Genomic DNA, 288,358 nt, shown 5'->3' with positions numbered 1-288,358 from the left:
ACATAGTGGAAAAATGTCATTCTTCATAAAATGAGTTTAAAAAATACCGAAACTAGAGTTTGTAGTGAAAGTACCTCAAGAAAAATAATTATAACTTGAGAAATATTCCGAATATTGACAACATCTTGGTATCGTTTGAAAGTAAAGAATCAGAGAGCATTTTGAAGCAATAGAAATATATTCGATATTTTGAAAGATTTTCGAAGTTTCAAGTGTGTACGTACACCTTAAACCTCACTATTTCAAACTATGTTTACAAGTGTTTCTGGTTTATTATAAGCAGACTATTCCAAAAATAAATCATTACAATTAATTCAATAAAGTGTTTTATTTGGGTTTGGGTTATAAATAAACTCCAGACATTGTTCTTCATTTTTCTGGCTTTTCAGCAGTATACAATATGCATATAATTTTTACAAACGAGCAGTTTCCCTGTTTGCCTTGAAAAATCTTTCGATATCCTATTTCATTTCACATTTACTGGGAGGGGACAAATCTCGATTCAGGAACTTGAGAATTCTTTGTCGGTGGTCCAATTCCACCACTATGAACCACTATTCAGAAGGAACCATGCTTAGTCTGGTTTGTATAGTGTGAATGCTTCAATGAGAGTTAACGGTTCAGGTAATGAAATCGAGTTTCAAACCTGCAATCGAATCTATCTGCAATCTTTCTAGTTTTCAACTCTAATACAGATCTTAATACAAGACCACAGTGACCTGTCAAAAGGATAAAAAGTTTTAAAAGTATTTTCGTAATTATACACATTCTCTGCTTTTTATATTATTTATTTATATTATTTTACTTTTATATTATTTTATATTACTTATTATATTATATATATTATTTTCTACTGTTTTAAAAGCCATTTTTCTTCATTTCTTTAAGTACTATCTCATTTATGGATTAAGAATAAGATTAAATTATTTTATTCAGTATTAAATGGCTTTTAAACTTTTTTCTAATACTCAATCTGGCCTTGCTCTCAGAAAGGTCTATATATTCTAAAGATAATTAATCATTTGAAAAGTTGATGAATAATTTAAATCTGAATTATCATCTCAAAATTCTTAACAAAATCTTATATAATAGTTATATTTGGAATTTTTATCAGAAAATATTGGTTCTTGCGCTATTCTTCCACTCGGATTTAAAATTAATAATTCTTCTTTATCGTATCTTCTATATAAGAGGTTACTTTTTTATAAAATACGAAAGGGAAAAAATATTTTTGTATATATACAAAATTTTTCATCTATGAATCTTATATATAAAGAATACAGGCATTATTTTTCCATGATTTACGAATGCCACTTCTTACTATAAAATCGATAGTAATACATTCAACATATATTTGAAAAAAAAGGAAATGAATGTTTTGAAAGGTAGTAGAAAAATATTTCTAAACAAATAATAACTTTTAAAATATCAATTTAAAATAGCATTACTAAGAAATCTCTTAAAATACAATAATTACTTTTTTTATTTAATTTAGAATTTATTTATAAATCGTGACGTCTATTATCAATGATGGAGAAAATTAAATTATAATCTTAAAATATCTATATAAATTTATTAATTACTGTGAAAAATCACATCACTGGAGGTTTAATTGTTTCACTTTGCCAATTACTCTTGATATGTAAAACCAATTAAGGCTAAAATATGCCTCTTTTTACAGCATTACTATATTTCAGTTTGGGCAAAATAATAATTTATGAAGAATAAAGTACCTCACATGAATTGCGACAAATTTAGCCTATAAAAAAGAATTGTCGAATTTCTAACATATTTAAACACATCCTATTCCCTTAAATAAAATATATATAAAGCATCTGTTCTTTAAATGAAATCAGAAGACTATTAATACACCATCTCGTAATAGTATTGTAGTAGAGGTCCCTTTGGGGTATATCTGGCTCACATGGACTAATCCTTTTACATTCGCAAACAATTCAGAGATTCTTATTCGTCGCTTTTTTTTACAACATAAAGACAAAGTAATGGCATTAACAGTAAGTCCTTTCATGAATAAACTAGTCAGAGTCGGAGACACTTAGAGTTCGAGCTTTGTGAAAAAGACTGTCTATGGATTCATTTTCTAAGTGGTATTTAGAATGATGGGCTTCGTTGAGTTTATTGTAGTAAACAAATTTCGGTGTAGTGGAAGCAAAATTGATGTTTTGTAGTTTTTTAAATGATGAATGATGGTTTTTAAATTATGAGTTTGATTCATACGATTATATATAAAAAAAACTGACATTTGCGATTATAACTTTTTAAAATGCATTAATTTAATAAAAAGTTAATGTTCCTCATACTTCAAATATTTGGGAAAAAAATCTAAATGCCCATTTTTTTAAAAAAAGGAACCTAAAGAGAAGGGAATATACTTATTTCACTATATAAAGACTAGAAAATCTGTCACTTCATTTTTATGTTTTTATAAGTGTTCATTTATAAAATTAAATGAAAATATCAGATCAAGAACTGGCTAAAGAGTGAAAAATTCCCTCATTGTTAAGTTTAAGAAACTTAGGGAAAAAGAAGTAACTAAATTTTATTAGTTTCTTGAAAATAAGAACTTCGTGATCTCAGATAATAGTTGAGTCCTCACATGTATGGTAATTTTGGATATAATTTACAAATCATACATTTCTTGCTTAAATATGTAATTTTTTCTTAAAACAAGCAGATGGACGATAAAATGAATTTTCAATCCCTGTTCTTTATACTGATAATGTATTTAAATAAAAATAATTTAATATAAAAATTATGATGTCTCATTAATTAAAATTGATAACATGTAAGAAGCAATGAAAGTAAATTATAGTTTTTGTTTGAGAACAATCAATGTTATTAAATCCATAGAGGAGTAAATCTAATAATTAATAATTATACTGTTTAATGCATCATTATGTTTAAAGAAGCGCTTTCTTGTATAGTATTTTGATCTGTTTAAAAACTCTTACATCTTAAACATTTAGGTTAATACTGATGTTTTATAAAAATAAGTTTTATAATTATTTTGTGGCATCATGCCTTTCATTTTCTGTTGATAAAATGTAATGTAGGGTAGAGTAACTTTTCAAGGTTTATAACATTAGAAAAATATCTGAACGAAATAATTCTAACGAATCAGCACTTGTAAAACGTATAATCATTATAAAAGTGCAAATAGAAATATTTTCAAAACCCGATTAGAAAAATATTTTTTGTATTTCTGTGGTGCCTACTATGTTATTATGCAACAATGAAGCATTGGTGTGACTATTCGTAATGTGCAAATAAGGGTGATAAAATGAATTCTTCGATGAAAAAATAAGCTTATGTGACATAGCCATGACTTCGAATTGGGACTATAGAACTCTTACGCTTGTATTTTGGTATGTATATTTCCGCTATGTAAAACGAAACCTCTTAAACTCCACTTTCGTTAAATATTTATGAAAAGTATGTTCATTTTTCTGCTGTGTATTAAAAATTTCTAAGGTTTTAATGAATAAATACATCAATTTCAATTTCAATTTAAAAGAACACAGTGCTCACAAGAATCGATTACTTTTCTTAGTACATAAAATTGGTCGCATGATCAGAAAACTGTTTATAGTGTAATCACAAATTATATTTCATTGCAGCTCCCAAATAACAGTCAAGAGATGAAGCAAAATATTTTTCCTTTATGGACTTGCCGGACGATCAGTTTTATGATAGTAAAATATAATTAAAGGAGCTGTCTTCTCTGTCCTTTCGTGGCTAAGCGATGCTGAATGAAATATAAAAGTCTGAAAATTCACAACATTCTGCCCTTTTGTTTCTAAGCGAAATTAAATGAAAAATAAAAATTCACAGCATTCTGTCCTTTTGTGACTAATCGAAATTGAATGAAATATAAATATTCATAGCATTCTGTCCTTTTGTGATTAAGCAAAATTGAATGAAATATAAAAATTCACAACATTCTGTCCTTTTGTGACTAAGTGACACTGAATTAAATACGAAAAGTTGAAAATTCACAACAGTCTGTGTGAAGAATTCCAACCCAAATTTGTAATCCCTATTTAGATTGACCGCCAGAAGCGCTGTTTGCTAAACTAACTTCATTCTATCCCAAATAGCTCCTCGCAGATTCCGACATCTTTCGATCCAACATGACGACAGGATCGTTTACAAGGATAATCGGCGTTCACCCAAAGCAGGCATGTTCAAAATTTCATTAAAACCGAGCTACCGCGTTTGCAGCTAATTGAACAGATTAGACTAATCCTATTTGAATTCCTGAGTCAACTGCACAGCGGAGGACTAGTTTGTACTAGGTCGATAATCTGAGCTCTCTCCCTCTCTCTCTCTTTAAGCTTCTTATATAATAATTACCTTACTGGCATAAGGAGCAGCTCGTACTGCTTTAAGGCATCAGTTTCCAGAGCTGCTTACATTTTTTAAGAAGATAAAAAAGAGGATTGTTTACGTAAAAGTTGAAATAATGAGATCTTGAAGTTCATTTAGTTTTGTATAATGAGAAGAATTGTAATAAGGAATCCGAGTTGTTTGAGATGTAAGAGGTCGAAATGTAGTTTGACATTTAGTCTTATGTAATTTCTACTAAGTTTTATCAATGGCCATTTTTATCAAAGTGTCGAATAAAATGCACTGATTACATAATTTGTTATGAAAAAATTACATGCTTTTCATCAGCAAAACTGCGAATATATTCAATTGGCATTTTGGAGAGAGGTTTCTGTAAAAGAATGGAGTTTGGGAAAATGTAACTATTTGGTACAATAACCTAACTATTTGGGTTAAATAGTTAGGTAGTAAATGGTAGTAAATAGTTAAATGGTAACTATTTGGGTTAAATAACCCACCTAATTCCTGTTGTAGTTTAACGGGTCATTCCGAAACAAATATTTGATTTTTTCCATCAGTTCTCGTTCTTTGTTATTAATTTCAGATATAATTAATGAATTATTCTGCTTCTAAATTAATTTTTCTCAGCGCCACCTCTAAAACGAGCGTGTTTTTAAGGAAATCATTACTATTTCAAAAATAAAGACCTCTTTTCTTAGAATATTGTGGATATTTTGCTATGCTTTGTACATTAACAATCCTATTGGTATGTCTTTATAAGTCTGTATAATTTTTTGGCTTATAAAAGATCTTGTTGATTTGTTCTTTCAGCAAAGCTGCCTTTTCATTTAAGAAAAGTTTAAAAGAAACCATCTAAACAGTGATTGAAGAACCTAACTTTATAAAGAATTCTAAAAATATCGTTTATTTGATTTTTAAAGAAAGGCAAATAATCTTTTTGGAAAAGTATATGTAGATTATATTACTATGTATCCAGCAATTTTTTACAGACTGTATTTATATCAAGAATAACATAATGCATAAACTTTGAAACCAAATTATCTCCTGTTAACTAAATAGAAGGAAAAAAAAAGTGTAGAACGTGTAATAATACTTTTTGTAATGAAATTACGAAATCGAAGTTCCGATAACTTGCATTTTTTCCCTTTTCTTTAAGTTAAGCACTCATAAATTTTCAAACAATTTATCCTATCTAAAAAAAATATTACATTTTTTGATATAAAGGAACTTCCAATTGTCCTAATTATTCATATTCCGTAATTTGAAAATTTTCCATGATGTTTACTGTAATATCAATTTATCTTAATCGTTTGAGAAGGGATTTATAAAATTATAATTTCATTAAAAATGTGTATAATTCAAGTTTGTAATGGCTCAAAAAAACAATAGTTACTCTGTAATTTAAATGGATTAATAAAAATGACGTTAAAGATTTTCTTATTATAGTATTTAGAACTTCTTGCATAGATCACTTACGATAATGTGATTGATTTAACAATATAACTAGAAGGACTCAAATTTAATTGTTGTGTGTGATAACAGTATTTCGACAGGTGCCAGAGCAATCTGAAAAAATTATGAATTTACTAGTTTTACTAAGATTTTTTCTACCTTATATAAAGTCGCATTCTGAAATAAACAAAAACAGGATTAGAGGCGGCAGAAAATTGCTGTACTTTAAAACAAGATTTTATTTATCATGCAAAATAAATTCGGCTTTATCTACGATTTGTTTTAATACAAATTTTTTTTTTATTTATTTCTATGTATGAGTTTATAGAATGGAGCATCCTAAAAAGAACAAAAACTGGACAAGAGGTGGCAGAAAAAAATACTGTACTTTAAAACAAGATTTTATTATGCGATGCAAAATAAATTCGACATCTCCTACAATTTCTCTTAATACAATTTTTTTTTAAAAATTATAACTATGTATAAGTTTATTTTCTGCTTAGTATTTACAAATTTTATTTGGAGGTATTTCGTATAAAAAAATATAAAAATAATTGTTAAATAAAAATGTATAATTATTAAATAAGTAAATAATCTATAATATTTTTTCCTCAAAAATTTTGCTTTCTTTTATATTTGAGTTATCTTACATTAATTTTTCCTATTTAATCCTCTTAAATTGTGTGTTACAGAATAATTTTGCACGTTAATTACTGAAACTGTTCAACTGAAACCAATATCTAATAAAGATACTATATTTCCCAAGGAAAAAAAAGAGAGAACAAAATTGAATTTCAAAATCACTGATATATTTTTAAGTGAATTAAATTTTCTTTGAAATTTTATTAATTTAACCATAACAAGGTACTTATGCATATTTTTACTTATTTTATGTGCGTTAGTAGCTACGCAAATACACTGTTATAACGCTTTAATAGTTCAAAATAAATTCATTGTTATTTATAAATTAACTATATATCATTTTGAAACAAGATCTCCCATTATGCAATTCAAAATAAATTTGATTTCCTCGAAGACTTATTTTAATACAAGAATAAAACGAATTTAATAGCTTTCAGATTCTTGAAATGATAACTTCTTCCTAAGCTCCAACCCATTAGCTCACGTTATGTTAGACTAATAATGATTTATAAATTGTGGTTAATCATCTAAATCATCAGCTTAAAAATCCAATTCTCCTGACCATTTTTAACATATCATTACTGTGCTGGCGTTGATTATCAAAGTAATCAATCAAATAGCATGTGACTAAATCGTTGCTTTGCTATTTCTCTTAGATTAATTTTTTCCCTCTCCTTATCTACTTATGTTCTAGACCTGAATTCCGGAGAAAGATATGAGCGCCAGTCTAACTTACCGTCTGTAGTGCCATCTATTGATGTTTCTCCTAACTATTATGTTCATAAGGATTTTGCTGGGTTCGGTAGTGGTGATTGTGTTCTTATTTGTAAGAGTTCTTATTTACTAAAATATAATGACCCAAAACAATTCATAGAGCAAAATAATAATAATAATAATAATTGTTTAGAAACAACTCAGCATTTAATTAGTTTGCGTAAGTATGTCTGGTGTGATTTTTTTTTAAAGCTAGAAAATATGCAAGTCGCTATGTTTTTGTTTTTTTCTAAAGAAGAATCTTTGAGCGAGGAGTACGTATATAAGAAGCCAAATCAGAAAAATGTCTCCAATTTTTGTTTATTTAAGAATAAATCTGAAAATTGCTACAAAGCCAGAGAATTGCCAGTTTAAAAGTTGCGAGGAAAAATTATTTTAAAAATTTAATTTTGAACTTAATGTTTTATTAAGATAAACCCAAAATATTTATTATTTAGCTAAAAATTCTTACAAAAAATTTGTACTTTCTCAAATCAAGAATATGACATGGAAATATTTTTTCATTAATTAACCATAAAATTATTCAATATTAATTGCAAAAAATAATGTGCAAATGATGCAAGCGTAATTCACAGCTTAGTTTAAATTAAATCCTCAAAAATACAAAAATATGAATCATTTTTTAATAAATATATGCTAGATTTGTAACACCGTTTTATTTTAAACTTGTATATTTCGTATTTATTAAGAAAGGAAAATCTAATAATTAGACAATTATGGTGTTCATTCTTATTTAAGTTGAAAGAACAAGATAAAGTTTAGTGTGAAATTATACAAAAGAAATTTAGACATAAAAGAATTAAGTCTGGGTTTTCAAAATAAATTTTTACTTCTTTTCTGGTTAATTCATAAACTAACTTTTAAAAAAGCTTAAACAAACTATTTCGCTTAAAATATTTTATTTCAAACTATTAAAAATATCTTAAATATCTTTTTCTCCCGTTTAGAATTAATAGATACTCTATTTATGTATTTTATTTTCCTATAGAAACTTTCTGTTTGAAAAAAATAAAACATTAAATAAAAATTTGAATGTAACTTTTTCGGTCCTCATATTCATCTTCGAGTTTTCCTTATCTCAAAAAAAATTTATCTTATTTTGAAATGACATCTAGAGTACTATAAAACGGAAGATATAAACTAACAAATTCTAAAAAGGGGCCTAAAAGCTTGAGTAATTTTAGTTCATTACAAGTACTGTCTATCATAAACGGGCGTCAAAAAGAGTGAAACTGTAAGACTTTGGACCTTTAATAGGTAAAGTAATTTTTAAGCATGTAAATTTTTTTTATGAAAAAAAAATGCGTTCAGATGTATGTTCAACAGATGCTTTTTTTTAAAAAAAATACCATATCTGTATATTTGATGCTTGGAATAAGTTTTTTTCCTTTAGGTTGATGTAAGGAATTAAGTATATGAATTGCTAAGGAGAGGAAGAGAAACAAAGGAACAGAATAATTTGTGGTCTAGTGTGACAAATTATAATAAATTATATAAAATCGTCACATTTTTCCCAAGCTATCAAACCAGTTACTTTTGCAATCAATTTTGGGTCAAGATTTTTATTTTCTCTCTAAATAAATTGCAAGATAAAGTAAAATCCTAGCAACAACATCTTTTCCAAAATCCTTAATGGCGCAGAAAATTACCGCGATAAATTAACTTTATTATTGTGGGATTTTTTTTCTGTTAATAATTTACCTAATATCAAAAAGATGTCCAATACAAAAATTCTGAGAAAAGAGATTTTCTTTTTCAATACTATATGGGATATAGGTATTAACTGAAATATGTTGACGAGAGAGAGGAAGAAATAAATAATCTAAATTAGATTCAAGAATGCGTTTATTTCATTTAATTTGAAGAATTGTTATTTAATTTAACGAAATAAATAAAACTCATTCTTGAATCTAATTTATATTATTTATTTCACTCTCTGTCTCTCTCTTGCCAACATATTTCAGTTAATATATTCCATACAGTATTGAAGGAAATTTTCTTCTGTCAGAATTTTTGTATCTTTTATCAAACACTTTTTTATATTAATTAATTAATTGATTAATTTATTTATTAAAAAAATAAGTCCAGTGCAATTATTATCACCAAAATTTGAAGGATTAGATAATACGAAATTTTACAATGAACGATTAAATAATATGAAATTTTACAATGAAAGATTAAATAATTTATTCTTAATTTCGTATGTTAATCACTTTTATTATAACTTGAACTTGTACGTTTCTTTATCGAAGTGAAGAACAAAAATCTATTTAAAAAATTATGTGCACAATTCCCAGGCTTTGATTTTCCACACTAACAATTAATGAAATAAAGACAATTTCTTTTTAGTTCAAAATTCAATTTTTCGTATGAGTCGACAGGTACTCACTAACATGTCACTATGAATGTTTTAAATATCCTTAATAAAACCAGTAGAGAGCTTCTTCTTGTACGCATGTACTATATTAGTTATTTTGAAAAAATATACTTATTGTTAGTTTGCGTTATCAGTTTCTATCTAATTTCAAGAGTAGGAAAAAACACCTGGCACCCCGTGCACTGCAAGTGATTCGAGTCATTCCATATGTCATCAAGGCCCCATCCCATTGAAGAGAGAAAGCTCTTTAGAGCCCATGTAGTCCGATCACTGTCAACCATGCATGAATAGAGTATGGACCGTATCATGATGATGCACCCGAGGGACCATTCCCTGACAGTCTAGCATCATAATTGGTTTTCAAAAACTACATCGCAGTAATTAATTTCACCATGTTCTATCATATCTTTTACTTTGCTGGAGATCTCTCTGCGGGCTTTTCTCTTGATTATAACGCACAAAAAGGCTATATGATTAACACGCTCACTTCTTTTACTGGAGCGAGACGTATTGGCTCGAATGCCCGTGTAGTTTCCATGACGCCGAGGACGTGACCCAAGCTCGAATGGCCCGAACCATCTCCTCTGGTCCGCATTAGACGAGCAAAGACGAGCGATCGTTAATCGTCGAAAAACTTACTTTTCATGCCCTGCACATACGAGCGGCGTTTTTAAGACCCAACTCTGGAGGTGGGATGGCCAAGATCGAGAGGCGGAAATTTTGTAATCAATTCCGAGGACTACTTTTATAAATTAGATGAAATTGCGAGCCCATGGACGTTTCAAAGAGTTGAGTTGCCTCCTGTTAAAACATTTTAAAGCCCACTTTTATTTTTCTTGTTGGTCGCATCAAGTGAAATGATGCATGCATTGGAAAGTGGTGCTCAAATAAAAAGGATAAAACAGTTTTTATCCTTTAAGGATTGGAGACGATGGAATTTTTTTAATGGATGGATGAGTAGAAAATGAAAAAGCTTTGTAAAAGGTTGGGAGGTGTTAATATCATATTCTTGCACTCTTCCACCTCTTAAAGTCAAATTAATTCATGGCAGAAATCTTTATCATTTGTATTTTTGATATCCTTTTCTTTTAAATATTTATATCGTTTTTGATGCAACGATTACAAATTAATGTTGAAGCGTATCTTAAGAATGAAGTACTCAATCTACTCATGCAAAAGTACATACCGTGCAATTGAAAGTAAAAGGAAAAATTTCTACAAGATATTTTAAACGAAGTAAAATGCGAATCATGCTGTATTTTTAGTATATAGTATACATCAAATAAATAAACTTCTGAAATGTAAAACAGATTATAATCATTTATCATCAAAAATTAACAATCAAGGAGATTTAATTGGGTATATACTAAATATCCGGATTCCATAAAGAAAATATAATAACAGCAGGAACATTAGGATAAAATCCATTTTGAAAAGAACATTCTAATTTAACATAAATGATGACATTGAGTTTTGAATCATTATGCTTCGCAAATTTTCAGTTCTTTGCAAATAATTAATTAAATTAATATTATGTTTTGAACAGGTAAGGCGATGAATACCGACTTTTTATCAAAGTTCAAGACTTTACAGAGATTCTTCTTCCAGGCTTTCTTTCAAGCACTTTAGACGAATACAACCCTATATAGGGCATAAGTTTGTTGTAATTCGCATCATTACTGTCAATTAAATAATGAATAATATGATTCTCAAACATTTGAAGCAATTGATAAATAAGTACATAATTCCGTTGCAAGTACCTATAACCGGTTACTATACAACATAATTACATATTTGCATAGAACTTTGTTTGATGGAGATGATTTCGATGCCCTAAGAAGAATAAAAACACTTACAATATCCCTCATAAATGCTCAATGAAATGCTTCTTCAATAAATTTCTTAACCTGCCAAATCAACATTATTTTTCTATATTGAAAAATTCATTTAACCTATTTAATCATTCAAAACAAAAGCAATCAGTATGTAGTTGTGATATAATTTTGTTTAAATTTAATTTTTGATTAACGTTAGAACTGATTTAACATTACTTATATTGTTTATAACCTACACTTAATGTAGTGAAACATAGCTACGTTAATAGTTTTGATATCGACTTCCCGTTGTATGTAGCTTATGAAAGGAAGGAAACTCTAATCATCTACTACTGTTGTCCTTCAATTTTTCCACATTTTCTCAAGTTTATTTTTGGAAATACAAAATGCTCTGCCTGATTCATTAGAGATTTGAAAAATGACATATCGCTAGGAAATGATATGTTTACAGGACCCATTCATTCAAAAAGGTACATCTCAACATGCGAATTTTCAATTGCAGATTGAATGCAATGAAATCTTATTGGAATATTTTGTAAAGTAAATGAGATAAAAATTTATTGTTATATCAATGTCAAAATTTGTACTCAAATGTTAAAAATAATTAGCTCAACGCTTTTATAAAAAAATAGTTTCGAAATCACAGAATATTTCAAATTCGCAGATACTTTTATTCAGTATATATATATATTAAAGTACAAATCTATCAGCTGGCTTGTAAAGTGCCATGAGTCACAACACAACAACTAAGCGCTGTATCATTTGTAATCTCTTATTTTAAAAAAAAGGACAAAGTTTCTTTCATCACAGCATTTTTATTTTCATTTAAAAATAAAATGTTCTTATTTGCATGAATTTCAAAGATATTGCGGGGAGCAGATTTCTAATTATTCACATGAACTGAGACCATGGTATTGCTAACAATTGCGATGACGCTGACTTTATAAAAGCATGCTCTGATAACAAAACTTTTCAGAAAATTCACGATATTGCTTCAGTTGCAATTCGTGAGTTTTATAGGTTTAGTTAAAAAGCGACAAGAGACGACGTCATCCAAAGTTATGAAGAAAAATTTGAAAGAATGGTCTTTAAAGTGCATTAGTAATCACATTATTTAAATCGTTGGTCCATGAACCCATGATCAGGCATTGGAGAATGCTTCAGGTTCATATATGCTCGAGTTGCATCGGTTAATGCAATCCAGAGAACAATTAGAAAGATCCAGAAAAAAAAATCACTTTTTTCATACAAAATTAGTCAAAACAAGAACTACTTAAAAATGAAGGGGTGGAAACTCATGTTTTTTTATTCATTTTCAAATCTTGAATCTGATACATCGGAGCCAATAGACATCAGTTGGTGCAATGAAGCACTTTTTATTCGAAAAGCTTTGAAACGACAATTTCTGGACCAAAGCCAGTCCATTCGCTTTCTGGGAATTTCCAAAGTTTTGCTTCAGTTGATAGACTGGTTAGCATCTATATTTATCATGGAATCCTTTTGCTGCAAATGGTCTCCAGGCATGTTCCGTGACTTCGGCTAGATGTCGTGACTTTGTCCAGAAATTTCTGATGCCATAGCGGACAATATGTTGAATCAACATCCTTTAATAAAGGCAATGCACTTTCATATATCAAAAGATATGTCAGAAATTTGTTGTCTCTTTCCCTTACTACCTTACCAATGTTAGAGATGTTTCGATAAAGTTTTGCATTATCTAATGATTAAGTATCCATAACATTGACTCTTTCTGACTCTGGAGATATTTAAAAGTTTTTTGTCTTTGAAACGATAACACCACTCTATAAGCGCGAAATAACAAAGATAATCACCAAGGTCAGCTGTTGAGAATATGATTCACATCTTCAATTGGCTTACATTTTTAAAAGTAAGCATTTTTATCAATAAAACGCCTGATTTCTTTTTTGTGATATAAAGGCATTTTTAATGATACTATTTCCTGTTTCCTGTTTTTTTGAAATTGCATAAGTGTAATCAAAACGGTATGGCAAATATTTTTTTTAATACAATAAGTGTTCTATCAACGACTCTGCAATAAAAAGAAAATTTTTATTGCAGAGTCCTTGAATGCATCTTTGAATAGAATGTGTTCAAATTTTGGTATCAAGCCAATTGTTAATATCCTTTAGAGAATTTTCTAATTAGTTCAACTTATTTTATGTTTTCTCGGTACATAAATGAAAAATTTAAATGGGTGTTATTTAAAAATATACATATTTCTTTAAAATAAAAATAAGAATTTGATATGAGATGTAATTAGAAAAGGAGCTTTAAAAAGTGAACATTATTCAGTAAATCGTTTATATCGCTCTTGAAATTTGAACAATAAATCCCAAATTGCAGTTCTGAATAAAATCCAACATAATTTCATGAAACCAAATTCATCTTTTTTTTTCTGACAAATAATCATTGTTTGGAAACAAAGAACAACACACTATTTCGAAAATCCATTTCATCCTTAAATACAGTTAGAAAATTATAATATCAAGGGACTGAAAATAGAAGCTACATCATAAACTTCCCTTTCGAAATGTTTATATCAAATTAGTCAAGGGTTAAATGCAATGCATTAAACCCTGTCGTCAATTAAACCTTGAAAAATAGGATATGCTTTTAAATGATTGGAAAACAGGCATTTAAACTCATGCGCCAAGATTACCCAGTTTAATATTGTTATGACATTATAATAAAAATATTTTTAGTTTTTAAAATTCATCAATATATTTTAAGACCGAGATTAATTAAAATTTCTGATATTTCCTTTAAAACATTTTGCTTAGATGGAATAAAATCTCCGATCTTCTCTTGGCCATCCTGTTAAATTGATTGACAAGACTTTGAGAACAGACAGAAAAGCACTATAAACCATGCAAAATGTATCATATTATGAATCTCATAATCTGATGTGTCGAACAGTCGCAAGGAAGAATATTTTTCAATCGGCGATAGTACCATAGACTAACATCGCCATCATTATTGTAACATCTGCATACTGAGTCGAAACACTTCTCGCTTCTCATTTTCAAGATCAAGGTGCCCATCAGGGGAAACCAGAATGGTAACCACAGCTGCAAGAAAACTCAACCCGACTTACCTTAGCATATGAATAACCTGAACGACAGGATCGCTACAACTATTAATGAGGGTACTGTGGTGAAGGTAACATAGGATCCATTTTTTCAAATCTTATGTATCCACTTGATAAGTATGTCTCATCATCGAAGTGGAGGTAATTTAACCATACGCCATTATTGTTCCCACTAGGAAAGCGAGAACTTGCTTGCTAATAAGGCAACTCCTCATCGCCCTATTTGAAATAAAGTCCGGTGGATGAAACAAAATGGTAAAATATCTATTATAATAGCATAACAATCTTACAATAGGATTCTGCCTGCTTCTGCAAATCTAGAAAAGTCACATATTGATTACATGAATACCATGTAACTTGAAAGGTGTTACAATCACCATCAGAGAGAATTGTTCATCATTTACTGCAACCTACTTTACGATAAGCCATAATGATGAAACTAATGTGACAGTCAGTTTTAAGTACATTTTAATCAGATATTGAAATGAATTTCTGAAAATTCGACATGCAAATATTCTCTGATGACTACTCAGCGAGATTCTGTTCTTGATTACACTATTGTTTTAACCTGTAAAATTCTATTGAGTACTTCGTTAGGATTCTTCAGAATTTGACATCATTTCTTGAGTTCCATGTATATCATTAAAATTAGTTTAAAATCATTCTACAGTTTAAAATCTGAGCTTCTGTGAGTTATATGGAATGGACACCTCCCTATATCTGTAGGAATCACTTAACACTAATATATCGGTGACTGCGGTATCACAACCGCTTACAAACCACCGTTCCTTTGGGAAAGGTAGTTTTGAAAAAAAATAATTTAAAATAAATATTATTGAAAATTAATTAAATTTTGCTTCATATTGTTTTGAAAAAAGAAAAAAACGATTATTTGGAATTGAACAATAACCTGAATTTTAGAAATAGAAATCATGCTTCAGGCACAAAATGGGTAGTGTACAGAAATCCACAAGAGTGGCCTATTTCTACATTTTAAATTATACTCAGCATGAAAATTCATAATAAATTAAGAAACGATTCAACATTTTTAAAAAATTCGTAGACGTAGTTAAAAAGGTCAATGTTATTAACAACACATAAGATAAAACACTGAAAATAAGAATTGTACTTACTATTTTTCATTAATAGTTAAGTTGGAAACATAGATAATTGTTTCTAATTTGTAAACGAACTAATTTCTCCTGTTGTATATTTCCATTGAAAATGAAAATAAAATGTCTTGAATTTCAGAGAGGGGAATATTCATCTAATTTCTTTTTTTATCTGCCACTATAAGAAAGTAACCGGAATTCTATTTCTCTCTCTCTCTCTCTCTCTTTGATGAAATAATTTTGGGTGAAAAAATGATTTTTCAATCGAATCCTTGAATATTTAATCAAAACTGTCACAAATTAGCATTTATGTATCTCCGCGATGATAATTCTGTCATGACAAATTCTTCTAGTTAGAATTTTAGTTTCTTCCTTTCTAGTTAATTAAAATATATTTCCATACATTAAAGAATAAGTATGAATAACCAAATTTAATTCATATATATAATTCTAATATGGGTGAAATTGAGTTCTTGAGTATCTACAATCACAGCTTTGCAGTATGGAATAGTGTTGGAGTTTATTTCCTAAAGCTACACTGGTAGAATAAGTTGGAATTTCTAGAAGCTACAAATGTGCTTTTATAAATTAAGTATTTTATAAAAATCATTAGCCATGAAAAAAAGTTAGCATTTGGTTATTGAAGCTTAAGAATGAAGATTTAAAGCAACATTTCAAGGTTGGGGTGCAAAATTTGCAGAAAAACAAGGCTGTAGTGCATTTTGGAAGACTTTCTAGAAATATATGGAATACATTTATGTAGATTAAATTTCTATATATTTTATGTGAAACATATTTATTATTGACTTATAAATTTCCCATTTAATTCATACCTATGCTTATTTATAAAAATAAATTGCTCATTATTTTGTTTATTATTTAGTCTGATAATCACTATATTCCATTTTAATGCCTATTGTAGCAAGCTTAGTCTAAAATGCACAATTCTCCAAATTGGAAATATCTTAAAAATCTCAAATAAAATCTTTTCTTTCTGTTTTAATTATTGATAGTTTAAAACAAAGGCATTCGAAAGTGAAATATTAAATAAGTTAAGTATTTAAAAATGAATATGGATTTGAATTCGCTCTCTAAAGGATCAATTGTGTTTTATTATATTTTTCCATAAATTTTATTACAAAGCAACTACTATCAAAAAGCAAACATTTAGATGTTACATTGATTAATTGAGATTATTAATCCAAAAGTAGAGATACACATAAAAAGATCAATATATATTGCATTATTTTAAGTATTTATTGAGCTTCTAATAATATAGAGTGTAGGTAATTTTGAAAGAAAATGTAATTATTTTTTCTTATTGGAGTCAAATGAAGCCATCGTAATTGCATCATAAAATCTCCTACTTTGCAATATGAAACTTATAGTCTCATTTGATGATATATCATAATTAAAAGTTTAATATTTTGTTATAAATTTAATAATTTGTAAAAAAATTTAAATAAACCCTGCAACAGCATGCAAAAATTACATTTTTAAATATGTTATCTTATTTAAATACTTTATTTTACTTTTTATTCTTTAATTTAAAATTAATCATTATAAATGTTATGGAACCTTGCAATTTATTTTCCTTAAATTCAGTATTCGTAGGTCTCCTTGTAGTGAAGCAACACTTGATAAACTTAATAGAATAACCAATACTTAATTCTGAAAATATCAAAATAGGGAATTATCATTAAAATCACATAATAGCGAAAAAATTTCATGACTTTTAAAATGCATGAAAAATTACTAAACAGTGTCAATAATATAATTTTAACTTTCTCGTCTACTAAGTATAGAGAAAGTATTGTAATCGTCAAAAAGTTCGAACTCGATATTTTCAAGAATATCTATGTTTCAAACATTCCCTGAGTTCAAAATTCCCACATTTTTGACATTACGTCTGTCTTTCAGTCTGTCTATTTGTCTGTGTACACGATAACTCAAAAGCGTTTTCAGCTAAACAGATGAAAATTAGGAATATGGACTTTAGACAGAATTTGTATGTTTCTGCAAATTTTTCAACAAAATTCATTAAAAGGAAGTCTGTCTCACTGGTTGTTCAAATACAAATAAACTCGATAACTTCAAAATGAAAGAAGCGAGATAATAATTGTTTGTGCACAACGTTTATCTTCTAAAATGTTCAAATCACGTACGGGTCACCAATGGGGTGGTTTGGGATAGGCGATGATAGAACCTAGGACCTTATAGTTCACAGCCCAGTAACATGACCACGATACAAAAGCCATAGCTTGGGCAGCGTAGCTGCTAACTGGCTTTCACCATAATTCTTATCAAATTCTGAACCAAATTCGTCAGTGGGGTGAATGTTTGTCCTTTCGCATAATTGCAAATGCAATAACTTAAAAACGCAATGACTTAAATCAGTGAAATTTGGTATGTAATTTCGTGACTAAAGAATAAGATAAATTCAGATAGAAGTTTAGGTCCACGTCAAGTTCTATATTTCGTTACTAATGTTCATCAATGTCATATAAGACCTTTATGGTCTTTCTGAAGTTCACACGTTTCTTCTATGGAAGGAGAGGGGTAGAACCTTTTTTGGAGAGTATGCGAGAAAGTTTCAGGAAGACCCTCCCTCAGGTTTAATAGTAGATCTGGCCCAAAATCCAGCAGGATTTAGATCGTGGTTGTTAAGTTTTCCCCCCTTTTTTCAACAAAAAAATTCGACACACTTTTGCGCTTAATATAACATTTATAATTAATACATAACTAAACACCAGATGCTTTAATTGCTAAGAGATTTTGTTCATTGAATTAAAAATGCGTACCTTAAAGTGAAAAGTAGGGATGTCTGTGTGTGAATATAAAAGCTTCATCTTTGAAATAAAAAAGAAAAATACTCTCAGTTAAATATCTCAAGAAAACTGAGTTCATAATGCTGTTCAATAAATTAAAGTACAAAAAAAATCTGTATATTTAAAAATATTTTGCACTATTACATTTGAAGCTAGAAGGTTAAAAAAAAATAAGCCTCTGGAAAACTTGTGATAATTAGTCTAAACTTCATAATAAAACATTCAAATTTAACTGATGCAAATAAATGAAATCCTTAAGAAGAATTTTCTTGTTGAAGAATAAGATTATTCAAGAAATTTTTTTCAATAAATTAGTTATTTCAAGAAGGTCAAATTTTCGACTAATGTGGTGATCCTGATATAAATGGATGCAAAGGTCTGAGAAACGGATTTAAAGGTAAAAAGTTAAAATAAATATGTCTAGAACTGTTAATTGAGTAATTAAATTTTATTTTTAAAGTTCATTAAATTCGGTTTTTTTTGTTTTTATGTGCTTAAAATTCGAAATTAGGAACAGTAGCTTTTAAAACTTCTCACCGAAGGAAGCATTCATTTTTTTTCTCTGCTTTTTGTCTCACGTTTTTTTTAATCAAATTCAATTCATTAATAAACGAAAGTTCAAATTGTGTAATGTAATTTAATTAACTCTAGAATTTCTTTGATTTTTATATCTTTCCTTGCTTTTTTTTTACTTTCTTGTATACGATGTAAAGAGGAAATTTTATAATCGTCAAAGAATTCTAATTCAAGAATTAATAATTGAATAATTGAATCTCCACGTTTCAGAACTGCATGAGTAAAAAAAAAAAAAAAAAAAAAGCATTATGTTATTTATCTGTCAGTCTATCTGTCTGAGAACCCGATAACCCAAAAACGCTTTGAGCTAGACAGCTGAAATTTGACATATGTAATTATAACCAAATTTGAAGATTTCTTTCAAATTTTGAATAAAATCCATTCGCAGGAAATCGTTCTGTCTAGCTGTTCGAATACAAGTGATCTCGATTACTGTAAAATGCAAATAGCTATGCAGATATATTTGAGGCACAAGTTTATAATCTAAAATATAGATACTTATCAAATTTTGAACCAAACGCTTGAAATTATTGACCATCTGTCATTCCGCATGTATGTTAGCGCAGTAACTCGTAAACGATATTACTTAAATCGATGAAAATGTGTATATTACCTTGTGACTATTACTAAGTTTTGTGTCAAATTTTGGTGCTAATCGGTCGCCAAAAAGTGTAATAAATCCATATTCTTTCTATGGTTTCAGTAAAAATTCTAGATTCATGCTATATTTCATAATTATCGGTCACGAATAAATGCAAATTATTCAGAGTAGCGAGGAAGGGATGATGCGGATATGGGATTATTGTTATGTGGTGGAAGGGAAAGTTTCATGCAGAACACGCATGCTGGTTTTCTTGGAAAAGAGAGAGTACTATGAAGAAAAGATGCGTCTCTAGAACAACGGAACCTTTCTTTTTGACCTCCTACTAAAATTTATTAATACCCTAAATATGTTTTGTTTCGTATTTATGTTAACTTTTTATTTAAATATAAAAGACTTATCGCTCATACAAATTTATTAGCTATTGATTATATTTATTTTGAAATTTGGCTTTCATGATTTTCATCTTTGAATTCATTTTTAATTTGAATGTAAGATTTATTTAATAGCGATTAAATTTCTTTATCTAGCAATTTCTGCTTTTTTTTATCTCTTGATTTCCAACAAATACCACAGAATAATTTTGTGTTGATTATAATCAGAAGAGCACAATTTCATATTGATACATTTCAGTCACTCGTTTTGTTTCGTTAACATATATCTTTACTTCAGAAATGAATGGAAGAACATAAAAACTAATTTGAGAAAATTTTGATGTCTTTTATCTCGTAATTTGTAATATATTCAAGTTCTTCCCTAACTGCAACTTTCTCATTCATGAATACAGAGCAGTATTCATCTAATATTTAAAATGATTCATCTAAATATTTTAAGATGAATTTCTTGCTTATTTGGATCAAGGACAAAAGGACAGTCAATTTGTTATTTTGCTTTGATCCCCCTTTGAATTTTCAAAAAATCTGATTTAATCGATTTGATTATCGATTTATTTTATTGTTTGATCATTTCCTCATAATCCTATCCAATATTGTAATTCGTTTGAAACATGTTTCCATTTGTTTTGCATTATAAAATTTATCACTTGTATTTCCTCTTTAATAATTTTTGGAACACATCCACCAAGCACATGCATAACTTGGTTTGAAATTATGTTTTAAGCTTTCGGTAGTGACCCTAAAGGCATTGACATGTATTATTTTCTCTGTAGCCCAATTGTTTCAAAAAATTGTTTTTTAGAACTTTCAAAGGCTTATGCTTTTCGTAAAGAAGAACCCGTCGCCGTTCTCCTATAATTCAAGGAATTATAGGAAGAAGACAATTAGAACCTATGATAAAATGATGATTTTCTGGAAAATTCATTTGCATTCATAGCGCAAAGGGAAATCCTTTTTAAGAGCTGGCATGCAATTAGAAATTGGTAGAAGCCTTCGGTAAATATAGAAATTTATTTTTTCATTATCACGTTTTCAAAGATAGAATTATATTTCTAATCCAACCTTAAGCAGAATCATTATTTTACTCATAAGATACTGTTTCCAGTTTCTGATGTCACTTTACTCCTTATTAAATTATTAACACCCTCAATATCTAAGTTTCCAATATTCTTGTTGCTTCCTGTTTTCAGAAGAAGTATGAAATCTAAAACTATACTAGGAGTTTAGAGGTCTCAAACGTGTTTCACGAACTTTACTCCTTGTTAAATTATTAAAATCCTTAGTATCTCAGTCTCCCAATATTCTTATATGTTTCCTTTTTTCAGCAGAAATATGAAATCTGAAACTATCTAGGGGTTCTGATACTAGGGGTTTGAAGACCTTGAATGTGTTTCACGAATAAAAGTGCTTAGTTGTCATAATTTTCAGATTGAATTTGATATCTTTATTTTTCTAATTTTATTTTTGATTTCCTTTTTTTTTTTTTTTTTTTTTTTTGCAGCTTGCTTGGGTGTCTAGCATATCACATTTTCTTCCCCTAGGCTATTAATAAACCAAAAATCAAACCCATTTCGTTTCAGAAGCAATATTTTTTTAAATGATACTGCGCAATTATGAACTCCATCCATTGTATTACATATTATCTTTAATTTAACAAAATTGTACTATTCCACAATGAAGCATACATATTTATATATAGAAGTGCATACAAATTGTGGAAACTCATTAATTTATAATTTCTTTTATAAGTTGTTATCAATATTTGCATAACAAAAAAAAAATATCGCAATTTCAGGAGTGATATATGAAAATCAGGTAGCATATTCCACGTCACGATATTTAATGTTATCGAATTATTTAATCATTTGTATTCACGTGTTTTCCTTATAAATGTGTATTTGTGTACGCTTAATACTGTAAAGGTAAATCGCATCTTCCCTATTAAAAAAAAAGAACTTGTTCATTTTTGGAACTAGAAGACTTTTACAAGCTCAAAAATGATTGCTTAACTCTGAATATTCGTGAATTTCGTTTTGTTCCTTATTTAAGCATGTATATTTCCGCGCGTATTAATGCAAGAGAGTGCTTTGTATTATTAGGAATCTTTTCGGAGACTCTCCCAGGAAATCCTAATGCTTTTCGTGAAAAAGCAAATCCAATAAGAATCCGAAGCGGAAGTATATGAAAGAATTTTTGTTCCCGACCCTTCTCGAAATCCAGGGGGAGCCCGGCGAAAGGAAAGAGTCGCAGCACATAACTACTATTACTTAACCGTGTTTGTCATACGAGATGTGCTGGAGCTGATCGGTAGCATTTTCTTTGTTTAGCTTCGGCGTTCTTGGCTTGACCCCGGAAAAGAGCCCCACCAATCAAAGCGCAAAATCAGGGCCTAATCCTCTTCTATCGTAAACACGGGGCCTCCTCCTTCCAGCTTCAGCAAGAGACGCACGTCAGCCTACTCGTCTTTTTGCTTGCCGAAAATGTTGATTAAACGCCGCAAGCTCCCTCTGACTCGCCATCAATAATGCACTCCGTATCTGCTTCATCAATATTAAATGAGAAACTCTCTCCCTCTTACTGGCTGCCTGCGCGATATCGGCTCATGCGCCGCGTGGGGGCAGCACCGGCTTTCCTTCGATGCAGTTCCAGCACGCGCGCCATCTGGCGGGCTCCTAAAGTGATTATCTCGAGTTTTATGGCGATAATCACTTTGTTGTAAGAATGAGAGAAAAGTGACAACGCTGATAAAATATTGGAGAATTTGTCGAATTACGTGGAGCAGTAGTTTCTCCGGGGGAAAAGAAAGTATTGTTGGATAATTAGACAAATTTATTTGGAAGTAGTCAATATGGTTTTCGAAATGATGCAGGGAGATAGCGGAGGAATTTTTCTTCCGTTTTGACTAGCTTTATTTTTCTCCTTTTCTTTTCCTTTTTTTTTTTTTAATTTACTTCTCATAAGCGATTTAATTCAATTTTCTTCTCCGTCTAGTGCGCATTTCGTCTTTTTTTAATGACATTTTTGGCTTCTGTTGGAGCTATCTTTCACCAGTCTTTGCATCACGAATGATAATCTTTGAAATTAAAAATTCTTGCTCTTAGGGTTATGCTATACATTTTAATTTAATCATTCATATTCGCTTTTCGTTTTTCATGTGAATGCATTTAAGAATAGTTTTTTCCTTTGGAAATTTCGTGTGTCGTTTTAAATAAACTGGAATGGAATTTTAACCTGTAGCTTAAATGAGATTAAATTTGTCGTTAAATAAATTCCAGTACTTTTTTTTTCTTAAATTGCTAAACAGAAAGACGGCTCTATTATGGTTGCGCTTCAAAATGCACCTTTGGTAATAGGTTTTTATATTTCGTTGAATTTAAGCGAAATGAGAATTTTTTCATTTCAAATGTGACCACCTAAAATATAAGATGAACTTTGATTGCTTGAGGTTTTTGAAAAGAAATATTAAAGCTAAGCGAGATGTTCAGGGTTATTGATTATTTATTTATTGTGTTTCAAAGTAGAAACGGTTTAAAAAAAACTTTGAAATTACCTTGCCATTTCTACTTCAAGTCGGTTTTTAATAAATTATATCTGAATTAAAGGATAAAACACAGCAGTTTGAATTTGGTCTTTGATATTATAATTTACCAGAACAGTTAGTCTTGAGATTTAACACGAATTTAATTACCTATGTAATATTGATATTTAGTATTGTTATTTAACAATTGGAGAGTAATACATTTTTGATTTAAAAATATTTTAAATTTGGCAGATAAATAATTAGTTATTATATGAAAGGCAGATAAATTTTTCATATTAATAAAGAAAGGCTTTAAACTTTATCACCAGTAATACAAAACATTACTAACTACGAACGGGAAAATTTTATAACTGAAAATATAGTAAGTCTCAATTATTCAGAAGATATTTTCAAGTGCTTGGCATTAGAATATTCAGTCTATAATAAAGCAACTCAATCAACTATAAATATGAAGGCTAAAATATTCATATAGCCTCTTTGCACGCTTACTTTATTTCAAAAAATATAAAATAAAATAATTAAGTAAGTAACTTTTAAAATAATTCCTTTCCTAAATGGATATTAATTTTAGAATATTTCATTCAGAAATTACATGATTGTAGAAACTTAATGTAAATTCATCAGCTATTATAAAATAAAATTTTGTTTAATGCCGGGCATTATTGAAGGGTACAGTTTCATTTTTACATATTTGATAATTATGGAGAACCTCATTCTTAGAAAAAGATAAGTAAACATATCTGTAGAATTTTTCTGAAACGGAAGAACCCGGAATTGAAAGGTTTTGAGATAAAAATATTTTCTTCATAAATTGTTTAATTGATTGCATAAACCTGAAAGACAAGAGAAGAAATGATGTCACTTAACAATACATATTTTTAACTTTAAAAATTTCTTCTTAACAAAATTATTATATATATATATATATATATATGTAATGATATCTCTTAACATAACTTAAATCTTAATTAATTTTCTAATTTTTATCTTAATTTAACTCATGTTAACTTCATTCTAAAATGTTTTCTTATTTCCGGATCCAATTCCCATTTTTTTATTTAATTAATTCAACATGGGCACTATAAAACTGCTTACTTCAGCATTTCCAAACGCTCCAAGTTAAGGGATACAAATCCTTAATGTTTACCACATTCTTTTAAAGATTCATAAACTTTCCTTTCCTAAGACTCCACGTATTAAAGAAATCCCTATCAAAATCTCATGGTTAAACCACTGAGGAAAAACATTTTGGTGTCGCGATATAAATTGACGAATCGCTTATCTCTTTACACTCAACTTATAACTAACTTGGTGAAATTGTTAAAATTTCAAAAGTTTCTTTTATTCGGCCACGCAGCTGTTAAAATATGTCTACACACACACACACATACACACACACGCACACATACACACACACACACACATACACACACACGCACACATACACACACACGCACACATACACACACACGCACACGCACGCACACGCACATACACACTCACACGCACACACACACACATTTGTATATAATGTATATGTAAGGGTATTTTCCTGTTCCCCCATGAAATTCCCGTTTTACGAAATATCTAACATTTTGTCATCCTTAATCTACATGGTAAATTTATTTTCTAGAGTTAAATATCCTTATTCTGTTAAAGCCTCGTTTCATCACTTCAATACTAATTCCCTTTCATTATTGATTAAGTTCAAAACTGTGTTCCTATCTCTTTATCAGTTGCGATTTCAACCATCTTATTATATGATATCTTTCGTAGTTAGAATGTTTTATCGCATCAAACATGTTTTATCAAATCAACTCAAGTCCTCAAAATGCTTGATATATTTATGAATTTATGTATTGTGTAATGAAATAAGTGAATTATTTAATTTTTTATTATAATTTTTAAAAATGCACTGATTTTATGCATCTATGACATATAGAAAGAGTGGTTAAGTTTTTATCTTAAACAACAATCAACTATTAAACAGAATTTTTTTTATCAATATACCTAGTAAAAAAATGTCTTCCTGTGGGATTTGATAATGATTTGACTTATATTTGACTTATCTGATAAGTACATATCGAACTCTACTGAACGTCTCTTTCAGGCTATTGGTTTATTAACCTTTAAATATAAACCCTTGGGCTATCAGTCACCACTTATGACCTTTAAAATACTTATTGAGTAAATACGGGTAAAATAATTTGTGTCTAGATATTAAAATTCCGCTTCGAAACTACACAAAAGCCGCTTAAGAAATGAACTGCATAGTACTAAATAGCGTTTAGATGATGAGGACGAAGGCAGCGTCTTCACTTTAAGCTTCCGCATTACCTCAGCTAAAGAACATTTTAGTCTTGATGGAATGAGTAAGCACCAGTCTTGTATTAACAGCGAATCTTTTGTGGAATCAAATTTCGAACATCAATATTTTGACCTCGGAATTGAAACTCTACTATAGAATCATCGCTGACACCAAACTATTTACATTTAAATAATATTCATAAAAAGTGGATTCGATATCTTTTAAATCAAAACCTATAGATTAATTAAAAATAATAAATAAGAGAAATATCCATTTTCACTACTGCATACATGCAGTACAGAATCCAATAATTAATGGCTTTCTGGAATTCTCAATTAGCTTGATGTATTCATTAAAAAAAAAAAAAACTTAAAATACTTTTCCCTAAACAACCTGAATTTTAAAACTTCTGATTTTATTAAAATGAAGATCAATAAATTCACGCACAAATGAAATTTCTTTTCAATATTTACAGAAACCAATGATAAAACGAACGCATTTTTATATCACTGTATTTTTGTCCATCTTTAAAAATCTTAAGTCCGTCTCATAAATATGTAAGTAGCAGTTAAGGTAGCTTCTGTATTTCAAAAGATAGAAAAATGAAATTTACATCCCGTAGAGCGTAATGTCCAAGAAAAATCCTGTAGCCGCCATGTCTAAATTAGAAGGACGTGCAATAACGCGTCGAGTTCTAATCGGGATCGTGACAGAATTTGGCTAACAAACAGTGCTTTACTACCAAATACTCTTAGTTCTGGTGCAAGAGAGAGTTTACGTGACTCAAGAAGTTTTCGAAAAGGTATCAAAGATAACGTGAGTTTGGCTCTTTCTCGGTTATAAATAATTCAAGAATAGTAAGCTTTACTTGCTTTGATTTTAGCATAAAATCGTAAAAGATTAGTAAGAAATATGGTAGAAAAACATTTAATAGTTCAGTTAGTAATTTTATATCGATTGAAGCGATAAAATTAATTAAAATTTTAAATAGCATAGATTGTCTTTAAATTTGTTAATTGAATTGTTCTCAGCAATTATAATTTTATGTGAAAACTTTAAGCTATATAATGAAAACATGCAATATACAGAAATGATATAAAGTTTATTTTGTAATTTAGAGATTGATTATAATTATTTTTTTAGATTAGCTTCCAATTTTCAAGAAAGATTTTCAGTTTTTGATAATAGATCAGATAATGATGTAAATATTCAAAATAGCATTCAAATATCTAGCTTTCACATCTCTCAATTTTGCACTTGTCAAACCACGGAGGCCTTGTGCTTAGGCTCTTGTTTCGGAATTTCGAATGAAATTGAGGCAAGACTCCATGGAAGATCAATCATGCATGTGGACACATCACATAATAAATCTACCGTAGAGGATAAAATATCCTAAAGTTGGTAGTTGTAGAAGCTTAGAGAGTAAGGTGTGGCCTCAGTATTTTTTTTCCATCATATGACCACAAATGAAAATTATTCTGCTAATTCCTAAAAAGATGTCTTTTAGCTAAAACTAAACATGAGTGATTTTGTCGCAGAGCAATAAATTTAAGATAAGATCATATGACCACTGACATATGATATGATCATATGACCACAAAAAAGATGTATTTTATCTAAAACTAACCATGAGTCAATATGCCGTAGAGCAATGGATTTAAGATAAGATCGGATCTACTTAGACGATATGTCTTTGTTGGAATTACATCTGAAATCTAGTCTGGCACATATTATTCAACAGTATGATACAAGGCTATTGATCAGAGCGATCTTCATATACTTAGTGAGTACCAAAGACATAAATCTGATTCGTCCCCATTAGCTTGGTACTCTGTAGGTTTTTCTGAGGAAACTGACTCACATTTGTGATTCATTTGAAGGAAAATCTATTCAGACAACTTGACCATACATATCAACATTATGTTTACTTGTTTCCTGTTCTAAGTGGAAAATATCTACCTCTATTAAATTAAAACGATATTTCTGTAAAAATATTACAGTCCATTTACGACAACTTATTAATGAGTCGTCGGGGAAAGGACAATTTTAAGAAAGACCGGTGTGGAACTCTGTTTACCTTCTTCTAAAATTTATTTGATTTTGGAGAGTGTATTTTTGGCTTAAAGGAAAATACGATCAGTAGAATACGGGTTTTATACAATGGCTGTTCCAATGATAACAAAGTTTTCAGCTTTGTCGGAGATAGATCCGTTTGAAGAATTACGGTTCAGTTTAGAACTAGTATCAGACGACTACGATGGAACGGAGATTAAGCAAGAGCTACCGAATTAACGTTAAATAGTTGATAAAGATTCTGTGAAATGAGGTTTAAGGGGATTTGGTACCCTAAAATCGATGAAATTTCCGTTTTTTGAATTTTGTGTTTAAAATTTCCACTATTTTATTTTGTATTTTTACTAATCGGCCATTTAATTATTTTTATTTTGACTTGAAGTACTTTTTTGAAAACTTTATTGTTTACTCGATATTTGTTTGTAAATTTGATAATTTTACTTAAATTTGATAATTTCACTTTCTGTTTATCTAGTTTCTGCCCATCAAATTTGGATCATTTTTGAAAAGAAAATTGGCTTTTTCAAAATTGCAACATGATTTCTTTCTTTCTTTTAATTCTGAAAATTTGGAAATGTCACGAGTTAAGAGAAAGACGCATTATTTTATTATGAATGATTTAAATAAATCAGATTTCTCAAATAAAACAGTTTCAAAAATGCTTTGTTATTTGTCTGCAAAATTCATTAGTGACACCGAAATTAATAACTGTGTGTTACTAATTTTTTTAAATTTCAACAAATCCAAATTTACAAATGTTTTTTACAATATAGTTTTATGTTAGGTAAAAAATAGTGCTTATAAAAAAGTTTGTATAAATGTGTTTAAATCCATTCTTATTCAATTCGTTTTTCTAGTAACTTTGCTTGTTTCATTTTTTTTTAATTTACGTTTTATTTAAATGGATTATAACTGTTATTAAGCATTAATAAACATTTTAGAAAAAGTTAAGAATGGTTTTTTGAATATAAAACATTAAAATAAATAAATAATATTTTTTTAATTTTTCAATTACCTTTTTTACTTATAGCTAAGCTAAACTAGAGATATTATCAACTATGTAAATAATAAGATTTTATAAATTCTTTACTTTCTTGCTTAAAAATATTTGGTTATTGTTGAGAAAAATAACTAGTTTAATATAAGCTGGTTTAGTTATAATATTATTGTGTTGAATCTTTTAACTGGTTTTTTTTAGGTTTGCTTTTTATAAAATCATATCTACTAGAAAATCCTAAAAATTAAACACATTTTATTAAAATTATTTAAAATTTTTTATGTGAACTCAGAAATATCAATTTAATAAAATTATGGATCGATTTTTAAAAATATTGAATATAATTTTTTTTAAATGGCGAAAATGAAAAATCAGTTATTTAAAAAAAAAATCACAAAAATATTTGGGTAAATATATTTTTTCTCCGAAACAGATTTAGATATCCAAAATTGGATTAAAAAATTATAAAATAATTAATAAAAAAATTTGGTCATCAAATATTGAAAATTGAATGAGAAGAAGCATTATAAAAATCTGACAACGTTTAAAGGATATTTAAAAAATTTTAAACTTTAGATTTTTGAACAAGAAAAATGTTTTAAAAATTTAAATATCAAAACAGTTTACATTTAACTATAGCAAAATGAAGCAAATTTTGTGAAAATTGTAGAAAAAAGTTATTTAGTTACAAAGTCCCCTTAATGAGATGATTTTCTGATCACAAATTCAAGACCCTGAGCTGGTATACTTCGATCCACTCTCTCTCTCTCTCTCTGTTTATGTCTGAAGCATTTTGATAAAACATTTTATGTTAATATTGAATCACAATTCTGCTTGCAGTATTTTAATTCTAATTATTACAATAATGACCTATAGGGGAGGATGCGCTGTACGCATATGGTAGCTACATCTATAGGGAACCAATTCGGGGAAAATGAACTAAAAATGTATCATCTCTTCCTCCCCTTCTTTTTAATGACTCGCAGCACGGATGATTTTGTTCAACCCACACCCCTGCGTCTCCCAAGAGGTTTTCTGTCTAGTCAGACAATAATGTATCTATGACCGCACAAGCACAAAACACTATCTAAGGTGGGAACACCAGTCAAGGAACGAGAAGAAATATCAATATATGTTAATGTTGCTAGCATTATTCAATAAATATAATTTCCTTGATAGGATTAGACTCAGGCAAAGTTTATACATTTATTGCATAAGAACTTTATTTTAGAACTTTGATTCTTGAAGGCAACTGAAAACTGAGAACAGTTGCACAAAGGGGTTTTCTAGCAAATGGTTCGGTGAAACAGGATTCGTCCACCGGGATTATAAAATCATTTCAGAATACAACAAGGAACATTCAACTTGCATTTCTTTCTGTTATCGTTTGAAATTATACAGCAGGTAAATGCAATTAATCATTGTAAAAATGAATTGAAGACACATTTTGCTTTAATCCAGTCTTAATAGCAACATACACTCCTCTTCTGCACAACAGACCGACCCGAAACCGGTCCACCAGTAAGCAATTTACTCAAGGAAAGATACTTAGGAACAATACGATTTACTTAGTTTGATCTTTCTCATCACTCGGGATAGGGATGAGAAGGATCAAACTAAGAAAAGAAAAAGTATAGAATGACTCAATGAAAGCACATTTTATATAGAATATTGGATAAAGACGGCGCTGTCATTCATCCACAGGTAATTTGAATTCTGTTATGTATTACATGATTCTCGGAATTCGGATAAACTACTCAAAGCAAACGAATGAGCTAATTTCAGTTCGTGACTTATTATAGTGGCATATGATTTTATTAATTATCAGATATATAGATTTCATTGAACATGGAAGGCTGAAACTAATTTTTTAATTGAATCTCATTCACATGAAACATTTATATACCGCATTTCTGACAGCAATGGAGACTATGTCTGATAAATATAGGTAAATCTGTCTAGACTACAACTCAACAAGAAAAAAAGGATCTCGTCTAGTTAAACTAATAGTTAAATATCTTAAGTTTTGCTAAATATAAATGATGTAAACAGATCAATTTTTATTGAATGTTTGAACCAGAAATTAATTCACATTACTAATAAAGTTTCGTATAGTCCTTGATGATTAGCCCATCAATTAGTTTATTTTTAACTATTTATCTCAAAATATTAAAGATAAATGTGCACTTCAAATATGCTTTGTGTCTGAATAAGAATTTCAGAGCAAAAAGAAAGTGAAAAAGGACTCTTTGCGACTTTTAACAGCACAGAAAGGAAATTCCTCGTTTCAGAAGGGAAATTGGAGCAAAATGTAAAGCATTTTTTTCTCAGTAGTTTTAAGACAGTTAAAGCTGTAGCTAATAGATCACAAGAGGCGTGGGAAGTCTGCGCAGCTCAGAAATTAAAGTGTTTCATAAGGTCGAATTTAGATGTTCAGAGAGATAATTTATTATAATAAAGTGGTAAGAAAAGCAATTTATTAACACGGATAGATTGAATTTATTACATATGCCAATTTTACTTTAAGAATTTATCTCATTTCAAGAATAAGCATGAAAATGTATTGCAGTATGAAAAAAAAAGAAAGAAACGTCAAGAGAACATTAAAAACTACAAAGTTGTTATATTTAAAGTAAATGAACGTTCTGAATAATTGAATGCAAATCTAGCATATTCTACACAAATGTAGTAAGCGCCGATAAGTTATTAAAACAGGGCTTTTGAAAGTTTAATCTGCACTTTTCTTCGAAGGAGTTAAATTGTAGATTTATTTTTAAAAAAAAGGAAAATTAAGCATAATTTTTTTTAATTATTCTTTTATTAATATGCTAAAATGGATAAAATATCTTTTATAAAAATTTGCATGTCAAATCCAGCAATATAATATCATGAAGCCTGACTTGAATGTTCTTAGAAATTGGAATTTATTTATATTTATAATCTATTTTGATTTTTAGTAAACGTTGAAATATTATTTATTCATCCTGACTAAACTTTCGCGTCATATTTTTCTTTCTACATCATTTGCTATTTTTTAAGCTCTGAATTTTCGACAACAATGTTATTTTGTATAGTTTACTATCGTTTTTCTTTATAAAGAAGTGTTTATTGTATTATACTTTTAAATTTTAACATATTTATTCATTATTACATTTATTATAAAATACTGAAATAAATTTTTCTCAAATTCTCAAAATTTTAAAATGTTGTTTCACCATTGAGAATACACATGAGTACAAATTTTCAGAGCTCTTGAACATCAGGAAGTGAATAGAAAATTTATTACATTCTTTATAAGTATAAAAATTCCTGGTAAATAAATACATGTAAAAAAGCTTTGTAATATTCGAAAAGAGAAAGTCACTACGGAGGAAGAAAGTTTATTATAAAATTTAAAGTAGATTATTTGGATGAAGGCGTAAGAATTTTGACCTCCAAAAAGATTAGATGATCCTTGTTATCCAAGATATTAGAAGATACTACAAGTGTTATAAAATCCTCAAAAGTAAACATACAAAAGAATAGAAGTTCGAGTGATTTGGAGCATTGAAACTTCTGTGATGTGATGTTTTGTAGAGCTAGTATAAAAAATGAGATGTATTTTGAAAGATGTGCATTGAGTTTGTTAGTTATTATTTGGATTTTGAAGAATGTGAATGTATTTTGTATTTAATTACAGTTGGGCTGGTCAAATCTATTTAGAAGTTTTCAGAAAATATTCTATTTTCTTGGTACCTTTGTAATGCCGAAATTTTTTACTCTGAAATCTTATGAAAAATTGTTTTTTAAATGTAGTTTAAATAAAACTCGAAATACAGTTTAAATATTGTAGTCTTTCGCTGAGAGCGTAAAAATTACAAACTACAGAATATTGAAGAATTACAGAATATTGAATATAACGAATATTGAAGCCTTAACTTTCTTATAAACACTTAATTCAAACTATATTTTATTCTCACTAATATGTATGTCATAATATGCTCAAATTTAACTATAATAACTGCATTTGCTTTGAAAAATTCAGCTGTTTCCTCAATATTCCGCATCAGTTTACAAAAAAATTAAAAGACTGCAAGAAAAAGAAAATTTTTAAGAAATAGCAACTATTGTACAAAATAAGGGGGAAATGTGTTTTTATATTACTTGCGGCGAAAATTCTTTACTTGGTTCAAATGCTGTGCCAAAAGCAAGATCAAGTTATAGATGATTATAAACTACTTTTTACAATGACAAAAAAGAAAAGAACAATGGAAAAAAGCATTTGGTGCCTCGCCTTTCTAGTGGCAATGTCTTGGCCACCGAACCGACAAGTCACTGATTCGAGACTCTCTTTCAGTTAGAGTAGCGGCCTCTGTTGCTTAGTACTAAGATTTTCTGTTTCGATGCTGGAGGACGACAGATTCGAAACCCGATTCCGCTACACATCCGTCAGGTATTCAAGCCTGGTGCACTTTAAACATAATGCAGAAGTTTGGAAGATGGATGCCAACTGTGGTGTCGTCCTCGTCGTCTGACGGACCCAAAAGTTAAGAGATCCATCTAAAAATAGACGTGATGCTGCTTCCGAATGGGGGGTTATTATAACACATCAAAACTAAATTAAAATACGTTCTGACATGTGCCCAGGCTGGTGCGGTATAAATTTATTGGGGCTAAACACCCTCCCCTAGGCGTATTGTAGAGGCTTGGAGAGGCAGAGACAGTCTAACATGTTACTCTTCTCATCTTATATCTCTGAAAATCAATTAAATAAATATGTTGAGAAGTTTGGATTACATTGGATTTCTAATTTTTCACTGACGCAAAATTTATTTTGTTGAAAACCACATCACTACCATATATTTGCAATTTATTCATCTTTGGAAGGCTATAGATTTTGGACTGAAAGTTCAATAAAATAGTCGCTTCTGCTCCTTTTAAATATTATACATTGTTGTCTGGCAGAGGATTTATTATTTCCCTTAATTAAATCTAAAGAGCCTCTGCGTTCGCAAATTACTTGTACCTCAGAAAAAAAGAGAAATATCTCATAATCATCCATGAAAAGTTGTTATAAATATTTTTAACAGTTTTATAACTCAAATTTAAGTTGAATTTCGTTTTTAGGATGTTAGAAAAAGAAAAATTTTCCATTACCAATAAAAATAATGCTACGAAATTTTAAACACTACCTTAATAATCAATCTACATTCAATTAAAAGGACTAGTTTCCTGATTTATATTTTTAATACTAAATAACAATACAAAATATGATTAATTCAAAATTCTAATTTAATTGAAATAAATATTTCCTTAGATGTTTTTCTTCTTATTCAATTAAATTCATTTTAAAGATGTTAGAGAACTTATTCTTACAAAGTTATTTCAAATAACATCTCATCATCATGAAAAAAAAAAAAGCTCTAGCATTAGAAGAATAATTACAAGTATTTATCCCTGACCTGTGGTGCCTAAGTATGGCTCGAGCATCGAATTAATTTTAAACTTATAATCTAAAATTGAATCATTCATAGGCGCTATAATTTGATACAAAAATAACTGATAATCCATAAACATCTCATTTATTTTACAGACACTTAGTTGAATCAAAATGACAATGCAATTCCAGAAAAGAAAATCTCGTCTAATTAAACTGTAGATAAAGTAACACAAGTATGAGTTTAAAAACATTTTAAAGTGTTCACTTTGTTTCTCTTTGATTCTTTATATCAATCTTTTGCAACGAGCAATATATAAATTTGTTTTGAAGTAGATTTCAATAAACGAGTACAATTCAAGAGTATTTTTTAATAGTGTGAGTAACATTTTTGAATCCATTTTACTCACTGAAAGAAATCGACCCATTACGAAAATATTAACATTTTTCATTAGAATTAAGTTATATGATGTTGGAGTTATAACTCATCATTTCTGTCAGAATTCCATAGCAAAGTGAAGTTTGCCAAGACACTTTAACAACATCCTACTGAAAATACAATATGCTTTTAGCGGATTTAAGTTCCAAGTCTTTGATCTCTCGAATTCAAAGCTCTGCTGCGCTTTCTCAAATCTTCCTTTAATTTATTAATTGCCATTAGTCTTGCACATTGTTCATTCTTCATCGAATGCTTCCATTGGATCTCTTCACTCATACCCTAAAAGGCAAGAAATGCAAACTTAACATCAAAGAAAAATGTGTACGATTTCCATAAGAGTAATACTTCAAGAGATAAAATGTGTTTTTTTTTTTAATTTATCAATTCGATAACACATTTTATCCATAATCTTCTTTTTATTTGATGAAGAACAGCAACCAGTTATTAGTCCTGGAAATGCCTGCATCAAAACGAATCTATTAACACAAACGCTGATTGATCATCTATTTTTCTACTCAATTACAATAACAACCTCCACTTCTAGTGCGTTTTATTTTCCTTTGTGACCATCTCCGCACAGAGAATTGTCGAGTGATTGCGGTCGGCTGGTTTGACCTGAGGACTCTGAGTTAATTTGACCTACTGCATGACCGAAAAGCACAAAGCGTTATGCCTGTAATTGAATTCCTGCATGGAGGATTTACATAATTTAAAACGTATTATTCCCGAACTATATTAGTTTTGGATTGCCACGTCTAACTCATCATCGTCTACTGATACTGTCCCATTGACTGCACTTATTAGAAACGTCGGATGCTATCGGGTAGGATTTTGTGCATATGTTATCACACACTGTCGCGTTATTGTAGATTGGGTCTTCAAAGCAGAAACTGGGCGGTTGACAGCGGTTTTATCTTCAGAGAACGCTTTCATTCCTGGCTTCGTTAATGTTTGAGGTTAAAGCAATTCCAGCGCTAGATTAATTTGTATTGGTGGGTTAAGGTTAATTCAAGAGTAGCCACAATGGTAAAGCCAAAGGCATTTCATACAGTATTAATTGCAAATTTATGTAAGCTCATCCGCTCCAAGTCATTCTCATCATAGTTTGTTTGAAATTGGAAAGGGAGAATTTTGAGTCTCTGAGCAGAATCGAAATTATAAAATTAGTTTGTCAGAAATTGGTGAAGCCAGAAATCATTTTCTTTACATAATTTGAAAGCTGTAGACCTATAAGTATTGAAAGCATTGAAGAAATTGAATTGGAAAAACAGTTATATTTTTAAATGCAAATAGGAATATTACATTGTAGGAAAGGTTTATCGATAGGATTTTAATTTAATTCGATTTGAAATATAATTAAAAGAAAATAAACAATATCAGGTTGTATTATGAATAGACTGTTACTCATTCATAACTTCAAGATCTAAACAATTTTTATCATTCCTGTCTCAATAAGAAGATGTTACCAAGCACCCATTATTGATAATAATTATTTCAAATTTCTTGGAACTGTCAATAAAATAATTCTTGCATTGATTGTTAAATAAAAAAGAAATCAATTGCATACCACAAAGAAAGTAATAGTTTCCATAACTCGTACTTTCCAATTTTGGTTAATATTTCTCAAAAACACCATCACTGTAACATTATTATTGTGTTATATATAATAAGGTGTCTGAGGGTCGGAAAAAAATGACAAATTGGCTTAAACTGTATCCTAGACGCATCCACATATTTAATCCCCATTAGTTCTGGTATGTGCATTTACCCATTAAAGTATTCAGTAATAAAGAGAATTCACTGAAATATCACCTTCAATTCCTTCTTTACCTACATTTTTTATTCACTACTTTGGTGGCATTTATTAACATTAATATTTTCATGCTGCATACAGTATTATTTAATGATAAGTGTAAGAATGATTCACACTAGATGTATGCAATAGGACATACACTAGCATATCTATTATTCGGTCATTCCAATTATGGAATACTTCAGAATCTTTTATTCCTGTAACTCTTAAAGTAGGATGTTTTATTCAACATCATTTCTTGCCCCTTTCATTATGAGCATGTAAAGGGAAACAACTAAAGATGAGCTAGCTTGGACTTATGTATGCGGAACATATACTGGGTCCTTACAACTTCATCTCTTAATTATCTTATTACAGAGGTAAAAATTGATATAGACATATAAATCAACCGATAAAATCTTGGAAAATTGACCAGTATTATTAATATCACAAAAAAATATGAGACGAAAGTGATAAATTCATAAACAATGGGTTTAGTAAGAATATTGAAAATCAGTGGGATAAAAATTTATACGTTTAATAATAGGTCTCTTAAGCTATTGGTCATGATGCTAATCCAGATATCAAAGATAGTTTTGAATTTAAGAGTGCTTATCAGATTTTTTAACATCACTGGGCCTAAAAAATCATAAATTTGAATCATATAGATGACATTTTCCGAATGAATATTCAAAATTAGCATGTTTTCTACATGCTACCTTCACTTAAATCTCATTTGCACTGTTTTTTTTTTATTTGAATGGTCTTGATCACCGTAAGATAAGATCCAAAAGACAAATTATTAGAAACGTTTGTGTGACTTCAATGTGTTCAGACTATGTCAATAAATGCTTCGAATTGACGTGAATTGGGAGCTTATTGCAATTTATTTCTCTGGCTAGATTTTAGCTCTTACGATGTTAAGCACTTTATACGCTTCCTTTTATTTTCATTATTTCCATATTCATTACTAATAAATAACTTGCTATAAAAGTCACTACTTTTATCAGTTCTAATGCATAGTTATCCATCTGGAGCTAAAAAATCCCTCAAATATTAGGAATATTCAAGTGCCTCAAAAAAACAGCATACGAAATATTCCTTTGTATCCAAGACGTAAAATCATTTATAAATGTGTTAAAATTAAACTTGTTTCAGAATTTATCAGTAAAATTTCAATTAAGATTTTGGAAATGCTACTTCGGATTCCCAATGAATTGTTACATAGATCAACTTATGATCCAGCAACTAGAACTAGGAGGAAAAGGTACAGTATTCAAAATTTCCTATCTCTAAAAAGATGTAGGATTATCGCAGTTGACTCCACTCTGACCAGTTAAAATATCAAAACTTTTACTCGTTTAGGTCTTAGGCAGCTATGTGCTGAATAGTAAAATAGGAACTAAGAAAATTACCTTAATGTTTTGTAAGTTTCTCCAATAGTCCTTTAATTAAATTATATCGATAAAGCACCAACGGATTCAATATAGTAGCACCTGGAGCGATTGAGTCCTTAATAACTTTGGAGAATCGAAAACTCATTTAATGGATTCTAAATTTTAATTTCGTGTACTTATGTTTCGATAAGATTTCCCAATATTATTTATTCGAAATTATGAAAATGCATCCGCAAGTAATACAGCTATTAGTGTATAAGTAAAATCTTTTAATAAATACCATATTTCTTGCAAATGTTACTGGTTTTCTTCTTTCATTTACCTTTTCTTGATGATTTTCTAATGTAGTTCGCAAAGAATATTTTATCCTGCTCAACAACGCGAATGTTTCCAAATATTTCAGATGTCCTTTTTTTCATGACGAACCATCGAATTTGCTCCCTACCTTTTTGAAATGCTTTAAAATGAAACTAATATTTTTTTTGCTTCTAAATAAAAGAATAATTAAGAAGGAATAATTAAAAGAAATTGAAAGAATTTTTCTAAATAATAGAACAATTAAAGTATGAAAGAACAACTCACGACAAAGATCTTTAACATGTCTGGCATCCTGAAAATCAGTCCCAAAGAAAATTCTCACACAATTTTATCAATAATTGTCTGTATTTATTAAAAAATGAGATGGTCGATTTTCATTTTTTTTATTATTCGATTTTCGACATCCGAATTTTATTGTCTGGCACCAGCTTAGATAAGGAGATTCTGTAGGGATAATCGAAGCTGAGTTGTAATAACATTAAGAGCATAAATTCCTCACTTTGAAATAAGTTAAAATTGTAATTTTTTACTCTGATTACAAATTAAAGGTCCCTATTCTAAGTTCTGATGTGAAAATATAGGTGATTAAATGAAACTACGATGCACTGTTGCGAATATAATCATGTTTGTAACTCTCTCCTCATTTTCCAAACAATTATGAAAACTGTTATTCCTTGATCTAACTTCGATACCACCAAATTAACTGATTGTTTAATTTACCTTATTATTATTCCTCCTTCTAATGCTGTTGATAATTTTTCTTATCTAAGAACTTATTTTGAAGTAATTCCACTAATGCGTTTATAATTCAAAAGAATTTCGCAAGGGTTCTCAAATTTAGTTACCTTAAAGTAACACTTGGGCTGTTCTCGTAATTTTGAACTGCGGTCAAATAGGAAAGATGAAATTTGGGCGGGAATCCATTTCCATAATTCTCCACCACATCAGCAAGAAGACAATGGGCTCCGGCGAATTTGGCGGGCATCACACCGCCTTACACGGCTTTGTTTAGTGAAATCCACTTCGAATTTGGTACCCTTAAGCACCATGCAGAGACTTTACCGTCAGGCTATAAGAGCTTCATGGGGGAAGGCGGGGTCTCTCAAATCCATTTTAAATGTGTGTGATAACTAATAATTAAAAATTTCAGTGTTGAAATTTTGAATTTATTTTTGACTACGTCAACAGTGCCAAACTTTGAACCTAGGGCATCAAGAGGCACAGTAAATATAACAGTATATAACCAAACATTTTATATGAATCTTAAAGTTTAATTTTTGTAGATTTTAAATCCTTGGAAGAAACGTTTTCTATACTTAATAAACAGTATAGAAACAGTATCTAGTCATACCCTTAAGGGGTTAATCGAATCCCAATATTATTCGTATTTGAATGTTATATTCAAAGAAGGTGGAAGGTCAGAATTTTACAAATACTTGCCTATGAGATTCGAAAATACTAGAAAAATTGGCACATGTAATTATTTCCATGCTTGGAAATACTTATCAACAATTATTTTCCTTTTTAAACGCAAATAGGTTTTCTGTTATATTCACTATTGCTTTTCTTATATCAGTATTAAAAATAGTCACTGCTTACAAGATATCTCTTGCTGTAGGAAAAATGTTATAGAGAAGAGACGCCGAGAAGAAACACTAACCTTGTCATTACTTTTCCTTTTATTCTGTGTTTCTAACATGAACTTACATTTCTATGAAATGTACTTTTCCTTTTATTCTGTGTTTCTAACATGAACTTACATTTCTATGAAATGTACTTTTCCTTTTATTCTGTGTTTCTAACATGAACTTACATTTCTAAGAAATTCGTCAATTTTTGTTGCTCATATAACTCCGAAATGGAGCCGATCTAACATTTGAGTTTGACATTCTTCCTCCCACTGAATCAGTGTTCAAAATTTCAAGAGTTTTTTGGTTTCTTCAAATTTTCGTCGCTATCGCGTTGCTTTGTGAAAAATTTAATTTTCTCAATACTACCGAAATAAATAACATCAAGGTAAAAACGACAGCATTTTTTACATTTGATATCAATTCCATTCATGAAACTCCGAAATCTCAAAGACATTTTATTCATATTGGAATTTTAACTTTGAGAAATGTTTACCTAATTATTTTCCGGTGTCAGTAAGGGGAGAGGACAATTATTTTTATTTTACTTAAATAAATTATTTCCTTCCTCTAGTGGAATATTTCTTTTGAAAATTTTTAAAGTAAAAAACTTATTAAAATTTCTGTCCTTAACAAATAATACTTTCATAAATATTTAAGATGACATTTTACTTTGAAATTTTAGATCTATATTTTTCAGTAACCTCTAATGCTTTGACATTTGTTTATAACTTCTAAAACCTGCAAAACTTGCACGGAGTTTCTCAAATTGATAAATATGCCCTTACGCTTGCACAGAACAATCATACAAGTAATTATTTCTCTAAGAGGAAGAGTTTAAAGAGTTACTGCAAACTTTACTCATTTGATAGAAAGTATAAATTTTGAACTTTTTGTTATGAGGGTCACTTTCAACTTTAAAAGTCAGTATAAGTATTTATAACCACCTGTTTATGAAGTCCTTACAGTGTATATCAATTTGTAATTTTGTGCAATATTATATCGTTCCCTTTGAATTGTGAATCATACAAAAAAATGAATGAAAAATTATTTTTAAAATGAATAATTTGTTCCAGGTAGACTTAAAAATAACAAAACTTATTGAAAATGAAAGAAATATCGTTAAATTATCCAATATAGATTAAATGATAGTTGAGTTAGCATCAAATTGAAGGAAGGCTGCATGTTTTCTTTTTCAAGCAACAAATTGGGGAATTAGGTTGTATTAATAACAAAACAAGATTCAATCTATTGATTGTAATCTATAAGTAGTGTCAATTAATTGTTATTCAGTGTTTTAAAACTTTCATTGAAAAGTCAGATAGCATAAAAGCCATTGGATATTCCAGGGCCGGCCATTTAGAGGGAGCGGCAGTACTATGTTCCAGGGCCCCGCATTGAGGGGGCTCCAACATGATCAAGAACTAAAATAATGTTCTGAACGGTAATACCAGGATGGAAAGAAGAGAGGAAGAAACTTAACTGGAACAATCGATGGGTTTTTAAATATACGAAGTTTACAGATATATTACAGTTTAGTGCAAGTATGCAACATATTATAAACAAAAAATACAGTCGTTTACTTCACCTACTAGGTTAAATTGCATATATTACTTTGATAATTCATAACATGAGATGCTTAATATTGTTAGATTTAATCATGTCCATGCCAAGGAAATGTCCCTCTGGGTGTCAAAAAAGAAAATTAGCAGAAAAGGGGAAAAGAATAAAAACTAAACTTCAAAAAGTCACAATCAGATTTCATGTGTGTGTGTGTGTGTGTGTGTCTACGAAGTAATTCTGGCAATGAAATGCTTCGACTTCAGAAGTTACAATTCAAGCTTCAATTGGCGAAGAAAGTTTCGCACAAACTACGCAATCTTGCAATGAAATTGTGAAAATCTTTGAAGAGCCATATATTTTTAGAGATATGATTGAATTAAAAAATAACGACGAAAATAACAATAACAAATGTGATCAAGTGCATATAAGAGATTCAGGTTTATGACCAAGCAATATAAATGATAAGTTTAAAATATTTTGTGTTAAAAACAGACCTGTACAACATAAAGGGGTTTTTGCTAAGAATGCTTGAGGTAGATCATTTCCCACCACTTTCTATTTCTTTAAGTGCTAAATGGTGAAATGCAGCTTCGTAGCAGGTTAATTTATTCAAAAATGCAAGACTTGGTATTTTGTTTTTGCTGTACATTATTTTCCAGAGGAAATGGAAAATCTACGCGATTTATAGATGTGTATAACAACTGAAGAAAGTAATCAATTGTAATTCAATATCATGAGCTTTCTATTTATCACTTAATTCATTTATTGCTTGGAAAGAATTATTGAAACAACTAAATTTATGTTCGACTATTGATAAAACAAATCAAGTTAATATAAATAAGGAAACTGAACGATTTAAATTACTATTTCAAAGGATTGTATATGTGATTCCATTTTTGGAATGTAATAAACTTCCGCTTCGAGGAACCATGAAATAATAGAAACGCCTAATAATGGAAATTTTTAAATGGATCATATAAACAGAGTAAAAAATTCGAAAAGTAGAATTGTGCAGGATTTAGCACATACATCACAAGAAAAAAATATCCCTGCTTTAGGAAATGACAAAACTTAACAGTTCTTAAATGACAGTTCTTAACAAAATTAAAGTCGATAAAAAAAATAGCCACGTGTTACATTATCCAAATGGATTCTACTTCTGATATTTCTAATAAAAAAACAAACTTCAGTCTTTATTAGGTATGTAAATTTTGATGAGAAAAGATTAAATATAAATGAGTCATTTATAGGGTTTATTGAAGTAACTGATGTAACTGAAGAAGGACTAGCAAAAGCTCTATTGGAAATAGTAAGTGAGCTTGATTCTGATATTATGGATTGTAGTGGACAGGCATACGGTAGCAACATGAAAGGGAAATATAAAGGTGTACAATCTAGAATAATTGCTCTAAACCCTCATGCAATTTATGTGGTGCCTTGCCTATGACATTCTTTTAATTTATTAATTTGTGGTGCCACTTCCATTAGTATATATAGTAATTTTTTTGGATATTGCAACGTTTATATTGCTTATTTTCTGCATCTACAAAAAAGGAAATTCTACAAAAACATTTAAACATTACTCTTAAATCCTTATGCGTCACTCGTTGGGAAGCCAAAATAAATTCATTTATTATTCAGAAATTACATTTATTTTATGTTTAATAGAATGGTTTAAATTAATATCCAAAATTTTTCAAGTAAAAACAATTTTTCTTGATTGGGCTTTTAATTATTCAATAAAATTAAAACTGTAATCCAAAATTTAAGAACAATATTTAGTTCTTTTTAGACGAATTTGAATCTTTCAAAACATTTCCCTGAAAAACGTATTTGAAAAAGAGAAATTTTATTTTTGAAACCGCAGAAGATGAAACTATAGAAAACCTGGTTGAGAAATTTATATGTTATTTTTTAACTCTGTAACTGATACTGTTATTGTACAGATAGATTTAAAAGAGTTTCAAATTAATCACTGATATAAAATTTTTGAAGAAACGTGAATTAGAAAAATGTTCCAAAAACTTTGTAATGTTTTATAATAATGATTTAGATAAAAACTTAATCCAAATAATTGTTTTGCTATAGGATTTGATTTTGGATGAAAGAGATTTAAAGAGATTATTACGTTCAACACATATTAAAATATATACTGATTAATAATTATAATGATTTATTTCTAAATGTATTAACTATATTAAAACTTTTCTTTACATTGTCAGTTTCTATAATAAATGCTGAGAACTCTTTCAGCAAATTAAAATTAATAAAGTATGGTCCTTGGTTAGACAATTGTAAGAATTGTAAGAATGCTTAAATGCACTAGCAATGTTAAACTTCGAAAAAGAAATTCCAAAAAATTGTAATTTTCCCGAAATAATTAATAGCAGAAATTAAATCACGTATTAAATAAACATGCAATAGTAATATGCGTATTTCTATTATTTTTTTTCCTTTGCAAATTTAGGGCTCTTAATTGTTTCTTGCACACGGGTTTCTTCGTAGAGAAGGCCGGTTCTCGGATATTCGCAAGTTCTAAGAAAAGATAAAAGTATTCATTTGGTAGAAATACATGTTATTATGACTGCCAAAAAGTAATACGGAATTGAAAGAAGTCGAAATTAGGAAATAAATTGGAATATATCCGTTTTGAGGGATTTAAAATTGATCTTTAAATCTCAAGATCCAAATGAAAGATTTATTTCAGCTCAATATTATAGATGTACTGAAATTTGCAGCAATCGCAAGAACGGAAATGTATATGCATTGCTTAACACATTATATAGACTATGAAACAGTCATGAATATCGGGCAATACATTTTCTAGATAAATTCCAATTGGGAAGCTTGAAATTTTAGAATCATACATAGTGACTTTCCTCTCGACAGTATGAATATTTATATCAAAAAATCACTGGTCCATTTGCAGCTTGGCTTAGCTATACTAAAGGCCTGTTTTAAAGCGCTAGAGCTATTTTAATTCTTCGATAGAATCGGGTCTCAAACCTACATCCCTCCAGTTTTGAAGCCGAGACCTTACCAACAGACCAGCTTGAAGCAAAGAAAGAATTGTTTATTGGCAAAAATAAATAATTAAATAAAAAGTTCTAATCGCAGAGAGTACCCGAGACAGTAAGTATATGCTAATAAATGCCGTTGTATAATGCTTATCCTTAATGGGCAAATGTTGCTTGTACAATAGCACAGTCATGTATTAGAAGGAAAATTATGATCCTTGGCGTTACATATTAACGATCCACTTTTGGGATATAGCACTGTCGGGGCAACCATGTCGCAGGAGAAATTTTTCGACTTTCTACATCTCTATTTTCTTAAGAAAATGGATGTTCTATCATTTTGAAATTAATGTCTACCAATAATGATTCTAGATTTATAGCTACCCAATTCATGTGATTTACGTTATTTGAATAAAGTAAATCACACATGTGACTGAATTTTTTAATAAAGTGCATGCATTTTGAACATAGATTGAATTGCTTTCTCTATATAATGCTAAGGACTACAAATGATATTTTAATAGCATGGGCTGAATAGAACAGTAATTTAATTTATAATTACCTTATAAATTATACCACTAGTCTTCTTGGGTTTTAGAGATATTTTAACATTCAATAGATGATGTTATAAAATATATCACTAAGTGCTTTCTGAAATATTAGATATACAGGGTGAGCGAGAAATTAGTTTCCCGCTTCAGAAGGTTCTAAAATGCGTTCTTTTAGTCCAAATGAGATAAAATTTAAACTTCAGATTATTCAAACAATTTGCTCGGCATTTATTAAATAAAAAATTTAATACAAAACTCAACAGTACGAAGGTGCTATAATACACATAAAAAACATTTGCTATGCTTTTTAAATATTAACTAATATAAAATGTAGTACTAAATCTACTCAATATGCCCCCATGTCCAACAATGTGCTTTAATCTCAGAGTCATATTTTTCTGAAATATCCGGAGTCAGTCTGCCAGAGTATCAAGAACATGGCGTCAAATGCTGTCCTTCAGATCTGGTTCAGATGCTGACCTATGATGGTAGATATTATTCTTTAGGATGTCCCACAACCAAAAATCGCAGGGAATGGTATCCGGTGAACGAGGAGACTATGTTATTGGAAAATGACGCCTTATCACCCATGCTTCTGTGAAATACTATCTTAGCAACTATCAAATGTGTGGAGCTGAGCCATCCTACATGAAAATGATGTCCTAAAGGCATGCATGCTGCTGGAGAAGTGAGATTATAAAATACCTCGATATAACACGGTACCGTTATCCTGTTATGGAATAGGTTTGGATTCAGTTTCCAGCTATTTCTTCAAAAACATGATAAATGTAGACGTAAAACCACATTATTCTGCTACTTTTTCACGATACAAGGATTGCTTCAAGGTTGTGTGAAGGATTCCCACTGCACAAATGTAATATTTGTGTATATTAATTTGCCCACTGGGGCAAAAGTGGGCGTCATCACACCACAGAATGTTACATGGCCAAAGTGAAGTCAACCACCATTCCAGCAAGGAACTCATGCACAAAAGTTTTTCACACTTCTGAATCTCCGTCCTGTCCAGAGTTGCCCAGGTACTTTAAATTTCTGTATCAAGAATTCAAAGTACGTGAGAGGCATTGGACCTCTTCATATTTGCTCATGTGAAGGAATTGTTTTGAAGTTGCAACGGAGTTTTGCTGTTGTGTGAGAACAATTTCTCAAGTAGTTCTTTTTCTTGCGACGTAGGCATGATATGCAGAGAAGTAATTAATACTTCTGCTGAAATCACCTGCTTTTTGTCCAAAAAATAATCCTAATAAGCATGCACTGTAAACGCAAATTATGTTTCAGATTTTCTATTCATGAATGTAATTTGTGTCACAGCGCCATTTGTTGGTGAATTTTGATATTAAAGTTTGTTATTTAATAAATGTCAAATGCATCATTTGAATTATCTCTAGTTCAAATTTTATCTCTTTTGGACGAATCGAATACAATCTAGATCCTGATGAAAAGGGAAACTTATTTCTTGCTAAACCTCTGTATCATGTATTTATAAGGTGTTACTATATAAAATATAATTTTAAAAGATGAGTTATTTTCTAGCCTCTAGAGTATTTTTTTTTTTGTATTCAGTAGATGATATATCATCTCAATTCAGACTCAGAAGGGTTTCATGTATAAAGGAAAAATACTTTACTGTTACGTAATAACTATCCATTTTGAGTGTTCGTATTTTTCAAACCATTTTAAAAGCCGGATGTTCCTGTGATTACCTATGTTAATATTGCAGACAGAAAAATATAATTTGAAGCCTCAAAGGGAAACATCAGAAAAACAGAAATTATAAAGGTAGTTTTTCTCTGTTTACCTTTTATAGAATTCAGAAGATAAACAAAATTATTTTCATGAAAATATTAGTTTCAACAACAAAAAAAATCCATTTAAGGAAGAAATAATTTTTATTAAAAAAAGATATTCGAATAGGCTAAATAATTAGCCGCAATAGGTTAAAAATCTATTCTTAATTATTTGGGTTGGCTCGTTTTGGATGTCATGGGAATCAAACTGAATCATGAAGTAAAAACAGTTGTTGAAAAGTTGATTGGGAACGTAGTTTCTTATCTATATTTAGCATGGATCTGATAGTTATGATAATTTAGTTACAAAATATTATTACATAGATCAATCGATTGAATTTCCTTACAGTCTTGGAACTACAAGTTTTTATTACTGTTCTCTTTTATACTACTCAAGATAATAATGATTAAAATGATGTGCTCTGTTCCCCTTTTTTGTGTTCTTGTTTTCATTGAATTTAGCTTATTAAATTACATTTATGTCTCACTTTGAAGCCATACTAAGGCTGTTTTGGGAGGAATTCAATAATTTGGAACCATAAACAGAGGACGAAGATAGCGTATCAGCCATCCACCATCCCACGCCGCCCTAGAGAAAAGATGCTTGATCTTCGAAGGCAGAATCAGAATGTACCAGCGCATATGGTGTTAAGTTTCAAACACGGAAGCTTCTACTTCCGAAACCGAGTATATGATACATTTTCTTTGTGAGAAAGAAACGCATTATGAATATTATATTGGTGATCAGATTCCTTTGAATCACATAATAAAATTCGAGCTCTTTAAAATGAGATTGTAAAAAAAGTATTTCGAAATCTCTAATTTTAGAGGTGGGAGGGTTGTAACTGAAATATTAAACATAAAAATGAACTGTTATCTGTATTGATTGTATTTATATTTGGAAATTTAAATAAAACATATTCTTTTATATATGAATGTATCCATATGTGATTTCACCAGCCGAAAAAAAGAAGGGAAAAAAAGAAAAAGAAAAAAGGATACCGTTAAGAGATTCTGAATATTTAATCTTGAAACTACAGCAATAAAAAATTAGAAATAAAAGAATAAGGAGATTACTCTTTGCTTACAGTCAACGAAAATCATTGTCATTCCCATTATTATGAGATTCCCGAAGAAAGATATACTTTATTTCATATTTTTAGAGTTAAAGTTAAGCCTATATTGTGGATTCAGCCTTTTTCAAAGTAATCTTCTCAGTGATAGGATTATAAGCAGAATGCAAAGCACTTCTTAAGGTTATACTAAGTGGAAAATGGCTTGACAATGTAAAAGGGGAACGAATTTGCAAAGTAGAGGAGTTATAAAACTCAACTAAAACCTTTATCAAAAATAAAGTTGCAACTAAAATATTTTCGAAAGCAGCAAAAAGAAGAATGATTGGATTGGATTTTGGATTTCAATAGCACAAAAGCCAGAAATGGCCATGCTAAACCAAAAAAAAAAATGAAAATGAATTATCCATATCAAGATTTCAGCTAGATTTCGGAAAAAAAGAAGGAGAATCGTGAAAAAGCTAACTTCATATCAAAAAAATCTTGGAATTCCAAGTAAACTAAAAGGCATTATACTTGGATCCCTAATAGAAAAATTCAGAAATATTATTTTAAAATCCTTTTAAGTATCTGTTAAACAAATTAATGCTCCTAGTGAACTTTTTAAAAACCTTAAATAATGCTTCTAATGAACATTAAAACAGTTATTAATGTTTTCTAAAATATTTTCATTTTTAAAATTACATATTTTTGTAATCGCGCCAACTAAAATTGCTTTACAGATGTTATCTTTAATCAAACCGAATTTGTTTTTACTTTTTAAAACTTTTAATAAAGTTTGCTATGTTTAAAATAGTTTGCTTTGGTAATGACAAACAATCTTTGTAATTGGTACTTACAGAAAAAATTTATATTTGGTGATGTAAAAGGGAAATATTTTTATAAGATTTTTAATGCTTTTAAAGAATTCATTTTAATATTTATAATTAGCCGTGAATCAAAGATAATAACAAGCAGACTATTTAAAAAATTAAATAAAAATTCATTTGAAGGTTTAACTATTAAGCTAGATTTTGATGCTTACTATAATAAAATGACTCTTGAGAAATACGAGCAGCTAAAACTTAAAAAGTTAGTTGTAACGATTGATCATTAATAAAATAAATCCAGTAGTTCTTGCACAAACATTCCTGGAAACAAGAACGAATATTAAATAAAGATATCTGTAGTTAATAGTCAAAAGAGATCGTAAAAAACAGATATTTGCTCACCTTAAAATGACTGAATATTGATTTGCCTCACTTAAAATGATTGTATTTATTCTCTTTAATTGATTTCAAAATTGATTCTGTATTCTCCTAACAATTTTCCGTGCCCTTTAAAGATACTAGGTAATTTCAACTACGCCATTTAGAAAATAAATTAAAGTAGACACGAATCAGAAATCAGCGGGAGAGTTCTTTACTCGTATGCCTAGACAAACTAGAACCTCTTTTCTGTTCTCCTTTCTTCCTCTTCATCCTCTAAGCATATAGGAAGATGAAATAGTGTAAATAAAGAAGCTGCAAACCCATGGCAGTCCACCAACTTGAAAGCTTTCTATCCTGATTTCTGCGTGTAAAAATACTGCATGCGTTTTGTCCTTCACAATATCATGAAAAAGCATGTATTTTGGACACCTTTCTACACACAAATTGACTTGAAAATTTGACGACAATTTTAAAATTTTAATCATAAAACCTGTTACTCCTCATTATGTTTTAAAGTATACACACGAATAAAGACAGCAACAAATAGTCACCCATTTGACAGATTTGGTCTAAAATTCAACCCACATCTATAATTCCGATGATAATTCTGTATACCAATATCCACTGGCATAGCTGATTGCGTTTTTGAATTGCCATGTTCAATACACGCTAGTTAACAAACCAACAAATGATCATCATTTTAACAAATTTGGTCAAAGGTTTAATACACATCTATACTTCTGATGACAAATCTGCATAACAAGTTTCAACTATATAGCTGTTTGCATTTTTGAATTATTGTGTTCGCATGCATACGAACAAAATGACAAAATTTCCTTCAACATATTTTGGTCAAATTGTTAGAGGAATTTACAAATTTGGTGTTAAAACTATATGTTAAAGCTCATCTCTCTATCTGAATGAATTTTTGAGTTTTTGTGTTCTTAAAGATATAAATTATGCTTATATTATAGAAAAAAGGCTATCAGATCAAAAACTGAAAAATAATTTTTATATTTTAAACATTAATTAAATCTTTACATTTTAATCATTAATAAAAATATGCAAATACCCTCTGTGATTATTTAAATATTTAAGGGGAAAGTCCCTTCTTCTCTTGACATTTAAAATTACAAAAAGGCTCAATACAATTAAAAAAATGTTAAAATGTAAAAATTGTAAAAAAAAAAGATATATTGGCTAATTTTTCAGCATGTTACTTACATTTCGGGATCTAATAAAATAGATATGAGAGTTCACGATTGAACTAAAGCTATTAACAGAAATGTAAAATAATTTAATTAACGTTAAAAAGCTTTTAAAATACGGACGAAATGAATATCTCCAGTTTAGAGTTGAGACAGAGGTTGTCAGCTCAGGAGACATTCTTATAATTCTCACCAAAACTCAGAATTCGGAAGTCAATCTCAAAAATAGCCTCAAATTTACTTCAAAACTTAAAGTTAGTATAATTAAAATAAGCTTGAACAGTCTGAATTTAAAAACTAGTGAACTTTTATTGTTAGGTTATTAAAAGAGAAGAATAAAGCTCCTTTTTGAAAATGATAACTTAACCTGAACATCAAAATATCACTACGGGCTGTGCAAACTTATAGTGTTGGAAGAAGATTAAAAAAAATTAAACCACACCACGCCACTCCCAGTCTGAGATATGCGTTTGAAATTCGAGATGAAGATTTTGGTGTTTGGAGTATTTTGAGCTATTTGCACTTCGTTAGTGAACCGCTTTGTGATTGAGATTGTGCCTCCGGGTTCACTGTGCCAAATAGTTTTTCTACTCAGGACTGGATTAAGCCTCCTAAGGCTTTTTGACAATAGAATTCTCGAGGTCCCTTTCGCCCCCTTCAAACTTTCTAAGCCAAACACTCTTTAAAAATGTAATCTTTATATAAGAATTATTAAGTGACAAATTTTGACTAATTCAAATCACAAAACTCTGAAATGGAATGCTAAAAAACTGGTTTAAGTATATCGTTTATATTAAAACTGCACAAATGCACAAATATATATATAAAATGCACAAATATATATATAAAACTGCACAATATATATATATATATATATATATATATATATATATATATATATATATATATATATATATATATATATATATATATATATATATATATATATATATATATAAACACATTTTCTTAGAATTATAAAATAACACAATAAAAATCTTGCATATGGTAATTAATCAGGAATATTTTACTAGAATAATCTTCCAAAAATAATATAATAATTAATAAATATATGAGTCTCTCGCGTTTTCATTATATTCCTCGCCAGATGTCACCGCGGTTTCAACTTCAAAGTCATTACGTTTCTTAGCAGGATATTATGTATTGAATCGAAATGTAATGCGTGCATGTTTAATTATTAAACAGGAGTTTGCGAGTCTTAAGATGTTGAATATATTTTATAGTATTGAATATATTATTCTGATTTAAAAAGCATTAATCTGAAATATTTTTAAAAGTGTTTATTTATTCTATGATCCTTTTACCAAGTTGAAATCAAATGATAAATGCGGCTAAAAATAAAAAAAGGTAAAAAAAAAGTTAAACAGAAGAAATAGATTGAAGTTTCGTTCTGTAAATTCTTTAAAAAAAATAGTTATATCAGTTAGAAGTGTAAGGAATAATCAGATTTATGTTATGTTTAAAAATGCAAAACCGCTTTTTTTTTTATTTCTGTGACTTCATAAAAACTACCCAAATTATTTCAATTACATTAAATTGTTTTAGATGTTTCCATTTAATACACAAACAAATAAATTATATATATACTATATGAAACATTTTGAATTTATTTAACAACAGAAGATATTTATTTCTAAATTTTTTTACAAGATATAATTTTATTGAACTGTTTTCACAACTATAAGAAAGGTTTGATCTTTGGAATAAAAAATTCTTCTTGTATGACTTGATAGGAAAAAAACCATGACACTTAAAATTTCTAATTTGAATTTCCTGTTACCATCAGTGCCAGTTTGCTTTTAACACAGTCGACACCAGATGGCACCACAATTTTGTCTGCAAATATACGATATTTCTCTCGAAATTACATTTTTAATTTCCAATTCAGAAATTTTGACAGCTAAAGATGTTGCTTCAGAATTCGGCTAATTTAGTGTCCTGCAACCAATATTGGATAAAATCTAGTTTTAAATACTAGATTTTTTTTATAATCGAAATATATTCCTAACATATATTTACAATCAACAAATATTTAGGGTAGCAAGACTTGTGTTGTCTGATTAAAGAATCTTGAACGGTTTTGTTGAGTCGCACATTCTTGATCACTCCACACCACGCCATTTGAACGGCGGCTCTGCAAAGTTCATCACCAATGCTAAAAAATCAATCAGAATTGGCATGTCATAAAGTTGAAGGCTAGATTTGCACTCCATAATTTCTTATCGAGTCATTTGAATTGAACGTTCAATGAATGCGGGAGAGGAGAGAGGCTTGAGTTATATTAAGGGAGCGATGCTGTGTTCTCTAGTAAGATTTTCTTTGAGGAGTTTAAAATATAGCTGGTGTGGAATGATCGTAAATGACAAGTCAAAATAAATGGGTGAATAACTGGAATGGTGACTAGTGATCGTTAAGGGTTCAGCTTCATGGAACAGAATCTTCATTTTTTTTTTTTTTTTTTTTTTTTTTTTTGTCTTTGAATATACTGAATGAAATGCAAGATATTATTTTATTTAAATTCAATGACGTCCAGTTACCTTAAAAAAATACTTTAAAAAATGATAGGCATTCTTTGATATTTAAAAACAATACCTGATTAAAAAGCATTTGTAATATAGCTTATAAGATAATATTATGTTTCATTGAAGTTTTGAGTTCAAAATACTGCATTTGAAATGGAAATATTTTAATAGAAAATGAATGCTAGATATTTCAACTAAGAGGTTTTAAATTATTAATTAATTTCGTATTTAAAAAATAAATTAGTTTGCGTAATCTGCATTTAATCCTTCGCTATATATATATTTTTTTTATTCCTTTTATCAGTGTTTCTAATCAATAATATAATACTATTTTGGAACATAAACTCGAGCTGTCTATAAAACGAAGGAAGGGGCAGTACAAAAGTTTATAAGAAATGAAATGGGAACTAGCGCAATTTCAGAAGTTAGGAAACATATTTCTAAGTGATGAATAGTTACTTTATCTTAAAGTATTTGCGAGAAGTCAGTACTTCAATAGGAAACTCCATTTCTCAAGAATCATCTAATTAATGCTAAAACAAAATGTTTCACGAAACCAATGAAAGAGATGAATGGGCCTGAAAATAGAAGAGTGCATACAGTGAAATATTATTTATAGGTCTTTCAGGGAACAGACATAAAATGACGTATAAGGCGAAAAAATGCACATTTGAAGTTTTAATAAACAACTTTGATTATCACGATTATAATGTTGCTAATTCATTTAAAAGAGAAAAAAAAACTGTAAACTTTCTTAATAAAGTATAAACATAATATTAAAAACATTCAAAACCGTAATTAAATTTTAAGATTAAGCATATATCATAACTGAGAAAATTATATCTTCATAACCATCTTAAACGTCAATTATTGCAATTCTTATTTTATACAATTTAAAGCAGGCAGGTAGGCGTTTAGTTAGAAAAAAATAGTCATCATCTTACATCTTGATTGTCTGTGAGTACAAAAGGAACATATTAAACACAGGATTGTTAATCGATTTAAATTCAATGAATTTTTCACTAGTATTTTGAAAAACAAAAGGATGATTATTTTGACAAACAAATTGTTCAATGGAGCCAAATGTGTTTTAAAACGAAAGTGAGATAACTTCTTCAGTATTTCATCAATAAATTTGCAGAAGACAGTCTGTTTAATTTCTCATTTGAGAATTATTCAAAATCTTTACATCAACAATGCAATTCACATTCACATTAAGAATAATCTCGAAGCGAATAAGGTAAACGACGTATAACTGAAACTTTGTGCGGTATAAAAGAGATTCTTTATCATTACAATAGTTCGGAATTAGCGAATTCGGATGAAACGAGGAATAAAAAAGAATTCATAAACAGTGCATTATAATATTTGACGAATCCACAAAGGGATAGAAACACGTGAAAGTAAATAACAAATTTTTATACAGAATTAGGTTTTCTTGGGCTTATAGAATTTCAAGCCAAAACAGATCCGTTTGTTCATGTTGCGCCAAATACCAAGTTTTGAATTTTTTTACAGAAATGAAGTTAATTTAAGTGTATTATGTTAGCCGATAGATGGCGCCATGACTTAGAATTCAAAAATGAATGCCTTTTCTTCCGAGGAAACAATTCTAACAATTCGTAACTTGAATAATAGATAATGGCAAGAATTTCAGTCATCTCATTTGATACATTATTCGCCATAGTTCCTGTTTTAGGACGCTTGTTTTTTCATTTATCTACCTAAGAAGTGGATCTTTTAATTTTCATTGCTGTACCTAAATCTCTAACCGATTGCTATGAACCTTAGAAAATTAAAAAATAATATTCTAATTAAAAATAAAATTAGTTCATTAAATCTAATTAAAAATATCAGAGCATTATTTCATGATAATACTTTAGACTTACATGCTATTTGAAAATAATGCGATACAAAAATCGTTACGCAAAAAAAAAAAAAAAAAAAAACTATAAAAAGTTATTGTAATACAGACATGGTAACTCTTATCTTTTTTTTTTAATTAGATAATAAAATATTTATGCATTGAGTGGAATGGCTGATACGGTCAGGCTAGACCAAGATAAGAAAAATTGATTAACCCTGAAATATTATCATGCTACAATGTCTATGGTTTGAAATTTCTGAAAAAGGGAAAAAATAGATGTTTGGCGGATAATAAATTAAAGGCAGATGAAAGAGTCCTGAAATTGACACAAAATTTAATTTACTTTCAATATCATTGTAGCTCATGAGCTTGCGGATAAAATTGAATTTTGATCAAGCAAAAACTCTATGATCTCTATGACTCTCATATTTTTAAAATCAAGCCAAAACAAATGATATATATGGCAAGACATTTATATGATGAGAAATATAGAGTCGAAAAAATATAAATTGAGTAAAACCATATTTTAGATACTCATGTTAGCTCAAAATTTATTTTATATAAACACAGCATGCTGATATTAAAAAATGCTCGTTTAAAATTTGTTATGAAAAATTTAATTTTCATCAGTTCATTCTCTGTTTGTTTTGGTTTAAAGTTTTTAAGTATTTTTTTTCGAGTAAACTGAAATTCTAAAGATATCAAAATACAGATTAATCTTTGCTGACTTGTATTATGATTAATATTATTAATAATGCAGCTCGTTTATTTAAACAGTTTAAGTAGGGTTTATACAAAAACCGACTTTTTGAAAAACCGGTTTTCGAATTCGATATTTCCAAAAAAACCGGTTTTAGGTCCAAAAAAACCGGAAAATATTTTTATATAGAATATTTTATAGAAAAATATTAGAATATTTTTCCCTATTCTATTTTTTTAAATTTTATTTCAATTTATATAAAATAACAAAAAACGAAATCAATATCGAAGTTAAAATATAAATAATAAAATTAAAGATTACATATACATATACTTACACAAAATAACGAAAACTCAAATAATATTTATATAACAAAAACTAAACTAATAACTAAACAAAATAACAAAAATTTCAAATAATATTTATATTATTTTCACTAATTTTAATTTTTCCTAAGAAAATAGGATTTTAAAAAACATAAAATATCCACTGAACGATGCCAATGTCTCGTTCTTATTTTGGACACAATATTGCCTGAAATTGAAAATACTCGTTCACTAATTACTGAGTTTGGCATCAAATTACAAATCTAAGTTTTTTGTTCTTTTATTCGTTTGTTCAAATAATGAAAATTCAGCTTCAGTGTCTTTGGATTTGTAAGTTTTTCTTCAGGGTCTTCAAGAAACTAAACAATTATATTATTTCCGACAGTTATTTTATGAACTGCTTTCAAATGATTATGTAGATTGCTCGCAGATGATCCTTTGCAGCTCAACATTTTATTAAAATGATTTCAGATTTCCTTGTCTATCCCGAACTTTTTGAAACTATCCCAAACTTCCGACTTACTCACTTTTATCTAAAAATGAAATTAAAGTTATTAAATAAATATTTTTGACGTTTATTTTACAATTTTATTATTTTAACTATTAATATTAATGCAATTTAAAATAAACTAATCTATACATTTTCTAGGAATTTTGAAGGAAAAAAAAAACACTTTTTAATCTAATTCCAGTGCTTGCTAAAGACATAATTTATGTTAAAACGTTGCGAAAGAAAATATGGAATATTTTAACACCCTGTGTTTTATTTAAAATTCCATTAAACAGAAGCCAGAACTTCTTATTTTACACTAATTCTTGATAGAAGAAATTTATATGATAAAATTTAAATTTTAAAATGTAAAATAGAAAATATAAACATAAAAATTAAACATACTTAATATTTACGTTATTTTTACCAAATATAACAACTTTATATTTTTGTTTCCAGTTTTCACCTTCACAATATTAAGCAAACCTGTCGTGACTCGAGACGGATCGGATTCTGAGACCACATTTCGACAATTCCATTTCATTAAGGGGTGAGACGCGGAACGATGAGCACATTTGACCTTGGATTTCTCGCATTAGATACTTTTTTAGCTCTATTTTTTTCCACGTGTATGTGAGTGTTGTGTCATTCCTGACAGCATTTTATTTTAACTGAATATTTCGTATTGATATGGCTAGTTCAAGTGGTGTAAAAATGCTTTCAGGAGTGGTACGAAGAAAATTTCATATGATATCATTAAATACTGTGATCAAGAAGCAGAAAACGGGGAATTATTTATTCCTTTCACACGCTCTTCGAAACGAGCCAGTCAAATTGCTGACGTTTCTATTAGCACCGACTTCATACCGATAGACAAAACATCCGACGAGAAGCGAGAGATGAACTTTATCAAACTTTTGTTTCGCCTAGAAAAAAAAATGAAAAGGGATGTTCATGAAAAACATAAATTGACGAATTCGAGGCGCAACTGTGCAGTGCACAAGCACTGACCAACACAACTTGCAACGTTGAAAAAATGTATTTGCTGCCCGTTGCATAGAATGAATAGCAAATCAAATAAGTTCAAAATTAATTTTTACTTAATAATATGAATTCTTAAAACCGGTTTTCTTAATTTAAAAACCGGTTTTCGAATGTGACAAATTTACTTTAAAAAACCGGTTTTTTAAAATAGGGTTTGAAAACCGTCAAACCCTAAGTTTAAGAAACCCTTTAACTTGAATAATGAATAATTATACTTAATCTAAATAAAAATTTTGTCTTTGCAATAACGTTTAACTAAATATATTATCATATCAAAAATCATGTTTAAAACTTTATAATGTTTGATAAAGAAATGTATAAAGCAATTTAGAACAAAACAATCAGTATCGATTTTCGGTTTGTATAAGGGAAAACGTTTTACAACTATTTCAATTTGAGTAAATATGTTTTTAAAAATAAATTGTAGCTATCTTTTAAATTTAGAAAGTTCGTGACAGAAAAAAAAAATGTTTTTTCATTATTACTATGAAATAAAATGTTCTACATTTTATTATTCATTCATATAATTAAATAATTATATCTGCCTGACATTTTGTTAAGGCAAAAATATACTATAAGAGCATTTTTTAACAGAGTCCAATTTAGTTTTCGTCTGCAGCCTTTTGATGCTTCTAGTCTTGAATGAGAAAAGTAAGTGAATGAAAATGTTCACTGACTTGAGCATAGGAAGTCAATTTTTTTTTACTGAACAGGTAAAATCACTTACGCAATTAAATTTATTTAAGCGTTTCTGAAAAAAATGTGTTAAAAAGGCAGTTTTAAAATTAATGAATGTGAATTTTTAAAATATTGATTTAAGATATACATTTTACTCATATGATACATCATTTTACTTGGAGTAAACTTTTGAATCAGATTTAAATATATAGTGTATGATCAATAAGAATGCCTATGACAGGTTCAGAGATTCAGTTTCTCTGGTGAGAAACGAAAGATTTATTTCTAGAAATTCTTTCAGCATTTTCATTCGAGGATTTTAGTTTATTCAATGAATTTTAAATGCTGCTAGAGACTGGGTCTTTAATTTATTTATAATAATTTATAAATAAATTAAAGATTAAATCCTTTTATAAATAAATTTATAAATAATTTTAAAATTGTAATTTAATTTATTTATAATATAGATATTTATAAAAAAGAGTATTTCAAGGATAACAAATCCAAAAAATCTGAATGCGAACATTATGTTTATGAAATATATTTACTATGTCGATACCGAAATTTTTGAAACTTGAATTTTTGAAACTTTTAAACTGCTTCAGGAATACTTTTTATGAGTTTTCTTTAAGAAATTTAAGAGTAAAAAATTATTCAGCATTAATAGTTTTGAGAAACTTGCCATCGAAGCTAATTCTTGCTTTAAAAAAAAAAGAGTAGCATTTCCAATAGTTAAGATATATCGAAGCATTGTAAATAATGTGTCTACATTCTATTTACATTCATACTCTTTTTTTATAATACATGAATAAAACTAAAAAATAGGAAGAAAATGATAAAGATGATTATTCTAGATAGGAAGGAAGAAGAAGATTATTCTAGAAACAAACTAAATAATTAAAATTTTCTCTACAAAGTTTTAATTTACTTTTCAGCTATTTCGTCCAAAAATAATATAATAACAATTTTTTTAAAGGCAGATTTTTTTTTTCATTTTAAAATTTTGGAGAAATTGAAAACATCCTTTAAATTCTAGATTACAGATAAATACATGTTTTACTTTTTAAAGTTTTAATATTTTCTACTGATTTGACAAAATATTCAAAAGAAAATAAATTTCTAATTTTTTATACTAAATGACAGAAATTAAGTTACAATTAAATAAATAAACTATGTTTTTGTACTTCTGTGAAGTTTGGTAACATGATGCAATATTTTTTCGATAACTTTTCCATAAATACTTCTTTCTACTACGATTTCGATATAATTCCACCATGCAATTTTAGATTTCAAAATATTTCTAAAATTAATTGAAGATGAAGTATTTATAACAAACATTTCTGATTTAATCTGAATATTTTACCATTTTTATCTGGAATAATCCCAAAAAATAACAAAAAACATCTCCTTCATTCAATAAATATTTGTATTGGGTAATTATTTTGATATGAAGATATTACTTCTACTGGCTCTACTAGATGGCGCCAGGAGATAATCTAAAATTTTTTTTATTTTTGCTTTTTGTTTGTTTGTGTGCATGTGAACTTTTGGTAAGAGAATAATTTTGTACACGGGAGAGGGAACGAATATTTAGCAATGCTTTCGTTGTCGCCTAATTAGAATCAAAACTACTTTCTTTAAGTGAGTTTTTCTCTAAAATTTTCATGCACCTAAATACTGTAAATTTTCACAGTTTCGATTATTTTATAATGAAACATTTTATAAATCATCATAATTTTTTCTCAGTTGATGGTAAAATTTAATTTAAACCTAACAGCATCTATTGTGACTTTATAAATTGAAATGTATTTCAAATAAAATCGATTCAGTCATTAAAAATATTAAACAGTATACTGCAATGATAATTTAAACCCTTTATTGGAAATATACATTTTTCTTTATTGTGAGTGTTGACAATGATTGAAATAACATTTATATTGCTAAATAAAAAATAACAAACCATTTGGGATTGATAAAGATCCTAACTATAAGAGTGCTACCTTTTTTGGGAGAATTCTAGATCATAAAAACATGGAAAACATTATTTTACATACATACTATAGTATACATTAATAGTATTTTTTAAACTATCGCATTGTTTTTGTAAGATTTTTCTAAGATTTCAAGTCCATTATTCAGAGACTGCCCTGTTCTACTAATAAATATTCAGAGAAATATTGACAAAATAATCTCCATGAGTCTATTTTGTGAATTTCCTTTGAGGAATTTTAAGAAGTATCAAAATAAATATTATTTGAAAAATTAAGAAACTATTAATAATACGAATTGAAACAAAATTGCATCTTTGAAAATATTATGTCTGTTGTGATAGATGGATATTGCACATAAACGTTAGAAAAAAAATGTTAAAATTATTTACATGGCCATGGTATTATGAAAGTACGTGATTAGATTACCCTCTTAATATTTCCAAAAAAATATCAGAGGTCTCGCTTTACACCCCCTCCATTTCCCCAAGAGTTTAGCTGCCTTTATATCTTGCTTTATTTTTCCTATTTGATTATCTGGCCTGTTTGGATTATGGAGCATGTCACAGCGACTTCTGTTAAATTCTTTAACGTTTGATGAAAATAAATATTTAGAATCCCGTCAGATGGTTTCATTAAAAAAAAATATTCAAGTTTGAATGTACAGATCGAAAGATAAACCAAATTCGAAAATAATTAAAAGTTGAGACTCATTCTTTTATGATTTTATAATCTACTCTAAATTCTTGATATGATGATATTTGCATCAAGATATTATACATTGTAACTCAAATTTTAATATTTGACAATTTTATTTTTAAATATCCGAATTTTGCCGGTTTATTCCCTAATAACGGACCTCATTATGAAAGAAATTTAATAATCTAGCAATATGTTTGAGAATTAGAAATATTTGCAATACTTAAAACAACTGCGCAGGATTTTGTTGAAAAATAGTGAGTAAAAATGAATAAATGGGAAATTTATTACAATCAAATGAAGGGAGTTTTACTTCCTGGATTAAAAAGTAAATTTAAAATTTTAAATAATTTTTTATAAAATAATTTTTTTATAAAATAATTTTTTTTAAAAATAATTTTTATTTATATACTAAAATATAAAAATTTTGTATCAATCAAATTGTTTGTTTGGACGGCCAAACATTCGCAAATAAAAATAGCCGATATAAATATTCAAAGTACACTGGGATTTTAATCAGATATTTAATGCACTTTAATACCAAATTAATTCATTGTGATTTATTATTTTATTGTATCGTTTTCAGTGCCACAGATTTTTGTTAGAATTCAAGATATTCGATAATATAGGGAAAACTGCCCTGTGATTTTAAGTACACTAATAAAAAAAATATTTTAAAAACGTTTTTCATTTTTGTTATTACATGCTGGTTACTTATTTCTTATTGTATTTTACCTATTATAATTTATAATTCATCATTAAAATCATTATTTAGCCTTGCAATCCATTTTTCTATAATTTGCTGTTAGATGGCATTACTTGTAAGAAATTAAAATTTAACTAAGATTAACATATTAACTGGTAATTAGGTTGTAAATACATTAAAATATTTTATTGTCAACGAGAACAAAATTCTGAAACTCTAGCATATCAAGAAAAATAAAATGATACTAATAATAATAAATTCCAGCTTTGCAAATATGAACGAAATGAAGTTATATAAAATTGAATAAGAAAACGCAGATAATTTAAGAAAATGTTGTGCTAGTGGTTCAGAAAAATCACATTCACTTGCCCGAAATATTTGGAGAGAAATGGCTGATAACGTCATTTCAGTTAACAAAGGTTGAATATTTTCAGTTCGCACATTGAAATTAATACAATAACCATTGCTAATAAGTATCTTTTGTGATAGATACTTTACAGATTAGGGATAAAATAGCTTTTCAAATAAATTTATGTTTTATGGAATCAATTAAGGGAATAAAGTCGTTTTATATGGTTTTAATTTAATTTAACGAATGTTGAAATATTCTTAAAATTACATTTCTTTAATATATTATCATGTTTAATGACTATCTATAAATTTCCGTAAAACTATCATAAAGTGTGATTTCTTTAAAATTTTAAATATTTATATCTGTATATATACAATTTCAAATTAGGTATGTTCTAAAAATAATTTTTAATCACTCGAATTCCGGCTTCATTGTAACTTTAACTCCTAAGGTGCGTTGTTATGCATTTTCACTCGAAATCGAAACGCTGAATCGAAAAATTCCGTTTAAGAACTATGCAAACATTAAATTATTTTACATGGTTTTTTTTTTCTTTCCATCTTTCTATTCAGTTCTCTATGCTGCTGTTGTCACGGCTTAGACAAAGAAATCCTGACAAAGACTAAAAATTGGATTATTCGCTTGAAAATACGATGAATAAACATCATTAAAGAGCTTCTAACGACTGGTTCATTAAATTCTGCTTTACTCATATATATATATAGCAAATGATGGTTCTTCTCTCTCTCTCTCTCTCTCTATATATATATATATATATATATATATATATATATATATATATAAGAGGTAAAGTCAGAAAGTAAAGGGTTTATTTAAACTACCATATTTACTAAAAGGCTTGGGAAACGTTGGGAAAAGTGTGTTGAAGCCCAAGGTGGTTATGTAGAAAAATAATATATAATTAATGTTTTAGTTTTCTATCATTAGAATAAATGCACCTTTTCTCAAATATCCCTTTACATTAAATAGGGATATTACCATTACACACACACACACATTTGTGTGTGTGTATGTAATGGTATCTCTTATTTTAATTTAAATCCTAATTAATTTACTGATTTTATCTTAATTTAGCTCGAGTAAAATTCATTTTAAAATGTTCCAATCCACTTTCCACTTTTTAGTTAGTTATTTCTTACAAGCACTTTAGAAAACTGATGAATTTTGTCTTTTCTCACGCTCCGAGCGAAGGGATAAAAATCCCTTAGGCCCACATATACTTTTCAAAGATACCTATGATTCCTTTACAAGTGTCAGAGAAATCCTTATCAGATTCTCATAGTAAAATCACTGAAAGAAAACTCTTTCCCTTTGCTCTAATATCGCGATGTAAACAGACACCTTCTTATCATCACTTCTCTCCGGTGAAAATTATGACTCCGTGTAAAACAATGTGAAGTTCATTTCAAAAGTTTCTTCTTTTCGGCTATGAATCTACAAAATATTCGTTTACCTGTCCTCTATAATTCATAACATCTAAATCCAGCAAACATACTTAATTTTTTAAATAGATTTTGCAAGTCCTTCACCAGTCACATTAGTTATATCAATAAATCCTATAAGTGACTCATTTATATTATATCTTTTCTCTACATACCTAATAACAATTGAAGTTTGTTCCCTCTGGGAAATATCAGGAGTACAAACCATTTGATTACTGTAGTATGTGGCTGCTTTTATATCGTCTTTAATTTAGTTAAGGACATCATTTCCGTACGACATCCGATGACGCTCAGCCAGCCACATGGAAACAAACAAGTATGTATACTTTCAATATGCGTGAACGTTATTATTGTTCAGAACTTTATTTTACTTTTTGATTAAGTTGGGAGGGCTCAATCTAGGGCCCCCGGTGCAAAGCATCCGCCGCACCCCTTAGATGGCCAGCCCTGTATATTAATGCAAACACTTATGCATAAAAAGTGAAACTGATCCTATACAAGATTATGAAATTGAATAAATTTTAAGCTTTTAACCAATTTGTATAGGCAGTATGTATTATGTCATTGGAAAAAAATCTAAGCTTTGTGATTTGAAAAACAGACATTGCTTTAGAATATGAAACACTGAAGTTGCGTAATTGCAATGTGGGCATATTGAAGGATGTTATTCCAGTAACTAACGCCGGTAGCAAATTTCACATGACTAATATGCAGGTATGTTGGTATAGAATCATTTTCTGAATTAAAAAAAAATCCAATCTCTATGGAACTGTATGAAGTCTATTATGTGTTTTTAGATTCTATTACGTTTTCCATTTGAATAAAAAATGCCCTTTTCATGTATTTAGAGATCACATTCCAGAATTGAAAGTCGTTTTAGTTGCCTTATATTAGCCTGTTTATTTTCATCTGCTCTGTGTCTAGAAAAATAGTAGCACAAAGGTTTGGATAGTGGATTGGTTAAAAATATTTTTTATTATAAATTCTTTTCTAGTAAATAACTAAATATTTATTCGATTTTCTTAAATTAAAAATTAAAAATACAATTCATTGATTTCTTTAATTATTTGTGGAATTGAAAAATACTGTAATTTTATAATAATTTGTGAGTTCTCAAGGATTTCAAAACTTGTCATTGATTAATGAATTAAATATAACTGAGTTTAATCTAGTTTACACCCTTAAAAGATATAATAATAAAAGTTATTTCATCCTTCAGTGCTGAGTAGATTTATTCTTTTTTTTCTGCAAAACTGCTATAAGGTCAAATGTCAACATACACACACTTTTTATACAAATCTGACAACCATATTGCGAAAGCTTACAGTTCTTAGTTTGCTTCTAATGAAAATAGCTTCATCGAAACATCAAAAGCAAGCTTTAGTAAGAAAAGATTTCTTCAGTGGAACTTGATTTCTAACGATCGAATGTGTTTTCTTCTTTTTCAATTAGAGATAACACCGAGAACTTCTTTATAACACGCCGCTCGTTCTTTATTTTCTCAAAATTTCGTCTCTTTATTCTCAAGGAAAGACGAAATCTGTTTAGATATAACAGTAGAGAAAACTTGTTTCTTTAGAGACAGAGAAAACTATTTATCTAGAAGTAGAGACAACTTGTTTTTCTACTTCAGTAGAGCATATGTAGTACAATCTACTCACCCATCAAGTTCGGAAACTGAGATCGATAAATGATTCTTCTATCTCACTAAGCTACGGCTCGAAATACCAAATTTCTTTTCAAGAAGCGTGTCAGCTATAGGGTAAAATAAGTTTATCTTTTGGTGTCACTGACAGTGTGGGCTTCGCAAGAGATGACACCATTTGTATGGAAGCAAAGGTGAAAGGAAATGCGACAACTTAATGATCGGTATTGGTAGTTGAATTATAAGTGTTACAGGTCTTTGAAGAGTTTGAAGTTTTGGAGCTAAAGTTTATTTTCAGTTTTCTTATCCAGGCTCTTTTGCTTTCGATTTATCAAAATAGTAAATTTTCTTTCATATAGTGTTTTTATATAAAAATAAATTCGACACCAAATAACAATTTTTATTTATTTATTTATTTATTTATTATTATTATTTTAGAAATGCGGATTAGAGTGGTCTTTTTTATCATTCACTTGCTAAAAAAAATTAATGTATTTAGAAAGAAAAATTAAAAATTGTGTCACAGATTGTTTCGAAACTATATATCTAATGAAATTAAACCATGTCTGTTATGAATAAAGTATGTTACAAAGTATATGTCTAATGAAATTAAAGCATGTCATGTAAAGTTTCCTTACATGGAAGATTTTGATTTTGTTTTTCCAATCCACTCCCCCCCCCCTTTTTTTTTTTTTTTTTTTTTTTTTATGATTACTTCCTATCTACTTTCTTTACTGTCTCTGATGACTGAAAAATAAACAACTTCTAGTGAATTTTTAAAAGACACATACTGTTTACCGCTTATGGAAAGTTTTCTAGTAGCAAAGACATATCCCCCTACATATATGAAAATATGAAATATATAGATATATGTATAAAAGAAAGATATTTTTTATTTTCTTTAATTTTATTAGCAACATAAAATAATCCATACCTGAATTAATAAATAAATAAATTCATTAAGTATTAAAAAGCAAAATTCAGATTAAAAATATGAAAATAATAATTCTCTACTATCTACTTTGAGTTGATCACGTGAAATTTCTTATAAGTACGAGTAATAAGAGATAAACTTGCTCCTACCCTTCTGAATATGGAACATGTTTTTACTGATTTCTCCTAAACAATTAAGTATATCAAAGCGGATTTATGTGAACAATCATATTTCTTAAGTTGCTTTTCTTTTTAAATTTTAGGCAATGAATTCAATAAAATAAAACCGATGGCTCAGCAAATTAAAACGACACCAGGAACATATGTATTTTTTGTTGTTTATTTATTTATTTTTTAACATTTGGCCTCAAAATCATAAAATCAATACAATGAAATTTCGCATCTGCCATATAGACTAAGATTGATGCTCTGAAAGTTAATTGTTAATGTTGTACAAGTTCAACTCCTCTCTACGCCACTGGATTGAACGATCTGTTTTCCTTTATGACAGCTGACAGAAAAAAGAATTCGGACAACCTTTTAAAAGAAAATGTAATATATTATTACATAGTGACGTAGAAATGTCGGAGGAATTGTAGATATGCATTTTTTTTTAAAGAAAGTAAAATAATTATACAAGACAGGGTTGAGTCTTGTAGGGCCCTTTAAGAATGAAATATTGACATCCCCTTTCTCCTCCTGAACTTTCAAAACCTCTGTTTTCTATTGACTTTATTTTAGTCCCTGTATAAAAAGTTTTCATTAAACAATATGACAATCTAAAATGACAAAAATTTTAGTTGCAGGCCATATTCAAGAGAGTTGCTTTCAAATGTCACTTATAAAAAGAATTTAAGTTTATAAATAAATTTAAATAAAAAGCTAAAACAAATATTATAAAACTTTTCTTATAGAATCTAAATACTCAAATACACATTTTACTGGAGCTGTCAGTTTCAGAATCTGAAGTGAGCTGAATTTGAAAACATATTGAATTATTCTATAGTTGAATTTGATGATTTAATTGATTTAAATTTTTATTCGACATATTTTTTTTTTCAAATGAAATGACCCTGAAAGCACCGCATTAAAAAAAAAAGAATCACATCCCCTTACAAAGATGAGGTTGCCCTAGGTAATTATTATTTAATAATGATGCCTTGTAATTGGAAAATAAATAGCCAAGCAACTGACAAATAACATTATATGTAGTATTAGGACAAATTTCCAGAGCATCTTTTCCACTGAAGAAATTATAATCCCAACCTAAAAAACCCTGCTGCCATCTATCGGGAAGAGATCAAACTAAACTTTAAAGCATTTTCCAATAATAATATAGAACAAGGCTATGAAACTAAAATGATCGTACGAGTCAGATAAACAAGATCTAAGTTTAAGAGGTCCGATAAAAACTAGGCAAATGTAGATTTATTTCGGAAAATATAAAAAAAAAGACCGAATACACTGATAAAATTAAGTTTCCCTTCTGACACTTGGCATTTCTTCTCTGCATTTTTTTTTTTTTTTTTTTTTTAACATTTTGAAAGATATCTTGTCTCCAAAAATAATTTTAAAACTGATTCAAGTTGAAAATCAGCAATTCTGGACGTGGTAAAATATTTTTTTTTTTTCTTTTCATAGGATAAAAGTTTTGCTAAGGACTTCTGAACATGGAAATAATTTCATTTGCCAATTTTCGAGTATTTTCAAAAATGGCCTTCAAATCTATGTAAAATTCTGGCATCCTAGCTTCAGTGCATTTTGCTTCAAATATGAATATCATTGGATCTTTATAATCAAGCATAGTACGGTTAGGTACTAATTCTACAAAAATAGGAAAAAGAAAAAAAAATCGAAGAAAAAGTAAACTTTGCAACAAAGGGCTTAAAATCCCCAAACTTTGTTTCATATTCAGTTCTAAAGCTTATTTGTTTTTCTTCGTACTTTTGGAACAATGCAGCTTTCCTATATTTCATTCGCTCATGCTGTTTATCGGAAAATGCGTTGAATCTTTATTTTTCATCTGCTATGCATTTGATATTTTCATATATTTGAATTTCAGCGCTGTAATGTTTGCAATTGAACGCTTTAACTTGATCATACATCTTCATAATGATCTGATCTCTTCCCTGCTGTTTTGCATTCAAATAAAATGAGAGCAAAATTTCAGCTATGAAATTTGTATTGAAAATTTAGTGACTTGCCATTATGCTTACTGAACCACAAAGATATTCATATCGTGCCATGAATTTCATAAATTAGATTTACAAATTAATCATTTAGAAAACGCTGTTACAATTAACCTGAAACGAGTAATACGTAATAACCTGTGAAACGAGTAATACGTAAATAATTCATTCTTCTTCTAATATAACAATTATACCTAATATATAAATTTCAGATCTTCATTCCATTCATGCTCGATTTTTTTTTTTTTTTTTTTTACAAATATTCTAATTTTGGATGATATTTGTCAATAATTTTTCCTTTTTAAAAGCGGTTTTCAATAATAAACTTTTAACAATGAATTATCTAACTGATTGTAATTCACATTTTTTTTTCTAGTATCAGGAGAATCACACATTCATTTACGTTTTCATACATGAAACAAACAACATATATAATTTTTGGAATTGATTGATATTTTTTCGTAAGCATGAAACAAATGCTTACGAAAAAGTATCAATGTGTTCGATAAAAAGCTAAGTAATTCATTAAAATTCTCGATATCAGTTTTATGTTGCTAACTAAAAAAAAATGATTATCAATCACACAAGAGGAAAAAAAGTGTTTAATTGGAAAGGGTTTTGTGTTTAATTAATTTTCCTACTGCGTTTGGTTTAATTTAACTAATAATATTGGCATGAACATTTTTACTGACTTATTAAAGAATTTTTGCAACATTTCATTAAAAATGCACTTTTTCATAAGTTCACAATATAATATCCCGCTGTTGTAGTTCTATTAAATGATTTATTTTCTTTAATTTTTTAAAAGGGAAAACGTTAAGAAACAGCAGCGCTTTCAGCAGAGTAGGATTAAAAATTAGGCAAAGTTATTAATTAGTTAAGACCTCACAATATTTAGACCTTGATATTTTTTTCGATATTTTTAAGGCAATCTAATTTTTTTTTCATTTGATTTATAAGGGCAATTTATTAGAATATATTCAATTTAAAATCAAGCAACTTTTAAATTTTATAATATTATCCTAAAACTTATCTCGCGTTTTCAAATTCGCTCGTATATCGATTTGGTTGATTAATTTATAAGTTGACAGATCTAGCAAACTTTATTTTTGGGATAATTAGAAGGTGATAAAAATATTCGCAATTTTCTTCTTAATAATTTGTCTAAAATTCGTTTTGCACACGTCATATAAGAACCAACTCAATTGCCAGGAAACAAGCAATTAAATGTTTTGCTATTGCATTTTGTCATCATATTTGTAACTTAAAAAATCACATAAATATTAAATTAAAAAGACTACAAAATCTAATTTTTGAAATTTGGAGATGGAAAGGAGATACTTCGAAAACTAGTACTACCCAAGTACTCTCACGGAGCTTAATCCGGCATTGGTTGTAAAGGTAAGGGACATCCCATTAAAAATTAAATTCTTTTCCCCTCCAAGCGTCATCAGTGGATTGGCTTAGTAGTGGTAGATGACCCTCAAAGTATAAATTTCTCCCCATATTTGGAATCAAAAGTTGACATAAAAGCACTAATGAATAGTCTCCATGTTTCCCTCTAAATCTCATGAGTGTAAAATCCACATTATCCTATTCTAAAGGTTTTCACATGTACTACATAAGAATGTTGCTAGCAATTAAATAACTCAGTAGTTTTGTTTTATGTTGACATATTAAAGCAGGCTTGTATTCGATGTGATTTTATGCATTATAAGAGAAGCCTCCAAAACAATTAGATTAAAAATTAAATATTTGATTGAAAATCCAGGTTGGACTCTTTCGTTAAATAACAAAATTTTTTTATTTATTTATTTATTGAATCAACTAAGCCCTTCAAGATTGAGAGAGAAATTTCAATAACATTAAATTTGATTGTAGATATTAATTATTTAATTTCTAGATACAAATCATATTTAAAACGATTCGCATCAAGAGAGTCGACGTAGACTTGTTGAAGAAACTTAATAGTTTATAGGCAAAAAATAACATTTCTTTGCGGTGGACAGAAAATTTCTAAAAAGTTTTTACTTTGTTTCTTTTTTCACATAAGATTGTTAAACGAATAATCCTAATTATTCGTTTAACATGAATGTTGATGATTATAAATTGTTTCTTTAAAAGAAATATCAATTTCTTGGATTCAGATTTCGAAATATAATATCAATGCTCATAATTTTAGAATAGTTAGATTTTACTCCTGACGGGAACAATTATTCTGAAATCTCGATCTGTTTCAGGAAATCTGGCTGAAATTAAAAGAAGCTATAAGTAATTAGCCACATTTAATAATATTTTCCAAAAAAATTATTTCTTTCTTTTTAATCTCATAATATCTTATCAGGGAATAATCTCATAATGATCTTACATACAATACAAATATTGATCAAATTTCACTTATTTTTGTTAGTATAATTTTATTGTTTGAAAGTAGCAATTTCTTATTCAGATGGACATTTAGAATTTTTGAATTGAAGCAAATCTTAAATAAACCATTACTAATTGGAAGTATTTTAACTTAGGAATCAAGAAAAATCAGGTTTTAAATGAACTGAAATTTTTGTTTACAATTTACATACTCTAACACCAAATGTGAAGAAAAAAAAAAACCATATTTCAAAATTATCACTATTTATCTCAAAGTACCAACTAAAGCCAAAATAATATGATTTTTTGGTTAGTGAACGCACATCTAAGCTACTAAAGGTCAGAAAATCTCGTGATTGTACTTTACGTCACATGTATAAAGACAGCATGTCACGGATATTAGCTCGATTTGCAAATAAATTGCTTTTCCTTTTTACAGACGACATAGTTTTCTGCTGCCATGTAGTTAGCTGATTCGTTTAGGAAATACTATACTGTAAATGATTAAAAATAAAGGGAGTTGTAGGACAGTTTCGAAATCCCGTTTCCGACTCTTGCTGGTCACGACATTCATTTACCCGCCTTGTCTTAAACTTCTCATTTATAATTTCGAAATTTCACTCTGTTGCTATATAGTGAATTTATTGTTCTTATTTCAAGAATTCTATTTATTTCATTTTTGAAGAAGGAATGGAAAATCACTCATTGTGATTAATATTTTTCAAATAACGACAGCAGATAAAAATATGGATGCAATTATTTTGCTTCTTTTTAATAGGCAAATTTAGTAAAATTTTGTTAAATCAGATTCCTAATCTTAATTTTGTAGTTGAGGACTGCACCTGAGTGATTTTATTTTAATTTTTAGAATAAATTAGTAAAATAATTAAAATTTAGCTAATTATTGCTTTAATCATAAGAAAAGATTTTAATTAATTTGCTGGGAAAGTGAAATAAATTTTCTTTTCTTTACAACAATGGAATATGTTGTTAAAAATATTTAATATATATATTTAAAAATTCGTTTGAATCATGGAAAAAATTGCATGGCTATTTAATTAATATCATGAAAAATATCATTTTTCAAAGTTTTTAAATGGGGTAAATATATTTCTGTGACATGATATTTTCGAAAGATATCGAGTAAACAAATAATTTTCCTCACATGTAGACAATTGTAAGCTCATACCATGGCAACAAATAAATGATGATCTCAATGAATTCATCTCCTTCCAATAGTTCACGGTTGATATGTCGTGAAAATAATTTCACAAGTATATACGATCTTTAACTAGTGAAGAAATAAATATCAAGATCAGCATTTACTTTTTTTTCGGAAGAATCTGAAATAAAAATATATATTATGATGAATCTGAAATAAAATATGCATTAATATATATTACGATATGAAAATACACATTATCAGTTGACTAATTCAAAAACATACAAAAAGGTTTGGAATAAGGTATTAGACAATCGAAATGATTTGAAAATCTAACACTCATAATCTAGAATTATTTTTGGATTAGCATTTTTCTATCAAAAAAGGGCAAGGAGAAAGAAAACAGTGATTACATATAACAAATAATTTTCCTCACATGTAGACAATTGTAAGCTCATACCATGGCGATAAATAAATGATGATCTCAATGAGATCATCTCTTTCCAATAGTTCACGATTGATATGTCGTGAAAATAATTTCACAAGTATATACGATCTTTAACTAGTGAAGAAATAAATATCAAGATCAGCATTTACTTTTTTTTCGGAAGAATCTGAAATAAAAATATATATTATGATGAATCTGAAATAAAATATGCATTAATATATATTACGATATGAAAATACACATTATCAGTTGACTAATTCAAAAACATACAAAAATGTTTGGAATAAGGTATTAGACAATCGAAATGATTTGAAAATCTAACACTCATAATCTAACAATAATAGAATTATTTTTGGATTAGCATTTTTCTATCAAAAAAGGGCAAGGAGAAAGAAAACAGTGATTACATATAATTATTAGATGATTTAGGGTTTATATTATCTTGTTTCTTTATAATCTTAATTTTTTTAAGAAATCGTAAATAATTAAGTCAATGACCCAAAATTTATAAATTAAAGTTTTGTGGAAAATATTCATCGTATTGCACGCTTGAAATTTAATTTTGGAAAGACCTCAAATGATTATAATGTACACCTCATATTCTCACGGAGAACAAATTTTAGAATATTTTATTACATAAGCATCAAATTAATTTGAAATTTAAATAAATTTAAGTCAATTTATTTCAGACTTTATTAGAAAAAAGAAATGCAAACATATTTCCTAGAGCTCATTTATTTTTAAGCACAAATCTTATACCCTATTCTTCAGGCTATGTTATCTTGGAATTACTATCTATTATCTTTATATTTTCAATATAATACAATTTAATACAATAAACTTTACACTATAATACAATTTAAACAATAAACTTTACACTATAATACAATTTAAACAATAAACTTTACACTTAGTTACCACAAATCAACAATTACACGAATCATGCTTTGATCTGATATATAAAATACAACTTACTGAAAAGATTCTTGTATGAAGTTTAATCTTATTGCGCATTTCGCATATTGCACATTTACCGAATGTAACGTAAAATATTTATAATCAAGAGGAAACATATTTTTCTTTTGAAATCAAGTATTAATCAACTTATTTAAAAGTCCAATATATTCAAAAAGCTTTCAAAAATCTGACACATTCCTAATCAATGCTTTGTTAGTTTAAGCCAATTCCAGAATTTATTTCTTAAGTAAATTGTAGTATTTGAGTATGATAACTAAAATTGAAACCTTAACTTATTAGGTTTTACCTGTATATAACAATTAACTGCAATCCGAGTAAGTACAAAGCCCCAAATTAAAGTAGAAAATAAATAATTAGTTATTAGTGTTCCTCGTCATCTCAAAAAAAAAAAAAGAATTTTTTTATTACGACCTTCAATTATTTGATTATTTTCAGGCAAAATATTATGTATATCCAAATATCCGTGATTTAATATTTCAGAGCCACTCTCCATCCAATTTCGAAGTTTCAGAAAACATCACAAAGAGGGGGATTGGGAAATCAATCAATCAAATGTTTATAAAATTACTAAACGAAGTGATGAGAAATATACAAGAAATAAAACTTTTAGATTTTGCACCCAATTGCCCAAATGTGTATAATTATTTATATTTATCGAAGGAATAAATATTTTTCAGAGATTTCATGACCTGTGACATATTCACGTGGTTTTTTATCTTGCCTTGAACTTTGCCCTCTCTATTACCACCCCCGGGTTTTGGAATTTATCTGTATCGTTTTTGATGCTGGGTACTTTCCTGTCGCCACATGTTGATAAGTAACCACTATAATGGACTGTATAAATGAATACGAACTGATAAAGATATGTCAACATTGAATTTCTTTTAAAGTTATCTTTACTTTGTTACATGCTTACTATACTTGCATGCTCCCCGCTTGTTTATTACTATGAATCATGATCTCTGTTAAGATAGCTTTAAATTGTATTATATATTATTTCAGCTTTTCTCTTAACTTTATCGTTTATGAATTATACAAAGATGAAGTATTGTTTATATTCGAGATATTGATGAATTTTTATGTTTAAGATTTCCGTGAGTAGATATAAACAAATAAATAAAAATTAATATATATCTATAACGTTGTGGGGTAGACGAATGAAATTTGATAAATGGTTTTCTATAACAAAATTGTAGATCGGGTCAAATTGTGGACAAAATCTGTTAATACCTAAAAAATACAAACTAAGAGAGATAAATGAAATGCAGTGTATAATTTTGTACCTAGAATTGTAGATTTTTGCGAAATTTTAAACCATTGCCCTTTAGCATGCATTGCAACTTTTTTACTGTACTAATAAAAGTATGGTTATGCAAATTTTTTAATTAAATTTATTAATTTTGGCATTTAATTAATTATAGGAGAATGTTGTGCTTTGGATCAAGATTTAATAAGACATAAGTGTTGATTATCCAAAGTACAGTATATCTTCCCTATTATAAAGGGGTGACGTTTCTGGTAAATTACCTACAAATTAGTTTTGTTTATCAATCTGAGAAGTATTTAAGGCAGTAACTGAAACGATCGATTTTATTTTCATCATAAATTAGGAATTGGGGATTTTCTCACATAATTGGCCAATACATATCGAATTTTTCTTGTCATTTGTTTGAAAGCAATAACGGCTTTGTAATTTAAACATTTTTATTGCTCATTTTATTATTGCTTTTGAAGTAAGAATCATAATTACATAGATGACAATATCTTTTTAATGATGAAATAATATTTAACTTTAATCTTAACTTTTATTAATTAAACGTTAACCTTAAAATAAGTTTTAATTAAACATCTTCGGATCGTGTTGCTTATTACAGCCATTATATTTACAATAGCCAATATAATATAGCCAATACAATAAAACATTAAGAAAAGAATAATAATGTGTAATTTAACTTCAATTAAGAATTTATTGTATAAAATATGAAAATGTATTAATGCATTAAGAAATAGAATAAATATCAAAGAGCTCTCTTGATTATATTTCAATAAATTTCGTTCAAACTCTTAAAAACTAGTATCGTTCTATAAACGTAGATTGTAGTGTAGTACTTAACTAACTATAAGACTAAAGCGTTAATTAGTTAAAATTTAAAAAAAAAAATATTTTATTCATAATAATTTAAAACAGTAAAGAGTTTGAAAACTTAAGCACCTGATAATTTAAAATTGAAAAGTACTTTATGCCGTAAGTACATTATAATTTAACATTTTTCAAGAGATAATAGAAAAACTGTTTCTAATTTCAAACAAATTTACTTCAAAAATCTCTCAATCGAAATCAAAGTGCACACAGTAATTAATTAATTAATGGTTTGAAATAAATTTTCAGATTTAAAAAAAAACATTTAAAATATCTATACATGAATTTTATTCAACAACCAGCAGCACAAACAAAATAAAAATTCCAAATTTGAAGAAAATCTCTTAAATGGATTTTATAGGAAATATTAGCAGAAAGTAATCGACTCTCTTCACCAACGAACGTTGTCTGGTAATGATAAAAGTTATATGTAAGGCACGTTTTCTTGTGCATCTGCTTAGGAAACAGTTGCTAAGGAATGATAAAACCAAGTAAAAAGCAAAAACATTAAAGGAAGGAGTCTCCATCTAATAACCAGGCATTCTCAAAATCAACTCAGCGCTAACTATTAAGAATAAGTTATTATGCATGTCAGCCCTAGCAACAGCACAAGACACTTTCCGAGCAGGTGGTGAAATGTTAATTGCTTGCAAATTAGCGGTATTTTTAATAGAAAAGCCTGATTAAAAAATATTTTCTCTGCATATTATAATGGCTAGATTTTTAGCGAACATTTTAATTTTAATTACTTTCAGCACTTGTTTAACTAATGTTAGCTCTTGGATTCTTTATAAAAGGATTTGTTAGTCGGCATTTGTTGATAAACATGAAAATCTGGGGACTTTGAAGAGAGTTTAGTTAAATAACAAGCTAGCTTATCTTAAAATAAATTCTGGATTAAGGCTGAGTGTTGGATTAGTTTTCATAGTAATAGTTAACTAATATTTATGAAATAAGTAATATATAACAAATAGATTTCATTTCTTTCATTTTTTATCATTATATTAAGTCAAGTGAAACTGAAAAATACTTTAATAGCAGTTTATGATAAATTGTTGAGTTTCTTTATTCCTCGCATAATTTCTATTCTCAAAATCACGCTATGAAAATATATTTTGAATTTATGTTTTAATTTTACTTAACCTATAATAGTTGTATTTTCCATCTTGTGGAATAAGTATAAAATTAAAAGATGCAATTTTAATTAAGATGCCTAACATATATGTCAGATTTTAAACAATATATTACCTCTTTTTTCACATACATGCAGAATTTAAAAAGAAACCTTCTCAAAGGCTATATTAGTCATAATAAGAGAATATTTTTTATACTGTTAATCCCTGATATTTGTAAAGGTTGATGCCTAAAATATCCATAATGACGATTAACTACATTTTAAATTATTAAAAAAACTATTAAAAGAGTTATTATAAAACACTTCAAAACATAAGAATTTACAAAAAAATTTATTTTAAATGTTTTTTTTTGCAATGAGCGAGATGCACTGCACTTTAGCTTTGAGATGTGCTTTTTGAAAACGTTCACATAAGAAATAAAACTTTCTTAGTGGCAGAATGAACAAAAAAAAGTGATATATCAAACCTATAATACAAAATATGATTTCTGGTATAACAATACTTCACCGAAACTAAACACACTATTTAAGAAAAAAAAAAATATTGCACAACATAAAATTTTGAACTTTAGTTTGTCTGTAATAACCTTTTGAACACAAAATGGCTGTCGATTTGATTATTTAAAAATAACGATTGAAGAATGATTTAAGATCGCAGAATGTTTGTCTTAAACTTGATTTAATTATTTCAGATTTTCTGATTACTTGAAAACAATGGTTATCTTATAAAAGAAAAAAAGTGATATAATTATAGTAAATTAAAATTGTTATCTCCTTTAAAAATTATTTCTTTTATTTTTTAATTACTAAAAATTCAAGTTTAAAAAAAATATCCTTTTTTAATAATAACTCCTGAGTTTCGCACGTGACTAGTATTTTCCCACACCGCTCAGGATCTGATAGTTTTAAGTTAAATTGTCTTAAAATGTTGGTCTAGCAAATATATGGTTTAAATTTTAGTTCCGAAACGATGATTCTCAGTCTGATAGAGATTGCCAATTACCTCTTTCACTAGTTTTCTACTCTGATATTTTCATTGATGAAGTCTACATTTCTTGTTCCTCTTAAATGATCATAATTCAAATCCACTTAAATTCATTTTATATTTGCGAAACTACGCTTCAAATTTAAAATAAGCTGTTTATGGCCTTTCATCACAATTATATATTATTGAAGATGAATCTGTATATTTTACAATATTGTAATCCTTTATTATGTACAATTAATTGAATACAGGCTCTTTACAAACAAATTAATAAAACATTGAAATCTAGCTTCATTAGCATAATCTGTTTCCGAATCTTATTAGTAATCAGAAACAATAGTTAAGGGAAACAACTTTTTCTATGGAAATTCATGTAAAATAAGACAATTCATTCCATTTTGGAAAAAATACTGAAACAAATTTATAATAGTATAATTTATTATTTATAATGTATACATTTTTTACAAGAAAATTGTCTGAAGATATCTGTCTTGGCTGGGCTTCAAAATTTAGCGAAAATGAGACACAACATTATAGTTAAATGAATTTGTAGCACGCATAGCTACTGCCTTATCAGGGTGAGCTTGTCAGTATACGATGCAATAATTTCCCATGTTTTCAGCATTTCCCGTATTTTACTAGAAAATGTTCAGTTGCTTCTATTATTTCTTCCCCTCCTGAACAAATCCCTTCCGTAGCTTTTTGCTGTGACACAGACACTTCTTCCCCCAGCTCATAGACATCGTTGCAATTCATCTCTATCTCCATTATCTTGGTCATGGTCAAAGTCTCGACTGTTAAAATCCCATAGGCATTTTTCAAAACTTTGGAGTCACGTGCGATACGGCTATCCGAGCAAAACTTTTTCCATGTAGATATAAAGGTTCTCCTCAAAGCGATGTTCAACACAGACTGTTACAGATCATCACAGCGTCTCCTCTCCCCTCGTTCGGTGAAACATCGCTCGTTTAGCGAGTCGTTTTTTTACATTTTATTTTGCTGGGTATACCAATCATTAGTTATGTGAGGTTACGGCCCCTAATTTAAAAATACAGACGGTGAACAAATTAGTAAAAAAAAAACTATAATTAAGTAAAATATTTCAACACTTTAAAAAAATTTTACTATAATTTAAGCATGAAATTATAAACAATCTAATTAAAAGTTAATCGAATTTTTCTAGAAAATCAGCGTTTATTATGTTACCTCTAACTTATAGGAAAGTCTTGATTCTAGGCACAATTTCCCGGATTGGACACCATGAACATCAGCCTCTTGCGCAGTAAATCTATGATTCTTTGCCATTTCATTGAAAATATGACTAATATAATCATTGTTCTTTCACTGAAATAATTAAAAATTTTTATCTTAAAATTTTTTGTCATTTTTTTAAAGAATGCGAGAAAAATAAATTTAATAAAACATTTTAAAAACTTATTTTAATTAAATAAGTTTTTAAAATTAATTAGTTTTTTTTATTTCAATTATTTTCTACTCTTTAATCTTGACATTTTTTTTTCTGAAACATTAAGAGATGGTACAAATTTAAAAGTTAATTAAAATTTATCAGTTAATTTATAATTATTCTTTTTTATATATCAAAACAATGTAGTGTCATCGAGAGTATACAACCATACACAATTTTAAATTCTAGAATATCGGGAAATGAATGAAAAAGGAATTATGAAGTTCTGTCTTTAAAAACATGAAATAAGTAAAGTTTAATAAAAGTTTAAATACGGTAAATTGCAGGCAATTTACCAAAAATTTAAGTTTGAATTTAAAAAAAAAAAGATGAATGAAATTGTTCTTTAATTCTATGATATCATGAAAATTTTAGGACAAAAATATCTCTAATCTATTATTTTAAAATAAATTAAAATCATTGTGACAGTGCCTGCATGTAATAATGTTTCATATCTCCTCCCTAAAAAACCTGGTTGAATTCAATTAAACTTTGCACACTTATTATTTAAGATAAGAAGAAGAATGTCAGTTTTCAAATCTCAAAAAGTAATTAAATAAACATTTAATCAGAAATTTAACAAGATTTTACTTTTTTTAACACTAACTTTGGAAATATTTAATCCAAAAAAAAAAAAAAAAATTTGCGCACCCTCTCAAAATTCAAAATTTTGCCTTCTCAACGATGCCAATTCATATCTATGAAATTGTTTTTTTCAATTCTTATAGATTCTTTAAAAAAAATGTACTACATTTGAAATTAGGCTATTTATAAGCATTCCTTTGCTAGGCAGCACTATTAAGACAACCCCTGTTTCTTTTTAATTTATCTTTAATTCTAATATATATCTTTTAATATTGTTTTATTGTTTTTAAAATAATGACTTAAAGATGCCTAAAAGCAAGTTTAATCACTCCAGTTCAAACAAGGGCAAGGACAGTTAATATTTCGCTAGCAAATAAACTATTTTTTGTAATTGGAGAACAGAAATAAATGCGAAAAACTGTTACCAGAATATATTAGCAAAATTTTAAAAGAAAACTTCAAAAGAAGACTATTAACCAATTGTATCAAAAACAACTACTGATTTGATCATTTTTAAATTCTTTTTTGATTAATGAAAACTAACTGTTTAATTAAATTGTCTCAAAATGTTCTTTAAAAGCGTTTTTATACTAAAACATTTTTGAATAAAATTTGCAGTATTACTACAAGAAATATTAATAATTTAGAAGAAAATCATATAGTTTAATTTATATTTTATAATTGTTTTTAGGAATAATTTCATTTCAGAGTAATTTTAATGCTGTGAACAAAAAAGTTTGAAAAAGTAATTTTTGACAAGATTGGAGTCAAAAGTGCTCTAGATAAATTAATTGAAAAAAAAAATGTTCGAAAATAAATTTTATAAAATCAGCGAATTTTGTTTCATAACTTTCCTGCATTTCTTATTTAGTCATTAGGAAAACTAATAATGATTACATGAATTGACAATTTTTATTCAATAATGCGAAATTAATTTATATTCTCTTGAAAAATCCATTAAAAAGATATAGATTTTTACTGATTGCCGATGATATTAAAAATAATTTATTTATTTGAAGTAAGGTGAAATAATTTATTTAAATTTGGTAGTTATCGTAACTAAAGCACCTATTTTAAAGGATTCATAGAAGAATTGAATACATGAAATTTTAGGAAAAGAAAACTAAACTATTTGCATAACTTATAAAAAATTTTAATTTTTTGTAAGTAAATTTCTGAGTTATGAAAAATTTAATAACCAGTAAATTATTATTCTTATATTCCAATTATAATTAGAATAATAAATCATTTATCTTACTTAATTTTTGAAATGAAACTTAATGTGCATACTTAACTAATTTTCTTTCAGTAATAATATGATAACTATGGAAATTAAAGAAATAGTTTGTAGCTTATTTTATTAAATAGTATATTGGTATATGAATAAAATACAGATGCAAGGAAGATTAAAAATAAAAATTTTATAAGATAAGAAGCATTTATAAGAAGCGTTTTATAAGATACTGAATTCCAAAAAATTTTATTAATGACAAAAATTTAAGTTTTACTGAAAGATAAAGTTTACATTCCATTTCTCTTAACTGGCATTTAAAATCTTATTAAAATATTTCTTTCATAATCATTTTTAGAACATGAAAATTATCATTTATCATTTTTCTGATTCTCAAGCCCTTTGAGATTTATAAGTAGAAATTTTCTCTTTAAGCTTCGCAGATTTTAAAGAATAAAATTTAATTTTATCATGAAAGATTATTTTCTAAAATTCATAGGAAAAGTCTTTAAAATCTTTTTGGTCACCAATCTACTTATGATGTTTACATTTTTGCGAATAGGTTTAAAAGATAAATCAAATAAAATCCTTTCTTCAAATAAAACAACAACAAAAAAAATCTTTCAACTTTTATAATCATTCTAAATAATCATTTAGTTTGATTGCTTTAGTGACGGCCAATGCCGTATTTTACTGTTTCGCAAATGCTCCGTAAAAATATATTTAGAGTAGTATAAGAAAACGCAAAACTGAAAAGACCGCTGGAGTAGCGGGCCAAAGTGAACTATTCATTATTTCTTCTGTAGCGTGCAGCGGATATGCTTCGTGAGGCAGCCTGCCATTCGTTAGATTGTGCGAATCACGCATGAGCAAAAGGAAGCAACGAAAAAAGAAGCGGTCAGTTTGTTGTCTGGACACACGATCCTGTTGTTACTTGGAAACCTTAGACGAAGAAAGTTGAGAGACGATGGATCCCGCACCGCTTGAAAATGATCTCTCTCAGCCTCAAAGATCTCGGATGGTTGATTTCAGGTTCACCGATCCAGTTCGGTTTCTTTTTGAACACATGCAAGGAGATACTAACAAATCCAACTCGGAAAAAATCAACAATGATGATTGGTCCAAAGAGCGGAATTCAGCAACTAAAACTCAGACAATTGAAAGAAATGTGCTGTCTCCTTCTTTGAAAGGATCATACCAGGATTTATACTCAGGGGATAATGTTTTCACGCGAGTGACTCCAACCGTCGACAAACCAGAAACTCAGGATAATAACAATTCTCATATATCTGGCTTGCATGGCAATGTTAACAATGAAAATAATACGTCCTTACCACCTGTCCAAAATTCCAATTTGGAAAGAAATAATAATCCAATCGATATTGAGTCTAATAGACAACCGTCTTCCACTCGAATGCAAGAACAGTCTAATGAAATACCTCCTAAAAGTAATTCATTTTCATCTTTGGTATTCAGAGCATCTAAACTAGAAGCTGTGGCTAATAACATGGCAAGAAATCGGTTATCGGGTAATTCAACACCTGGAAGACGACAAGAACAATCAGCTAATGCAAAAACTCCAATTTTGAAACCTCCTCCACTGACAAGACGTTTAGCATCTAGAGCTTTTCGAAGACCTGGGAAACCTCCACCACCTTTGACACCATCAGCAAATGGTCGAAATTTGCAACAATCTACCCCTTTGCAAGCTTCAACAACAGGTACAAAACCATCCGTTATTTCCAATCCTCCTGCTGTCAAGCATCCTACTCCACCTCCAGCCCCAGATTCGGAACCTGATTCTCAAAGTACAGTTAATACAGAAGATTCGGAACAAGAAGATCCTCATCAAACATTACTTCATTTGTGCAGAAAGGGTGATTGGCAAGGGGTGGAAGGACTAATAAAACAATTCAGTAAAACTGGATTACCTGCAAATTTAATAGATCCGGTAAGAACACTTTACCCTCATTTTTTATATAACCTGCTCCAATTCTGATTCTCATAATATTAAGTTTATATTTATTAAGCAAAATTGTATAAAAATGTATCCTTTTTATATATTTTCTTATTGAGATTAATACGCTTTTTTAAGACGGATTTAAAGCCATTCAATTTTAAGGGGAAAGAATACTGCACATCAGCTGATGAACCTCTTACAGCAATTAAATATTTCTAGGAATATATTTATTACTCATAATATTAAGAAATATGTAAGAAGTGGACTTTAGTATTATTATTATTTATAATAATTATAATTATGATTATTTGTTATTTACACTAGGATAATTTTTAAAATGTTTATAAATAAAAGGACAATGTTTATGTCTTGATTCTATGAGAATTCCTGGTCATTGTCGCAATCTTTCTTCATTGATTGTTTTTTTTTTTTTTTGCACTTAGATATAATTTATAAATATTTTTAAAATTTCAGTTTCAATTTATATATTTTTATTAGATATGTCGCCTAATTTTTAAAATGTGTAATCGTATAAATAATATATAATAAAATTTAATAATAAATAATATATTATCGTATATAAAATGTATAATAATATATATTAATAAATTTTAAGTATTAATAACCTATACAGTAACCTTATAAATTTTACTGTATAAATAAATAATCAAGATCTGTTTTCATATTAAAATAATTTCTTAGAACTACCTTCAAATCGCAATAGCGTTGCTTGAATGGAATTATTTGTAGCTGGAATTATAATTTCACAAACGCGCACTTTTTTTTTCTTTTCTATTTTTTAGAAAATGCATAAGTAGTTAATTAAGGTGCTTTATGTTTCAGTGACTTATGTAATTTCACACAAAATATTTTTATTTAATTTGTTTGTCATTTTTCAAACAATTATTCATTTAGCATAAACTGGCCGACGAGAGTACAGAAAATTGGAAACATATATTCGGAATTTTCAGTTAAATTTATTTTGCAATATTATTTACTTATTACTTTTTTAAAGCATAATAGCCAATTTAATGACTAATTCTTGAATTTTAAGTAGAAAATTTTAATACCATCTATAATTTTAATAGCAGCATATTTTATTGAAATCATTTTTGAAAGACTTAATAGAAGGTATTTGGTTGCAATCTCTAATAAATGCTTAAATATACTTTATTACATAAGTATTATATAATAATATTTAATATATAATTAAATATATTTTATTGATATCGAAATATAATAGCTTATACGACTGAATGTGGTATTCTAGAAAATAAATAAGAATTTTATACTTTTGAGAATTATTGAAATTTTCTAGATTCCTCAAATATATATAAAAAAATTATAATTATATATTTTAGAAGTTGAATTTTAATGAATTGTTCTTGGGAAATTATGATAACTTAATACTATATTGAAAGAATTGTGATACATTTATTTCTCTACATAAGATTGATTTGTTTTTTAATAGTTAATTAATTATTAAATGTTTTCTTGTCACGGATAAATTTGAAATGGAATTATAAAGCAAAAATAACTTTTTTCATAAAGTTCGAACTTTTTGAAATTTTAATACAACGAGACTACAAATTTTTCCTCGATTATTGATAATTTGATTCCTTTTCATAAGTTTCATTTTTAAAATAATAATGTTTTAAATCCTTATGTTAATATACTACCTTTCATTGGAGGTAATATATTGCGTATTCATGATTTTATTGCGCATTTCTCACTTTCTGCCAAAATTCAAATTTCAAACTTGAAAGGTTTTTAACAGTAAGATAAAAGAAATATTTAATTAATCTAGCACTCATTAAAATATTTAACAAAAAAATTCATAAATATTCTTTTCCACAGCAAACATGATAAAACTCATAAAAAATTACTTCTAATACGCAATATAACTATTATTTAATAATAGAAAATTGCTTATAACATTTCGGCAACAATAAAAATTTGAGTTATTTTCTTTATAAATTTATCTCAAAACTTGTTTTTTCTGAAAGAATATTTAGAAAACAGGATAATTATAAAACATAAAATTTTTCTTTCTGCTTTGCGTTTCATATATTTATAAAAATATTATTTTAAGAATATTGAGCAAAGATCCACATTTTCATATTTCTCAGTTGTTTATCAAATTTAGTCTCTCTCTCTCTGTTCTCTATTGCATTCAAAACTATTTCTGTTCATTTTCTATGAATACTTTTAGGCTATGATTCTTCAAAAAAATTTTGAAAATGTACCTTTGATTTACTTTATTTTAAAGTATTATCTAGAAAAATTTCCTTTGTATCTTAATTTCAATTCACTCTAAGCAAATAGCCATATGTTTTCCGTAATTTTACCCAATAATGATTTAAAGCAAGATTCTTAATCAAAAGATGTCGTTTCAGATTTTCGTCTAGCTTTATCAATTTTTGACTTTTTAAGTCAAAATATCCTTTTTTTTTTCTCTTTTTGTGCTCATTTGTGCAAAAGACAATCCCTTACTGTTACAAGATATTGTAGACATTAAAACAGTCCGACAAAAAATTTCTTGATAGATTTGTAATGGCTTTATTTCTACAGTTTGCTTAAAATGATTACATCGAAAGAAATTGTTATATTTTGTTTTAAAGTATGCCATGTCTCTCCTTATGAGCTGAAATAGAAATTATAATCATGTACTTTAGTCAGGTATAATATCATTCCTTCTCTAGATTTTGGATTCACTTACTGAGTAGATTCGGAAAAAACTTGTTCTCTAGAATTATATTTTAGATATAGAAATGCTACTTCAGAATTTCTAAGACTATTTTTTTTTTAAATCAAGATTGTCCCATTCGATGACCCTAATCTATTTTTAAATTCTTTCGAATTAGAAAGATAATCTTCAAACATTAGTCTTCATTATTGAACACTGGCTGCTTTTTTCAGTCTTACTCCTTTTATTTTCTATCAGAATAAAAAAATAATTATTTTCTAATCATATTCCTTTTTCAATTTTGTACTGACTTCGAAATAAAAGCGAATAAAAACTTAATATCTATATCAAAGATTATTCAGGTAAGAGTGTTCCTGACATTTGAATATTTAGTATATGCTTCAATATAACCGAATACAGACTGAAATACAGGAATCCAAAGCAATACACTGCAGAGGAATGTATTAGGACAGAGAAATCTTAAAAGTTTAGGTTTATAAAAGCCACGTTAGGAAATCTTCTTTTTGAAAAAGGAATTATACTGTATATACTGAATATACAGAATTATACTGAAATTTTTTAAAGAGACTGCATTTTTTGTTCAGCAGTGATGTTTATAATGATGCACCACCTGGTGGGACGAAGATGGGAATAATTTTCTAATAAATTAACTCATTATCTTCGTCTTTTTTTATCCGCATACGTTCAATGGACAAATTACTTACACTTCCAATACTGAATCTAGTTCTCAGTTCACTGTGAGTATAAATAATCACAAAAAGACATGCAGCTAGATGCCCCCCAACTAGATTTCTTCAAAATTGCCTGTGAAACTTCAGTATTTTCATCAATTCCGGGTCCCATTTTCCTCGGACAGTCTTCCTTATAAGCGTTCGGAACCTCTTTGTTAATATGCAAGGATGGGTTGCTGCCCAACAAAAAATCCTCACTTTGCCACACCGGTGTTTTAATCGGTGATAACTGTTGGTTGATTTTTTTTTTGCAAAATTATAAATAAAGTATGCAAATTAATTGCTAAAAATTACACTAGTACACATGAAGTTGCAAATAAATAAGTTACTCATTTAAGCATAAAACTGCAATGACGCAAATAAACCATTCAGGAGAAATATGACTATCTCTTTAAAAAACTTTTGTGAAAGCCAAACTATTCAGTCAAAGTTACTACTTACCCAAAAGCTTCTTAACCACTTTTATAATTAATGCCAAATTTGCCAGCTCATTTGGGTAATCAAATGAACCAGCAGCTCAGTTTCCTCATCTTACACTGATACTCTCTACTTTAAAATGGATTCTTGAAGCAACTCTTTGTGAGCAGGCACTTCTAAAACATTTCTCCATTTTAGACTCATTTAAGGTATTTAAAAATTAAAATTTAACAAAGTTACCATTGTAATTGCTGGAAAATGCAGTTTATACTTATTATTATTATTTTAGAAACCCTTAAAGTATTTTGATATTGTTTTATTTAATTGATGATTACTTGAAGAATTTAAGAATTTTACCTGAACTACAATACCTGAACTAAAACTCAAATGTTTTCTGCCAAAGATCAATATAAATTATTTCATAAAATGATAAAAACCGAGCAAGGTTGTCTATCTGAATTTACATTTACTGAATCGAATTATTTCATAATCTGCACTCAAGCAATATTATACATTATAAGGATAATAAGGCATAATAAATATTGAAAAGTGTAACGGGCATTTCCAAAATTGTCATTAAGTTGCAAAGAGAACGAGGGAAGTTTATAAATTAAATCTATGATAAAACTTAAATTCAATCAGGATAATTAAGTTCTATAATACACTTAAAATCATGCTACTATTCATAATACAGTTCACTGAAATTTGTATACTGGCTATTTTAAAACTGAAGCTGCGTTTTCGAACATAAATCTCTATACTGAAATTCAAATTTTTAAAAATTTATGACAGTTTCCTAGTATATCTATTAATGTTCTATATCTTTTGGAAAATCGTTTAGGAATAATACTACCTTTTATTTCTTGAAAATTAATCCATTTGGCTTACTGCTAATTTGTTGACAATTTCTATGTAATTGTATTGTTTACAAAGGTTGCAGAGAAAAGTGATTCTTGAAGACATAATGAATCTTTTTCACTGAAGGAAAAAATATATTGACATCAATCTACTTTATATGTGACGTTATTTTGCGAGAAGCAAGGACATTTTGGCAAGAATTAGTTGATCCTAATTACTAACATGTTTTGATAAATATGTATAATATTTTCTATTCTTTAGAACAATTAAACTCCTTTTTTACAAAAGAAAGGTATTCACATAAATTTATTTTTTTGTAATTGAAACGTTCTATTAATTACCCTAATCATACTTTTAATCACTAGCCTTCAAACATATTTTATAAGCTGCAATAAAATGATTTAATTTAGAAGCAACAGCCTCCAATAAATATCATAACATACCAAATAACGTGCAAAAAGAATAAAATTTATCATATAAATATATCGCTTTCAAATATCCTACTGCCCCAAATCAGCTTAAAACAGCATTAGCCAGACTTCCGTACATAGAGTGATGTCAAGAACTTTTGTACCGTAAGCTATTGCCGGAAAACCGAAAATTTTGTCACGAAACTCTTTTTTTCTTAATCTGCGCCGCGTGATTCAATCAAAGGTTATAAGATTCTTGAAGGTATCTTAAAATATGTCCTTTCGTTTTTTACATGACCGTGTGGTCACTCGGTCAATCGATCACATTCGAAGATAATGTAACCTTCACATTAGTTGTATTTGTGTCCCTTGACAATTGGAGTGTCTATGCGTTTTCTGTGACAAATGTTCTATCATTTTTCATGGAAATTTCCATCCCTGAGTCTGCTGATAGCTTCAAGAATGTAAGTAGGACACTTCCCGTTAACGCCCACTATCATGGCAAATTGCTTGTCATATTGATTTGCATATGAGGTGGCTTCTTCAGAGGCAAAGTGATTCCATTTAGTCATCCTCCTCATTAAAACTGCGCTATTTTCAGACTGCTCGAATTGTCGCAAACATGCAAAGTAAGAACAGGAATAATACCGGAATAGAACGCAATAAAATTATGTGGTATTCATTATTTAGTTTTCTGAGTCTTATTGTTAATTTTGGAAGTGTAAGCAAACAGTCTTCGGAACTGGGTGTGGGCGATATCAAGAAACATGCTTATACTACGGTTATCTTTTTCAAGACTCACGCACGTCAAGTGATGAATATTTATACCACCTCTATGCGATTTATTCACGGATTCTAATCTAATATATTCACTAAATATAATATGAATTCCTATTATATAAGCATCTTAATGTTCACTTGATTAGAATGACGGAACTTCAAATGAATTTGTTATTCATTTTGCTGGAATTTTAATCAAATTACTTTGATTGATATTTTAATGATGTCATTCTAGAATTTGTTAATTTTCAGTCCTTCAGTTTTCAACATTATTTCTGTATATCCTGCAATTGGAAATAATTTTCAAGCCATATGTAGGTTGATGATAAATTTAAGCAAAAAATTGGAGAAGGAATTTTGAATATGAAATGGAATTCTACTTTTAGATTATTATTCCTACTTTCACTCAAATCAAGATTTAAGATTTTCAAACCAAAAAAAAATGTTTAAGGTTAGATTTTGGTGCTTAGAAACAAATGTATATTTTTATTGTTTTTGTTAGGTTTTGTTTTTTAAGTTTGAAGAAAAATGTTGGAGAGACAATTCAATATGCAAGCTTATTTTCAACTCAAAAATGTCTATACACTTATACCCTGATACTTCTTTTTTTTATTTTCTTACTCACACCAGCATAACATACCAAGACGTTGCAAGTAAAAGTGAGAGATTTTCAAGTGCCTCTTTTTCTTTACAAATTGTAATTTATGGTTACAAAAAGTCTTTTCATGGACAATAAAAAAATTCTTATTTTTGATTTCCGATTAGTTCAATCTTGGACGCAATCCAGTTTCTTCTTTTTCCTGATGCTGTAAATAATCCTGCTGAATTTTTTCACCAACATTTATTATGAATACGATGAATAAAGAATCAGTCCTAGGATTTTAGAATTTTAATGGGTCTAATATACTACGCAAAACAAAAAGGCAAGGAAATCTTTATATTGTTCTTATATTAGACATTTTTATATTATGTCTTTTTACTTTTTGCAAACAGAATTGTTTTTCCATTACAAAAACAATTCTACCTACTCATCATTAATATTAGAGTAAGCTAATCAAGTTCAAACGGCCTTAACCACTTGGATATAGACACAATAGCAGTTTTTTTAGAGCATTAAGCAATGCGAATTGAAATGATAAGTCAGTTTATTTTTCCTGCGATGAAATTCGAATCGAAAAACAATAGTTATATAGAAATCTAAATAGATAATATAAGGAATAAGACAGCTATTTGGAGCTTAATGAAAAGCTTAAATGCATTAAATTTCTGATTCTTTATGCCATGAAATCTAATTTCCTGACAAGAAAAAAATATCTTGAAACATTTAATAAATTCCTATTCATAGAATGATTTTTTAAAGAATTAAAATCATGATTCATGAAACAAAAAAAAAATATCAAAATGAATCTTTGAACAAATTTGAATCGCTTAGAAATAATATTTTGAGTATTTTTAGCAGAAATAATTTTATTTAATAAAAATTAATATTTTTGATTGAAAAAACAATATTTTAAATAGTCGATATCGTAATTTTCATTTATATTTATAAATCTTTAAGATTTTTCCTGAATTGTGTCTTTGAAATTGCTTTGCATGCGCGTTTCAATTCTTAAATAGTATTATATAATATAATTAGAGTATCTACCTTTTTAGATTCTTACAGATTCTTGATCTCAAAGTCGAAGTTTCAGAAATTCGATTCTCAAGGCCATTTAGGATCTTTTTAATTTTTCAAAGTACGCACATTAAAGTAGATTTCATTTTGTATTGGTATAGAATTTTGAAGAATAGCTCATCAATTTATATAACATTTGTGTCCTTTAATTGTTATTCCAACTAACCAAGACGATTTCTGTATAATAACTAACCAAGACGATATATATATATATATATATATATATATGAATACTATGAAGACTATGTATTTTTATAGAGACACACATATTTTCTAGGACTAGAAAACTAGTTTAAGGTATGCAGCTCTTGATTTTTTAATTCAATATTTTTATTTTTCTGTATTTTATTATTTTTATATTTAGATTTTCTTAATAATTTAAAATGCTTCTTCTTAAGTCAGATCTGGTGCTAAAAATATTTCTCAGAATATACTAAAAATATGTATTCAGTTGTATTACTTAGCAATGTATAATCGTTAATTCAATAAAGTGAAAAAACTTGAAAATTTCCGTTTCAAATTTAAATGAAAGGAAATAACGCAAATCCTGATTTCTTCTTTTTCTTATATAGCCCAATTTAAATGTTTCTGAAGAGTTATAAAAATGTCTGAGAAAATTTCTATGAACACTAAAAAGTATGAGTACGACTAAACTTCTTTTAGTATCGCATCTGGTATAGAATCTTGACTATTTTTAAAATCATTGACATTGTTTTATATTATGAAATTCTAAATGAAATGTCGTTTAAATAGAGAAATTCTGAAATCGAGTAATTTATTAAAAACCTCTTATATCTAGACTGATTTAACTTTTTTTTTTCTGTGACGACTTTGAAATGATATCTATCAGTCTTTGAAAATACATTATTCACAAAAATAATATGTAAATAAAATCAGTTTCCGAAATTGCAATGAATTATTGCTTCGGAACTTATTTTTAACCCTTTTTCCTTCGTATGTTATCATACTGAAATATTACTAAATTAGTTCAACAAGATTTTATTAAAATGCTAAAATATTGAGTACCGTATTTTTTTTTTTTTTTTGTCCTTTCAAAATTGCACAAAAATGTAGAAGTGTTTGGAGCTAAATTCTTTAAAACTGGAAATGCGAGTCTAACATCAAACCGGTTTAAGATTTTATTTAGTTTCATTAAACTTTTGCTGTGAAGGGAAATAAGGACGATTTTGGGATTTGATCTTGGAAGCTCGATGGCATTTTATTAATACCTTATGTAAACCAAGGAATTTAGGTTAATGAAATAAGTCAAACAATCTAGCGTGTTTAAAAAATAAAGGTTATTTGATTAATATATGGAATCAGGAAGAATAAGAATGAAATGAAAATGTTTGCATTGTAGTATTACTACAATAAAAGGACACAAATAAAATTATGAATAAAATAGTAATTTGTATTGTGATACAGTTATAATCCATTTGACATAAATTTAAAATATTTGGTTAATCTTGCTATTTGTAATTGGACGAATTAAAACATTTTATTCTTCAAATTTTTATAATTCATGTTATTATTCTCCTCACTTTTATTTCTCTTTAAAGCTTCAATGAAAATATCTTATAAGAGAACAATTCTGATATGTTTATTAATAATAAACTCAAAAGACATTTTAGAATTGTAATTGATAATAGAATTTTTCTTCTACGATACAAAAGTTCTCAAAATAGTCTCTTATCTTATCATATTAAAACAAATTATTATAAGTTGAAACCAAATTTCAACAATTTTTAGAAATGAATTATAATACCTTAATATTACTTTAGTAAAATAAATTTTAAAAACTGATTTTCTAGAAAGTACGTCACTAGATATGTAAGGAAACATTTCCCATAGTTTTATATTAAATTTTTATAAATTTTATATTAGACAGCTGTAGTTTTACTTTGAAACAAAGCAATTGAAAAATATTATATTATTCTGATCGTGTAAAAATTTCACGTTGTAAAAATTTCATAAAACAGTCAATATTTAAAATTATGTTTTATTTTAAAAGCGCGGAAGGAAATATATGTCTGTTGGTGTTTCTTAAGAGAAAAATTTGATTTTCTTTTCTTAGACTTCTAAGTTGTGTTTAAAAAACTAGTCAACATTTTCTTTTAAGCATTTTTAAATTCTTTTTATCCTAATATGTATCTTGTTTCTCTTTAAATATTTTCGTCTAATAAAATCAAGATCCAACGAGCACTTAAACTGCATTTTTCAGGAGTTTTTTTTTTTTTTTTTTTTTTTTTTTTATGAACCCGCAAAAACATTTTCTTCGGAAATAATAATTTCGAAATGACGCAAAGTCATTATTTCAATCCAAAGTTGCAATCTTCGCTATATATTTTGATTAGAAAGGAAAAGTCGACAAGAAGCAAATGAAAAAAAAATAAGAACTTAAGAAAACTATTTATTATCTTTCAAGTCTGAGTTAAAATCAAAAGAGTTCCTACATATTAACTCATTTCAAACATTTCTTTTCAAACCATTTGGTCGCTATTTCCATCTTTGTTGTCAGAGATCTCTTACATTTTAGGTACTTCCTCGCTGGTTTTACATTTGCCATTTTAATTCATTCCCAAATTCTTGAAATTTGATTTAAATCAAAGAATTTTCCTTTTTGAATTTTATTCAAATAAACATCAACATTATATACATAATAATACATGCTATCTCATGAATTACATAGAATTGACGGCAAAAACTATTATTATTATTAAGGAAACTATTACATTATTGAGGAATAGAGCAATAACGCAGTAATTATTATAAACATCTTAAAATAGATTGTTTATAAAGTTTTAATGAAATATAAATTGAAATGATTTTCTGAGTCATTTTTGGATGCTAATATTAGAGAAGTTAAATGATGAAATTGCTGTTTTGGTTTCTGTGATACTATACCATACGACACTGTCAGTACCTATAACAACATTATAAGTTTAAAATGTATATCAGTATCACGATTTGCAGTATAAATATAAATATGCAGTATACATAAATATTTATACACACACGATCAATATAAATATATAGTATGAATATTCTCAGTGTTAATTTATATTAAATAATTTACACCTCTATTAATATAAGAATATGCCGATTTTTTTCGGAAATCCTTCTCTAAGAGATTCTTTCACACATAGAAACCAAATAAACGCACTTTTTCAAATTTTAGTTTAGTAAAAATTGTTCGGCAATAACTTTTTAGGAATATGTCTGGCATTGAAAAGCTTTAACATTCATAAATATTTATTTTTTTACAAAAGAATATTCTTATAAATACGCAGAAATTTTTTTTTCTCAATTAAAAAGGAAAATAAAAATTGCGAGTCAAAAAAAAAAAAAAATAGAAAATAAAAATGCTCGTGATTTCTGAATTTTAAAATATTTGATTATTATAGCATTGTTATTAAATTTTATTCTCAATAAATATTATTTTAATATTTCATAAACTTTGCGAATTATTTATTAATTATGTAATATTTATTAAAACTATTAAATATGATGAATGAATAATTTGTTGTTTATTTTAGTTTAAAATTCATTCTTTTTCTTGCTGTATTTTTAGTATATTTTTATTTTAATTTTTCTTCTTTCAAATTTTTGAATAAATCGAGTTTTTGAGTCAGATTCGAAATATTCAAATTTCGCTTTTCTCATTATTTTACATTATTTTTTGCATTATTTATATACAAAAACAAGATTTGTTTTAATAGATCTGTAAATATATACAGAAATAAACAACTATTAGATCTTCCTGTTTAAATAAATCAAGAAAGAAAGAAAGGAAAAATATTAGGATGAGAAATGAAAGTTTTTTTTTCTATCAAATGCCACAGACTTTATTATGATGGATAAAAATTCAAGTTCAGTTGAATTTCGAAACAGTTTTTTCAACTATCAGGATTATTTTATTTTGTGTCTTTTATAGAAATATAATCTGACACATTACGATTTCACTTTTTTCTACAGAATCCTTTAAACAATAGCATGCATTTTGCTTTAAAACTGGATGATTATCTTTATAAATTATGTATTTGATATGCATTACTTATTTCTCATTTTAACGTACTTTGTACCGGAATTCTCATTGGGTGTAATTAATTAAATGTCTTTCTCAGTAAATTGAATTTTTAATCACTTCTTGATGGGATACAGCTTTGAAATTGCACATTCATTTGTATTATCTATGACTAAACACAATTTTATTTTTTTCATAATCTATTTATAAATTGATCTTTAAATTTATTAAAAAAATTTCAATATTAAGGATATTACTTAATATTGAATTTGAGAAAAAATTTCATTTTAAGATTCCATAGAGATTATAATAATAATAATAATAATTAATGGCTAAAAAGTAGAAAACATTTAAAATAAAGAAATTTCTATTTCTTTGTTCACTAGTAAACATGCATTTAAACAAGTTTTATTTTAAATACATTTATTTCACATTTTGGTTGAAAGTTGGCTGGAAACCATATAGTATAGAAAATTGATTCCTGTTAGTCCCGCATTTCTTAAATCCGGTTCTAAATAACGAAACTTCTTTGATTGAACTTGCTCTCTGAATTTCAAATGCAAATAACTTTAAATAAATTATAACCTATAAAAATTTCGAAGACTCATGGATTTTATTAAAATAATAAAATAAATTTGCATAATAAAAATTCACCCTTATTTCCTCAATTATGATTCTGAAAAGTGGTTATAGTCGAAAGCATTAATTTCAACAAAAAAAAAATATCCCCTTCAATATCTATAAGAGCATGAAGGTATTTGATTTAATTTAAGAAATAGAAATCGAGATAATAGCAGGTTCAGATAATTTAAGTAAATTTTGAGAATTATTTTTAAAGTAAAAAAACTGGCTGCTTATTGAGTTATTGCAGAGAAATCACTGAACCATGATATCGTTCCAATTCTATGTAAATATATAATTGCAAAATTTTGCAAATGTAATTTTATAAAAAGGAATAATATGTTTAATCACATAAAATTCAGAAACTTTGAACCCTAATGTCGTCTGTGCTTGGCCAAGATAATTTTTATCATAAAATGACTGTCTTAGTCTGTAAATCTCAATATTTTCAAATCTATGTTCTGCTCGTGTAGTTTGAATTGAAAAGTTAATTAACAAATCAATCGTACACTTTTTGTTAAGGAATTCAACCGCTTGAATCAAAGCTTTATTTTCATTTTATTTCACTAACGAATTAATCATTTTCTTGTAGTTATGTAAAAGTAATTTTAGGCTGGCTTGATTTCTTTTAGCCTTGACAACCATGATCACATATAAAGTGAAATATCTTTATTGAATTAAAACGCAACGTCCACTCTTGAGACTTTTGATTCGTAGCCAGATTTAATGTAAATCCCAGACAACAAAAGACACATTCTTTGCAGGAATCGGGGGCTGAATTTGGCTGACAGATTTCATAGAATACATGCTCGGTGTACGCTGCCAAATTACAACTGTGTTTTAGTAGAATAAAAATAAGCCAGAAAAAGTAACGAAATGAGATTAAAAAACTGATTCGGATTGTACTTTTAAAAAAATCGAAAGAAAATTTGCTTACTTTTTCCAAGAAATTTTTTTTTCTTTCAATCTTATAGTTTTTTTAAAAAGATTTAGTCGCTGCATCTCCAAAAAAATCAATTACTATGAAGAAATATGATTTTTTTTATCTTGCCAAAAATTGATATAAGCGTAACTTACTGGTTAATTGTTTTTAATTTGTGCCTTTTTTATACTCCAAATCTTGTTTGATGGAATGTAAAATACATATAGTTTTCAGGAGAATGAGAATCACCATAAAAATGGTACATAAAATTAAATACAAATATTTTCTAAAATTTAATATATGCTTTCATTAAATAATTACTATCAAAAATTGTACTATTTTCTTAAAGCGTATTTTATATTAGATTACATTACATCAATTACATATCTGTTTTAAAAGCCAAAGGACTCTCTTCCAGTTTGGGCATAAGAACCAGAATTTTGTTCTTTAAAATATCTTAAAGGTTACAAATATCTGTAATCTGCCAGAAAAATTATCTCTAATTTTTTTTTAAAAGTCAACAACTTTTATTTTCTACAGTAATGATATCTGAAATTCGGAAGACTTTATAGGAAAAGTTATCATATGAAGTTTTTAATATTACGGTGGGATTAAAATTCTATTCCTTTCGTTTAAAGTTGCTAGAGGTAATTTCTCGTGCATTTACAATAACTGTGAAAACAGTCAATTTTAAATTTGTGAAAAGCAAAAACGGCCTTCTATAAATCCCCAAATCAGGTGATATTATTCTTGCCCATGAATGCTCCAATTTCCTCAGGGAATTCATAATATTCAGAAAATAGTGGTTATTAAGACTTTCTTATCAATGATTTCAATTAAATGATTTCAATTTAGGTTTAACTATAATTGTTACATTTCAAGAATAGATAGTTTTTAAAATATTTAGAAAATGTAGCAAGCTCTATTGTTGATATTTGATTTCATCAACCATGTGACACTGTATAGAATTCGAAACTAAATGATTAAGCGAAAAGTGTTCATTTTAATAAAATAATCATTTCGAAGCATTGGTCAGTGTTCAAAACATTTTTGGGTAATTTTGAAGTGCATCAAAAAAGCTCTTGTACATTTGAAACAATACTTGGAAGACTTAAGCAACTATTAACCACGACTCTTCCTATTTTTGAGGATTATTTATAAATTTTAAAGGCAAGTGAAAATTTGTACTATTTCTGACCAATTTTCTTATAAATAATATCTTCCTAGAAATTGAAATTAAATACTAAACAGTTTGGGTTAATAATAAAAATTATATCAGTCTTTTCAATTTTTGTGATAACGTAAGGGTCTCTGTTTTATATCTGCTTTTTATTTGTGGATTATTATAGCAAATCCATCTAAAAAAAATCGAAAAATATTTGTTATTATATGAGGGATACGCTATAAATTTCAAGTGAAAAAGTCAGATTATTCAACCGTCCAAGAGTAAAAGCTTTTATGAAGAAAGAAGTATAAATTAGCCTTATTAGAAAAATTAAGAGAAAATTCTTCAATTTAATTATAGTTTCAAAAGTGAATGTTTATACTTTTAACACTGGGAGAAGCTTTAATACATTCTTTTAAGATAATTTAATATTTAGTATATGATTCAGTAGTTGGAAAAAAACACCTCAATTTAATAGAAATTTAAGTTTAAATATAATTATATTATCAAATAAAAATATAAATCTTGAAGCTACGAATTTTGCCCACACATGGGTAAAATTCCCATAAATTCTCTAATTAGCCAGACAAATAGCATATGGAGATGCAGTGAAATTAATCTTCTTGATATATGAGTTTATGAGTTTAGTAAAATGTAGAATTGTAAATACTTTTCTTCAAAGTTTCAGATGACAACATTCTTTTTTTAGTGCAAAATTATTTATTATTATTATTGCAAATTTTATTTCCTCGTTCCTTTCTAATTACAGAAATTTTAATATTTTAAGAAATAGCATTTTAAATTTGTTTAAATACTTGAATTTTCCCATATTATGTATTTATTCTTTGGATATTATATAGTTATTTCCATACATTATATATACATCAAACATTTTTGAAATAATTATCCTAATATAAATAAATATATTTAACAGAATTTTAATACATCTGAATTTCGTTGATTAGCTATCTTTTAGGGTTATTCATTTTATTGCTTCATATACTTTAAAGTAGTAATGATTAGTAAATAGTTTACTGTTTTCCGACAAACCCTTTTAAATATGCAAAACAAAAGTTTGCTGATAAGTTTTTCACCGCTTTCACCTAATAGCTGAAATCAAATCATGTAAGTACCGTGCAGAGTTAATATAATAGTCCCCATTACCAAAATTATTTTCGCTAAATAAGAAGGACAATCAATATTCAATGCTTACAGTTTCTTTTCAGTTCCATCTAGAAATAATTTTTTAATTAAGCAAATGCTATATAATTTTTTAAAATTATTATTGAGGTTCTATTCACTTCAAAAGAACATAAATACAGGTTAAAGGTTTTAGAAATACATAAAAGCTGATGATATTTTGACCTATTGATTTCATTATTTTTTTAAAATGTGAAGTTATTTTCTTGAAAATTTGTATCCGCAGAAATATAGAGTATACCACCTATTTCACCACTTATTAAATTACTAGATTTTATCTTTTGAGTATTAGAAAACAGTTTTTTTTCCAGTTTTTGTTAAATGAATTTTGGAATTGTGTTGAATTAATTAAAAAACAAAAAGACACGTTTTGTGTAGCTTACTTTAATATTGATCTTCAACTCTTGCTTAAGGAATATACATTTTCTTACAGTGATTTTAATAGCACAGTGATTTTATTAGATATTATTTGAGAAGTTTATTGTTCTTCAAAGTAGTTTCCTTTAGTAGTTCGGAAATAATAACCTTAGAGATATTATTCGGTTATTCTTCAAAATGTATTTACTTATACAATTTTATAAAGTCGCAGTATTAAAAAATATATATTTTTCAAAGTCAGGGTTATTTTAATTTTACTGTTTCCTTTTGTAAACATCTAGTTAACATCAATTTTAATCCAAATATTTTGCTTTATGTATAATTTTTTTAATCAATGATTTTCTTGATAAAAAACGATTAATTAAAATACACAAAAATAGCAGTTTATATAGCACCATTTATATTATATGATTATCTTGGTAAATGAAATATAATTTACATTCATTCTTCAGATGTTTAGTATTTTAGCAGTAATGAAGATAGAAAACTGTTTAATTATACGACTGATAAACATACTGTCATATGAAAGTTGAAATCTTTCAGCCTTCTTCAATTTTCATAAAATATAACTAACGAATTCTGAGAATTAAAGTTTTCTTTAATTGAATGCTTTTTATAAATAAGCATCCTGTAATTTTTCTTAATTAATATGCATCGACATATTAATTTTTTTGCAAGTTTTCGGAAAATTCCAAATGCCCATGAATACGTATGGTGCGACCCCCTTTTTTGTTTGCATTTGTCCTCCTACATGTAACAAAATGTTTTTCCCCAACTTTCTCCAAAATCTATTTTTTGTTCTAGCAAAATCTAATTAATTAATAAGATAAATAGCATTTCAGCAGTAAAAAGTTTAAGCTAATATACATAACTACTCTTTGCAAGAAATTTATATGTACATTAAATTACGCTTTATGAGATAGATGAAATTTAAAATTAATTATTTGATTTTTATCTGTTGTTATATTCTTATCAGTTGCTGTTTAAGATAAGTAGCTTTATAAACGGCGTCTCAATTTTCATTTTACTAATTATTTTATTTCGCTTTCATTATGTTTGCTTGTAAATAATCTCAGTCACAAAATTTAAATGTTGATAAATCTATAAAAAACAGAATAGGATGATGGATATTTAATTGAATTTATATTTTTCAAGCAAAAAAATAAAGCACTATCCCTTTTAAAATCGTTAATGCATGCTTTTTTTACATAAAGGAATTTGTAATAATGAATTAAAAAGCTTTTCTTTATATAACAACAGAAAAATCCCTGAAAATTTCAGGCATTATTTAATGTAGAAGTGACAGCATCGGAATTCATAATGCTTTGAAATCATCTTCTTTACTTTTGAACCTTTGGCCTTTGTATGATTCATAAACGTCAAGAAGTGGAAAAGAGCCTTAAGACAAGTGTTATTGATTTATATCATTCCATTAAAAATTACGAATAATTATATTTATTGACTTTTTACAAATAATTATATTTATTGACTTTTTACGAATAATTATATTTATTGACTTTTTACTTGTACAATATCTTTGTATATATTCTTAACATAAACCTATACTTAAACATATGCAAGTGTATATTTTAAAAAATGGCTTCTTCCTTTTGGTTCTAAAACTAGTCGCGAATAGAAATCATAAAAGAAGAAATAATTTATTATGTATAAATACATGGAGATAACTGTTTAGATTTTAATACTAAAAATTATTTAGCACGAATATCAATTTTCCTTTGTATCTTATTTAAGCCGCGAATATTTTGAATTGCATTATTCACGAAATTGTCTGATAACAAAGTGTATTTTATATTCTCACTTTATTTTATATTTTATAGTGACTTGTCTTATTATTTTTGAAGCGTATTAACTATCATAAAGTAAGAAATATTCGTTGGCTTTAATCGCTCTAATCCTTTCAAAACAAGTGATGTCATTTATCATCATCAAAATAATCTTTTTCAATAAACAACTGACTTCATCAGATACATTTCCATGTTCTTATACAATAAAATGATCTGGGTGCATCTGAATGATGTACAAAATTTATGACTGTTGATGAAGTTTAATTATTTATATTATTATATAATTGTAAATTTTTCTAAAAAAGTAATAATTTGTTTTGGAGTATGCATATTATTTCGAATTAAATTTTAATATTATAATTAAACGATTTGCAGGGCATTAAGCAGCTAGGAACGGGGGCAACTCTTCTCATCTTAAAAATTAAAATGCAAACCCTTTTTTATATGTAATTAGTATGATATCTAGTTGCATCACGCATGAATCGGTAAGCACATTTAACTTCACGAAAAAAAAATGAGCTAGATTTTTCAGTTCAAGCATTTTTAACAAGAAATTTCAAGACTTTTGGCATGACATTCATTTTTTCTTCGACTATGAGAAAATTATCTGAAAAAGATTTATACATTTAAACTAAATTTAAACAACAGCTTATTTCTAAATATATTAATGAATGAATAATGTATATAATACCTGTTATATCAAACTATCATAAGTAAAAAAGAAAGGAAAAAGATTCACATCCTATGCGACATTTCTATGTAACAGCTCAAGCTACTAGCATGAGGTACTTATTTATAACGTAAAACTTTAATTCTGGCGACTGATAACATGCAACAATTTGTGAGCAAATGTAGCTTTCTTGCACAAGAATTTTGCATTATTATAAATCTTTTTGGCAAAGTTGACATACAAAATTGTAATGTAATAATGACGACATTATATAACTAGCAAAAGTCCGAATATTTCTTTCTATGGGTTAATCAGTTTGCTCATCTAAAGAAAGTTTTGAAAAGGAGAAATTTGATTAAAAGTAATTTTAATAATAAATAACAACATTAAAGCTGTCTGTCGTTCTCCCTTCTCTCTAACGGTTGTATAACACTGTCTTCCCACTGTGTTTGTGGTACTTTTTTTTTCAAAAGTATACCTTTCAGGAAACCCCATTCAAGAAACTGAAAAGAAAAGCTAATTATATATCTAATTCTTACAATTTGTAACAACAATTTTTTTCATCATTATGATTATTACAGCATACTTTGAAATTTTGAAGGGGAAAAAAAAGAATTCTGAACTGTTAATAAAAAAGCATTTCTTTCCCTTTTCAATAAACTAAATGTAATTAATTTCATCATTTGAATTTAATTCTTCATTTATTAAGAAAAGAAAACATTAATAATCTTTTTCATTGAACTTGAAAATTTATTTCTGTCACCAGCAGACACGACAATTTTACAGAAGGTAAATGACAGAAAAATGGCAGCAACAGATTAATGGAATGAAAATTTATTTATTTAAAAATTCTGAAAGTCTTCCTTAAGAAACTAAATACACCAAAGAATTCTTGTTAATTTGTTTAGAAAGAGATAAATTCTAGGATTTGCCGCCGCTAATCATAGAATTCAACCCACAGAAATTTTTCACTTACAAAAGATAAATTTACATTATTGTAATTTTTTCTTTCATTAATGTTCCAAGAATATAAGAAATCGTTTTGTGTACGGGCAATTTAATTTGCCGTACAATTTAATTTAATTAATTAATTACATTTTAAAAATGTAAGATAATTTGAAACACAATTCTAATTGCTTCTAGCAACTGGATTGTGACAAGAGAGCTTCGATGACTTCCAAAGAATTTTCTATTTTTTCCTTAAACATTTAAAAAAGTGGATTTGTATTAAATATTAAGAATTCGTCAAGTGCAATATTCCACCGTATTTCCGCTATATAATGTTCTTGCATCTGGTGAAGATTTTACCGAGAAAATATCTATGAATGTTTAAAGATCTAAGTACTGAGGAAAAGTAATTTTTTGGTGATTCATAATTTAGAAGCTGTTTGTCAGCAGTCCTCTGGTAGTTTTAAAACGGGATTTAACATAGCAAATCTGTTGAGAAAAACGATAAAAATTAGTCATAGAGTTAAAAAAATAGTAATATAACATGAATTGAAACAAACAAATTAACATAATATCATAATGAAAGAATATATTTAAATCGAAAAGTCAAAATATTAGCTGTTTATCCAAGAATGGCAATATAAGTTTGGATATTTTATTTTCCATCTTTGTAGATACAATTACAACATTATCAATTACATTCATTAATTGATTAATCTAAAATCAAAGACAAAATACAGAGAATAAATTTATCTATTATTATTTTTTTTAATTTCACGTGAATTTTAAAACAATAAATAATAACAATAAGAAATTCAACAATGATAGTTTTTAATATAAGATATGATATTGTTTAAGGTACATTATGCTCTTAAACTTAAAAATATCACTTTTGTTCCCATGAGAGGCTCACGTTTATTTTCACTTTTTTTCCCCATGATTATTCCAATTGTTAAATGCTTTAATTAATTAATATAATCTCGTTCTTTTCATATATTTTCTTACATATTTTTCACTTAATTGTTTATGATAGTGAACATTAACTATGTTTCCGTAAATATTTCAGTATTTTCCTTATTCTGTTTAGATAGAAAATATTATTATAAGAAAAACAATGAAAACTTTATGAATAAACATATGGGACCAAAGAACTACTTCTACCTTACAAAAATTTCTTGTTTTTCTCAGTATGATTCCATATATTAATAGTTAAATACATGCGCCAATGAACATCAACATCACACCTTTAAACGAAGATAAAATTACAATTTTAAAAATTGCTTTGTGATGTCTTACATCTTCAAAATATGAATCATATTAGTCGATGATGCGTGGGTAATATATTATACTTTATAATCAGCTCGTAGAGAATTCTATTTGCTAAACATAAACTATTAAAAAGGCTTTCAAAAGGTAAAGATAATTGATCAAAAGCATTTAATTGCGCTTCATTAGTTTAACTGAACTCTTTTGCTTTCTCATTTGTGTGTATATATTTATCTAGTTTCATTTGTTATATATACGGATCTAATTAAATTTGTGTTATGTAAATCTTTATTTTTCCCTGAAACAGAAAAAAATTCTAGTCAATGTCAGAATAAAATTAAATGTTTATCCAAAATTTCTTAAAAAAACCATTCACAACAGTTGGAAAACTTTTACTGGACTAATTCGAACTGAATATTTATCTATCCCGGCCTTGAAGAAACTCGTAAGATTTAATGATGATTCTCTTCCATTTATTCATTATTGAACGAAATATTCAGGCAAAACAAGAGAGCTGCCTGAAAACATTTCCCATAGAACCTCCTATTTTCCGTTAAATTTGATAATTAATTAAGTACCCATTTTAAAGAAATATGACGGCTGTAGAAGACTTTATCAGGCTTGATCATGATTCTAACGTTGTTTGTCTTCTTGATTGAAATATGATTCCAAAATCCAGAAAACTACAAGATTTAATTTCTTATGGAACTCTTCGTGTTTCTTTGAAAACTGAAGATTAAAAAATCAGTTAGAATTTCAAATTCCGAAAATATTCATTTTGCATATCGAATGAAATATTTCTTCAAATTTCAGAAAAATGCCTGAATGCTCATCCTGTAGAAGCTTTTATCTAGCGAAAAATTGATGCTAATTTTCCATCTTTGCAGACGTAAAACAAGTCGATTTAAATAAAAGTTTGTAAATATATATGAGGTGCTTTTAGGCCTGAAATAGCTCATGGCTGAAACTCTGTTAAGCACGACGAAGATCCACAAATATCCTCTATGTTAACGCATGTTAAATCCATAAAGTGTCAAACATTCTTCTACTGTATTAATGTAGAAATTTGAAAAAAATGTTGCTGGCTCAGATATCACCCTTGTCATCTGACCAGGGTCCAGATTATATTTACATTTTTTGAAACTATCATTCAACTGATCAAAATTGAATCAGGAACTCAAATTATATCTCTTTTTGAATTAAAAGAAACTTTAGGCAAAACATTTGTAACTGCAGTAGTTATTTTAAGTTTCAGATATAAATGTGACCACCTAGAAATTCGAGTGATTTTTTTGTGACAATTAAATGAAAAATAGACGAGGATCCCTTAAATGGATATTTTAATTAAGAGCCTCTCAATGTGATTAAATAACATGTAAATGTTTAAATATCACAGTTTCAAAAATATATAAGTTATTGCATAGCTTTATCATATTTCGTACACGATCTTTGTGAGTTGCATTGACGAATATTGTTACATTTTTAGAGTAATTAGCTTTTATAATTTATTATAAAATCTTCAAGTTTGTCGTTATTTAAATCAACGAAAATATGTAGAAATAAAATACAAATAAGGTATGTAATTAAGAAAGTTAAAATTTTAAATAATGATAAGATAATATCGAAAAGAAGCAATTAGAAAAGTGTCACATTTAATACAGGAAGCTACAAAATAACTTTCCTTTTTAGTATCATTTGCAGCTAAAATTAATTAAGAGAATGAAGCCAAAATTCCCATGCAAATTGAAAATCATAAGGAAATTAATTCTGTAAAAATTGGCCAATACTTGACAATGCAATATCTTATACATAGTAAAAGGCTTGAAAATGTTACCTCTGTGTTAAAGGACCCGAACGCTGATTAATAGAAGATACTTTTTGGGAGTTTCACACCGTATTTCATTTATTTCTCAAGCTGCTTTTTTTATTGTTTGAAAATTAATGCTACAATCTTTTCTATCTTTGTTGACGTTTATTACTAGGTTTTGTTTGTTTACTTTTATGGAATTAATCTCCCCATGCTTTCCATAATCAGCCTTTAAATTTGGCTTTTGTGTCATTCATGAATTTTAGTTGTAGATATCTCTAAACAGAACAAATTAGGTTTTGAATATTCAGTATTTATTAACTATCAATTATTAAGAACTTTTTTGTATTATTTGAAAAGCTATGATATCTATCTTTTATGTCATTACTCGGAAGACCATTAGCATATCACATTTTGATAATTGGTTGAATCGTAAAGAAAGGTTTAATATTTGCCAGAAAGAAATATATTTTCAAAAATCATCTACGTTCACAAAGATTGAAACAGTGGGAATTAATTTATCATGACAATTATAACCTCATCATAAAAAAAAATGTTTCAGCACTGATTTTTATTTTTGGAAATGTTAAATGATTTGGTTGCTTAGAAAGAAAACTGGTTCTTGGAGCCATTTTTAAATCGAAATAATCCGTGCCATTTTATAAATAATTAGATAAGAAAAGGAGATTTAAATGCATTTCTTCCTTAACAAAACTTTAATAAAACGGTGGAAACAATTGATGATTGATAAATAAAGGGAAAAAAAACGACATTAATAAAATTTTATAAAAAGGGCTGTGCATCGAAAACGAGGTAAAATTGTCTTAGATTATAGCAGAAAATCGATTATTAATGGTTGTTTTAAAATAACATTTTTCTAATAAGTGTGAATTTAACATTCTAAATGTAAACAGTGCCAGGAAAGTGCATAAATATGTAAGGCAAACAATGTAAAAAATTGTCTTCAAGTGTTAACGATTTGTTTATTTCAAAGAATTTTGAAATATCATGAAATCTCAAAGATTAATAAATTTTCAGATATAATAGCAAGCTAAAATATATTCTTTAATAAGGATATTTGAAAACCTAATAATTTTCTTAAAAAAACCCTATTAAAGTAAAACGAAAAAAAGTGGATCCAAGAGTGCAGAAATTTAAGAAAACAACTGTGTGCAGATGCCGCAAGACAAACCGGCTCTGCGTAAGTGCCAAATACTCGTCTGTCAGCATTGCTGACATAAACTACCGAAATTTCAGTAGGCATTGCATTTGCCTCTTTTAATCTAAATAAACCTGAGAAAAATTAGCTAACATTAAAAATTATTCCTACTAATTTTAACAGAATATATTGCCTATTTTATTAATGATATTTGTTGAAAGCTGAATAATGTCCCATACAATTTTTTATATGAATGGCAAAATTCTATGAAACACATAGAATATACAATATTAATATGGGATCTTTAAGTGAAATTTTAGGAGAATAACTAATTCTCGTCCAGAAAAAGCTTCTGTCTAGACACATTGTTTGATAAAATAACATTAATATTAAAAAAATGTAGTGAATATATTTAGTTGTTATTGAATCTTCTTTTATGCCTTACTCAAAATAGGCGAAAGGCTTTTACATACATAATCTATTATTTTTTCCTTCTGTGAGTTAAAGCTAATATATATAAATTTATATCAAATTATTATTATTATATAATGTCGATATATCTTATATGGATAATATTAATTAATAATACCGGTAGACCTCGTATATCAAAATTTGTCTGGTCTAATTCAATCGCTACGATATTATATAATTAGAATTTTTATGTACGAAATTCATTTCATAAAACGAAAAGCCAAAAGCGATGTAAGAGATGCTATGAAATTACGCTTTTCCCTGAATATTTCATATAATCACAAAACTACTTATTAAATCAGTTTAATGAATTGCGAATGCATCCCTTATACGTGTGGATATATGTCTCGAATAAATCAATGTATTTCCTTTGTAAGGTCTTGAAATTTTTTTAGAAAAACCTTATTTATCAGTCCCTTAACAAATTTTATAAGCTATTCATATAGGAAAATCCGAGAGAGTAGCTTCTCTGAAATTTTCTTGTTAATTCTCTAATAAATGTATTTGTGTATTATTATTTGTCACTGAAGCCTGTTAGCGAGCCATCTTTGACAATTTTTGGTAACTAATCGCTGGGATATGGTTAATACATAAGCACCAGGACACCGAATGTGTATTTTGGATTCATTTTTTCCGATATTCTAAAATCAAAATTTCTCACAGAACTATAACTGTAGTCATAAAATCAGTAACCAAATTTCATATTTTTACTTCACTGCATTTCTGAGTTATCCAGTTTACACGCTTATGAAAGTACAGATGGACGGATAGTCATTCTCTTGACGTTTTTTGTTGCTAATTTAATAGGTATATACGCACTTGAAATATAGAATTTGTATAACAAATTTTATTATCTAGCTTTCTACGTTTTTTTAGTTATTGCGTTAACTCATATTCAAATAACCGCGAATATACCGAATTTCATCCTTCAAGTTCAGTGAGTTTTTGTTTTATCCTGTTCACATACATATATCATAATTCCAATATATATATATAAATAAAAGAACTTCAGAAACTTCATTCATTAAACTCAGAAACTCGAAATTTTCTATGATTATAATTCTTCTTCTTCGTATACAAGAAAGCAACAAACAATTGAGAGAAGCTAGAACTACAATATTTCAAAGATAATTGCTTTTACCATCAGAAGTCTGTTATATGACCTTTTTTAATAGATTTAATGCTAATAATTATCTATCTAGCCTAACACACGCATCTTTTGTAGGCCTGATTTATAATTATTTGTCTGTTCTTGGACACATCTGGAAATCCATGGTGAGTACTGAAGCAAATGACCAAATTAATGTAGGCTCCTAAAAAATTTCATTTTTGCTATTATGATAGTGGTCCATTTGTGCTGCTGAAAACTTCGTGTATTAATTTATATTTTTTCAAAATGCAATCATCTGAAGATAAATTTGAGAAAGAAAAAAAATATATTAGTTTTAAATTTCTCCATTGTGCATTCGATTAAAAATACATTTTTGGAAAAATTATTTCTACCAATAAAGATTTATGAAAACTTTTATATATAAGGTGGTCATAAAAGAAATTGTCGATATACATAGAACTCTGGTTCCGGTCCGCTCAACCGTTCGAGGTGAGATTTCAGATATAGTTAGTGAGAGAAATGAGCTCAGAATTCTATGAACGGCAACAAAGTGGCTCTCACGGTTACATTTATAGGTACAGAAACTCGAAGTTATCGAATGGCAGTACCCATTTTGTTCCGTCGCAAAATGCTCAGCGCATGCGAACATTCTAAAGAGCATTGAAATGATATGTACATCACACACGGACGCGTTATGCACACACAAAAAGTAGCTTTCAGACACCCCCCCTCCCCGAAAAAAAAGCATGATCTAGCTCTGGGAATATCTCAGATATAGAATGTACATGATCAATCCGCAATCTTTGCCGGATTTCAAATCAAAAACTTTATCAAACGTGAGATTTAAAACATCTCTCCTGCTATGTTATATTCGATTTTATTGTCTTAAGTCTCCCTTATGCAATGGGTAATGATAGGATGCGTAAAGAAAATGTGCTATCCAAACAAAAGTTTCCTTTTCTCTGAAGTGTTAAAACTCAGTTATTGGTGCCTTGCCTCTGTCATATGCAAATTTCCTCTGTGAGCACCCAATCGTTTATTTTCACTTCATTTTTTTTTCTTTTTTTTTATCATTTGGTGAATAAGAATATACTTCATGAATCAATAAGATATGATGATTAAATAAGCGCTTTAGTGTACTCTAGAATAATATGATGCATTAATATTATGCATTTCGAATACCACGAAATATTTTAATAATCTGTATTATAAGGTAATCCAATCCTGTAATCCATTTACTATTCCAATTATATTCTAATCAAAATAACTGTGTTACCAATATCTTGCAATATTAATTTTAATATTTTTTCATTGTATTTCAGGAAAATGGATATACTCCTCTAATGTATGCAATTCGGGATAATAAAGTTTTCATGGCTGACAGATTTTTGGACATGGGAGCCAACATCAACGCCGTAGCAAAGGTAACATTCTTTATTCAATAACATGAATATGCGGATAAATATAAATATCTTTTTATCTCTAGCATGTAAGGCCACTGTGTTTATTTGAAAAACAAAGTTACATCTGTCACTTTTCCATCAAACATTGGTGTCTTAGACATCATTTTTATTGCTTTTGTTCATGAAATAGAACTACGATTTTCAATAAAATTCCAACAGTATAATTTTGAATTTCTAAAGTTATATGTAAAATTTGCACTAGTTTTAATTTCATTAATCTTTACATATTTTCTTTCTATTTTTACGAAAATCAATATCCCAACATTTTTTTGTATCTAATTTTAGATACAAGAAATATTATTTTGGATATTCCATATATCGTTGTAATTCATTGATTTAGCACAGTTCAAATCTTTAAACTAAAGTTTCTTTATTAAAAAAAACAGTAAAAATCTAATTTGAGATTTATTTCATAAATTTCTTGTACCCTGTTTAGAAGTTAAAAGCAGCAAATGTTATGTTTAATGTGAGAATTTCTGAACACATATTCCATTTTATCTATTAAATGAAAAAAAGATATTAAGTAAATCTTGATTTAAGATAAGTTAATTCCTTGTTTTAAAAAATATTTTTGCTTATTTAATTTGTCTATGTATTAAATTTTATAAAGCTACTTAAATTTTTCCCTTAATCGCAATATTATTTTATAAATCTACAAAAAAGTCCGAAATTGGGCAATGGGGAAAGTTGTAACAGACAAAAATTTGCAAAAATGCTCTTCATTTGTATTTGATTGATATGCTTAGAATTTTTGCTATAAATATTATCGTGCATTCTCAGAAGTCAGATCTCCCTCTAAGGATTCATTTCAGAGTTTAACAAAAGCTCTAAATTGAAAAAAAGATAAGAAATAAAAATAATTCCTAACTCACCCACCTAATAAAGAAACAGTGGAAAAAGATGATTACATAATTAATAAGAAATGAAAGAAAGAGAAGAGAAAGAGAAAATTTTACGGAAAAATGATCTGAATGATAAATAAAGGGAAATAGGGTGAAGAAGAGGATTTTGAATTCCTATACAGATTTTAAAAAGGAAAAAATGGTTTCCAACCAGCTTGGAATGCACTCAGCAACACTGTGTGATATATTAATTTATAGTATATTTCATTAGCATCCTGTTTTGAAGCAACTTTGGGGCTATTTTGCTATAGAACTATGCTATTTTGAACAGCGTCAGATGTCGAGGAATGCGTATGAGTTGACAGTGCCTCTGCTCCTTCAACCCAACATCAAGAGACGTTCAGATCTGATAGATTTAACTTACTCCAAATCCACTTATAGAGGAGTTCTTTGGTGATATCGGTTTCAGACAAAAGTGTCTAACTAATGTCTTGGATTTCAGACACTCTGGCCAGAAATCAAAGACATTACAATCAGGCCACCGACCTCCCCCCCCCCAATTTTGATGAAGGAAAGTGGTTTAAATGCTTAATTTGGAAAAATGTGGTTGAAAAATGTGTATGATAGGAAGCTCATTTATTGTTTGCTTATGTTCACTGCAATTCTGATGCAGATTGATTTCTATGTTGATTGGTTAAATAATTTTATGTTTATTTTATAGTAACCCATTTGATATTATTTATTATCATTATGCTAAGTAATAATAATTGCAAAATGCTTTATGTATTTATTTTTATTAATAAAGGAATGATAAAGAAAGACTAATTTTAAGTATTTTTACTTTTATTTTTACAACTAATTCCACTTCTGTTACATTTGAGTTATATTCGAGCAAATTGTAACAGCCAACTAATCTTGAAAAAATAATTCTCGTGTTAAAATCATCAAAATTTTTGAATATTTTTTATGCATATAATGAATGAATCGTTAAGCTATAGAAATGAGTAGTTATATTCCTGAAATCGAGAATACATTTAAAAATATAAACACTTTTCTAAAAATTGTTACAACTAGCCCCCTTCTTCCCAAATTGCCTTAAAAAATTTCATTTATATGCTTAGTTAGCAGTAACCTTATATTTGGCAATCTTGTATTTCATACTATTTTCTATGATAAACAGCATACTTCGAATTTTTATATTTGTTTTCTGTGTGTACGCATGGAGTATTTTATGTATAAGGTGGTCATAAAAGAAATTGTCGATATATGGAATTCTGGCTCCGTTCCGTTCAACCGTTCGAGGTGAGATTTCAGATATAGTTATTGAGAGATATGAACTCAGAATTCTATGAACGGCAACAAAGTGGCTCTCACGGTTACAGTTATAGGTACAGAAACTCGAAGTTTTCGATAGATAGTGCTTATTTTGTCCTGTCGCAAGATGTTCAGCGCATGCGAGAATTCTAAAGAGCATTTGAATGGTATGCACATCACAAATGGACGCGTTATGCACACACAAAAAGAAGCTCTGAGAACCTCCCCCCCCCCAAAAAAAAAACATGATCTGGCTCTGGGAATATCTCAGATATAGAATGTACATGATCAATCCGCAAACTTTGCCACCTTATACATACTCTTCAATCGATTAGTATGACATTTTCCAATGATATACACTCTTTGAGAAAAAACTAATCCATTCTAACGAAGCTGAATTTGTATTTTCCACTTTCTTAGAAATATTGATGTACCAAACCACATTAAAGTCTTTTGGCGGTGGATTTAATGAGACCCATTCATTTCGAAGATAAATGGGTTGAAAATTTAAAATGCATAGCTTTTTCTTCATTTAGAATGTATATTATATACCAGAAAAGTTTTATCCGAAACTTTATGAATTTCTGATTAAATTTACGAAGTAAAATTCCTTTGTCACGTATTTCTTGATAAAGAAAACTTCAAAGTCATTCTTTCTTTTGAATATGATTTCATTCAACGAAATCAAAATTATCGTTATGACTTTCCACGCAATTCAGCACGGAAAATAATACCCCCACTCTGTTCCCATCACAATAATGATGCCACTCCTACCTTCCGATTCCAACAAACCTTGAGCCTTCCCAACTGACCGAATTAAACCAAGATCGTCATAGTCCAGAACAAGAAATAAAGAAAAACAGAATCCAAAGCACAGTTTGGCCGGAAATTCTTCTTAACTCTATCACCCAGAAACCGAGCTTAAACTGTATGGAGGTCACTCACGCATATTCCAGTGGGAATCGATCCAAAATGTGGGCTCTTGTCCAAAACGTGCCATCATGTTTGAAACTCACTTTCTTTTTCTCTACTATTTCTCACCTGAAGATCTAATGGGGAAAACTCGTTCATCCAAGTCACGCAAAAACCGACGTCACCAAATTCCAGCACTCAGTGTCCCATGGTTCGTGAAATCTTAATGCAACTTATTGCACTCCATTTCTGGTGATTTTTTTTTAAGTGGCAAAAGTCTAATTGAAAGCAGAGAGCTTTTCAGAGTTAAGAACTAACTCGTGATTTATAGAAGTTAGTTAAATCGATTACTAAAAGATCTTTTTTGTTGTACCAAATTTCAAATAGTACTCTTTGAAGTTAATGGATACAGCCTAACACAAATTGGTATTAAATTTGTTATAGTTAACGAATTTCTGAAAGAAAGCATTTGTTTCTATACCTACCGTTAGTGCAACAACAAAACTTAAATTGTTACATGTTTTTTGACCAGCATTTTTCGTAGAAGGTTTGTCATGAATTTTCACGCCATTTCAGATATATCCCAACTCAACTACCATAGAAAGAGATCAATAAAAAGCAGTAAAGCCATATAGTATGTGGTTACTGTAATAAATATTCTAGAGAATTCGTGTTACTCACTGTGCCTTACGTCAAAATGAAATTGATTGTTCCAAAGAAAAAAAAATGGAGACAAAATACGACAATGTTCTTAACCGAACCCTTGCAAATGTTTTCCGTGCTAGAAATATGTTTATGAAAAAATGTTCAGTTCTCTTTAATTCAATATACAGTACCATACATAGTCATTCTATATTCCTTTAAAAAAATTCCATTTACACGCTACCCAAAATTTCAGAACTTAATGCAACACTAAGGAGAGAATACTCCTGTTTTCAATCCCCTACATTTGCAATTAAGATGGCCCGGTAGTAAGGTCTCGGCTTGCGAACCGGAGGGTTTCAGGTTCGATACCCGATTCCACCGAAGAACCGTCTTGTAAGCTGGTCTCGCGCACGTTAAATGTCCTGGCGAAACGCTCTCCCGCTGATGCGGCGTGATGTGGAGAGGTGGGTGCCAGCTCAGGTGTCGTACTCGTCATCGTCATCTGTCCGCGGCTCAAAATTACAAGGTCCGTCCTAAAATAGCCGTTTTTTGTGTTTCTTTAAAACAGGACGTTTGTATAACTATACTTTGCATTTAAGATACTGCTATTAAGAATAATTAATGTATAATTTTTACTGATATAATTCTTTTCAGGTGTCTTAAAATTTTTTCAAATAGCAGTAAATTCTAAATTTGAACATTCCAACAATTTTATAAAATTTTCAAGTGTGCAAAAAAATATCATGGTGGAGACCTGAGTTTAGATTCTACTTTACAGTGATTTTTTTTTTTTATACATTTCTGCATCATTTTACAATGCATGTTTTTATAATTTTTTACAGCTTATTTGTCTAAATAAATTTAAAAGGAGATTTGTTCTTTTTTATGATAAGATAAAATGCTGAAAAGACTAATTTTCTGATTTCAATCAAAAGTTTTCTCAAAGCTACAAGTTTCCATTTTAGTACAATGAACTCTAAAAATCGGATGGAACTGTCTTGTGTGTTTCAAAATCAATTAGAGTTAATCAAAGACTACTTTCAGGCCAGAATGATTTTGAAAACTATTCAGAATTGAGCGAACAATTTATTTAATTTCAAATAAATGATTAATTCATTTCAAATTCAAATCTCGCGAATGCTTAGTAAACATAAATTTACCATCACGAATTGTGTTTTCTTCGGTTCTTTGTTTTTCTTTCTAATAACTGATCTCTATTATTTTTACTAAACAAGAGTGGTATTTTTTATAGAGTAATGATTTAATACCACATTTAATATATTTTGGTACTGTTGCAATTTCTTTTTAACACAATTAATCAGTTTTTTAAAACTTTCAAACCATTTTTTTATGCATTTTTCTGGCAAAAAACTTTTGCATTTTTTTTTTTTTTTCATTTCTAACTTGTATGTTAATACGCAGCACGAATAAAATACAAAAAATAACAAGATACATTCAGTAATATAATCTGTAACTGACTTTCCTTTTACTTTAAAATATTAGTGTTCTATATAACAGGCATTAGACCCTTATACTTGAGGTCAACAGATAAGAGCCCATTTCCTAAATAGATATCTTCATTACAAAAATAATAAATGAAAAGAAGTATTACCCTATTAATAACTTATAAATCCAATAAAATACTAAAACTTACCATATAGATACATGAAAAATTATTTTAATCTAAGACTCTTTTATAATTTTAATGTAAAAAAACAGCATGCATATACTTTTATTGCTACTAAATTCAAAGGCAGTTAGAATTAAATAAGTGAAAAAGTTCGAGTGAATTACGAAAACATTTTGTAGCATAGTCATTGTTTTTATCAAATTATACAAAACCTTCTTCAATAACTAGAAAGCAGTTTCATTGTGTGGAATAAAAGTCTTTGAAAGAACAAATAGAAGTTTATTTCCATAAAATCTGGCAATCATATTGCCACAACTTTTTTTAACTTCTCTAAAAGATTCAATATATCCTTTAGCAAAAATGATTTTATAGTGAATTCTTTCATCTTAATCAACTTTTAGTTGGCATTAAATATAATTCATAGAGCAGAATATGCATCATTTTACATCACAGTTCTAAAAAACTAAAATAAAATTCACCCAGGAGTAAAATTTACCCTAGTTTTTACAACACTATTTTTATCCAATGCATGAAGCATAAAATAGTAAATTGTATTGTTTCAAATACCCTGCGAGAAAAAATTTTTTACTCAAAATAGAATTAATATCTTCAAATATATATAAACCCACAATAAGCTGGGAATCCCAGACTATGCTATTTGTTTTCAGAAAATTTTTGTTCTTGGAAAAAAATGTGTAAAACCAGTTCGAGTGATGTTTCGGCTTTATGATTTACCAATATAAATATCTTGTCGAACAATTCGCAAGAGGTTAATTGCAGAGAAAGATGAAAATTTTCTTTGTCCTATCTGAAAGAATAATGTTTGACATTGAAACCAATCCTAAACTACTGGAGATGCTGGCAGAAGATCGAATCATTGTTGTAAGCGCATAATATAAGGAGCCAAAAGACAGTTTTCAAACCATAACAACCATTTTAAAGCAAAATTGCACTTATCAACAAAGGGACAATTTCCGAACTAGTAAATCTATGGTTTATATACAAATATGAAACATTAGTATGGGTTATTCGCTCACAGACTTTTCTTTTGCATCTTTGAGTCGTAAGACAACCAGGGACAAGTAGAAATTTGGTTCATGGACAAGCAATCGGGATATCACTGAGCAGTATCAAGTTCTCTTTACAGATGAACCAGCCTTCTCTTTGTAGCCGTTCAATCTTCGTATCTTAATAAAAACAGATTATAATATGAGAAATAATCCGAATCCTGTAGGCGAAGTATGACAGAATCGGGGCTGTGGACTTTGGATTTAAGAAGGAATAAATTCAGGTAAATTTACAGACCGGAAAATTAAAATCATTTAAAATGGCTATTTGATGGGGAGAAAGTTAGGGGAAGTTATTCTTAAATAATGCTACGGCCTTTATTTATATAATGCTACGGCCACATGAGACATTTTCATATGAATGGATGACAACGTTCTATATTAAAAATTACATCTTATTGAATGGTTTTTAGAACAAGTCATTGTACGAATTGAGAAGTTAGAATAACCTTCCGTCTAGAATTCAATGGAACATGTATAAGATATCTTTCGGAGATGGATTCTACGCGGTCAAGGTAAAGTCTGATAATTCAAAAACTTGAAAATCTCTCAGTGAAGAAATGGGAAGACTACCTCGTAAGGACTATCTAATATGACCAATTTATAAATAATAGTCGAAATTGATATCAATCTACTTGCGCCATTCGGAGAGACGATAAGCCGTATTAATATAAAATTCCAATAAAAACTATTGAAGATTTTTGCTTTGAAACATAAAAACTGTCGGAATCTCCAGTGATGATAGAAGTGTTTTCTTTTATCTGCTTAAATGAATAAAATAATTTTATAAGCCATATTTTCTAGCGACATATGCTTATAAGACTACGTTAAAATATCCAATCTGATTTTTCTAAAATAAAATGATTGGAACTTATGTATTTCTCGAAAAAAGTGTGTAATCTTTTAATCTTTTTTTTTGAAAAGTGTATATAAATGAATGAGTTTCTAACAGAAAATATGAAATAGGAAAGCTTTTTTTTAAAAGTAAACATTACATAAATCAACAGGTAACAAACTGTAAATAAATAAATGGCATATGATTATGTATGTTGTTGTCATCAACAGATTCTTCTTAAATTTTCAAATCTAATATTTAATATTTTTTATTATAGCATTAACATGGTTTTTCAGACATTAGATATCCTATAGAATACTATAAAATTACAAATTTATTATCAGTGCAATTCTAATTTTAGAGTACTTAATACAGTATTTACATTTTAATTTTGTTTCGGTTTTAATTCAGCAGCTAATATATTTACTTTAAAACAATGCATGTATATCGGAATATTGTACGGAGAAAAAAATAAGTTTGAAATTGAGCATACATAAATTTAAAAAAGGTGTCCATGATTTTAGACGAAGTATTATATATTTAGTATTTCAAAATCTATTGTATTTAGGGTTCTTTATGATACAATGATACAATTGTTACGAATATGGCAATTTGATATTAAAAAAAATTTGCAATAGGGATTAAATGAATATAAAATACATACTTTAATATAAAAAAAAGCATACTGAATTCAAGTAAACTCAGAAATGTCACGACACTATCATTTCTGTGAAGTGAGACATAATCATTAGCTCAATGCCGTTTTATGTACACAAGTCAAAGAAAACGATCTTCTTTCGTCATTGCTCATTCTGTCTTGTAACAGATGAGTAATAACCATATTTTTGGTAACATGTTCCAAGAAATCAAAACTTCCTCTCCTATTTTTAACCGTTAAACAGCTTTTCTCTTACTTTCCGGTACAGCCTGGGACCTTGTCCAAGTTTACAGTGATGATGTAATTCCGTGCAAAGAAGTGTCAGTGTTACGAGCTGATAAGAATATGAAATGAAGTATTCCATATGGCTAACCAAAGCAAATGAAAATTAGCTTATCAGAGAATAAGTTGATTTCATATTAATAGATTATTAATTTAAAATATTTGTGATAAAGTCAAAATAAAAATTTTCAGAATGTTGAAATTGTATTTTATTATTGTGAATGATTTTAAAATATTATAAGATGAAATAATGATAATAGGAAACTAGTGCAACTAATTAATTGTAAAAAATCAGAATAATTTTTTTAAAACTATCAATCATATAGATTTTGCCTTTCGTGAAATCTGTATCACATTATAATTTTATGTAATGTAATAATTTTTTTCGAATTTCAAAAATCTGAGTGTTTTTATTTATCAAATATTTGTAATTGATTTTTAAATAATTGGTACTTTATATAATAATCTGATTCTCATTTTTTAAAAATACTAAAGAGGAGTTTTTGTTGATTCTAATTTTTAAGGCCATTTTAGAAATTTGTTCAGATAAAGTAACAAATATTCCTTTTTCAAAACGACCATTATGCTACTCCTATTTCCTTCGCAAAAAAATCGTAAAGTTCGGATACTAATACATAATGCAGTTTCAGTAAACTAGAAATAATTGAAACTTGAAAATATTTTTAAAATAAGACCATATCTTAATTTTTACCATAATAATTTTACGAAATTCTATGAATTCTATTTCTATAAAAAGCACATTCAACTTTAACTCTCCTAGAAAGGTAGAAGTGCGTTCATATCAATCTAAAAAACAGATTTGGACATACACTATCTATTTACAGTAGTAACAATAGAATGGGGCCGGGTGGCCTGGTTGTAACCGGGGGATTTCAGGCTCGAACCTCGATTCCACCGAAAAACCATTGTGTAAGCGGGTCTGGTGTACGTTAAACATCCTGGACAAACGTCCTCCTGCTGGTGTGGCGTAGTTTGGAGAGGGAAGTGCCAGGTGACCTCGTCATCTGACTGAGGCTCAAAATTAAGAGGACCGCCCCAAAATAGCCCTAGTGTTGCTTTAAAATGGGACATTAATATAACTAAACTAAACAATGTACCAATATATTAGAGAGTTCTGTGATAGTGGCGAGGAGCTAATTTTGTCCGAAATTATTATTTTTATGTTCAAGCTAATTCGTAAATTACTAAAAAATAGCATTTAAAATGCACGTCATAATCCAGAAGAGAAGTGAATCCGCTTTAAACTTCTAAATCCAGAAGTGCGAATCATCAATGCCAATATTGATTACAACGACGCAATAGCCTGTTACTTTACTTCCATAGGAATATCCTGCATTGAAAAAGCGTGAAAAGGTAAAAGCTTCACCCAACGGTAGATGAAACTATACTGATATCTGAAGGAAGACTTCTACACTTGTGAGAAAAATTAATTTACGATAGGAAACATCCTTATCTCCATTCAAGCAAAATATAAACAAAAAATTTATTTTCTTCTTCTCGATGTATAAGTACCACACTTCTTCTTATGTACAGCCGACCACTCCGCCAACAGCTGAACGAAGCAGTATCGACAGATATAGGTACCACACAAAAAGCAAAATTGCTATTCATACGTAGTCAGACATCAGTCACCATTTGCTTCTTATCACACAGCAACCACAGTTTACATTTTGTTGCTTTGTCAGTCCCTTTAGGTTCAGATAAAGCTAGACCATCAATCATTCAATCTTAAAAAGATCCACTTCAGTTGAAATTCGTTGTTTACAATAGATCTGTTCATCCTCAGATAATAATTCCAGTGATGCCTGGCCTGTCTCACATTTCAGCGACTTGAAAAAATGTAGCTATCACCATAAATGCAAATAATCTAATATAGACACAAGTAAAATTACTAGGAATTTCCAACATCTTAGATGTTCAACATCGTACCAGGTTTCATGTTACTGTCATTCCTGCGAAGACAGTATGGCAGCCAAATTATATGTATTTTCCACCTTGGCCATCGTAGCGAGTTCCTGAAATTTAAGTAATTTCAAGAAAATGGCAAGATCCATTCTTTCTCCAACCTATTTACACCTTCGGACTTGGAATGTTGAAAGATGCTGATGGTGGGGAATATTTCTAGGAAATTTCAAAGAATATTTCTAGGAAAACACGAAAAGAAATGAGATTTCTAGACCTTGAAACGTAGTTAAAGATATCTTCTTCAATTTTGAATTTAATTAGGGAAAATGCATTCTAGTTTGGTACTAAAACTTTCAGATATCCTTAGTGAGCATCCTTGGCTCCAAATCACTTTCGGCATTCCATTTCTTTCCAAACGTTAGACAGATATAATGAGAGTTACATATTATTACAGCTTCTTTGAGCTGTTAAAGAAATAAAAAGTCAGAAAGAAATAAAGACCTTAATTTTCGCATATCCCGTAAGAAAATATCATAACCCGTTAAATCAAAACATTTATCTTGTGTTTAGGAGAGAAAAAATTGGAATCCATGTTTTCTGTACTTTTAAGGACTCTGGATAAAAAATCTTGCCACTTTCTTGAAGAAGTCTTACTACTATTTTCCTGACAAATTAATAAATTGTAAAATGCAACTTAGATATAAGTAAATTATTTTGGCTATAAAATTAGAAGGAGTTCTTTTCCTGAGTGTGAATGCATATATTTTTATCTTCTATGTTGTTCTTCTTTAGAGGTATGTGAATTTGGTTTCTGTTTAATTCAATTTTTTCCGAATCGTATTGATGAAAAATAGAGCATCTGAAATTTTATAATTATTGATAATAATTGATAAAAAAAATAATAAAAAGAAGCTCCTTAATGCTCTTTAATTTTTCGGTTTATTACTTTTTAGACTGCCCGCTTTATTTGATTTGATTTTCAAGACTTTTTTTCATTTATAAATAGATTTAACTCATTGAATTTGTTTCTACGGAAAAAATTTAAGTTGCGCAATGAAAATAATGCATGTACGTTTTTAAATTGAATTTGAAAGTTCTTTAAAACACTATTTAAAGAAAAAAAATACAATAAATGAAGAAAAAAAAGTGAAAATTAGATACATTGTTATAAAATGAAAGTTGCAAAAAAAAAAAATCCCTGGATAAAATTCGAATAAAAGTCTTTCAACAATAGATTTTAAGTATAATCGAATTTTTTGTAGAACTGTATTTGATAAATAAGTATAAAAAAGTTATACTTATTTTTAATATAATTTTATCTTGAAAATTACTAATTTGAAAATAAAAAGCATACAGAAACAGGGTGACTTCTTAATGAGAATAATTTGAAAAATTTTCAGGTAACCTAAATATATTTAGTGGAATTTCCTCAAGGCAATAATTTATATATAATTTCGAAGATTTGATTTATTTATTAATAAGAAGATTTTTTTTATCTATTTATTCAAACATTTTTGGAATTATGTAATTTATTATGAAATGAAATTTCAGTACTTAACTTCACTATGTAATTAATTTCCCACTCACGAAATCTTCTTTTAAACGAGTTTATTTTTCTCAGTAAGATTATGGAAGATTTTTCACCGCTATTTATATATAAGCGTGCAAATAAATCTTGTTAATTTAACAACTTATCAAATTTCTATTTATATGCAACCTAGAATAAAACAATCTACTTAATTATGAGGAATAATTTAGACTCCATTTCTGCACTGCTTGAAGCACGAAGACAAGAAATATGCAAGTCGATTACAGTATGTTAGGTTTCACTTTGAGCTTTTTTAAGGTTATTAATAAAAAACCCATTATGTCAATCAGGTAATCGAAATATATTTTGAAATATCATATTTCAATAATTTCAAATTAATCGAAATATTTAAAATATATTTCAAATTTAAATGAGAATTCCCTCAAATTGAAACATCCTTTTAAATTCTGCTTGTAAAACTCGAAAGAAAGTATGAATTAGAAACAAACACAATAATAAATGTACATAAAAAATCGCCTTTTTAAGTGCAAATTCTGACTTTCTAATAAAAATTCTTACATAAAACCCTTTGTCTCATGTAGATAGAAATTTTGATAGATGTTGTGTATTAGTTTTTCCTGGCATAGAAACTTTTTAAGGATATGATATGCCTTAAAAAATTTTGAAATGTATGTTTACAGAACACGTTTCATATTAGAAAATAAATAGCATGTTTATTGTAAATTTCATAATCTATTCACAATTTGGAGTAAAATTATTTTCTTAGGTATTTCTTATAATCTGAAAATCTATAATGAAATAGTTTTAAGAGCTTGTACTTAAGACATAATCCTAAATCCATTCCCAATGTAATAATCTCTGACTATTATAAAAGTATGATTCTTTAAAATGAGATGAAATAAAAGATACTAACTATTAATATACTAACATTAAATATACTAACTATTGTTAACTTTAATGTTTATATTATTTTTAAAAACTTAAGATCAAAAGTAAAGCAAATATTATTTATTTACCTCGAGAAATTAGTAATAAATTAACATTTTTTTTTATCTCAAACTACTTTATGCTATATATTTATTGTTCTAAAAATTTTATATGGACGCTTTGGTGATAAAATTGTTGAACACCTTGTAATTTTCTTTTGAGAAATTATTTTAAGAAGCAAAATATTGTTTGAATTGAAGAGGCTGCTAATTGAAAACTTTAGTAATAGAAAGTCGAAACAGTCGCGCATAACAATCGTAATAAACGGAAAATAATTATTATAAACAATTTCCCTATTAAGTTTATTTTGCTTCTGATAGGGAATGTAAAATTTTATTAAAAACATTCGGTATAAAAAGTAATCATGAATCTTTTTAAGAAACATTTTTGAATTATAAACTTACATTATGGATAAATTTGAGATGGCAAGTTTCCGTCCATATTCGTTTAGTTGTAGAATGATCTAAGAAGTTAAGAATTTAAGCATTCGTTTTCGGTAGAGTTGCATTTTGTGTTAAAAATTAGAGTTCTGGGTAAAAATAGTTTCATTACCTATAATAAGACTAGTTACAAGTTATAAATAATAATTTTCTAATCAATTTTGAGCAATTAAGTAGTTTATTTTTTTACATTTTAAAAATATTATTTATTTAAAACACTTAAGATTATTTTTGGAAGATAAGTGAAGTTAACTTGATTTTATGGAATTTTTTTTTTACATGATTAACATTATTTTGAATCTTGCTTAAAATCTAGTAAACATTTAAGTGATAATTTCGAGCTTGAAAATACTTCCTAATGTATGGTTTGAAAATTATTTATCTGCATTTTAAGAAAAAATAATGTTATTATTTAAAATAAATATGATTTTGAAAAAAAAAAAAAAACGAAATTCTGTTTATGAATAAATTTGTAAATTTATTAACTTGCAATATTAAATAAAAATTATTTTTTCGTTCCTTTATGAATTTTTTTGCTTTTTTCTGAATAATAATGCTCTTTCCATTTAAGAACGTGTTCAAACCAAACTCTTCTGCTTATAATTTATTCAAACATTTTGAGAAAACTATTTCCACCATCTTTTTGAAGGGCATCCAAATTGAATTATTAAGAAAATTCATTTTCGCAAACAGTTGCAATCTTCTTTTTGCAGATACCTGAAATACCTGACAAAAATCCCACCTTAATCCAACGTTCTAAAAGACAAAAAGTTTGTTTCTGTCATAAATCCAACCGCCGCTGACGCACTTGTCTCACATATGGAAATGAGTTGTTAGGATGGTTCACGCAAAAGTAATCTTGCGATGGAAGTTTTCTAAGAAAGCTTTCTGCATTATTAAAACATGAAACTGAATGCAAGAATTCTGTAACTGTTATATTTTTTTTCGTGACCACGCTTTCTTTAGAAAGTTCAGTTATAAGATAGACAATAGTTAAGCGTCATTCTTTCGCTGTATTGCGTTGTAAGGATCGATAAATATGAATACAGACTTGGAGAAACTTTTGCAATGCGTATAAATATTTTACTCCTAATTTTTTCTTCGGTTTCCTCTCTGACCTTAAGCTAAATATTTTAATAACAATGGTTACTTTACGACCATTTTATTAGTACCGTTGATAATTTATATTCTAGAATGTTAAAATAATTTAGCGCAATTCGATACTTAATGAATCTTAAATATACTTGCAGTAAATAATCAAAATTTCTCAGAGAAAATTTTTTATATGTTTCAGAATATGCTACAGTATACTGCCCAAACTCGAACAAATTTATTATATGATATTTCATCAGAGCATTTTTTCATCATAATAGATCTAAGAACATTTTTATTGAGCTAAATTCGATAATGGAGTGTTACAATAATCAATGGTCAATATTGGTATAGTCAATTAAGTGTTACAAATTTTTTTTTGTTTTTTATAACTCATCACATTAATTCTATTCTGACATAATTAAATAAATGTAACTATGATTGTGAAAATGATAAGAAATAAACTTATAAATGACAAGCTTTCTAGGCAGTACGAGAAAATTAGATAAATTGATGCTTTTTGGGATAAATGGTCTTATTAGAAAGCTTTTGGGAAAAAGAAATCCCTCAAAAATGTATCTTTTGTAATTTTACCGAATTCCAAAACATCTCCATTAAGCCAATTAAATACCCTATGCCAAATGTGCCTCCAAATTCTGAAGCGCATACATCACTCCCTACCTGAGATAATTTTTGAATACTAATTCTGATTCTTTTAATAAAGCAATAAATTCTTTAAATTCCTACTTTTATCTGAAGGCATGTAGTCGCATTGACTTATACAATACATCTCTGGTGGAACAAAATATAAGATCGAATTTGAATCTTTATATATTTCTTAACCATCCATAACAAATGAAAAATTAGGTTTTAAAATATTAGATAATTCTCCAAGCATATGGGGCTGGGGTTAATCAAATGTTCACAAAGTAAAGTTTACTGCGGTATTTAAAACAATGTCAATTCAAGTTTTAAAGACTACAGTGGATATCCTTCTATTGGTTATAGTTGCTAGAATTTCAATTTGGAACCTTTGTCTTAGTGATTTATTTTTTTGGAGTTTAGAGATATATCCATTTTAAATTTACATAGACCAATTAAGAAGATAAATTTTGGACATGCAATTATTATTTTGAGGAAGCAGGATATGATGTGCACATAGACGGATTTAGGATTGGCAGCAATGGTAGAGTCTTGATGTAGTTATTTCATACGGGTGTGCTTATACGTGCGTGTTGTTTAATAATAAACTATAATTGATCCGTTTTCCGAGTCGAGCTGATAATGGCTAATTTTGCAACGGGTTGGGCTTTGCAAAGCGAGATTGAAGTTATTCAGATAATTTCTCCTCAACTGAAGTTCTTTTTTCGTCTGAAGTCAATCTAAATTTATTTTGAACATAAGGAATAATATTTTTAAAGCAAAAAATCCGATCTGTGACACCTCTGTGAGTGTAAATGTCGGAATGATAAGGAATGAGCTGGCCTGTCAGTTTTACAAAATAGTTGCTGATTATGGAAAAATGATTAATAGTGTTTTTTAAAGAGAAGAATCAAGTAGCATTTTATATAAAACTGTGAGTGCTTTATTATAACAATTCTGTCATAAGATATGAAATTGTTATTTACTAAAAAATTTTGGCACACAAACCATAATCTTTCCCCTGAATACGTATTTAGATTCCTCACCTCAGCAATCTGGTTTATTCGTTTAAAATAAGGTGTTGGTAATCCTTTTATTTTCAACTGTTCTTTTACTAAAGATTTCTATCTTCAACTGCCCCTTTCTGAATATAAATCCTATTGATTTCGAATTTTACAGAAAAATCCCTTGGTTTTATGGTAATTATAGGCTAGATATTTTTTCATTTTTGTTGATTTTTTATTCGTTATACTTTTTTTTCTTTATCCTTTTGCGTATAGTTCCAATTATGTTCCTTTTTCATTTTGGTTTTGAATTTTGTTTCATATTTGGTTGGCTGTACTGCATTGGCTTCAAATATTTAAAGGGGTGGTGTTGTAAGTGTACTTCATTTTTTTTGTCAAACACTTAATAATGAGTATTGTTTTGTATATAAGATTGATTATATCACTGATTTGTAATATTGGTGTATTTCCGCATTGTAATTTAGCGCTAGTTTTAATATTAAAGGTAATTTTAATATTTGTTATTACTTTAGTGGTTCTAATTCAATGATATGTATCTTTCATTGCTAACTTGCTCCATTGTATTGGTAAGCGACTAACTAAGTTAATGATATAGTTAATTGTAACTGTTGATATATTGGATTATTTTTATGAATTATGAATGTTTAATTACTTTATGTGTAATTCATTAACTTTGGAAAAAGTTTATTCCTTTTGCTTAGTTTTTGGTTCGTTCGGATTATTTTTTGTTTATTTCTGCTTCTATCTGTCTTTCATTCGTTTTTAAAGGGGAAAAAAGTTCTTTTTCCCCAAATAGTTTGTTTATTTCTGCTTCTATCTGTATTTCATTCGTTTTAAAAGGGAGGAAAAGTTCTTTTTCCCCCAAATAGTGGCGTTTCTTGCCTTTCGCGAATTTGAAGTTTTCGATTTATTCATATAAACTGAGACTTGACAAGTAAACTTCAGATGAATTTAATGGGTCATTTCCCGTTATAAGACCTGAGGGGTGAATGAGGTATCGTAGGTTTTCAACTATAAATAAATAGATGATTCTGCAAAATTAATTCATGAAAGAAAGGCCGAAGTAAGTTCACGATAATAACAGTGGTAATGAATTCATTTTCTGTGATAATTTTTTTGTATGCATTATTAAAATTAGCTTTTTTTATTTTATCGGAGGTAATTGAATAAATATTTGTTTTAATAATTATTTGTTATTTAAAAAAATACAATAACATTTTTTTTATTTTAAAAAATAATGCAATCTTGCCATAGTACGGGAAAAATTGATTTTGACCTCTGGTTTAATGACAATCCCTATGAAATATGAATACATTCTTATAAAAGATAAAAAGATTCTTATAAAAAGATAAAAGACATTATATTAACTAAGCATTGTTAAATACTTTTTCATGAATAGTATGTAATTAAAGAGTCATTGTGTTTAAAACTCTAACTCATATTAAACTAATATAATACGAAATAGGTATTTTTCATTATTAAAAATTAAGTACACATTTATCTGCTTCAAAGTTTGAGCACTTCTAGTGCCATGATTTGTAACTTTTGCAATATTCTATCCTAGTTTTCTGATGGCGGGTCAAAATCTGCCTCACTTTCTGCAGAAAGAAAATTAACTTTGCAAATTTCAGCTGATGTCATAAGTAACGGGCTTCTAATTTTTTTATAGGAATTAAATTTCAGTTTCTAAGTAACACCAGTTTTTGTTTTACTTCTCTAGCCTCTTGCCTTTGTTTCTTTAAATATTTTTGTTGCACATGATTTATTTCCTTTTAAACTAAGTTATGGTGATGACGAGATAGCCATCTTGTCCCGACAAATCCTTGATTTTTTTTGGATAACAACGAAAAACAAAATATATTATCTATTAGTGAGACTTTACATTGCACACCTTGAAAACTACAATACGTTAAACAAAATGCATAAACATCTTCCAGAAACCAACTAAATGACATCTGTGACTTCATTGAGGGAATTTTTTTGTGTCTCGCATTGTGAAGTGATACTCGAATAAGAAAGAACTTTAAGAAATACTCGATGATGCAGAAATATGCGTAATATGAACATGAATTAGGTCAATCTTTTTCTTGTCCATATATTCCCTATTATCAAAGAACATATTCTTATACAAATTGTGTTTGATTTATTTTTATTTTGAAAAAATTTCTTTTTCTACTGGAAGCGGTTCATGACATACAGCAAAAGAAAATCTTTCTCAATATAAAATGGTAATATTTGTAACAAAACTTCCTCTATGCGTCTCTGAATTTCGAATAGATTCATCAAAAATAATATAATTTTATTTTCAATCATAGTCTTATAGTCATCATTAGTCATAGTTATCATAATCATTCAGTCTTATTTCAGTTCAGTCATGAAGAATTATATAGCTTTATTTTAAAATTCTATATAGATATTACATACTTATAAAAATGTTTAAAAATATTTAAAATATAAATTATTTAAAATATTAAAAATATATATTATAAATACAATAATATGAATTATATATATAAAAATATTAAAAATTAAAATTGAAAATATGAAACAAGTTTTTTTTTATTTTTTTCTTTTAACCAGTATCTTTTGTTTTCGATATTTAAAATGACCCAAAATTGCACAGGAGTTAAACTAATGCAATACAAAATATGTTATTAATTTTTTTTCATTAATCATTCATTTCTAGTTTGAACTTTAAAATGTTTTCCTGAAACATTTAGATTAAATAGAAAGATAATTGCTTAGATCAGGTGCAACAAGTTGTATAAATAGGATTTTCGAATCCCAAATAATTATTCTTCATGCAAATAATTTAGTGTGAAATCGTAAAAAATTGCATATTGCAGTATTTTATGCAAAAAATAATTGCTAATATTCCATAAAAAATGCCAGTCACAATAAAAACCATGCTAATTGGAAGGCAGATGCTAATATTCCATAAAAAAAGTGCCAGTCACAATAAAAGCCATGCTAATTGGAAGGCAGATGCTAATATTAGATTTAAAGACAAAGTGCAAAGGAACAATTCTGAAATCGTTTCGGGGAGTGAAATTCTTAATTTACTTAAATTTATTCTACCTTGCACTTTATCTATTTCCCGAAAGAGCTGAAACTGTGTTCTATATAATCCAATTTTATGCAATGCAACCTATGTTTGGGGTTATAACATTATAACAAATCTTGCTGTACTTAAAGATACTAAATTACGAAGTTGTAACAAATTGGGATAATGAATTTATCTCTAATGTATAAATTAGATTTGATTAAAAGTCTCACCTTAATTCATTTTTCTCACAGGATGGCATAACAGCGTTACATCTTGCTGTTGCTAACGTGAAAGAAGATGCTATCAGGTTATTGCTTAGCAGGAAGGCGGACCCATTCATTCCGTATGGGGTGAGTATTAATATTATTTTAGTATTCAATGAAAATAATATAAAATTTAAGTTTAGTCGATCAGTGTTGTTTTTATTTATATCAGTAATAAATTGCTTAAATTCACTGAATATGTACATAAGTAACTCAACATACAACTCCTTGATTACTTTACAGTAACTCTATCATTAAACTGATGTATTTGTTATTAGCCATAAAGTTATATATATTTGATACCCAGCATATTATAAAGCGTATTTCTTTGTTCTGTCAATCAGATATGATTGAAATTTTTCAAGCCATGTGTTATTTTACTATTTTTAACGATGACATGACACGTAGCAGGAAAATTATTAACCCCTTAATAACCTTTGCCCGTGCGTTCTCGAACTTGTAAACTCAAATTAAATCATTCAAAGTCGCCATATTTCGATTAAAAAAATTACACATAATCAACAAACATGTCACTTACTCTATGGATTCCTAATTGAATCACTAAGACAACACTTTCCCAAAACTGAAGATGCCATCTAATTAGATTATGAAATAAGTAAAGCAGAGGTTAATATAGAAGCTAATCATTCTCATTAATTTTTTATTTGTTTAAATAAGTTTTGTCTTAATATTTATTATTCAAAATTCACAATTTGCTTGATTCCTCGTTTATGATATTTTTATCATTTGTGTCATTCATCAGCTTTTAAATTCATCAGCTTTTTATGATTGTTTATTAATATAGTACCTACTGATAAAAGTTTGCTTGGAAATAATGTACGTCCATGGACATGCACATGTTCTCGTCGTCTGATCATTACTTTTAAGCAATATCAACCGCCGTTAGTATTTGGAAAGGTAATTCTCAAAAGAACCAAATATGGGTGGGATCCTTTTTTGGTTCTTTGACCGATGCGCATGGTTAGTAATGCCAGATAAAAATGTATGTAATATCTGTGGTTTAACCGCACTTATAAGGTATTTTTCATACTGTTCGGATTAAGTTTTCCTTTATAGGAGCAATTTAAAGGTGTGCGGAGCGAATATTTATTTCACATTCTTGTCTAATTGACTTAGTTATATTTAGGAAATGTGGAATTTTGTAATAGATTTTTCAATCATCTCCTGAATTGCTTGAGTTCTTGATGACAAAGCACTATTTTAAAGTTTACAGAACTAATCACCTTGTAATACCCCACCAAACCTCCATCTTAGGAACTCTTTCGACTTCTTTTCAGTTTTGCACAAGTATGGATTTAATTTATTTATAAACAAAAATTGGACAATAAATGAAAAACTAATAAAGACAATACATTATACAATTCATGATTGCTAAAATGAATGTAATACTTCTATAGTCTATATTTAAGCAAAATTCTCAAGTTTAATAATTAACTGCTAAAACGATAAATTATTTTTCATAATGTTTATTCAAATGCTCGTTCATTCGTCATAAAGCTGTATAGGATATCTTATTTATTACATTAAAGAATGTTATTACATTGAGCATAGTTGTGTGGCATCAAATTTAAAATAGGTCGCCTCGTTTAATTAATCAAAACTAAATCGAATGCTTCACTGTTTCTTATATACATTCTTCAAATTCAAAAGCTAAACACAAAGCTGAAAGAATAAAAAATAATGCGACGTATGATGCGAATGCCCACAGTAGTGCGTGTGCGCTTTAGTATACTAATAAATAATTCACCTTACAAGTATGGGATTTCAACGAGACTGAAACCACACTCCGTGACTTTTATGGGGGTAAATTACCCTGGTCACTCTTCGCTCTCCCTCTACCGATCACGTGACCGAGTTAATAGAGAAAAAGTGTCTTTCTACAGAAAATGTGATATCATTTTTATGATCTGTAACTTTACATGCGGAGAAAACACTGCACAAGCCACACCACTCACATTTTGCTTTAAATATTCAGGACCCATAGCTGCAGCTGTTGGTCTGCTTTTTGTTCTCAAGACGGGACAAAAGGCCTTATTAAATTCCCTTCGTAGGTTAGGTGCTGGTTGACCCATTTCATTAGCAGAAATCAAATCACTAACGGTCTTGTCCATCATTTCCGGTAAAGGCTAGAAATAATTAAACAAAATGTCTAGAATATTGGTCAATGTTTGTCTGAAGAGGTGGTTTCTTTACATGTCTGTTTTTGAATTGGCTTCAGAAGATTTGTTATTTAAATCATTTGCCAACTTTTAATCTTTTCAGTAGACTTGTTTAGGATGACTCAGAACGAATTTGCAGACGCTGACATTTCTTTCACTTTATGATTATTTAATGAGATTGAGAATAAATCAATATTTTTTATAAGAACATATTTATATTCTGTAAGGCTCATTCAGGGATTGCAAGACCGGGATACCGGGATACCGAATACCGGTATTTTGAGCCATTTCTAAAATTTTGTAATACCGGTATTTACAAGTTTAAATACCGTTTTTTCGGTATTTACTAGAATTTTTAAAATTGTCTCCGCTATACGTTCAGGGATCGCCAACATAGCAAAAGAGTATACGTTTATGTTTTTATGTCTTCCTAAAGGGCGAAATTAATTAGCTAATTAATGGCTTAGTTAATTGCTTAAATCTAAATTAGCGAAACATGGATTATCCCTGAAAGAAGATATTGTATCCGTAACGACTGATGGAGCAGCTGTTATGAAAAAAGTTGGAAAGATGATTGGTGCAAATCAGCAATTGTGCTATGCTCATGGATTTCAATTAGGAGTAATAGATGTATTATACCAAAAAAAATAAAGAACAGAAGAATCCAAATATTGTGGATATAGAAACTTCGGATTCCAACTTTGAAGAGAGTAAGAGTGCGAGTGATATTGACAATGAAGATAATGACAATGCTTCATTCACAATGAAGAAGATATTGCTAATGAGGATGAATTATTAACCCATCAAGAATTGCTTCCTATAATTTGTATTTAAACGTTCCCCTATAAAAAATGACATAACACTAAAATATAAACTAACTGAAAATTAAACAGAATATATGTTAATATTAGATTCTAAAACACGTTGGAACAGTTTACTCTTAATGATGGAACATTTTTGAAACTGAGAAATCCAATCCGAAAAGCAATCATCGACTTAAACCTGTAAATTAATTTTTCAGATAGTGAATTGGACTTAATATCCAGAACTGTATCAACTCTACTTCCAATAAAACTGACTATTGAGACATTGTGTCGGAGAGATTCTAATTTATTAACAGCTAATGCAACAATAAATTTCATGTTGCAGTCACTGAAAGAACAGCACACATTAATATCTGAAGAATTGTATATTACATTGAAAAATTGCACAGAAGAAAGGCATACCAGAATAGAAAATGTCTTACGTATTTACATAATTATAATGATTTTAAAAATGAAAATGAAAAAGAAGAAAATAGACTAACCAATTCCAATCTGATCAAGTTTATAGTAAATTTTCTTAAATATTTTTTACCCACAAACCTATCCACATTCAGAAGAATTCGGTACAGTTATCGAAGATTATGATGACATTAATGTCGATAGTGACAAGGAATTGTCTCTTGAACAAAAATAATAATTAACGATAAATAAAAAAGATTCAACGAACCAAAATACAATACAGAAATCAGCTATATCCCAAACCATCAGACGAGAAATCTATTTATTTAAAGATGAGGGATTTAGAGGTAAATACTTGGAAAAAGTATATCGCGCATTTCTAACAGTACCACCAACTAGCGTAGATGCCTAAAGAGCGTTTTCGACAGCTGGTAATTTTTTCACAAAATTACTTTTCAGGCTTAATGACAGTACAATTGATGCATTATGTTTTTAAGATAACTTTTCAAAAATTTGTAATAGTACCGCAGACTTAATTGTGATATTTACACTTTTTTATGATTTAAATAAATAAAATGTTCCTTTACTTTTTTGTAATTCTTTATATACTGTTATAATTTATAAATTACAAATTAATTTTGTGATATTTACACTCTCTAATAAAATTGGCAATTAAAACAAAGAAACACCTGTGTTTTCTTTCTTTTTATAAGATTAATACCGGTATTAAAACCAATATCCCGGTATTAAGATCTAAAAAATACCGAATACCGGTATTGAAATTTTGGACCGATATTGCAATCCCTAGGCTCATTAAACAATGCCCATTCCTCCAAATTAAACCATTTATTATATAACCTCATTTGCAAGAACGTTCCTAATTCCCCCGATAAACACCCATTTAATTCATCATATTTGGGGTAATTGGGAATAAATGTTTCGGCTTCTGATGACAGAAACGGATTCATTTGCTGAATATATATTTGAAATCATGAGAAAGAATTATATATTGTCTCAGAATTTTTTACGGCCGATTCTCAATTACTCCAAAGTACTGGATCTTTTTTTTAACGGAATTTCATCAAAAATACCCTCTTTTTCATGAAATATCGCCTTTACAGTGGCTTTTTAATGCCTTCAATCTGGAGTAATTTATACTAATTTTGTCTCCAGTTTTGTCAGAAATAAGCATTTATAAAAGAAATGACTAAATATTGTGACATTCGAGAAAGAAATATTCGAGACTTAGAAATTTGCATTAAAGTTCATAAAAAAGATTGGTAATTCAACAACTGAACAACTAAAAAAACAACAACTGAACAACTGAAAGAAGAAATCTCATATCAAATTGAAAGTTAAATCTTCTATTCAACTCATTTTCCTTTGACTCTTACGTTATCTGAAAAAATAGACTTCTATGACAAGGTCTGTTAGTATATGTTTAATTTGATTCTCTAAAATCATAAATTAAATTGATAATTGGTGCACTTCGAATCTGCCATATCCGGTTACCAGCATCAACTAAATTATTTCTGAAGATATACGAATAATGCATCTTCATTTTGGAACTTGCAACATTACCGATCAAAACAATCATATTTCTTGAAAAATCAATCATAGAAGATTCCAGATAAGTTATTTTCTCGATCTCCACAGCCTCTTTGATGAAAGAAGTTAAAGTCCCCTTCAGATTTCTCCATACGCAACAAATTTTCTTCTTCTTTATCATCAGTTGACATCATTCGGCTTCAAATAATTATTAACTTTCAACTTTCTTATGTTAAAGTAATATATATGCCTTTATATAAACAGATTGGGTAGATTTTTAAAATGCCAACTATTAATTTAGCATAGAATAATGTACATTATTGGTTGAACTGAACATTACCTCATTCTTAGATTTTATTTCCCTTTTCCATAATGTAATAATTTGTTTCAATAAAATGCCCAATTACCCCATGTTGAAAAATGTCAGAAGTAACTGAGAACACTAACTAGTTTGTCGGGAAAAAAAATCTAAAAACGAAAATTGATCTTTCATCGTAACCATAATATCCTATAAATCTAAGAAAGGAAAAACTTATCTTACATATAACCAATGTGGAGAACTAATATTAAAACTCGTAAAAGTGTTAGTTTCACCTTTTCTCAATTGAAATTAAAGTTGCAATTAAACTTGTAAAGTTGCAATTGCAGTTGCGATTAAAGTTAACAAAAGCTAGAAAACAGAACTGCAAAAGGCGAAAAAGCATTTTTCTTCTTCCTATAGATTGAATTAACTTTGTATAGTGTATGTACTGTATGCGTAGTACATGTAATAGTGGTTATAGTACTAGTAACTTCCCAATTATCTTTGCTCCAAAGGACCCTATCCGACCCTACTTATTGCAGACTATTGCGTTTGATGCTAATAAAAAAATGCTTTTTCAGTAACAATTTATTTAAGAAGACAATTCTGTTTATTCAATTTAAAGGAATTCATGTATCATAGTGCAATGAGCATTCGTACTTAAAATGAAGTACGAATTCTCAGTCTTCATTGTTCAGTAAATTAAATTCCTTCACATTCTAAAATGAAGAAATGCTTTATTATTTTAAATAAAAATATATTTTTATGAGGTTCAATTTCTTCGTTTTAAAAAATATCCCTTTTTGTCTTAAGTAAAAATAATTGTTATAAACGTTGCTGAGACAATATACCATTATAAAGAAATAATAACAAGTGTATGCAATCTTAAATTTTCTATGAAGCAATGCTTACTATTGTCAAAAGTTCGAATTTACTGTTCATTAAGGTTGACAAATCGCAGAATAGAAATTTCAAAACCACGGAATTTTAAGTCCACTTGATTCCTTCAATTTCCAAAATTATAATTTCTTTTAATCTTTTATCTATTGCATTAATTTATCTCAGTTTTTTTTATCTGTCGGTCATTTCAGATATGTTCATATGTTATCAATAATTTCCATAAGATTACCCAACAATTCAGAAGCAATGGTTATTAAATTTAAACCCACATATTTCAAAAATTGCTTAAGTTGGAACATATTCTTATTTCGAGAAAATTCAAGATATATGTTCTTATTCCTTCAAATAAAATATAAGATGAGAAACAGATATGTTTTGTATTATCTATCCAAATTTAGAATTGATGACTTTTAGACAAAATTTGTTATGTTTTCAAAATTAGAAAATAATTTTAGTACTGGAAATCATTAGTTGAACAAATATTTAGCATATATAAAGAAAAAATTTAAAATTATTGAAAGAAAATTACTCGCAACGGAAATTATTTATTTGCTTCTATTCCTTCAGTCCTTCTCAGATTTCAAAGTACTTGTTATACTTCCAAAATATTTTCATCTTTGAGATCTGCTTAAAATGTTACAATAAAACCTATTTAGCTCAAAGTCGTAATAAAATAAATCTTTAAGAACTTATGATCTTTGGCAATCACGTTATTCCTATGATTTTTTATGGTTTCGCAGTTCATTACTGTAAATCATTTCTAAATTTTATTGCAAGATTTTTCTTTATTTTATTCATTTCTTACCACTAGAATTAATTTTCTTTTCATTCTCTTCCTAACTTCCAATTTGAAAGAATATTTTCTTTTCAAATAAGAAGATCTTTGTTATATAAATATTGGTGCATATCATATTTATCTTAAAGCTGTAATGAAAAAATTTCGTCTTTGGCGCTCGTTTTCTTTCTCTTATTTTTATGGTTTGCAGTACAGAGCTGTAAATCTTTTCTGATTTCATTGCTCTAGATTTTTCTTTTCCTCTACTCATTTTTCTACAATTACTATTTATTTTATTCTTCATTCTCTTCTCAAACACATATCCGAAATTACTCTTTTTGGTCCCAAATAAGAAGGCTATTGTAGTTCATTTTTATACAAAAGAGGGAATAGAATATACGATTAAAACTATTTTTGGGATAGATAAATCATTAAAGTTCATCAAGACCTTAATAAAAGTACAATAAAAAAAAGAAATGTTTCTCTGAATTAAGAGTGACCCAATTCCCATATCGGGAGAGAAGAAAATGAGCAATATATCAAAGCCAGCTCCAGGATTGGGAACTCTCCTGTTCCTGGCTCGTCACGGGTAAGATGACACTAGCAAAGAATATTAACACTCATCAGAAAACAAAGCCCAAATTTAATAGCCTAATTTATTTTGCAGAATTTTCATAAATAGGGTATTAAAATTCCTCCCATGTTTGGGGAACGTGATTTTGTTCCATCGCACATCAAAAGCACGCGATGTTGTATATTAGCCAGGGCATCAAAAACTGAATGAAATTTTTAGAAAAATTTTGCCTGTTTCTGTTAAATAATCTTGATGATTTGATTATGGTAAAATAGATAGCCCTGAAGAACCATTATTTTTCTTAATTAAGCTTATTTTGTTAGTTAAGCTCTTACTTTTGACAGATCAAAAGTTTTACTTGCTCTGTCTTTATCGGAGTAACATTCTCAGTAATAGTATGATTTTGTACTTCATTTATAATGTTCGTTTTACTTTACCCCAGTAGAACAAAAATAATGACACATGCTTGGTTTAGGATTCATTAAAACTGATTCTCTATTTGATGGTTAGGCTAGATAAATTACTAATTTCTTGTGACTGATATACTATTTGGAATATTATTTGTTGTAAAGTATGTCAAATATTAATGTATAGTAAAAATATAGTTCCGATGTTCTATAACATTAAGAGATCCATAAAACACGAATGAAAGGGTTAAAGAGGTTAGGCATTTTTAATCCTTTACCATTCCAGATCATAAGTATATACATAAGAAGAATAGTTCGATAAGAAAATAAAGAATAAGTCACTAATAAGCTACAATATTGCTTTTGCTATTATTGAAATTGTTATTTTCAAATGCATAGTAAATGTTTCAAATCAAGATGTATATATCAGAAACGAATTTATCAGAAGTACGTGCTACCAATGATTTTGTGCCCATTTAAAGCCAGGACCGTACTTTAAAATACTTTCATTGCATTAATGTAATTCATCATTTATTTAGGAAATTCAACAACGTCATCATAGTTTTTTTTAAATACAAAATATTAAATAAAGAATTAATATCAAATAATAGAAAGGCATTTATATTTCATCTGGTGGAATTACAGGAGAGAAGTTACGAAGAAATTTAAACTCAAACTTTTATTTTCCGCTTTTATGTTCCGCTTAGTTCCCATATGCAAATCATACCCTCACGTGGAAAAATAAACTGAAGTAATTTCAAATTTGTCTTTTTTCGGTTTCTCATCTGAAAAACTATTTCATAAATGTAACTTATTTTTGAGTTAGATTTTTGCTATTTGCTATAATGCAGGAATTCCGACTATAAAATTACGCTAAAATGTTTTAAAATGTGTTCCCTTTTTATTTATACAGCCATTTGTCTTTTAGAAGTAAATAAAGCAAAATTTTCAAAAATATAGACAGTTTCTGCAAAATTTTGTGGAGGTGCTGATAAGCGGAGCTTAGACAATCTGAGAGGTTAGCGAAGGATTACAGTTAAATGGTAAAACAACGCTGGAATAAAAATAGAAATGCTCAGATGCAGCTTAGGAAATATCTTACAGACAGTAACCATAAACTATCTAAATCCCTTTTAATAAATTAATTTAAATATCTCTTAAATTGAAAGATGTAAATAACTTGAGCATGCTTAAAGAATAGTGAAAAATCTAACAATAAAGATTTTTTTATCTAAATGAAATCTTCTAACTTTATTTGCGCATGAATTTCAAGGAGCAGAATGAGGGAAAAGTTTAAAGGACCTTCAAAGACAACTCTATAGAATGTGGTAAGCTAATTATGAAATTCGTTTTGAGAAATCATAATTTATTTTTCTGACTTCTAAATTTGCAGAATTTTAGAATTTATCATAGAAATTCAATTTGCTAACGAAATCCAAATTGGTTATATTTTCAATATAGGTAAAAGATTTAGTAAATACAAAATAAAAATATTTTATAAGCATTTTCAAAAATTTAACAAATTAAATTACAGTTTTACTAAGGAAAATCTTCATGTTTCGTCTCTTGTTGTATGTCGCAAAGGAGTTTCAGCTTAAGTTGAAACAATGTTTCTATTCTTACCATGATGATAATTAATACTCAAATCAAGTTTTATCTTTAAATGGGAGAAGGGTTAACGAGTGATAAGTGAAAAATTCCAACTACGATTATGTATGCTTCATACAATTTGATGCTGAAAGAAAAAATATGTTTTTAAAAAAAGGATATGTTTAAAAGGAATTAACTCAATGTTTTTATTTACCATTGAACTTGAAAAGAAAGATTAAATATGAGCAGGTATTTAACTTTTTCATGAAGGAAAACAACGACTTTTGCAGGGAATTTACGTTAGATTTTCATCATATTAAAATATTTTATAACATGTATCATGTGTTAAAATATTTTATAACAGAAAGCATTCTATTAATGGTCATTAATTGTCAACGGAAAAAAAAAAATTCGATTCCTGAAATTTTCAACTGATTTTTTATAATATTTGGTGTATTGGCTTAAAATACGAATTAAGTTTTCCACTGTTTTTGAGGTTTAGCATAACTAATTTATGAAATGTTTTGGGGCTGTACCCTGCTCACTAAATCTTCTGAACTTGAAGGATGATTGCTAAACAAACCCAGCTCGTTTCGCTCGCATCTACGAAAAAGCAGTGTTCCCTCAGTTATCTTTAAAAAATGGGGATTGAGTATCAGTAATCTAATTATAATGTAGCGATTTAAAATCAGCAGAGAAGAAAATACATTGGTCTTGAAAAAGCATTTTTTCCTTCAATTTTCAAAGAATTTAAGAAACAAATTATATTAACAAAGAAAATTATGAAAATGCTAAAAACAGAAAATAAGAATTGGAGATGTATAACGAGAATTAAAAAGTTATTTCGATTTATTGATAATGAATTTGTAGTGTGCTATCTTAACACAAATGTCATAAAAAGACAACTTTATGGATTAGGAAAAATTCTAAATTGATGTCTTTCTGATGCTTTCACTTTAATCAATATTTAACAAACATTTTTTTTTTTTTTTTTTTGGCTTGGAGATGGCTTTCTTTTTATAATAAAGACATTATAAATATATATTCAGCAGGCAAATGAAACTAAGAAAATTAAAAATGTGTAATAAATATTGAATTATTAGATAACCGACATGCTTCTGTTTAAATAACCAATATTTTTATGAGCGTGAGAGTACTCTAAAACATTTAATATACATTAAAAAATAATATAGTCGTAAGTTGAAATGTAAATTACGTATTGCATTAAGAGTTATATTCATTCTTCCAGTACTTTTCTCTGATCATGATTATCCAAGCATGCTCAGAATCACGAAACAAATTAAATCTCCTTCTTTCTGAAAGACTTTTAAAATTTCCTTCGATTGTTTCATTTACATTATCGATTTTTTTTCGTTATTTTGATTATTTTTTGCAGCACAGTTTGAATATATTTACAACTCATTAAAAAGAAAGCGCAATGTTTACGCCTGAAAAATTAAATCATATGCTAATAATTGAATTGCTAAATAATGCATTTTTTAGAGACACAAAAGAAATATCAATATAGTTTTAAAAATTCAAAGAAACTAGTTTAAATAATTAAATGAAAAAAGGATTAGTTAAAATTACTTCCCATTTTAAAGCAAAACTAAGGGTATTTTGAGATGCACTTCATGATTTTGAGCCTCGGTCAGATGACGAGGGAACATCTCAGCTGGCACACCTCTTGCAGAGATTCCGCACCGTTCCGGGTGGAAGATATTTGGCCCGGCTGAATTTAGCACGCACCAAGCCCGCTTACGTGGCGGTTCTTCTGTGGGATCGGGTCTCGAACCTAAAACCATCCAACCTTACCCTTAGCGGCACGCCAACAACGGTGGGTAATTTGTGTAAACTTAAAAATGAGATATTTTATAATCATCTAACAAATAAAAAAATGATAATATTTTTTGAGAATATTAATGTCAGGATAACAATATCTATTTTAATCATTTCTATATATTGATTGGTCCGATTTTTTTTCAGCCTAAAAATCAACTACCTATTCATATCCTGTGCCACAAAGGACGAGGTTCCGCATCAGCCACCTTGAGTATGCTTCTCCGTAGTGGAGGAAAGGATATGAGATTAATTAAGGATAAAGTAAGTAAAAATGTCAAATACCCTTTATTTCATTTACTTATAATCTCTATTACTGTAGTTGAAGATGAATAACAATTCTAAATATATAATTAGTTTAATAGTACTATGTTTACTTATCTTATTTGCTGTTAAACTGAAAATTATTTATCATTCTTACTTTAAGACCAATAATTAATAAAATGTCAAACATGTTTCTAGCACTCACATACATAATATTTTTTTAAATAAATTTCGTACAAATTATATGTACACATTATAACAATACTGATTTTTCCAAAACATATATATCTGCTTTATCGTAAACACTTAATTAAATGTAAAAAACTAAAATTAAAATAAAATTAATCTGTCAAGTGCTTTATTGGCGTAGGATTTTTATCTCTTATCTTTAAATAACAATTATTTAATTTTCGTGCATTTGGTATTTTTAGGTGGAAATATTTTTTACATACTTTTATTCCTTTGTTACCTATATGATCTTGCAATATTTAACTGATTTAAAGCTAGATGCTGATAATTACTTCTAAAACCTCCGCGAAATTCTACCGAGATAGAAAATACTATTAATTTCACAAACTTTTGTTATCTACTAACAATAATAGATGGCGCTACCAGTTCAGTAAGAATGGAAGTAGGATATCATTTCTCTTTTGGAGGAAAGAATTTGGCACTAATAAAACTTAAACTATTGTTTGTACATTATATATATAAATTAACTTTTGAAATTTTGACGAACATAAAAATTTAATATATATGAACAGAAGTGAAAGTTAAAAAGGGCAAAATTATGAAAAGAGGAATAATATTTTACTAAAAATTAAATAAATATAAATATTTATTCAAAAAAATTTTTAAAAATCCAAAAATTATACTTTAACCACACAGAAAATAGATGAAATTATTTTGTGTAATAATATTAAGTAATTTCATCTAATATTACATACTTGTCATGGTTTATTCAAATTTTAATAAAGATATGCAGAGTAAAAAAGGAAAATGCTATTTCACTTAGTCCTTTATTGTTGTTTCTTGTTGTTAGTATTTTTATTCAGTATTATTTATAATAATACATTAGTCCGAAACTGGTTATATCTGACTTAAATGAATGTTTTTGATGATTAAAAATAGTTAATCAATCGTGCTGTTGTGCAGTATTCATTAATTCGGCCCAAAATTATTTCGTTACTTCATCTCCATAACAAAGCAAACCGCATTCATTTACACTGACAGCAGATAGCTTTGATACTTGAAAGACGGACAGTAGAAAAATTCGTGACAATACATATTTCTAATAAATCACTTTCTTTCTTATAGCATTTTTTAAAAGGGCTTATAATTAAATGCAACAGTTTCAAAAATTACTTCTTATTGAACACAAGATGCCTATAGACAATTACTAATAGGATGAAAATGTGTTGAAAGAAAATTCTGGATTATTTTCTGTCAACTAATTCACCCAATCGAACTTTTATTAATAAACAGATAACTAACTGGTCAAGGCTAGTGTCTGTCGCCAAAAGCTATCAAAATTATCTACGTTTCCATTTCCTTTACGTATCTTATCACATAGGGAATGGACAACATGGGGGAAGGGGGATCGGAAATAGGACACTAAAACAACTTCCTTACCTAAATACTCACTTCAACCTCACTATGTGATTACGTAGGACACCTGCAATCTCTCACCCAGACCGTATCTAATTGTCCCCTTTAGATGTTTTCAAAGTAGGCACCAGTATGAAATGCTCCTCTTGTTGCTGCTTCTCATTGAAAATTCTTCTCTTGGAAAGTAGCTTATTCTGAACATCTCTGATTTAGTTGAACAGTTTCCGGTCAAAGCGGAATTTCCTATCTGCTATTCTGTTTGTCAGTCGACATCCTCACACACTTATCATAATTCGAGTATATTCACAGGTTATGACAATGTGATCACAGAATTTTGTTTATTATATTAATCTGGCTCATTACTAAACAAAAATTATGAGTTATAAAATATGAGTAAAAATTATGAGTTATAAATTATGAGTAAAAATTATGAGTAAAAATTATGAGTTATAAATTATGAGTAAAAATTATGAGTTATAAATTATGAGTAAAAATTATGAGTTATAAATTATGAGTAAATTATGAGAAACGTTTTGACCAAGATGAGCTAAATTTCTTTTCATTGAAAATAGCAAAATAAAATCTTGTTACGTAATATTATTTTCTTCTTCTGAATGGTCTCAGGTATTTCTTTTTTTCTTCATGTGATTGCTTTTATGTCAGGGATTAAGAAAAATTACAAAAATTCGGTTACGTTCTGCTACAACGATAAGGAAAATAGGTTATATTATTTTTATTCCTGCAAAATCTCCCAACCCTTTGATTAAGAGAAAACTATACACTCTCCACCTCCAAGCGCAAAAAAACAAAAAAAAAAAAAAAAAAAGTCGATTTAAAAATATATAAAAGTGTATAAAAGTACTGATGAGTACGCGTATATATTGGCGATTAAAGATCTAACGAGGAATAAGATTTGCGACAACACTTAAAAATTATTTTCGCATTAATTATATATCGATTCTAGTATTCGATTTATATATATGCGCGCAAATACTTGTCTAGTATAATGCATTAATAAGAATCCATTCCACTGAAACTCATATGATGTACATCAAATAATCAAATCAATCATAAATTTGACTTTTTATAATTTATTGCACTTCTTGCAAATGACCAAAAAAAAGATGCGCCTTCTAAATGTAATGAGGGATAACGTGTAATTATATGTTTTATGATGTAAGCAGATACGTTTGTTACGTGAATCGATTTCATGTATCAGAATCAATAGCACAGAGGTAAAGGTAAAAATATAATAAAAATTGTATTTTTTCTCGCGTACACAAAATGAAGTATCGTATTCATCAAAAATTCGATCACGAGAATTTAACGAATCTCCATGCTTTAAACCTCTTCGAATCATTTTTTTAAAAAGAATTGTATCTTTGTCAATGAATACGATAACTCAAAAATACAATGCGCTAGAGAAATGAAATTTGTATGTGGTCCTAACCCCATATTTGTAGTCAGATTTTCAGATTTTTCTCTCTGTCAGATTTTGCACGAATTCTGAAATCAACGAGTTCTTTTATCATCAGAATTGTTGATGGCATTAAATTTTCGACCAAATCTATCAAAGGGATGTGCTCTGTTGATTTCTGCATTCATCTGTTTGTGAGAAAGATAAGACAAGAATGTAAGGACTTAGACTGATAAAATTTGGAAAGCGGTCTTGACTCTAAAATTGTAGGGTTTTGTCAGATGTTGAGCCCACTCCTTCGAAAGGACGCTCCCATAATGCGTTCTCAGTGTTTATTGTGCACTACAAAACACAAAAGAAACCATATTGCGTTCCTTTAAGCGAAAGTAGGGGACGGAGAAAGCACGCTCACCTGAGAATTTGGCCTTGACCTTGAAGGGTTTACCTCCTATCTCCTAAACTCATACAATACATAAAGATGATGTGGAAAAGGATTCAGAGTCGGTTTATATGACATGCAAAGTAGGTTACTTCTTAAGGGCCTCCCAAAGATGGGAGGCCCCTCAATAGTACATTAATTTTATGATTTCTTTTAATTTACAAGAGCCTTGCTCTCGAACTGATTGAAATCCAAATAAACTATCGTTTAAATTCTTGAATATCGTTCTAATATTCCCTATTAATTATCGTTTACAAGCTTCAAATTATGTTGCTTATAAACTCTAAAAAAAATTTGTTTTATAATTTTAAAACAATGATGGATCCTTTAATTAAATAATATTTAGATTGTGTCCAAAAGCTCTTTTCTTTTTTCTTTTTTAATTGTATTTAAAAATGAATCTTGTTGTTTTCTTTTTGTATATATGCGAAATACTGAGACAAGCTCATTTGAAAGGGATCCGTTTTACCAATCCATCAAAATTTTTGACATAAAACTGCTTATATTGCGATTTAAAATCACTTTTTTAAAAAATGTCTGGTGAAGGAAATTATAGAATGTAAAAGCCCCCCTCCCGAGACTTGCATTGCATAAAAGACCCTAGGTGTTAAACACGACCCTGGAAGGATTGGGAAACAGAAAAGAAGGTGATATATTGCATATGAGAAAAACAAGGACAGAACACACCCTCTAGATCTCCTATTTTACTTTATGTCTTTTCTTAAAAACACAACATAATGATTGGATGAAGCCTCGATTCAGGAAAATCGCTGCTCTTTAATATTATCTATATAATTTAATATTATCTATTTCATAACATTAATCTTAAGATAATTCGAAAACAACAATTTTTTAAATCAAAAATAGCTGATAATGATGTGACTCATTATTAATTCATGCACTTCAACAGGATGGGAAGATACATCTTTTAATTGTAGCAGAGAATAACAATAATAGTTTATGTCAATAGCTATATTGATATATATTATTTTGTAAACTTGTGTGTATATCTGATTCGTTATATTCACCTATTCTTCAAATATTCGTTTTAATTTGTCTTGTGCGCTCATAATGATGTGACTCATTATTAATTTATATAATTCAACAGGATGGGAAGATACCTCTTTTGATTGCAGCAGAGAGTGACAATAATAGTTTATGTCGAGAGTTACTTACTGCCCTAAGCAAGGAACAGTTGAAATTTCGAACTGTCGAAGAAGGAAATACAGCCATGCATATTGCTACCCAAAGAAAAAATGGAGAGTTACTTCGATTACTTCTGAATAGCGGCGGCAATGTGGATGTCCAAAATGTAAGATTTTTTTCTGTTCCTTAAAGGGGAATATTAAACAGTCACAGAAAACAGGGTTTTGAACTCGTCCTAATTTTGAATTTTCAAAATCCAAAGTAAATCTAATACATTTTGTTCAGTGGATTCAATCTGAAAGCGTAAATAAAATTTGCAAATTTTATATTTTATTCAAAAATCGGAATAAATTATTTTTTTCAAGAAATTACAGTATCTATAGAAATGCACCTAAGTTTACAAAATAAACAATGAAAAATATGTCATAGATGTGCACTGCATTTTTCCTTACAGTATCTAAATGGGAACCATAAAAATGTCTTTTATTGGTATTATTGTCGTATATTGCTGAAATAAAAATAAATAGTCATGTGATATTATAAGATCTCATTACATTGTTATACACGTGGGCGCATCAATTTTAACATTTTTTGTTGAAATATTACTATTACAATTACAATTTTAACAGTATCATTCATGCTTCTTTTTATTTGGTATAAAAGTGTAAATATATTATCAAAAAATTAATTATTCATACCAATAGGAAAAAGAAATTAATAAATAACAGCATTAAAACAATTTAAAGACAATGGAGTCTTGAAATTGTACTGTAGTTTACAATAAAATTACGTTACTGTAATCAAGATGTCATTACTGTAATCTTAACATTACTGTAGCAGACGTTTTATTTAAAGTCTGCTACAGTAATGCAGTTTGCTACAGTACAACATTTACAATCTAGAATATTTCTTCTTCTGTTACTGCACATTTTTTGACAAAATTCATCATTTAATGAAAAAACTGAACGAGATATTGTTAATTACGTTTATCACCACAGTGAGACTAATTGACTACGAGTTATCAGCTACATTCATTAGGTGACTCTCCGTGTATCCAAGCTTGGTTTCTTATAAATAACGAAAAAAAATGTAGCAAAAATGAGCTTAATAAATGTATTTTTAAATGTATACCATTTAATTTTTGTTCAGAATTGATGTGGGTTAAAAACTATGTATAGACTGTTGCAAAGTTTTAATACAAAAGACTTATTTCATATATTGTTAATGATTTTTTCTATTTTGATTATTCGTCCTAGGATGAAGGTTTAACTCCACTTCACATAGCGTGCGAAAATGGGGATTTGGAAATTTTAAAAGTATTTTTTCAATTCCGAGCGAATGCTAATATAACGGACAGTCAAGACCGAACACCCCTGCATATAGCCGCTGAGAAGGGATTCAGTGCTATTGTTGAAATGCTGGCAGATAAATTCAAAGCATCAATTTTTAAGAGGACAAAGGTAAAGAATTTCATAATGAAATTACAAATAATATTTAATTTATCAGATATCCAAAAGAAATATTCGTCAGACAAAAAATCAACATTTAACTTTGTAACTAAGAATACTATTTGCATGAATTACACACCAAAGTGGATCGCAGTATCTCCAAAAAAATGTGCCGTCTCAAATTGGTTAAAAAGAAATGATCTATTTAATATTTAATTAATTAATTATTATTATTTAATTTTATAATAATAACAAGCGATACTTTTTTTAATTGAATGCAAAAATTTTAAGAGCAAAACATTAAAAAAAAAGATACTGAAAAAATATATCGAATTAAGTCATATTAAGGATAATTTCTGTAAAATATAAAGTTTCAACGCACTGTTTTGAAATATAATATATCTACATATTTTAAAACATAGTAATGTATATGAAATTAACTTTGGATAATCATGTCAAAAGTTTTATTTTTTGTAAAAGGTTTATTATTTCAATTTCAATAATTTGAAATAAAGAAAACCTTAAGAGGGGTCTTTTTCCTAACCTAAAATGGATATAAAGCTATTATATTAATTCAAATAATAAATTTCGAAAATTCGAATAACACATTTTTATTCTATAATTATAAAAGAAAAAAGCATGAAGATGATCTTCATATCACGTTGAAAAATGTGAACTAACAGATATCAAACTGGTCTCAAACTGTAGGTATCAAACAAAACAGGTCTCAAATTGTAGCCAAATTTTAGGAATTCACTGTAAATCATTGGAGTAAATACATTTTGTAATGATCATCTACAACAAATTTAGATGATTTATTGCTACAACCTATGTTTCATTTGTAGATTAAAATCTAGAATGAAATATAACCGTATTTTTTCTACATTAGATCTCAGTGAAATTAAATCGCAAGAGTGTCATAAAAAATAGATACAAATATGGACAATCTTTTGAGAGTCAATAAAAGAAACTGGAAACATATTTTTACAAATATCCCAGCAAATCCTACACAATGATAGAAAAATAAGATCAGTATCTAAATAAAATACTTAAGAGGATGAAGAATTTTACTAAGCTGATTGATACATAGCTGACTTTTATAAAATGTAAAATTAATTTTTATGAAGATAAACTAAGGAAATTGTGTTTGACCCCTCCCCCCCCACCCACATCGAATGTGTCTCCTCTTCCAGGCACTAAGTCTCTGCCGCCGTCTCCAGCAGTGCAAATGTTTTTTATTATTTCAGCTTGTCAGAATTTGTCACTCAAATCTGTTTATATAGATTTAAAATTAAAAGCAATGAAGCTTATTGTGTTTTCAAGACTGGGGAGCGGAAAATGGAAGTGAAAGACTCGCATTACCTAAAAGCCTCTAGAGAACTTCATCTGGTCGAAAGCGCCGCTTTGTGATGCATTACAAAAGAAAAATGGGAACTTCAATGGGGATAATGGAAAAAATAGGGGAAAATAAGGGCTTCACAACAGCTGACGGGCTTCAGAACAGGGAATGACTGAATAGGGATTTGAATGAGGACTTTATAACGGCTTACCTAAGTATTGGTAAAAAAAAAAAAAAAAAAAAAAAAAATCGCATATGAAGGCGCTTCTTTACTGTTTTTTTTTTTTTTTTTTTCTCCTCCCCTTTGCCGTGACGCACGCTCTCTTGGTTTTATGTTTTACTACTTTTTTTTTTATTTCATTGTAATTTTCAACTGGGGTGACAGGATTTGACAGACACCGTTTTTTCATCACCCCTCCTCTATGTTTGGTTCATTTGAATAGAATTGGCCTGCGGCTTCCCATTTCGTGCCCTGCACTGCAGACAAGCGATTGCTTGAAGATCCGACGCTTCCCTATTTTCCCACCAGTTATTTGTTTTTCACGCGATCTAATAGACCGCCATAGGCGTGGTCCGCACGTAGTGTAATAGACCGTGCGTCCTTAGTAGTGATCGAATATTTCCCAAGTCTTAGAGAAGAGCCTTGATACTTGGTCCCAGGAATATCATCCACTCTAACAAAAGTTTTCTAAATGAAAAAAAGGGATTTCAACGGTAAAAATAACTGAACAAAGAATTATTATTATTATTATTATGCTAAAAATTTGCAATCGACTGATTCTGAATCATCGGATGAAAAAAATCAACAAGAAAGTGAATCAGTAAGAAGAAATTAATATTCTCGAACGAATTGAAATTGGGAGTATAAAAAATTTGTAACTTATGTCCATTAAAGAAAAAAATGAATCTTCATATATATGTACATATTGTAAAAAAATACTTGTGTTAAGAATGATATGTTACATATGTGCACAAAAATCTGAAATGAAATTATTCCGTGTAAAAGCATATCAATTACATAAATGTCATTTTTATATGATTGTTAATTTTTACTCTGTTATCTTCATCATTTATGCAATAGAAAAATAAATATGATTAGAAAAATACAAAGAATATGCTTTTCTAGATTAATGTTGATTATAATATATATCCAAGGAAAATGTGCGTCTTAAAATAATTATTTTTTCTATTAATAATTTATTTTATAAAATTTAAAAATATATTTCCTCATAGTATTTAAAATACCTGCAAATTATATAGGCAGAGTTTGAATATTCGTATTTTGATTAGAATATTTTATTTAAAATTTTTAAAGAAGTTCAAAATTTTCATCACTTTAATTAAGCGTTAATATTTCAGAAAAAGAATACTTCTGGCTTAGTATTGGTACCGAACTATAAGGCTATAATGGTTTGGTAGTAAGATATCAGGCTTCGAATTCGAAACCCAATTCCATTAAACATTTATATTGTATGTGTATTTGATGCACTATAAATCTGGTGTCAAGATATAAATCAAACGTCTTCTACTGATGCGGCTCATTAGTTTCGGGAAAGAAAAACCGGTAATCTTCGTCATCTGATCGCTGTTCAGAATGATAAGCTTCGTTCCAAATAAATCCTTGTATTGTTTTTGAAATACAGCCCAAATATAATTAAATTATCGAAATGTTTTGGTTCTCGTTTATCAATCAATTATGTAGATTAATATAAATTGTTTTATACAAAAAGAGAAAAAATTTTGCTTTGGCTGCCTTCTAGCGTTAACTAGGGATGGGGCTTGTACACGTAATTTACATGCATTTAAAATATTTTTGCTGATAAACTGATTTTAAATATAATTTGTAATAAGGCTAAACTGGACGAACATCAAATGCTAGAATGAAAAATAGTCGTACACTTAATGTAAGAATTTTTGTCTCTTGAAAATTATTACATTAGAATTTTCCATAAAAGTTCTTGCATTTAATGTAATTATTTTTATTTCATAAAATTTCTTAGAGGAAAGGTATATTGCAGGCATCATTGGGAATTATCTTTTGCAGCTCTATTGGGTTTTGAATCAAAGAGTCATCACTTTTGTAAATCGACTGCTCTGTGGAAGACTGAAATTATACTCTGGAATGTCTTTTTTAAAGAGTTTTTTATTTGTTTTTTATCAGTATCTTCATTTAACCCTTTAAAGGGCCATTTTTTTTTTTTTTAGTCATATTATGTTAAAATATTTTTAGGCTTGAAATTAGAATAAGAAAAGCGATTCATCTAGCTTTATTAGATAAATTTAATTTCATTAATTAATTTTGTTAATTAATAATTAAGTAACAAATCAAGACACATCATTTTGTCTGAGATAAAAAACTGAAGCATCTAAGTTTCTGACTTACTAAAAAAATTTGTCAGAACTTATGCCAACCTACATAATTTCATACAAAGATTGATAAATTTGGTGGGAAGCATACTTCCCACGGTCCTAGAAAGGCTTAATCAAATATAAACACTCTTTCTGCCATTTGACACTTGTCTTTTAAAATAAATCGCATTTGAAAATTTTGCAGCTGCTATTGCAAAGGTCACATTGTAAATTATACGATAATTTAAAATACAATGGCACGATGAAAATTTTCGATATATAACTACTTAAATTATATAAAGGAAAGCCTTTTAATCCTAAAGTTTTTACATTTTTGAATTCACATTTTTCACTGCCTTAAATCAACTTCATTTAAAAAGATTATAAGATTGTATTTGAAGGTTTCAATTATATATTATTTCAATTGTATAACTTTTGAAATATGAAATTGCTCCAGCATTTTCTAAGCTGACGCATTGCATTTGAAAGGCGACTTTGAAATTGCCGTCCCGCTGGTGTGGTGTGGAGAGGGGGTGCCATCTCAGGTGTCGCCCTCGTCATCTGACCGCGGTTCAAAATTACGGGGTCCGTCCCAAAATAGCCCTAGTGTTGCTTCAAACGGGACGTTAATATAACTAAACTAACTGGAAATTGTCGTGGTGAAAAGGTTCAAAGAATAGGACACTGATAATTGGCATAGCAACAGTGGGGATCAGAAATATATACTCTCCTTTCTAATCTTAAATTGTGGCCTAAAAATAAAATATTAGCAAACTTGTTTTCTTTGTAATGCCAAATATAATTAGGCGTAAAAAAATATACACCAGAATGGCATTTACCCATACTAAGCCGATAATGACAGTGACGTATTTCTTTTACATAATTTATTCAGAGGTTGCATTGCATAGATAACTTGCATAGTATATATTATTTCCTTTTTTTTTATATTTCATTTTTAAGTTTTATACTAAGCAGGTGATAACGAAAGCATAAAATTAGAAATAAAAAAAATGTTATTTATTTTTTTAAATTTAAATTTATATATATTTCTCATAAATCTTAAAAATAAATGAGAATTGAGCAATTTATAATCGAATCATTTAGATTACATTCAAGAGGATTTCGGTAATATCAGATTGGATAAGCTATCTAAAACGCTGAAAGGAAAAATTTGAATTTCATCATATAGCGAAAAAAAAAAAATGTGAGGAGCTTGAAATGTTATACTATGTAGATATTAACAGATTAATCGCGAGATTATTCAACAGGAACGTCAACAAAGTATAATTACATATATTAGTTGAATAAATTAGAGCGAAATCGACAGGCTGTACATTATTAAAGCAATAAATCATGGTATCCTGAGGTCCAAGAAAAAAAATTTTAGATCATTTACTGTATAATTTTATTCTACTTTTATTTTATATTAATTTACACTTATTAGCTACAACAGCAGTAAGAAATTATATTCATTACCTGTCAAGCAAAATATTTCCCTTTTTGGTAAATTGTATTTATGAAAAAAAAAAAATCCCAAGGTATAAAGTGGACATTTTTTTAATTATCTAATAATCTTAATTATTACATAAGGGAATGATAATTTGGTGATAAGGCTCTGCTTTCAGGGCAGATGGTTCAACGATCGAAACCTGATACCGCTGACGAGTCGACATATAAGTGCACCCAGTGCACATTAAATCCATCAGGATCCCCCTCAGGTGTGGCGTGGAATTTCGAAAAGAGGTGTCAGCATAAGTGCCGTGTACATCATCTGACAACGGTTCAAATTGAAAAGTTCATTTGCTGCTTCGAAACGGGGGGTAAATGTAAATGAAACTAATTAACGTTTAAATTACCTTTCTGCTTTCAGAGGATAGGAAAGAAAAACATGAGTTTTAATTAAAATCGTGAGAAAATAAAAATATGTTGTGATATTTTGTGACTGGTAAAATTTAAGAGACAGTCTCCCAATAATTATTAAACAGTATAAAGTCTGTTCTACGTAATGATAATTTGAACACTAAATTCAAGAATTATTTTCTGTTTTAAAGGTTTTCATGCCTAAATAGCTATAAACACATATAAATTCATGCCTATACACAAATTTATAATATTTATAATAAACACTTCTTTTTGAATTATATGTTTTCTTATTCTCAAGGATAACTGTTACTACCGTTTCAAAAGTTGTTGCATTTCCACCGATTAATAGAATGTCGTCTATTTGGGCTCTTGTAATAGTGCTTTTAATCTGCTTAATTCTGGTTTGGTTTGGTTATATTAACGTCCCGTTTGAAGCAACACTAGGGCTATTTTGGGACGGACCTCGAAATTTTGAACTGCGGTCAGATGACGAGCTTAATTCTGGAATTCATTGTTCATCTCGTAGACGAGGATGAAAGTGACGTAACCAGGCATCATAAGAATGCGTGCAATGAAATAATGGAAGAGATTTACAGTTTCACTTGTCATATTTGTGCAATACCGAATAAATTAATTCCTGTTGAAAAAAGACTATTCAACAAATCAAATTCAATCAGTTGGATATCGCATTTTTTAATTCTAACTTTTATATCACTATTGTATTTTATACTAGTACTGAAAGAGAACCAGAATGAATTTTGAATCGATTTACAGATTGCAGTTTGAACAGATTTTGAACAGATTACAGTTTTTAAAATAAATGCAAAATTTATATTTATTTATTTATTTATTAAAATTGAAAGGCAGCTTTAAATTTAGAGTGGTATGATAATAACAATGACAGTGACAATAAGATGAAACTTCGTATTCACAATACATCATTTATTGGAATATTTATTTACATTCTCATATCTCTCGCATTCCATTTACCGCATCAATCTATTAATGAAAATCACTTCAATGTAACTGATAAAGTAGCCGATTCAATAATTAGCATTCAATATCTGTTTCTTAATGCATTTGATATAAAAATTAAATAATTAAAGAGTAATAATTAAAGGGTAGATATTAATGCTTTACAGACAGTAACGTATGTTCAGTTGATATTAAATCATTTTATAGTTATCCATCATTTTATTTTAACTTTTTAGCGACGCTTTGTGTAACTTTAATTGATTAAAGCACAGAACAAAGTAGGGCGGTTACTATTAGGTTGAGGAATATTTCTTAAACTTTTTAATTAAATTTATTTTAAATTTTCTAGTTTATTTTTTTAATTTCTCCTTTTATTTATTTATTTATTTTGAAGAAGTTGAACCAATTACTGTTCGTTGAACTCAATTGATTGACAGCGTTTGATCCTTTCTTGAGGCAAAAATTCACATTTTTTGAAGCTTGGAAGCCAACATCGGGTAGTTGTTTGAAGCATTGCGTTTCAACAGAGCAAATATACTGTCGAAAATGCTCAGTTTTGTCCGCTTGACCTTCTGCTTTAACCCTCTGACTACAACATTTCTTAAAAATCTTTATTTAGATAAGACATTTGCAAAAATTTCAAACTTATTTAAAACAAAGCGAATTGTTATTATGTGCAACACAATAATAGCATAATTCAACTTCTGTAATATTAAAAGACAAATACATTAATCCGCGAATATTAAAAGCTAAATGCATTAATATGCGAAAAATTACAGGGAGAAATTGACTTCCAGCCCGCAGAAATAACGATCTAAGCTGATGGAAGGTTGATAAATCAAAAGTCCATAATATTTAACAAAATCGCAAAAATCAGATCTTGCGGAGCATTGATTCTCTTTCAAATGACATAAAACATCTTATCAATAGGTTTCGCTTTTGCGTGAATTTTCAAATATGAAAAACAAGCTGAATTATTCCTGAACTCAGTATATCCCAACTGTGCAATGACGTAAATAAATATTTCTATTCCTCAACTCAGTGTTTCCTATGTCAAGACTAAAAAAATATTTCTGGCTCTACAGCCAGTATTCTAAATTATAAGATACCATTCGTTTTAAATCTTTTAACACTACAGAATCATGTTTTTAATGTCATTGGTACAAGTATAAAATTTTTACAAAATATTACTTTATAGCTACGGCAAAAACACATGTTAAAAATGCTGTAGGGGTAACCAATGCAACTGTTTTTTAATCTTTTCCTTATACTTTCTGCAATCTTTATAAATGGTTTTTCTGTCAAAATATATTTATTGATTTTTCCTTTAATCAAAGATGTCCCACAGGGTCAAGTGATAATGGATGTTGCTTAATGACAGTGAGAGCTTGGGAGACAAAAACAAGTACAAGGTGACCTAAATATGAGAATTTCACATCGGCTCATCAACAATTCCAATTAAATTCTTGTTAGCCTTCTTAATAAGTTTTCACAAGTGGTTGTGAGAAAGCAACCCATGCGGGCCCCCTAATAATATACGCGACCTTATTTGAAGATTTACCCTCTGAATTCCAAGAAGGCGAGGACCTGCGGGAAACTTGGGTTCCTTGAAGATTTGTTGCTTTGTACATTCTTTACTTCAGATAAAGAAAGAAATGGGACAGTTTGTTTGACAGAACTATTTCATCATGTTCATTTATCGGGTTCTGTCGGAGAGGGGAAGTAATTGATCTTTCTTCGAGTACAGCTTTCTTTCCGCGTTAGAGTTTTCTTGCTTAAAAACCCTCGTGCAGTGATGGCATTATAGAAACCTGAAAAATAGGTCAAAGATAAGAACCACTGATAAAGAAGAATTTCTGCTTTTCTTGTTTATGGGCATATTCTTTTCCATAAAACTGGTGCTGTACTGCAGAATCTGGATTTTTCTTTATAAACTATGAGCTTACTATAATATAGCTTAAATATGCAGACATCACAGAACCTCTTCTAAAATTTTAATTTTTATAATCTAAATAAAATATATTCGCTACTTTAAAATATATGATTCAGGATATGAGTATTTTATATTAAAACTGTGCTCTCTAATTTCAATTTTAAATCGTAAATTCATTTTCTGCTATCATTAAGCCATGTTAATAAGAGGATAAAAAAAAAAACATATAATCAGAGTATTGTAAAATTTGTACAAACAAACTTATCTTACGAATTATATAATAGCGTAAAATATCGTATGACTGTGATTTACAGGATATTTTATATCAAATTTCTGGTATAACGCTACAATAGTCTGTCATTTTTATTAACACTGATTCAAAAGTAATAAAATTCTAAACCAAAAATATACGAACATACATTCGAAAGTAATTTTATGAAATTCACTTTTTTTGAATAAATGTTATTCGTTACACTAAAAATTAAAAATATTATCTTTGCACATGAGAAAATTCAGAGAAAATTTATGCAGAAGCAATTTTATTGACCAGTTATAAAACCTTAATAAGTAATTGTAATATTGTAGTTCGTATTTCTTCAATTTCAGTAGGTAATTAAAGATTTTTTATTTATGTAAAATTTAAATTTAAATTATATTCGTATCATTTTCTATTCAAAGTTGCAAAGATTGTTACATGGATTAAGAAACGTTACAGCAAATGTTTATTGCCATTACATATTCTTTGAAACATTATTTTAAAATCAAAAACAAATAAATCAGAAGATGCAAATGATTTTTTTAAAAAATACATAAATTTTTATTTAATTATAAATTATCTCTAAAAATGCCTTTTTACCTCTTCACATAAGTGAGATTTGTACCAATTAAAGTATTCATTGATCATCGAACTGTGGTTAATTGACTGATAGCTGATAAGCCATCTTAACTTTAGATAGCAAACCTCTTTGTTTTCAGTTGAGGTACAGTTTGCAGAATTAATCCAATATTCTGCGACATTTGACTGGAATATGGCCATAAATCTTTATAATTTCGTGTTATTTTATTGTAACCAAATGCATTTGAGAATATTTTTTAATTCTCATAGGATGGTAGGACGCTTATGCACATAGCTTCAGAATCAGGCCATCAAGAAACAGCATTAGTCTTCCTTAAAAAAGGCGTACCTCTTCATATGTCTAACAAGGTAAGTGAGCATAGAATAGATTTTTTTAAACTGCAACTAAAGCATTATATCGTATTTTTGAATATTTCTAGTAACCAGCAAATAACTAAATTTAAACGGCACTAAGAAAATTTGTTAATGAATATGATTTTAACATTATGGTAATCGGATGTACTTCGCTTCATAGAATGCTCTCAGATTAAATAACATTTCTTCATTTCTTTTTCCTTACTTTAAAAGACTGGAACAAAAGCAATCCATACTGCTGCTGCACATGGTTTTGTAGAGGTGATTCGGAATCTGTTGGACAGAGGAGAAAATGTGGATGCAACAACTCCTGTAAGTATGGATGTTCATAGCATTTCTTTCAATGGAATTCATAGCATTTCTTATGGCTGAGATATCTTTATGTAGAAAAAAAATTCACATAAATAACTTAAAATGAATTATTGTACAGGAAAATTTCACAGCTTTGCATCTAGCTGTTCAAGCCAATCAGCCAGAAGTTGTGGAAATCTTGCTGGGTCACGGAGCCAACGTTCAAATGAAAGCTGGAAAGGTGAGAGTTCTAAATAGACACATTTTTTTTCAATAATGCAATTATGTTTAACATTTATAGGGGAACAATTAAAATGAAACTCAAATACAAAATAAAAGATTTCACATTTATCAACTAAGATTAATGAACTAGTAGCTCGATTAACTTATTGCAATGATAGAATAAAAATTGAATCGGTCAAAATTGTGCAGCGTAGCTCCATATCTCGATGTTAGTCATAGTCGATTGCTTTTATATATATATATATATATATATATATATATATATATATATATATATATATATATATATATATATATATATATATATAATATATATATATATATATTAGTGCTAGAAGAGTGTTTACGTTTCTGGTTTACGTTTCCAAACCAGAACAGTACACAACTAAACCGACTAAATGGGATCATTGGATGTGTGCTATAACATTAATGCCAAAAACTCATTCTTGGGCAAAAAATATTCATTAATACGTAATTATAACTTAATAGACACAAATATTGTTCTAATGATATTACATTAAAAATGTTAAAATTTCATTGTAAATTATACGAAAGAAAAGTTCCAATTGGTGATACGAGTTGTCAAATATATTAAAAATACAAATATGCTTCATATTATTTAAAAATGCCATAAATGAAATATAAACTTTAATTTTTAGGAGTATTTAAGCTCTTATTCAAAACGTTCTGGCCTGTTAGTTGTCTGACAGCTTTGTAGTGCCCTCATTTTGATTTCGTGAGCAGTTTCATCAATTCATTACATTAAAGAAGTGAAAATTCTATGGCTATGCAAGCATGAATCTGCAAGAAATAAATCTGTGTGAAACGAAAACTACTTATCGATGCATTACCATAACACCTGGAAAAATCTCATTTTATTTCTCAATTTTAACTAATTTAACTTGTTTTATATTTGTAAAAATGCAATTTTTTCATTGGTTCTTTACTCACTCCTTGATGTGTTAGAAATTTGCAATCTGAGTTTGAATTCTCTCTAAGCAATCATTATTTCCTTATTTTCTGGTATATATTGCAATTTAATTTATTAAATAAACTAAATTTTGATTCGTGATATCTGGTAGCTAATCTTTGAAGAATGTATTTCGATTTATAATAATGAATTATAAATTTAAAATTTTAAAGTGGAATTTTTTTTAAAAAAATCTACTTTTTAGTTCACGTATGAAAGTATATTTTTTTATCATTAAACTTGTTAAGAATTTGAGAGCATCCCAAATTATAAACTCTCCTTATTTTCAGGAATTAATAAGTTTTCAATTTCATATATTTTTGCCCAAAAGGGTAAAAATATTTCCATCCTTCTTTTTCATATCACATATTTGTCTCTCTCGTTCAGACAAGAACAATTTGTATTTTAACAGAATGGCGAAACGGCTTTACACATGGCTGCTGGTGTGAAGGATGGTCACAAGTGTGCGGAGCTTATAATCAAAAGTGGAGCTGATGTTAATGCTAGAAATGAGGTTCGTATCTTTCATAATTTATAAAAAGTTTTTATTAAAATCATTTTAAATGGCTCAGATTTTTTGATTATTTGAAAAGTCATACAACCGATTTCCATCATCATTTATTATGTAAGTCTGTAGTCTACATTAGTTCCTTTATGTAATGTTTCTACATGCGATTATATCGTTAATAACAGATTTTAAAGATATAAGTAAAAGGCAGAGAACAGAAATAACTTTAACATTTACTAAAGAAGGCAAATCAAAGTTTTCCTGAAATTTGCGTGTATATATTCATGTAAAACTGTAACGATTGCGTGCAAGTGTCACAAAATTTTGCTAACTTTTTTCAGATATGAGATACGAATAGTGTAATAATATCCTTTCTAAGACAGTGGTCTTCCGTACTTTGAAAAATTGCTTATATGTAGCCTTGCTCGTTTAACATCAGGATTCTTTAGCTTAACAAGATTTACGTATTAGTTCATATTCGTTGCTTACACGGAAAAGAGTAATTCAGTAAGAGTAATTCAAGAGTAATTTAATTTGATGATTGATTAAAAATTTCTAAGTACAGAAATTTTTAATCAATTATCAATGTTTGGATATAATTGGATATTTTGTTACTTACTGCATGCTTATATATTTGGTAACTTACAATGTTTGGAAGGAGATTGGAAAAATTTTAGAAACAAACCACAGGCCTTTTTTAATGTAAATTTCGGGTAGTAGCAATCATATTCTTGGAATTATTGAAGTATTTTAACAGGCATTGTGACAGTGAAAGCTCAAATAACTTCAAAAGTAGAAAACAGAAATTTACAATTTACCAAGTTTTCTCAAATAATTTATTTTTTGATACTTACACTTGCCTACAGCATATTCGTGAAATGGTTAGGAAACAGTTTTATATGCATAAAAAATTATCTTATGTAATATGTTTCTTCCTAACCCACAAGCTCCAATAGACCATTCTTTTTTGAAATTGGAAACTATACTAATTATGCTGTAGTTTCATGTCTAACTTAATTTTAGAAATATTACAGAGCCCACCAGTATCTAGAGGAATATGACACGTAATGTTGAGGAGTATAAATCTATGGAAATATGTCATGATCGTCTAGCTATGTTCACTACTGCAATTATTCAAGTAATGTGACTATATCAAGTAATGTGACATGGTGGTAGACTAATGTGAAATTGAACCATGAATAACTCTCCTGTAGTCAGACTGGGTAGTAGAAGATTTAGTAATTTTTTTATCCGAGCGAAACAGAAATCTGGGCCTTTTCCCCTTGAAATTCCTCCAAGGAGATAACTTACCCCCCATATAATAGAGCCAAATCAGGCTTTTGCCTCATGAACTGGATAGGCATCCCCGGGTCACTTTGACCAGCAGAAGATACCTCGCTTCCTCTTTGGCACGATTCCTTGATTTGTGAACTTGGCTAGATATACTAAACCATTTGGGAGAAATACCAAATGGTTAAAGAGACAGGCAGCAAAGATTTTCAGGAAAATATCTTATCAATTCGAAAAAAAATATAGATTACTAGAAATGATGAATCCCATTCTGCTGTCTATAAAGCGTAATTTGTTTAACGGTTTTGACAACACAGAAGCAGAAATATCATGGAAAACACAGAAGTATTGTTGTATTATGTTCGATAGTTAGCATATGAATGACAAAGTTGCAGCAATTCATAAAAGTAATTTTACACCATCATTTTTAACATTTTAATTAATATTGAAATATTAATCTACATTGTTTACGTATTAACTGATTAAACTGATTTATGTATTTACTATGTAATTAAGTGATTAAATAAAATATTTCTTAAACTGTTAAATAAAAAAAAAATCAAGCAAATAGATAAAATACTTCGAATTGCTACTTACATGCAAAGTGATGCATGATAGGTAAGATTCACCCACAAAAAAGCTGGAATCGTGAGATGCAGCATAAAATTTGTGAACTTCTAATTCACTTAATTCATGGAATACCTTGCTGCAGAGCTAACAAAAGCTGTTTGGAATCTTGTAAGCTGGATAATTGAAATTTTATTTTGATCTGATCATTCTTTTATTGATTTATTTCATCTTATGCAAGCAATCAAAAAGTTAATTGCTTATATCCCACTTTGTACATCAAATTTTGAATTTTTCTGACATATTATTATGGTTTTCTTTTCAAAAAGCTACTTCTAGTAAAGTGATTTTAGCACCTGAAATAGACTTTAAGAGTCACTCTTATACAGGTTAAAATGAGATGATGAGTGTTGATATTATTGATATATTACACATGATGAACAGTAGCTAATTGATATGTCTGGTACATAACTGTCAAAGGCTGTTTAGTGGATTATTTTTTATCTCATAAACAAAACGGCAGATTCATTTAAGCCTTTTCAATACGGTATTCTTTCAGGAAGGTGAGACACCTCTCCATAATGCTGCTCGTCATGGTCAGTTGAAAACTGTGACACAGCTGCTGGAAGATGGAGCAGGATTGGACAGCCTGTCTAAAGTAAATCTCCATCCTTGATCAATATTTTCCACATTTAAAAGTTTATTTATTTTCCCTGGTTCTTTTAGATTTAGAAAGATATTTATAATACTTTCAAACTCTTTAAAGAATTGCACATTTTATCGTTGTTACATTTGCAGCATGGTGAAAGCGTTCTTCATGTTGCTGTTTCGAACTGCCATTATGAAATAGCTAAAAGCCTGATAAATCATAAAAAAGAAATGGCTACAGAGCTGCAAGTGATAAATTACGTTAATCAGCCGAATAAAGTAAGTAGTTACTTCAATGAATTAAATTAAATCATTTTTCAATATGCAAAATAATATGTGATATTTACTCATGATAATCGTGCACTTCACTGCTCTTAAAATTATGAATTCACTGCTCTTAAAATTATTTCTCTTGCATTTCTCAATTATGAACCATTATACGGCAGTCTTTTTTTTTTCTTTCTTTTTCTTCTTTTAACACCTACCAGTCATTAAAGCGATGTAATCTTACGCCGTATGGATACTGAGATTAATCTGAAGCAATCGCTGTAAAGATAGTATTTCATATTTAAATAGGCTATCTGTGTTTCAACTGGAATGCTATATAAATAATTCAACTGAAGAAATCTTAATATTTGTTCATTTGCACTATGTCACATTCAAAGCAGTTTTAACTGAAAGTAGGTGCTTGGACAGGATAATTAATATAAAATCAAAGTGCTCTTTAAATAAATCTTATTTTTAAATATATATTCGTAGTAAAATATTTATCTTGCTGTGAAACAAATTAAGGAAAGCATACGTAATGCTTACTAATCAGATACTGAATGGTAAGTACAGTTTAGTAAAAATGTTGGTCTATCACAGAAATTACATACGGGGATTTAGCAAAATAATGGTAAGTGACATTCTGTTGATTATTTTATTCTTCTTCTTTTACTTTGTAGTAAATTGTACTATGAGAAAAAAAAATAAAGGTAAAACTTTTTTGATTTCACAGGAAAAATGTTAAGGAATAATCAAATGCCTTTAAATCTTAATATAAAAAATCAAATTTTAAAAATACCACAAGTAAAGCTATTTACAGCATGATTTCATTACTAATGTAGCAAGTTAATAGCTTTATGGCTATTACTTTGAAATATACCAGGTAAGAAAAATTATTCAATTTCATATTCTTTTTAATTAACATTTAAGGATAATTCAATTTATAATCCGAACTTATTATTTCATATATACATCTATATTACATTTTCTAAACTACAATTTACTAAAGTTGGTAAATCAAGTTTTGTAAGATCCTCTCATAGTCTCTAAATACATTTGTTCAATATAGCTTCAGAACAAAATTTATTATGGAGTTAGAAGGAAGCAGCTTAATATTAAAATAATAAAATATTCACATACATTATATATTGAGAGATTCTTAAAGAAGTAATTTGAAATTGCATATATTTTTTAAAATATTGCTGTGACTTAAATGTATGTTGATAAGGGCTTTCTTTGAGTGTAGTCATCCAAAAAGTACTTTGTTTTTTAAGCAGATAAAGAATTTATTCACCTATTCGGATTATTTAATGTAGAATTTTAATCGAATTAATGTTATATGTAGATTATGTTATAAAATCGTAAATATAAATATGTATAATTACTTTCTAAGTTAAGGATTTACTCTGGCAAAAATAATTGTTATGTCTTTTTATACAGGAAGGTGAAACTGCAACACATTACGCATCTTCAATTAATAAGGATCAAATTCATTATCCAACAGAAGATAAGGATATGATTGCCTTGATTCTACAACATGGAGGAAGTGTCACAACTGAAACTAAAAAAGTATGCGTTGATTGTTTTGAAAAAATCATGTAACCTATTTCTTTTTTATTTCAGTATTTAATAACATGGGGGAAATTGAAAATTAAATACTTTTAAATTCCAGTACTGAATAATATGATAGAGGTAATAAGAAATTCAAATTTGGTTTAAATATTAATTAGTAACAAGTATGATTGGTTACAGCTTATTAAAAATCATTGCATTAAATATAGAGACATATAATTTATTTATGCGGGACAACATAAATTGATTGTTTCATAAATTTTTGAATTATTATAGCTAAAATTATCCTATTCTTTCATATTTTTAGTAACATATTGGTGGCATGTATTCACTTCATATTAAATAAAATATTTCTTCTGAGAAAAAACTACGTTAACAGGATTAACAGCAGAGTCTACTTAAATCATCTAAGGCAATTAATATAAAACAACTTTTAATTTGTTTAATAATTGTTTCATTTATCTTTATGGTTTCTTTTACTTCTAGGAAAAAATTTTAGATGTTATTTAATTCGTACGTCAGCATGGAAAATTGCAACATGATTTTATGATTGTGTTTCACCTACCGTACAAACCTTCATTATTTGTAAAAATTTGTATATTATTTACCAACTTTTAAATTGCAAAAGAGCGTAGGAGGAAACATATATAAATTCATAATCATTTTAAAAGTTGTTTGGAGAACAAGGGCAATGAGAATGGAGGATCATATCAATAAGTCTGTAAGAGATGCTGTTCCTTGCAGACACCACCTCTTCCTATGCCAATTTCATAAACTACTTCTAGATGCAATAATTTCAATAAAAACTATGTATAATTTATATATTGCTTTTCAAATAATAAACACAAAAATTAAATAGCTATTTTTTTTTATAATTTTGCATTTTGCAGACTGATGGCACTCTATTTATGATGAAAGAATTACTAGATTCATAAGTGAGAACTTCTGTTTTGAACATTCATATATTTATGATTAATTATGTAAGAATCGTGTAACTACTTTGATTTTAGAAAATCCAGGTTATTTTTAATCCTTCTTACGTTTTAGTTTATCTACTATGCATTGAGATGATATTCTTTGTTTGGAATTTTTTCTATTGATTCAGATAATAATTCTTAGCAATTTGAGGTATTTATGAATTTCGTAAAAGTCTTGCTATGGATTAGGACGTCAATGATTTCCTTAGTTTTAACTCATTAGTTTAAAATTGCAAGAATTCGATATAAGCACTATACGTAGAGTTGGCTGTTAATTAATTAATGCAATCAGATGCTTGTGGGATCATATTCTTGGAAGCTTGTGGGGTCATATTCAGTGTGGCAATCATTTTCTTCTTTTCTGCTCCCATGTTGATACCTTTGTTTTAAGAACTCTTGTAATTCACATTGTATAAATTTTCTTTATAGATCGACTACCGTAATCTCTTTTTTAAAGTTTTCCTGCTTAAATTTCCTCTTCACACAACATGAAGTAAAATATATTTACAGTAAATTTGCCAAATATTATTTAAATTTCCATTACATGATGAATTTATATCTATTAAGTTTACGATTTACTTATATTAATCATTTTACACGCAATGTTCTAACAATCTATTTAATTATTCATTTTATCCAGAATAGTGAAACTGCAATCCATTACGTTTGTCGAGTAGGAAATGAAGATGTACTGAAAGAAATCATCGCCCGATTACCACAATCAAAGCTGCAAATTGCTTGCAACAAACAAGCGGCGGTAAGGAATTAAAAAAAATTCATGCCTTTTTTTTTTCCAACTAAGTAAGCAAAGATTCAGAGAAAATTCAAAGATTCTAAACTATATAGGTAGTTTTCTATTTTTGAAATGTATTCAGGTGTAATAAGTGCTCTTTTTAATCTTTATTTTTTTCTTAGAATGGATGGTCACCTCTGCTTTACGCCTGTGACTGTGGAAAATCGCAGGTTGTGCAACTTTTACTTCAGAATGGTGCGAGAGTAGATGTGTTCGACGTAGTAAGTAAATGGAATATATTTTTTCTCTTAAAATATTACTATTAAAATAAAGGATATTAACGCATGAAAGATATATATTTCTGCATAAAACGATGATCTCAAATTCAGTTTTTATCGTTATCATAAAACAATTTTCTGTCAACATATCCATGCTGACAGAAAATATATCTAAAATAACAAAATATATCTAATTACTCCTCTTAAACACATGATTTGGAAGTATGCTTCTCTCATTATCTATATATGACTTGTTATTTAGATTATAAAAGAAATATTTCAAATCCGGTATAAAAGATCCGGCTGAAGTATAGGGCCGCGGTGGCCTGGTGGTAAGGTCTCGGCTTCGGAACCGCAGGGTTTCAGGTTCGTGACCCGATTCCACCGAAGAACCGTCGTGTAAGGGGGTCTGTTGCACGTTAAAACCGTCATGATCAAACGTCCTCCCGCTGGTATGGTGTGGTGTGGTATGGATAGGGGTTGCCAGCTCATTTGCCGTCCTCGTCATCTGACCGTGGTTCAAAATTACGAGGTCAGTCCCAAAATAGTCCTAGTGTTGCTTCAAACGGGACGTTAATATAACCAAACCGGCAGAAGTATAACGAATCTGGTCCAAAATATCCGGCACTTCTTCCTTTTTTTTATTATTTGAGTATACACAAATTATAAATTTAATGATAAGCAGTTTATTGTTCTCTTGTTGAATATGAAGTTTCTCTCTATTATTTATATTAAGAATATCAATGGGTTGAATCCCATAAATCCTAAATTAAATATTAAAAAAATCTATACTTATTTTCTAGGAAGGCAGAGCTGGTCTTCATCTTGCTGCGGAACATGGACATGCTGATGTCATTGAAATTTTATTAAATCACAAAGCTTTCGTAAATGTAAGAACCAAAAGAGGAATGACACCTCTACATCATGCCGCTGGACAAGGCCATACGAATGTTGTTAAACTTCTTGTTGATAAGTATGGGGCTGCTATTGATGGACTTACATTGGTAAGGCTCATTTTAATTCTTATATCACTTCTGTAAAAATGTATGCAGATCTTGTTTTACATTTAGAGTGTTGAATGCAATGTTCTACATTCAACACCATTTGCAAGGGAAAATAAAGATCTAATCTTTGCTAAAAGCAGATACGGAGTGTTGACTTCAAAATACACATTTTATTAGAAAAAAAGTTGACAATCAAAAAACACGGTATTGGGCAAATTAATTGGGATAAACATAAATATTTTCTCATATATAATTTAATCAGTATAAGTTCATTTTCATACATGTCGTAGCAACTTATGGAAAAATGTGTCCTCCTCTAGTTATGATGATATTCTGTGCACGGATATCCTTTTGGAGTTGATTCCATTATTTTAGAACATAAATTTTTTACACTCTCAACATGAAACGAAAGTCTTGTGATAATCACAATCATTTCTTTCTTTGTTGAATACTCTATCATCCTCATGCATCTCTTCACAATGTTTCTCACATTTTCGGAAGGATTTGAATTTGGGCAGTTACCAGGTCAATCCAGAACTGGTCATTTCTTTTCTTGGAAAAATCTTTTAATTTGTTCAAAATTATATCATGGAACAAGATCTTGTTGAAATACACCAACACCACTTGCGAAAGTTTGCATGAAAGGCACGATTTTGTTTTCAATAATGGAATATATTTTTGGGAGTTCATCATTCCCTGAATACTTAGCTCACTTTCACTTTATATATTTTCTGCTTTGAATTTGTATAATAAGAATTTTGTTCATAAACGAGCTCAGTATTATTTATATTAAATTATTTTAAACTGTCATTAATTATTAACTGTAATTAATTAAGATTTTCGAATTGTACATTTACTGAAAGTTTCATTTCAAAACTTTCGGTATAAATATCTAACGTTTAAATATATGATAATCTATGTTCAAAAAATATACTGAACAAGTGTTTAGTTCAGTCTAATTAAGTTTGCTGCAGGAAACTTCAATATTATCAATTTTTTAAGCTTATGATTTAATAAGAATACAGATGTGTATTTTTAGTTACTCTAGGTATCTTGAACATTATCGAAACTTTAACATTTAGGGTATCATCGTCTATTTAAATTATTATATTACTCGAAATACTGAAAAAAATAAGGAAGCATCTTTATAATCTTCACTGTAAATAAAAAAAAATCATTTATGTCTCTGGTAACATTAATTTTATTTGAATTATTTGTTATTATTTTTATCATTTTTGTTTACAAGGAAGTGTGTATAACAGCCAATAACCAAACAATAAATATTTTTCTTTTTTAAAAAAATTCTCCTTGTTTTACAAAACTTTTGCAAATAATATCTTTACTAATACACGCTTCATTTTTATTTAAGCTAAAACTGAATATTTTATCAATAATATGATATTAAATATACTTCCATATATGGATAAACTATCATGTTAACATTATATTTGGTCGACATTTTAAAAACTTATAAGAGCAGAATGTAAACATAGAATTCTAATCTCTTAGTATTTTTGAAAAATTCAATTTTCTTTTTGATAAATTTGCTAAATACTTCTGAAAAAATGCTATCAGTTTATATATTTTTACAATGTTATGATGATTTTGATTCAAAATTATTTCTTTCTTGCAGAGTAAACAAACCGCTCTTCATTTAGCTTCACACCAAGGACGTTTCGAAACTTGTAGAACGTTGCTTGATATGGGAGCAGATCCGAATGCAACAGACAATGTAAGATTAAGCAAGCTGTAGTTGTATTTTATTATTATATAAAAAATAACTACCAATAAACGTTGAAACAATAAACGAGTCTTACTGAAGGATAACTAAAAACTTTTATTAATCTGATGTTAAATTTTCCGATTTAGATATATATTTATTTGCATTGACACTTTTCACTAATTATGTCAGTCAAGCCTTTATTATTTATGTTAGTGAAGCCTTTGTTTTATTTGAGTAAAAGTACTCTTAAATTTCTGTAATCTCAAAATATTATTAGTGTAAGCTACTAATAATAGTATCTCTAATAGTTCATCTGACAAGTAATATCAGGAACATGTAAATCAAATCTTATTTAACTGCTTATACAATTTCCGATTTTGGCGTTAAAATTCAAAAAAGCATATAAAATAAAATTATATGAAACTACATACAGGTTCCACTTAGAAGAAAATTTCAGTAAAATTTTAAATACTCTATGTTACATTCCTTAAGAGTAATAATTGCTCATTTGTATACAAAAATGTGATCTGAAAGCAAATCATTGCTTCATTTACCTATTAATCGCTGAAAAAGAGAAAAATATTTGATATTTGTAAATAATTATTTGATATTTGTAAATAAGTTTCTTATTTATTTTATAGCGAGGACAAACTCCGTTACTTCTTGCTGCTGAAAATGATCATTCTGAAGTTGTGAAGCTGTTTCTGCAACTGAAGCCAGATCTCGTTTCTAAAGCCAGTTCGGTGAGACACTTATTGATTATATTCTACTTAAATCATCTTCCTAATTCTTACAAAAGAAATAAAATTTATTTGCAATTACAATTTGATAATCGTAAGCAATAATTTGAATGAAATATAACATATTGAGGATATAATTCTGCGTTTGTAAAAGTACAAACTTTCAAACACAAACTAAATAGGAGTATATGTCTATTTTTAGGTGACTTTTGTAGAAAGATTACTTCATAGCGGAAATAAGAATTAAAAATTGCATTTCTTCAAACTTTTTATAAATACAATTTTTTTTAAGTAACCTTCAATGTATCACTAGTAAAATATCTGTCGATTCCTGAACTCAGTGTCGATGTTTTCATAACTCTCACTGGCGTAATAATCAAAGAATGGCACAACTTTCAACTGATAATTCAGGCATCAGTCCAAGAAGTATTAATAATAACTAGATAGCCTGATATAAAGCTAAGATATTGCTATGCCTTTAGTATCACTTGTTTCTTGTAGCACTATTTGTGGTAAGCATCTGTCAGAGTGGAACAATTGAATCCCAGTTACCTCAAGCTCATCAATGACTTGTATCCTCAAACACACATAAAAACAAATTTGTTGTGTTCAAATTATTTCTGATTCTTGATGCTATTATCATTTAGCAGGAAATAATTGTTTATTTATAAGCCAAACTGTAACTTTTCCTATTTTATTATTAACAAATTGAAATTCGCTTTTATTTTGTATTCAAATTTCATAGCAATTTGAAATCAGAAAGAAAATTCCGTTATTTTAGTTATTATATAAAAAAAGATTTGCCTTCATATTTTTCGCTTTTGATATTTGATTTCCCATTGGTAAATATATAGTCTATTTGTTCAAGAAAACATTTGATAACAGTAATGAAATTATGCTGTTGTAAATGCTCTAAATAATACAAATACAAATGAACATGTTACTGAAAACCTGAGAAAATACAATACAAGCATAAGCATTATTTTGTTAAAATAAAACAAGACACACAGACAAGAAAGTTGTTTCGAAGAATTATTTGAATAGGTGTTCGATGAATTGTCGGAAGTTCGATAACGAATTATTATGCTTTATTCGACAAGAAAGGATGAAACCTAGATAATAAAGGGTAAGGTACGGAAGGGTACACAAAATCGGCACTCGCAAAATTCAATAGCACACCCACAACAATCAAATAATTAGCAAACAACTGCAGCAGCGCATAGTGTTTAGACTGAACTCACTAGAAATCACTACTCCAAAGAAAGAATTAACTCGACAACTAGCTTAAGGTCTCTTTCTCTCTCTCTCTCTGCTTTTTATTTTGCTGGTGTGATGCGGAAGTTTGGAGAGGTGGATGCCAGCTCAGATGTCGTCATCTGACTGCGGTTCAAAATTACGTAGACCGTCTCCAACTAGCCTTAATATTGCTTTAAAATAGGACGTTAATATAGCTAAACTAAACTAACTCGGATTATTATTGTCTCCATGACGGGGCGAAGAAGCTTCTAGAAGGATATCGTATTGTCACCCCTAATCGAGATAGCGGTAAAATCCAGTAGTTTCAGGAACCTTCTCTTTCGTTGTTAAAGTCTTGAAATTTGTCACCAAATGGCCTCCAAGTTCCAAATGGTCATCAAATCCAGAAAGGTCATTGACATAATATCCATCCAGTAGCCTTTAAAATATTATTAAATCTCTTCCTTCACTTGAAATTATCTGCACAGGGAAACAAAATTAGGGATTCGTAACAATATGTATCACTTAGTTGAGAAATAACGTACATTTTCTATGCAATGACAATAAATATATTTTGTCTATATTTTAGAGTGGAATTACATGTGCTCATATAGCTGCTCAGAAAGGCAGTGTAGCTGTAATCAAAGGTCTGATGAAGTTTGATCCTAAGCTGGTTACGACGGCCAGAAGTAAAGTAAGTCTGTGTTTGAAATCTTTTTCAAGATCAATGGAATACAAATACAATGGAATTATTTGTGTGTTATAAAATGTTTTAAATATTGTAAATTCCTTTCTTCCCTTTTAAATTTTACCACTGATTCTTAAGAGAATATCAATTCATTTTAGTTATATATGTTTATCTTATAACGACGCTAAATCTTCAATTTATTAGTGAAAATAAATTTTCAAACATCATTTCGATGCAATTATGCATGCTTACAAAGTCATTAAAAAACAGCATGATATTCCAGATATAGAGACATGCTCTATGCTGGAATGCATATATACAAACGAAAGAAGCCTTTCTTTTTGCCTATTTATGAATGAAATTATTATTATTAAAATAAACAATCGTCTTCAGAAAACTTAACACCAAGTACAACAAATTTTTTTCAAATCTATAAATATAGTTAATTATTCTAGTCATTACTGAAATAGTAATAATAACAAAATAACGATTATGAATAAATAAATACGGTTTCTTTTTATTCTATAATTATTTAAGTGCATTCAACTCTCCATTGATTCTGTTCAATTTGCTAGCGATAAGAAGAAATTTCGTAAATTTAATTCTTTGATTGATTGGTGGCTTTTTCGATTTACAAATGCTGCTTTCTCTAAAATTCATAGCTTCAAGCACATGGAGCACTGATATTGCAGAACAAAATTCTAGAGCTCCATTTGAGGATAAACCTAAAATAGCACAAAACCCAATTAAACTCTTAAAACCATCTCCATGTCCTGCAAAATCTTCTAAAAATTAAAAAAAATGGAGTAATACCTGATATGAGAAGCTATATTCCCATCATTCATTCGTTATTTCTATAAACAAAACCAAAAGTATATTTTCCTTCCCTTTTTTCGATTTCGATTACAAATTGTTCAGTACTTGAGTCGGCCATTGATTGATCTAAAATAATGGAATTTCATTGTTTCATGATCCGATCAGTTTGAGTCACAGTAGACAGGAATTCTTTTATTTAAAACATTAGTATGATAAAGTACATTCCTAATTATAACTATTTAGAATGCACAAAAATTTAGATTTTATAATATTTTGAAAAGTACATTTATTTAATGGTACATCCTAAATTATGATTCTTTACTTTATTTAGAATATTTTTACAACTGTAAGTATATGCCTATCTCTATAGTTTCAGAAATTAGCTACAGGACTGGATTAGAGTAATTAAAAGTAGTAACGATATGTCTTACACACTTATTATCAATGGAAGAAGGAATACGAGCGTAAAGAGTCACTTGGAATCTCTATTGCTGAATTAAAACAAGATTTTTCCATTAAATATCTGTTTATAATAAGTATATGCAAAGTAGTCAAAGCTTTTTGCCTGTGACTGAGGAAGACATCGCAAGTTGTAGGATAAGCAAAGTAAATGTAGAGCTCAAATTATCAAATGTATAAGGATGAAAAGTTTAGGAAATAGGATTTTAAAATTTACTTTCAAAACTGCCTTTGTAAAATATATCTGATATATTTATAAGCATTTGGAAGCTATTTCCTTTCGCCATGTATATATGCAACTTTTCACTATAAACTAGGTTGACCCTATGAGAAATTTGTGTCTTACTAAACAGTCAGATTAAGATATTAACATTCGGATTCACACTTTTTATTTATAAATTCAATCCTAGACAAAAAGGCATTGCGTTTTGTTTGTAAATTAGAGATGCAGATCAGATATCAGACTGTAATTACTTTTTATATATAATTATCACTAAAAACCTTTTAATAAAAATTGTCTGCTATTTGATGAATAACTGCATTTGAATTGTATATTTTGCTTTGCTTAGGCATATTTTAAGATTATTTTTATTAATAGTTTATTCTTATTTTTTAGAATAATTCCACGGCTCTTCACCAAGCAGCTTCAGGCGGAAATGCAGATGTTGTGAAAGTTCTTTTGGAATCCGGAGCGAATCCTACAGATGAGACTGATGTAAGTTGTTTTCCTATTTTCAAGCTGCTTCCCTATTTTTGTATTATTTGTTATTTTGAATTAAACATTCTTACGAGAATTAATTAATTTTATAATAAGTCTTTATAATTTGTTAAAAGACTAAAAATAGCAATCTAAGGATATCGAAAAATGAACATATGAAATATTGTTTTTACTTATTTTTAGGAGACGATTGCACTTTGAAAAAGACTGTAAATTTTAATGATATAAAAAATGGTACCATGCAACTAAAATGAACGCTGATTTCATTGACTGTGCTTTTATTTCATATTAATTTAATAGTTTCACAAAAAATTAATGTTATGCTAAAAGGATGGTGCAGCAAGAGCTATTTTATTATACACGAATATAGAGCTTCTTTATACAAACACGAGTCAAGGAAATTCAGAAATGTTTAAATACTTAATTAGCAGATATCTTCAAATTACAATGAACCCTCTAATTTATTAACTGTGATTTTATTTCGGATTAATCTAATAATTTTATAAAAATTAATGCAATGGAAAAAGGATTGTGAAACAAGAACTATTTTATTATACATGAATCAAGAGCTTCTTTGTATAAACACACGCCGAGTAAATGCAGGAATGCTTGAAGCCTTAAACCAGCAGTCATCTTCAAATGATACTGTACCCTCTAATTTTCATTAACTTCCTTTTTCACAATCATATGACAAGAGATTAATCGATAACATTTCCACATCGATTCATTATTTTTCTACCTTCCTTGACCAATTTCTCATGGGATTTTTTCGCCTATGGCTACAAAAAAAAAAAACTGCAACATCTTGGCATTTCTATATCTATTTATTCAATATTGCAAAACTTAATGCTTCAACAATTGAATAGTGGATTTTTCCACCTCTTGAATGTTGAAAAAGTTGCCCCACATGTCTGCACTAATAACGTCACCAAAGTGATTCGGATCAAGTGCAATTATTCGAAGGTGATTGCAATTGTATTTCTCAAATGATAATCAACATATTTCAAATCAGAATTTATATTATTTTTTTTAAAATATTTGTTTGTTTTTTTTCGGATGAAGAGTAAAAAGAATTTTCAATAAATTTCCAATGTGGCAATTGTAATTTATTGAAACCAAAATAAAGGGTGTTGGAGCAATTGATCATTTAAAACCCATGCTGTTGTTCATTTTGTACATTATTATGCAATTTTTTGTTTTTTTGTTTTTTTTGTTTTGTTGTTATTATGCAAATTTTAAATAATCATGTGAATTATCCATAAATTCTTAAAGTATTTTTACTAAAAATCAATCCAAGTATTTCTTCTTGATAAGCAAAACACATGTGGAAGGGGAGCATGAAAAGTGCTTGCAAAAATATGAAATATTTATCAAAAAATAATTATACATGAGGTAATTTAGAATTTCACTCTGTATCTTTTACGATAGGATTATAATGGTGGGCATTTACAAACAGTAATTTCTAGGAACAATTTAGACAATTAGTTCTTTAATGAGATTAGTAAAAAGCTGTAAATGCCCCTTTATTTGTTATTGATGATTTCTAAAATTTGACATCGCGTTGTTTACTGCTAGTAAGACCTCATTAGCCTTTACAAAAGTATGTTATGTAGGAAATCCTAACAAATGCTAACCAAGATCTACAGCTCAAAATGTTTTCTGTTATTCCAGGAAAAAACCTTTAATTGCAAAAAAACCTTGATGTAAAAAAAAGCATTTAGGAATAGTAAAATTAAAAAAATTTTCCAATCTAGTGCAGAATCCAAGTATGAAAACTTTTTTATAGCATTTCTTAATCTAATTTTATATATAAGCTTTTATTCATAGCCGAATAATTAAAATCTTGAATTTAATGACTTAGAAATAATTTTGTTAAATAGAAAAAAAATTAGAAATCATTTTGTTTCCCTTTGGAAACAAGATTGGATATAAAATATTTTCTGGCTCGTTAGCTTATCATTTTCTGAATAGTCACTGATATTTGGATCACCATTTAATTTCTTAATTTTCTAGTCATTTCAATATTTAACTTCTGAATTCTTCTACTTCCAATAATTTCAATGTTTAACTTCCTAATTTAGTCTCTCCAGTCTGCATCCTTTCATAATACATAGTCCATTTTCTCTTCATCAGATCTTCCAAAATTAGAAATTAAAACCTTATGTAGTGTTGAAAATGCTAGCACTGTTTTAACTAGATTCTTCAATATTAGAAAGTAAAACCAATGCAAAACATCATCATGAATTCAACGTTTTGATTAAAATTTTACAAATAAGCACACAGCACCAATTTTTTTTTCTATTATTTCAACATTTATTCTTTATTTTTTCATTTTTCTTTCCATTAGGAACCATGAAAAATTTTCTCACTCATGAATAGGACTGTTAGTGGAAAAATATTTGAAAGATATACATTTAATTTATTATTGCAGCTAATTCTCTTCAAACCTTTTTATGATTATTTAAATGTATTGTTTTATTATTATCAAATTTTATATTATTTATAGGAAGGCTATACAGCCCTACATTTGGCAGCAAAATATGGCCATGTTGAAGTACTTCACGCCTTAAAATCTGCAATGTCTTGGAGATATGCAAGTAAAAAGGTATAAGTTTGTTATTTTCAAACCTAAAAGTATATACAAAATGTTACAGAATTTTGTTGTGAGCAAATAGTTTATTTTCTTCCTTTTTTCCAAAATTCAGATTAAAATAAATAAATTTATCCCTAAGCTTACACATATTGAAATGTATTATGAAATCTCTGCATGAATAAAACCTGGCTAAAGAAGAATATTTTTTTCTTAATACTTCATTTAGGCGTTTAAAGTAAGTATAGTGTTTTTAAAAAAAAAGCTTTTATTTCTTTTTATTTTTTTTGAAATGATTTTCCTATTTTCTCTGTAATGATATATTCATAAAAAATAAAATCTGAGTGAAATCTACCTCTTTTAGTAATAACTAGAGATATCAACACTATAATTTGACACCCGAAAAAGATTTCATGTTGATCGTAACAAGGAAATAAATCAACTTAATCTTGCTCATTTATCAGAAACATCCTTAAATGCAAAAACGTAAAGAAACATTCAAGGAATTATCCTCTAATCTAAAATGATTCTCCTAATACGAAAAGGAAAGAGAACATTTCAGAGTAGCACTGAAATATAGCGGTGATATCTGGTCCTTTCAAACACAGTGCTGATATTTTCATATTATATTATGAAGATTAGAGCACGCTACAATTTTGTTTCCTGATAGCAACTAAGGTATTTGTTTTCCACATAAGAAATATCTGGTTAATAAATTGAATGGTTGGAATAATTTGCCATTTTCTAACTTTATAATTCTGGAAGTTTTGGTTATTTTTTCACGGAGATTGCAATAGATGCTCGAGAATTTTATTTAAAGTTGTTTAGTTTTTTCATAGAGATTATTTTCTAGCTGTTAAATAAACGTTCTGCTTCCATAGATTTCATGTACATTGGATTTTAATTCTCATAAAAAATTTTAATGGTTGTGTAAGAAATCAAATTAAAATTACAGGATCAGTTTAAAAACTCTTATATTATTTCAGACTGGCTTAACAGCACTTCATATAGCAGCAAGTTATGGGCAAGAGGATTTTGTTCGAGAGATGCTTACCCAAGTGCCAGCTACTATACCTAGTGAAAGGCCCACAGAAAGTCCAGAAGCTGATGTAAGCGCATTTATTATACTATTATGCTTTAATAGCATTTATGCAAAAGATTATTATAACTGAGAAAACCATTTTTTAAGAAATCCTTTTCAGAGGAAACCAATTGATATAAAAATAGCAGTACTGAAGATATAATGATTCTTCGTTTCTCATGAATTTTACTGAAATACACGAAAATAGCAAGCAAAAGCTATCGTAATCGGCAGTATCACTAACAAAAATTTTCGTGTTTCAACAAAGACGTATTATGAGCGGAAACAAAATTTTCAAAGAATTGCTGTGTTTTTGAAAAATATTCTCTTTAAGAACCTAACCCTCAAAAAACGTTTCCATAAAAATGAATTATCTATGTTATCATATTTTTCATTTGTTTCAATTTACAGACATATGACCAAAATATACTGAACTTCATAAAATAATGAATTATATCAAACATAAACATTTAAAAGCAAGATAAGTAAGATTAAATGAGGAATAAAATGACTAAATTTATGTAAAGAGTGTTTATAAACTAAAAAAATTGTAAAAGAAAATTAAATTGATTTGAAGAAGCAAATAATTTGATTCTGAAAAAGCTGAAATGCATCTTGTCTGTATTTAATAATCAGGACATTTAAGAGATCAGAACCAAAACGAATTTTTACTTTTTTTTTATTAAGAAGTTTCATATTTTTGCACATTAAAAATCATTTGCTGTATTTTCTTAATTTTTACAGTATGGATTTACCCCTCTTCATATGGCGGCAAGGTATGGAAGAGAAGATGTGGTCAGGATGCTTTTAAATAGTGCTGGTGTACAGGTGGATGCTTCAACTGCAGTGGAGGTAACTTTTATTTTTTTATCTATATTTCCTTCAATCGGTAAATGTATTTTATTACTCAATATTTAAATTTCAAAATTTAAGAGGAATATAATTTGAAATAACATAAGATAAAATATAATTTTTATCAAAGATAGCAAAAAGAAATATTTTGCGCATAGGTAAATTCATATAGGGGAATAGACAAGCACCTTGATTTGGTGATGTTTGCGTGCAAATCAACAATATCTGATCGGAATAAACACACATATCCTTATGAATTATAGGTACTAAAACTATTTCCTTATGACCAATATATCGATAGGTTTCAACATTCCTTACTATTCGCTGTAATGCAACTATAAAAAAAATCAGAAAAATTCATTGAAAATTGCTGATTATTTTTCCATAATAAATTAATTTTGTTATTGAAAAATTTATTTTATTTTCTGAATTTTATGCATAGTAATATTCTTTAGATTTTTTAAAAAATAACAACCTTTCTATAGTGTCAAATTTGATCACATTCAAGGAGAATTGAATGAATTACCTTGAATGAATGAATTACCTTACCTACGTAAATATATATATATATATATATATATATATATATATATATATATATATATATATATATATATATATATATATATATATATATATATATATATATATATATATATATATATATATATATATATATATATATATATATATATATATATATTATTATTATTATTATTATTACATTACGTAAATAAAAATATTACCATGAAAAAAGATTTAAGGTAATTCTTTTTATTTAAATAGTGTAAATTATTTTGGACAAGAACTTTTAAGTTTACTTAATAAATATGACATACATCTAATTGAGTTTTCTTGTACAGAAATTTGATATGATTAAGTGCAATAAATGCTAAACCAGCAATATTTTTCTAATTTAGAAATGGTTAATTTTAAAAGACGATCCAATTTTAATATCGCTTTATATAGTGTAACTCTGTAAATTAATATACAAAAATATTTTTTTTGAAAAAAAGGACTTTATCACAAAAGGGAAATATAATGTTTTTTATACTGGGTATAAAAATTTAGATTAATTTTCAGCTGATATTCAAATACGGAATGCCTTGAAGAGATAAATTGTAATTGGCTAATTATAAGTAACTTTTTACTCGGAATCTCAAATAATTAATATTCTAGATGCATCCCGTGAAAAAGGATTATAATGTTTTTTTCTGCTTTAAATACGTGTATAATTTCATACTAGAAAAAGTAGAAAATTCACAAAAAAGCTAACAAACGAAATGCAGACCTAATTGAGATTAACATGACAATATTAAACAGGAAAATAAGCAATAGTGTTTAAAAATGGGTCGGCTAAAAAGTGATAAAATGCAACTGCTCTCAAAAAATACAAAATTCAAATAACATTAACTTAAATGTTGCCATGTTGCATAGAGCAATTGATCGAAAAATAATGCAATCATACTGAATAATAATAAAATTCACTTTTGAGGTTTGTACAGAATTAACAATAAATTAAATGAAACAAATATTAATAATATTTAAAATCATAGTAATATTATTAATATTATCATGGCTGATATTATAATACATCAGTCGAATTTCTGAAAGTATGTTTTCAGTTGTAAAAAAGTGTACAATATTAGAAAATAATAAGTATCAGCTGCAGAAATTATTGAGTATTACAAAATCAATATATATATAATGCTTATGAGGTTGCAAAATCAAGTTATCAATATATCAGAACTTGTTCATCTTTTAGTTTATTTACATGTTTAGGTTTATTTACATGCTTAGGTTTATTTACACCTCGACAGAAAAATGTGAGACAATTTATATTTTTAGTAGGATAATACGAAAAAGTCAGTGTAAATCAGTGATAATACGAAAAAAGCAGTGTAAATCTCGCAGTTTCAGTAATAAGTCGAAATCTTTGAAAACGAGAAGTTGGTGTAAATGGAAATGTTGAAGAATCATTCTAAAAACGATTCAGTATAGATCCCTCTAGATCCAAATCCTCCTATTATATATTTGCCTTTCAAAAATGATGAATGATAAAATAATGATAGCACGAAGCAAAAATTTCCTTCTGAATAGAAGTTTATCAGAACAAGCAGTTTTTGAAGACATATGCATATATCTGAGACTTTCACATAAATTGAAAATTGGTGAAATCGGACCAATGATTGGGGCTGTTCTTTCTTTGGTCTTCCTTATTATCTCCACTAATGATATAGATGAAAGTGCGTATGTGTATAACTCAACAAAATTAAAAATTAATCTCAACAATTTAATTATTTCAGAATTAAAAAGAAATTATCATCTCAATTATGCTAAATTTTTTTTGGGGGGGATTCAATTTTTCTTTCTATTTTTATTATTATTATTATTTTTAATATTTAAACAATATTTTTCCATAACATATTTTACAATTGAAGTAGATGAAGGAACTAGAGTGGGCTTATTTTTCTAAGGTTAATAAATTTTAGTAAAAATATAGATAGAAAAATAGGAAAATGCAAATCACAACAATACAATGATATTAGATTTTTGAAATGTTGCGAGTCACATGTTTATCAAAATTTAAATTTAAAACAATTATCGGAGCAAATAATTAAAAATTTAAGTAACAATAAATAACCTTAAATCAACAGGTCACTAAAAGTAGATAGTATGGATGACATTGTTTTTACAATTCTTTGTGATGAATAATGAAAAATAATTTCATTATCTATATACATAAAATGCTAACGTACATGACATAGAAATTGCTTTTATAACTTATTGTCGAATGAAAAATGTCAAATGTAAACAAACTATCATAGAATGTTCCATTGAACGTTTTTCCAATTTCAATGTATTCAACAGTTTGCATAAATAATAAATGGAGATACATAATATTATCAGAAATTTTCTGTAGCTGATTCACCACGTCACCAAAAAGCACATTCAGTCTGGGGAAAGAAGATATAAAAGAAATAAAAAAATAGGCTTCAAACATAAAGTTAACTGAATGCAAAAACAGGTTCAACAGCAGGAAGATAGGTATTAATAATGACTTTTTTTTATTGAAATTGATGTTTATATCGTCAAATGCAATTATCTTTTAAAAAATAGTCTTTGCATAATCTCAAAACTCAAAAAATTACCTTTTCATGGTATCAATTCCATTTCCATTGAATTTTTCCTCTAATTTCAATAATATTTTAAATTTAATTTGCAACAGTGCAACTGTGTTTTATGCAACTTTGTTATTTTATATGCAACTGTGTTTTATGCAACTTTGTTATTTTATATGCAACTGTGTTTTATGCAACTATGTTATTTTATATGCAACTGTGTTTTATGCAACTATGTTATTTTATATGCAACAGTGTTTCTAAGTGATGTGACGGAATTCAAGCTCATCCATCAAAACATTCAATCGCGTATTTTTGCTAATCATTAAACATGTAGTAGGATTTCCACTTTAAGTTTTATTTTTTAATATATAACATTTTTAATTTACAGTCAGTGGTGTAACTAGGGTGGTGAAAGCAGGACACATGCCCTGGGTGCAATTGCCAAGAGGGGGGATTAATTAAGGAATCAATTCGTTGTATTTTTAAAAAAAATTCTTATAAGCTCTTATTTCCATGTTTTTTGTTTTTTTTTATTTAAATTAAAATGGTTTCGCCAAAATTATAAAAAATTAAAACCTTTCAAAGGCTTGCCTAATTGGAAATAAGGGATTATTAAAAACTAATAGCTTAGGTATTAGGGTTCTCCTATCTGTTAAACAGAATAAATTATAACAAAGCTTAAATCAGTTATTTACTTTTTTTGTTTTTCATGAAAAGCAAAGAGCAGAAATTTTAAATCTTTTGGATTTATGTAAAAAAAATACTTAGATTTATGATTCTCGTGAAAGCAATGAATGTTCAACAACACCATAGCTAGAGATTGTATAAATTTCAAAATCTTTCAAAAAGAGTATCATATATGTTTCAGAAATGAGTCGTATTTCAGATATTTGGTCTCTAAAACAGATTAACGGAAATTGCAGTCCTGATAATTGAATCATGACTATTAGAATATCCGAGATATATCGATCTCTAGCTAAAATATGGAATGAGAAGTACTTGTAATGAAACTAAATTTCTTTTTTCTTCCTTCATACTTTCCTTTTTTTGAATTTCCTTTTTCATCAATCGGATAGGGGATAAAATGCGGCATCAAACTAGACGTAAATATGCCTGAAAGACGCATTTATATCATTGACACGCTTTTATTTACATCATTGAAACATGCATTAGTCACCAAAAATAATCAACCGTATTCTGAACGACTGATCTTTTGGAATTTGGCCTAATGCTTTTGAATGCTAAATACCGGAAATTAATTTTTTTTAAATAGAAGGAAGTTATAAACAACAAAAATCTATATTATAATTTAAGTTGGTGTAGATACCATGTATCCCAAAAATGACTGATGCCTTTTGAAATTCAATTCAAAAATGACAGAATGCAATAGAGATGTATCGTTTGCGGACTTGGGAAACCAGGGAATTTTATCCCAACAAATTCCAAATTTTGTTTGTATTAACACCGACAGGTAGCGCTTCAAGGCGATTTCCAACAAGCATAGTTAAAACGAAGTACTTGAAACCGCCATTCTGTAATTCATTTTTACCTCAAACTGTACTACGTTGTTGCTGCAAATGGAGATAACATTGAAAACATCATCGTTTAATTTTATCCTTGAAACATTTTCATATTTTATTTATATTTTTCCTATTTTGAAGTTTCTCCTATCGGTGACAATGTTAACTAAAATTTGCAATTTTATGAGATAAAATTCCCTGATTTCCCAAGCATAAGGCCTCAAACTATACATCTCTATCTCATTAAGTCTTTTTCTCATTTATTTTCAAAATCCATCAGTCATTTTTGGACACCTGTTATATTTACCAAATATCTATCGGATATTTTTGTCACATACACACATTCTTAAATTTATTTCTTTATTTCTAAATTATGTCAGGCAGCTCTGCTGATACTTTTGACGATAGTAATGTCAAGTACAAGCTTCGAGCCATCTTTTGGCTAACTAAAGCTAATATTTTTATATCTCGCAGCTTCAGTCCGGTAAAAAGAGAGAAACACAGTGGTTTAGATCTTTTGGCCATGTACGAATCATAAATACTTTTACGTAGATAAAAATGAGAAAGTTAAATTTATAACATCTCTGACACTTAAAGCCTCTACAATTTTAATGTATTTATAAAAGAAAAGTAATGTATTTATTTTTATATGTATATGAACAACTTTTACCAAAATTATAACAAATTGCAGCTATGCATGTCATAGACTAATTAATAATAATATGTTGATTTTAATTCATCTTTGATATTTTGCGTAAGTTCATATCCTTTTATGTCATGCACTGCATTTTAACTTTTTCACAGGGTGCTATATATATCATCAAACATTATTAATTATAATATTGATAAATAAATTTATCGATAGACTGGAAATATTCCCGCATATTATTATAGATATTACCAGGTTACCATAATTTAATTACCAAGAATTTTCAATAATTTTTTTATAAAAGTAATTATTTCAGTATTCAGAGTTTCCATATGATGCTTAAGGGCAAAAAAGTAATATATATAACTTTTTCATTGCTATTTGTATATATGTTGCTTTTCGATGAATTTACATTTTACATTTAGAATACATTTTTTAAATATGATGTAAATAAGAATACTTTTTTATTTACATTTCCCTATTGTATTAAAAGTTCCACATAAACGACGATTTAACTTTTTATTTGGGTCTTACTTAGATTATTAAAATTAGAAAGGACAAAATCATCTGTGCAAATTTAACATAAAGGTAATTAAATTTATAAAATTTGTTTTCCAAACATTTTTTGAAATATTCTTATGATACGTTTTATATTCAAGGGCTGTCTTTATACAAGAATCATTATAAAGTTATTTGTTTAGAACGTATCAGTTCAAAAATGTTTCATCTATTATTTTTTAGATTTAATTGCACATTCAGTCTTTCACACTTCGGTATAAAATATCTGAAAAAAATAAGGCTTATGTTTCAAATATATATATATATATAGTTTTGCAGAAAAAAAGGAGAGAGAGAGACAACTGCAATTAACTTCAATTTATTTTTCCATGGGAGGACATGGTTCATACATGGGGATCTCAGACGGAACACGTCTGTTTACATCAAGTCACAAGAGAAATTTTTCCCTTAGAGCATTTACTAAGAGATTCTTTATCAGGATTTCTTTAATGCATTCCATATATAATTCAACGGCCACAAAAATCAATAACCTGAGAGAGCGAAGTGGTCGCCATAGGTGGCTAATATTAATTTAAACCTCGATTCTGTTTTACTGAATTTTCTAGGAGTGCAAAAGTCGTGGCAAATAATTTCAAAATTTATGAGCTAATTTTGTATTAAAAATACAATATGAAACATAAACTTTTTTCTAATATTAAAGATCGCTTCTGTAAGCTTATACACTATCTACCAATAAGTAATTGGACACCTGTGATAAAAGAGATAAACACAATGTATTCATATTCAATAGTTGGTAGAGCCTCTACCTGCTGCAATTACAGCCTAAACCTTCCAGGACATGCTTTCCATAAGTGTTTGGATGATGGACAGTGGTATTCTTTACAGATTTTGGACGGTTGCTGCACTCCTTAACTTGGCGAGGTTTTCTATAGGATTCAAGTCTGAACTCTGGGCTGTTCAGTCCAGTGGGTTCTTACCAATCCAAGGTGGACCTCGCTACATGACAAGTGGCGTTGCCATCCTGGAAATAATAATGATCCAACCCTTGAAATTCCCACAGATTAGAAAGCATATTGTTGTCTAGAATAGTGGAGTAGGAGACGGCGTTTACCTTATTAGGAATCAAGGCTCCCAGTCCATACTACAAGAAACATCCACAGATCATAATTCCTTCTCCGCCAAACTTTACTGTAGGCACAATGCATTCGCCAAACCCAGATTCTATCATCCGACTGGCAAAGGTTGAATCTTGATTCATCATTCCAGAGAACCTTTTTCTACACTTTTACGATCGAATTTCGATGTGCCTTGCACCCTCTCAATCGAGCAGCGTGGTTGGATTTTGTAATCAAAGGCTTATAGGTGGCAGCATGACCATGGAAACCAAGCAAATATTCTTCCTTGCGGACTATATTTATCGAAACAACAATCCCGGATGCTTGTTGAAACTCCTGGAGTATGTGGGCCCATTGCATGGCTGTCCAAATACTTATTGGTAGATAGTGAAGTTCGATTATAATGTATTATTTTTAGGTTCAGCTTTCAAAAAACTATTACATTGGGATATTAAATTTCACAAGACTAATCAACCCATCACAAAACAAGAAGATATTTCAAATTACCATTTACATTCAAAAAGATAGAATATGGCTATGTCTCGTAGAGTGACAAGACAATGATCTTGTGTTATTAAGCTCCGTGAAACAAACAACCTCTTATAATTTATGACAGGACACTGGAATTTTCAGAGAGCATGCAGTTTGGCGATGGATTCCAAATGTCTCTGAAGAGAGTGGGTGCATCTGTATGCTGCTATTGTAACAGAACCACTCTCTTTCGTCCCTGTAAAAGAAATGTTAAAATAGAAAATAAATTCAAAACTTTAGAAACACAAAGATATAATTTTCATTAGATAAAAATTATCTATAATATCTAAGACATTCACCTCTAAGGTTTAAAATCTTGTTATGAAAAACTGTAAACATAAGAACATGGTTTATTGTGATGCGTACTATCTTCTGCCCTTGCTAATATGAAAATACCGAGGAAGATTATACTGTTCGCGTATGAAACTATTTCAAGTCAGACTTAATCTATAATAAGATACCGATATTTCATACTAATATTGAGACATATTTTGCTGTTAACTTAGAATCATCATTAGTACGATATTTAAGTACGGGCTTCGAGATCAGATACAAGAACACAATCTTCAATTCTAATAAAATGTATCTATAAATTATCCTTTATTTAATTATATAAGCTAAAATTGATATCTTCTGTTGTAGGACCCGAAAATCACTATCACTGTTATGGTTACAGGAAAGTAATGTCTTTTCTAAGCATGTAGATATTCGTTAGTCATTTATCAGCACATTGTGTACTCCAAAGTCGTGCCAAAGACATTTTAAGTTAGAGTAACTTTTTTACTCGTAAATAATTTTTTTGTAATTTATGGTGAAATAGAAATAAGAAGAAATGCATATCTGGCATTGTATGCGTTTTAAGCTTCAAAATAGTAGTAACGCAATGGTTGTTACCACAAATGTTTGCGATGTTTATCCAAACGCATTAGACGTTCGTAAATGTCAAATGTGGTTTTCTAAGTTCAAATCTAGTAAATTCGACCTTTCTGATTTACCAATCAAGAATACCAACAGAAAAACAACAGTGGAAGGAAGAGAATCGATGAACTGTAAACACTCTTAACCAACCTTGGTCGACCACCCAAGAACATTTGCAACAGATTGGTAAATTAAGCAGAGAGGATGTTTGGGTCCCGCATATCGGTCTGAAGAAAACAAAGCTAACTGATTCATCATATGCAATTTTTTGCTTCAGCGGCACAATGCAGAACCGTTTTTTAATCGCTTGATCACTGGAAATGAAAAACAGCTCCTCTGTGATAATCCAAAACGCAAAAGACATTGTCGCTCTCTCAAAAAAGCGTTTTCGGGTGTTTGGGGGAGTATTCCCGGAGTGGTTCATTTTGAACTGCAGAAACCTGAATAAAATTTGAATGCAGACCTTTATTATGAAGAAGTAGACCGAGTAAATCAATCTTTAATTGAAAAATGCCCAGTGATTATCAACCGAAAAAGTGTTATTCTCCAATACGATAATGCAAGACCGCCCTGGAAGAAATTAATGAACTGGAATGGGAAGTATTGCCTCCACATCATACTCACCTGATTTTGCACCATCATATTTCCATTTATTCCGATCGCTACAACATTTTCTAACAAAAAAAAATTGAAAATTTAGATTATGTCGAAAACACCATCGCCAGATATTTTCTCAAAAACAATTTGTTTTTTTATCGATCTGGCATTAAAAATTCGCTTTCTAGACAGCAAAAAGTTGTTGATTACAAGAGTGATTACATTATTCAGTAAAAATAAAAACTTGGTATAAATTTATCTGTTTAAATTTAATGTAGAAAAACGAAATTACTTTCCGGTCCCCTAATATATCACAAAGCTAAAATAGAGCTTCATATTTTAAGACGGATGAAAATCAATTAATAAAACTGCATTGTCTTTAGAAATTTGCTCAGTTGAAGGTTATTTAAACAAGAAACAGAATGACCTTGATTTTTTTTTCAATAATCATAGCAATTTACGCTTGAAATACCCAACACTGATTGAAATTTCAGAGCTTCTAATTAAAGTACTCATGCATGTAGAGTCATTTCCCTAAATCGGCGATAGTCTGGACTTTTGCAGTTGAGTATTTTCGCACTAACATTCAGTTCTTTTTCTTCAGAATTATAACGTTAAAAATCAATGCTAGGTGCTCTATGATCAGTCATCTATGATGGCATACAGACATTATATTATTTTCACATCTTTCTTTTCTTCATTCGAGCATTAGTTTGCTTCATGAGAATAAAGGCATATAATCATACAAATACTAACATATATGGAGTAACATAAGCGAAGTACATTCTCTTCTGACATATGTTTATTTATTCCAAGAATTACCTAAATCAGTCAAATTTTTACATGCATGCAACTAAAAAAATTACAGCAAGATCGTATCATCTTATTTTGGTCAAATGTTGGAACCTACCAAGTTCAAGAAATAAAAAAAAAAACATTAAAAAAAATCAAAATTTTGAAAAGTTGCCATACAGCTTATATCATTCTTCTTAAGTTAATTTTTTTTTAATTTTTGGAACAAATAATATAACATCTAAGACCCTGCAATCGAAAACATAGGATGATTTTAAGTATATTCACCAATTATATACCTGGAGCCTTATATTTAATTCTGAATTATTCTATTTAATTCGCAGTTAGAAATCGCCAAGCATCGAAAAGTAGATATCTGATAGGAATGCTTAAACAAAGAAAAAAAATTTGCAATTTATTCATTTCAAAGCTGGTTTATAAAAGAAGGAATGAAAACAAAATTACACTCACAGGCTCACTTATTATTATTACTATTATTATTTGCTATTTCTGCTCCCGAATCAAGGAAGCTACAGAAAGGGAAATTATTTAAATTATATAAACACTTAACAGGTATTGGAATTTTTCAAGCAGGTCTTAAAAGCGTTTTAATAATAATGAGATGTAATATTCTAGAAATGAGAAACATACAAATTATTATTTTAAATAATTGACCGAATAATTTTATCTAGTTATGACAATATAGAATATATTTCCAAAATAAAAAAAATAATTATTAAATTCAGATATCAATCACCTAAAAATTGCTAGAATACTACAGTCTAATTCTTTAAAAATATTGCATTACTTAAGAAATAAATTTCTGCTACATTCATGATGTTATTAACTGCATCGAGATTATACGACAGTTAAAAGAATTTAATTCACTTATAAGCATGATTTTGCAATAATTGTTTACCAAAATAGATAAATGAGAATAATTTAAGGTAAGCGGCAGTACATTTTTTTCTCACAAGAAATTTTAGAGAAAACAAAAAAACATTTTTTGCATAAATCTTATATCTTTAAACGAGCAATTCTTGTATATATATATAAATTTATTTATTTCGTGTATATCGGGAACGGCTCAAAAGATTTGGATTAAATTTTATATTTAGATAAGGTTTTGCTTTTTAAATTTATCTATATACATATCTTTCCTGAAAAAATGGGTTTTTACACACAAAAAAGTTACTATTAGAATAAATTTATTCAACTTCCAATTCAACGTGTGAGCAGTGCAGTATAGTGGTCGGAACAACATAGCTGGCGCGTGTGTAGTGGGTTCTTGATTTGCGTCGGCTTTTTACTTTATATATTGCTTAGATATTTGCATTTAATATTTTTGCTTTTTAATTATATCTATGTAGGTGTCTTTCCCTAAAAAACGCAATTTTATACACAGGGAAAAACAATTTTTTTCGTAACTAATTATTAAAGCCTTTTTCTATCTGCTCTCATGCTGAGAATGTCATATAGCACCACCTCGAACCCGATTTCAACATGGTAAAACTGAGTGTAAGTTCAAAAATGTAAGTGATGGCAGATAAACTGTAAAATGAATGCTATAATACAGATCATTATCTATCATTTATCTGTATATAAGTTGTTTCGAATAATATTTTAAACTAACTACATTCATGATTTTTGTTACTTAAATGTCAATAAGATTGAAAAATATTCGTATATAATCGGTATGAGATTTATATCTAAATAATTTCTCCAAAAAAACACGATTTTGCAAAAAAAAAAAAAAAAAAAAAAATTAAGCGCGGTCCTTCTGGTACTTGTTCATAAAGAACTAGAGATTAGATTTACCAACATCGACATTCCGGTTCCAAAGAAACCATAATTAATGCGACATTTTCTGCATTTTGTATGTAATTACATGTATCCTATTTCCTAGTTATTTCAAATTATCTATAATTATTTTTAATTCTGACTAGAACTGCAGAATTATGAATATAATAATGAAACTTATTATTTTATGTTTTCTACAGTTGATTTAGATGATTTCCTTTTTTTAAGAAGACAAGAAAAATTATTTTTTCCATAATCGCTTTTCATCAAATACAATCGTGAAATAAAATCTGAGAAAAATAAATTTCGTTAGCTACAACAAAAACAATCTTGTTATAATGTTTGTTATAACAACTTTATAACAAATGTTCACAGGAGACAAACACACATGACAAAAAACCGAGCTAAATTTCATTTTGTACGAACAATTTTATGCTTACCTATGAGATTGCTTTAGGCCAAAAGCCTCCATCCGGCCAATTGATCCATCTAAAATACGGATATATGAATTTATACACGTTATACATCAAATATGCAAATCAAAGTCTATTTATAGCTGATAATTTTGGGTAAATACTTTAAAAGATAATATTTATAATATTTTATCTTATACGGAGAAAAAAATTTGGGATATGCTTGACAAAAATTTTATATTTTTTTCATCTGTCTCATAAACTTAACTATCTCCTCTCCTTTATAATAAGCATTTAAACTTATTTGTTAATTGCAAAGTTGTAGGCTGAACTTATTTTGAATTGAAATGGTCAATATTATCTTGAAATTTATCTTATAATGTGATCATTTGAAAAAAAGTGAAAATAAATGAATTAACTGATATTTTATTACAAGTACCTCTACTAACATTTTAAAATTTCAATAAAAATTTACTAGGTTTATTCGCTTTACTAGTAGAAATATTTAATTATTTAATTTAATCAATAAATATTACAGACATTAAAATATGGAAACGATAGAAAAATAGTTATTTCATTTTATTGGTTGTTTTGAATTAAAATGTGTGCATCAAAATAATTACAAATTGGAACTACTGAAGTCAATTAATTGTTTTTTTTAAATATGAAACTAGATATTAAAATTAATGTCAATTATGAACCAAATAAAAGATTTAGAAAAAAAAGATCAAGTGAATATTTGGAATTATTTTAAAACTGCATTTGCAATCAAAAAGATAATTGCAGATAGTATTGCCATCAATTTAAACAACGAAGTGATAGATTCGACATCATTCAATAAAATCAGATAAATTTATGCCTTCAAGAATTCAATTTCAAGATTCAAAATTTTCTAGGTGTTAAATTAAATCTAATGATAACAAAATGATAGTTCAACGTAATTATCCACAATTTGTTCTCAAATATTAACTTCAAGTCACATTACGGGAATAATATTAATTGAATTTCAACTAAAATTAGCATAAAAATAGACGAAATATCATTAATGATCAAACGAAAAGGATAATTCACATCGCAAATTAACATTGCAGTGAAGAATTTTAAACATGATTATAAGTTTTAAAAATAATCCTTAAAATTTTATAGACATGTTCTATAAAACATATTTAGCTGCAAAATATTTTTTAGAACTAAATTTTAGAACGTCAAGAATAAATCAAGTTCAGATGAAACTATGCATCATATCAATAGTATGTTGAAAAAAACAAAAATTCAAATCTCAGAACTGAATTTGAAGAAAGGTTTGTAGCTTTTTTTATGAATATAAACTCAGAATCAAATCGCATGCAAATAGATATAACTAAAATTTATCATAACTTTAATTTGGAGACAATATGCAAAAGAAATTATGATATCTGGTATAAGAACAAGTATTTATCTCAGTACTTCCTATAATACTCAAAAACTCTGATATCAAATTATTGTTAAGTTTGGAAGCACTTGTCAGTGAAAGCAATTATTTTAATATGAAACAAAATTTGTTTGCAGTAATATCTAAAATAATCGATATTCATCTTGCATCAGTGATGATAGTAATTGTTTTTAATAAGTTTTCACACAGACATAAGAAAGAAAAAAGATTTAAATCTTATCTATAGTATCGGATTTAGAACTACACACTGTCCTAAGGTCTCTGAAGCTAAGGGAGGCCGCAGGAAGGTCTATTTAAAAAGTTAATAAATATTGATTCTACAAATCCTAATGTAGTGTAATCCGAATGTAACGATTCTACAAATCCTACATTATTGGGTTTATAGTAAAATTTTATCAAATGAGATTGATCAGGTTCCTGTGTTTTTTTACGTTCATTTAATTGTTGCGTACACTGAGCGTATTCTCAAAGAATATTGTTTGCAAATGTGAATACCGCACTTTCATGATTCATAATAAATAAACAAATAAAAGCTCACAGATTGTCACAAAGTTATTAAAAGAAAAAATTAACTTAAAATAAATCATAATTGTATTATTAAGTTAAGAAAACATTGAAAATACGATATTAAAGATATAAATTTATTATTAGAAAAGTTTCATGTGTGCAGTCCCTAGGGCCACAAAATATCTAAATCTGCCACTACTTTTCTTAACAATTACGTCATTATATATTATTTTCTATTTAGTAAAAATATTTGAATGAACAGCACATGATCCAATGATGAATATTTACCCTTCATCTATTCCCTATTTCGTTAAAATCTCTATGGCATTTTATGCGACCATTTTTTTTTTCGTTTATTTGCTTATGATGTTCCTGATTCATCGAATTGCAAGCAATCCAACTTGGGACACTCTACAACTACAAATGCTTAATAAAATATTAAAAAAGGCATCAAATATGCTAGTGCAGATCTTAATTTTAAGGGAAAAAGAAGTAAGCTTACCTTTTGGATCGGGCGTTGGATTACTGAAACGAGAAGAAAAAAGTGATTTAAATATCCTTTCAGAAAAAGAATATTCAAAATTTTTAATATGCACTTTATTTGAAGCTCTGGTGAAAAAATCATTATGTGATCACATTTTACGGAACATGAAAAAATAAAATTATAGTAACATACTTGAAATTGCATATATATATATATATATATATATATATATATATATATATATATATATATATATATATATATATATATATATATATATATATATATATATATATATATATATATATTAAAGTAATATAGATTAGATTAATATAAATATGAATAATAAAATATTGGCAATATAATATAAATTATAAGCGTTTCTTAAAACTCTGAAATTTTTTTTTGTGGATAGATAAAAATTCATTAAGAAGTGAAAAGAAATAATGAATGATTCTAAATTTGAGAGTAAAATACAATATTGTAAAAAAAAATTCTTGAATATGAGAGGAAGGAGTAAATGAGTGAATTCAGCTTAAGGAAAATTAAATTCAAGAATTGCAAACCTTGGGGCGAGTATTCATTTAAGAATTGTTAAACAAATATAGTACTGTTATAATGAAACCAAGAAAAAATTTATTCGAATTTCGAATAATTTTCTTAATGATTAGTAGAATTAAGAAAATCATAGTTTTAAAGACAAATGTCGAGTGCTGATGGATAGGCTTGATATTTATACCACAAAAAGACAATCAATCAACAGAGCTCAATTTAGTTTTGGTAAAAAATAACTTAGTTATTTTGAGCAAAGCATAATCGTAAAGTTTGCTCATAATTATTAAATGTACGAAGAAATATTTTTAAAGTATTCAGAAACTCTTAATAACTGAAAAAATAATTTAAATTTTATATTAAGTATTAAGAGACTTTAGAACTCCTCTAATCCTAAGTTTCCGAAAATCCAAACATTTAAAGAATGCAGCGGTTAAGCTATTTTGTAGTTATCTTAATTACTGCGCCATAATTAAAGCCCTATTCTTAAGATTCTTTCAAATTATTGAAAGAATCTTAAGAATAGGGCTTTCATTTTACTTACAAAATTACTTATGTGTGTGTTTTGATAAATACAAAAGTTAAGGTAAAAATTTAAAACAACGTTTTAAACTATGTGTTCCAAGTGAATCACGTGTGATAAAAGCAGTTTTTTTTAAATGTAGCTTTGAAGACGATCCTATCTTTGTAATTTTAAATATTTACTATCAAGTATCATCAAAAACATTATTTTAAGACATTCCATTAAAATTGGTAGATAATTTTTATAAATGAAAAAAAAATCATTTACCATCAAATGATGCATCGTTGACATATTTTATCGACTTAATAATTACTTTAAATAGTGAAAAAATTTCTGAGTCCAAATAATATAGCATTACCTAGTTTGAGCTGAAAGGTGATCGCGTGTGAAAGAAGTTTCAAAAAATTTGTTGGCATAATTCATATTCAACCCTTGCTGAACGTTCTGCTTTTTTATTTTTATTTTGTAACGATCCAATGCTTTATCCAATCTTAGTTTTTAAGGGGAAAGACGTATAATGTAATAACTGATTCGAACGAAGAATTAAACGCAAAATGATGCAAAAAATATTCATAAATGTTCCCTCAAGATAACTGAGCTTTGCTAAAGTCAACTAATTTTGATGTTCGATGTACATCCAGTGTAACAAGAAAAAAAAAATCAATATATTTAGAATATTTTTAAATCTATATAGATTTTGAAATTGCTATACAAGTACTGCATTTTTTCTGCTTTCCGTTCTTTTAAGCTCATCATAGTATGAAATGTTTTTTGATATCATTTGAAAACAATTGCTTCACGGATGCATAGGTCTAATTTCGAAAATATAGCTATTTCACTTAAATCTGTGAGTTTAAACAAAGCCTGAATTTTCACTAAAAAACATGAATGAAAATTATACTTGACTTTTATATTTGTTTTTCCCCAAAATGAAACAAAACATCAATAATTAAATAAATAAATTCAAAAGTTACTTACGAGGGCGGAGCATCGACACAAACTTAACAAAGTCGCATTCACCAACCACCATGCAGTGTTCCACCGTCTTATCGTGTTCCAACATGGAACACCGCATGGTGGTTGACGAATGCCACCTTATCGCCCGCACAACTACTCGAATAATAAACAGCGTCAGGATCAGTAAAGTCAGCATTTTCAACCAAGGGCACCCCAACTCGGAGAAAACCATCAGGAATGAACAGTTTTTCGAAGTCACTGTCGAATTTATAGTACTCTTTGGGGGACTGAGTTGCATCAGAGGTCGGCAGATAAGCGATGACAAAATTGTTTAGTTGAAAGATTCAGGTCAATGTCGTTATCTCAGTTCTTTGGTCGTTCATCAAAGATCGTTCGCGAAGGAATGGTAAGATGAATGCACTTAATTGGATGACACATTACACTTACTACAGCATTCGCTTATTGGCGGTGGACGTTTTGGTTGATTAAAAAATGCAGAATAGTTTTGCATTTTAAATAAATAAGTTGACAAACAATGTAAATAGCAGATAGTATTATCAGCTTCATGAGTTTCTTGTCGCAAACGCATTTACATTAATGCTATGATTCAGAATTTCATATTTATTGAATTGAAACTAATGATAGGAGAAGTTTCCCATGCGATTTTTAAAATGACATTCGCAATGGTGCTATTTTTTTTCTTTTAATGATATATGGCATCATTAATTTTGATTATGGATAAGACAACTCTCGTTATTTATGATGATCTCGTCCCCCTCGGTCCATTTTTACATTCAGTTAAAAATTTTACGAAGTCTAGTTGTTTATAAATGCTATTGCTTACATCTACTATTAATAAAAGTAATTTTTTTTTTCTTGAAACACAAAATTAATAATAATTATTTTCGAGAGCTTTTAAATAAAAATATTGGTCCATTCGGGAGAATTTTCTCATTTACTTTTAACAACAGAACTTTTTATTTTTATTCACCACAATACTTGGCATAAACAACTCGATAAAATTTAGTAGGAATTCCATCTAAAAAATAAATAATATGATACGGTCGCGCTAGCAGTACATTGCTTTAGTGTTTGCATCTTATGATGACGATTATAATTTTTGTTTTTTGAAAACAATAATGACTTTTTGTATTAGATTCACATTTCATATTTAGCATATAATTAAATAATGAACTTTCCAAACATATTGGGTTAAATGAAATTTATGGTAAATGAAGGTTGAATTGATTATTCAGATACATTTTACTATGCTCTTGCACAAAATCTTATGTATTTTCTACTTTCTACTAATCGTTATTACAAGAACAATGTTAAAAGGCATATAAGTAAAAAAAAAAATGCATTTCTCATTCTCATATTAAATTGAAATGGTGAATAATTATGCAAAAAATATTTAAACACCTGTATAAGTTATTTTTGATTGAAAAAAAATAAGGATTTGCAATGGTATTGCGATCATTGGATATGGGATATAATAGATACTCTCCCGGCTTCAATTTTAAGATGAACTATGGAGACAATGTGCTTGTTCTATTTTTGAAATCAAATTTGATGAATGGGTGGAAATAATAGCAATTCTGATCGCCATTAACATTTTTCAAGCCACTGATGACAAATGGAAGTGAAAAAATAAAATTATTCTCTTAACGTCCTTTCCTTCGTCACTGATGATTTTTTGTTACATTTTTACTTTTCAAAAAAGGCATATTAAACTTTCGTATACCATATTGGTGAAATATCGCTTGGTAAACATTTCCAATGCTACTTCCGTGCTTGATTTTAAACATCTAGACAAATCCGAACAAAAATTGAATCAAATTTATATTGTATGTTATTAATGATTATTTGAAAACCATATTTGTAAATTAAAATTGAATATTCAGATTCTTGCAAGAATTGCTGCTCTGACATGCTTTAAGATATCAATCAAAAATTTTCCGCTTGTACTTTTCCTTATGTTAATTATTTTTCTCATGATTTCGTCAATTGATGCAACTCTGACTTTGCATCATTAAACATATAAAAAAATTCCTCAATTTATATTTAATAAAAAATTTTTTACAATATTTAGCTAAAGAGCAAATCGCTACATTTTTTTTTTCTTCTGGAGTCATTTCTTCATGCTATCTTAGAATTTTATGATCAAATTCACAAAGAAAGAAATTGATTTTGGATTATACTGCTACTAAATTGGATAATAAATTCCATTGTTCATGATGAATTATTTCCATTTCAAACTTTGGATGAGATTAAAAAGATGCTAATTTTAAGATGTGAGAGGACGTTTGGGATGTACATTAAAAAAATGATGTAAAATATCCATATTCAAATTTTGCACAAAGTAGATTAAAAATATTATAAAAGCAAAACCAATCGATTAAAATCCAAAAGTATTTCAAAAGTTGGAAAAAGTATGATTCTTATTGCTAAAAAGAGGTATATAACAAAACTCTTTTAGTTCAGAAATTTCTCAAAACATGTGTTCAGAATTTTATAGATAAATGAAAAAAGATGCTACCTAATATCTGAACTAAGAAATGAGCTTTATTATAATCCAATATTTAAATGTTGAGGTTCTTTTCGTAAATAAAATGAACTGTTCATTTTTTTTTCCATCACGAAACACTGAAGCAGCTGTGAAATCTTTTTACATAAATAGAGTGTTTATTCTGCGTTTAGAAACTGCAGAACATATTAAGAAATTATAATATAAAATTTGAACGAAAAATATACTTTTGATATATTGGATATACTTTTGATATATTGGATATACTTTTGATATATTGGATATACTTTTGATATATTGGATATACTTTGGATATATTTGGATATATTTTTGGATATATTCTCACGAAAAATCTCATGCATGTATATTTTTCGTGAGAAAATTCGAAAAAACACCAATTTGAAGATGTAAAATAACATTAAAACGTATATTAAGCAAATATAAAAATTAATGAAAGTTTCCTAGAATGAAAGGACAAACAAAAGCCAAACGATTTTTTATAAAGACAATAAACTGAAAAATTAAGAATCATTTTTTTTTAATTCCATATATCCTTCAAAAATTGACTTTTTAACATAGACACATACTTTAAGTATCAGCAATGTTTAGTGGTTGCCTTTATTACTTTGTTTGAAATATTTTGAAGCAAAGTATTTTTACATAATCTTGTTGAATCTTGCTTTCATGTCATTTTTTGCACCTTTATAATATTTTAATTATAAAATTTATCAAAAATTATAGTTCTTAAAAAGATGTTTGTTTTACTCTTTGGAATTTAAGAGTATAATTATGCTGAGATTTTTTCACAGATGTACAAAAATATATCTTACAAAATGAAAAAATTTTAAAAGATGCTGAAGCTTGAAAAACCCAACTAAAAAAGGGCATATCTGAAAGTTCTGCTTCTAATTTCACTTCAGATATATTAATATACTGTATTTCCTCTATGCAGAATTGATCACAGACAGTAAAATTATTCACATATTAAATTAAATAACATACTATAATTTAGGAAGCGGAATCTTACGCCGTGACAATCCAAATACAAACATTAATAAATTATTTGTTTTTCTTATAAACAACATTCGATTTATACCAGTCTCATCATCAAAATAAAATTACAACCGAACAATGACTGGTACAGTTCATTCACTAAAAGGATTCGTTCTTTTTGATCCATGCGTTCACTTATTACTCATATCTACGTCTAATGATATAGAAAAAATTGAACTCCACATAAATAAACACTGATCTGTGTTGATATTCAAGTTGGGGCATAATTGAAAGCAATTCAAGAAAAGGCAGAGGTCGTTGATAATTCCAAGAAAACTCAGTCGATAAGACATACGGAACCCCTGGGAATGTTTATGCCTGTATATTTTATGATAAGCCATGCGGGAGAATTCTCTGAATAAACCAACGATAAGGTATCAGAAGTTAACGGTAGCCATTAAGTAGTGCAGGTTTCTGAAAACAAATTCTGTCATGAAAGACTGTCGATCTTTTCCAGAAATCGACCTTTGCTTTGTAGACTATACATGCAACAACAACAACTAAAAGAATGTTGTAAAACTGAGCAACTGTTATTATTACACTCACACTAACTAACAATGAGTAAAGGAAGTTATTATCTGAAAATTCTTCTCAACTTTGATTTAGTCCTAACTGAAAATAATAATGCATACCAAATTGGAAATCATCATTCACGATTAATGAGACAGTCAAATTTTAATGAATCGAAAATACTTAAATATTAAAGCTTAAAAATAACAATCTTGGTATCTTGGTATCTGATTTAGTTTGAAAAGCTTAGAAATTCTGAGTTCATATCTTCAACAACATTTTTTTCTATAGATCTTCTCAATGCATATATTTTTACTATGATTTATTTTATAAAATTTCACATTTTCCCTTTCTTATCTGAAGTATGAAATGAAATTGCTATCTTCATGCAAATGACTTTTCAACAAGATTAATTTTTTAAAAGCAGTTTTAGAAAACAGCTATATGTAACTCATTAAACTGTATTTAAATCAGCTATATTTAACTCAGGCTAAGTTGTGCGCCTTGTAAAAAATATAATTGTGAAAGTTAGTATTCTTAATGATAAATGTGAATTTTATGCAACTAAAATACAATGTATAATTTTAATTTAAGTTCATGTATGAAACTGTCAGCTTGACAAGGGATGTCAGCTATTTTTTGGTACAACAGAATACAAATAAGTTCTAGTTGTTTATGCAATACTGTTCAAAGTAAGGTTTTTGAGACTATGAGATCTGACTTTAAATGGGACCGTGTAGATGAATTGGAGTCGGCGAAACCTTAATATTGAGCTTTGCTTGATTCTTCTAGAAAAGTATGAAAAAATCGTGTCACAAAACTACCCATCATTCAAAATATTTCATTAAATTTTACAAGAAAATATATATAATTAAACATTTTTTGATTTATTTCCCGAATGGTTCATTTGTATATTTTATGTGTTACCGAAGTAAACAAAATGGAAAGGGAAATTTTCATTTATTGATGGAATAGTGGGATATTTCTTCATACAAAATAAGGTATGTTGTAGAAAAAGTTTCAGATTTTAGTTCTGTTTAAATATGTTAACCTATTGTTATGAAACAACACGGAAATTAATGAAATAATAAATTCATTAATTTCCGTGAAGCTATTATACCTAAAGTCTCTAATATTTTATTTTTCCTATTTTCACTCCTATAACACTTATATATTTACTAACGTAAGTTCTATTCGCGTAGTTCTTATTAAATAAATAAAAATGTTTTTAACGGCATTGTAAGGTTAAAAACTGATTAATTAAATGTTTACTTTTGCAATTATTTTTCTTTTTCAAAATTATTTCCTTTGTGGAATCTTAATGAATCTAAAATTTTGTATAACCCATAGGCAACTATGCCGCTACATTTGGCAGCAAGAGGTGGCCATTTGGCAGTTGCTGGATTAATTTTGAGTCGAATAACAGATAAATTTCATTCTGGGGACAAAAAAGGGCGTACACCCCTTCATATGGCTGCAGCTCATGGTCATGAAGACATAGTTCGTCTTCTTCTTGGTCAAGGAGCGGATATCAATGCAGCAGATAATGTAAGTACCTGAAGCTCATCTTCGTTCAAACGTTTTAAATTGAATCAGCAACTACATTAACACAAATTATTTCTATACAGAATGGTTGGACAGCACTACATTACGCTGCTAAACAAGGATACTTGGATATGATCCATCTTCTGATTGATAGTGGAGCTTCTTCAATAGCAGCAGCTACGGTAAGATATTTGACTCATTTATTTTGAAGGCTTTATTTATCATGAATAGGAAAATATGTATAATAAAAATGTGATATATGTATCTTTTCACGTAAATTTTGAATGTTTTTCATATCAAAATCTAAACTTGTTTTGTGCTATTAATATCTTCCTTCAGAGTTTTATACATTCAAATGTCATAAGAATGTAAGATCACAGAAAAATTACCCATTATTATAGATGTAATTTTGTAAGGAATATCATTTTTAATCTTTAGAGACAAATTCCAACAATTTTTGTCTTATTTTGTCTTTTGCCTTAGCATTATACACAGAAAATAGTACTCAATATTCAAATCTTGTAGAGAAGATGAAATAGTAGCGTTTGAAATAAGAAAGTTAATTTTACTCTTAATGATATACAATATTACTTTTCAGAATATTTAGAAATGCTTCACGTTAAATAAAATTTTTACGATCCTGAAGACATGAAAATATAGGTATATTTTATACTAACCTCATTTCATGCAGAAACCCAAGACCAAGCTAGAGTATAAAATAGAATTAAATAGTGTTAATAGTCTTATCTAATTATTTTTGTAACATTATTCTAGTTTCACTTTAATTCAGTTTAATTTTTCCCATTTCGTGCAATAATACGGCAATTTTGAGATGGATCGTTTTGAGCCGTAGAAGACGGAAACGACGCTAGAGCTGACAACCCTATCTCCAAATTTCGGCACCACACCAAAAGTCTCGACGGATGTAGCGAGCACCAAATCCACTAACACGGCAAATCTTCGCATTTGGAATTTTTCTATCTCAAAGCTGAAACTTTACTATCAACAGTTATTACTCCAAGCACAACTAAGAATAGTTGTGCTGTGAGCTATTTTTATATTTTAATTAGAATTTAAATTAATCAAACTATTTATATCATTTTTTAGAAGTAAGAGAATTATGGGATTCGAAAGTTAAACAGAAATAATGCCCTGAATTTAATAAGAATACAGAATTAAAATGCCGAAATAATTAACTCTGATAATCTTTTTGTTACAGGATGGGAAGATACCCTTAAGTATTGCAGCAAATGCTAATCACTTGGATGTTTTGCGATATCTCTTCAAGAGAGAGCACAACACCGTAACACTTATGGAAGATTCTTCGGTATGATAGCATTTGATTCCTTTTGTTATCTCAATCAGACTTCATTTATTTGAATAGTTTACAATTAATCAAAATATTGCAAGAAAGTAGGAGAGTTTTGTACAACTCTGCTCATACAATCATTACTCATTTAAAATATTATTTGCATGAAAACAGATTATTCATTTAACATAGTACCAGCCTCTTTGAATGGAAGAAAAGAGTCATCCAATCAAACATCATTATTCATTCAGGTGAAGTATAAACTAATGGAAAATTCACTTTTATCTGATAATGCATTTATAAATGCTAATATATCTTTTGGTACTGAATAACTGATTCTCAAATGGCAGTTTTTCTTACGTTTCACTGAAGATTTTTCAATTTACATTGAATAAGTTACATATCAAAAATATATACCTAAATTTAATAGGCTATTCCTAATTTAATTTTTTTATCAGTTTTAAACACTCGAAGCAGATCTGTTCTTTACTAACTGTTGCTGTTTTTGAATGTAGATTCAAGTGCTATTTTTCAAACTACTTTTCTATCATAGTTATCAGAAGTTTTATATTTCCTATTGCAATCGGTTTTAATATTTCACTTGCATCGATTCATTTAGCAAATATACGAGGAATTAGAGTCTCCAAAAAATATTTACTGTATATTTACATGCAAATTAACAAGTTCTTTTTATTAAAAATTTCTTTCTATCTTTAGTTTTTAGTGGACCTCATGGTGTGTGGAAAAAACAGAGACCACCTGCCGTTATTGGAGTTCGTTTTCGTTTCACCTGCTCCTATAGATACAGCTGTAAAAATGTCTCGTCGATATGAAGACTTAGCCCAACGTGAAAAAGAGAGAGCAAGGGATTTGGAAAACATGGCCATTTTCTGCGAGACACTGGCTTCAGATCTTTTGGCCATTGCAGCAAGTAATAATACGGCTGGAGCACTCCTTCAAGCTGGAGATCACAAGAACACTGTATTCCTCGATGTCCTCATTGAACTAGAGAGAAAAGATGTCGTGGCTCATTCAGCAGTACAGAAGTATCTCTCGGATGTTTGGATGGGAAACTTAAAATGGCCGGCTTGGCAAATCATATTGCTGTTCCTAGCATTCATTTTTTGTCCTATTACATGGATGGCATGTTCACTCCCTCTTCATAGATTAGCCAACATACCTATCATCAAATTTATGGCTTACCTCGTATCTCATATTTTTCTAATATTTTTGTTATGTTTTTCGATTTTAAATCCATATTTTCCCTTGTGGAGTTCGACTGAACTTTTACCTCATCCGCATGAATGGTTGCTTTTATTTTGGATACTAGGATTTTTGGTAGCAGTTAATGTCAATCCTAGGGAACGAGGCGGGTTAGGATGGATCAAACTAGTCATTGTCACATTTGGAATGATAGCAGTCGCTATCCACATAGCAGGATTTTTCTTTATTGATGACAGCAGACTTGTCATGTTGTACATCAGAAACCAACTTTTAGCGGTATGCTTACTTTTAGCCTTTTTTGAGTTTTTAAATTTTTTAACATTTCACCACTTATTTGGACCTTGGGCTATTATTATTAGAGATCTTATGAAAGATCTCATGAGATTTTTAGCCATTTTAGCTATATTTTTAACAGGATTTTCCTTACACATCTGCGCGGTATACCAACCAGTTTTTGATCCTGGTAACCGAACAATATCTGTAGATGCTGAAGTATTTCAGTCACCTTTAGGGACATTTGAGATGCTTTTCTACGCTTTATTTGGGCTAGTAGAGCCTGATTACATGCCACCAATGCATCTTAGCCCAGGTTTCGCCAAAATCATTATGAAAGTAGTATTCGGTGTATATATGATGGTAACTGTAATAGTACTAATAAATTTGTTAATTGCTATGATGTCCAATACATATCAGCGTATTCAGTCACAATCAGACAAAGAATGGAAATATGGCCGAGCCAAGCTAATAAGAAATATGAATATGACTCTACCTACTCCTCCTCCATTAATAATCTTAACATTTATTCCGACTCTTGTTCAACGATGGAAAGCAAAAACAGCAGGTAATTTTTCATATAGTTATAGTATATATATGTATTTATATAGTTTATGTTATTTGAGCTTGAAAGTTACAATATTTGGTTTGTACTACGTAATATAATTATAATTGATATTGCTTTTAATTAATGCAGTATAAGAATATAGATCAACAAGACATCATTGTAAATTTTGAGACTATTTCTTACTTATTTTGTACCATTCCCTAAAAAGTACATATTTTCTGTAATTTGCAGACAGCAGAAGCGGGGCCAAATGTCATGTAATGTCTGAGTAAAATAGAATTTCACTCAAACTTGTCTGATTATTAATATTCTAATAAATTATTCCTAATTTAAAACACAATTAATACTCAATAGTCTTATAAGAATTTTTGCAGCATTCATAGATTATGAAAATAATTTTAGTGTGGCGAAGTTCGAAAATTTACCACAAAACTTTTTAATTCACAAAAATTTCTCAGAGCAAAATTAAATTTAAATTGTCTTTTATTAAGAAAACAATGTAACGCGTCATTAATCTGGGTTCTGTATCTTATAATCTTTAAATTACGGATTTTTTTGAGGAAAATTTATATATTTTGCCGTGCATTTTTTTTCATGGATAATTCACTTGTTTTTCTCATTAAAATTTCAGAAATATAGAAATGATTTTATTGATCAGGTTTGATAGAACTTGAGAACTTTTTAAACTTATGAGTGGTGTGTCTATTCTTATTAATAGTTATTTTATATGAAAGTGGATTGAGCTTTAATAAAACCTTAGTATAATAAAAAGCTTTGTTTCAAGTTTTCGGTGTTCATCAAGGCAAAACTATGAAAATAATTAGAAGGAGAAAGAAAAATGTCAGTATATTAAGCCTTGAAAACTAAATTTAAAGAATGCGAATGAAAAATGATGGAAGGTTTAATATGAAAAGAAGAAAAAAATCCGTGCCAACGTTAGTAAAACTGGTGTTAAGAAACGAATATTCTGGCAATAAATTAAAGTTAAAGATTATGGCTTTAAGATTCGAAAGAAAAATTTATCAAATGAAACCTGTGATAAAGAGCCTTAAACTCAGCAATAATCTCGTTGCCAGCATTCAGTCTATTGTTATTAATCAAAAGAAAATGCATGATTCATAATTCATTCACATATTTTTCAAAGATGCGAGTTTAAATAACAACTTAACGATTTTCGTTTTCTTTTTTAGACATTAAAGTTAAAAGATTCAAATGGCTGTATTCAACTTGAACTCAAATTTCCAGTTTATTGTTTATCTTTACAGAAAATTGTGGATTCAGATAGGGTTTCTATGAAATAAGCAGAAAACTTAATTTAGTGAAAGATAATTTTAGATTAAAACAGATAAAAAGTTCAGCATATATTTTAAACAGTCCTTGGTGGCTAGGCTCTGAAGCAATCTAAATTTTTTTACACGTACTAAATATTATTCATGTAAGATTTACAAATACAGATGTATAATAATAACAATACATTTTTAGATTTGGAAGTTAAAAATTATGTTGCATCATTTCTTAGAGAGTTAAATTATTATTCTTCGTGAATTTAATCATAAAATTCTAATATAGCATGAAGAAATAATTCCAGAAGAAAAAAAAAACGATATCGATTTATTCTTATGCTAAATATTGTAAAGAAATTTCATTAAATATAAATTGAGGGATTTTTTATATGTTTAATAATTCAAAAGCAGAGTTACATCAATTGACAAAATCATGAGAAAAATAATTAACATAAAGAAAAGTACAAGCGGAAAATTTTTGACAAAGTAGATTAAAAACACTATAAAAGCAAAACACATCGGTTAAAATCCAAAAGTGTTTTAAAAGTTGGAAAAAGTATGGTTCTTATTGCTAAAAAGAGGTATATAACAAAACTCTTTTAGTTCAGAAATTTCTCAAAACATGTGTTCAGAATTTTATAGGTAAATGAAAAAAGATGTTACCTAATAGTTTATAGAGAGTTACCTATAGAGTTAAATTATAGGATTGAGGTTGTAAAATACTTACCTTTATTAAAACAGGAATTCTATACAACTTTCTGGGGATACAAGAACTAAAATCACTTTGTCAAAATCTTTTGCTTCCAAAAGGCAAGAATCAATTGATATAGTTCATAAATTGCCAATTGTGTTTGCAGAATATGTCTTAATTCTTTTCACGACCAAAAATGCTCTCTTTACTGCTGCAGTTGAAACTGGAAAAACGTAGACAATATAAATAAGAAGAAATTTTAAGGGAAAAAGACAAAGAAGGTGCACAAAAATTTATATGCATTTAATGAAGTATTTTGCCATGAAATTTTTTTACTATTATAAAAAAAATCATTTTTGAGAAAACTTTCATCAGAATTTTTCCCATATAAATTCATAGTTATGTAGATTGAAAATCTTTATTGCGTTCAGAGAATTTATCTTTTCTGTTTTTAAAAAAGGAATTTCTCAGAGTTATATAGAAGCGAGTTTCAAGATCACTATCTGTTATGAAAAATATAAAATTAAATTCGTTTTGACTCAGTATGAATTTAACAGAACCAAATGCACAGTTGAGGAGATGAAACTTGTATCATATATTTATTTTAAACATTCATTTTTTTACATCCTAGAACGTTTGAAAGAACAGAAAACAATAAAAGGAACCGAAACTGTGAATCATTATGAGATTTTTCACAATTGATCATAATTTTACCTCATTTATTTTATTCTTTTTTCTTACTATTAACGGGATTACTATTAATTATTTTTCTTACTTACTAAACGGGGTTTCTCTCTCAGCGATACAAAAATGGAATTGTCTTCGTTCGAAAGTTTTCGAGGGAACAGAAATTGAAATACATTTCAAGGCTTTGTCTGCCAAATTATTTGTTGAAGCGCTGCTTGACTTCCTTAGATGAAATGCATGCCACTATATATTATTAAATAAAATTTTCGCAAATTTTACAAATGGCTATTGAAATTTCCTTAATCGATGTGTATTACCTGACAAAGATAAAAATATAGTAACATTTTTCTGCTAAATGAGTGACACTAAAATGTGCATACCTCAAATTACCTACTTTTATAAAACCTGTAGAAAATTATTTTTGATCGCACAATTAATATAATGTATGAAGAAAACAATAAGAAGGTCAAAAGTTATTTTTTGAAAAGCAGGAAAATTCCACGAAATAAACACCAAACATCTTCAGTAAAATAATAGAATGCAGATAAATAAAATGATATCAAATACAACATAACAGGGTCTAAAAAAATAATTGGGGTATGAATTTACTGTGTACTAAAACTATGGCTTTAAAAATTAAGGTCCTGTAATACAGGTGATTAAACTTTAGAGCTCAAAGTTTTCGATAATTTAATCGATAATTTATTTTTACTTCTTTGAAATTAATATTTTATATTTTATTGAATTAGTAAAAGTAACTTCCAAGACTTTAATCAATCATTAATATGTATAATACCACCACTCTTTTCCATACAAAGCATAGAACACTCAAGTTTCTCGATAATTACTTTTAAAAGAAAGTATGAAAGCATTGTTGACGATGTAATTCCTTACAAGGATTTTTGTATTTTCTGGAATACTTACCAATACAGAAAGCATCAATGTAATTTATTTAGTATGAGTTTTTCTCCATTCATTTCAAAAAAATTTGCTGTAGAAAAGAATTTTCTGAATAAAAGTCTGCAAAAAATAAAAAAATTAAAGCCATGAAGATTCAAATTAAAAAAGAGAAATGATTTAACACAATTCATATTTAAGCTTTGGAAATTTGAAAATTCAACATTGGTATTATGATGAAGTATCTAAACCTTAACATAGAATTTTGGATTCTATTGTTCCATTTTCATAAAACATCCTGCAAAATGTTATGCCTTTCAGTTTCGAAATTAATCTCGAATAAAAATAGAAATAGAAGAGTTCTATCTAATCATCCAGCATAATGAGAGCAATAATCACTCTGGAAGCTGAATAACTTGCTCATTTTAGGGGAGGAAAAAAACTGAAATTTCCCAGAATGCTATCATATTAATAATACGAAATTAATTGCTAAGTTAATTTTAGAAAATCTTAGTAAATAGGAAATATATTTAGCATTCTGTTGCAATAAATGACAATATCATTTACCGATAAAACATTCATGCAAAACAATCCACAATTGATAATAATTCCAAGCACTAAATATATGGAACCTTCTTTGTAAATGATATTGCTCATAACTAATAATTCATTCCAAAAAATGTATGAAATTTATGAAACACATTATACTGAACAAAATACTTTTTCATAACGTATTATTAGTAAAGTCATCAATTTGCCAACCAATTTTTTTTTAAATATTTCATTATTGTAATTCATAATTAATTTATTTTATTATTTAATTTTCAGCTCAAAATAGGGCTGGAAGATCGGAGGCAAAAATGGAGAAAGGAACAACAATTTTATGGTTATTTGGTCATGGAGCTGCAAGATCTTGGTTTAATAGAAAAATGAGAAAAAGACCTATACAAGTATCTCCCGTAGGTAAGTTCTTTCGAGGATATAATCTCTCTTTATTCTTCATAATGGATCAAAGTTTCTTTTGATTTTGCTGGGATGCAAAGTATGCAGAGAAAAATATTGTAGATCTCAGGAACTTCAAAGTCGAGGTTTTGATGAATCTACTCGTTTTGAATCTCCATCAATCCAAAAATAACATTTCTGAAATTTTATCTTTTTGTCTGTGAACAGGATAGCTCAAAACCACAGTAAGCTTGAAAGATAAAATTCGGTACTTGTTCTATACATCTGAATTGCATATTACTATTAAATTTAGAGCGAAATCTATCAATAAGACATCTGTAGCTACATGGTAATACGATAACACAAAAAATTCAGCGAACTAAATAAGTAACATTTGGCGTATAATTTTATCACTGTGATCATAAATTTGTTTCAAATAATTGACCGAAACGTCAAAAGAGTGAATGTCAATTGGTTTATATATACATAGGCATGCGAATAAGTAATAATAATAAAATTATGATAATAAAGATAATAAAAATAGTTAATGTATAAATAAAAGATTTTACGTGACTTTTTCATCAAAATTATAAATCTGTATTTGCGACCCATTCGCTCAATGGAAAAAGATCCAAATAACTATTCGAATATATTGTCTCTACTGTATAAATTAACGTAGAACTCCCCATATTGAATACATATAAGAGAAAATCGAAAAGATATCATTTCCTGTGGTTTAAATATTTTTATCTTATGTTCGATCCTTTCCGCAAAAGGAAAAAAAATCGGGTCATTCATTCTTTGATTAATTTATTTTCCATAACCCTATGTATATATGAAAATAGGAAGAAAAAAACCGTTTATAAAAAGTATTGATTATTGATGAATGAATAGCATGAAGTTTAAATCTGTTATTTGGAAAGTTTATGTGAAATTTTTAAGATCAAGATGATTTTATAAATAATTTATACTTAACAGTTTCATTTGATCTGATTAAAATTTACACAGTATAATTTAACGTGAATGATCTTTTAAAGGCGATAAACTGCCAAATAATGATAACCTAAAAGTATTGATTTTTGACAGGTTTTCTTCAATTTAATATGATTTGGCAGAAATTACAGAAAAATATGTACCTTATTCTTTCATTTCATCTAAACTATGAAACAGGTATTGACAAATTAAATAATATCATTATTAAAAGAAGATTAATTTTAATCTTCAACCAAAACTATTAAAAGAAAAAAAGCGAAAAATAAATTCTACCTTTTCTAAGAGGATGCTCCGAGTCCCCGGGTTGCTAGGATACACACACTGCGTGGGTTAAGCCTCGAAGACGACAACAGCTACAGCACGGTAAACAAAAGACTACAGTAAACGCTTCAAGATGGCGAAGCGCAACCCAGAGGAGGGAGGGTCAGACTACAGGTGGTGCGCAGTAATGCGTTCTCCTTTCCAAGAATTACAGCTCCCCACTCAATCATTTTATTTGGCGATTTCGGTCTTTAAGGTTTTATACAAGGTTTTGACCTAAAGTCGAAAAGCGAATTCAGGTCAGGTTCCACTCACAAATTTGTCGAGAACGCCCCTTTCATCCCATATTTCTGGATTTTTGCTTTTTACCTCCATTTTAATTCGTTTTGAAAACCCCAGACATGTATAGTTATCATTTTATATCATCAGTTTATATGGCTACCATTTCGGCTTGAAATCTTCCAGTTTTAGCCATAAATTCATTAGTTGCTCTATGTTTTGAATAAACATTTACTAATTTAAATTTAGTATATAATTATTGCTTTTAATATTATCGAAGAACTGGTAATTTTAATTTTTTTTTCATGTAACATTTTAACTTTTCTTGCAAATATAAATAGTTTATGTCACATTTATATTTTTATGCATCGGCCATCATACATTGCTTATTCTTAAAACGTCAAATACTATTTAAAATACATAGTTTAATTTAAAGTGATTATAGGAGATAGTAAAAATAATACACATGGTTTCTAATAGAGGTATGGCTTCGTATAAATTCGTAATTCTTGTTCCACCTTTCTTCAATTATCAAAGGAGTTAATGACTTCTTTTCCTTTCTTGGGCCCTTCTATCTAGTCAGTTAGTTAGAATCATTTATTAATTTATGGCTATCGCCTTTCTGAGGAATAATGAAGATCATCAAGCATCCTTCTAACAAATTTATTGAATTAAAATATAATAAATACACATAAATTAAAATCTTACAAAATTCCGTTTTAATGCTATATTTTTCAAAATATTATCTTGGTAATTAAAATCAAAATTTAAAAAAAAAATCCGATGTAAAACTTTTTTTATGAATAACAATGATAAGCGACATGGTATTTTATGGTGAAAAAGCAATTGACTAATTAATTTATAGATGCAATGACTGGTTTATTTTGGCAAAACCAACTTTAAAATCTCGACTTGTAATTTTCCTCTGTAACAGATGCTTTATTATATATACATACATAAATTTAATAATAATACACATACATAAAAAATAAAAAGAAAATGTATAAAAATACATATAAAATATAAAATAAAAACTCTCCACAGGATAATATTCCATAGAATTCTTTTCTTTTTTATTTTCCATTCTTTTTCGTTCTCAATCTTTTTTTAATTTATTGGCTCTAGAGTGACTATTATTATCATTATTGTATAAACCTGTATAATTTTTTAAATCTAAAATTTCAAAATCATAATTTGAAATGCAATTTTGAGATCATTTTTTTTTTTTACTGATCTCTGTATTCTTCAGCGTTTCTAGACATATACGTGAAATGAATCTTCACCAAGTAAATTTTTATGTTATACATATTATTTGCCTTCCGAATAAAAATATGTAAAATATGGTTTCGACAATTTACTGATAATTTTTAGAAGATGCTAAAGTGCACCATATATAATATTGACATAAAATTCAAGTTTTATTTTAGGAATCGTTTAACCATGCAACCATTCTATCGTTCTTTTACAATGATTTTCTTAACAGAAAAATTTTCTTCAAGAATATATGGATTACAAGTTTTAATTTATGTAGTTTAAAGAGTCTTTAGAATAAATAATTCAAAATAAGGAAATAATATCTTTGGAAATGAATTTATACTTTTTTTTTTTGTGGAGAAATGTGAGCTCTTTGTATAAATGAAAAAAAAATCGTTTTAATCTTTTTAAATTATGAAAAAAAGGCATCAGAAATAGGGATTTTATGGAATGGCTAACTCTAACTCCAACATGGCTAATTCTGGTTCTTATGCTCCGGGTCTTTAACAAATCTGAGCACTCTGGGCTAGATTAATTTGTCACCCCATCATAACTGTAACAAAGAACAAGAAATGCCACCTCAATAAAATAAGCAAAGAGAAAATCACTGTTTTCTGACTAAGGCTTTACAATTTTGTAAATGCCGCCTTCATTAAATTTAATTTTACAACAGTTATCACAACTGTCATTGAATAATTTTAGCGGATACATTATAAACAAGAAAGAATATTCATCCATTTATTCTGTATGAATTTTTTAAACTGATACATCCATTTATGTAACATTTAAAAAATAGATGGCTATCTACTTATATTCCTTAAATATATTTTTACCATTAAAATGTTTAAAATTATAATTAAATACCTTTCTGGTTCAAAATTAGAATGAAATCAATATAGTGATATTTTAGAAGGCCGTGGATTATAGCCCAACGGATGAGATGTTAATAACTGTTTGTCAGTCACACCAAATCAATCAATCAACCCTCAGGAACACTAATCTATTGGTACAACTCATTGCTTGTTTTCTTTTTTATAGGAAGTGATCATGATTAAACATATATCTACCCTCAAACAAGATTTTTTTTTTTCAGAAGCCAAAATATTATGTTTTTCTCAAATATAACCCAGTTATCAAATAGCATTAACTAAAATATATACAACGACCATTAAAACAAATTGCCTCTTTTGCTCGGTATTTCTCTATTACTGTCCCATATTGTATGGTATGTATGAAGGTGCTATCATTCATCCTCTGCCAACCTCTCGTTAACAAAAGCCTATTTTTAGTTTTAGTTTTATGTTGTGACAAAGCACCCTTGAGTAGGCTAGACAGGTTGGTAATTGTCAGACTTAAAAATTAAGTTACTGAATATTGAATCACTTACATGTGTTTTCAGTAGGTAGAAAGCAAATTTATAACGAGGAGCCATAGAAAAATGAGTCGGAATTCAAATGACATTTAAAATATTTATTTTTATGAGTAGGAGCAAGAACACCAAGAGAAACAATTTCTTCTCTAATCTATGATGTCTTTCTTTTCATTTTATGTGATACAAAATACATATAAAATAATTTTAGCCCTATTCATGTTTCTACCACTTTGAAAAGTTATTTCAGAATAGTAATTTAGTTTAAAATTAAATTTCCATAAAAACTGACGATTCTTCTGAGTAATTATAGCCAGTATAGATACTAGGGGAGAGGATAGAGATGCCCGGGCTTAAAAAGATAGAGCGCTGCAAAGATAAAACATTAGTATGGGAATTCCCATTTCCATCTTTGGCATTCATTTTTTTCCATTTAAAACTTTAAAAGTAGAAGAACGGCTTAGACTCTACTCACTATAAATGCATTTCAAGCCCCCATCCCTTCTGATATTCTTTTCAAGGTTCTTTGAACTGCTTTCCTTTCTTCCACTTTTGTCCTGAGATGATCAATTTCAGCTCACAAAGAAGAGATTAGTAATATTATTTGGTATCCCCTTGGGACATTCAAACACGTTCTTTATTCATTACAATTAATTCTATTAAATCTGTTATTAAAAACTTATCTTAAATTTGATTGTGTACATCATTTTGAAACTCTTATACATCATTTGTAATGATAAATTACTTTTTCGCGCTGTCCATACTTGACGAACTCAACAGCCAAATAAAGATCTTTAGTTTCTGACTTTCCGTCAGATCTCCTAATAATCACTTACTTGGTTCAAATTCCTTGGTTCAAAAGTTCACTTTCTTGGTCTTTTTTGGCACTTCTGTCATTCGTCTTGTACATTTTCAGACCATGAAAAAAAGCATTTGAGTTGCTATTTTAAGTTCACTTAAATAATGACTTTTTTTTTTCAAAACAATTGCCATAATATTTTCTTTTACTCATTTTCATTTCAAAAAGAGGTCAATACAAATTGCATTGAATTTAACAGAATCGGTCTAAAGTGACATGTGCTACTTTCATGTCGCTGTTGTTCCCCATTTTTGAAGATTGCTTGTGACAGACAGGCATTTTCTGTTTGTTAATGTAGATTATGGGCTCTATATAGAATTTGATCTTGAAATTCTAATACAGTTAACTTTATTCCGGTACTTAATACTTAAAGTATCTATATGTTTATGTATAATTATCTAACATGTTATGATGCTGTTATAACCTCAATAGATTCTAATATTTAATTTATCTTACTCGAATCAAAAAATAAATCCTAATATTCTATAAGTACGCGTGACTTGTTTGTCCTTTGACATTTTTGAAATTTTGCTGACTTTATTTTTTTTCCCTTCATTCATTTCTTTATTATTCATTGTAGGTTACTTTTTTTTTCAATAAGTAAATATGATGCTGATACATTTTTCATGAAAAAATATCAGAACTTTTGTTGGGTTTAAATAGAAATATTATTTTTTAATGGTGTTCCGAAGCTGACCCTATCTGGCAAGTCTGCTTTTCTAATATTATTGTTTTTGTATTTTCATAAGGAAACTGGATTTTTCATAGAATATAAAGGATTTCAATTCATAGAATAATCTCTAATAGGATTTTTTTTTTTCAAGATTTTCGTCATAGCACACAAGGAAGTCATGGAGATCTTCGACCAATTAGTTCAGTCATCAACTGGAAGACTATGGTGAGTAAATATCTTGAAGTCAAAGGCATTGACTTGGGAACAACTCCTCAAGATGGTAGTCAAGAGGACTAGTGACAACTTAAAGAAGAAAAGTCTTATTTTTTTGTCAGAGTTATTCTGCACAAGCGGGCCCGTGTTTCATATCATAATCGTTTGTACTTACAAGGAGCTTACATGTGACTTATTTATATATAATAAATATAAATATTTTCACTTCATAATACGCCGGAAATTGAACAAATACCTCAAGAGTTGTGAAAATGTGGTCTAAAGCATATTTATTAGAGATTTGGTGTAATTTTCCAGTGTAGTTTTCTTAAGCATTTTGTAAAAGATTGATAATAAATAGATTTGTATGATGACAATGTCAAGCTGTGTTGGCTTATTTTGTTCATGTTTAATCACAAGGCAAATAAATAAATAAATAACTTCAATTTTTTGAAAAATAAAGATTTTATTAAAAACATTTCTTCAAAAAATGCGTATATAATACTACCAAAAGAAGATAAACGTATATAATATTACCAAAAGAAAATAAACATATATTATATTACCAAAAGTAAACGATTAACACAATTACATAAAATTGCCATACAGCATACAATAAAACAAAGTACCTTTTAAAGCTAAAATTGGCCACCACATTTCAAAAATGTAGATCGAGCACTTAAAACTGCACATTCTTGGACAAATTAAATGCTGTTCATGTTTAATTTATTATAAAATAGTGCACTAGAAGATGAAAATTAATGATTACTCATGAGTTTAAATAGTTTTACTCATTTTATTCATTTATTTCAGTGAAAGAACTTGAAATGTGATAAATTTAAAGCACATGGATAGCTCTTGCATCAGTTGAATTCAGTATAATTTTTTTATCGTCACGCACGGCATCCAACATTAAAAAAAAAATATTATAAAACTTTAGCTATTGTTTTGAGTAAGCAAAACACAACATAAATGCTACTTTTAAATACAAGATGAAGAATGACATTACATGATATGTTAAAATCATAAAACAAAGATTAAATTAAATCTTTTTCAAAAAGAATTATTTCTTTTCAGGTCCGCTATAATATCTAGTAGGTACAAACGGCATTTTGGATACAGTTCCTTTGACTTTTTGTCTATAAATTTCGAACAGCAGCTCTGTTCCAGTTTTAGCGAATTGGGATTCCACGTAGCCCATACCGATATTATGTTGCAAGCAAGGTGAATAACAACCACTCGTCACCTTTCCGATAACTGCACCATCTGATGATTTGATTTCAGCTCCTCCTAGAAAAATTTATAAAAGAAAAAATGGGATTAAAGAGGAGAGAATTAGAAAATCTGATCATGTGTTTTGATACTGTATGAACCGAGAGCAGAGATTAAAAGAGGAGAGAACTAGAGAATATAATTTTAAAAGAGGAGAGAACTAGAAAATTTGATTTTAACAGAGGAGAGAACTAGAAAATCTGATTTTAAAAGAGGGGAGAATTAGAAAATTTGATTTTAAAAGAGTAGAGAACCATAAAATCTGGTTATGTGTTTTGATACTGTATGAAGTGAGAGCACTTAAAATTAAAACCATATGCTTGAAATCTGATAAATTAAGATATGCTGTTGACAATTTATTATTGTAAGAAGAGAATTCTGGCTTTCTTCCTACATAATTTTTTTGCATCATTATAATTTAAGTAATTAATCATCATATTGGTTTTAATTTTCCTAATCATTATAATTTACTTCCTACGTAATTATAATTTAAACCATTGGAATATTTGATTAACATTTAAATAATATTGCATTAAAAACAATAATACTATATTAGAGTTATCCGTGTTATATATAGTAAGGTTTTTCCCGTCCAGCTGTGACGAGTTCCCGCGTTTTCTGATGGCCCAGATTGACCGTTCTGTTAATTTGTCATTTCCTGTAGATGTGGCCAGCTGCCTGTCTGCATAAATAAAAGCCAAGCGCCAGATTCTAGGTTATAGTTTTCATTACATAAATTTACATTATGTACAAGAGTTAATTGTTGTGAAATGTACAGCTTTGGTAATTTAAGAAATATTTTCTAAACCATCAACAAACAGAAGCCAACTGGACATGGCGTCCTCTCCTTCTCTTTCCCCTCTTCTTTACACCCCGTCCCTCTCTTTTCCCTCCGGTCAATGCTCTCTGGGGGGCGACCTTGGAACCCGGGATGCAAAATTTGGCAGAATATCGCCCTATGGAGCGAGAGAACCATGGCTGAATATATAAAACGGATAAGATATAAATATTCCTGAATATATAACACGTATAAGATATAAATATATTCCTTCATATAAATTCTGAAATACCAGTAGTTCCTAATGCTAAGAGCTTATTCAGAGCATGATAATAAGAAATGAGTAATTTTTTTAAATTAATTATAACACACTGACATTATTTTTCAATTCTCATTTGGACTGTATTCATGCAGCAAAATTCCAACAATGTTTTTATCATTCTAATTGTTTTTGAAAAACATAAAAAAAAATAGAAAACGTTACAAAATAATGGTTCATATCACAATGAAGATTAGATATTACGCCACTGATATGACCTTATAGATAACCTAGGAATGCAATTTTTGTGGCTATCTATATAGCTTTCTGACTATAGGAATATTTATTGAAGTTTACTATAAAAAGAAACATTTTCTTCTGAAATTTCAAATAGCTCCTGCTATGATTTTAAATATGTCTCTTCGCACCCTGATACTGAAATTTAGCAAATGAACCTGCCTATTCAATCTCTGTTTAAGACTATGGTGGATATTTATTATGGAATAGCACACTTTGTTTACGAATATATATATATATATATATATATATATATAAAAGCTTATTTTGATCTAGCAATCTTTGAAGTACCTTACCTTTTTTTGCCATAGGGAGAAAATAAATTGTATAATTAACACCCTAAGGGAATATATTTCTTTCATACCTTTTTCAATCATTTTCATATACACTATAACTTAAAAAACCGCTAATTTCAAATTTCAGTTAAAGCTTTGGAATATAATTTAAGCTTCAAATTCAAAAGTTTTTACATATTTATTTCACAGTAATTTTACTAAGATAAAATGTAAAGCAGTATAATAAATTATTTTTGCTTACCTCTTGGACATGGCCCTTTGGATGTGAAACCTATTCTTTTCTTCGCAGGTTTATCTTTCAGTTCCTTTAAAATTATGTCAGATCCTGGAAAGCCACCTTCTGCTCGACGACGCTTACCTGTCACAAAATAATACTAATTTGCGATCTAGTTCTAAAATCACCATCGAATATTAATAAATTAAAACATTTTAAAGAAACAAGTATTTCCCTTAGTGACAAATTTCATCCGATAAGCTTAGTTCCGTTGGTTTTGTTTATCATTCTGAAGCCACAAGAGAGTTAATTTGATACTAACCTCATAATTTTGAATCGGAATTAGAATGCTGAAATCAACACCAGTGCTTGCGCCCCATTCTTCAAATTTGGACAGAATATTAGCGAGTTACCCTTTCATTTATTATAAATTTAATCAATATCAACCCCGTACACACGGTGTATCTTCGGTGAATACGAGTCTCAAACCCAAGATTCTGGAATATCAGTGCCAAGACTCTGTTACCAGACCACCACTGCTCCCATCAGATAAACTACTCGATAATTTTAGTTTCAACAACATTTTCCTTTTTCTTTCTTGCATTAATTAGCAATGAAATGTATCAATTTTGCTTTTTGTTTTGACTTTTCATTTCGATTACTTGAAACTTTTCTATAATAAAATACAACGCTTCCAGATGTTATTCTGATTGAAATTTAAACAGTGTAAGGAATTTTAAACTCATTCTATTTAAATATAAATTCAGTCGGTTTAAATATGGGATGATTGAGTCCCATGAACATTTAAAAAAAATATTGGTTTAAATTTTTTTTCCCTCTTAACTTACCAATAGTCCACGCTAAGCCAGCTTGTATAGGTGTGATATCTTCATTAAAATCTGACCCAGCTAAACAGAGACCTGCTTCGAGTCTCAAAGTATCTCTAGCTCCAAGACCGGCAAGCCAGACTTCATCTTTGTAATTGGAAAGAGTATAGCTTAAGAACTCCTGAGCATGATCTGTTTGCATACTCAACTGAAAAATAAAGGAGAATTATTGAATAATAAAATCATGTTGGTAAATTTGTTCATTCAACACTATTAACACATTTTAACGACGGAATAATAGGCTGATTGAAAAAGTTGTGCTATTATTTATTTATTTATTAGCTTTTGTAAAGTCTAGAAGAAAATATTTCTACTGATTTATACAATAAAGAAAACGTAAAGATAGCCATCAGAATGCCAACCAGTTTTAAAGATAAAAGTTTTTGAAAATTTAGAATTTCTAAATCCATGGGACTTGCTTCTTAATTCAGAATTAAAGTGTTGTGTTCGATAATCTTAAATATAAATTAATTTGATTGTGTACCTCAAATCCATCCTCTCCAGTGTAGCCACATCGAGTAATTCTTGTCTGAAGCCTTGTTATAGCACTTCCTTCAGTACTATACATAAAGGGCAGATTTTTTATATCAACTTCGACAAGGATTTGCATTAATTCCGCACTTTTGGGACCTGAAATAAAAAACCAAAAAGTTCAAGGAATACCTATTACAAATCACTCAGTCTTATATATATAACATGAGAATTCTTTGAAATGTTATGTGCTTTTATTTAACTTCATCTGTTTCATGGTTGTAAATATGGAATTAATGAATCGATTTTTCGCTAATTTTTTGATGTTCTTGCAAGAGATTTGAAACTTCATTTCAGCGCTGTCGGTAATAATACACGATTTTAATATTTTAAGAATGTTATAAAATTAGATTAAAATATTTTTAAATATATATTAATCGATTAATTTAACTAAAATTTGCTCGAATGGCGCCATCTGGTAGTAAATTTGAGCAACTATTGATTACAAGATTTCACAATATTTAAAATAATAAAATATTAAATAAATTCTAAAAAATAGAAAAAAATAAAAATAAAAATATTGCTATGTAATAAGATAATGAAAGGAGTATGTATAAAAAGAATTTTTTATCTTTTCTCTAACAATTACTTTTTATTCTTAAATAGTCATAAAACATTGTACACTTTTCTTATTGCAAGGAAAAATTGCATTTCTTAAGGAGAATTGATATTTTTGCAATGGGCAAATGTTGACAATTTATATTTAATATATGAAAAAATGTAGTATAAAGACTGAAAATACAGCAAAATCTTAAGAGAACAGACATTTTTCAAGGAAGCTGGAATGACTCGTGGATCTTATTTTTGCTCTTTTTCATCAGAACTACTTGTGGAGGGGGGGGGGGTGAAGCCATACAAAAATGTCCGTCGAAATTAGGGTGTTCACCGATAGGTTTTCAGTCAAGAAAGAGAGCATTTCTATTTATGTTCTCAGAATTTTCTGCAATTCGTGCAGATGAAGACCCTCAATCAAGTAACTAATCAATTCGTGCAGATGAAGACCCTCAATAAAAAATCAATAAACCTTCAATAAAACATTGAGTATAATAGAAATTTTATCTCTTTTTGAACGCCATAACTGAAGATGCCTAAATAAAACAAAACAAGGCCCATGTGAAATTTCAGCTAATAAAATAGATTTATTTTTATAACATTTTTTTTATCAGAATATATTGAAATACTACGAAAAATATTAGAAAATTTGACTAGGGTATTTTGTCTTATATTTTCCATATATGTTCTTTTTAAAGATAATTTTAAAACATATGTAATAGGAAAAAAAAATATATGCAGCTGAAAATTCAAGGAATTTCAATCTATGGAGCTCCTATTTAATTTGACATTCTTTCTTATAAGTTCCTTACTAGAAAAGACAAGTTTATGAAACAGGAAAACTTTCTGGAAAACAATTATTTTCGTAACTTACCTTGAAATGCTAAGAGAGTTAAATCCTTTGGAACATCTATTGTCACTTGGAAACCTCTTGCGTTAAAATCATTTACACTGCTCTAAAACAGATAATAATTATTATTATTTTATCCTTCGATTTAGCAAATATATTAAGTTGTGACATTTCATAAAGTAAAATATGACTGAATAAGAATCTTTTTCATTTGTGTAGCATTCAATGCATAAAAAGAATATTTTACAATAAAGAATAAGATGGACGATAATTTAATTATAAAAGAAATTGATTTTCAAAATGCATTAGCAATATTACTTACTTTCAACTGGTTGAGAACTTTATCTGCATGACCAGCATTACTGACTACATACAAAGTTTCGTCGTCAAGTCTTGTTACGATCATATCATCAATTATTCCACCTCGGTTGTTTGTCATCAGAGTGAGAACCCCCTGATTCTCTTTCAAATCTGCATAAAGAAATCGAGAATTTATACTTTTATACTCATAAATCACTTTGAATCCTCGGTTTTAAATTTAGCAAAAAGGTAGTATCGCCTAATAGTTCAATAATTCAGAAACAATTTGCCTACTTCTGCTTTTCTCCTTTAAAATAACTAGAACTCCTTGTTATATTTGGAACATTCCCTTTATAACGGACAATGTTTGTGGTATTATCATTCTTTCAGATATTCCTAACTATCACTATAATAATTTAGAAATTGTTGAAAGGTCTTACTCTAGATTTCGATTTTAGTTTTGAAAAATTTGGTACGAAAGTCGGTTACTTTGAAAATCTGCCATGTTGAACCGGATGTGTATTAAATCTGATATATGGTTCAAGCGTTTTCATGCTCAAGCCATATAAATGGCAAGAACGTGGAGACAAATGTATGCCTTAATTCCAAACTCAGAACGGTGGCGTAGCAAATATAATAAGAGCCAGGGGCAAAATACGATTGTTTTGCTTACTTTGCAAGGTTAAATAGTACACGGAACATAATTTTACTTTTTCGCCCCTTCATTATATTTGGCTTCAAAATGAGGCATAAACGAATGCATGGTTAGTCTTAATAGCAGCAAATGCAAGAGCTTTTACATTTCCGTTCACTGTGTCTATCTGGTATATCGTTTCCCAATGGACGACTCAAAATTACGAAATCTGCTTTCATTACACATCAAGTAACCTTCACAATGACATGAACTTAAAGTAAAAAATCAAGTGTTCCAAATTTAATAAAGTACAATTTATATAGAGAAATTAATTTAGAGCATATAGCATTTAAATTTTGAGAAAAAATCATGGGCAAAAAAATATCTTTAAATATTTCTTAACACAGCAATTTAGGAGTTGATTAAATAAACAAATTTGTTCTGTGTAGGGCCACATGAGCTTTCCAATACCTAGTAAATTTAACTCTGAAAGCAGAAATATATTTTGGTAAATTTAATACAAAATCTTGGTCAAATTTTTTAAAAATTATTTCAGCCTTGTTCTACGCAAATTTATATACTTCAAATTACTGAAAAATATTTCATGAATGACAAACGTTTATAAAACGTCAATTTTATTCAAATGCTTAATTTTTAAGTTTCCACTCTGAAAAGTTTTGAAAATTCAATTTTAAAGACTATTGTCAACCAAACTGATGATCAAAAACCATATTGCCTCATAGATTTCGAGTCAATGTTTTATTCATAGATTATAGCATACTGCATATTATGATGATGCGGGTGAAAAATGAAATTTTTTGTTTCGATGCTCTAAATATTTTGAAAAATTATTTTTTACTTACTTTTAATGTCAGCTACCACCAAACCCTCCAGAAATTCTATGCAGTTCTTCCCTCTTATAAATGTTTGCAACATGTGTGATACATCAAACGCACTGACTGTGTTTCTCGTGTGGAGGTGAGAATCCACAATTGACTGATTTTGATAAGAAAGAGGCATTTTGTATCCAGCAAATTCTCCGAATTTCGCTCCATGTTTGACATGGATATCATGCAGCGGCAGCTTCTTTAAAGACTGAAAATAAAAATTAAATACTTTTAAATGTTTGACTGATATTGACAGTCAAACTAAACAAATATTCCAATTAAGGGAAATCTAAATTTCCAGCAACATTTGACTGAATTATGACACATAATTTCGTAATTATTTTTTTTAAATATCAATTTTGCTTTATTTAATTCCAATTTTGCTTCATTTAATCCATCTTCCTTTTTAATCCTTATTCTGGCTTTAGAGTTTATATTTCTAATAGGGAATTTCAATTCATTTCAGAATCACCTCAAAGACATCTAATTAACAATGTTTAGTTTTTCTTCTTAATAATTCACAGTTTCATAATTTTATTTTCTATTTCCTTAAATTTCTATTTTCTTTTTTATATTTATACCAGAAATATCCTACGTTGTGCTTTCTTATGTGTCACTTTCGTTTTAAAGGGAAAAAATTATTTAAGATAATTTAAAAAAAAAAGAAAAAAAAAGAGTAGAGTATGTAATGAAATATATTTTTTTATGAAGAAATTAGATTGTAAAGCATTTGAAAAGTAAAACATTTATGATATTTATTACCTTTATTTTTGAAATATAATTCTCATTATATAACTTTTGAGGAAATTATGCTAAATTTGCTTCTTTTAAAATAATATTATTATCAAATGAATAATTAAATAAAGACTTACATCATCTTTCGTAAGGCTTGCAGCAGATGCCTGTCTGATCTGTAAAATAATGCAAAATTTAGAGAAAATGTGAAATAAATTTGAATTTTACGGCACAAATAAATTGTTTATATATATATATTTAAGAATTTGTCATAAAATTATTTCGCCATAATTTATTCAGATCTCAGAAAAAGAGACTCCATCTGTAGCTATTTTATTTATATAAATTTATAATCTGCATAAATAGATTTAAGGATTGTGTTAATGATTGCATTTGTTAGCTTTTAATTTTGAAGCAATTTCTGAAACTGAACATGCCGTTTTAGGACAGATTTTGTTATTTTAAAATTCCTAAGATGACTAAGTCCTCTCTGGACCCAGAACCCTTTCTACTTATTTTCCCATTGAACTGATGGGAGGACGACATTCGAACTACTATAACTAGATATAAAAATGTTTCAAATAACGAAAAATCTACAACTGTTTGTTTTTTGAAAAAAATATTGACAAAAAAAAAAAAGAGCTTATAATATGATATTTTGAAACAAGGCTATATTGCTGATAACCTTTTCAACTTAAAATAAGTGTAAAATACTGTAATAAAAGGAAATTTCAAATTCGTAGAAATCCATAAAAAAGGTTGCTGATTATTTTAAATCAAAACAATAAATCGTTTTTCCGAAATAAGATATGCACCAATCCCATTATCTTTCCCCTGTCACACCGTACCGGAATATTTACTTTCTTTTCACCCTGCAATCCCACGGTTTCCTTTCTGTCTCCCCTCTTTTTTTTTTTTTTTTTTTTTTTTTTTTTTACTTTTTCCGCTCCTCACAGAATACTCTTTTTCTGAAAGGTTGCCGGATTTATACTTCTTTCTGAATATGTGTATATATATTCTGAAGGATTCATCCACCCCTCTGGGGCTTTTCAACTGCCATGCCGTGATGAAAACACCTGTTCTCGTCAGAATAGCCTTCTAGGGGTGAGGAGATTTTATGGGTGAGTTGTCATCGGGGCTTTTCAAAACCGAAGTTGAATTGAGTAGTAAATGAAAAGAACCAGACCAGCAGAGAATCGAGCTATCACCCTAAATTAACCGCATGAGTTGAACTGACAACTCTTTTCCCGTTTCAATACATGGGCTTTTCAATATTATTAACATTCATGATGTCAACATATAATAAAAAGCAAGATTCACTGTACAGGGAAAGCGGTTTTTTTTTAAGTGAAAAAAAAAAAAAAAAAGGAAAGAAAAGAAATGTATATCTTTCTATCGTGAGAATCATACAGAAATAATCACAGCATTAAATCAAGTTATTAGCTAAAAGAAAATCACGTGGTTCTTTTCCATATACTCTTATGTATATTTATAAATTTTAAAATAAAAGGCAATTAACAAACCTATAGATTTCTACAAGTAAGCACAAATTACAAAAACCTTCCATGAGGGTACTTAATATTTATAAGAACACTTAATAGGTATTCCATAGAGGAAATAGAACATATTTAAGCAAATGTTAATGAATTAAATCTCTTATCTAATTTTTACACTAATCTGTTCTTATATAGATTTGTCAAAAGCCTCTTGTCCAGTGTATCTGTTATAATCAGATTAAAATAATATACACCATATGGCTATCAATTAATCTTTAGATTTAAGAACTTACCCTAATTGTCATAGTTCGAGCTAGAAAGTTCTGTATAAAAACCCTTTATACTGTGAGTATATTACTTTGCATTTGAAACGGCATTTTGTTAGAACTTGTCATATTATATGTTTCGTATCAGAGATTAAATATGTATCTACTGTGTTAAGAATAAACGAGACATTATACACTTGGAGAGAATTAATAATGCTCTTAATATAATATCTTAGAACTGCCAGATCCATATATTTGATGGAATTATAACACAATAATTGATTGAATTTGGGTTGATTGTTTCATTACCAACCTTTTTCGAAGTTACACGAAGACAAGTTTAAGAATTTCCATGTAATGTTGAACTGTGGTCAGATAATAAGAGAGACTTGTGTGGAAATATTTCTTTCCAAGCTTCCACATCACATCTGTGAATGACTACATGCAATTCTTTGGTAGCAATCATAAATTTCTATTTCCAAAGCTAAGAATGAAATCTATGGGTAATGATTTTGTCGTAGCGTTTTGTTTTTCACCATCTAAACTCATTTTGAATAATACAGCGAGCGCTCGAAACAAATATCTAATCCTAATTAAACTGATTAAAATCATTTTATGATTCCAGATGGACTAGAGAAAAAAAATTAATCATAAAAATTACATTGAAAAGTATTTTATGCATTATGAATTGTTTCAAATCTTTCTACATTTCCCAAACTAAATGCACATGATGCTGGTAACTATAAAGTTTACCAGGTTATCCCAGATTATATTTAAAAATATGTTTTTAAAATTTTAATTGGAGAATACGGCCGAAATCGCAGAAAATCTTTTGAACCAGTTTCTTAAATTATGTTTGCATAAATTTCTTTAAAAAAAGTGTAATTTACGAATACAAGAAATAAATCAAGGAAATAAGAATAAAATTCAGTTGTAGTATCATCAGAAAGTACATTTAATTATCATTTTCCTTTCTAATCTCTTTACTAATTTAATCCAATGTATAATGACACATGTAAACTTTGCAGCAAAATTAAGCAAGGTTTACATGTGTCATTATACTTATCAATATTTATTCGGCAGAGATGTTTTTCTTCTTTATCGAAGGAAGAAGTCGAAACTTATTCAAACAAGCAAATTCTTATCCTCCTTATCAGTTTGTCGATTTCTTCAGAACTATGGTATCAGAAAACAGCAAATAAATTGAATGTTTAACCTTTATGCAATAATAACGGCACAGACTTTCTTTTATCTAAAGAATTGTGACTGTACCAAAGCAAATGGGTTTCGTAACAATTTGCTTGAGATCGTACGTGAAAAATTCACGGTATCTTTGCACAGTTATTCAAGATAGCTTGATAAAGCAAGAATTTAAAATACTCTCCTCAAATGTAGCTGGGAAAAATGAAGAAAAAAAATCTATGTGGTGTCCCTATCTGAAATGTATCCTGGTTTATTTGAATTCCCTTTAACGCTGCCAAGTCTTATTAACATTGAAAAATCAGTGCAAGGATCTCATTTTTTTCCGATAGATGGCGCGTCGACCTCGTTGAAGAGATTTAGAGATAGGATCCATGGAGAATTTCTGATATATTCCGTGCAACATTCATGATATTTTGGTAAAGCAGGAATTTAAAATGCTGGAACCAAACATAGCTGAAAAAAACGAAATAATATTTTTTCTAAGTGGGATCCCTCTCTAAAATTATTTCTTGGTTAATTTGATTCTGTTGGAGCTTTATAATACAGAAAAAAATCAGTGCAAATATCTTATCCTTGCTCCGATAGATGGCGCGTCGGCCTCGTTGAGGTGGTTGGAGATGGGATTCATGGAGGATTTCTGTAATATCCCGTGATGACGCTGCCAGGAGTTTTATAATAAAAAAAAAAATAAATAAAAAAATTGGAGCAAGGTTATTTTTACTCCGATAGATGGCGTGTCGGTATTGTTGAGGTGGTTTAATTTTAAAATTATAAGATGGAAAATGTTTTATTATCTAAAAGCGTAACACTATTAGAAATACAATAATGATAAAAAGAACATCATTTTATTATCGGAAGAAAATGTATAAATACGTATTCGAATATAATAAAGAAGAAAAACAGTTAGGGAAAAATATTCATGCGGTCAACATGCTTAAAATAAGTCAATATTAAGTTTAAAGTAAGTCAATATTTAAGCCTTCTAGAGAAAATATGAAATATTTTAATAGAATTTTGTGGTGTAAAAGCAATTGAACAGTAAGCGTTTAATAAGGGGGGGGGACGCTTATTTATTTGCTTAGTTTTCAAGTTCTGAAAGTAAAAAAAGCAACTAAATCGAAATAGATCGATTAGAATTGATAGAATGTTCTTTTTATTGTTTTTTTAAAAGCATAAAACTAAGTAATTTTTAAAAGTAGAACATGGGTTTAATAATCTGCATGTGAAAACTAAAACAGAGAAATAAAGAAGGAAAACGAGAGAACGAATGTAAAAAAGGACAAAAATTCTCTAGTAGGAAAAAAAAAAAAAAAAAAAAAAAAAGCTGGAAAACCTTAAACACCTGGATTAACTTTTACGCATGCAATGCCTTATCTGATTCTCTCAGCGAATTGTAGAATTTCTAATATTTAAAATTCTTATGAAGTCACTGTTAAAATTAATATAAAAGACAAAATTATCTTCAAATATTCCGCATGAATTTTGCATCATTGTATGGATTGAGACAACGCTCCAAATGTGTGCCCTCTAATTGCAATAAATTAATTCATTGTTAGGGGGATCAATTCATATATATACATAAATAACATTTTAACAACCATAACAACAACAACAACAAAACCTTAAGAAAAAGATATAAATTTTCGAGGATTGATAAAGCAGAGAATCTTCAAAATGAAACAATCTCATTCATAACTTGTGAGCATCAGGAACTGAATTAATTTCAGAAAGAACAAAGTACTTCGGAATTAATTACAGAATTGTTTTAGAATTCAGAAGCTGAGAAGGAGTAATGAATAATGATAGAAGATTTCTAATAAATAAACAAGGTATAAAGAACAAACTACAGGATTTAGTTCTGTCAACACTAAAACGGAGAGGGAAAAAAGAAGGTAAGAAGAAAAAAAAATAGGGCCACTGGCGTATAAAAAGAGTGCACAACTAAGAAATATAAATAAAGAACACGTGTTGAGGGATAAAGGGCAGAACCACCATCTTCAAAGTCAAGGCCTCACTTGACATGTAATTTGAGAGAGGTGGGTACAAAAAAAAAAAAAAAAAAAGTAAACATTTCTGCTTTCTCAGTGCAATTGCAGATTGGTTCTGCTTTCTCAGTGCAATTGCAGATTGGTGTTCAAGAAGCGGAATGAAGTTAAAAAAAAATGAAGGTTATTCTGCTTATCTTTTTAGTTCTAGAAACCTTTATTTTAGGGGAAAAGTTAGCTGGTGCGTGGACTAAAATAGAACAGTAAAACGAGGTCTTTGCTCTTTGAATTACTATATAGGACTGATGCTGTTATTCTTGAAAATGCTACTCATTCTTTTTCCGTTTTGCATTCGTTGCTTTTTCAAAAAAATGCACACGGGACATGCTTTTTCCCATATATTTGAGTTAATTTAATAAACATTAAGACTGGAAGTTTTTATTTATTATAAATTTTGCTTTTGTCGTACCCTGGAATTCCGGTTGGTTCAAATTATAAGTTTTTCATCAATAGAGCTGATATGACTAACATTCTAAAATGCTGATTGTAGGCTAAATTCTTTTTGAAATACAGAAAATAAAACAGGTTTTCATTTCAGCAATTTTTTATTTCACTCAGTTGTATAAATGTCTGTTTTACGTTGTTACGATTAACAATAAAATTGGTTTAAACAGCCATTCAAACAGGAATATCAGTGCTGATGAAAAAAATATTAATATTTATCTAAATTGATTCTCCTTTTATCATAATCGACATTCAGTTAATAACTATTTTGAAGCGAACTTATCTGAACTGAATTTGATTAATTAAACATAACAACTAACATTCACTAACTGTTGGTTGGAAGAATGGTTTAAGTTGTGATAGATTTACGGAGTAATGCAAAATGGTTTCCGAATGAAACATTGAGAGTATTTTGAATATACAATAGGCATTGTATTTAATTATTGTTTCTGAATATGTAATTTTATCAATACTGAAGGGGATGTAAAATTTATTTAACGAAGAAAAGTCTTCTACATGCTTAATAGGTTAATAATAATAATAAAAAAAGATCAATAACAGAAGGTTTAAAAAAATGACATACTAAGACTTTTAAGCTTATTTATTTAATGTACATGTGCTAAAATAAAATTAAACTGATAAAAATCCCTCTCTCTCTCACACACTTTTTTTTTTCTTATTTCTTTTATGCACAGGCATTTAATAGATTTTCTTCAACGGAAATTAAAACAATACCAGATTTCTTACAAATTTCTAGATCTTAAAAAAAATATATATATATATAGTTTTTTTTTTTCCGAGTATAAGTAATGACGAACAAATATTCCTTACTAATAAGTATCTTGTGCCCTATAAATTCTATTAAATTTCTACAATAATAATAATTTTTACAAGTTAATGAAAAAAAAAAAAAGAAAAATGCTAAGATTTATTTGCTGTTTTCCTGAGAAACGATGCCAGTTTATTTTAAACAACAAGCATATATATTAAAAATAAAATGTTATATTTTTTATTCTACTTATTAGAATTATTAGTTTCTTTATTTTTGCATCCCGCAGAATGTATCATAGTTCCAAAGATTCAAGCAGGATATGCATCAACATTTCGTTGATTAATATTTTAAAATTTAAAGAGATTTAAATATTCAGTATGAATATTATTTTTGAATTTCTTTTTATTTATTTATTCCTCTTCTATTAACCACTTGGATCCTTTAGAAAAATTAACTACCTCGTGGTATTCGAGCCTATAATGTCAAAACCAAACATAAATATTCAAAATTGTATTTATATTATGGTTGGGAACTATGCGAAATGTCCTACATATGACCTTCGTCGGAGAATACAGGAGCAGATGAGTTAAAATTCTTTAGTGATCAATGAACTGTGTACATACTACAACTGTATTTACACTACTGAATACATTTCCCAGTGAAGAGGGATTATTCTCTACTCATGTTTCCAAGAAAAATAAAAATCTTCTGTTGGCGACCGTCCCCGATTTACCCCTCAAGGGAAGAAATAATGAATTGAGGGAAAAAAGCCTTTGTGGTCCAACAGGAGGGGCTGAACTTTGTAGGTTTCATGCTGAAGTTTTTTTTTTTTTTTTTTTTTTTTTTTTTTTTGTAGGAAGGGGAGGTTCTGAAATATTGGGTCCACGTGCAAGAGAGCATGAGAATGAAATGTTACATTCTTCAAAAGAAAAGAAAGGAAGTAAACACTCAGGAAACCTAAGTAAGCGGCTTCTTTTTATAATCTGCCAAATGATTTACAGAACTGTGAGATATTACCTTAAAGTGATGCATTTTTCGGCAGAATAAAAGTTTATAAAAATACATTTTTTCCCATCTTATAAACAAATTAAAATAAGACTTTAATGTTTTATCTGTATGAAACGATAATTAACAATACTTAAAAAAATAGATTTTTTTTAAGACTTTGGAAATTTTGATTCTGCTGGCGTCAAGATGCTTAATGTCAAAAACAAACTATGCTATTTTAGAAACCAACAGCAATAAAATAAAAATTACAAATAAATTTACAGTGCTCCTGCTGTTTTAATTAAAACTCACCATACGTGTTTTTTTTTTGTTTTTTTTTACTAAATAAAATGATATTTGAACTGCTTGTTTAAAGAAGGAATAAACAGAAATATAACTTATTAAGGTCAGATATTGATTACTGTAAGAATGTGTTCTAACTTAATAAAAACAAACGTAAATTAGAGAAACACATACAATTTTTAAAAATTATCGACGTAATTTGCCAGGGTTCTAAAGAGTTGTGCTATGCTAATAAAAGATAAGTTTCATATTTAAAATAAAAATAAAGATTTATTTTCAATAATTAACTGTTTTAGCAAATAATGTATAATTAATGAATTAACAATTTTAATAAATAAAGTGGTAATAATCAATAATTTAATGTTTGTAATAATTTTAAAACATAATAATTTAAATATATAGGGAAATTATAGTTAAAAAGTTTATACGCAAACAAGTCTTTAAATATAAAAACTGCATATTATAATTTCAAAATAAAAGATACCTCAAACATGTTGACTTATAACACACATAAAAGGAATTATTTTTTTAAAAAAAATAAGAAATTATGTATAACTTTTTATATTGAATGCATTGTAAAGCTGTAATATCCATGAGGGAATTAAACTCATTAAAAACTATTTATTTGCAAGCTCTGAAGGTACACTGATTTATTATGTAAATGAAAGCAATTCAAAATCAAAGGCTATTTCTCACTATTTTTAGTCCTACTAATTACCAAACGTTACAATAAGCGAATTTCGCTTTTGTGGATCTTTATAACCTTATATATATTGTTCTTTTATCTTTATCAACATCACAGATTTCGAATTTTTTTTAATATACTTTTTTTACTTTAATATACTTTTAAGTTACTCCCATATTTTGCATTAAATATGCTGAGAAAAGCCTTTCAGAATCTACTTCAACTTCTCATCTAAAAATGCAGATGCCTACCTCTAGGCGTGACCTTACACCCTTGAAATCGGTCAATAACTTTGACAAGCAACTAAAATCCCCACCCACTACTCTCGACTCGCACCTTTTTATTTTGATCTTTGTCCCTAAATTGTATCAAATGATATGATCTCTTGAATGTTTTAAGCTCATGATCGACTTTAACCAAGGAAAAAGAATTCTAAATATATAGATTATGTGTAAGTATACATACTATGTAGGACTTTGTGCTGTGCATTAACAAATAAATAGAAATAAATTAATAAATATATAGATATAGACATTGAAATATGCATGTACAAAACTGTCTTCACGTAGGAAAATACAATAATTTACTAATTTTAACTCGAAAAAAAAAAGACATCTATAAAACTCAATAACATGAAATATTTTGCTGAAACATGTTTAAAACTGGATTTCTGATTCATTGTTAATATAAAGAAATCAGACAAATCTATAATGTTACAAAATTATTTTAAGATCTAAAATTCCACATCATTGCAAACCTAAGTTATACACAAAAGGTACAATGTAATTCATTTAAATTCTTACTTTAGAAAAAGAAAAAAAGAAAAAAAAAAAAAAAATCAACAAACTTACCACAGTTGATGAAAAACTACATTTAGATATTTCTTTCTTCAAAATCAAAATTGTCTGTGAAATGAATAAAAAATTTTGAAAATCCCTCTAAATGTTATTAAAAATTTACACACATTATTATTATTATTTGTCTTTGAAATGCTATAATGAATTGTTTTTTTAATTTAAAATTAAATCAAATAAGAACAAAAAATGATTCATTCGTTTTTATATTTTCATTTATTTATTTGATGCGGAATATATATATATATATATTCTGTAACTATCAAAACACATTTAGAAAATGGAATCTCTAAATATGCAAAGAATTCAGGTGAAGATAAAAAATATGAATAACAAATTATTACAGAACAATTTAGTAAACATTAGTTCAAAAAATAACTCCTGAATTGAAATTTTGATGAATTGGTAAGAGTTTAGTTAAAATTTAATAACAATAAGAGGAAATATGAGTTCAATATGTTTTAACATTATTACATTTAATTTGAAATTTTAAAGAAAGGATAGTCAGCGAATACCAAAATTTCTAATAATGAAATAAACTTCAATGATGTTTAATAAATAAATATTGCTCTAAGAGAATCGCATTTCATGAAATTTATTCGCTCTTTTTGCAATCCTAATTAATTGATATCAAAATCAGGAATTAAAAACTCATTTCGACATTTAGCATAAGAATCTCCATTTATATGCTCAAAAGCTGTATGATATATATATATATATATATATTGCCTTTTCCACACTGAAGATAATCTTAAATACGATTTAGGAAATATTACTACTTATTATTAAGATTAAATTAACTTTAATTTCAGAGTTTTTGTTAATTTACAACAAAAATTGCCTAAAACTATATAAATAAGTGTAAAAAACACAGTAACACATTTTTAAAAATGTATTACAAAGTAATTCATTTTTTAAATTTAATGCATTCTTTTTTAAATGAGATAATTTATTAGTTCCTATAAAAAATATTATTCAGTTAAAAAAGCTAGTAAGCAAAGAATTTTTATAATTATTTTTGAAATTTCCAAAAATTAATAGGGAAAAGGAAGGAAACGGTAGATATGCAATTATGAAATTATACGCACTGTAGGATTAACATTAAAAACAGTTGGAAATTAAACGTAACAGAAATATATGCATGCGTGCTTTAATTACATGTGGTGTATCATTTAAAAAATATTTCTCAACATGGATACAAATTTCTCATTGAAGAATGGTAACCGAAAAAGAAGCTTAAAGATAAACATATTTCGTAATAAATAAAAAATAGAAATCACTTACCTTTGACGATAAACATTCCTCAGTTTTTGCAAAAAATGTGCAGTTACTAGATAGAATTTTAGACACAGAACGCAATTTCGGTTGTCGAAGCATCTTTGTATCTCAAAACTGAGAGTGTAAGAAACTAATTTTTAACGTTAACGTCGTGTCACTTGGGGGCTTTGAAGCACGTCTCTTATCTACTTCAAGAGTGGGAATGAGATAAAAAAAAAAAAGCTTTAAGTGAGTGAAACAGCAGGTATGAATATAAACAAAGCTCAGTTCGAAGGTTTATACATACAAGGGGCCCGATTAGGGGTGAAGGAAGTGGCTAATTGGTCAGTCGTAGAGAACAAGAGACCGTAACAGGTTCCTAATAAAAATCATCGATAGTTCAAGGTCATCTTTAAGCGTGAGTAAGCGTTATCATTTCAGTGGAAGAGAAGTTTTCTATTCGATAAGTTTTAGCATAGAGTGGATTATCCGCTATCTTCTTGCCTCTTATCAGTTTATCATTATTTTTTTATCACTAAAGAAATTTCTTCAATCGATTTCTTAAATTTGTTTCAAGAATTTGTCAACCCATTTTTATTCTAATGACAGTATATTATTTTATTCTAATGACAGTATTTTCGGGATTAAGACTGATTATAGAAAACAAATTCATATACCTCATAAATAAAATAAATTTTGTTAGTTAAATTTGATTAATAAATAAATAATCAAGGTAGTATGCTATAGTTTGTTAAGAGAAAATGAGGTATCTAAATGTGTGTTTCATGAAAATATTTTACAAGAACTTTCGGCATTTTTTTTTTTTAAGTATTAGGTGTTGGAACAGTACAATATCAAAATAATTAAAATTATTATATTGATAATTATTTTCATTGCTAAAATCACATTATGTTTATTAATATTATTCCTTCTTTTTGAAGTAAATAAAGAAAGCAGAACTTAAAGATAATTAATAAAAGATTGATTGCATAATTCAATTCATTAGAATTTTCGTAAGAAAATAGATCTAAAGTCTGAAATTTAATTTTTTAAAAATTAAATTTCGGTTATAAGTATCTTTAAATAAAAATCGATTATCATGTAAAAATGAACATAGGTTCATCCTCAGCAGTGAAAGAAAATTTCAGGATGAAATTTCCTGAAATTTTTTCTATCGAAATTTTTGCTATCCTGAAATTTTTTCAGGATAGCAACCATAGAAACGATTTGAGTTTCATTACGCATTGTTCTTGCAAAATAAACTTAAAATATGTTAAAACAACTAATTAAAATTAAGAAAATGAATAAAAAATGAAGCATGTTTCGTCAGTCTTTCGTCTCTCATCATTTCAGGATGTTACTTTATTATGTTTACTAGTGAGAGAAATCACAGCTAAACAAAGATCACATCCATTTAATAAGATCGGAAAAGTCACTTAAAATACAAATTTTTAACTTTAATTATGAAATTACCAAAAATAAAAATAATAAAAATGTGAATATTGTCAAATAAGATTTTGTACTATCTTATTTTCTGCAAAACTGATATCAATGATTCCGGAAAAATTATAATACAAAGGGAAAAAGTGAATCTTAATCTGGGGAATGCTGCGCCTGCAGTATTTTTAAAGCATATTCTTTTCACGACTCTCGCAGCGAGTGAGAGTTCTCAAATTCCACTTCTCATTATTTTTGATTGTTAATCAAAATTTCAATTTCTTTTTTTGGGGGCACTTAAATTGATTTGGGAGCAGATGAATCAATGATATTATCCTTTGTAAATGTTCCCATTTCCTCTGACTGCAATTTTATCCAAAGCTTTTTCATTCCTGAAATTTCTACTCCGGCTTCAGCGCCGTGGATATTCTATCCACACGGGATTCGCTTTCTATTCATATTACGCTTTCTGTTCTTTCTATATTACGTTTCAGCACTTAACAACCTTGTACATCCACCCTCCACATCGTTCGAGGCATCCAATTTCAATTACTCACCCCCTCTGCCTTTCATCTGATGGGGACGGAACCCTGTTGAATCCTGATATCAACGGCTCACAATGAAATGTTTTCCTCCCCCAATGCGCAAAAAAGAGGGGGAAGGTAGCAAGCCGCCCCTTTTTAGTTGATGCGGTTAGGACGGGGGAGCCTACGTTCGTTCTACGTCTCTCATGTTCCTCAACAGGTAAACTACCTCTACACCAAATCCCCATCTGGACCCACTCGCAAGCAGTAGTCATTTGGAGGGATTAATATTAGTCATTAGACTGCTGCAATTAGTGTCGAAAAATTGCGATAAAAAAGCGCGACTTTATTTTTTTACTTTTTTGAACTACTTGAATTTGGAGCTTTGACTAGACACTTTGACATAAAAGAAGATGTTTTAATTTTCTTTCGCATTTGCATAATTTATTTCTAGACTTCAATTTTTCACTTGAAATAAAATCGAGCTCGTCTGTTAAATTTGATTTGAAAGAATGAACAGAAATATCAGCTTGTCTACAGAAAATGGAATATTTACATCGAATCTAATATTGGATCCTGTTGTTGTTGTGACTTATGGCACTTCACAAGCCCGCTGATAGCCAACTAGGCCCAAGAGTACGATTTGGCTATTTCATGCGTCATATTCGCTTGCAGAACCCCTTTTTACAGGGAGGGGGGCACATTCACACACCTCACAGATAGAACACAGAAGAACGACCATGCCAGGGACGCCCAGAACACGAGGAAGACGCGCTTCCCCTTTGCCAGGACGCCAGCATATTCGATCCTACTTTCTACAATGTTTGCTGTGATTTTAAATAGGAAAAATAAATAAATAAAACAAAACGGAATTTAACTAAAAGAAATTCATAGATAAGGTGATTTTTCTTTTAACATAAATTTTAATTAGCTTGAATTCCAGATGGTAATTTTTGGTTAGCTCAAAGTCAAAACTAAGAATTAAAAAAAAAAAAAAGATGCTTGCATTTCTGAATTATTTCCCTTAAATATGTCAATGCCTTGTGCTTTTATTGATCACTAATGGGTGATTTTTTGAAGCCCTTAATTCTCTTAAGAAAATTATTATTGATTAATTTCATTGTATTGTCCTTTTCTAATATTTTTTAACCCTTTCTAGGGCCGTGGGAAGTATGCTTCCCACCAAATTTATCAATCTTTGCATGAAATTATGTAGGTTGGCATAAGTTCTGACAATTTTTTTAGAAAGACAGAAACTTAGATGCTTTAGTTCTTTATCTTACACAAAATGATGTGTCTTGATTTGTTACTTAATTATTAATTAACCAAATTAATTAATTAATCAAATTAAATTTATATAATAAGCTAAATAAATCCCTTTTCTTATTCTAATTTTTAAGCCTAAAAATATTTTAACATAATATGACTAGAAAAAAATGGCTCTTTAAAGGATTAAAGTCGGATTTAAAATCGGATCACATTTTATATTATATTGCTAATTTTGAAGTTTTATAGTACATTTGTATGCTTAGTGTTGTAATTTATATTCATATTTTATATTATTGAACTATTTTTTAAAAAAATATTTTCAAAAATTTTACTGCAATTATTTTTATTAAAGTTATTTATTTCATAACTTTCATTAAAAAGATTAGATTTTAAGAATCTGAGTTTTAAAATTTTATTTATTTTTTTCTCTTGCTGTGCTTATTTTTAGAGCTAGTTTTCTATAGTTCGAATTTTGGAATAAATCGAAATTTTACAGTAGTCCTTTCGTCATCGAATTATTGAAAATGAAGTTTTCAACGAGCTTAGAGATAACCTCGAGTCTGTTGACAGTCTGCGAATAGAGTAGTATTAAGGGAGTAAAATTTCAGAAACAATATATAAATGCTTATGTAAGTGTGTCTACAAATACTTTAGCTGTGGAATCTTAGTATAGTGTGACTTTAACAAGATGGCGGCTATTCTTCGATTTCGAACAAACAGATGCATTTCCTTATAAAGAAAATTATAGAGCATAGCGTATATCCGTGAAAAACGATTATTATAAATTCAATTGAATTGAACATTCTTTATTTTCGCATTTTTTTCTTACTTTTTATTGATGTATTTTCTTTTCTTACTTATTATTGGTGTATTTTCTTTTCTTACTTATTATTGATGTATTTTCTTCAGGCTGCGTCCCACCCCTTACATATCTGGTAAATCTTGATTCATTTATGTCTCTTACTTATTAAAATAGCCTCGCCTTATCTTGCGTATTTCTTACGTCATATCCGCGAACCAATATACAATTACTCACAAGTCACACAATATTACACAGGATTTCAAGTATTGTGAATAAAGATCGATGCAAGCCTAATGAGAAATTGCATGAGACAAATGCGACTTCTAAAGTTTTCAAAAATTTTATCCGCGCTTTTGAAAAACTAGCTGCCTTTGGTGATCAGCTGGCTCACCGGGAATATTGGTTGTGCTTACTTTCAACTAAGCCCCTAATGCATAACTTAACTGCTATATTATTTTCTCTCAAAAATGCATATTTTAGAACATCAAATTGTGACCGACATTAAAGTAGTCATTTTAATAAACTTACACCCACTATGTTTATTGTGTATATGAATTATCCTAAGAGTCAAATCTTATGAGATCATAGTGCTAATAAAAATATAACCGTCTCATCTATATTTAGCTATACAGTCATTTCCTTTTCCTATTTCTTATAAATATAGATAATAAATAGAATTCTTCTTTCTTAGCTTTCAACAAATAAAAAAAAAACATCACGTGATTAAATACTTGAAGAAACAATGAAGGCCATTTGGGCTTCATAAACAACAATGAAAATATTGCAGTAAAATATAGTAATTAAAAATATCTTTAAAGATCATTTGAATCTGAAGAATTTTGTAGCAACCGAATAAGAAAAGAGAATTTCTTGAACTTTAAAATAGTGTAAAAATTCTTATACTGGAATATTCTTAGAAGTTATCATCAAAATACCCCCCCCCCGAAATCTAGCTTATTTCTTGACCTGATTAAAATATTAAAAAAAAAACACTCTTAGGTACATATTCTAATTGCTCAAAGTATACCCATGCCAAACCTGGTAGCTATAGGTAAAAATGTAATGTCCAAAACACAATTTTCCTTTATTATTAGTAGAGATTGTCAATATGAATCAATAGTGTGGAGATTTGTTGAATTTTTATATTAATTATTTCAAAATTTAGTGATAAGTTATTAATTTTTAAGCCTCGCACTCTTTTTGCACTCTTAGCAAATATTCAAGTATGTCCAAGGAGAAATTACCGAAAGAGCGTATTATTGACCGATAATAATTGCCCATCCTCTGCTGATTATTCCACTAGTGGATGCAAATGAAACGTGATTTTTTGATGAAATATTTACTCTTCCCATGAGTTTTGAAATCTCAGGATGTCAAAATATTATTAATAATTATTAATTATAATAAATAATTGTCAAAAAATGATAATTGAAGTATTAATCATACCTCTTTAGAAATGTAAGGAATTTATGTAAATTGATTTGATATACAATATAATTACCTCATTTTAAATTCGATTTTAATGAAATGTTTCTTTGGAATGGGTAAATACTCTAAACGCATTGTACCTTAATTTCTTCCATTTTAAGATGCTTGAAAATCCAACTTTAGTTTATGTAAAACTAAGCATTTTAAAACTAAAATTTCAAAACTAAGCATTTTAATATTTTATATTCTAGATTTAAAGAATATCAGTTTCTCTTCAGTTATTCTTGAATTAGTAGAAAGTTATATAAAATGAAGAGAATTCATACACTCCTGTTTAGTGTTCATGTTGAGGATGATTTATAATTGTTCGGCTGGCCAGGCAATCAAAATTTCTTTGTTTTTTAGAGTATTATTTGATCACCATGATGATCTATATGCTTCAAACGGATGTGGCATAATCTCACAATTAACTTTCATCCATGATTTCATGAAAATTTCATAAATTTGTTTCATTTTCAGAAAAAAATATTTGAGTAGTTGTAATTATTCACATCGCAGAAACATTTCTTTACTATTAAAAAATTTCAGATTTTGACTATTCCCTTATTTAAATGTATAGAATTTTCAAATAATTTTGGAAGTAAATGCTAAATAATTTAAATTTTCACTGAATATTATCACTATATTACACTGAGATATTATCTTGTCAAAGTTAAAATTTCTTTATAAGTTTATATGAAATTATACAATTGTAATTTCTTCTAAATATGTTGTCGATTTGAATTTAAACCCTCTCTTTATTTTAAGTGGATCCTTTCGTTTAAAACGTGTTTAATATTTGCGAAGCTTTAATTTGATATCTATTTTTCTTATGTGCTAATTTTAAAACTTTGTTCATTTGTTTATTCTCAATGATACACTATTTGGTTGGCTAATAGTAATTGGATTGTGTACTATATTATAATGTGTTAATATGCAGCTGAGAATATCCATATTACGCAAAAAAGTAATCAGTCTCCAGCGACCGCTGCTGCCGGCCGCACACGCGATACGCTTAAACTTAGGACAGTTAGCAATCAAGGGATTAATTACCGTTCGATTTTTTTTTTCTTTTGCATTTAGAATTTTTTGCTGCTTTGAAAATATGCTGCGAAATTCTTGCCAATTTAAGAGATTGTTCTGAAAAAAAATATCAGATTTCAAAGACGCCTTTGAAGGAAGAAAGATCCTTTCAATATTAGCAACCTTAATTCTAGCTAAAAAGAAGGGTCACCCGAAGGGCAACAAAAATTGATGACTGATGTAAATGATTCCTTTCAAAATTTGCCCCTTTCATTGGATGAATAAGAGACTGTTTGCAATTCTTTTTATGCTTTAAGTTTAAACGCTGAAGTTTATATAAAAGAACTTCATTAGTTTCAAAAGCAATGCTATTCAGGATCTGATATTTTCTCTCCGTGTTTTCGTCAGAGCGTTTTTCCTTTTTTATGCTTTTAGTTTAAAAGATTAAGTTCGTATAAAAGAACTTCATTAGATTCAAAAAGCAATGTTATTCATGATTTGGTATTTTCTCTCCGTGTTTTCGATTTCTCCTTACGATTCATTTGGCTCTTTTCATTACTTTTCTTTAAAGAAAGACAAGAAAATTTTCTGTGAATAAGGCTTTAATGTAGACATTTGATCTCTTTTAGTCCTGCATTATACGTAGAATAGATTTTGACCCCCTCACCCTGGACACGTGGCAACCATCTTTAACGCAAGTGCCGAAAATCGCAAATGGCTTTCAAAAAAGAATTTGATTTCTTCAGAACTTTCTTGTATTTTCACGATGAAATAAAATAATAAAATTTAAAAGATGCAGTATGTTTTCGGCACGAAATTCTTATATTACACTCTTTCTACAAGATTACAAATATGATTGTATAACTTCCAAATTATAGATTGCGCTTTAGTAATGTAGTTGACAGGAAGAAATTTTAACTCGCGTTTTCTATATTTTCATTAGAAGGATGTGAAGGAAAACGGTCAGAAAAAAAGTTTTTCATTTTTTACACTCGAAACGTTTCTGTTTTGCTGCGTGTTTTCTGCAAATGTTCTGCCACTTGACGTGGTGTTATCGGCTGGATGACTCACAACCTTAAAGTGAATAATATTAATACTTGTGAACATAGTCGCGATATATATAAGATGCTGCACAATATTAACAATATTTTCAAAATATTGTTAAAAACAACATTAAGAATCTTAACAATGGCGGCAGTATAGTTCAGAATCTGTGCTAATTGGAAAGAACCAACAAAAAGTGTTCTGAAAACGTTACAAACAAGAACGTAAATGAGAATGGTACCTATTTACGATTTATCTTCGATCTCCCCTATTTACAATTTACGATTTCTCTTAGTTATTGAGTTTGTTGTAGATTTTATAGCGTTAACAGCCATTTAGCCAATAATGCGCCAGATATTTTTAACCCGCAACTGGAGATATGAATTCCCTTACGCGGTGAGAGACATGAAATCAAAAAGTTATTATTATTTTATTAAAATTTATTATTTAAGTTCATTATTATTTTTCGTTTGCTTTTTGTAAACAGCATTGGAATTTATTTTGGAAACACAATACATTCTGGAAATCATATAATTACCAAAAATAATAAAATATTAATATTTAAAATGTTAAATGTTATAATATTAAATGTTGTAAAGACGCTATAAGAAAATCCTAAACAATCTTTTAAATGACTATTTAGTTCTTTTTGATATTAAGGAATTACACTAATGTTAATAACTGTTAGAATTTAACAAACAAAAATGAAGAATATGATATTTTAAAATATTAAGAATATTTCTTTATTCTTTTTTGTAGTACTCAAATTTAAAAGCAGCGATGTGAAGTATTAGACCCATAAAGCCGGGTAATTCCACAATATCCAAATCACGCATATCTGACTTCTCTTGTTCTCTATATATTTCCTAATTGCTGTAAATTTAAGTTTTGTAAATTTTACAATCATAAGCAACAAGTCGATAGAGAAAATGTATCTCCAGGCTTCATTTTCAGTCAAATATAGACGTTTAAAATAAGGGTAAATTCTGGACAGCTTCAAAACAATATTGGCCGAGGCGTTCGGGAATGTGAACTCACTAACGGCTTCTTGGACCATTGACTCTATTTTTTTTCCTTACCCATAGAAATAATTTTTTATGGCAACCATGTCGTCTTCCTCTTCTCCTGAATCTACGCCTGAATTTTCTTCGCTTTCTTGTTCACTCTTTTCTTCATGATCGTTTATAATCATTTCTGCATCGCTAATATCAGAATCATCATCCGACATTTCGCATTCTTCAAATCATTGCAGTACAGTTCATCAAAATCATCCCATTGCTGAAATTTTTTCCTGGAATGTCCTGTTTGAATATTATTCATTTCTTTATAAACAGCAATATGTTATTTTAGACAAAGGAAGCAAATTGCAATGCAAAATACGTAGAAATTAAATGATATTTTATATATTTTTTTCAATCACAGTTTTAGTGACGTGGAGTCAATAACCCCATAAATAACAACAAAAACTTTGAAAAAGAATAACTCGGTGATACGCAAGTGTTCTTACTTAAGAGTTTTTTTTTTGCCAACATACTTCTAAAAGAACAACTTGATGGTACTGAGATAATTGCATTCAAGGACAGAAAAAAAACAAAAAAAAAAAAAAAAAAAAAAACAAGTGAAAATCAGAGCTAATGAACAACGCGGATTCATTTTGAGTCCCGTCTCCAATCGCAGGTAAGTCCAAACATTTCAAATTAAAGTTTAAGCAATAAAGAGCTACAATTTTCAATTATTTACTTACTAATACTTCAAATTCCAGCAATTCCTTTCCTAAATAAATTACAAACTTTTTGAAAAGATACCTTAAATAATCTTTTTGCCAGTTGTGATAGCTAAATAGCAAATTCATCAAGACTTATGGGAAAACTAAATTTAAAATTTACTTTTCATTGAAAGAAAAAAGTATGAAAATGGTGTCGATTATTTAAGCTAACAGTATAATGAGGGAGAGAAAAATTTCCATGACCAAAAACTACTGAAGCTAGTTAACCATGAAATAGTCTAATAGTATAAGGAGCTGAAATTTATAGTTTTTGTATCCCTCATACTTTATTTACTTAATTTATCATTATATGTAAAACCTACAATAATAAATCCTTTTTTTTTTTAAATTTTCTCCATTAATTTTAAATAAAAAGTTAAATCTTTGTTGTCCATTATAATTTTGTGACATTGATAATTGTAAGACACTTTAAAAAACACTTTAGTTTAAATGCCATTTTTCTGTAATTCTAAATTTTGGTGAAATATTCTTAGACAAAACTCGCGTTAGGTAAATTAAAATTAAATGCATATTCATTATCCAAATTTAGTACAATAATTTGAATAATAAATATACAATCAATAAAAATACAGAATGCAATTCCCAGTATGCAATGCAGTTTAAGTGCATATTTTATAAACGCAATCTCTTCAGAATAATATCACAACTGTTTTAATGTTTCACAATTTTCTAAAAAATCTAAAATTTCGTGTTATTTAGCGGATAAATAAAAATATTTAAAGATTAGATAGAAATACAGCATATTTTCTAGTTAAGGAACTTGGAAATATATTTCTTAAGCTGTCTGAAAGATTCTGAACAAGGCATTTGATAAAATTATAATTAGGTTTTTGCTTTATACTTTTTTTGCCCCCCCCCCACAAAAATAAAGACTTTTGATTTTTAATTATATATATATTTATTTCATAAGTGTTTATTCAATATACTTTATGCACAAATTCAAAAATAAAAGAATTATATAATATTTTTTCCAAAACAAAAATCCACTTTGAACGTTATTGCATATTTAATTGATTCTATGCACTGTGAGTAACTAATATTACTTTATTTTAATTTTATGTTTTATGTAAAAAGTCATAAAAAGGGACCTAGTTGCCCCATTTTCAAAAAATTTCCAATTGCCAGACTTCATCTTTATTTATTGCCTCTTTATACAGTTATCTTTCTCTTCCTCTATTTTATCTCATCGCACTTCCTGACACTTTCGTCCATCATTCGCTGCGTCCCCCCCGTCCCCCCCACACACTTCATTTGAGGATGTTTCCAGTTCTCTCTATTTGCGCGGATGTTTCGAAATGTTCAAATGCATGAAAATATTTTTACATGAAGTCAAATTACGTTCTTGCAAACTTCACCTGCCATGGAACTTTTGAAATTATCTTTGAAGTTGAAGTTGCCAAGGAAAAAGTTATTTTCTACATTAATATAGAATTAATTTTTTTAAAAAAAGAATTGAATCCCAATAATGTTTATTTTTTGTGATATTACTCACCATATTATTCCACATGAGATCTGATTGCGTTTAAGAAACTAAACCTCATTGATACACTTCAAGGATTGCAATTGAATAATGAGGCTTTATATTTGTTATTGTTCGTAACTATAAAGTTGATAATTTATATCTACACTCCCAGTTGTTCCTTATGAGCAAGAATGTGCAATATTTTTTTAACTCAGAATTTGGTAAAAATAAAACACAATTCTGAGTATATCTCTCCCCCCCCCATCATAAAACACTCCCACGGGAGGCACCTCGTAATTGAGAAGCTTCGGACATGGTGGTTGGTTCTCGCCACCCGTGTGGGTACACGTAAAGGGGGAAGGGGGGTTGGCTCCTCCCATCAATGGCAGGACGTACTTCCTTAGGGAAGAGTTGTACCGTGGCCGATGATGGCCCTCAGACCTCAACCACAATTGCCGCCAGTGTTGGTGTTGCGGCGGTCCGGTCATTCAAGTTTTACCGAGTGTCTTCAGGCGGGTCTTAGTAGTCAGTTTGCGATTGTGATTCCACCCCACCCCCCGGAAACAGAATCATGATGAAATAAAGGCACATATGTATAAATGTTTTACTTAAGAATGGAAGTCTTTCTTCCCTCGATATTCTCATACACTTTAGTAATACGACTGGTTGCTTCAAATTATAGTGAAGATAACAGAATTTGTTGTTTCGACCTATTCTGATTGACCGATCATTTCCAAAATCTGATGTTGGTATACTATTTTAATTCCGAAACCACATTCTAAATCTCATATATCTTGCTCGTTCCGTTTTACTTAACGAACTTACACAGAAGCGATAGACAAATCGCCTGGCACTCAATCTCATGACGACTTTAGTCCAAAATCTCATGCAAGTTTATAATTCTAGTAATTAAAATAGAAGTCAAAATTCATCTAACTACCTTCCTGCTTTTCTGAATTATCTTTTTCACAAGCACGGAGATGGGCCAATAGATAGGTATTCTTTAGAAAGGCTCAGAATTTAAGTAATACCTCAATAGATAGGTATTCTTTAGAAAAGCACAATTTTTTAACTTAGAATTTGGTAAAAACAAAACACAATTCTGAGAGTATCTCCCTCCCCCCTAAAACAGTCCCACGGCGGGCACCTCGCCACCCTAGTGGGTACACGTAAAGGGGGAGGGGGTGGGGCTGACTCCTCCCATCAATGACAGGACCTACATTCTTAGGGAAGGGTTGTACCTTGGCCGGTGATGGCCCTTAGGACTCAACCCCAATTCCCGCCAGTGTTGCTTTTGCGGCGATCCGGTCATTCAAGTTTTACCGTGTGCCTTCAGGCGGGTCTTAGTAGTCAGTTTGCGATTGTGATTTAACCCCCCCCCCCGGAAACAGAATCATGATGAAATAAAGGCACATATGTATAAATGTTTTACTTAAGAATGGAAGTCTTTCTTCCCTCGATATTCTCATACACTTTAGCAATACGACTGGTTGTTTCACATTATAGTGAAGATAACAGAATTTGTTATTTCGACCTATTTGGATTGACCGATCATGTCTAAAATCTGATGTTGCTTTACTATTTTAATTCCGAAACCACATTCTAAATCTCATATATCTTGCTCGTTCCGTTTTACTTAACGAACTTACACAGAGGCGATAGACAAATCGCCTGGCACTCAATCTCATGACGACTTTAGTCCAAAATCTCATGCAAGTTTATAATTCTAGTAATTAAAATAGAAGTCAAAATTCATCTAACTACCTTCCTGCTTTTCTGAATTATCTTTTTCACAAGCACGGAGATGGGCCAAGAGATAGGTATTCTTTAGAAAGGCTCAGAATTTAAGTAATACCTCAATAGATAGGTATTCTTTAGAAAAGCTCAATTTTTTAACTTAGAATTTGGTAAAAATAAAACACAATTCTGAGAGTATCTCATCCCCCCCCTAAAGCAGTCCCACGGGGGACACCTCGCAATTGAGGATGAGAAGCGTCGGACATGGTGGTTGGTTCTCGCCACCCTTGGGGGTACACGTAAAAAAGGAGGGGGGGGGTGGTGGTTCCTCCCATCAATGACACGACGTACTTCCTTATGGAAGGGCTGTATCGTGGCCGGCGATGGCCCTCAGGACTAAACCACAATTCCCGCCAGTGTTGCTGTTGGGGCGGTCCGGTCATTCAAGTTTAACCGCGTGCCTTCAGGCGGGTCGTAGTAGTCAGTTTGTGATTCTGACCCCACCCACACCCACACCCCGGAAATCGAATCATGATGAAATAAAAGCACATATGTATAAATGTTTTACTTCAAAACGGAAGTCTTTCTTCCCCCGATATTCTGATATACTTTAGCAATACGACTGGTTGCTTCACATTATAGTGAAGATAACAGAATTTGTTATTTCGACCTATTCTGATTGACCGATCATGTCCAAAATCTGATGTTGGTATACTATACTGATACCGAAACCACATTCTAAATCTCATATATCTTGCTCGTTCCGTTTTACTTATCGAACTTACACAGAAGCGAATAGACAAATCGACTGGCAATCAATCTCATGACGGGTTTGTCAAAATCTGATGCAAGTTTATAATTCTAGTAATTAAAATAGAAGTTAAAATCCATCTAACTACCTTCCTACTTTTCTGAATTATCGTTTTCACAAGCACGGAGATGGGCAAATAGATAGGTATTCTTTAGAAAGGCGTCGTCAAAAATTTCGAAGAATTATACAGTTTGGGAACAAGTATTCAGTACTAACTTGCTTTCGTATAGTTTGTTGTGTTTTTTCGGATGAAGAATGCTGAAATTTTTCAGATTCACAAAATATCAAGATCGAATATTTTGAATATTACGATACCTTCATGTTGTATGTATGTATGTTTCATATACGAGACTTTAATACTGAAGTAAAAGTGTTTTAGGGGGAATTCTTTTTTTCCATTAAAAGCAACTCAAAAGTGAAACATGAACGATTCAGAAAATAAACTGTGGAACAATACAGAAATTTTCATTCAAATTAAAGCAAATAAGGTCTAAATTTTTAAAAAATATATTTTTTCAACATTAAAAAAAGTGAGAAGTATTTGTAAAATGGAAGGTAATTAACATTGCTTTTGATTGTAGTAATGATGTTAGAATAAATTTGTGTATATTTCAACCTCTGTTTATAAAGAGATATTTTCTGAGCTTCCACGAAAATAGTAGTTGTCATATCTAATTTGTTTTCGATTAAATTATGCATTTCAGATTCAGTGAGAATATACTAATGAAATTTCTGCACCTTCGCCTTGGAGTTTCTGCAATGTCAGGAAATTTCGGCATTCAGGTTCTAAATTCAAAATTTCTTATCTCTCTCGTACTTTATTCTAAAATGATGCAAAGCATTTTCAACCTGCTATTGTGCGTCATTAGTTTGGATAAATCACTTCACTTGACATTAAGCATATAGCTATTTAATCGATATCGTATCTGACATTTATTTAACCCCGATAACCGTAGATAATATGCAAATATAAGAATTAAAACCTGATATAAATATGTATCATTATGTTTGTAATGTCGGTGGTGGTCTAAGGTCCTGTAATGACCGTCTATGTATTTACAAGTTTTTCATCATATCTGTAAGCAGTTCATCATATGTTTCATTTTATTTCCTCTTAATGAATTGTGTTAATTTAAACTTTTCATTTGTCGTCATTCCACTGCAGTTACTCTGATATCAAACGACAGAATCCCTAGCCGTTATATAATATATGTCTTTAAGATGCAAGAATCAAGGATATTCGAGAGGAACAGTATATGCAAAAATAAATATATCAGAAGAACAAGGCAGGCTGAAATTAATTTTTCACACACTTGGAGTAAGATAAAGTTTGGTAAAATTTATTTCTATCATTCAAGAAAATTTAAATATCATTTATCAAGCCATATTAGGCATAATTTTTTTTTAATTTTTTTTTAATTTAATAATTTTTTTAATTTCCTTTCTTGTCATAAAATGTTAAAAAATTAATATAAAACGAAGCTGTTATATTTTAAAAAATAGTGAAAAAACAATTTACTGCAATAAATACTTGGTTTAAATTGTTTAGATTTTTCCTCTTAATTCTTTTACGCATTCTGCAAGAAATATTTAAAAAATTCATAATATTTATTGCCTTTATTTTTTAAGAAAGTGTATTTGTTTCCTTTCCATTTTACGGTGTCAAAAATGCGAATAAAAATAAATAATTAGAAAAATATACGAAGTGAACACGCTTACAGCACGTTTTTAAAAGCAATTAAAAATGCTAAATAAAACGATAACAAGTAATAATAAAAAATCAATACAATTAGTTCTGAATTTATCGTAATTAGTAATTAATCGTAATCGTAATTAGTTTTGAATCAAAAAATATAAACCTAAAACCATATCATGGCAATATATAAAAACCAAGAAACCAAGTATCACTAACACTACTTTTATTCAAACAGCAAAGTAAAATACAGCAAAGTAAATAATTTTTTACTCATATCAAATCATTTAAAATAGCACTGCATTTATAAGACATTGAACAATTATAACAATATAACGTAGCACAATAACAAAAATATAACACTGATCATAGTACACGTTTGAAGTAACAAAATCATAAAATATTTCACGATGATAAATATTTTATTATCGATATAACAGAAAAAGGTTTATCATAAGATTTAATAAATAATAATATTTTGCAAAACTATGAAAATTGTAAAACTATATTTTTGAAGCTATTGTATAAATTATAAAAAAATAGTAGGCAAAACGTCAAAGAATATGATAATTCTTGAATATCTTAAGAAGAATAAACAAAAATTATATGCCTAAAAGCATATCATGGTAAGAAATAAAAAGCAAGTATCAAAGTCTAACACTAGATATATTTATACATTCTAACACTAGATATATTTATACGTATGCTAAGTAAAATCACTGTGTCAGTTAAACCAAATGAATAATTTTTACACATATTAAAATATTTCACAATGATGAATATTTTACAACTGATACAACTGAAAAGGATTCACTTAAAATTCAATAAATAATAGTATTGTATAAACTATAAAAAAAGTAGGCAAAACGTCAAACAATATGATAATTCTTGAATATCTTAAGAAGAATAAACAAAAATTATATGCCTAAAAGCACATCATGGTAAGAAATAAAAAGCAAGTATCAAAGTCTAACACTAGATATATTTATGCATTCTAACTCTTGGCCCAAGTTGGCTCTACGATGAAAACAAGAGGCGCTCCCCCTTAGGCTTAACTCCGCTGTCTTTGAACAGTTGGCTTTTCCTTGGCAAGTGCCTTAGGAAATTACTACTACTATACATTCTAACACTAGATATATTTATACATATGCTAAGTAAAATCACTGTGTCAGTTAAACCAAATGAATACTTTTTACACATATTAAAATATTTCACAATGATGAATATTTTACAACTGATACAACTGAAAAGGATTCACTTAAAATTCAATAAATAATAGCATTGTGCAAAACTATATAGTTTAAACTATATAGTTGTATAAAATATAAAAAAAATAGAAGCAATACGTCAAAGAACATGATAATTCTTGAATATCTTAAGAAGAATAAACAAAAAAATATATACCTAAAAGCACCTCATGGCAAGAAATAAAAACGAAGTATCAAAGTCTAACAATAGACATCTCTTATTCATCCAGGAAAGTAAAATCACTGTGTCAGTTAAACTAGATTAATAACTTTTTACGCATATCGAATCATTTAAATTAGTGCTGCATTTATAAGACATTGAACAATTATAATAACATAATATTGTAAAATAACAACAATATAACATTGATCATAGGGCTCTCTTAAAAGCCAATCCATAATAGTATTGTACAAATCAATAAAAAAGAAAGTAAACTTTATCTTCTGAACTTCATTTCTAGTTTTAACTTCAATATTAAATTTTATGCAATTTATTTTACTTAAAATCCAAGAAAATTTTAAAATGCATTAATAATGTTAACTTCAGTTCGATCATTTATTTATATTAAAAGTGGAAAATAATCAAGATAAATTACTGCTAAGAAAGATTTTCTTGTTCAGATTTTCAAGGGAAATTATGGATATATTATATGTTAATTTATTTGTATTTAAACCTCAAACATTTGAAGTTAAAAAATCCGAAAAATGAACTTTGTAAAATGAGAGTAAAAACAACACCTTTAAATTTAGAACGTAAATCAAATGTTCAAATACAGTTATTACAAAGTTGTAAGCAAAATAACAGTATTTTTTTCCCACTTGAAAAAAACTTCGTTCAAATCCATTAGTAATAAAGAAATTTTTTGGATTCATATTCATCTGAATCCGAGATTGTTCAATATCTGTGATAAACAAATGGCAGACTTGCAAACTTTCCTGGAATGTTGTCATTGAATATCAAATCATGTGTCCGACCGTGGTAAGTAGCTTTCACATAGCCCAAAGCGATGAATTTGTTGAGTGTGGGGGAATATGTGGCACTGGTAACAATTCCAATTTCCTCTCCATCGGGGCTTCTAACTATATCTCCTTCTGAAAGTATGAACAAAACAACTTATGAACAAAAGATAAATTCATTGAGAAACTAATTTTGGAAGAAATTTTTTTTACATTCCTACTGCTGTCATAACGTTAATTTGAATGCATTGAATCATGTTTGGCTGGTTGTTTTTCTTAGCTGTGCTGTTTTATTTCTACATACTTTATTAAATTATGGAATAATAAAAGATTCTGAAATGTTTACATGTATTTCTTAAAATTAACATATTCTATATTCCACAACATTACGGCCCATTCAGTAGGTTGTAAGGTCACATCTAAGTCGATGGGAAATCGACATATTCCATGTAAAAAAAAAAAAAAAAAATGTAAAGAAAACTGCTTCATACACTCAATTCGTATTTTTTTTTTCTTACAGAACGAAATATTGCTTTTGATTTATTTTAAATATTCTTTATTATACTTCACCTATTATTATTGTGTCTAGTAATATTCACTTTACTTTTGGTATAACTTAAGTTTGTTCGGTACTTAGTTGAAGGTTTTTGTGAACTATTTTGTTTGATAACAATATAATCACATTCTTTATATTTATTTCCATTTCGTTCCGATTTTTAGAGTTTATTTTAATGAAATATTACTTTCTCCACAAATTAGTTTGAATTTTAATTACATCTTCAGTAAAAATAAAAATAATTTGAAAAATCGTACTACTGAAATAGATTTAAATGTAGTTGAATCAATTTAAATCTATATCATGCTCTCTTCAAATGAGTTTGGGTTTATACTTGTTACAATATACTTTATTTTATTATAGATTTACATTATATCATATTAAGACTTAACATCACCTAAATGTCATTGCCAATGGTCTTTACATTGAAGATAATAATCCAACTCTTGATCAATTTTTAGTGAAATCAATACAAAATTTTAAGGACTTATTTAATTAAGTTTAGTCCGTCACTTTCAAAAAAGCGTTGACAATGAAAAACTTGCGACATTTTCATCTAATATAGGATTTTCTAATCGAGCATCTAGTTTCTAATCTAGTGTTAAATGACACTTACTGCGTATCCTTCCTACATCAGAAGAAAATCCTGCTCTTATTTTCTTTGGTCTGTGTTCATACTGGTTTAAAACAATAACGAAACCAGGGAATCCACCATATCTTTTTTTTGTTCCACCTATTGTATAAAAGAAATTATCATAAAACATATGTAAAACTGCGGTTAGCAATATTTAAATATTGGCATTCTCAGAAGTAGGTTGCAAAGAATTTTATTGACAAACATACATGCTGCTGCATCTACAGGTTTCTTTTTTTATTTTGCCTGAATTTTTATGATTTTATGATTTTTTTTTAATTAATGTTTTATACCATAAATTTCTCTTTGGAAATATAGTGGAGCAATTGTGGGGAAAAGTCATCGCCGACAACAGGACATGCCATCTGAAGGAAAGGTTAAAGCATGGGTCAGTAATTGACCTTTACAACAAATTATAATGCCATGTATATGCCGGGACTTAGTTAGTATTCCGATTCACTAAGCGTTACAGACAAGGTCAGGGTGACAAATTTATTCTTATAGATTATTCTTATTCATCCTTTTATGTTTATGCATAGAATAACATCTTAAGAGCATTTTTGCATATTTGGATCTATTTTGGTGCATAATAACACTAGGAAATAGGCAAATACTTTTGTAATTAGGATAATTTAGTGAATTCAAATAATTTATCTGCTTTCAGCTGTCGTCTGCTGCCTGTTGTTAGAATTGCATTCTTCTTGTCCTTGTGAGTGATATCAGGAAAACCGATCGCATTATGTAAATAAAAGCATTTAAACTTTACATTCAAGTATATTAAAGATGTAAATAGGAATTTGAAAGCTTGATACAATAGATATAACCTGTTTTTAATCGGTAAAGTAAAACGAATTATTGAGTATGTAGACAACAAAAACAAGATTGTAATTTCCAACAGAAGATAATGAACTCGAATTTCACAAATAGTAGAGAGTGAAGTGTGCATATAAAAGGACAATATTCATTACATATAATTCTACTTCCATTTTCTCAAGTTTGAATGATGGGAAACAAATTTTTCAATCTAGCAAATATTGAAACTTATGATTTAATAACTTTCCATTTGCGGTTTGTATGCTGAGCTTTGATTTGCGTTATTTCATGTTTGTATAGATGGAATTTGTAAATTCGATTTTTCTCTCCCTTCTTGATGAATTCAAATTATAAAACTTTTAACAGTTTTGAGTTCCAGGTAACATTGAAATGTTTAATATTTCCGAAAATCGAATAAAAAACTAATTGATCAGTTTTAATTGAAATTTGATTTCTAAAACTAGCGCTATCTAGTTGGGAACTTGAGAAAAAAATTGTTTTAATATTCCATGATGCTTATAAAAACTAGTTTATATATTCAACATCGCTCGGTGTTAGAATCCTTATATGTATAATATTTTTAACTCAAATTACCTTTGTAAAAAATATTACAATATTTAAAGACATATACATTGAAATAAAAGAGAATATTTTTTTTTAAGTGGTAGTTTAGTTCAAAGTCTTATCGTTGCTCAGCAAAGGATTATTTATAATTTTCCTTATTCCAAAATTATATGCATTAATTTTCTTAAAGATTTAATAACAGTTTTTAAAAAAATGCTCAAAGACGAGAATTGTATCGTTGAAACGATAAAATATTTAAGATGGTGCAAATTTTTCAAATTTTCTGCAAAAAAAGGGGGGGGGCAATTTCTGATACTTTTGTGGTATTAACTTTTCAGAAGCCGCTGCTGTTGTCTATCATCTCTTATATTTGCTCGCAAGTGTTTATATGCACTGAAAAAGAGACAAGGAAACTTCTCTGTATTTGAATATGTTATTTTCTGCAGTAATTTCCTCCGATGATAAGGTAGGAAAATTTCAGATTTTTTGGTTAATTTCTAATTAATTGAATATTTAATTAATTTGTTTGCTTTGAAGAGCGAATGATATTCTTTCTCTTGTCTTAAATAACAGGTTTATAAATATTGGTTGCATTAAGCCCTGTTGTTTGAGAAGAGATGTAGAACATACAAACACATACATATATACATAGCCACAATGACTCTAGTTTATATTATGATTTAAACATAGAATATTTGATTTTTGCTTGAATTTCTTATATAGTGGACTGCATGCAATGCTTTTCTGCATTCTGAATTGCTAATATTTGTCTAAGAAATATTCATAGAAAGTATTAAAGAAATCCATAAAGAGTTAGGTTAAAAATGTTCAAAATAACACCATTCTTTGCAACCACAAAAAAATTACTACAGCTTCAGTCATAAAAATTGTGCTTCTTTTTTTTATGCTTCCGATAATATATACAGCATGTATATGCTGTTATTAAGCATTCCAAAAATCGTTTTAGATGTCTGTTTCCGGAAAAAAAATGATACATTTATTAGTCGTGCATACTGCAATTTTGAGTTTTAGCTTTCGTACTGAAACTGCTTCTGCTTTTTAAATTATCATATTTACAAAGAGGCAAACTTAATTCAATATGCATATATTTGGATTAAAGGAGATCTTGAAAATTCATAAAACTTTCTAGGTCAAAAATTTTTTTAAACAATTAATGTGCTTTCTTTTTTGTTCTCTTATGATGTAAAGTAAAAATATAACAATCTCATTATTTTCTAAATGCACTGTGATTTTATCTGTGGGTGAAATATTTTATTGAAATTAAAAAAAAATAATAATGAAATTGAAACAAAACACTTTCAGTACTTTCAGCACTGTGATTTTATCAGTGGGTGAAGTATTTTATTGAAATTAAAAAAAAATAATAATGATGAAATTGAAACAAAACACTTTCAGTGCTTTCAGCACTGTGATTTTATCTGTGGGTGAAGTATTTTATAGAAATTAAAAAAATAAATAATGAAATTGAAACAAAATACTTTCAGTGCTTTCAGCACTGTGATTTTTTCTGTGGGTGAAGTATTTTATTGAAATTAAAAAAAATAAATAATGAAATTGAAACAAAACACTTTCAGTGCTTTCAGCTGATGCTGCAATTTTCATACGATGAAATATTCTTTAACGTTTTGATACTCACTGATTAAACGCGTTAATCCTGCTTCTACAGGTGTTGTGTTTTCGTTAATGTCGCAAGTAGAAAGGCAACCACCTGCCTCGATTCTGAGGCACTCTTTCGCTTCTAGGCCTATCAACTGAAAGCCTGGGTGAAACGAGTCCTCATCATAGAGAAAGTTTTTGAGATCTTGTACGTAACCGGAGACATTTCCACACGATATCTGAAAAGGAAAATATAGATTGCAAATAAAAAAAATTAGTAATGATTTATAAAATTTTGAATCTACAGAGGAGCTTACTATTTAACTTTTTTTCGGATGTTAATCATATGAGAGAGTCACTGGTGTCATGATTAATAAAAAAATTTAAACGAATGTGGTTTATTTATTCCACTACATTGTTGATTGCTCGCATTATTTCACACCGTATCAACCACAGCAGGTCTGCTTACTGTTCTAGAGAGATTGTAAGCTTTCTCCTTTGATTGCAGGCTTTTAAATTACTTGACTTGTTTTAAGTTAGTAACGTTAGAATATTGTAATCAATACTTATCTCCCATCATGTATAATATATATATATATTTTTATTACATATCTTTGTGTTCAGCTAAAGATTCATTTTAAATTAAATTTTGATTTTGAATAAGTGGTACCATCTAGTTGAGATTTTCTGCAAAAAATCAACAATAAAATTATACAATCTTTATAATATTGAATTAAGATATATTTTAACTATTAAAAAGTAGGAAATATTGGAAATGGAAATTTTTTTTTTTTAAACTCCGCTTTTGTCAGTGCACTAAAGTATGAAAAAAAAAATTTCCTACGAAAATATGGATATCAAAAGAAATGATAAAAGCATGAGGTAATAAATATTCATTAAAAATAAAATTGATAATATGATTGAAATTCTTATTTGCATATTTTTTATATTACTACTTCGCACATTTGCGTTTTTTGAATTGGCCTTCATAGTTTTATGAAACTTATTGCGCTGCTAAGTTGCATATATTATTTAAAAATTCATCAATCCTGTTTCACTTCCCCCAAAAATTATCTCTTAAATGTCATAAAATGCGCCAATTAATTAATTTATTCGATTTGCGTTACATTTTATAAAAAAGTTACTTTTAACCTAATTTGTTATTCTGAGTATTGATTAAGCAAGTACAAATGAAAAAAAAATATATATATCAAAACTTGTATGCTGTACCAGTGTGCCAGGTTTTCAAACTAGCATTGAACAACATATTAATGGAAGTTTAAAACTAATAAATGTTGTAAATGAGATGGACAATGAGAAAGTCGAGGCTCGTGTCAGCTCACAGGAAATGAGGCTAATTCATGAAGCTGATGACTGGCAGATTAGCAAAGTGTAAACTATTAAACAGTTTCATATTAACCAGCTCACAGGTTAAAATATACTTTACAAACCGAAACCTCAAGACGACAAATTATGGAGAGAAAGTTACCATATATTTTAAGAAAAACAGCATAAAAGCAAACGAAGAAAAAGGGCTCCTTAACTCCGCCGCCTTTGGATGAAGAGAACGACGAGTCGTATTGCATAGAGCTTTCTGAACCCTTCTCAGAACATTTACTGGCTTCATTTGGGATGGGCTCACAATTGTAGCACTTTGTTTTACAAATTTCATATTTATAAAAACAGCAGTTTAGATAATTATTATGATGATTACTCATCAGAATAGCTCGTGAAATCAAGTACATTATAAATAAAAATCATAGCCCTATTGTATTTTTTTAAAAATTGCAAAATAATATAATTTTAAAGATATTACATTTACTTTCATTGCTGATATATTACATGTTACAACTAACCCTACGTACTATAACATCATGCCTCGTTGCGCGGAAAAATGTTTTACTACAATTATGTGTATAAAACTATTAATGCTGCTGTATTAGAAATTTTTTATGGATCTTCAATAACTCGAATAAGTTTTAAAAAGTCTCTCGTAAAACTACTTGTAAAAGATTGTTAAAAAAAAATCTTGTAAAGAAAGAAAGGGTAACTACTAGTTCCGGTCTTCCCTATTACTTATATATTTCTAATGCGTTATTTTCTTAATTTTATACTTCTGAACTCAAAATTCCCAGCATTTTCACCGAGAATACTACTTACAACGAATCCATCTTCACCAACATAGCTATATCGAGTTACAAGGTTGTAACCACGCATACCGTCATTTTCTATTACTTTGCATTCTAAATAACGTAACTCTTCAAGTTGCGTCCCATAAGTTTTTATGAAATCTTCACATTCAGGACCTGTAAATAATATTAAGAAACATGAGAAACACGTAAAATTATTCGTATTGAATTCTATAAATGAATTATGCATTGAAGCAATCATTGTTTTCCTTTACCCAGAGGGCTATGAAGATGTTACTTAATATTCAGATAGACTTTTCTTTTAGTGTTTTATGATTTAAGGGTGAAAATCAATTTAAATAATTAATAAGAACTTCAGTACTCTTTAATTCAGAAATTCGGACTGTCTATTCTCATCCAGAAATGTGCCAAGCGAGCTCTTTGAAAACAAAGCAAATATTGCATCATGTTTATGAAATCCAAATAATTTCGTAAATGTTCTATCTTCTCTAACGAAAAGTTTTTGCGGGAACGTTTCTAGCTCTAATAAAATTTTTTCCTGCATTGTTCTTGAAATAATTATATTCGTAGTAAGTGCTTGACAATGAACCGAAAGATAATACCTTTATTTGAAAATAAAAAGTATTTTCATCTCGATTTTATAAGAAAAAAGATCTACTTCACCTGGACAGATTTGGTTAAATATTCGATAACGATTTAAAATTTTGACTATCAAGCTCTCCACTCTATCAGTTTGACTTGCTGCATTTTGCAATTATCGGAGTCACGTACACACGGATGGATAAACAAGTAGACAGCCTATATCCTATATTCTATCAGCCTATATTCTCCAGGCTAACCGCAGGCGCCAGTGAGTTGCAGTAAGTGAAACACATCTGGCAGGCCTACGAGTATATAGACCAATCTGCCCTAAGCGTCTGCACACGATCTGCTTTGAAACTGTCGTACCAGTGGCTGAAGAGACAGGTCTGATGCTATGCTCCGTCTGTTTCTTTTGGCAATAAATGCCAAATAGCGCTCCTCATTCGGCGTTGTAACTCAAAGGCGACCTGTGCTGAGACGTCTACCCACATTACCATCATTTTAGAATCGTTGCCAAAGCCTGGAGATGACACTCTGGGCGATTCCAAGCTCCTCGGATACTTCCAGCTGGGTATGCCCACATTCCAGACGGCCGACAGTTCTACCACGTAAAAAATCATCCAAATGCGTCCTTTGTGTAACTATGCGGTTATTGCACTGAAATGCTTATAAAGCGCTTGCGAACAATTTTACTTTTTTGCCTGTATTTCTTATACATCACTCTCTTACACTCTCGTCATTGTGACGAACTGTCGGTGTCATCTGATGGCTTCCTGCAATTTGCATATGATTTTGAAGATGTTTGTAGTCCTTTTGCATGGTGATATATGTATTTTAGAGTTAGATTTCCGCGTGTCTCTGAATTATCCTTAATTTATGGACATGAGTGTAATTTCAACCTTCTAGACCTTTGCATATTTTAGTTACCCTGTATAAAGACACACCGAGAGACATCATTCCAATAAGCTGGAGTGTTCTCTGTACTCAGATACTAACTTACTAGATAATAAGAATACTTAAGGATAAGAACGGATATTAATTTTATCTACTTAGATAATTTTGCTTACAGATATTTTCACATTCACACGGATGAATAGATAAAAAGACAGTCTACTTTCCATTGGATATCATATCGAATTCACTGATGATCTACATATTTGCGAACACCAAATTTTATCAACTTACCCTGTTTCATTTTTGAATTAGCAAACCCGTATGGGCACAAAGTATTCGACGTATTTGCAGAAAAATTGAATTAAAATGCGCTAGAATGGTGTAAACACCAAAAAATAAACTTCATTCTTCTAGCTCAGTACATTATTGGTCAGTTGGTTGCAGTTTAATGGCACAAGAGCAGATTTGGTTAAATTGTGACAATGAAGTAGTGAAGTTTGGACATGAAAGTTGAAACTGGAGGAGGTAAATTTGAAGGAGGGTAAATTTGAATTTACAGGAGGGTAAATTTGAAGTCTAAACTTTAAAATGACTAAAAAATCTCAACGTCAAAAAAAATCTTTAAATTTAATGCTTACTCTTTCTAACTTTATATACTCGTTTAAAAATCTCAATTTATCGAGTCAGCATTCGATAAAAGCGTTTAAATTACAGAATTCACTTTTCAGACTAAAGCTTTTTTATTTTAAGCTTTTTGAGTTCCTCACTGCAAGACCTTAGGGAAAGTCTTCTTAGCATTGATAACTCGTGAGATGTATGAAATATTTGCTTCCACTGTTTACTATATTTAGATATCAAGACATTCAAATATTATCGCTTACCTTGCAGCATAACATAGCATTTTTCTTCAGAAATTGCGCAATCCAACCGTCCTCTACTTTCTGCCACGCTTTTCTGAAAGTAAAAGAAAATTGGACTTTTTCGATAATGACTGTATTTTACTGGATAGATATCGATATTTCTATAGCGCAGATATAGTAAAACGATAAATACTTATTTTGTTGGAAAAAACCATGCTGTATCTTCTAAATTTTGAAGTACTTCAACTTCACTTTTTTTATTCTTTCTTGTGAACTACACAGATTTAAACGGAATCCTTTCAACAATGGAAAAAATCAAGCAATGAAATATTTGATGAAGTCAATGAAAGCGATTTGTTTTTCAAAGTAGCAATAGAAACTACTATCGAAAATTAGAAAAAAAAAGTTTTTTTTTTTTAAAGCTGTCAACCTCTTGTTGCACGATTGTGAAATTGGTGTCATTAAAAAGACACTTTTTAAAAATTTTTAAATGATATGAAATTTATTTTCGTGCAACAATATTTTCAGGAGTTATCGAGGAAAAATACCGAAAATTCCTTTAATTTTTAATTAAATAAAATTCTAACACATTAAAAAAAATCTCTCCCAGGTGCCCATTTTCGCCTTCAAAAGTGTATATATGCCAAGTCTGGTAGCTTTAGGTCAATTGGTCTGGTCTGTACAGAGCCAACACACACGCTCTGTCTCTCTCTCTCTCTCTCTCTCTCTCTCTAATCTTTACTACTAATAGAGATACTGGGAGAGTGTTGTATCTTTGACTCTTTGACCACTTCTATCGGCCCCGGCAACGGGCTACAAAATTGGAAAGTCTCTGTGTTTAATACAAAAATGAACCACTAATTATTCAACTTGTTGCTATTTTAAAGAAATGCGGGCTTTAGCAAATAAAAATCACTACTGAGTTCACTACAAAAAAGTAAATATTACAAACATAACATTTTGTCTCATTGCATTTTCCTAATACAATTAAGAAATGATATTAGATTATACATGCTGTATACAGACTAATAATCTTAGTCTGTGCTAACTCTGATTTTGATATTTCGAAATTAAAAATAAATTATAGGGGTTTAAATGTAAAAGTGAACCGTGTTGTACCTTTTACTACTGTAAGTATTGTTCCTTTGACCAGTCAGAAGTACTATATTTCTTATTTAGAGGAATCTAGGGATATTTAATTCAAGATCAATTACAAAAATGGCAATTCCTGTAAGCAATCTCTATTTGACCTTTAATCATATGGTCTATCAAAAGACATTTCCTTTCCAATCTTTAAAAAGAAAAAAAAAACATTGTAATGGCGAGAAAGAAAATACACTTTGGAGATCGAAGTAAATTTTCTTCGTGTATCAAAAGTCTACTCTTGAAAGAAATATTAAAATATCTATGAGTTTTGAGCCCATTTCAGTCTAAAATTTGATGCACAATTTCTCACACTATTATGATTCTAAGTGATTCAATCTTTAGATTAGTTTTAGTCTACGATTCTTTTCTTAAGAGATGACTTTTAGACTTTAAAATTAATTTATAAAATTACTTTTCTTTAATGATTTAAGCACTTTATCGATCATATCCAGTTAAGTCCTGAAAGATTTGTGTTTACCCTTTAACCATGAAATCAATGTAATCATTTCTTTTATTGAAATGTTAAAAAATATAGAATAATCCTTTTTTCCTTCCAAGAGTCAATGAATGCATCCGTTTGACAGGGATGTATTTGGCCCATTCAGAATTTATTACAACCGGGCAATGTTTAACTGGATGTTAATGCAAAATAACAGTGTTAAACTCTTTTCCATTTCTGATATGAACCAAATCGGATTCCAAATAATATCATGGGTCGGGTTCAATATTATAGGTTTTGCTCCCTTTAATATGAATATTTTTATTGATGATGAGTTTCTGCTGTCATATGTAACTGACAAGCCGATGATACGTCCAGATTTCATGCATTGGTTAAGAAAAAAATGAATTCTGAAAGTAGTGTTATTTTTTTTTTCAAAATTTAGAGTTCAATAAAGATTTTACTTACTTAATAAATAGTAACATAATCAATATATTTTAAAAGAAACGAATCTTTCAGAAACTAGGAACTTGTTTTTAATGTTATACAAATTTGAGATTTAATAAAATAACTATCTTGTTTTATGTGAAAAAAAAGTTCATTTCTTATTTACATCAGTATTTTATAATAAGTAAAGGTCAAAGCTACAACAGCCCCTTGTTAAAGACGCAATACTGTATTGTAGATTGACTATAGTAAAAGATTTCTAAAAAATAAAGGAGAAATATTAAAATTACAAATTTTAATTTTTTTAAAATCTGTAATGTATGTAAAGCTAAACAAAGTTAAGATCAGTATTGACAACATAATTGTGAGCTTTCTTCCTTCAGAATTTCATCCTTTAATAATACATTGTGATATGTATGTTGTCATTGAAACATGCAACGAAAGATTCGGTCAAAAGCCAGTCTGATGTTATTTATAAGAAAAGAGGTCTATATCAGTAAGTTTACATTTTAATATCACTACAAATTTTGTAGACGAAAGCGTTATATTTTTTTATGTGCATAGACGAATGTGAGAAAAATATTTTACTAATTGGTAATTTTACTCTATGGATGACATTAAAAATTTTTTTAACTTTTCTCTAGCAATTTTCTCAGAAAAAAGATAATATATAAAAGAAATAGGTACTTTTCACTTTTTTGAGACAACTTCTGTATACGATTGACTTACTTTATTTTCTTTTAATGATTTCAATTTTTATTTATTAATTTAAAAAAAATCTGGTAAAAAACGGCAACAAACATTTTTAACTGGTTTTCATTGGAAAATGAAATGATCTTAATAATGATGGCAGTCATTTTAAATTATTATGGGTCATAGCTCTTTCACATGCTTTGCCTTATTCTTCAGTATCAATATCAAATCAAAATTATCTTGAATCGATTGTCAGTTCAGAAATAGTTTAATAAAGCAAATAAAGTTCAAAAATATGATACTTTTGATAATGAAAATACTTTTACTCGAATGATCAAAAAAATTTTGTGAAAGTTTAATTTATGTTTTTCAAATCAAAAGGAATTTAAATTTGAAATAATATTTTTCTGCTTATCACTTTCTTTTAGCCTTTGTAACGCCGATATCGAATAGTAATGCTATATAATTGCTATTAAAAGAACTTGATCTTAAATGTGGTTTCGAAAAGCGATTTTTTTTTAAGTATAAAATTGCATTTTGAAGAGAATAATGATTAAAAGACTATAACAAAATTAATGAAAGTTTTAAATCACTTCACCATCTTTTAGAATAAATTTAATCTGACAGTACTAAAAATAAGTTATCCTCAAAGAAATAAGTATAATATCAATAACAAAAGTCATAAGTATACTTAATCATTTTGAAATTAATAGAATAAAATGTTTAATATTCAATAAACAGGAAATTACCTGAACTTCCCTCCAAACTTTCGTTCTATTTGCAGCAACGTGAAATTTGTCTGAACTCAGTCTTGAAATCAGAAGATCATCTATTATGCCACCAAAGTAATTTGTCATCACGGTCACGACAGATTTCCCCTCTACCATGTCTACGAAATATGTACAGAAGAATTACAGACTTAAAAAAAACTTATTATAAAGAATTAGCCTTTATTTAAAACTATCCAGTTAAGAAAACTACAAGCAAACATTTTTTTTTAATTTTTTATAACAGTTTTAAGTGTTATTGATTAAATTTAAAACTGTGAATAAACCAAACATTTTTAACTGTGAATGAACCAAATACTTTATATCTTTACTGCATAATGTTGCCGTTTGGAAACATATATTGGAGCTTCTATAGGACGAAAAATATGTGTAACCAAATGGCTACACTATGTTTTGTAGGGTTAATATAGATCTATAAATTTTGAGTACATATCTCATAACAAATTATCTGTGTTTAATTAGCTTGTACATAAAAAAGTAATAATGAGCAGAATGCACTCCTTACGTGCTATATCCGACGTCACCATGTGATCCAAGAACCTCGGCGCATCTGCTCCCCATACATAGAATTGCGTCTTGTAAGAGGCGTCATAGATAGTGACACTTTCTCGAGATTGTCTAACTTCTTCCTCAACTGTTTGCAATTCATAATTCACGGGAACATGAAATCCAAAGAATTGAGTATAAATTGCCAGTTCCCTCTCGTGCAATGTATGAGAAGGGAGCCTGCGAAACGCCTAAAATAATAATAAATAAATATATATATATATATATATATATGAGTTTTCAAATACTTTTGTAAGTACGAGTGATTTAAGTGGTAGATACTGCCATTTACTGAAATGAGTCTTAGTATACCCCCCCCTTTTATCTTTTTTAAAACTGTTAATGAAAATAATGTATTAAACCTTAACACTTTGATGTCTCCTTTCGGGCACCTTTCAAGACAGCCCACCGTTTTGACGTTTTATTTATTAATTTTGATTGTTAAAAATGCCTTTAGAATTGTAAGAAAATGTAGATTAATTTTCCGGAGAAATTCAGCTTAAAGGGACAGTGAACTTTGAAACAAGCAAAAATGGACAGAAACATTGAATTTTATTTTTATCGTTTCTTCACCAAAGTATATGTTTATATTAAACTAAACTAACTAACTAAATAGTGTAATAAGTTATAATTAAAATAGTGTTATAAGACATATTGTTCAATAAAATGAATATTTCAAAATCCTAGAGAAAAATATTACATTTTAATCACTTTCCTCAAAATGATATTGAAATTAGATTGAAATGTTCCAGTTGTCTTAATTTTTGAAGAAATTAAATAGAATTGAAAATAAAGATTCAAGTTAAATATTAATAGAAACTAGGGTATGCATTTTGTATTTCGATTTTTTTTAGATAGATAAAAGTCAATTTTAATTCCGAAAAAAATAAAATTATCATGAAAATTTAGTAAGTGTGCACAAAAATATTTCTAAAAAATTAGCATTTAATTGGAATTACAAAATCATTCACATTTTTATTCTAAATAAATTTTTATTGAGTAATAAGAAAAAAAAATCGAAAAAATTAAAAAGATGTTTAGCTTAGAATATTTTGAAATTATAAAATATTATATATCTTCTAATTTAAAAAAAAAATAATATTTTGTTTAAAAAAGATTTTTAAAGAGAAATTTGACATATTTATATCTTAATAAATATGCATAAAGAATTTCACAACTCTTGAGTGAATAATTCGTAAAAATACCTAATAATTTCCACCGTCCCCTTAAAACAATTCTATATATTTATTTTTCGGAGCATTCGGATTTTTTTATTTTTCCTTATTAAACAAATCCTTGTTTTGGGTGAATAATTATTTATCGAATTACTTTTCCGAGGTAAGGTAGGTAAGGTCTTGTCTTTGGGCCGGAATGTGTTGTAGGATCTAGATTCAGTTACATCGAAGAATGCCAGATGAATGTTAAATTCATTGGGACCAAATCTTCTATTTCTGGTGTGGTAGGGAAGCTTGGAGCTCATGTATCATCCTCGCCATCTGACCGAGGTTCAAAATTAAAGGTTCGTTCCAGAATAGCCCTATTGTTGCTTTTTTTAAATGGGATGCTAATATAAGTCAATTAAAAATTAAACTAAATTTGTAAAAAAAATATTTTCTGAGAATTATTAATTATATAATAATTATTAAAATTCTTAGTATTCACATTAATTTTTGGTACAAACGTATTAACAATAACTTCTATTATTAATTTGTAAATCTTTATTTTCTTATACTGTAACTCACTTTTAAATCCAGTTTTTCTTAATTTTCCCCGTTAATTTCGAATTAATTAAATTCCATTGTATCATAACTAGAACTGCTCTAAGGAGAAAACCCCAGAAATTAGGAAACTTGAGACTGATTTAGCATATTTACAACACAAGTCATGTCTTTCGTACCTCATCCAGTACGGGGCGAGGAAGGTTATGTCGGAAGTTTCGTTCAAAGTCAAGGGCTGCTTGATATGACAGTTCAGAAGATCGCCAGTAACTTGACAACTGAAATTAAAATAATAATAATAATAAAGGCGCAATCTAAATAATTGCAAAATTTTTGTTTGAATATTTATTGTAATAAAAGATTGTTAATGAAGTTAGTAAACAAATTTTATTAAAACATATTAAATACTTTATATTTTTTTACAAAAGAAACTGAATGAAAATGTATCTGTTGAAAATGAGTAAACACTCAAACTATCAGCCACTCTTTAAGCTTTCATCTTATATTTATTTAAAGTGGCTTGACATCACATTTTCACCATAATAGTCATAGTTTTCAGTCCCTGAATAAAGATATGTTTCGGAATTGTCCCGAATTCAACATTCGCGATTATCTCCAAGGTTTTTTTTTTTTTTATTATTATTTGGTAATAATTAGTTTTTTTTTTTTTTTTTTGTAAAACATAAAAGAGTTAAGTGCATTCAATCGTATAAGAATTCATCCAATGAAATATTAAAAATATTAAAATTTTTATGAGTTTTCCTATTTTGGCTAATTTGTCCTGAATTAAAAAAAAAATGCATGTTCTATACCCCAATACAAAAAAAAAAAGAAAAAAATGCTCCAGATTTAAACTGACGCTTATAAACAGAAAATCAGATTAAAATCAATGCTCTAGATTTAATTTTGAAAAATTAGTATTACAAGAAGATTGTTTTCATTTATTAAATTCTTTGTATTATTTAATAATATTAAATTTGCTTTAAAATATAGACATAAAACAAATATTGGCAAAGTAAAACAAAATGAAATTTAATTCGAGCTCAAAGTTTTTTATATTTTTAAAAACCTTTCGAATTTAAATAGTTACCTTAATCGCTTTTGATTATTGGCATTAAAGAATTTAATTCGGTATGTGGTTTTCAAATTTTTAAGATTCTGAGTTTCAGCTACAAAATCTGATTGGAATTTGGACCGCAAATTAAGAAGCTTTCAGAAAAATGAAAAAAAAAAAAAAAAAAAAAAAAAAAATAGCCACATCAATTGAGCTGACAGTGGAGTTGAAGGTGAAAACACACAACCATAATAAACTGGACCAAATGTGAACTAACCAAGAGATGCAAGACTAAAATTTAAGAAAAGAATCCAGATTGAATTTCGTTATAAGACTAATAAGAATTCTGGACAAAGGATATTTAAATTTTGCATCTTCTTTCCCTTAAATTCGTCTTTGATAACATTGCTGGTTCGAATACAGGGGTTCGGATTCTCGGAAATTTTATGTACTATCAACTTTGTACTTAAAATTATATTCTTTTTACTTTAAAAAAAGAGCTATAAGAATATTATTCTGAAAACTTGAAATATTTTAATATTTAAAGTTCAAAATACATTAAATTTTCATATAAATCTATCCGGGAGAATAACCTCTTAAGTATTTAGGCATAATTAAAATACAATGGCACTTATATGGTTTAAAAGCATCAGATACTGGGAAAAAAATATTTATTTTTTTCATTATATATTCAAAAACAGAAAAAAAAAACAAAAAAAAACAGATGAAGTAAATAAAAAAGCGAATAAATAATAAAGCAGAAAAGAAACGCAATACATCAAAAATAATTTTCCAATGCGTATTGTAAATTCATAGCACAATTATCATTAAAATCCGAAACAAAAAAAATAATGGCAAACTGCTTCAACTAATTTCAACCAAAATTATTCGAAACAGTCCAAGAGTCTCCTAAGCCATTATAAAGTTTCTTCAATCGGATTCTTAACTTCTCTTAGTCTCAAATTATTAAGAAATTCATGTGATCTTAAATAATTTTAATAAAATTTATCGAATAAATATTGAGTGATGAACTTTAATACTTCATCTCAGTTTATTTATTCATTATAATATTTAATTTATCACTTGTTTATTTTAATTTACTTTTATAGTTTTCAATTTCGAGATTGACTATGTAGAATGAAAATAAGCCACAGAAAATTATGTCTGTAGGAAGAAAATAAAAATGGAATGTTATTCTGTTAAAAATATGCTTTGCGTACTTTTTAAACATTGCATAAAAGTTCTTTTTATATTTTAGAAGCTGAACATATTGCTGAGATACACCCAGCAAATATATGCGTATACATACCCATCTCCAAAACTCGGACCAGATCCTTGAAAGCATCTTCCTTCCGATAGATGGAGACGCAAGAGAGAAATGTGAGTTGTTGTTGTTCTCTCGGGTGTTTTTATATCTGCTCTGTTCAACTGATTTTAAGAAATGAAGGATCAGAGTCCCGAGAAATCGATGAAGATCGCTGTAGGAAGGAAAGGGGGTTGCCAAGCAACAGGTCTGATGCCCTGCCCTCCTGAGGGTTATCACGATTTGGAAAGTTATCTCTGTCATCCATCTTGTCTCCTTTCTCAACGTTTGATGCTTTTGGCTGGAAAAATAATTTTAATTGATAAAAAACTGGGTTTCTTTTTTTCACTGACTTCTCATTCAAAAAAACAGAGAGAGAGAAAGACTATGCATATAAAAGAAAGATTTAAATTTAAAAAAAAATTGTAGCGTTTATGAATATAGCAAAAAAAAAAAGGTCACAACTTTCTCTAAACACTCGAATGATTACTGTCTTTACAACTTTTATACGAACAACCGTACAAAAGTAATAAAGCTGATCAGGCTGATAGCGGTATTAATTTGGCTTCAAAATATATGGTCTTCCAGTTCATAGTCGATTTTAAATAATCATGGTCAATGCTCTTTAAATTTCTTTTTAAATTACAAATTCCTCAATTTCATTACATAAGTGAACTGCTTTTCTAGAATTAAAATTAATTTTAGAAATAGAATGAAAAAGCAACATAAAGAATAAGTAGAATGTTAGTTCATTTGATCTTTGGTTTCATAAACACAAACGTAACGAACGTCTATTTAAGAAACAGAAACATAATAAAGTTCCAGAATCTATGTAATAAAATCTTCATAATAGGTTTTTAAAGTTTCACCAAAGCATTATTCATTATATACCAGACGGAAAATTGCGACAAAATTTAGTCTCTAAATTTTGAGAATAATGTACAGATAATTCTGGAATTCTAGGAATATCTAAATGCTTGCGATGATAAAATTTAGGTTGAGAGACCAAACTGCCAGGAATTTGATACATGACCCCCATAAAAAATCTAAGAGGACATGATGTTTCTTAAATCTGTTAGGATAAAATATTCTCGCGCTCTTGTGCTGTTAAATTTTCGCTGTTGACCTTCGTGTCCTATTCATTAACTGACAATGTTTCAAATTGCAGCAACGTTTCAGAAATGGACATTAGTCTAACAAAACGAAGTTGGAAACATTCAGTCTCGAAGTATTTCTTATTTAGTCAATACAATTTTTATGCACAAATGATTACAATTTCATTGAATCTGTTTGCAGTAGAATTTGTTTCATTAGTTTTCATTATTCTTTTAAGAAACGAAATTTATCATTTTGCAAGTATAGTTTTGTGTAGACACATTTGTGAGGATTACATAAATAATTATTTAAGATCAGAGCATTTAATAAATCTTTTCCTTAATTATAATGAAAATGAAAGTGTATTTGTACTTGCGTGTGTGTTGGCGCTCTGTACGCTAGACCGTCTGATCTAGAACTACCAAATTAGGAGGATGGAAACTATAGGATTAAACTTTGGAGGATGGAAATGTGCACCTCTGAAGAATTTCTAAAAAAATTTAATTAGAATTTTCATTAATTAAAAATGACACGAAATTTTAGCATTTTTACGTGATAACTTCGAAAAATATTTTAGAACAAAAAGTATTTTTACATCGTATTAAAATTTATAAAATTATCTTTTCAATGATATTTATTAATTTGCGCTATAGCTTGTTTTTAGTTTTTTAATTATTTTTTAAGAGTAGTTTAAGCATAATTCCTTAAAAAATGTATCAGATAAAATTAAAATGACATTTAACTAGCACGACAACGTCATTCTTGCATGAAAAAATTAGCTTTGATCAACATCACGATGACGAAATCTCAAATTAAAATATTTAGCAAATTAAATCTAGAAAAGTTTAATTTATTTAATAAATGATTTTGTGATTTTTAAAATATCTGCAAATATATTTCAATTATTCAGTGTTATTTAAAGCAAACTATGGTTTAATATATACTGGATACCCACATTAATAAGGGCTCTACGGCTAATATCTGAACCATTTGTAATGCAGATACATATCTAATAAGAGAAATGCTCTAAATGAAAAAAATCATTATATTTTATGTAGTTTGAATCAATAAATGTTCTTATGAATTACAGAATTCCAACTTTTTATACAAACTCTCAACCCTATGATTTATATTTCCTAAAATATTCTTGAGACACTTAAAAAAGGTTCCACTTTTTTGCGACAAAAACTGATTTGAGTTATGAAAATGTGAATGTTACCATTTTATAAATACGTGGCATTTAAACCACTTTACTGAATGTCCTGAAAAAGATACGCAAATTATCACTCATAATTTCCTCAAAACTGATTGACCTAAATAATGAAACTACTGATAGTCCTAAAATGATATTCCTCATAATTCTGTTGGATATGGTTGAAGAATATTGAAATGTTTATTTTTATGAAGAAGTTAGAGAGTCAAGAATATTTTATTGAATATGGCTCATAGGACCGATGGATTGTCTTCATAGTTTTTATAAATATATATTTATTGACTGAAACAAAATAAATTATTATTATTTACTTTCATTTAAATCCCTTTGAAAGTAAAATTGAAAACTGAATTGCACGATGATTCATAGAAATTTGTGACTCGTTGCAAAAAAAAAAAAAAAAAAAAATGAATACTTTTGAGAAATTGCATAAAGTTTAAAAAATATCTTAGGGTACACATAAGACTTCGGTGATGAGCTATTCTATTTTTTGAACCCATAATTTAAAAAATTCGTTTTAAATATATATAGTACGAGCTATATGACTATTAAAATGTGGAGCTTAAACATATTTTGCTCAAGAAGCAATTAATACCAAGTAGCATGAAATATTTAATTGAAAATTTTAACGACAATTAATCTCAGCGAACCAGTTGGTCCTCAAAGGTGGCTAGTAATAAATAATGATAAATACCCTCAGTTTGCAAACTTTCTATCTTTAATTTCTTCGATTCAAGTTGTCCACTTCTTCTTCACTGACAAAAATTCTTTTGTTCACAATTTCCGTATCTTCTCAACACCAGTGTCAAAGTTTAATTGTATTAACATATAGTTTTGAAGCAACACTGATGCTACTCTGGGATGGACTCATAATTCTGGCCCACATTCTGATGATGAAGAGGAGGCACTTTCTATCGAAGTTTTCGTACCCCTCCAGCAGGAGGGTATTTATTTCGGACAGATTTAAAGTGTGCCAGAATCGCTTATACTACAGTTCTTCGAACGAATCCGGTTTCGAATTTGGATATTAAATTTCATCATAATCGGATACCCTTTTATTGAAGTGTTGCTTTCTTTAATTTTTTTCCCCATCTTTTTAGAAATAATGCGTAAAGCTATTTGATTAACGTATTCAAAATGTAGACCTAATACATCTTACAGACATTTCTGAAAAATGGTTGACTTAATTAAGACTTTGCTCAGTGGAATTTTTATTCATTGCGCAATATGAGTTTTATCATCGATTGTTTGTTCGTTAGTTTGATCATCGATTGCTAAAACACTGAACAACAAAACTTTTATCCATCTTATTTTTAAAGAGTGGTCAAAGACAGATGAAAGAATAGGAATAGTCTTCTGAGGCTAACGGCACTTTAAGATACGGTTGAGTTTCTTGAAGTTAACAGCACTTCAAAGGGCTGTCAACTTTCTCATCTACAAGTGGCAGATTTAGGTATTTTGTAACTCCTGGCAATGCAGAGTGTGTGGCGTCTCTTTTAATGAACTGATCAATTCGATTATATAATTCAAAACAATACGAGCCGGCGTCATAGCATAGGGGTAGCGCGTCTTCCCCGTGTTCTGGGCGTCCTGAGTTCGAGTCCCGGTACGGGCATGGTTGTTCTTCCTCCGTTCTATCTGTGAGATGTGTGAATGTGCCTCCCTGTAAAAAGGGGATGTGCAAGCGAATGAGATGTGTGAGTAGCTAAGACGTACTCTTGGCCCTAGTTGGCGCTACTAAAAACAAGAGACGCTCACTTGGCTTAAAATCGCTGACTTCGTCAGCGAGCTTTGCATGGCAAGTGCCATTATAAACAACAACAAAACAATATGAACTTAAATCCATGTCGTTTATTTACTTTAGATTGCTCCGAAAACGGCACCTCATCAATGAGGATGAAATGCTTCGTGTTCGGTGGTTGGTGCTCCCCACCCTGGTGAGTATAGAAATGATGGGAGTCGGTTACCTCCTATCGATGAGGGTACGTACTTCATATGAGAAGGGTTCAACCGTGGTCTGAGATGGTCCTTAGGACTCAACCGCAGTTCCATCCAGTGTTGCTGTGGCAGCGGTCTGGTTATTCAGTTTTTTCCGTTTGCTTTAGTGGCGGGTCGAATGGTTATTTTAGGTTAATTTTTTATTTAAATAATTTTATGAACATGCAAATGATTTTATTTATTTATTATGACCACATTTGTACCCACCATTATTAAAACAGAAGCTCGGTGTTAATAAATATTATAATATATATAATATATAAATCTTATAATATATATAAAGTGTATTTAACGAATGAGATAGGAACCTAACTAATTATTAATTTCAAGTATTGATATAGTTCTAATATTTTATAATAATTATAATTTTTACAAATTTATTTATTTGACTATTAGACTAATAACATCTTAAATCCACTTGCTTGCGACCATGCATCAGCGGCCCAGTTGAAAATCCGCCTCTGCCACTCAGTATGCATTATGATGACATTTAGCAGATCTATAGATCACTAGCGGTTATAGTATGTGAATATAGACATCAAGTGAAGTGACAAACTCAAGGTATTGACGCAAAATCTTGAGGTAAGAATACTTCGGATATTATAATAAAAAATACGAGAGACAGTATGAATTTAGAAATGAAGGCATGATATTTCATAACTTAAATACAGAAATTCGAAAAGATTTAATGGTAAAATAAGTTAAGTGATTTTTTAAACGATCTTAATAAATTATAGAGCTACATACTATTCATTTTTGTCATTCATTTTAATTTTAAGACTTTTAAAAATAATGTAAAAGAAATTAAGTTCTGAGTTTACGTTGTGTTAAATATATATATATATATATAATTACTATCAGAAAATAATTATAATTTTTAGTATCACACATATCAGCTTGATAAACATTTGGAAGAAGCGAGATTGTTTTCGAGAAGTCATTGTTGCTTCAGGGCTTTTCAGATGTTGCTTAGTCTAGTTTTTCCGACCCTGGTTTCCGCTTTCTCTTTTCATTCCTTGTAACTTATTTATTGCCTGAACAAATGGAATCCGTTAGATTAGAACTATTGCGCTTGAATTACTTTTTCTTTTCCTTTAAGGTTGCAAAGATGCTTTTTCCAGAAAAATGTGAAATTTTTTTTAATTATCTGGAAATAAAGTTCAAACTTCGTAGATCTTAACAAACAAACTTTGTTTTTAATATATGTAAGATAGAACTATAGATACAGTAATTTCAATAATGAAATCGGAAACAATGGTATTTTAACCGAAAATGAGTGATTTATTTTATTTTTACCTTAAAATTCTCCAAAATAATATTTGATATACTTATATTAACTCTCTACTTACTCAGCCGTAGTTTGCATATTTTTAGCATTTCTGTTTTAAAAAAAAGCGTGAAAACTACATTTGTTTCCAGCGCATTCGGATGAACTGATTTACAAGTACAATATCTAAAAGCATTTTCTGAAGAATGAATATGTTACTGTGATTGAGTCACGGAAAATATGATACCTCAAAATAAATTGAATAACATTTTATGAAATTTAGTATTCATGCATCCTTTGAGGGGGTGATAGACAGCGGATTTTAAAATAACTTCATTTGGACATGTTTTACAGACACTTTAAGCTCAAAACACAGACAAATTTTGACAAAAAATCATTAACGGCAATTTCAGATGCTCATAATTTTTTTTATTTATTAAAATAGTTTTTACATTGTGGTCTCTCACATTTTATGTAGTTTAATGTATATATAGGTGAAATAAAAATTAAATATTTAAATTATTTTTTTAACTTTCTCAGTTTTTCCTAACATTGAAATTTTTGTTAAATAAACAGCTTTTTCAAAAACTAAAGGTAATTAATGTATTTTTTTCTTCTAATAGTGACCTTTCAAGTCTGTTTTAGTTATTTGGTACAATAAAAAATGGTTATCTATCATTTTTTTAAAAATTCGTTTCTGAACCTAGTCGGATACTTTAAGATTTCCATTAGCTTCAATGATATTTTGGCCTCCACGCATTTTGCATAATTGTGTGAGGTTTTCTGTTGCACGAAATTATAATAGAGCAGCAATGAGACGCTATTCAGTACGGTTTCTATCAAAAAGAATTCAAAGTTCTTCAAATTAAGCATATTTTTGGGGCTAAGTGAAAATGTATGGAAAATTTTAGAGCTTACCTCAATAAGCATTTAAAATTCAAAATAAAATGAAAATATTGTACATTTTATTCTGTATATACATTTTGATTTAATGCTACTTGGGTTTCCTGCATTAGAAATGAATAGTTTATCTTAAATTTCAGTTCCTACTCGGAATTCACAAATATTTCAAAAAGACTTTTGGAAAATAATAGAAAGTCTCTTGATAACGTTAAATATTTCACAGTGGTCTGTGAATAAAATATTATCATACAGCAATGTAAGGACACGTTTTTCATTTTTTTTATCCTCAAAAAATAGTAAAAACAACTCGAAAGATTTTTTTAAAGAAAAATACTTACAAGGAAACATTTGACACATGAGTGCTGGATTTTCTTATAATTAATTACTCAGGAAAAATAAGCATATTAACCAGTTATAATAGTGTGTTGTTGAAATGATCTTAAAATCAATTTAAAGTGCAATTTTCTCTCTATGAAACACTGGGCATTCAGCTATAATTATGAATTAATTATTTAACAGGATAATTCAAAATGATGGCATCAACTACAAATGGCTGTAACTTCCTTGGAAACAATGATAGTCAGAAAAATATTTGAACACATTAAAAAAAGAAAGTTAAAATTTTGTTTTAATTTCTAATATCAGACCTTTGTTATTTTTCCTTGGGCATAAAGACAAAATCCCTGCAATTAAACTTACTCCAAATAATCCAAAACATGTTTAGAGCCACTTATACACTTTCAATAATCTGAAGCGTGTAACTATCTATGTTTTCTGAAATTACTCTTTGTGTCTTCCATTGGGATGTGTCACAGATTCTGTCTTAAAACCCTCTTTGCACACAACAGTGTGGAGATATGCTTAACTGAGAACATGCTTAGAGACATGCTTCATTTCGCAGTGAAACGGACTTGTCTATGTGTATCTTGTTTAACACACTGACTGACGTGGGGGTCACCGGTGACCGGCGGGTCCATATAAATACATTGAAAGAAATTGTGTTGAAAGCTTTAACACATTGAAAGTCAATGTGTTAAAGCTTTTCTTAATGCCATTTAAGGTGTATGTACACACTTGAAATTTCGAAAATCGTTCAAAATATCGAAATTTTTTTATTGCTTAATAATATTGTCTGATTCTTTAGCTTTCAAACGATACCAAGATGTTGTCAATATTCGAAATATTTCTCAAGTTATAATTATTTTTCTTGAGGTGCTTTCATTAAAAACTCTAGTTGCGGTTTTTTTAAAACTCATTTTATGAAGAATGGTATTTTTCTACTATGTTGCTTCATTCAAACAATTATAACTCAACAAGAAATTAACGAAATACAATTATTTATGTATCAAAATAATCTGTATGAAATAGCGGATGTTTTGTCAATCAAAGTTATATTTATAGAAATAAATTTTTAATAGCTATTTAAAAGTTAAAATGACAGAAAAAATCTTGCTTTTTCTATTCATCGTTGATGAAAATTAAAAAAAAAAAACTATATATTTTTATAACTTGATTGAAGCAGATAACATGAAGACTAATATTAAGCATAATTTCCAACTAGAATTGTGTGTCTGTACAAATTAGAATTTAAGATATCATGTTTCAAAAATATGCTAATTAGCTTATTAAATATTATTTAATTAATTAATAATTAGTGCAATATGGTTTTTTTCTCACTGAAATGAGTTTAAACATATATTAATGATCTACTGTGAAAAAACTGGATTTTTAAAGTTAAAATTAAAAAAAAATCTTCTAGTGTGTACGTACACCTTAAAAGTTATAGCTATTAGTAATCAGAGTCATTACTTCAAGCAGCCCTGTATAATGAATCGAACTGAATGTAGATTTCATACAATATTTCATTCTGTGGAATTTTATTGAATTTATTAATAAAATTTCAATAACTTTTTTCCGGCTGTCATAAAACATTTTTAAGTTCCGTGGTTCCTTTTAAATTCATAATGCTTAGTTATTGTAAGAAGATTAAAATAAATGCAGGTTGATGAATTCAATAAGTGCTAAAAATAATAGTCTGTAATATCTAAATTTACCGCTTCCATGAAAAGAATGATCGTCATCCACCTCTAGAACAGCATAACGTATTTAGCATCCATTTCATGTAATTTTTTGATGCATTTTGCTTTGGGATGACAAAACATTGATTCATACAATTACCAAAAAAAAAAAAAAAAATGGAAAAGATCTTGAATAATTTCTTTATTCTTTATTCTGGTATTGAACAAAGATTGTGAGAATGTAGAAATAAAAACGAAGCATTTAGGAACGAAATATTTTATTATCACATAAAGTGGTTTACAAGTGACTGGATATCTCATAACCAATTTATATTTCAAAGCTAGGAATCATTATACTACCTTAACACATTAAAAGCTTTTATATTATACCTGAGTAAACAACTGCGTTAGTTATAAACACTTTACAAAGATAAAATATTGTATTAGAATAACATAATTCGAGAATGTATGCAAGTGAAAAAGATTATATTAAAAAATTCTTCATTGAAACAAGTGCTTTAAATAGAAAACCGCTTTAAACATTCTGGTTGGAAGTATTATTTTAAATGCCAAAAGGCTACTTAAATTCATATTTTAGTTTTCATTGAAAAGATATCAAAGTTAAATTTTCTTCATTTTCTATAATACGAAGAAAAGAAAAAATTTAACATATTTTAACCATGCTGTTCTGCTCATATTTACTATACGAATATAACTTTTGGGTCAATATGATTCCAAAATTAAATAATAGTTATAGGAACCTATGCTCTCCCTGTCTTTAGAAAAATAGTATATTTTGAGATCAAGAAATTTTTTAATACAGCTGATGCGATACAGCTGAAAAATAAAATAAATATCTAAATATAAAGTTGATGAATTTAAATTTTTTAAAAAAGGTGTTAAAGAATTTATTATTTTAAATATTTTACTTCCTTTATATTTTTTATTTAGACAGAATATTCCAGCTGGAGCTTGAAGATATTTTATATATATATATATATAATGCTTGTTTAGTTTATTTCCTTGTTTGATGGACACGATCTGGAATAAAAACCTACGTAACCCAATTGTAAATTAATAGGGGAAATTGATGATAAATTACTTTGTCTCTTACCTTGTAATCTTCCAATTATATTACGCAACTCTTCAATTTTTATGGGGATGTTGTCTTGCCTGGGTATTTTTTATAATTAGAACTTATTCTTCCGAAAAGCAACCATTTTTTTGTCAATTTATTTTCAATCAATTTAGCGTTTATTGATATCTAGAGAATAAACACGTTCCCAGCAAATCTATTAGAAATAATTGCTATAAAATATAATTTTACTTCAAGGGTTTGCTTTCATTTTTCAATTACACGTGTTCAAAAATTGATTCAAATATCCACAGCTCCTTCATAATACTGCTATTAAATATGAGTGAATTTTTATATGGAGTGTTACTAATTGATTTATCATTGTGTCCACAAGAATGCGTTTTTGTGCAATTTTGGAAAATTTTCGTCGTTTGTAAAGTAAAGATGAGATATGAATCTCTTTGCCATTTGATAAGAAAGTTCCTTTTTATTTTTCCTGATATTGTCAAGCATATTAATATTTCGTTTTATAAGAAACAGATGCGGTTTATGAGAAATAGTTATTGCATATTATTGCATATTCCATTGCGTCTTCGACGTTTATACGTTAGATGACTTACATGTCGCATACCTTGATTCTTTTTTTACCCGTATTTTTTTTTTTTTTTTTTTCATTATAAACATGTGTCATAAGGACAAATAGAATTTTACTATCCCTTAAAGAGAAGACTAATTTACTATCCTTAAAAGAAGCCCTTAATATTTTAAGTCAATATTTAGATGGTTCATTTGACATATTTTTACTATCCATTAAGTGACCTAATTATTTGTCTATTAACATTTTGATATAGAAAAAAGTTTTGGTTAAATTTCAAGACATTTTCTCCAAATTTCCTGAACATTAAAAAGTTTATCCTTGCGTTTTTCTTTCCTTCCTTTTTTTTTTTTTTTTTTGAAGAAGAAGAATTGATATATTATCAAATCGATTTTATTGTTCTCCTTTCTAGTTGAAGATTTAAGAAGAAGAAAAAAAAAAACTACCTTAGGCCACATTGCCCAGAATGAAACCTTAACAAATTAAAAAAGAAGTAATGATAAATATGTAAATAAAAAAAAACTTCTTTTCCGAGAAATAACGTAACGTCCTCCCTAAAAAAGTCGGTAAATATCTGCAAAAGAACTTTATATCGTCATCTTTCACAAGTGGTTAAAGCATTTCTTGTCAAATAGACCCAAACAGAACAGCAGGGTTAAACATCTCATTTGCTTTGATGGTAAATCCTTCATGAAAATAGTTTATTATGATTAAGATGCAGATTAAGGTGGTACAGGAAACAGTAAATATCTTTTTTACAATTCATATTTGTTTATTTATGCTATTTTTAAATAAGTGACTTTTAATAAAAATTTAATCCAAAATATGTAAGAATAATCATATTGCACTATAATTAAATTTAATTCAAACAAATGCTTATAAATTTATTTAAATATATGAATAAATGATAAACTATACATACAGTAATACAAAATATACAATAGCCAAATGATATAAATAATAACAAATTAAAGAAAAGGATAAAATTAAACACATAAAGGAAATTAATAATAAATTAAAGAAAAGGATAAAATTAAACACATAAAGGAAATTAATAATAAATTAAAGAAAAGGATAAAATTAAACACATAAAGGAAATTAATAATAAATTAAATAAAAGGATAAAATTAAACACATACAGGAAATTAATAACAAATTAAAGAAAAGAATAAAATTAAACACATAAAGGAAATTAATAATAAATTACAGAAAAGGATAAAATTAAACACATACAGGAAATTAATAACAAATTAAAGAAAAGGATAAAATTAAACACATAAAGGAAATTAATAATAAATTAAAGAAAAGGATAAAATTAAACACATACAGGAAATTAATAACAAATTAAAGAAAAGGATAAAATTAAACACATACAGGAAATTACAACAATTAAACTAAAAATAAATACAACTACACACATACCCAACTAAACCATCAAACGAATAAAAATACACAACACTACCAATTTTTGTTTATAAGAAATCATTCCCTAAACAAATTACGATGATTTCGGGTTTAAAAAACACATGAATCTTTCATTTGTAATCTCTAGCAATCCCACTGTACCCACATGTTCACCAACTATATGCTATCACAAAATCACTTGCAATATTTCAAAGGCGTTGAAATCTGGAACAGCACCTGCAAAAAGTATTGCAACCTAGCCCAAACATCAAATGAACCATTCAAAATAAATTTACATTAGTATACGTTCTATGCTTCACCAATGGCATTTCGGCAGCGGTGCCTTTAATATTTTTATCAAATAACAATTCTTTTCCACTTTGAGCAAATTCAGTAGCCACATATCCGATGCCAATATGTTGTTGAAGGCAGGGCGAAAAGCAGGCACTTGTCACTTTTCCTATCACATTTCCTTTTGGATCCATGATCGAAGCTCCAACTGCAAAATAAAGCGAATTTCCCAGAATGTGTTTTAAGAAAATAAGTTAAGCAATGCATAATTTTTGTACAGTATTATTTATTTTACTTCCTCTTTTACTGTGAAGCAACGCAAATCTAACAAAATGTTAATAAAGTTAGTTGATGAAAAAATAAAAGTTGGCATCCGAACAGAATTCATCGTCTGACCCATAAGTAGCATCTACCTGACATTATATTAGTCGCTGCTTTAAAACAAACACTAATATTACAATTAAAAGTTTTTTTTTTTTTTTTTTTTTTTTTTTTTTTTTTTTTTAGAAAAGTTCGTTTCAACAACCACTTTTTCTTTCTGTTGCATAAGTTATTAATACTTCAATAAGCCGATTCGAATGCCGCAAGCATTTACATTATAAGTGTAGATGAATGCACCTTATCCAAATCGTTCTTTAAGAGTCAGAAAAACAATTTTCTTGAGCTTAAAATTTTATTTATTTTCATTTCTATATTTGCAATATTTTTCTGTTATCATTCTTTATATTTCCAAAGTTTGTCAATAAGTTTTGAGTGTTACACAGGGATTCCTATCACGAAGAGTATTGACTATATTTAAGTAAATAAAAATACGTAATATTATATCTAATTTTTTTTTTCTTTTCTTTAAAAGAAGCCAAAAGTTAAAGTCATAATTTGAAATAATTCATATTCATTGCCCTAAACGTCCATAATAATGATTTAGAAGGATCTTGTTGGCGCTTTAATGCAAAAATAGATACTGTATCATTGTTTGAAAAGAGTTTTGAGTATAAATAATCTAATTAAAAAATGAAAATGATGTCTTATATCGCGATTTTGAGACCCGATTACAGAAAAAAAAACAAAAAAAACCCAGCGAAATTATCTGCTATCATATTGGTGAAAAAGTCTAGTTCTACTTTATGTATCAACCAATCAAAACTACACAGTCTCTACAGATGACTTTTAATACAGAATGTTATTGCAACACGTCGACCTGTTGAAAAATAACAGTCTTTTCACCTGAAAATAGTTACTTACCATTGCATGAGTCATTTGCCACAAATCCAATTCTCAAAATAGGATGTGACTTATCGTTAAGCTCTTTCAAAATTATGTCAGCTCCAGGGAATTTTCCCTCAATTCTTCGTCTATTTCCTGTCATAAATAATTAAAGGTCTTTAATATTTCAATAAATAAAGGTGTATCAGAAATTGTGTCGCTTATCACAAATAATAATTCATTATAAATAATAATGCATCGAACATGTTAACTATGTTTTATAAGAGCAGGCTCTCCTATAGCTTCCTAACTTTATGAACTAGCAAAGAATCTACTATATATTTTTTTCCTTATTCAATTCCTCTCTGTAAATAATTAAGGGTATTAAAATAAAATAAAAATCCTAAGAAAAAAAATCTTCATTTCTGATTGAAATGTGTAAAATTATAAGAGCATGATTACATTGAAATTAAAACATTTCATTGGAAAATTCAGTATCATACAGGACTAAAGTATTTTTAGTTCTCATCTTGAACAAGTTAAGGAGATCCCCACTAATTTCTGAATGTCAGACAAGATAATTTATAATACTAATTATCAAGATAATTGCTAATTATCAAGATAATTACTAATTATCAAGATAACTATTATAAATTATCAAGATAGTTTATTATAAATTATCAAGATAGTTTATTATATTTGTACCTCCTGAGACTGATATGAAATTGAGATGTCTATAATAAAAATTACATTTTTGAAATTATTTAAAACTGTTTGTTAAATTAAGGAATTAAATCTCAAATATACAAAATTATGTTAAGATCTTTCGTCTTGAAGTATTGAAAATCTTATTTTATTTTTCTAAGTTTCTCAATATAAATTTATAAAAACTCACAATGCACAACCCGTAAACTACTTTTAACTCTTCATCAAAACAAAATAATTTCTATTTCTTCGTTCACTTACCAATAAGACCATCTAATTTGGCTTGGACAGGTGTTATCTTTTCATTGTAATCAATTCCAGATAAGCAATGTCCAGCTTCAATTCTTAAGGCTTCTCGAGCTCGCAATCCAATAAGTAACAAGTTCTCTGAATTGTTTGAAACAGCATAATTTAAGAATTCCTCAGCATGTGCAGCTGGCAATGACATCTGAACAATAACAACAAATTTACGTTAATAATACAGACCATCAAAGAATGCCTTTTAAATAATAATGTAAAATAAAAATACATCATTGCTAGTTCTTGTATCTAAACAAGCATTGTTAAGGCTCATCTCTGCTTAATTGGTTCCACTACAGAAAGAATAAATAAATTTTCCAGTGAATAGAAATTAAAGTGATGTTTTCTGAAATGTACTATATTTAATTGAATTTTTTTAAATGCTCATAACCAGTTTAATTGAATTCAAATTTAATTGATAAATAGTTAATTTACTTTTGACTAATTAATTATGGATTAATTAATTATGAACTAATTATTAATGGATGAAAAATTAATTTCCTTTTATTGACAATGCAGTAGTTATAAATGAGGAATATGAGGAATCAGATCATAATATTTTTGAAAATCATAATGGGTAAAAGAAATTATTATCCTAAGCTGCAAAGGAAATTATTGATTCAAAAAAAATCTTTTCCAAAACCTTTACAATATCTGCTAGAAAGGAGAAAAGTGTGAAGAATAACAATTACTGAAACATTCCTTTACTTTACCAAGATTGCATAAATTCTAGGATTTTTATCAATATCAAATAATATTAGCAAAATCAATCGCTTCTATTTGCCACCAATCATGATTTAAAATAACTTTTTCCCAATTTATGTTTCGACGCGTATAATTATTTGGAATAGAATATACTTTTAAACAAAAAAATTGACTGGAATTGGAAAAAGAAGCCCGAGTCGTGTAGCAGTGCCTTACCATAAATCCATCTTCTCCGGTATCGCTGCAACGGGTCAGTCTCGCAACTTCAGTCCAGAAAACTGAATCTCCCTGGAGAGAATGCATAAAGGGAAGACAACGTACATTGTCCAAAATCAAAAGCTGAAGCAATTTAGAACATTCAGGTCCTGTGAAAAAGTAAAATTTTCAGTTCAAACTTGTACTTTATTGAAGCAAAATGCAAAATTTTATTTATTACGATCCGTTTCCTAAGTCGTATTAAATAAAAAAAATTAAAGGAAAGGGAAAAAGTTGTTCTTCCTTACCTTGGAATGTCAAAAGGGTCATGTCATTAGGAATTTTTATCTGTACTTCAGTTTCGAACATTGCCTTCTTTTTCTGAAAAAAATAAGGGTGTTTTTTTTTCACACTCTTTATATGGAAATAGTGTTAGTTTTGAAAGCTTAGCATTTCCAGATTCAATCTACCCGCAATTATTTGAGTGGAGCAATGATTCCTAATTCAAAACCTTATTCTATTAAGGATTCATAATCTTTAACATTTTTCAGAAAAATATTAGATCAGAGTAGAAAATTTTAAAACCCCTTTTCCACCAATTCAAATAAATAAATTTAATTCTCTTTCGAAACCATTAGGAATAAAACAAAGCCCTCACAATAAGAAAATTCTTTTTGCATTCCAAGTTTCTATCTGAGTTGCTGTGTCAGATTTTAATGCAATTACAGGAGGAGATCACTGAGTGTGAAATAATCCATAAGATCAGAAATAAACGAACTATGCATTAGTCTCATCTTCAGCTAAACGGAAATACATTCCTCAGTGCCATTACATTCTGACCGGAAACGAAGCTACATTCAAAATTAAGTCGCAGCTTACAGTTCTAAGAAACGGTTTCGACTTTAGACCATTTCCACTTAAGTCATTTGCACATTTTTGGTATTTAGGTGAAAAACCAAATGCGTGAGAGATCAATATATCGGACCTTCCATTTTTTAATATATTTTTTTACTTATTTCATTACCCATTTGAGCTTTTTGGAACTATTTAGTTGGTACGTTTCCCACGGCCATTGAAACAGCCATGTTTTAGCAAAAATATGACAAGCACATATTTAAAAGGCTTTTTGGGGCAGGCTTTCTAAAAGCGATATTTTAGAACATTGCTTCCATAAAATTTTATCGTAGAATGAAGTCATATATTCAATGATGCCATCATGATTCGAAATATAGATTCACATTTGGTAATTGTGAAAAAAAATTATGTAACCACTGAGCTCTGAAAAGATGTTGAAGTTCACATTAGTGAATATAAATTTTGAAATAATATCTATACGAAATCCTTAATTAATATTAATCCAAACAGTAGGTTTAAGTTGTAACGAAAAGCTAAAAGTTATAAAAATATTACCTGGATTTCTTTCAGAACCTTGGGAGTATTCGCAACAATGTGTAACTCATTCTCGTTTAGTTTGGTTACTACCAAGTCATCAATAATACCTCCTCGAGGATTGGTCATCAGAGTTGCCACAGCCTGATCAGGTTTCAATTCTGTTAAGAAAAAATACAAAAACCGAAATTTGTTGCAGGGGTTAATAATTAAATTTATATACTGAAATATCATGTTCATAGAAAATGAAGAATATTTTTTTTGTATCTTACCTTGCAGATCAGATGTTACCATTGTTTCCATAATTTTAGAGATGTTTTTTCCGCGCAAATAAATCTGAGGCCTGTAAGATGCATCAAAGACTGAAGTTTCTCTTCTCGTGAACAAAACTTCATTCGCAAATTCTGCATTTTTGTAAGAGATAGGCATTTTGTATCCTTTGAAGTTAGTGAATTTGGCACCTTTCTCTACATGCACCTTATGCAGAAGAAGCTCTTGGGGTCTCTAAAATAGAAAATAAGCAAATATTTCTCAAAAATCAGCAATTGATATTGCCTTCTTTTTTTAAAGAGAAATACATAATTGAAATAAAGGAAATATTTAATAAATATTGCAATCGGTGTATCAAATTTCTCGAAAAAATTGTTTTAGATACTCCTAATCTCTAATATTTTCTAGTTTCTTTCAGATTACCTGAGGAATAATGGCAAGAAAAATAGTGACCACCTAATGGGAAGAAAAGGGAGATTTCTTAGATAATGGATTGCAAACCCAGAACTTTACAACTAGAATTTCTATGTAATTCTTAGTAATAGGCAAAACCATTTATGTTAATTATCATGAGAATAAATATTGGATTAAAATTCATCAAGAAGATGTACTACAAAATTGTTTCTTTATTAAATATCAGCTTTTAATTGATGAATCTAAAGATTCATAAATATTTAATTTTCTGATGGTAAAAGAATCAAATTGAAATAAAAACATCAGACTTTTTTCGGACAGAAAGAGCTCTAGTTTAAGTAACTTTACTCGAGAAAAGAAAGAAAGGAAAAGAAAATGCGAATGCATCTTAGACATTAACAGTTGAAGACGGTAGATACATTGATATGTTTCTTATGGATTCAGAGACATATTTTTTTTCTTGATATATATACTACTAATACCTGTCATTAAAGAAAAGTAAATATTTCTCTTTTTTCAAAAAAAAAAAAAAATATGTTTAGCCACGCTTTTAAAGTTTCTGATCTTCTTTTCACCCCAGCATATTCAGTTTTTATTTGAATTCAATAATAATGAACATATTAAAAATATTTATTTAAATTTACAATGAGCTAGATTTCTCATTATTAATAATATTAAACCGCGTGCCGACTAAAATGAGTGTTGGGCAAGAAATGAAATCTAAATATCTTATGTTTTTGACGAATATGAGTATAATAACACTTTACATAAGTAGAAAACACAACTTACAACGTTATCAACGATTTCCTTGATAGTGCCTTGTTCAGCATTTTCCTGTAAATGAAAAACAGCATTGCATTAATTTTTTTATTACCTCTTTGAGCATGATTTACCATACTAAAATTTATTGAGCATGTTCATTTTATTAAGAACTCTTAGAAAACAGAAATGGTGTTGTCTTGGAATAAGCTCTTAGTCGTTTAAATAAACAACGCGCTATCAAGACTTTTCTGCTAGAACTGCCTTGTATCCCGTTCAGATAGTCGGGAACTTTACAAAGAAAGTAAAGGGAAAACAGTTAAGAGACTTATTTCAAATCGAAAATAAATAAATCTTTTAATGTGAATTACAACTCAGAGCTTCTTTGCAAATGAAAATTTGGATTAGTAAAGGAACTGTCAGAAGAATTATATATTATATTCTAACTTTAAATCAACGGATTCTAGAAAATTTCACTTTTTTATTTCTTTGTTGGGTCAATATTGAAAGAATGTAATTCTTTTTTTTCTCTCTCAAATAATTTTTAACTACACATTAAATTTTGATTTCTCAATTAGCTGTAGATAAAGATATTTTTGCTTTGCTGTTCGTTATTTGTACTAAGAATGCTAAAATAAACAAATTCATGAGGAAATTAAGCCGTAGTTAATAGATTGTTTCAAAATATCATCAAACAATTAAAAAAAGAAAACTTACATCAAGTTGAGCAGCGGCAGAAGAAATCACTCTCTTTATCTGTGAAAGAAGAAAAGAAAAATTTTATTATCAAAAAACTTAGTTTATGCCTATTTATTTATACCTCTCGATTTGCATTCAAAATATTTTATCCATTTATCCAGTTTTCTCTAATATTAATGCCGTAAGCTCGTTGGTAAATAAATAATTAATCAAATCTTACCGACTCATTTCATAAAACTGTGTAAGTTTTTTTTTTTTTTTTTTTTTTCAATTTTCATTTCAACAAGAGTTTTTACTACCAGAAATCTACTTCCTAACATTTTTAGAAGGAGGCAGCTGCAGCAAAAAATCTAATTTCTACCTAACAACGTGGAAGAAATATCTTAGCAAAGTTCATAATCTTCCTCCCCACATACTCAATGGATAACCTTTGGTCAGAATTGGGAGGTACAACTTAAAACTAGGATTTGGGACAAAATAATTCTTTTTTAAAAGAATTTGGTGAACTTAAAAAAAAAAACGTTTTTCCGTAAGGATGAATTTCATAGTGGAAAAAAATTCAGAAAGTAAACCAGAAAGAAAAGAACACTTATGGAAGACAGATACAAAAAAGAAACTGACAAATTTCTAAATGCCATCCTGACAGAAATAAAATTAATGTTTCTCTGCCAAAAATAAAATTAATTAAAAGAAAGGTGGTATGGATAGAGAGATAAAAGAAAAGAGTTATAAAGGAAGTAAAGGACATATTTTTTGATTTCGAAATTTCGAGGAAGTTCAAACATTGGAGGGTAAAATCCCAATAATATATATGGCGAAAAAATTGCAACACTTCTAATAATAAGGAAACATCAATGCTGAAAAGAAAGAGACAAAGTGTTATTATCTTTTTTGAAATCAAGACCACAGGTGGAAAGAAATCTAAAGAGGAAGTATAGTGTATCATTTTGAAAGATATTTAGTAAGCGATTTGAAAAGAAAAATTGTTACTCTCTGACGACATCAAAGTGGGCCAATATAGAGTTAACAAATCAATTTATTAGAAAAAAAATGCCAATATTGCTCAAAGTTTGCTTTCGGGTTTAAATTGATAAATTTAAAAAAAAATCAGAAAAGGGAGCAGGAGGAATGAAAAAAGGAAAGTGTTAGAGCCTTGTAAACTATGGATCATGTCCTGAAGTCAGGTGTTGCAGAAAGCTATTGGAAGTTGCGAAAATTCTTACAATGACTCACAAGAAAATCACCTTCGCTTAAAAGATTTCATGAAATATTTTTAAAATGTTACTTGAATACAATTTCATGTCAATCAACAATAAGCTCAGCTCATTTATTATATTTTTCAACTAAAATGTGAGATACAAGAATTATTGTGAAAATGGTGTCAAACTAGGCGCAGGCATAAGGTCAACACCAAGTACAAGTCGACACCAAAACTGCTCTCGTGTTGCTTGAATCCGGTTCCTTAATATAATTAAACTACGATACAAGAAAACGATATAATGGATTACAGAAAATTTGCTTAGAATTGAGTTGATAGTGAATTTCTTTATTATTATATAAATTAACAACTAAGACAGAATGATTAACTACTTAATAATGCAATTAAGTAATTTTTTGTCCAGAAAGACATTGAAACAACATACTGAATTTCAGCGATATAATTTGTTATCAGTTAAAATAATCGATGAATGTATTATATAAAGGTTTGAAATATTTTGGAATTTTGCAGAAACTATCAGTTATTAGAGTATAATTACTTTGTTAAACAATGATTTGAAGAAAAGAAAATAAAGGTTTGCAAATAAGACAAATTTAAATACTTTAGAAAGCAGTATTACTAAAAAAAATAAAAATAATAACGAAAAAAGGCATGAACTAGTGTGCTACAGTTGGTACAAAAAATGTCGAAAAATTAAAGGGAAACAGGTAAAAAAAATTTTAAAAAGAGAAGGTGATTCATTCATTTATATTTCGTATTCTATTTTTTATGGAAACAGGATGAAACTTTTAAAAGAAAAAAAATCGAAATATTACTGCCGCATTCATGAATTTATACATACGATGTATTAAAATTATTAATTAAAATCAATGTTTACATTTATGACTGAAAATGTCAGTTCAAATAATGCTTCAAAAATATCCCACCAAGAGTTCAATGTGCTTTCAATTCTTTTTTACAAAAAATGCTTACTTTTATCTTATTTTTAGGTCCAGATGAACCCAACAGCTCAAAGATACACTTTCTCCCTGCTTTCTCACAGTTATGCGATAAGAATAGCTAAAGAACGAGGACTTCTTTCAAAGAAATCATCTAACACTCTAAGCTTGTCAGTTTTCTGAGAAAAGGCTACACTTCAAAACGTTTTTTTATTATTATTTTTAATTTGTCGAGGAATCATATATCTTCAAATCCATCCGCAATTGCAGAATCTTAGCAATAAATTTTTCATCAAAAACTACAGCAGGTTGTTGATGGGAAAAAAATTAATCTTGATGTTATTCAAGATCAAATTTCTAATCACATGGGAAAAAATGCTTGAAAAAAAAAAGAATAGAAAAGAAAATTCGATTAACATCCCCTTCACATTTGAAGTGAAAGATAATACAGGTTCGGAAAATTAAAAGAGAAATTTTATAATGCAGAAATATGAGGAAGTAGGAGGGGGAAAAAAAAGAAAAAACTGTGAAAAACAACCATTTTGCAAATGGCGAGAATTTCAAAAAGAAGGTACAGAACAAAATGGAGATGGGGAAAGAATGAAACATTTAAGGACACCAATAAAGATGGTGGTGGTGGGGAGCTTTGTTCCGAAACAAGCTCCCCCCCCCCAGTTGAAATGTGGAAGGGATTGAAAGAATGTCCAGTTGCTTGAGAGATAGAAAAAGTGACGAATACAATTCAAATGAACGTGCCACATCAATATAGATTTAAAAAATGACCGGCGAATAGAAGAAAAAAAAAACATACAATAGATTTTAGTTCTTTGATTAAAAATACATACACATACAAATCACTACTTAGAATCAATTAAAATGTTAGAAATGCAATTTAGTTTATAAAAGTCACCCTTTTATAATTTTTTACTCAATAGAAATTGTCTATTTAATTATTTTTTACATTATACAGTTTAAAAACTATTATTGATTGAAGATAAATATAGCTTTTTATTAAAAAGAAAATTGATTCTATATTCAAATGGCATTTAAATTGCGCTCAATTTTTATTTTACTAATTTGTTTAAAATTGTTTTTAAATTTGAATCTTGCAATTTTTTTATATGAGAAATATTGAAAAGAACTCTCTTTACAAGAATACAGTCCCTATCCTGATATAATAAATAACAGTCTTAACTACATTAGATAGAAGATATTAATGCAGCAAAGATATTTTAAATTGTATTTCTCTAGTAGTATCACTATACTAATAATAAAATCCCATTAGATAAAGAAGAACCTTTTTCGAAGAAAATAAGCAATTGAAATAAAAAGGAGAAGAAATCTAATTCAAAGTCGAACTTTTTTTATACTGTATGAATTCAAACAGACAGACTGATTTCAGGAAATTAAATGAGCAGATCAGACATAAGTCTGTCCTAATTTTCTTAAATAAAAAAAATATATACATTAATAAATAGAAAAATCAAGACTCCGATTAAAACTAGCACAAATTGGTAAATTGATAGTTTTCATAATCTAGGCGCTTCGATGCGACTGAGAGCAGCAGGAGAAAGTAGGTAACTAACTACTTTCTCCCAGATCAAGGTCGCACGTGAGAGGAAAGCAAAATAACGTAGTTAAGTGTGTCATGATGTTAAAAGTTTGCCTCGCCATATAGGATATATGTTAATAGAAAACTATTAAATAGAGGCAATAATTATAAATTAGGCACTAATTTGAACTCTGTATAAATTATTCGAAAGGTAAACAAAAAGTCTCAGGTAAAAAAAAATAATAATTAATGCTAATAAGGAATGGTACCATTTGAAAAAAACATTAAATCGACACAAATTCACTTATATGCAAACTTTAGTCATTATCAGTAAAAGAAAATTTTAAAAATAAAATATATATTATGTTTAAACATAATTTTTAACACTTTGTAGTTCTGAATATATATATAGATAAATAGAGAGAGTTAGCAAGTGTGAAGTTATGCAAAATGCAAATTAATATTGCAAGTTATATAAAATTTCATATCTTGAAATATTTACGAGTCAATATATTTATCGGCATTTGCTGGATTTAGAAACAGAAAATAAACATCCTGAAGCTTAATATACTTAAAGAATAAAAAAATGTTGAATAAGTCTTTCCAGTTAAGAGTCTATTAAAATAAAGTTAGGGATGAAGTTTGATTTTGCTAATTATTGCTTTTGTTTTTAAATATAAATTTTTGTTGTTTAGTTCCCATTTGTTATTATTATTATTAAAATTTAGATTTGAAGAATATTACGATTATGAATCCAAAAATATTTCATTCACATAGTTCTCCTTTTTTTTATGAAGAGCAACTAAAGATCAGGTTTTTCTCAAGAATCTAATAAATATAAATCCATTAGTCCAATTACTTTAAATTATATAAAATTTCTTATCTTGAGATGCTTATTTCTAAATTTCATGAATGCCAGTATATTTATTGACATTCCTGAGGGTTAGAAATATCGAGTCATTTTGCGACACATATGTAATGTTGAAAAGTACTCAGTTTTGAAGAGCAAAAAATAACTAACGATTATATCCAAATTAAAAAAAATATCATAAAGCCAATGAGACCGCGAGAAATATTTTAATAAATTTTAAAATATACATAAAAAAACATTCTAAAATATTTGTGGAAAACTAAGACTCTTTTTAAAGAAGCCGCCTCTAAATAAAAATAATTTTAAAAAGTAGATAGATAAAATCAGAGTTAAATTTCGTTTTAATTTAATGTTAAGATATACCTACCGCAATTGATAATGATGATCTTCCGTTTTTTGTGAAGGGAGAATTCATAATTCCCCAACTAAAAAGGGTAGAAGCCCTTGCTATCATCTTTAAAATGTTAATATTTCTAGAAAAAATTATTCTACTTTATGTATAGGTCTAATTGATTCCGAAAGGAGACTTCAAACGTGCCTATTTGACTAAGACGCAGAAGATGAACTGAACAACTTTCTGCTAAGTTTCGGAATGACTACGCATGGTTTCACTAACTCCTGTTTTTCTCATTTGCTTTGCGGGATCAACCAATCGCGTCAAGGTCTGACGTTCTCTAGCATGCAACTGGTTTTTAGTGTTTAAACAATAAAAGAAGAAAGTCATCCACCATTAATTTATGCATTTTATTCCTCGATTTTTCTTTCAATAATTTGGATAACATAGAA

General features: G+C 28.4%; 4 protein-coding genes and 1 long non-coding RNA gene across 6 annotated transcripts; 1 reads left to right on the top strand and 4 right to left on the bottom strand.

The window, feature by feature from the left end:
• The first annotated feature begins 108,923 nt into the window (after positions 1–108,923).
• On the top strand, positions 108,924–211,971 carry LOC129960730 (serine/threonine-protein phosphatase 6 regulatory ankyrin repeat subunit C-like). Its single transcript, XM_056074329.1, has 28 exons — positions 108,924–109,013; positions 128,196–128,294; positions 139,692–139,808; positions 144,378–144,581; positions 145,672–145,875; positions 155,428–155,526; positions 155,746–155,844; positions 155,963–156,064; positions 157,449–157,550; positions 159,961–160,059; positions 160,200–160,328; positions 161,757–161,885; positions 163,506–163,622; positions 163,781–163,879; positions 164,680–164,880; positions 166,514–166,612; positions 167,245–167,346; positions 169,169–169,273; positions 171,159–171,257; positions 173,767–173,865; positions 174,837–174,959; positions 175,676–175,783; positions 197,658–197,855; positions 197,936–198,034; positions 199,072–199,179; positions 199,879–201,226; positions 205,613–205,747; positions 211,566–211,971. The coding sequence occupies exons 1-28, from the start codon at positions 108,933–108,935 to the stop codon at positions 211,709–211,711; spliced, it is 4,650 nt and encodes a 1,549-aa protein (XP_055930304.1). The 5' UTR covers positions 108,924–108,932; the 3' UTR covers positions 211,712–211,971.
• LOC129960731 (uncharacterized) lies at positions 181,948–192,440 on the bottom strand. Its single transcript, XR_008783678.1, has 4 exons — positions 192,239–192,440; positions 190,204–190,226; positions 187,790–187,838; positions 181,948–183,438 (listed from the first exon to the last, which is right to left on the bottom strand). It is a non-coding gene; the product is annotated as an uncharacterized LOC129960731 (long non-coding RNA).
• Positions 211,972–212,103: 132 nt separating the features above from the next.
• On the bottom strand, positions 212,104–230,896 carry LOC129960994 (aminomethyltransferase, mitochondrial-like). Of its 2 annotated transcripts, none has more exons than XM_056074782.1 (10): positions 230,459–230,893; positions 229,172–229,225; positions 220,257–220,295; positions 219,361–219,592; positions 217,886–218,034; positions 217,588–217,669; positions 216,115–216,260; positions 215,592–215,778; positions 214,771–214,887; positions 212,104–212,917 (listed from the first exon to the last, which is right to left on the bottom strand). In XM_056074782.1, the coding sequence occupies exons 1-10, from the start codon at positions 230,549–230,551 to the stop codon at positions 212,691–212,693; spliced, it is 1,326 nt and encodes a 441-aa protein (XP_055930757.1). In that variant the 5' UTR covers positions 230,552–230,893; the 3' UTR covers positions 212,104–212,690. The 2 variants fall into 2 exon arrangements, with proteins under 2 accessions (XP_055930757.1, XP_055930758.1); XM_056074783.1 differs by lacking the exon at positions 212,104–212,917 and adding an exon at positions 212,944–213,855 and having other exon boundaries at positions 230,459–230,896.
• Positions 230,897–246,279: 15,383 nt separating this feature from the next.
• On the bottom strand, positions 246,280–264,627 carry LOC129960699 (uncharacterized). The gene is made up of 9 exons (XM_056074264.1): positions 264,501–264,627; positions 262,317–262,415; positions 260,379–260,610; positions 259,835–259,974; positions 256,382–256,454; positions 254,035–254,180; positions 251,915–252,113; positions 248,863–248,979; positions 246,280–247,825 (listed from the first exon to the last, which is right to left on the bottom strand). The coding sequence occupies exons 1-9, from the start codon at positions 264,534–264,536 to the stop codon at positions 247,629–247,631; spliced, it is 1,239 nt and encodes a 412-aa protein (XP_055930239.1). The 5' UTR covers positions 264,537–264,627; the 3' UTR covers positions 246,280–247,628.
• Positions 264,628–276,085: 11,458 nt separating this feature from the next.
• LOC129960882 (aminomethyltransferase, mitochondrial-like) lies at positions 276,086–288,146 on the bottom strand. Its single transcript, XM_056074593.1, has 10 exons — positions 287,940–288,146; positions 283,011–283,049; positions 282,324–282,368; positions 281,123–281,354; positions 280,872–281,011; positions 279,770–279,842; positions 279,483–279,631; positions 278,523–278,709; positions 277,596–277,712; positions 276,086–276,561 (listed from the first exon to the last, which is right to left on the bottom strand). The coding sequence occupies exons 1-10, from the start codon at positions 288,024–288,026 to the stop codon at positions 276,344–276,346; spliced, it is 1,287 nt and encodes a 428-aa protein (XP_055930568.1). The 5' UTR covers positions 288,027–288,146; the 3' UTR covers positions 276,086–276,343.
• Between the last annotated feature and the right edge of the window lie 212 nt (positions 288,147–288,358).

The sequence above is a fragment of the Argiope bruennichi genome, chromosome X2, assembly GCF_947563725.1.
Source record: "Argiope bruennichi chromosome X2, qqArgBrue1.1, whole genome shotgun sequence".
NCBI lineage: Eukaryota > Metazoa > Arthropoda > Arachnida > Araneae > Araneidae > Argiope > Argiope bruennichi.
The sequence above is the reverse complement of the archived record's forward strand: the minus strand, read 5'-3'. Positions and strand labels throughout refer to the sequence as shown.

Bases quoted from the DNA above. Each gene is read 5' to 3' on its own strand.
- LOC129960994 (XM_056074782.1), bottom strand. From the start codon at position 230,551: ATGCTTCGACAACCGAAATTGCGTTCTGTGTCTAAAATTCTATCTAGT. The intron at 229,226-230,458 runs GTAAGTGATTTC...TTCATTTCACAG, and splicing joins AGGAATGTTTATCGTCAAAG to ACAATTTTGATTTTGAAGAA. The intron at 215,779-216,114 runs GTACACAATCAA...TTTATTTTTCAG, and splicing joins CTGGAGAGGATGGATTTGAG to TTGAGTATGCAAACAGATCA.
- LOC129960882 (XM_056074593.1), bottom strand. From the start codon at position 288,026: ATGATAGCAAGGGCTTCTACCCTTTTTAGTTGGGGAATTATGAATTCT. The intron at 279,632-279,769 runs GTAAGGAAGAAC...ACTTTTTCACAG, and splicing joins GACCCTTTTGACATTCCAAG to GACCTGAATGTTCTAAATTG. The intron at 276,562-277,595 runs GTAAGTAACTAT...TTTATTTTGCAG, and splicing joins GGCAAATGACTCATGCAATG to TTGGAGCTTCGATCATGGAT.
- LOC129960730 (XM_056074329.1), top strand. From the start codon at position 108,933: ATGTATGCAATTCGGGATAATAAAGTTTTCATGGCTGACAGATTTTTG. The intron at 160,060-160,199 runs GTAAATCTCCAT...TTACATTTGCAG, and splicing joins GATTGGACAGCCTGTCTAAA to CATGGTGAAAGCGTTCTTCA. The intron at 161,886-163,505 runs GTATGCGTTGAT...CATTTTATCCAG, and splicing joins TCACAACTGAAACTAAAAAA to AATAGTGAAACTGCAATCCA.
- LOC129960699 (XM_056074264.1), bottom strand. From the start codon at position 264,536: ATGCTTTCAAGGATCTGGTCCGAGTTTTGGAGATGG. The intron at 259,975-260,378 runs GTAAGGAGTGCA...CATATTTCGTAG, and splicing joins GGTGACGTCGGATATAGCAC to ACATGGTAGAGGGGAAATCT. The intron at 252,114-254,034 runs GTAAGTAGTATT...TTTCCTTTTCAG, and splicing joins TTGGTGAAGATGGATTCGTT to ATATCGTGTGGAAATGTCTC.